The sequence below is a fragment of the Lepeophtheirus salmonis genome, chromosome 8 (assembly GCF_016086655.4).
Source record: "Lepeophtheirus salmonis chromosome 8, UVic_Lsal_1.4, whole genome shotgun sequence".
Lineage (NCBI taxonomy): Eukaryota > Metazoa > Arthropoda > Copepoda > Siphonostomatoida > Caligidae > Lepeophtheirus > Lepeophtheirus salmonis.
This window is the reverse complement of record NC_052138.2, coordinates 37,663,124-37,951,481: the sequence shown is the minus strand read 5'-3', so window position 1 is coordinate 37,951,481 and position 288,358 is coordinate 37,663,124. Positions and strand designations below refer to the sequence as shown.

Below are 288,358 nucleotides of genomic sequence, written 5' to 3'. Positions count from 1 at the left end.
ACTCTAGCATTTTTAATTATAATTTGGTTTTTGAAGTATGAGTCATATTCACACACTGTTTACCTTTGATAAGTATATGTAGGTATATGTTGATAAAACCCTTTTCCGTGAGAATATTTAATTTTAAGCAAAATATTTATATTCATTTAATAATGAATCCCTACAACATCTTTTACTATAACGTTATAAAAGTATCATTTTTTGTTTGGTTGTTTTAAGACGTTTGAATAGTATTTATTTAGTTTAAATAAACACAATTTGATTTGAATATTTCTAATTCGTATTTTAGGATGGTGGCAATTTAAAGGAATTTTTAAATTATTTATGAAAATAATTATGTGAATTAGAATAATGTATGTGTTTGTTTAAGTCGATATTCTGCTTAACAATAACTATTATTTTTGCACTCATATTTATACATTAGAGTGCATCAAACACCCAGAATTTTTAACCCTCTAATGATTGTTTATCCTTTTCTCTCAAATGTGACAATTGATAATAGAAACATTTATGCAAATAATCAACGAAATTGGAGATGGTTCTGGGTGGCCATCGACTGCTTATATATACAAGACCCTCTGTCTTAAACATGGCGTAAACATGGTGCATAGCAAAGCTGCAAATTTAAAGCTATTCACGAGTTGAAAATCACCATCAGAGATATCTAATGTGTTGGACTGTAACGGCTCTACGATGTACCAGGTTACCTTGAGAGGCACACCAAAAGCTTCCACAAGATTTATGATCAAGGCCAAAATAATTGCAGATAGAGGTACAATAAATGGTAGACTACACAAGCTATCATAAATGACCTTGCTCGTGAATTTGACAGTAGCCAGACTATTATGTGCCACTTGGTGAAGACAGCCTTAATGTCTACAAAAGAACTCCTCGTCAGGGTTTGAAACCATTAGATTCAGTTCAGTATGTGAGCCAGTGAAAAATAATCTAAAAAAAAATAGGCTCGTCGTCCCCACAACCCCAACTGTTCCTTCCAGGACTTTGATATTTTTTGCACCTCAAGATGAAGCTTTTGATAGTCAGATACAGAACAAAGGACCAACTAAAGACCGCACTAATCATTACTTGAACCAGCCTAGAGTCGAACTTTGTAAAATACTGCTGTTTAAAGTTATGCACAAGGCTGGATCTAGTCATTTAGCTAAGAGGCGATATATACATTCTTTGATTGTGAAACATCAATGCACATCTTTGTAATACTCAAAAATTAAATATTATATTACTAAAGTTACTCAAGCGCTCTATTATTTTACCACCAACATTGAGATAAACAGGGTCATCATTTTTTTATTCATGTCATTTTTCCTTTTAGGAGTGCAAAAATTTGACATATTATGCTCCATAAATTTTAAGTAAAGAAGAACCAAAGAAATATTTTTCTAATTGGATCATGTACAAAAATAGATATTTTTTAGCATTAACAAAATCAAATTTTTTTGTATTTGTATTCGTTTAACCTTGGGACAACTTTTCTTGACGTTGAGGTCGAAGAGCAATATTAAGTTGCTTATGTCTTTTCATCATGTTAATTATTTGAAATGGAACGTTCAGTAACTGGTTCTGTATTCCGTCAAGCCTGGATGTTCTTGTTATTAGTTCATATATATAATTTACGTTTTAAAATTAGAAATGGAAATTTGGATGTAGTGTTTCCGAAACACTTGAAAAATATTTTAGTATTGAACATATGATAAAATAATTACATCATTCTTTTTAGAAAAAAAACTACAATTTTATTTTAGTTAGTACACGGATTAACTTACCTATGTATATTAATAAACCAAAGTGTATCTTTTGTCTCTCTAAATACGTTGCTGCAAAACTTCAAAAGAATGTATTCTGATTTGTTTGACTACATGTTTGAACAAGTAAAAATTGATTTGTTGTAAAAATGATTCCAACATTCCCTCAGTTAGTATAAACTGTTTTATAATAATTAAAAACACTCTATAACTTTGTTTCGACGTTTTTATCACATCTATATTAATAAATGTAAAGACAGGGCCCACTGTAAATAATACTCCCTTATGTAAATCGTATAAATATGTTAGATATAAGAAATAATAGTGTAGTGTTATCAATGAAATATTGTATGCTGTGCTTATATAACAAGATCACTGTTTCGGTTGATTTTTTTATTTGTTATTGGTGTATTATGTACATCATAATGCATATGCATTTAGGGTTAATGTGAAGATTTGAATAAAATATAACCGCTGGTATGTTTAAATGAATTTGGTTTGTATTTATAAGTGTGTGTTCCTAAGACTAAGAGAATGAATTGATATGAGTACCATTGTATTGTGTAGTCACATGTGAGTGCACTCATGAAAAACGGATTTCTTGGGGAGTTATCTTCCATATTATTAAAGAAAAATTAGTTTTTTTTTGGTGACATCTAATTATTCATACTTCAGCTAACTAATAATACACCGATATATAAGCATAACAGTTAAACTTTAAAAAACTATACAAATAGAGGCACCATAAACTTCCCCTTAGATTTATTTGGAATTTTTTTTTAATTTATGTACATTGAACATGTTCAAAAAAACATTATTTATTATTTTGGTTACTTTATATATATACAGAAGCATATACGTAAAAATATATACATAAATAAACATTTACTTTAAAACTAAAGCTTACAGGTAAGATTCCATCGCAATCTTAATCAAACTTAAAATAAAATACGTATATTAATTGATAAAATCAATTATATATCCAGTTTACAGCCTCTAAGAACAATAGTAGACAAAAATACAACAAACAAGCTTTAAATATATTTTCTTGATTGTCTTAAAGTCCTTCTCAAAAAGCTTGAAATGGTGTTCTGAAGTTGACGGCAGATATTAAATCTATTTTCTAGCAAAAAAATCAAGGATAATTCCACTAAAAAGCTATTGCAGCAATAACAATTATTCTCAGCTTCTGAAGATATAACACATCCTTATATGTTATTTTGCTTGCTATAAAGGCTTTTGAATTGAGTGGAACTTGGTTTTATTACATTATTTTGATTCCTTAGTTTTCCTATGCTTTTGAGTATACAGAACATTATTCTCGCTTGTTTTTATTTAGAGTTTTTCAAAATCTCTACCTCATAGTCTTCAAAAACGTGAACAGTACTTATATTTGAAGTTATTTGATAGTAAATTCAAATAATGGTTAACTGCCATGATTATGTTAAATAATGAAGCTATTATAAAAATTTGAACTGAACTTAAAAAAATTAAGGTTGATTTTGTTTTGTAAATTTGAAAATTATTTTTACGAAGATGAAGTGTGTGCACAATACTTGGTCCAGAAATAGTCCTCCTTTTTTCGAATATATTTTTGCTAAGAAGCTATTTTCAAAAAAATGATAAAAACTCATTTATTTAAATTTTTCATTAATTAGTCATGTTGAATAGTATATTTAATATTTAAAATATTTTTAATGTATATAAAAATACTCAACAAATATGAACATCATATTTACAATGACCTTTAATCTAAAAAAATGGTGTCCTTTTGTTTTAATTAAAATATAATATTGAAGCTAGAATCTTATTTTTAACTTTAAAATAGATTAAAAGTAAAATTTGAAGAAGCCATAAATTTGAATTTAAAGAAGGATTTCAATATGACCATTAGCACGGTATTTCCTTTTCCGCTTCTACTTAATTTCCTTTTTAGGGTTGTAAGTTTTGTTGAGGTGAGGACGCCCACATTTACATTCTGGGTCTTCTCATTTGCTATATCAATTACTGAGTTAGTGTGTTTTTCAAAGCCTCATTTGTTAGTATGCACTTAATACCTTAGAACTGTTTGACTATGTGATCCAAGAAATAACGATGTAGCCAACTGTATATGTAGCTACATGTCAGCAGGTCACATTAAAAAAGAAAAGGGAAGTAAATATCTTTATTATTAAATTAAAGTTTGTCCATTCTTCGACGCCTAATAACACATAACAATGCATTTTATTCCTAGTAAGAGATTTAATATTAGAATATTTTGTTACGATCGTTAATTTTTTATTTATATTTGATAATGATAGAAGGGATCAAAGTACAAATACCAATTGTTATTTTTATAAAACTCAACTATAATTTAATTTTTTTGCAAGTATATTCATATTTTGGGCATTGTGTAATTATTGGTCTCTCACAAAACATCGATCCAAAAGAACCAAAATAATGGGCATCCCATAATTAATCACTAGAATGATATTTTTTAAAAAATCGGAAAATATAGAATAATCAAAATCAAAATAAATAATTTAATTTGAAGAACAGAGAAAAAAACGTTTCAATAAGAAAATAGTAGATATATAAAAATTTACAAAAAATAGATTTGAAGGCAATAGTGAATGTTATTGGATGGTTCCCTTTCTCTGGATTTCAGTGATGTCAATGTTTCGTAAATTTATTCGACAGAGACAAAGTAATTTGAATTTTTCGACATAAACTATGCCTTCCATTGTTTGTTTCTTTTATTATGAAGTATAATTTATCAGAATACAATATTTTATAAACGGTAAACGTCATGAAATTTTGTCAAATGGTTGTTGAAACATTTTAATATATGGATAAATTTAAAAAAAAAAAATTAAAAATGATAGAGATATATTAACTTAATATTATTTTGAATGATTTTATATAATACAAAATTACATAAACGGTATATAAGAATATAAGATTGATTAAATTTTGTTAAATGATAATTAAAACATTTGAATATGAGGGCAAATTTAAAAAAAAACTTTAAAATGTGCATTATTTAATATGATTTTCAGGGGTACAATATCTCATAGACGGGTTTTGTCAGGCTTCGAAATTCAAAAAATATACACCCAATAATATTTCAAACTAATTTGAAATTTATAAATAAAAAAATCCCTCTTGTTAAACAAAATAAAATATTTAAAGCGCCCTCTTGTGTGTTAATATACCCAGGAAAGGCACACAGTTTTAGAAAAGTAATGGAAGGTATAAGTTTGATGTAGTTATTTGAAAGTTAATTGGTGCACTGGTGGAATATTAGTATCATGATAAGGCACTACAAATTGGTATTGCTAACGGTATTTGTTGTAGTATCATTACATCATTAAGTAAATTGAAACACCCATGTCGTAATCTTTGAATTTCTTTAAAAAAATGTATTTTTTATTAAAAATACTAATTCAGTTTCTATGATAATGGTCATAATAGACTTGATACTATTTGGATATCATTTAAAGTATAAAAATGTAAATTTTCTAAATGTGGGCTTTAATGTTATATAATTATTACTTTTATGACTTCATAAACTTTCATCTTATATACATAGAGGGAGTGTCACTATGTCATGCATCAAAAATGATGAACTTCCGTCCTTGATGCAATTTGCTAAGGAATGTGTTTCAACACCTTTTATAATAATAGAAAGATACAATTGTGATGGTAAGTCAAAGTATAAAAATATTAAGAAAAAATTTCATAAATACTTTAGTAACAACATTTCGTGAACATATTTAAATCAAAAATAGACTAGGTATTCAAATTTTTGGGATGAGTTAAGATACTCAAAAATTTAACTTTAGGTTAAAAACTTTGTTTGATATAAAATAATTAAGGTACCCTGTGATTTTGCATGGATTTTTTTTACCTCTGGGTATTTTGCCTTAAACTATTTTAAACTATTTTACTGTAGGACATTTTGCCTTAAAGCAATTTTTCCTCACGGATATTTTGCCTTAATTTATCAAATATATTAAGTTTATAAGTCGTTATTGTTTATTACTGGTTGAAATCGAAATATGTATAACTATAAAATGAAGTAAATGTTTAGTTTCTGTTGGAAATAGTTATGGAATGATTATTTTGTCTCATATCATGCTTTTTCATCAATGCAGGAGTCTTTTCTGGTATGAATACTACAATCACAATTACTAATGAAGAAGTTTCGAATCGTTGCCGTGTTTATATCTTTTATTTTTCATATTATGCTAAAATAAATAATTTATTTGATCACTGGTTCGCATTCATTACTTAGTGAGGTTTTGTTGGTGCATAAACTGATATTTTGAAGCATTATTCCATCATTATTCTAACAGAAAACAATAATTTTATACGTTATATAGTAATACATATTATATATTTTGATTTAAAAAATCCATAGGAACATCAATTTTAACAAGAATATGAAGAAAAAAAACACGTATAAATGTCATTTATTTATATATTAAGGAGAAATATCCTTGAGACAAAATGGCTTTCAGGAAAAATATTCTAAGGGAAAATGGTTTTAGGCAAAATGTATCAAGGCAAAATAGTTTTACACTCAAATATTTCAACTTTTCATTCTTTAAGAGTGACTCTCAATTTTGGCTACTTTATGTTCAACTTGAAGCTTTTTCAAAGAGTTAATATGACTAATTTGTTGATAGAATTTGAGGGAAAAAATTAAAAGTAATCTACACACAATTCTGATAAAATCATTTCAACTTGCTTTTGTGTTGACGGCTGTATATATCAAGCACCTTTTTCCAGCTTTTTTTCTACAAAACCTTGGAGATCCAGTAAATTAATAGCTTATTAAATTCTTAATTTGAGCTAAATTAAAAATGATCCTAAATAGAGTTTCCTTAATATAGTAGTTCTTAACCCGGATTCGATCGAACCCCAGGGTATTTTACTTCAATTTGTCGTACTCCTATGAGCCAACTATAGTTTCTTGACTCTTTTTTTACCCTGAGGCATGAAATGCAACATAGGTTTTCTCATTTTTTCAGTTTCATAATATATTAAATGCATGGGTCATTCCACTAAATTTATTTACAAGGAAACGGATTTGACTTAAATTTAATATATGTGGTATTATTGATAGTATTTCTACACAGAAATAAATTTATATGTAAATCCATAGCTTAATCCAACCTTAAGGTAAGAATTCTAAAAGATAAAAAAATAAGCTTTATGATAAGTTCTTGATTTGTGATACGTCGTGAACCAAAGAAATGGTAGGTATGTAGAATACATTATTAAAAACAAAACTTATGTTTTATTTTTAGTTTCTTTTTGTTATGAAAAACAAAATAAGCATGACCTCCAACTCAGTTGTAAAATCATTGAATTAGGATTAATGGTACGATTTATAAAAACCATAACTGTATTTATTGTAGGTTTATTATATTTGATTATCATAGCGTTTGTTCGATAAAACCTTAGTATTTTTTTTAATACAAATGAAGATATGATTTTTATAAATCACAATATAGCTTCCAATTCCATCACTTTATCACTCTACACTTCAAAAAAAAATGATAAGTATTTTATCTTTAAGTGATTAAAAGTTAAAACAAATCAAAATGTACCAAACTTTAAAAAGTTGCTGTTTAAAAACTAGTATCAATGATACCACATACCAAATTGGAGTGAAATCCGTTTTTCTTTGAATAATCCATAAATATAAGATTCTGATAGAAAATAAACCGTTATTTTTTTTCTCACTAGCAAGGTTTTTATATCAAGAATATTTGCGTTCATATAAAAAACATAATTAAGCATAATAATTTAAAATTCATGTACTTAAATGTAACCTCATTATTCATGACAAAAATTAAATAAAATGCTCATTGAAAAAAAGAACAATAAAATCAATCAAAACGTGAATAATACAACATAAAATAATAAAGAATAGATTAAAACACCCTCCAAAAGAAAACATCATCCACTAATGTGCCTTTTACATTGACGAATAATTAACTGAAGAGTCTTTCCATGCCATTCGGAAATCTGGGGGAATTATTTTATAAAATTGGATTTATAATTCCACGCAACTCCATCGGAGGTTGGTATCTTCAAAGAAAATTTAGTGTACCTTGCAGCAGCGGGAATTAGTATAGATCTTATATTATTAAGACCAATAATCTGTTCAAGTAACGTTCTGTACTATAAATGACTTACTATTACTAAGAGACGCGTTTATTGCCTTCTGTTCTTTAGAAAATTCAGTCCTTCGAAAGAAAACACCAAACAGAATATATTCTTTAATTGCCTCTTCTTTATATTTCAACAAGAGTATGGATACTATTATTAAAAGTTCGTCCACAGTCTTTGCTAGGACTTGAAAATTTTAACAGGTTTGACGTAACCAAGAATTGAGTCGTAAATTTTATTCCGTCATTTACATTTAATAGAGTGTACAATTTCCTTATACCAGGATTTATCAAGGTTGAGAACATATATAAAATGAACGAGAATTTCCTTAGCCTCATTGAAAAGAGAAATTCAGGTGACCAATTTTAGGTACCAAGGAGATAGGGGAAGATAATATTCAGCCATTCATTGTAAAAGAAAGAAAAATTTACCTGTATAAACAATTAGATTGCGTTTGAGGTTATGGAGAGTAAGGACGTTTTCCATTTTTTCAAGCTCACTAGGTCTTGAAGATTTTTTTTAAAAAAGGTTTTCTTTTGTACTTTTATTTTGATGGTAAATACAGAAAAAAAGAATTTTCTTAAATTTTCTATTGAAGATGTAATTAAAGAAAAATATTTAAGCATTATAATTTCAAATTTATTAATTAGAATAAACCTTACAAACATAGTTATTCATAAATGTAATTAAAAATCATTAATATCTCAAAAACAAAATGTACCTTAACTAATAACTGAGTAAAAATCAATAAAATAAAACAATCATCATTTTTTGTATCAACACATGACAACATAGAAATAAATAAGTGACGTAAAAGCTACTAAAATCACTAAATATAATTTGAAATAGTAAGGCGAACAACTAGATTCTTTCTTCAAACTGTTTTTAAAAATTTTTAGTTTCTTTCACAATGTCAAAAAATCACAAAATGATTTTGATGGATGATATCCAATAATAAGAGAGGCCCAGTTTCAAGCATTTTCTATCGTTGAAGAAATCTCCAATTGAAAAATTATGTATCTTGCAACCACCAAAATTGAAATTCCGGGAATATCATCCGCACGTATGGGTTGTCTTATCTCCATAATACAGACCCCTAAGGTTTTAAATAATAAATGATCTCAGTTTATGTAAGTGACTTACATAATGTCCTTGAAGTTACATTGTAAAGGAGAACATTCCAAAAGAGCGTGCCTAATGGTGCTGAATAATTTACTTTCATTTTTAGATGGAATGCTAAAAAACATAATTTATATGGCCGTGTGAAATAGAGCTGTATTTTTTTTTAACTTTTTTACAGCTATTTTTAGTCCGATTTCAATTCGGATTCGATTCTCATTTTTTTTTTTTTGTATATTGTTATATATATTTGCAAAGTACGTTAACAATATCAGTCAATTTCATTTACTGTTATTTTTTTGACAAAAAAAGGGTCCTACTTCTTTTTAGGCGTGCTCTGCAATATTTCTAATAGTTGAAAAAAAGATTAAATTGATTTAAGGGAAATTTCTTTTACAAACTTTAAATTTTTTTTTTTAAACAGTAATTATTTTATAACATAATAAATTTTGGAGAATAAACAATCTAACAAAAAGTCTTTATAGCATTTTACTCTACATTCTATTTTTTTCCATAATATAAAATGACAGACCACACTAAAAGTCCTTAAATTTTGATATCTGTCAAAAATAATTTAAGAATGCAAACGTTGTGGACATGTGTGGTAATATATTTAATTTTAATAAAGGATAGTTTGTCTGTTGGTATCAATGTATGACAACAAATCACCGAGTATGTATGACAAATGTGACTATATATAGTACTCAATAGCGTAAATCCTATAAATAATTTTAATATAAAAAAGTAACAATAATAGTCGTATTAATGAAAAATAATTGACGTGTGCAATGTTTAACAGGAGCACTGTTTCCGTTTGTTTTTGTTATTGCTCTCTTATGTATATCATAGTAAATGTGCACTTTCAGTATATTATAAAATTTAAAATATATATAAGTACTTGTATGTTAAAATGAGTATAATATGTTTTGATTTTTGAGCGCTCAAAAGATTAAAGTACTCAAAAGTCAGTTGTTTTTTTTTTTTCTCATACTCTTGGTATTCTTTTTTTTCATTCTTGAGTACAGAACACATATGAATTGATAAAAATGATTGAATAGTTCGGTGTAAGTGTGCTCATGAAGAACAGAGTTATTTTCTACATTATTACGAGGAAAAATTGCATTTTTTGTAAAAACAAAAAGGTACAATTTCATACTTAAGGTTTAATTGGACGTATAATAAGTAGATACAATTTTTTTTCAAACTTAAAACCTATTATTTAATTGTACAAGTTCCCATACTTAAAATGAATATTATTTAACTAATTCAAAATTGCGTCTCAATAAGCTTCAAATTTTTATTTTTATTCTCCAATATATAATTAGAAACAAACAGGAAACGCAGAATATTTTGTGTTTGTTCTTTCGAATACAAGTCAGTTAATCGATAAATATTGTTTTTTTTTCATTATACAGAGTGAGGAACTAAAACTTACAATAGCTTTTAAATTACGATTTTATCCCCATTATTTTTAATTACAGGGTATACTTGGACAACCAAACTACGTTCGAAACAAAAATAAACCATAACAGTTGTTTCTAAGTGTACAAATGCTGGAGCAACAGCAAAAACCCCACACGTGGTTGAGCGGCAGTGTCTTTACCGAGAAGTCTGCAGAGACTGTTGACATCCCCATCTGGAGAGCCTGTAATATCAAGAATTCAATATACATCCAAGGAGAACCCAAAATTTGCAGCAACAATATGGCTGACATTCGGCCTGGCTCCATGTGGCCTTCCCCTAGCCATGACTTCAACCCTCAGGATTTTGCAGTAGGCAATGTCTTGGAGAAAAGTGTCAGCCGCAGTTCTTATCCAAATTTGGATTCTCTCCGAGCTGCCATCATATCAGAGTAGTACGACATGGGCACGGCTTTCATCGTCGAGAGCTGCCAATATCCTTAGGGTGTCGAAGCTGTTATAGCTTGTGTATGTGAACATATTAAATACAAATATTGTTTTGAAACATATAAAAAAATTATATTCAGTTTTCCTTCTAATTTTTTTAAGAATCAAGTTTTTTTAAATTTATTCCAGTAACTGCAAGTTGTGGGTCATATTGATGTAGATTATACTTTTAAATGAAACATTTCTTAAGAACATTCATATTCACAATAAAAATATGGCAAAGAGTAAATAAGGGTACAATAGATCCTGACGGTGTTCTATGTGGAGTAGATAGTTCGTTATATTTCAAGGATTAATTTGTGGTGAACAATGACCAATATTTATTCTGTATAGTCCAAAATTGCCAAATTAGATAAAAATTAATTTAATTTAATAATTATACTTATCACTTTATGCGAATCATGAACACATTTTCTCAATCTCAACTTTATAAATATTTCCATAAAGTACTATTAGTAAGACAATCATAGTATATATACATATGTATTTCATTTATCGATTAAATCCCCAATTGGCGTCCACCAAGGCTGCAATCCTACGCTTGAAGGTCTTGTAGATCTTTTTTGAAGTATTCCTACGACATGTCAGCCAACTCCTACAGCACCCGTTTGGGCGTCCAAATTCAAATGGACGGTTACATAGGCCACCTATTGTCAAGTTGGTTATAGGTGAAGATGGAGGCCAAATTAACCGGCCGATATACTCTCCATGTTGTCTTCTTGCCACTTTTGAGTTTTTTTGGCATTGTGGCCACTCAAAGCTAATTTTGTCTTCTTCAGCTTTATCATCATGGTAATAAGACCCTTAGAGCATATTACGATGAGGGAGATCATGCTATAACTCATTCCAGCGTCAAGAAATACTAACACACGATTTCCTTTGGCCTCCACCTCAGTTGCCCTTACTCTGATGAAGAAATTGGTTGCAAGATAGTTTTTGTATTTGTGTACCAGTTGATACTAAATAGAAATATTGCTAAGTTATTTAGTAAGTCAATTAAACCTTTCCAAAGTTTTATTAGCGATTTGCTAGGTGAAGTTTCATTAAATTAATATTAGTTTTTTAAAGGTATGTAACTATTCAAACTTTTATTGGCTTAATGTTTGTGTTTGCATGAAAAATTAACCAATTTATTTTTCTCATAAAATTGATTGGTAGCTATATATACCTAGTACACAAAGAGAGATTTAATAAGTCTTGTGATTTAAAAAGTGCAATGGATTAAATAAATATTTTTGATTATAAAAATAGACAAAAATAATAGTTTGTTTTCTAATTATGAAATATTGTGATTTGATTTTTGTCAATTTATATGTCAGTCAAATATACAATATTTGCAAAAAGAGAAAAATTAGGTACTTATTTTTCTTTGTTCATTCGAAAAAAAATAGTTTACCATAAAATATAAATATAAAAGGAAAAATTGCAATGTTATGTGAGCTGTCAAAACGAAAGAAACCTGGGACAATTTTTCTTAATAATTAGTCTGAATTCGTATAATTAACTTACATTTGTAATGACAGAATATTTTGAGAAATCATTAGGTGATGTCGCAAATTATATTACTAAGTCATTAAAATTATCTGACAAATATATATGTATTTTTTTTTGAATGCCATATCGGAACTAAACAGTGTTTATTTACTATCATATGAAGGTTGTAAACTGTAGTCCATATTTTTATAAATATCCATGCATCCCAGAAATTAGAATATGAAAAACATAATTGACCAAAATAAGTCAATAAAATAATGGGGTGTTTATATCTATCAAGTAAAACAGGAAATTTGGAGTAACTCATTTTCTTAATTTTGATTCAAAACTTGATTTCATATTGGCATTCCACTTATATAAGCCTTTAATTAGTTTAAATTCAAAATAAAAGGGTGGTGATTTAAAATATGCCGTATATTAATTTTTTTTTAAGATTTAATGGCTAGTAATTGTTGGATGATTATTCATACTATTATACGTAGGCTTGTTTTAACATTTTCTTAACATTCTTAACATTTTTTTGTGTGCAATTTGAACATTGTTTTTTATATTCTAAAACTATTATCATTATTTTCTCATCCCTGAGGAGAGAACATCTAAGTATAAAGTGAAATAACGATTAGGTATGCTCACGGTTGACAGAGAATACCATTGACAGTTTTTGGGAATTTATAAGTGTTAGTCCCTGTTGAAATCAAAGTACAATTGATGATCGAACACAGTGTGCATATGCTCTAATTCATGATCATTTGAAATCATTTTAAAAATGAGATTTATCCTTGAAATATTGTAGTTCCCTTATCACAAATTTACAAAAATATAGAGTGTTTCTGTGGAAGCTCTTCTTTTCTTTGATGTTTCCTTATAATTTTTACAAAAATATCAAATTATATGATTTTAGGAAACATTATCTTTAAAATTTTAAAAACGTATCTTTGAAAAAAAGATGTAAAAATATATCCAAAAATAATAAAATGTTCAGACTTGCAATTTGAAATTAAATAAATAGTGTAATTTTTGTAAATGTTTCATTAAAGTTGCCTATTAAAAATATAGAAAATCGAACTTTACATTTGTATCGATTTAATCTTGAATGCTATGTGTGTTTTTATGAATTCAAGCATATAAATTAAATTATTCAATTGGCCATGGTAAAGGAACTTTGTAACCCATAAAAAGTTTCAATAAATTAATGAATAAAAATTGAGTTCAAGATAATAAAACCTCCCGTGGGTTTGTTTATTGAGTTACGTCGTTCCATCCTTCAAAAAAAAAAAAAATAATAATTGTCAGGATTATTTTTTAAATTGTCAGGATTTTCATATTAATTTTCAACATTTTTCTATTTACACGCCCAAAAAATTACCATTTACATTTCTAGTGATCCGTTATACATATAAAGATATAAATGAACTTTAAAAAGTTTATTAACAGTTTAATACATGTAATTCTAATAGAATTATAGACTTTTTTTCTTTGGAAACTTTCAAGGTATACTAGATATCCTAAGGGAGTTAAGTTTACTCATTTCCAATTTGAGTCATAAAATAGTCAATACTTAACATAAGAAATCCGTAGCACTTTGGACCTTATCAGTAGTGATGACAATCTGGTGCTATTTATAGCTCACCTTTTTTATTAAATAGGTAATCTGAAGAATAAACTTTATTTTCCTCGCTCGTTGTCAATATTATTTAACTCCTGGATAGTGAACTTCCTTTTCCACTCAATTAATTTATATTACAAACCTATTTGAATATTTGTGGCTGCTCTGAAAGGAGGAAGATTAACTCTAATGTTGGTTGAGGATTTATAATTGTATATCCTTGTTGGAATTAGAGTATAATTGAGGATCGGTATCGGAGTAATTCTTGTCAATTACCTGGTGTGTATATTTTCCCCCTTCCTCCCTCGTTACAGGTGATTGTAGCTGATCTAATTAAGTCTCATGACAGCTAAACGGCTCTCTTTCAAATTATCAGGGTTACTGTGTTGGTTTTCGGGTTCTTGTCTTTCCACATTCCCAAAATATAGGGGATTTTCATCACATCCTATGCGCATCATCATTATGGATTTGATGTTAGCTCAAAATAAATGTAAGGATTCGAATTGAAAGTTATGGAAATGTTCAATTACTTCCACTTGATTTGGACTTGTAAGTAATTACTTAAGACTCGGCTAGGACTTTTTCCTCTTTCTGCTTATTACCATATTCATTTTACAGTGTGAAAATAATAGTTTTTTACGGATGATCCAGTATATATGTTGGTTCTTACATAACAGAAAAAGTAGCAAAAAAATTGCATTGAAGTCCAATATTTACGATGTATACATGCATTTAATATTTTTATATCAATTTTTTAAAGTTCCCAGTATACTATTGAAATAGCTACTACCCTCTTTTTCTTAGGAGTTATTAAAATCAACGTATGATCTTTTCTTTATCAGTGATCTAACTTATTATATGGGATATTTTTGTTCAAAAACAAATACCTAACGACATATAGGAAGTATAACATATATTTAAACAGATGTGTATAGTTGGTAGACAGGAAAAACAATACAACATAAGGAAATGAAGTGACCAGTTGGATAAGTTTGATAAAGTGAATAAAGTAAGGTCAAATCATGAATTACAAACCCTTGTAAATCATCTGCATTAACACATTTTTAAAATAGAATATTTTGGTATGAGTTAAATTATACAAATCATTATGTACATATGAATCCCATTGTGATGAAATGTCGATACAAAAATGCATTATCAGTCAGTTGATGGATTTTATGCATACTTCTGTGCATATAATTATACTATAATATGATTTTTCAACCAATAAGCAAGTTTTAATTGTTTAAATAGAGTTTTGATTATCTATATGTGAATTAATATTTAAAAAATCTGGGGGAAAAATTAATAAAAGGAAAAATCCCAATGGATTATTTTACTTTATTGCGTTGATGAACAGACACACTTTGCTTGAAAAATATCGATGATAACTCCGCAACAAATTATCGGTGTTGCTTTTTCTTTTTTATGAGCTCACTCAAACGTAGTTACTCAATATAAATATGTTTTCTTCTCACAAAATAATAATGGCAGCTTGAGAAAAAAACTAATACGAATTGATGAGCCATATAGTGATTTATCTTGTTCCTAAGCCTCATCTAAAGTCACTGATTCTAATATGAGCAGACCTCAGCGCGCCAACCAGATTTCATACATTTTTTAAAAGTTTTTTTATATAAAATACTATGTTTTTTTTGTCTTTTATATAGATATGACGCGCACCCTTAATTATATTGTTATTTCTTGGATAAAATATCCTCGCTCAATATGACTTGCTTTTAGCATAGATACAGACAAAATTTGCTCTATTTTTATATAAATTCATATATTCCATATTCATTAAACATATTTTAGTCAATTATAGGGTTTGTATTCAAATGTCAAGGAAAAGTTAATTTACCCAAAAATTGTAACTCTAGTTTAGAACCGAGTTTTGAGATAATTTATATAATTGGCTTCAAAATAGATTTTCAAAAAAATCAATCTATTTTTATAGTGATGATCAATCGTTATTAATTTAAGTGTAATTTATGGCACGTCCAAAGGGTTAATTTATATAATTTTGCTTCATAGAAATGGAGGATAATTTGTCGAATAATGCAAATGTCTCAATTTGGAGAGAAAACATTTTTACTTGTTTTTGTGTTGATACCACATATGTATTATACAATTAAATATCGTCAATTTATATCTCCAAGTAAAGCTTAAAGCGTCTGACCTTTTTCTTACTTTGTCCATACTTTCCCGGATCTATAAACTTTATCGAGTAAATAAATAAAAAAATGGTTCATTATATAATACTTCAATAACAAATAAAATATAATTTTTGTCTTAAAAATGCAAAAAGTTATCTCGTCAACACAAAAAAAAAAAAGTTGAAAGATGTTTCTCAAATTTTTCTTCATCTAATTAACCCTAACATAAATCAAATAAAGGTAGTAAACATTATTGGGTAACTCAACTTATCCCAGAAATGGGAATACAAAAACTTTGATTGACTTAAATAAGTCTATGATGTCGAACAAAAAGGGAAATATTCATTTTTTTATAATATTTTGATTAAAATGTTTTTTTTTTTTGTGTTAACACATCAAAAATATTTTAACTTTATGTCAAAGAACCCTTTAAGGGACATGATTATTACATTAAGGTTCTCCTCCTCTGCAAGCATTAGTGAGTAGTCCAAGGAAATAATTACGACATGTTACTTTTAAAGATTGAACTTTATACCTGTATAAAACGTAAAAGTACTACTTAATGAAATATTGACGGCTGATAAACAATTGTAACTAAAGAATAATCATATCGGAAATGTAAGGTTATTTAAAAAAAAAATTAAGGATAAAAATACTTTTTATATTGACACCTTTAGGGGTGTTGATTAGGAAACCAGTTTTTAGATATGAAATATGATCAAACGGATGTTTGTGGGTAGAGATTGTTACAAAAAATGGTCGTGTGCGTTGTTTACAATTATCATTATTTTTTTTTTTTTTCGTTTTTTTTTTTGTATTGTCCTCAATTAAACGTTTTTGGCAATTTACTTATCATATCAATTGTCTATCTTCTTGCTTTTGATTCTAAGATGATTAATACTTGGTTAAAAAAATGCTGTCATATAAGAAAAATAGACATCTATGTACAAAAAAAGCTTTCTGTTATCAAATTACAGAAGATAATGACCAAAAAAAATTTAATATCCATAATCAATTGAAATACTCTTTTTGTATATAGTATTATATTTATTTAGACTGCAAGTGAATTTTTTTGGCGTAAAATCAATTGAAAAATCAATACATTATTAAATTTTCATTAAATGTCTTAAAATATGGGGATTTGTTAACATAAAAATTGCATGTTATCGGAATTGTATGAATGTACAGAGTATGGGAGGGAATAACTTTTTTTTTCTTTGGCACTGAAGCAGACAGGATGGAAGCTTTTGGCGATGAAGGCGGCCGTGTTCAACGCTGTTGGGATGGTAGCTCTGAAAAAGTCCAAATTTGGATGAGAGATGCACCAGACATTTTTATGCAAGATGCCCATATTGCAAAGTCTAGGGGGTTTAGATTAGGGCTGGAGGAGGGCCATATGGAGGCAGGGCAGAAGTCAGTCATATTATTGCTGCAATATTTTATTTTCTTCTTGGCTGTATAGGGGGAAAACGCCATTTTGTCCATCTTTTATAGACTTTTTGATGTTGTAGATAGTCTGAAGGTAAATGATAACAGTTTTTATCAGCCTTTTCAGTACTATCACTCATCCAAAAGAGATTGTAAACTCGTTGCAATTTTTTTTTCCTGAACTTTTTAGACTTAGAGTCATTGGATAAAAAAATCGGTTTATTTTTGTTTCAAAAGTTGTTTGGTTCCGTAATGAAACTTTGTATGTAAAAATGTAAGGAATATAAAAATACTCACATAATTGCAATCAGAATTGAATTTTGGAGACAATAAACGAATTTTCAAATGTATTACTTAAGTAGGCTGAACACTATAAGAAAAAAAAATATGGTGAAAAAATTCCAATAAATTTATTTATTAAAAATCAGGTCTGATACAAAAAAAAAAAAATTACTACGGACTCATAATCAATGCGTTATATAAGTTTATGCCATTTTAAAATATGTAAACTTGTATTATTGTTAATTTATTTAACGCAATTGAATAACTTATATTTGCAAAAAAATTATTTATATAAAATATATAATCTGTCAAGATTCCGTTTTCAGGGAAGTTTCTATAAAAAATATGTTTTCTGAGATTTTATATTAAATTATTTCATCGTATAATTTTTTTTATGTCATTTATCAATACCCTTCCATGAATAGAATCCTATATATGTGACATACCGAATTTTGGAAAATTATATCTAAAGTAGTTTATTTTTTCTTCAAAAATGTCAGAATAAAAATGATTAATTCGCAGTAAAAGAGCCTGCTTTTTTCAGTCTTATTGAGTAAATTTTTCCTTCTAACATTATAGATCGATTATGAAGTTTTTAGAATTTATAAATAATTTCATAAGAGTCAGACACTAATATTACCATGTCTTTTATGTATGAATACTAAATGCTGTAGCTTATATTTAACTAGCTTTAACTAACTTCTCGTCCCCACTCGTAGTTATTTGTTAAGCTATAAGAAAAGTTACTCTATGTTACTCACATTCATTGTTTAATGCATGGCCCATTTGATAAATGTTATATTTGATATTAATATAAAATGCAGCCTAAGTTTCCATTTGAACATTAATTTAAAAATTAAAAGTATTTAAAAAAAATAAAAGTAATTTTATATAAAAATTTTCAAAATGACAAACACAAATTACATGAGTCTTCTTTTTTTAGTTCTTCCATTTTGTGTTAAGGTACATATATAAACTCTTTTTTACTATCAATTAAACATCTATCGTATAACTGACAATATATATTTTTTTCTAATATGACATGTTGACAAAAAATTATTTTGTAGATTTATAGTCATGCAGTTCTAAAAAATTAAGCGCACACTCTAAAATGAGTCGTGTACAGACAAATAAACAGTCATTGCTGTATTAATAAGGAAGATAACCTTAATAAAACAAAGTTTCACTCCTAGATGTTTGAACTATCGTCAACTCTCGCTTTTTTCAAACTAAAAAAAAAAATAAGATATTTCATTATGTGAACATTATATACAATTTGAATATTCAGTGAGTTGATACAATTTGACTCACTCACATGTGAAACATCAATCTTTTACAAAAACATCCTGCTAATTGTCGTAAAAAATACCTAATCAATAATCTCAACTCAAGTTAAGAGCCATCTAGGGCGTAAAAAATTATGCTTAGATGTTTGAAAATATATCAATATTTTTTATCTACGAAATACAAATGTAGTCATATTACTGAAATATCGTAGGAGTTTTGCATTGAAGCATCAAGCGTGTATAAAAAGTGCACTGCAAATAGTGCTCCCTGATGTATATCATATACATATTTTTGATCTCAGAAATAAAAAAGGAGTCACATTAGTAAAATATTGTAGTCGTGCGTAGCTACAGCATAATGGAGATACTTAATAACTCCCGGAAATGCCGGGTACTACCCATAACAACTTTACAAAGAATTCTGTCTAGGCTGTACTCTTGTCAATGGATATCCTAGAAGCTGTCTCTAGCCAGTTGGAGATTGCAGATAAATAAAGGTATCAGAAATGTATTTTCATAATTTTCCAATATTATAATTATAGATTCAATAACATATACGTTTTTAATTTAAGTATTTTAAATAAGAGATGCACCAACTTACCTCGCATATATTATCCAGTATTACTAGTAGTAATATCAGTGTTTCCCAGGTACAGGTAGTTACTCAACACATAGATGTTATCACCATGTGAAAAAAAAATAATATGAATTTATGAATTATAAGTTTATTTGATACCTTTGTAAGGAAAAAAAAGCGTGAGGAGGCCAGGAGCAAGACATTTGTTACCTTTTTTTAATATTAGTTCAACATATAAAATAGCATCATTGCTGTGAAAAAATAATAATGTTCATTGATATATATTTTGTTATGAATTTATAAACATGAACTTGTTGTAACACCTGTACTTTCATTTCAGATTTCTTATGTACTCTGGAATTGAAGTTTTTTCTAGTGAACTCCAAATATTTCTCGTCAAATGTCATGTGATCACTTATCCGATAATTAAATCTTCTTTTTCTTTGCCCAACATACTGCTTTCAGCTTTTCGTAGAACCGATAATATAAACCAAATGTGTAGAATTGCATGAAATCACATGAAACAGTTCCTGAGTAACACTCCATGCCAATGATTTGATAACCGAACCTGCTTGAACATTTAAGCAGGTTATACACCGATTTATTAAGAACTTTTTCAAACCCACTTCATTGACACTTCGTGATGATGGAGTCTCTGGAAAAACTTTGGCACGACAAAAAATATAGATCCCTTAGATTTTATTTTTGCTATGTTATTTCTTAAATCAAAAATGACTGTTTTGTATTCCGCCATTCTTAAATGTAGATAAACTTTGCGATATTAGTATAAACATATTCTAAATTAATATTGCTAAAATGTAAGACTATTTACAAAAATACCGGAAGATTTTTTTTTTTTTTTTTTCGTTACAATTCATTTTTTTTAACAAACCTATCGCTGGAATGACTAAAAGTTCAGGTTGCTTTGATTTTACTCTACTAAAGATAAAAAAATTATTTCGGTTGATCAACTGAGTTTAGTAGAATAATGAGCTTTTTTCTTTTTTTTTTGTAAAATAGTAATCAAATGATATACTTAAATTAAATCATCAAGTTCTTCCGAATTTAATATAACTTTATTCAATAATTATTATTATTCAGATGGCATAAAGTTAATAGAAAAAATTAAATTTAAACTTCCTATGACAATTATTACACGATTTTTTTATTTTCAATTCTCTCTTTTATTATAAGACTATTCTTTTAATAAAAAAATCGTCGTTACAGGTAGGATTTTATTTTTGAATTTTTCTTTTTTTCAAAAATATTAATTCCAAACTTAAGAAAAGTGTTAGATAAGGTTTTGTACTGAAATAGGAAGTTTAATAATGTCATTTACAATAAGATGTATCTCGATCATTTTTGTGTGAGATTGATCTACTGGGTGTTCAAACTTTATGTACAAACAAACATTATTTTTTTCAAACGCAAATTTCTCTCCATCCACTTATCTGTTAAGAAAAAAAAACAGATTTTGATAGCATGGTAGATTATGATTTATTTTATTTAACAATGTTAACTCCAGCCTCAATTACCTCAGTTTTTATAGAAATACAAAAAAAATCCTAATTTCAAAATGCAAAAAAATGGATCGAACTGCACTCAAAACGACCAACCCTATAATATAATTATATATATGAACACAAATTAGGGTTTTCAACATAAGGTTACTAATAATAGCTCTAAAGTGTTTCAGGAAGCTTGAAGAATTTTTATACTTTTATATGATGATAAAGGAAGTATTAACATTACCATAAATTACAAGGACCAAAGAAAAATAAATAGTATGAAAAAATAAATGAAGACGAGTAACAAGAAACATTATTTTTACTTGGTATTACTTGTGGCAAGTTTCTTAATGCTATAGAAGCAATATATTGCTATTTATATCCTATATAAAATGTAGTTTTTTTTACGCTTAAATTAAACTAATCATTTTGTTATTGTTTCATCATCATAAAAGGGAACGCTTCTCAGATCTCCTTTGTGCTCGAGGTGATGTGATGAAGATTAAGGACATAGTTTAATGTTTTAAGAGCCTGGTTTTTAAGTAAGCCAAGATGAAAAAAGGAGAAGACCTCTCCAGGATGTTAGGAAGTAGAAGGCATAATTTAAATAGGGATACAAAGTTCTTTTGAAGTTTGGAGAACAATATATAGATGAATACTATCGCCAGGTACTTCTTTGTAGCTCCTAGGACCATCAGGAGGACTATAAACCACAACTTGGGATTAATTTTTTCACAAGGACCCCATACTATCTTCTGAGTGGCCTCTGATGGAAATAAGATGTATCTCTTCATTTCGAGGCTGGAAAGAAAATGGGCAAGGAAGTCTACTATAAGGTGCTCATGTAAACCATCTTGCCATGGCTGAAGACCCCTCTCACATTTCCCTCAAGTGGCAAAAGTTCTGCACAGATAACATGGCTTGATTCTGCTCCAACGAGATATGGCCCACTCATCATCAGATTTGAACCCACTAGACTTTTCTATATGGGGCACATTGGAGATGAAAATCAACAGGACCTCACACCCAAATGTGGACTCAAAGAAGTCCTCCATAGTGGCTGCATGGGATAATTTATCAAAGAAGTGTGTCATCAAATACTGAATGGGTTTCAGTCTATGTGTAAAGGCTGTGATTGATAATGAAATTGTTAACATTATTTATATATTGGCTATTACACCAAAAATTGGAATCAACCAAAAATTACAAAATCGAACTTAAATCGTCGGATATGGATATTTTTTTAAATAAAACAGAATATAAGCTATGATATTCCTTATCACTATGAATGATGAATAAGTTATACAGGGTCTACAAAAGTGTCTTTTTTCATTATTTTTAAACCTAAAAATAGAAATATGTTGAGTTCAGAGTAAACTACAGAATCAATAAAAACATTATTATAATCATAAAACCCGTTTTAAATCAGTTTTATTCGTTTTACTTCAATTTGGAGATTGTTTTATTCATGGAAAATGATTATAAACAATGATAGTCCCGAATAAATATAATCTTAGATAGTTTTGAAACCTGATAACCCAGATAAAAACTGAGATAAGTTTTGGATTATGCCCGTATAGATAAATTATATTTTTGGCATCATTTCATTCGTTGCAATTTCGTGTTTTCGGTTTAAAAAAAAATACAACATATTTTAGATCGACCTCTAGAGAGTTCATTTTTAATAATATTATTGTATCTACTATACAACAATATTATTGACAAAAATAATGGCCCTTTGAGAACCCTCTAAAATTAGAGACTTTTTCAATAATAGTGATTAATTATATTTTACCAATTTATATGAAATACTAAAACTTGTATAATCTTTCATGCTAGTGATTTACTTTCACATTATTCTATTCCCACCATCCCAGACAGGCAAATTGTTCTGTCGGACAAGATAATAAGTGTATATGCTGTCCGAAGGGACATATGATCCTGATTCATACAAACTAAGCTCGTTAGGATATGTGATACAGTTCTATTATCGTATATAAAGTGGATTCTGCTATATGGCTTTTACAAACTTACATTGACAGCCATTATTTCATCCTTAGTAATCTCGTACATGCGTATAGTACTACTAGCACGTGAATGTATACCAAATGTTCAAATTGACTGGTTGGTGTTTTTTTGTTTTTTTTGTAGGACAGGTAAAATTTTCCTACTCTGTTCTATAGGTAAATGCCCACATATACAATCAATAAATTGTCGTTATTCTTAATTGAGGAAAAGTTTAAGTATATATTATTATAATAAAAGTTGATCAATATTGATTTATGATAAAGCGATCTGAAAATCCATTTTGAATATCGTTTTGTCCACCTTAGATTGTTTTTCAATATCTAATTGACCGAAAATTTGGATAGTTCTTTAGTAGGCATAAAATACCGTCATAACTTCTGGAGTTATAACGGCTCTGCTACATCAGACTTTTGAATGTTGTTTTAATAATTATATTTCTGAGGCTATTAGACATTATTTTAGACTAGTGTCACTTGTATATGTGGTAATTTACTTTATTGAAAGATTTTTCACCTCTTTAGGTGAAGTCATGTCAAATAGAACAGATTTTACACATTTTTGTAACACTTCTCTTTAATTTAGCCAATTTTTAGACATATTTGAGATTCTAAATATTAAAAAAATGATGCTAAATTTGGACTTAATCTAATCAGTGGTTGCATCAATTTATAGCTTTTAATTTGGTATATATTTTCCAGTTTTAAGGAGGATTTTTTGATGGAAGTAATCTTTAAATGTGAACATTTTGTGCAAACAGTAATCAAAGAAGTTCACGTACTCCTGATAAATTATTCATTCGAATTCAGTGTGTATATTTTCATCTCACAGGTGCTCCTAACAAAGGAAATGTACATTAGGTATTGGAACTTCAAGGGCAAATCCTAGGTAAGATGGAGTAATTGAATTACTATAATGTTTACATAAAATTAATTAGTGCAACTCCATTCGACTAATTAAAGGAATTTAAACAAATGTTGAAAATAGTCTCATTCCATCAATTTATCTTTTTTATACATGATCTATTTCAACAACTCATATATATTAAGTTAATTATAAGCCTTAGAGTTAATACTAACCTTGTAGGAAGTTGTATTTAGGATAAATTTGCTCTGATAAAATTAGATTTTTAAGTTAGACTGAACTTTTATGCAGATTTTAGATGTAGAAATATTTATCAAATTAAAAAACATTACGAAATAACACCTATTCCGTTGTAACTAATATGTTTACTCATAAAAGACTTATAAGATTCGGTTAACAGATATAAAAAGTATGAATACATTTGTATTTTGTTGAAGAGAACCCTTATATTACTAGGCTAATTTGTTCAAGGCTGTTGTTTTTGTGTACTTCAATAAAAAAGCCAAAATAGTACTTCACTAACTAATTATTTTTATCACAAACTTCTAATCCCAAATAATTTGTCCCCATGTTCAGTCATGTATCTTAGTTTTTTGCATAATTATTCCTTCAAAATTCTTGAATCATCATAATCTAAATCCTATCAGTCATTAATTTAATTACATGACTACTGTTATCTTGATGTCATTGACTAGATGTAAAAATGAATAACAATTTATCAACTGCAGAAACTTTTTATGAAGCTAATACTCCAAATGTAGTAAATTATAAGCTATTAATTCGTTTTTCATATATATTTTTACTTCTGGCGTATTAATTCATATTACTTTAAAGCTATTTTCACTCAAGGATATTTCACCATAGTATACATATTGTGAAAAAATGGTTACAAATTTAATTTTCAATGGATTTACCTTAGCTAGTCACACATTTACCCCATCTTTTAGGCAATTTATGGATGCCCTTCCAAAAAAATTGTTCGTTTTTAGCTGCAAACTAGCCATCGAACAATTTTTTGGCTTCACCGTGAGGATCGAAGCGAAAATAAATGAATGCGTGTCCCATCGATGCAAACAAGTGATAATCGGAAGGCACCAGGTCTTGTGAGTAAGCCGCATGAGCAAGAAGTTCCCATTTGTACAATTTAACAAGCTGGCGCGTGGCTATAGAGCGATGCAGTGGTACGTTACCATCACGGAAATTTACCTTATATTGCCTGGCTTCATATTTTGGGATTTTTTTTTGGAGTATAGCTTGTTTCAAATCGGCCAATTGTTGTTAGTAGCCATTAAAGGTTTGACCAGGTTGTAGAAGATCTTATGATAAGACACTACACTGGTTCCAGAACACACAGCATTGCCTTCTTTCCGAAGCGATCTGGCCTTGCCACCACGGTCAACATAATATATTTTTCAATTGGTAACATAAAGCGAATGATATCCGCACATCGTAGTTTGTAGGCACAAAATTAAACATTTTTACGAGCTAAAAAAGTGCGTTGTTGAATGAAATTATACAAATATTGAATAAAATATTGTTGACAAATGTCGAAATAAGCATTTAGATTTTTGGACCGGTTTATAATGTCTAACTGGCGACACCTAGGGACCAATAGCGAAAGTTTTATTTTGTAGGCGCATACCCAGTATTTACTTAATATTTTTGTTGTTGTAGGTACGTTAAATAGCTAACGTTATTTTTTTTTAAATGAGCCTACAAGTTATATCTAAAAAAAAAATAACCCGCCTACTTTTATTCATATTTTACACCTGCATTAATACAACTTGATACCTATGATAAACAAAGATATTTCAATTAAATCAAAGTAATATCCATTGAAAATCCCTATAAATGTCTTAATTTGTACTATTTTTTATGATCGATGAGGTACGAGAAAAGTTGGATCATTAGAGAAAAATATATTATTTCTCTATTGGAATTATAACTATACTATAAATATCTACACGATTGAAATTAGATCTTATAACACATATTTAAACATTTTAAAGTGAGACAACAACGCAATCAAGGGATACATTTTTGATAAATAATAAAACTTAAGTCTTTGTAATCATTGTACTTATTTCAATATTCAATAAATCACTATTGGAGGTCAAGTGTACACTGTTTACATTCTTACAACATCAGAATTACTGATTTTGTTAAATTTTATTGTGGGGGTTTATTTCAACCAAAGAACATTTTGTCTGAAATTTTAGACTAATGGACATACTAGATCCCATTTTGGTGTTCCTAAAACGTTGGCCTTTTACAAAGGATACTTGTACTTCAGTGGGGTATAACTCCATTCAGATTTCAAGGAAAGTTTGCTTTAAAGTACTCACAAAAGCATGTGTTTTAATTAATCTTTATATAAAAAATTACACATGTGTAAAAAAAAAACACTTAACATTATTGCAAAATATAAAATATGACACTCAAATCATGCTTTAAATTTGATTCCGGCAATTTTTGTAAGAAGTTTGATATACTTATACACTATGTGTCTTCAAAAATTAGAGAATTAACTCAATGGAATCATCTTTATTTAGGCCAATAATTGAAAAAGGTCATATTTACTAAAATAGTAAATTATATATATTTTTAGTAAACTGAAGATGAATTTAGTAACATTGAAGACTTTTCTGGAAATTACAGCTTTTTAAGATTGTTGCAAGTACTCCTAAAAAGCGATAATACATATTTAGGTCTTCTAATGACAAAAAATGACCATTTTTTGATTTTTGTATTATTACCGACAACAATACCTGCGTCGATATCATCACAGTGCACTTATTCCAGTGCCAATCATATATGACGTCATATGATTTTTTTTGTAGATACGTCACGAGAATATATATTAGTATGTAAAAAAATTATTTACAGGACTTGAAGTGAATCAAAAAGAATAAAGGAGAGATGGCATAAGTTGAAGTCAAACGAATAAGTGACTTAATTGAAGCAAAAATTTCATATTTATGCCTGGATCATCTATGCATAAAGTATTTGATACACATGCCGCGATGGTTTTTATAATTTACGTACAAAAGATGTCTACTTTTAAAATTAAATTTTTTATTCAAATGTGTGAAAAACGTACTATTCTTTATGACTTTTTTTGACCTCACCTTGATCTTAATTTTAACTACTTTGATTAATATCATTAATTATTTTCTTTTCTTTTTTTGAATAGAATGTATTGAATCACACAAAAGGTCATTTCCGAAAATATGTAATATCGAGATATAAATTTCATTTTAGTATAGACATTTATACATGCATGTACGGACACTTTACCGACAAAATAACAAATGCACTTGAAGATGTTTCATGTTGCAATACTCGTGAATTGTGATTCTCATTCACGTATTCCCTTACTTTTAACTTATAAAGTTCCATTCCGCAACTCAACGACAGCAAGGACAATAATGAACAAGTTTTGTTTTTATCCCATGTCTTTAAGTGTAAAAATGTCGTAAGCAACAATAAGAAATGCAACACATCTACGATCTCCTCCACGCCGGTGTAAGTGAAAAAAAGGCTGCAAATACCGATCGCATCTCCATCCAAACTACGTACAACATCAAAAATTCAATTATGTCCCAATTCAGTTTTATACAGCTAAGAAGAATCAAAACTTATTTAGAAGTGATATGGCTGACAATTGGCCTGTCCTTTGACCTTTCTCCAACCCTGATCACAACCCACTGGACTTTGCAGTTGAGGGTATCTTGGAGAAGCAAGTCTACTGCAGCATTTTTCCAAATTTGGTTTCGCTTCGAACTGCCATCATGACAGCGTGGTTCGCCATGAACTCGCCCTTAATCGCCTAAATTATTACCTGTAAAGAAGGGCCTTGAATTAGAAAAACGAATTAATTTTTATATTTAAACATATTGTGTCTCTCTCTTAATTAACTAGCGAAAACTTTATGATTGAAATTTGAGGAAAAATAATTAAATCTTTTATGTTAAATAACATGAAAAATAATAATAATTACATAGTATATATATTTAGTAAAAAGGTTTAAGGTTAGTGTGCTACAATTGTATGCATGAAGTTAAATATCCATTTGGACATAGATATTTAGAGCAATAGTCAATAATGTTTTTTTTTAAATTTTGTTTTCAAAAATGACAAGATTACATTATATCACTGTACCGAAAATTTAGTAATAGACACCGTCCAACTGACATGTCTAGGGACTTAAAAAAAGTGGGTCCAGCAAAAGGTAAATAAAACAAGTTAAATTTTCTATCTTTAAAAATTATTTTTTTTAATTATTGAAAAAATTACAAATGTTGTAGCAAAAGTGCGTTTTTGCTACAACATTTGTAAAATATAAACATAATTGATCGATATGTAATTTTGATATACATATATAAGAAATGTGTTTTATATACTTTTGTGTATGCTAACAGAATTTAATAAATACAATTTTTTAATTAAATATAGGAGCTCCATACTTGGAGAATTTTTATAAAAATATGTTATATTGTATACATGATGTAAGGAATTGTTTTTCTCATACATTTCCACATATATATTATGAATTAACGGTTTTTCTATCGTGTAATAAAGCTTCATTTCAAATAAATTGTTTGTTTTTTTCTAATCGGGGATTTTTTTGTCTTTTAATTTACTTATTTGTCCTTAAAAACTATTCAGGAAAAATTTACCACATAAGTCTTTTTATATTTATGAAATTTATTTGTGTAATTCCATGTGAGATTACAACTTTTTAATTATATCTTCATGTAGAAACGCAAGTACTAACTTAAGACAAATAGTCAACCCAGCATTAAAATAGGGGTCTAATTAAAGCCGCCTAAACAGCTACACTTTTTCAAGGTGATTTTGAATTATTTTAAATACCCAAGAAAAATAACGGATAGTAAGTAACTATATATTAGATAATTACTAAGTAAACGAATTTATATTTAATATATATTTTTGTATAATTCCATCAAAGGTTTCAACTTTTTTAATGACTACAACAAACTTACAAACTATAAAATGCCCTTTGTTATTACGTAATATAGCCTCCAACCAAAATCTTCTTTTAAATCCTCTCAATAATTATTTTTATTCATATTATTTTAATAAGTATAATTCAATTAAAGTTTCTAATATATACATATTCTATTCTTCATGAAAATAGCCTTCAACTTGATAATTGATGATATCAAAAGATATTTTATAATCCTTTATGCCATCAATATCACGTATATGTGAAATATTTCTCCATAAGTTTAGATGTAAGAATGTAACTGAAGGTAAAAAAATATAAAAAATTAACAGGAAAATTATTACTTTACACGTTGATGGTCAATATCTCACAAGAGGTTTTTTTTTCTTTTTTGGTCTAGTTATCCTCTTAATTATCTTAATCTTTGTATATCTTTATATTAATTAACCAATAATTATGACTAATAAAGGAATTAAATGGAAAAAGTTATCATTCAAAGTCGTTCCTCATTAAACATAGTCCATTGAATGAAATGATCTATAAAATGTATTCAAACCAAAGATTGGAAAAGGATTACTGATATAACTTCTATTTTTATAGATTAAAAAGTATCTCTCACTAGCGTGCAACTTTTTTAAGTTCCTATTGCAACCGTGTTTTATATTATATATAAAGGGTTTTTCAGAGAAACATTTATTTACATAGCGTTTATTTGGTTACAAATAGTTCATCCAATCGGCATTTGCGTGTACCGGCAATTTTATTATGATGCAGCTGTTTGATGGCGCTAATATTTTACCAGCACCACATTTTGTTCTCAATAAGCTTTAGTGAAGTTTTGGGCATCATGACGAGACCTGCTCCAGATATTAGGAAGAAAGGTTGTGCTACTGGTATTCCAAACTGGACCGTGCAAAAGAACCAGCCCCTTGTCATGTCTCTGACATGTTGCAAAAGTGCCTCTTTTAGCACTGCTATGAGTTCACTGGGAGGGAAATATTGCCCCCAGTAGTCTGCATCTTAATCTGATGTATTATTTTGTCTGTGCTACGTTGAATTTAAAGCAAATGGAACATATCATACCATTAATAACTTTTCCATTGCCTCCATCAAGGAGACAATGGCAAACATGCCAAAGAACGATCTTGTAAACATCTTCTCCTCCTTTCAGGCCCAGATCTAAACCGTGATGGATGTTAGAGAAAAGTATATCAAATGATTTTTTTTTAAACATTCATATGTACAATTAAGCAGATTTTCAATTCAATCTGCCGAAAAATCTGGCCTCAGAGACAATTTAATGATTTTTGAAAAATGTACCATCTTGATTTTAACACCTTTTAAAAAAATTGCAGTCGTGGAAGGCTAGATTTTATGCAACATAAAAACCTTAGAGATGCTTATTTATTAAATAGATATTAATTTTAATGTTTTCAAGCACACTAATACTTCTGTTGTAGCTATACCAATCAGAACCGACTAAAGTATAGTTTTGAATCTTGGGTGGGATCGTTTTAATATCAGTATTCCAAAAAGTGGATGCGTAAGCACCGTTTATGTTCGAGTGTGTATTGACTAGAATTGTTAAAAAGATGAAGGCTCAGAAAAATCACAAAATTTGAATTAAGTATTTATTTTTTTAGAACTTGGATTTGAAAATGAGATAAAATTTTATGGCAAATTTAAGACGGTATCACAAAGTGCAAGTCGTTCTGGTGTTCAGGGAGTAATAATAAATATCATTAATAAAAATTATGTTTTATAAAACTTGTAATTTATATACATCATCTATAAGAAAACAAATCGATATTGATCTACTATACATGTAATATCATCTTTTAATTAATTGAGTATTAAATTTTGTATGTATTAGTTAATTATCAGGCAGCAGCATCGAGAGAATATTGAAAAGTATATTGGATATATGTATCAGCGAACATATATATCTTAAGTTGATGTTTTCATATTGATAATGAATGGGTTTATTACATCATGAAGGAGGAGGTAAATATATCGATGTGGATGTTACTAGCGTTCATCATTTGGGGGAGGGATTTGCCCCAAAAATTATCAACGCAGTTATAGAATTACTTATATAAATAGGCTTATTTTATATATACATTATATAAAAAGTACCTATGTTCCAGAGGGGAATAAAAACAAAGAAGAGAGAGAGAGACAGAGGGATGTAAAAAGAGACAGAGGGAGAAAAGAAGAAGAGATATACAGAGAGAAGGAGAGAGATATAGAAAGAGAGAAGAAAAAGGAGGTTTACTATTCGTCAAAAACGGGCTCTTAATGACCCTGGTCCCTTCAAAAAATATCCTAGAAACACGCTATGCTAATTTATACATCTTATATATATAAATTTCAGAGTGATTTGTTCTACAATTTTGGATTTCATGTGTGATAACACCAAAAATAGACTTATAAATATATATAATAAATTAAAAAAGTTTTGGTTGAGCTTCAAAAACTTTTAGGGGGATCAAGCCCCCCCCCCAAAAAAAAAAGGGGCTAGCAACGACACTGGTTGTCCATATACTTGTATTCAAAGATATCTTTGTAATGATATAGATGACTTAGAATGAATCTTCCTTCGATTTAATTTATAGTTCTGGATCAGAACATTCCTTGTTTACCAATAGATTGATATATCATCTGAAATCATTCTCTATTCAGTTAGTGTTTAAAAAGTAGTTATTTGGTATACAAGTATTACTGTCTGTTTCTTGTAATCCCAAGAAACCGTATTCAATTATTTCATAATATAAGTTTCCTATTATTATTTTTAATTCATTCAATTTCTTTGAATTAATTATGTGTTTTTTTATCATTATTTTAATTTTTTTATATACACTTTATAGAACAGAGTCTTCATAACACTTTTCAAACTATTACTTATAATGAACGATATTTTTCATCGTCAAGAATCAGTGTAAAATTTAAAAAAAAAAAAAAATTTATCCAATGTTTTGGAAATAACAAAAGTATTGTCACACTTAGTGCAATAACTCATAAACTATATAAGAAATTGTCGTGAAAACTTGATAGCTATCTATTGAAGGTTGGTACCAACTCAAAATGAGGTGAGTTACAAAAATAATATCATCTATGTGTGAAGCATGGTAATTTTCAGCCCATGTATTAGTGAAGCGAGAGTTGTTTTTTAGCTCGCAGGTTTTACAAAAATTAATTCGTTTAGTACATACTATTTAATCATTATTTTATTACATACTATATAATCATTATTTCTGTAATCTAGATTAAGTTACAAAATCTTCAAAAAGCAGGGTCCTCAGGGATCTCAAAAACAGTCCATGTAGTACTTTTGAAAGTGGTAAAAGTGTGGAACATGATAATTGATTATGAAAGGTAGAACTAAGCTAAAATTTATTATATTAATATATAAAAGAAATATTTATATTTTACAATATACATTATTTACGAATAGAGTTCTGAATAATGTTATACTAACAAAGGTACTTCAAAAAACCATATTCAATTCCCACACAAAAAAAAAATCTAGCTTAAGAGATGACGTTATTGGGACCCTAATTCAAGAGCATAACGATAAAGAATAAATGAAACGCCTAAATGTGGGGTTATAAATAAGGAATCAATTCAAATAAAAATTTATATTTTTTATTTTGTGTTATTTATATGTATTACATGTAACAAAAAAATTCACCCAATGACGTAACTATAAAGAGAAAGAGTCACTTAATAAATCTACTGTGTTTCCCATACATTTTTCTTGTTGCATAAAGCTGTTCTAGTAACATAGATCACGATAATCTACGGGGTTCCATCATTTAAACATTTGTTTGCATTGATTCAAAACGAAACAAATCAATATAATTAAAAATTCAGGAGAATACACATAAATATAACAATATTTAAAAATTAAAAACATCAGAGAGAATACGACATTCTTGCATTCAAAGTGTGTAGATAACGATGGGGCTAACGTCAAGTTTGTCATATTTTCTCGATCAGAAGGTTTGGTATGTCTTTTGTATAGAGAAGTTGAGACGTCCTTCGATCACTTAAGAAGCCGTGTTATGACTCTATTTTTCTCAAAATTAGACTCTCGAGTCCATTTTGAATATGTTTGTGCTTAATTTTTGTCCTTTAAATTACTATTTGGATTCCCGTAATAGTATTTTCAATTTTAAAGGTGTCTTTGAACAGAGGCAAAGTTGATACTAACCAATCTGAAGGCTCAAGATTAACCTAATAGTGTTCTAGAACAAAAAAATATTAGTGGGATTATATTAGGACAAGTGAAAAATATATGAAAAGAGGTATCGAGCTCCGTTTAAAGAATTGGCATACTCTATCTTCTGCTTGAATTCGAGACTTTTCCTTTAAAAAAGGGATGACGTCACTTATCTGTATCTGTACGATTTATCTCGGAAATTAGAGAATGTAATCCTGAAATTCCCGTTTTAATCCATTTTAATTTGGTTTGTAGAGTATAAATTGTCTTTTATAAAGTCCTAAAATTGTTTAGCCAACTTTCTTTAAATATCAACAGAAAAAATTTATAGAACACCCTTGTCAGTGCATGTGAACTACAATTGTCGGCTTCTTTGTTTGATATTTTTAGTCGAATAAGTATAGATGTACTAGTACTAATTTTGATACAAGAACCCGTATAAAAGTATTAGTACTTTTGACAATACTTGCTTATAATATATACATACAATATACAGGTTTTGATATGAACCATGCATGTAGTTACTTATTGTCACAAAGCATGACTTTATTACATGGTAGTTATTTATATAATTAATATGTAAACTAGACTAAAAAAAACCACTCATTAAGTTATTTACATTATAGCCTCTTTGTGTTTTTTACATATTATATAAATGTAAACAAGAATGATGAATTTTGCAGATAAAGTTTTGCATGTTTATTAACGTGTTTGCACCTACAAACAATAACATTTTAATTTCGTTATATTTCAATATATGATGCACCTGTTTGAAGAAGATTATATAAATTAATCCGTTAGCAATGTGTCTCAAATGTGCCATGGATAGTTTTAAGAACCTGGGAGGATATTAAGTAGATTTGCAAAAATCCTCCCAAACTTTATAGTTAAAAAGAATAAACTAATATAGGGTTGTTCAGGTAAATCCAAACCGCCTTTAACTACATCCTGAACAAAAAGGAAGTTATTTAATTATGTTATTTCAAATACTTAAGTTAGAGGTTGATCCTTACTTTTAGGTTAGTTGCGCGAATAGTAATTCAAAACAAGTATTTAAAATGAATCAGACATGGAGGAATACCATCATCGAATTTGCTTGCTTGATGCACAGCCCAGCGTACATCACTAATATGCTCAAATATAAAAAGGGAATAGTCTACAACCACTGAAGCAGGACTTGGCATATAAAAGAAAAGCTCACCAGTACCGGGGTATTAATAAAAACACTCCCCTATTCCTTTCAGGCCTGGAACATTCCTTGAAATCATCTCCTGGGACTCCAAATAACGCTCTTACCAAAAATCATCATGCAAACTGGGTAACAGTCTTCAGATGAGAAACAATGGATTGTGACAGCTCCCATAACATCCAGAACGACAGATAGATGGTGACAAAGATAGCTAATGTCTACCATGTCTTTAACAACAAGACTCCCAGCAGCATCACGATCCTTGGGGTCATTGGGAACAACAGCAGTGTCATGCTCCCCCTCATGTTCTCTGTGTCAAAGGAGAGGGAGGGTGCAACAAGTACTGTGAACTCATGTCTGACCAAGTGATACCTTGGATGAAAGCTGAGACCAATGGTGTCGAGTTCTTGCTTCAACAAGACTTAGCCATCTTTCACAAAGCCTGCAAGACCCAAAACTTGTTTCAAGAAGAGAAAATGACATTTTGGGACCCCCACGCCCTTGGCCTCCAACTCCCCCCAAATATGAGTCATACGACTTACTTCTATTATGGGGAGTTAAAGAGGAAGATATCTTCCAATTCACACAAGCATCGACTCTTTGGAGGACTACATCATCAAGTACTCGAACAAAGCCTCCCCTGTGGACGTGGTCAAGTCCTTCAATTCCTTTAAGCTTTGTATCGAGCAAATGATTGCTTAAAATGGCTAACATTTTTAATGATTTTTCAATGACTTCAAACCTCTACTTGCAAACGTAGTCTGGATTTACCTGAACGACCCTGTATTATTGTACCAGTTGATTTCAAGGTATTAGATATAGCAGTGATTCTCAAACTTTCTTAAGTGCTGTAATGATAGTACGCCAGTTCCTTATAGTGGTAAGTGTAGCTGGAGGAACCTTTTCGATAGATTAAACCTCCACTATTGTATATCCAGTTTGGTAATCGTAGTGGTATACGGAGATCTTGATATTATCTCAGTTTGTACACATATCAAAAAGTTAAAGAAGTACTAAGATATGTAATTAATTGTTTAGATGCTAATTCAAACTTCATAACGTGAAGTCAGGTTTTTTCCTTTGTAATGAATAATTTCTTCAGTAACCTGTCGCAAAAAGAGATATAGACAAGTTTTTATTTTTTTTGCTCGGATTAATGCGATAATAAATCTTTTAATCAAGTGGAATATATATGCATATTTTAATGTGGGAGTTTGTGGTTCTAGAATCCCTCTTTAAGACATACATCGAAAAGCTGAGATTATGAATATACAATTTGAAGAATGTGGAGACAGAGAGGAGCTTTGTTGTAATGGGGGCTATTAAGTTAGATAGAAGTTGTCATAAATCTCACAAATATCATTCCGTATCTTCTAAAGATATTGATAGAAATTACTCAAATGATTATCCTCAATTCTACTCTGAGTCCAACAAGGACGTACACTTAAAACACTCCAATAAATATATCGTGTTACTCCTAGTCATTTAGATGCATATGCACTATTGATTATTTTATGTATACTCCAGGGCGAAAATTAAAGCGGCCACGGTAGCTTGGCCCAAAATTAATTTTTTAAGCACAAGTATTTATCGTTTTTTTCCTTTAGACATCCATTTTATTCGTCTCATATAACAGTTTATATCCATAATAAGTGTATGTAATGGTCTATATTTATTTAGATAAAATATAAAAATAGAAAGAATGAGAACAACGTACGTACGTAACTCGGAGCCGAACTGAGCTGCAAATACTGCAAATACTTTAAGGCATATGATATATATATATATAACATATGACATAGGGAGAGATAAGTTGAATTAATCAAGAGGAGATAAATGATGCCGTTGAGGTGATTGCGGCCACAGGCACTCCTTAACTCTGTATTAAAGTGATATTATCGCCATTGAGCATATTGATGGCCACATTCTTTGTTGTGCCTCTCTTTACATGAACTTCAGCAGCGTCTGAAATAAGTACATTCACGTACTCATAAAACCCAACGATATGGTGTTCAATCTGCGTATTCACGTTCATGTAGAGGCAGACAGAGACTCGTGTTCAGTTTTGAAGATATAAGAAGATGTGGTTGATGGGGTGGACCATAACCTTCTGGAAGTTTTGATTCGCTCCTTAATAAGCCATTCTGAATCATGCATAGCTACTCCCACCAGGCCCTCAAAAGTTAAATATCCATGATAGCAGGCTTAAACAATAAAAAAAAAAATACTTTTCCTCTTGGTACTACATAAAGTCTCATTCTACTTAAATAGCATACAGAGAGATGTAAGAAAAAAGATTTGGCAGTCAGCTAAAAAAATGAAACATTTCCCGATAACTATGATAGTTTATAGAATGTACGTATAGAGATCAGTTTATCTGGAAATACGTTTAATTAGATTATCTACAAGCAGCTATGAGAGGAAATAAATAAAGATAAATACCACTCTGTATCAAGTAAGTACTTAGGCAGGAACGACTCTGATATCAATTCTCAATTATACTCTGACCCCAACAAAGGATTTACCGTATTGTTGTAACGTGAAAAGGCCAGGTTACATAACATATCAGAATGACAACTAACTCATTTTTTACGTATGAGTAAGTGCTTAGAATTAACTACTTTAATCCTAACCTACAGCAGAGTGATTGCTAGCTTTCATCATTTACGACCTTAGCTCCAAAAAGTATCAACAGCGTTGCATAATTACTGCATAAAAAAGGTGTATTTTATTTATATACAAACAGAGAGTACCCGTATTCCAGTGCTGAATAGAGGGTAATAGAAACAAAGAATGGAGGTAGGAAAAAAGAAGCAGAGAGAGAGGTGTAGAAAGATACAAAGAGAGAAGAGAAGCGGGAAGTGAAGGAGAGAGATATAGAAGGAAAATGAGGTTTCACTTCCGTCTTTATGATCTTGGAGGCCCAAAAAATAGCATGGAAACCTACTAGATTATTTTTTACGTCTACATGTAAATTTCAGACTGATATGTTCGTCTATTTTAAATTCCATTTATGACAACACAAAAAACAGATATATAAATATTTATAAGATATGTTTAATAATTTGAGAGGGAGGTTCATACTTTTTAAGGGGGCTCATTTCCTCTTAAAAGGGCTTAGAGACGTCACAGTCCTCCAGTTCAAATTCTGGGAGAGAGGGGGACCAATAGAGTAAATTGAGAAATTGATAAGCTTAAATGAATCAAAAAGTAAGATAAAAATTTAACCCTTATTAGAAAATCATAATTTAGCCTATATTCTACAGAAAAGTTTCAAGATTAAATAGTTGTTATATCAGGGTTATTCGCCTTTAAAAATAAAGAATGGTATGAGAAATCAGGTTATTTTTACACATAGTCAATTTTGTAAAGGTTGATTAAGGCTGTGGGCGATATATCTTACCATACCCTACACCCCTACATATGGCAACTTAGAGATTTACATATGAAGGTCATGAAATTGAACGAATTGAAATGAATATTATAAAATAAATGTAAACATATCACACTAATACATTTTTCCCACTCACAAATTTGTCAAATCAATGAAAACCCAGTATTAAAATAGACATAATATAAAGTTACATATAGGTATTATGATTGCATATACGTGTAGAACTTAACAGCACAATAAGGCAGTTTTTTTTTAACTTTATTCAATTTTCGATTACGGGTATTTAAAAAAAAGTTGTCAAATGGTAAAAACAACACTAATGTAAAATTTTCATTGTTCTAAGAGGTAATCTTAAAGTTCCACATCAATCTAACCCAAAGTTTTAAAGGAAAAAAAAAGTTTTATGTTTCATCAATTAAGATTAAAATACATTATTTTGCATTTGTTAATTAAGATAGACATTATTCTAACATTTAAAAAATATTAATAAAGTTTTTTAAACCTACCTATGGAGTAAAAAGAAAAATTATTTTTCCTTACTGAAGATGTAAAAAAATGATCTTAGTAATTTGCAGATGATCAAATATTTTTTGTTTTTTTCTCTGTTTTTGTTCAATATTGTTGAAGCGTTTTTTAGAGGTTAAAACAATGTATATCAAAATTATTTAATACCAAATAACTAAAAATATCTTCGTAGTTTTTATTTACTAACAAAAGGGTAATGTCTTTTCTCATAGTATGATCAAGATTTAAGACCTAAAGATGACTTTGTAAAAGAATGCAATTTTACATTGATTATTTTCATTCCGCAGTACAAATTTTCCACTGTTACCCATAATCGAAATTCGACAAAAAGTTAAAAAACAAACCCCCCTAATGCATAATTTGGTATGTTGTATGCTTTACATAAATACTTAAATGCATCATGCAGAAAGATTATGCGATATAGACAAAGAACAATACAGTATGTGAATCATCTCCTTCTCAATATACACATATAAATTTAAGCATACCTATCAAGAATAATAAAAAACTGGACCATCTTCCTAGATGTTGTGATAAATATGCAATATGAACAATATGTATCCAAAACCTTCATAATTTACTCGAACCCATCCCATTCCTGTTTTTACCTTTGTATATTGAGCTTCTTTCCTACGCCAATACAATATTACGTTCAAGGACATGCCATTATATTCCATGAATTTATGGACGCGTTGTGATTTATATACGTTATACTGTTCCATAATAGCAGTTAATGTCGTGTCAGTACTTATATAGGACTAAAAACTGCAGTCCCGTCCAGTTCAGTCTCAGTCTAATCAAGTTCAATCCTGCATATCAGTCTTAAAACTCATAAAGTTCCGTCTTTTATGACGTTCATCAACACTATTTCTTTTTTTTAATTATTTAGAGTCCTGACTATCCGTAATACCGAGAGTCTTAAGAACTGATCCCAAGGACTGGACTGGACCAAATTATTAAGGAATGTCTTAACACAAATAGCAGTTAATATAAAATTGATTATTGTTAGATACAAAAATATCCGAAATATGCCCTCAGGATGTTATCAAATCACAATTTTAAATTTGCATTCTGCCCGAATACTTTACAAAATAACCAAAAAAAAACTAATAATAAATGTACTATTTATCCAAAAAATCCAAAAGACAGATTAATTGATCGAATTTTATCTTTTAAATTTGGAGTAACATCAATGTGTTCAAAACTACAAAGGATTCACAAGAAAATTGCTAGTAGAAAAGTTACATTGGGATATATTGCTATGTAGAAAGTCGCCATTGAGAAAATTTCCTGTCATTTATTAACAAAACCACAATACCCAAACAGATTAAAAACAACTACTGCTGCTTCACAAGGCTTATATGCCCCTTACATAGACTCCAAAATAACCCTCCCCCCCTCCCGACCCATAGGTTGATTAAGACTACGGCAGAGCGACCAGGCATGTTCAAAATTACTCCCAAAACTTCACAAAGCTTTTAAGTACTTTCCAAATACTTCCCGGTTTGTGAAGTGTTGGCAATGATTTTTAATCTACATGAACCAATGTGCCCGTGTGTGTTTTTTATCTTTATGAAGTGGCATACAATTTCTTTTTTTTTTTTTTTTTTTGTTCAAGTACTTGTCAGATTCAATTTTTATGTACAACAATATGTTTGCCGTTTAAACTAACACTTCTATTCAATTTTAAAATTCAATGATTGATTAACAAAAATAAAAAGGAAATGCGAAAACATTTGTATTTGATCCTAACATACTTCATAATAACAAAGTCCATATACTAACAACTCTATTTTACTGACATGTTTGCTGTTGAAGTAATCGCAATATTCCATTTCGTTAAATATAACAATCGTTCCATTTGAAATACAGCTTTTACTAAATTTCGAATTTTTTAACAATCACACAACAAATAGGAAATATTAGCATGTTTTTCCATAAAGCCCTCATAATAACATAAACATTAAACTGACTTCTCCATTTTATGAACATTTACGGTGTAAAAGTGATTGTTCTATTCAGTTTTGTTAATTAATGAACTATGATTTATGATGTAACTTCAGGGACTCAAATGATGCATATAGTATTGACTACGTAAATGCAGCTGTTTTACTTTCAACAAAAGACCGATAAGGACCGGTCCTAAGATTGACAAATTGTATTAGTACCAGACTGATGGGACTGCAACATTTTTAGTTTTTTTAGACAGATCCAACACTAATCTTTTTATGCTGGAGTTGGAGAATATAATTATTTATTTTAGGAGTGTGTTTCTCTTCCCCAATATTTCTAAAAAATAAATTTTTTAGGCAATATATTCCTTAGTATTTCCAATAAAAAGATATTAAGATTTACATATTTGTGCTCGATTCTCTAAGAGAGATATTTTAAGTATTATTGCTTTTATACAACAGAACAACATATGTTGTTGTTTCAGGGGATTTTATCAAGACCGATTTCTCAGAATTACAATAATTATTGTTTTATTTACTTCCTTAATAAATATTTCTTTATTATATTACGAGGAAATATGCTCACTCAATTCTATGTAGTCGAAATCAAGTTGTTCCTAATCAACATCATCAGTTTGAGGTGGTGCCCACAAAAAAAAACATATTCTTTATTGAATTTTTATGAATAAAATACTTAACTCAATATATTTATATATGATCCAAATTAAGTCAATTTTCATTGTCATTAATATGATGATATAAAAAATGATTTCGTCCCTTTCATCAGTCCTTAAACAATGGCATACATTTCAAAAAGCCTTTTCTAAAGGACAAACATTTTACATATTACAAATTTACCAAATATCTACATAAATTATCTGATTTAACCGATTGAAATCATTGAGTAAAAATATAAACATCTTTAATTTAAGATAACAGTTTTCTATAATTATTAATTAAGGGTTAATTACATTAACTGTTATTCACATAGAGATTGGGCATTTCTCATGTTGCTACATTTGTAGTATCTTACAATCTTTTTCCCTAAAAATAAATAGAAAAAAGGACCGAAATCAATTTGTAGTTAGACAATTTTCCCCAACTCAGGAATGATTGCTTAATAATTGCTCTGAATTACTCACACATTGCAAACTTCGAATTCAAATTATTAAAGTTCATAGTACTGACAAGGAGAAAATAAGTAAAAAATACAGTTGTTTTTTTTTAATATATAGGTATATATAAGTGAAAGTATAGCCATGATCTATTACTCACTTAATTTAGATTTAATTTTGACGAAAACACGTATATTGCTTAATTAAAACATATTAATTTAAAAAATGATTCCAAATAAGTAGAGTAGAAATATTACTATTTGAGAAGTTGTTTTAAGTAATTTCCTCCACACATTTTTAAAGCCAATTTTAAGCATTTCTCAGGTGAGAATAGATTCAAGAAATTTATTTTAAAATAAGAAACATAATTATTCAGATCATATGTTCCTGATTTTTATAAAAATAGATTATTGTTATTAATATTATATTTTTTACTGAGGCAATACCAATTAACCCATAATCGAAATCTCATGTTCCTTATGCTGTGTTATACCTCCATAATATCCATGATTGACTAATGATGGCGAAACTGGTTGATATATAGGATGACGTAATTTACCATTTACAGTATTGGAAAAGCAAAAGGTGGACTCTCTATCCTCCTGGCCTCGATGAACTCTTTCAGAAGATGGCGTGGGATCCTCATGGATACAGAAAATCCCATGTATCCCTTCACAGCCCTCTTAATGGTGGTAGGAGCCAAGGAGAAGTCTGGATCCCTCTTCAAATTGTGCCCTCTACTTGCTGCCTTCTTGGAGATGTCTTTTCAGTCATATATCATCTTGACCACCTTGAAAACCAGGCACCTAAATCACTTTACATTGTCCATAATCCTTGACACCTTAACTTTAGCATCTAGGATATTTGAGATGCGCTGCCTTTCGGCTTTTTGCTTAGTCATGATGAAGAAATGTTTATAAATGTTTGTTTATGCACAAAGGATGGCAGAAGCAAGATATAAAAATAGTCCCTAAACTTTCTTAACATTAATTAACAGTCTACGTTTATACTCCCAAACCTGTATGGTTTTATGGGAAGGCTTTTGCGTCCAATTTGGACGTGTTCTGAAAATTTAGGACGGGACTTCAACATGTTAGATCAAAAATATCCTTTTCAATTGTATATATTAATTTATGTAATTGTATCTTAAATTAAAGTTATAAACCAAGTAGCAAAGCCAACACCATGTGATCAATATTTTTACAGGGTTATGGTCGTAGCAACACATTATTTGTCGGCTAGGTGTGTCGAATATTATTCTATAACTAAGTAGTTAGTCTCCAATAATTCACCGTTTTAACAGAATTAGCCACGTAAATTTTACTCAGTTTTCCTTTCGAAAAGTCCAAGATATGCTTCCATCTCTTAATTCTAACTTTTGGGACTATCACACGGCTTTGACGGCAAAAGCAGAGGTTCGATCAAAGTGCCTGCCATTTTCTATTTAATGTACAGAGACGTTCTCCCTAAGAGATGAATGCGGGATACCAACAATTTGGATAGGAAGTTGATCCAGCGCTCCCGTTTTGGCTAGCATATGAGCCACCTGATTTCCAGTGACATTAATGTGACCTCTTTTTTTATTTCGGACAAGAGAACTCTGTGTCTCTGTCGACCGTAATGATCCAATCGCTGCTTGATAGTCTGACCAGATAAAAAATACTGTAGGTCCCATTTTTCTCACGATTGTCTTTAATTCAAGAAAGTGCTTCTTTTATGGCAAGCATCTCGGCTTGGAAAACGGTGTTTTGAGGAGCGAGAGTTATGGAGGCTACCCCCACTACTTGATCACCTTTATTGATTACAAATCCCGAACCAAAGCCTCGGTTGCTCTTCGATCCATCTGAAAATATATTAATTTAGTCTTCAATCTCCTGATCAAGAAAGTTGCATTTCCATATTTTCGCTCGATTAATTTTGTCCTTTCGGAGGTTAGGAAACAGATTGGAGATAATTGTATCCTGAGCAAAACTGTCTTTTTACTCAACCTGGGAGGTAGGTTGCAAAGCTTTATCTATACTCAAAGACACAAAGCTTTTGGATTATATTCAATATCGAAGACTAAATAATAAAGCCTATTATTCTTTGATTTGGAGTATTGAGTATTCGGTAATATATTATTGTATTTGCACTGGTACATATCAGGAACAAGAATTAAATTGTATTTATTTTTATCAAAATAGGATTATGATGACAAAAATAACGTTTTCAAATAGTTAATCCATTTATTCTTACACAAGATTGGACTTAAAACATTAACCGCAAAATATCATAAATATATATTATTTTATGTTTTTATAATCATATCTTCCTATTTACTCTGTGTGAATAGTTTTTGTAAGAAAAAAAGAGCTCGAGAAGAAGGTTTGAGCGAGGCATAAACTACTAAATGAATACCCTCGTTAATATCAATTGTTTTTTAAATGATTTTGGAAGGAAAAAAATAAATTACTTTTATAAATAGGGGAACCTTCTACATTTAAAACAGCATTAAAAAAGAGAAGATATTGCATAAATATTTATATTAACTTTTTATGCATTTTGAAAATAATTTACAGCAGAGAGAGAATAATTCTTAATTTAAAGTAAACTCTGCGACGAACACTCAGAAAGACTATACGCGAAAATTGTTTTTCTTGTTTAAATTTTTTAATAAATTTTTTCAATAAAAAATTGATCTGATAACTATTGTGAGGTAGTTACCTGATTTTAGTTTTCACATGTATCATACATACACTAGGGCTGTAATAATACGTGTATTGTATCATGATACGATATTTAGGTATTGAATGATATTATTATGATATATCAATACTTCAACCGCCCACAATTCTGTAAAAATCTGAAGAATCATTTAATACCGTAGCCCAACATTTTTCTAACGTAATAATTTTATTATTGTCTATTGATATATCGTATATGATTATGTCTGATAGTAGATTGATATAGATATATAATCAATTTAATTGGCTGTAATGTCATAAATATTAGTTAGGGTAGTATTGGCTCAAATTATTGGGATTAATCAAATGGAAAGGGGTGGAACTGTGTGTCAAAATATTTAATTTATAAAAATTAGCATGGATCTTTCCAAGGAAGCATTTTGATTTATGGATCTACATCCACTCATCCTTCGTCTTCCTAGGAATTTATATTTTCACATTGGAACATCCCTTCCAGTTCGAAAACGCCTTCTCATCTCAGATCTTCTCTTCCTCTTCAGTTTACACACAGTCAAGGGATCTGTCCTCTTTGTGCCTCACTCATTCACTCTTATCTCCTTAAATGCAAAAATAGTTCATTATGTAGCATCACAGTAACTTATAGTTACTTCTCACTTCGCAAATCATCGCTTTTATGCTCAAGAATACGTATATTACTCCATATCTTCTATGGAATTATCATATACTTCTACGGGAGTTTCATAAAGTGACATATTAATCTGATCTAAGGCCCAATAAGGAGCTATGAGAGTTCTCATCCACGGCTCCTTTATTGAAACTCTTGAATTCATAACTCATTAAGTCAACTCTGCTTCGTCTCTCACTCTAAGATAAATATTGGATTGATAAGAATCCTTCAGTGTCTTTGATGTATATAATGCATGCTGCATTTCAATTTCTTTTATATATGATTGCATTCGAGCTGTCTACAAGAACAATAATATATTCTGAATACTCCAAGTACCATTCCTGATTTTATCATACTTGTAAGTTGTTTTTTTGATGGAAAACAAGCGGAAGGCTATCTTAAACTCTCTTTCTTGATATCTTTGTCTCCAAATAATATTCTTTTCTACTTTTATATGCATAAATAGTTATTTTGAACTGTTAAATGATTATGTGATAAAAAAGTTAACTTCTTAACTTCTGTACACATCTACAGGAATATTTGAATGGTATTACTTGCCACCATATAATAATATTACACTAAAGAAGATCTAGTTTCTTAACACAAATTAACTAATTACGGACGATAATTAAATATTTTACATAATAGTTTATTTTTATAAGTTTTTTTATTATTTAAGAAAATGGTAAAAATGTAGCAATATAATAAATTTTTTATTCAGTATAGAATATACAAATAATAAATAAATTATAACGTTAGATTCCATATTTAAAAGTTCTCCCTTATATTATTTTTTCATTCTTTTAATTTATTGGACTATATTTAAAATATAAAATAAATATCTAAGGTCAATTCTGCTGCAAAAGGTGCAGAATGTTTCAAAATGGAAGACACTTATAAGGATTTTATTGAGTTTAATTTATCATTACTCTAAGTTTAATCCTTATATTTAATATTCTGCCCGAGACAGGTTTGCATTTTACTGATTCCGAGTTATCATTTATCGTCGATGTGTATGAAAAACGTATATATTATGATGATCAATTTGTTGCATTTACTTAACAGTAGACTTTGTATAAATAATTTATTTTTACACACAAGGTATAATTGAAAAACTAATAATACTCGATTTATTAGATTTAAAAAATATTAAAAACAATAATGCTAAATTAAATGATGTATTAAAGCTAATATATTTTAGCAGAAGAAACGAAACTGTTATATTATTAAGTCAATATACTCATAATAATTGATTGAAAGTGATAAAAATCTAAATAATATCTTAATTGAGAATAAAATAGCAAATAAAAAGGTGAAACCCCATAATTCCTCTGCGAAAGGTGCAGAATCTTGCAAAGTATGAGGATGTTCTAAGGTTTTTATTGAGTCAAATTGATCATGCTATTGTATCCTACTACGTTTATGGTCTAGAAGAACCTCAGGGTTTTCACATGTCCCTAAAAGAAAATTAATTCCAAATTAGGTTTAATTTAGTAATTCTATAATTTATTTAAGAAAAAAAAGGTTCTTTTATAAATAAAAATAATGTTTTTCACGAATGTATTCTTTAGTTTTATCTATAATTATGCATATTAAAACATTCAAAGTAAATATGTTAATATTCTATACACTAATATAATTATAATCAAAACCAATAATAAACATCAAATATTCAAATCATATTTCAATTCACGAAATAAATCGCGCAGAATGTACACTTTAGAACATTTGAGACATAATAAAACAAATATTTTTAACGATTTGATAATAGTCAATTATTATGAGCTCTTAACCAAAGTGGCATTCGAATTATGCAAGCTCAATTTTGGAAGTTATGCAGTATGTCTTCGATTATTTTTACTGAGTATGTCAGATCTTACAAAACCAACTATAAAACAACCTTAAAATTACTTTACTCAAAAAAATTAGTATCCTGCATAATATCCAATGCTCCAATAGAATACTTATGGGCCATAGGTACTTCAAAATATTACCAAAGTAATAAGTCAAATTAATTATACAATGTTACTTTATTGAACAGATTAAATTCTCATAAGTGTTTATTTGAATTGCAGCAATACGTGTTTATTTGAATTGCAGCAGTTCAGAACAAATTAACTGGTTAATGAAATCTCTCCTTCATGTTACTACCTGAAAAATTATTGAACAGATTAAATTCTCATAAGTGTTCATTCAAGAAAAATTACCTGACAAATGCAATCTCCACTTCCCTTCTAATTTTTAATAGTAGAGTGAAAAATAAAAAATGTTGCTAGGCAGAAAAAAAACCCGTGGAGGAGGAGGAAGATTGAAAAATTTATTTTTGTACGCAGAAGATTTGAATAATTCATTTGTCCTTACTATTAAATTGAAATATTAATAAGCCTTCCTGCCCACGAAAAAAAAATATTAATATAGATTCAATTGTAGACTTTAAATTGCAGAAAAACTTTTCTCCCGACATCTCACGTAATTTTTATTATACTAGTATAAATTATTAACCATGTATATTTTGTCATCAAAGAGTCAGCTTCTATATTTAGATTATTCCAACAACATTTTGTTTTTTGCATGCTTTTTTTTAGATGTTTTTTCTTCCTTTTTAAGAATGATATAAATATTTTGCATCAGCTTTTAGCAATTTTTAAGGTACATTAATCTTTATGGTGACTGCATCATAATTTTTTCAACAATAAAACGAAAAAACAAAACAAAAATACTATTACTTTTTTTAATAATCAAATATTCCAAAAATGCATTAAAATCTTAACAATTTATAAATTGATTTCTTTATTTCTTTACTTGCTTCAATACTTGTAGTAAAGATACCAACATACTTCTCTATTCTTTTTCAATATGGCGTGCTAAACTTTGGTACAAAGTTTCTTATTTGACATTTTTATTTGGTTTAAATATGACACAATAAACATTAGCTGCGCACACTTATTCTTATATTGTTTTGTTTCTTCTTTGATTAAAATGATTTATGGGCATCTGTTCTTCAGAAGTTGTTTTCCTAAAATATGGAGTTCGAAATTGTAACGAAACACTGGCTTCATGTTGATACAAAGCCAAACGAATAAATTTGTTGTTTTTACCTATAAAACTTTTCTTGTGAACAAAGCAATATTTTTAGGGGAAAAAAATATCTTATAGCATGAATTCCTTTTTTAACAATTGAGATGTCTTCCTTGAAAAGTAAGATCATATGGCCTTGGTACATTCTATTAAAGTACAGTGCACTTTTTTCAGCTATAAAGACTATAAAGGCAATATTTGTGTACAACATAATAAAACCCACAGGTGTTATACAATGCTGTACAATAATTGAAGGTACGGATGGCTCAAAGAAGCTTCAATGCATGTGGCATAAAAAAGTTATTAATGCTCCGCACATAATTAAAAAATTAAAACAATCAACCAAAATGGTAATAGTTAAGTTATTTTTCAAAATGTTTTGTCATAAACTAATCTGATCAAAAAGAAACTGTTCTGTTATATGAAAAAATTCAATTCTCATTCGATAATTTTATTTCTCTATTATGTTGATAAACATGTGAATTGATTTTGAGAATATAAGTAATTTTGCATTGTTGTATTGTTTTTGATAGATAAAAGATTATACGTCATTTGGAGTGTTCCGCATTGTTTATGTTTTCATCAAAGTTTTAACACTAGATAATATGCAATGACCCAAATGAAGAGGATGTAAACCAACCAAAGTGATACATTTGTATCATCAAGAATTGAAAGAGTTACTGCTAATGAATTGGATGAATCTGTCTTTGAAGCTCAGACAGATGTAATAAAACATAAAAACTTCCTAAAGAGCGAATATATCAGTCCACTAATAGCTAGAAATCCCGAAAATCTCCCCACGAAATATCTATGGACAACATACTACCTCATAAGTCTAGGTCATGAAACAAAAAAACCTTTCTCCTAAATTGTTTCTTTTTTACAAAATACATCAATGTACCAAATGTTTGTTTACTTACTAATTAAGTTTTATATTTTGTATACACCATTCATCTTCTTCACCCTTTTTTTATATATTATTTGAATAGGAGGTGTTCGTCTCTTTACAAGCAAACTTTATTAATATTAAATAAAATAAAAGATAAGATAAATAATCCCTTTGCAACTTTTATTCACAGCTTATATGACTCATTTGTTTTAAAGCACATCATTTTTTTGGCCAGCTGGTGTTATTTTAGTACCAAGCATAAAACATCTATACAAACTCCAAGTCAAAAAGCTTAACACATTGCACAACAGAGATTTTTAACACTAAGAAACAAGAAAATAAGAGGTGTTATCAAAATATATAAAAATAGGATCAAAATTATGACACAAATTAGAAATATTAAAATTTAAATAAAAATAATTTAATATAAAATAACGTGTTAAGCAAAATAATCTTTTGTTAACAAAAAATAACTAGTTTATTTATTTTACACCTTTGATATATTTTGTATTTTTTAATTATTTTTGTATAAATTATTCGTTGTATTTTTGTAATAATGACGTTAACTTTGTTTTCCTCCTTCCCACAATAGTTTCCTCATAATTCATCTCTATCAGTACCCGAGTTCTTGAGCTGGTCATGTGAAATCCGCTGATAAGAGTCCCTTAAAATCTCACATTTCCGGATGATATGGTCGGTAGTTTCCTTCGCTACAATGGAAAAATGGATAGATACTTCTCTGGTCGTTGAATAATGTTGTCTAAAAAAAGTAATATTTGAACCACTTTTCAGAAGATGTCAAATATCCTTTTTTTTATTTATCATTTTAATACTGTTAAATGTTTGTATATTGATGTTTCTTCTTCTCAAATAACCAATAAAAAGAGCCATAGTTGATAATTAGAAACAGCTCCTTGTTTCCAACGTAGAAACTGTATATGGTTTCATCCTTTCATAACGTCACCAAGCGCCTTTGACTCCCTTAAAAAAACTTTTACCAACTAGTAAATTTGACCAACGTACATCTGCGGCAATACCAGAGGTAACAGTTGGCACTTTAGGGAAAATTAAAGTGCCCTCCTATGGGCATTTCTCTACCACAAGACAATTCAAATTTCCTAGTGAGACCCATGCTCTTTTTATAAAGATTCTACATGCCTTTCAAATATAAACTAAGATTCTCCGAAAAACGTTTTGTAGAGTATCATCAATATATTTCTGAAGTTTATCTTATTTCTAGTAATGTCAATAGATGAAGATGTACCATGTCAGCATGGTTTTAATATGCAGGCGTTTCATGATAAAATTACAAAAGAAATAATGAATAATTCAAAAACAAACAGAATTATAAGGAATTAATTTTTTAATACAATTTAATATATTCACATAAATATAATGCTTATTAAAATTATAAACCTTTGTCTCAATTACAAGCTCCAGACAATGTTGAAAGACTTGCCGTCAGCAATAAGTTTCTGAGGTGGTATAAAGACATTGTACTTCCTAAGGTTGACTTTCAATGTTTTGATGGAGTTGTGAAGAGGTATGTAAGTTCAAAGAGTTCAGATAGGTTGAGTTTGAGGTCACCAACAGTCAGGAATATTTTCCTTCAATCCGGACAAATAGGTAAATCTTATTTACAAAAATCCCTCTGCAACAATGAAAAAGGCAATAGATTAACTGAGCGAGTAAACCATTTTTAAACCCATTCAAATTCATGATTGTTATTTTTCCTTTGATTATCTTAACATTACTTTCCTTAGTCTGGTATTTGGCCACATATAACCTCTAATGTAAAGTAGCTTATTATTTTGTTAGTGTGTTACGACCTATTTTTACTCGAATAGAGTTTCCCCCACCCCAAAAATTGCTTTAAAGAAACCGAAACTACAATATATATTTATTTTTTTTTTTTTGAAAGGGGCAGATACCATTTATTTTTGGAGGTTAAAAATTGGTAAGCGATTAAGTGGCTAATGTTTTTTCCAGTCTAACCTTTGAAAATTAGTTAAAACAATCCCAACAAACTCCAATATAGCCACTCAGTCCAATGTATAATTTTTCTCTTACACTGTAGAATAGTAGATCGATCCCATGTCAAGATGAACAAAAAAAAAAAAAGTCTTGAAATATTCTTAAGGCTCAATTTTTTCTTATTTATGTTCAATGTCGTCACACATTGGGTTTTATGTATTTTTTACTTCTTTCACATAATTGTATGATCATTACTTTAAAAAGAAAACTAAAAGTGATGTACCAGTTAAAGGAAAAATAGAGTAATTAAAAATGTAAGGAATTTAAAAATCCCCCACCCCCTCGACGCTCTAATTAAAAATTCATTTCCATTTAAAAACAAAACAAAAAACAGACAGTTTATAAAAGAGAAAAAAAAATATCAGCAATGATTACTCATTATTAATTCGTATTAAACTCCTTAAATTTTGTAAATTTTATCAGCTCGCTATATATCAGGTAGTTTAGCCTGATTTTTTTGATTTTCGATAAGCTACATTTATTGCCTGTTTGTACAAAATTAATTAATATATATATTTTAAATTCATTTGGTTCTTTCCGTTTCTAAATTCCATGCAAAATCACTTTATAAATAAGTAAGTAATTGTTGTACAAACATTTATACTTTTAATTTTGTTCATTAGAGTGTTAAGGATATTTGTGTAAAAAAGTACGTAGTTGACTAAAAACTGTATCTATCATTAGCAAATAAGATATTCTGAGCTCCTAATGAAATTTAATATCAGTTACATGCATTGAAATATACAGGCTTTAATCTTAATAAAATGTTGTTATAACATATATATATGATCATATTGGGCATTAGATATTTTTAGTTACCATTAAAAGTGTATTAAATTTGGTATGTTCGGCATTAAAGGAATATTGGTTGGACTCTAATAAAAAAGCCAATAAACGTAGAATTACTTTTATTGAAAGAAAAATTGTTTTTATATTTTTTCAAATAATTTATATAACTTTCAAATACATGATATATAGTCAATTACCTAATTAATCGGTTTTATATGAATGTGTATCGTTTTAAATTTTAGAATATTAAGTAAAACATTGATCAAGTACTCTTCCTTAGTACAACTATACCACAGTATAGGGAGATCAATCTTTTGTTCTATATTTTCAAGTCAAACTTTGTTGGTGCTGTCACAAAATCTTGGTTTGTTCTCTTTCTCCTCGCCATTGCTGTAACTCCATTATATAGAATTTTGACAATGCACTTATTGGCTAATATACACTTCTCTTCCTTTACTAATAACCCACACTTTATGTGTCACTCAGGATTTTATTATTAAACCAACTAAATAGAAATACAATCACGAGGGTCCTCTTCTTCAAGAAAAATATCAAAAGTTTGATTCTTGCTCTATTTTTCTATGAAGGTATAAAACGAGTCTCGAAGAATTGAGCTTTTATGTAATCCACTGTGTGATTTTGAAATTAAAGTGGTGAGGATGATAGGAGGAGTACATATTTTAATGATGTATACTTAATGTTAATCTATTATTAGGTATATTATGTATTATTAGGCACATTGCAAATACATTTGCCAAGAGATTCATGTGATATTAATACATTAAAATCACGTAGAGATATTAATGTTGTTGTTTTTTTATGTTACAAATGAAGAAAATAAATTATTTATCCTTATTTCAGTACAGAGTTGGAAAAATCAATGGTATTTTGTAGTTTTGCTATATTTCTTACAAGAACTAAGTATTCAAAAAACATTTTGCCAAATTTTATATATTGATAAACGCCATTTTTTTAACCAGTATTCTGTTTTATGGTTTCTATTCTATTTGAAACATGATAAATTGCAAAAATCCTGCAGTGTCATTTATATTTTCACCATCTATTAGTTTCTATTAATTTAAATATCAATATTTGTTTTTTCATGAAGATGTATTCTGTAGAAATGTTAATCCAGCAAAAAATTTATTGGCTTATAAAAAACTATATGCTAGATTATACCTAAAACAGAACAACGCAAGATACATTATTTGAATCTTATTTTTAGTATAATTTTTTTATACTCGATGTTCCATTTTCAGAATTGAAACATTAAAATATAGTTTGTACTTATTTGCTCAGCATTGGAACGCTATCGAACAATCAATAGTTTTTTGTTTAGGGTTTTAACACTAGCCAGTAAATATCAATGAGCAATGATTAAAAAGCTTATCCCCAACGGCCTTGTCGGACAATTCTGCAGTGAGGAGTGCTACTATATATTTTCTCTTCTCTTACTGTTTGATCATGGTGGCAACTAAAACAATATTTTCTTAACCAATCGGCAGCTAGTTTTGTGTTCGACAACAATGCTCATGGAATCTTTTTTTAAATTACTCTTAACATTTAAAATTTGAAGATAGATATGAGTGAATAATAACGGCGGTTGGCCGGGTAATCAACAAATTTAATTATTATTATTTCCCGTTTGGGCGAGGATGACTTGGAGCACAAGAGAGATACTTTGACAAACTCAATAAATTATTTTTATGAAATGGTGGACCATGCATCTCAGATGTATTTTGAACTCTAAATAAGCGTTTATAAACAATTACTAGCTATAGGAGGTGCATGGTTTAAGCCTTTGAAAGTGGCCACATTGATTTACCCACAAATAGAGCAAAATAAAAGTCACAGGGCTCATGTGTTGCCAAACATATTATGGTTTCTACCCAAAGATCCTAGAATTTTTTGGGTTTTTACAAATTTAAAAGTAGGAATATTGTTACTAACGGAATATTAGCCTGGGTAAAATTGTAAAAATGCAATATATCAAAATGAACCCCGATCCCATAGGTCGTTTAAGATTGTGACAGACACACCAACAAGGTTAAAAAACACACATGGGTGGTGGCCCTGCAAGTACAAAAAATATGGTTTGGGGGGAGGTATTCTGATTTTGTCAGTAAATGACAGGAATGTTTCCTAATGTAAATTTTCCACACATACAGTTATCTTTATGCCAATTTTCTCTAATGGCAACTTTACACAAATTTTCTAGAACCTTATATAAATAAACCTATTTATATTAGTGGTGAATGTATTACGGTGTTGATATTTTTTTAGACTAAGCCCCCCCCCCCCTCCAATGATGAAAGCTATTAACGCCCTTGTAGTATACAAATACATCATATAAAGATAATCACATACTTGGAAAATTAAATCAAGACTAGGAGTCAACACAAAAAGCCCACATTATTATATATGTCTCACATCAGGATTAACGTTACGTCTTTGAAATATAATATGTAATTTTAAAAGCAGTATGAGATCTGACATTCCATATATCCTTTTATCAAAAGAGTTACATGAACTCTAGTGATGTACAAGTTGACTTTAATCCGTCGTGTCGGGTAGTGTATTTGACTTTTTTATAAGCCTGCAGCTCTACCAAAATTAGTTTGTTCATAACTTCGGATTCAAATGGTTTCTTTCATGGGTTATATGAGGTTACAGAATTAAAAAAAGTACACTATTATAAAGGTTGATATAATGAAGAACATGACAATTGAAAAGATATAGGTAACACTAACATAAAATATATCATCTCTTCTTCAAGTAAAAAAAAAAATTCCTGAGAAATGAGAAAAATCTTAATACAAAAGTTATATTAGAATAGTTTATTTTCAATACTTTACACTTACAGACATCATCTATATATTTATTTTTATTTTGTCGACTATAATCAATCAAATCAACTACTTTATTGCTGCTGAGTGGAAATGTTCTTTCTGAATAGTACACTATACTCCTTTTTCAAATGCGTAAATAAGCTTCTATTGGATTCTACTTTCTGATTGGTTTCCTAACAATCATAAAACTACTGAATTATCCATAACATAATTTCTATTATTTTTAAACATCCTATAATATCTAATTATTACAAATAGAATGCAAATTTTAGACCGGATTTTATCATTTCAATTATCAATCATTTGGAAACTTAACTGACTTGAAAAATGAACTCATATGTCCAAAAAATCTACTATACTAGAGTAAATCTAATTTTTGATTCCAATAATTTAAGTCAAAAATTTTCAATTTCTTCATTATAAAGTATAAATTCATTTTCTTCCTGATTAAAATTTTTCCCACGAGTCGTTATTTTACTTATATAGCAAAAATATTAAATTGTCATTCAGAGCTGATGTTGAGGGTACGGGACGAATACTGAGAAAGGAGAATGTCATCAATACAGGTTCTGTTTCCGAGGTCAAGGCTAGGTTTTTATTCAATAATAACAATAAGTTTATTTGTTTTTCATTTGGGATTGTTTTTTTATTAAAATCGGATTATTATTTAACAAGAAAATATATTTAATAAAAAATAAACGTTTACAGAACTGATTGGTATATATGTTCAAAAAACGTAAAATAATAAATAATAGTCTAAAGCCAAAGAAATTCTATGTAAAAAATAACATATTCCCTAAATTCAAATTACTTACACTTAATAATATGATAATTTAAAAAAAAAATACTCATTCTTACAATATTCCTTGTGTTCCCTTTTTAAAGCTTTTGTTTATTTGAAAGATTATCAAGATCATTGCTCAGTTACAAATATTATTTGTTTTTAATACTTGTTTTTTTCTTAATTCTATAAATATCTGTAAAAAAATTGTATACTTTTCTACCATTATATTTTATACATGTAAATTCATAATCTTTGTATTTAGGAGATTGTAGACTATAGCTCGGACATATATATTTGTAAATGAATAAATTATTAGCAAACAAGACATGATTTATACAAAATAAGAGATAGCAATAAGATGTAACTAACTAGAACGCACTAAAACCATTCTTTGATATATGATTAATCTATTCCATAAGATTGAATAACTCAGAAACTAATTTAGTACTAGGAAATATATGACAAATTAAGAATAACCTAGAAAGTAGAGGTAAAATTCTGATACAAAAAAAAAAACAAATATTGCAAGGGTATCTCACATTCTTGAGTACATAAACACTCTAGGGAAGGAACAGATGATTAATAAATATATATATGTATTCAATGACAACTCTTACATTAATTAAACTTTATACAGATGTTGCCAAATGTATTGCCATTATAATCTTAAATATAACCAAGTATATCACCAGTAGCTCTGACAAGTGGTAATAATGTAATTCAGTCTCATGGAGTTATAATACTCATCAACAGAAGCAGTAACAGCTTTGAGATTATGTTTCTTTGTCTGAGAGGCACTTACCTCTACATGCAGATAGTGTAAAAATTCCAGCGACATCTTGTGACCAAGGAGACTACAATCTTTTCGGTCAGAACGGAGTTTGGTTCTCCAAATGAAATGTGTAACATTTTCTGTGTGTACAGGTGTACTTTGAGCCCTCAGTATGTCGACCATGTAGATTAATGGCCTTCGTAACTTTGTAAATAGTATGTATGCTTGCCTTAATCATGTTTCATATTTCTATTGGTGTATGTTCTACGTGAAATAGAGTGGTAATCTTGATTCTTTTGTCTATTATAATCGCATTTTTGGAGGCGGGTGTCAATAGACACAGCTTAACAGCTAATTATCAGTCCCTTCCATGTATTTTTCTTATTTCTCTCTTTAATAAGTGTTCAGTTATTTATTAAGCCCCCTTGTAGTGTTAATCCTTTCTCTACGATTTATTTGTCCTTTCAAAATTGAAAAAAAATATATATATACTGATGTAGGTCGATATTTTTAAAATTTGATCTTATTTGACTTCTATTAATTAGATAATATTCCGTGTTTCTTTATTAATCTAAGTATTTAACGAATTAATTACCCATATATATAGTATTTTGATTCTAAAGATCCCTTCGTTTTAGAAAAAAAAATTGTGATCCCATACGGAATAATAATTGAATGGTCCTTACCGTGTCATTACCTCTAAAAAATAGCAATAAATAGTGTGAATGTTAAAAAAAAGATTATTTTAAGGAGGCAGTATGTTGGCCACAGTGCTTTATATTTTAGGTTATAAAAATAATTTAAATAGTTCAAGGAGTTAAAGCAATCAGTAAGAGTTGAAATTTTATTGATTAATTTCATCAATAATTCTAATAATGTGATCCAACATATATTCTATTTATAACGTGAGTTCAAATACAAGGATAAGCTTGATTAATGCCAAAAGGAATAATACAACAATATATGATTTTTTCACGGACAAAAGGTATATACATAGATAGTTTATAAAGATTTCAAATTTGGCTTAAGCTTTTTTTTTTGTAGGATGTTGGATCTTAATATCCATAAATGAATATATATATTTACTTTTAATTTCAAAAGTTTTATTTCTATTACATATGTGGTGTGTCAACATAAAATAAATCTTGAACAAAAATCCAGAATAGGAGAAAATCACAAAATCTAGCTGAATATTTCATTGACATATTTTAGTAAGTTATAGTATTCAAATAAGTGCTTTAGAAAAGAATTATAGCTAATAAGAAAAACTTAGATTTAATTTAATATAATAACATAAATCAATTCTTTAAATTTATCATTTTTTTGTTATTGCAACAATCAAATTTTGCAAATTTAAATGCAATTTACACAGCCTTCAAAGGTTTTATTATATTAGTTTGTCTATATTTTCATTGACAAAAATTCGAAATAGAAGAAGAATATTATCCACGCTCAATTTTGGGGATAATATCAACATTCTAGCCTGCTTTTATATTAACATTAACTCAATTACTATAAAGTTTATTAATAGTATTCATAACTTTTGGCCATACTATGATAATTTAGTAAGGTATAACTTTTTTTAGTAGTATATCTTCCTTCTTTCTGTCTATAGCAAGAAATTCTCGTGCATCCCTCTCCCTGAACTTAACTGGTGAATATATATAGAGGTGTATATATTCGCACAAATTATCTATCCCGTTACTTAAGCGAGCTCTCCTAGAGACCAAGGTGAAGCTCTGAAACAACTTAGTTGCCAATGGGAGGCCTTACATGTGGCAGCAGGACTCAGCTCCCTGACACACCTCAAAAAAATATCTCAATTGGTCTTAGATCATTTTGACAACTTCATATCGCCGGACCATTGGCCTTTAAACTCACCGAATCTGAATTCGATATATTATTGGTTTTTTGTGGGGCACGATCAAACGAGAAAAAAACTGAGCCCTCTGCAACACCAACGACAAACTTATCAGTCGGATCAAGAAAGAATTCCAGGATTTCCCAAGGAACTAAGTGGCGAATGCCTGTTCTCACTTTTAGCCTCACAGAATAATAAATCTGAATCAATCAAGCTTTAGAATCTTTAATTTTTCGATTTGATAACTGATTGGATAGAAATTTGCGTTTGAAAAAGAAATATTTTTGGAGTACAGATAGCGCACCCTGTATATACAAATATTTTTTGATGTTATATATTTTTCTAAATGTCTTTTAAGGAAACAAATATTTAAGAGTTTTCTTTTTTTAAACTACCTAGCAGTTCCTGCTATATAAACACACCACAAACGATGGAAGGATTCCTTGATCCCGAAACCAATTAATAAAAGTTACTTCGAATACAAGAGCGTTGATGATGTATGTACGAATTTTTTATTGCCAAAATTATATAGTTGAATGACAAGTACAAGCAGAATGAATTTCGAGTTCAAACATGGAAACAACACTTGGACGGTCCACATTATTAAGTTAACATATTGATTTTAAAGTATTAAAAGTTTACTAAATAAAAAGTTTATTGTTTGAAATAATTAAAGAAAAAATATTATGAAACTCAACCATATATTTAAATAACATGTTAATTAAAAAAAAATTTCAAATAATTTGGTTAGATCGTTCATAATTGTATAATACTGCATTATTTGTATATATATGTTGAGTGGCTTAGAAACTATAATCCAAAGCACCAACGTCTTCAAAATTGTTTATGATATAACTCACCAGGAAAAAACCTCCGAACTAAGAGTTGATGAAGTTATAGATTAGAAATTTATTTTTGAATTTGTCAAAAAAATGAAATTTACAATATAGCAAATTTTATTAAAATCGGATGAAAAAAAATATTAAAATTTTTCCATGGAATGACTCATAGATTGTATACTGGTATGTTTATTTTACATTTGAGTTCAACGGCAGAAATAGAAGGAAAATTTAAAGGATAAGATAAAATTTTACGAAGAATGGAGATTATATTATGAAAATAGGGATGGTAAGTTATCTTACATCCTGCCAAAACTCATAAGAAATTGGTTGCAAATTTATTTATTCTTCTAGATGATTAATTATATATACTTTTTGAATGAGAAATTAATCAATCATGAATTTTATATTTATAGTTAAAATTTAATCATTGATTAACCGAATGTAACTTCCCTTTTATAAAATTTAATCCTCCTTTATTAAACGTTAAATCCAATTTTGTCCGCAGCATGACCAATACATCTTAAGAAAAACACTCGAATCTATAAATTGCACATAATAGTTCTGCTCTGGTAAGCCCATACTTTCGTTGTTATTGTATTTCAATTTACAAAACCTTTTTCTGCTATATGATTTTTTAACAATAAACGTATAAAATATTTTAAACATTTATTCTATGTTTAAATAGCGTAGACATAATTTTATTTTAAGATATCCTTTACAGTATACTTTAACTTATAATAAATTACAAAAATTTTATGTGAACTGGATGAGCAAGTTTATATAGAAAAAAGCAACAATGGGCTGACTCAAAGAGGACTTAAAAATGATGAAATGCACTCCATTTCAACGTTAAAGTATACAAATATGATTTAAGTAGTCCAATCTTTTATTTTTGTGGTTATAATAAAATAATTAAAAGAGGTCCTATTTTTCAATTGACAATTTAACGTTACTTTAAAACTACTTAATTAGAGAAAAGTTTAAAAAACATTATAGAATTAATATTATAAATATATAACCTTGCATTACCCTGAAGGCAAAATTCTACTTTGTGATGTGCACATACTATACATCCATTAACACCATTATAACCATTTTAATGATTATTTTTCTTCCCAATAGTTATTAAACAATTATATAAGCAATTAGCCGAATTCTTAATGTTAAAGGACGAATTAACGTAGTTCAGGGATGACCAAAAAAAGGAATTAAAGCTCTAGGGGCTCCTTCAGGACCTAAATGAACAAAACTGTGTTCGTTATAGAGAAGTATATTGATTATAGGTCATTCCAAGGAAAATTGTAATTTTTTTGATTAAATTAAATTCGTAATTGGCTCTGTCTTGAATCATTCATACTTCACAAAATAAAGATTATCCATGGGGAAAAAATCTTATAATATTTTTATATTGGCTGGGAATTAAATTCTGTTTTACAAAAACCAATTTTTTAATCTGGGGTTTGTTTAAAAAAAATTGTTTTTTGGTTTACTTTTTCTTGGTTTTAAAACACATACCTATTTATTATGATTGTATTTTGTTTTGTGTCTTCATGAGAAGAAGTTGTGAGATACAATGAAAATAATAACAAATAATGTTAATTAAGTAAAAATTGTAAATTATATTTAGAAACGCATAATTTTATAAAAAGAACTGGAACTGATTAAATCAAAACGAAATCAAGTTAAGAGACTTCTTCAAGGACTAAACTTTATCAGTTTTAGGACTGATATGTAGAGTTGAGCTGTACTGTACCAACACTGAATTGGAATGCAGCCTTCACTCCTTAATAAGGGCAAAAAGTTACTGCACATTTCATATATTGAGTACTCCTTGGGTGAAATATACGTTTAAGGCACGTCATTTTGATTTTATTTAGACTTGACTGTGTCAGAATGAAATAACATTTTTACTTACTAAATTTTTCCTAATTTTATACAAGTTTATAAAAAACTTTGAGAATAATTACCAATAAAGAAAGATATAGGACCGGACCGAGACTGAATTGGACAGAACTGTAGTCTTTAGTCCTAAATAAGGATCGATACAACACCAGCTTTATCTAGCTTTACTCTTTTATAATTACTTTGTATGTTTTTCTTTGACAATTATAACATCCCTCAAAACTGTAATTACTTATTTTTCATTTCCACTATAGTTACAAGGTCATAACTTTCTGATAAACCAAGTAAGGCAATTTTTATCCACCTACAAAAAAATCCCTGTTATCTGCATTTAACGTACGACGAGACTAATCACTATGACTTTTTCTGTAACTGTGGACACTTACAACAAAGAACAGATGCAACATGGTCTTTTTTTAATATCAAAAAGCTACAGCCACAAAATTTAAATGACAATAGTCTAATATAATTCAAAAAAGCACAAGAAAAATAAAACATTTTTGCCATCTTTTCTTTGAGATATTTGATAAAAGTTTATAATGAAACTACATGTAGTTTATTAGAGGATTTATATTTTTTGTAATAATGTAGTCATTTTTACATGGTTTTTGTATAATTTATATTTTTGATCATTTTTACCATCAATTGAAATATTTGTATCAAAATTTGACTCAGTAAGTTACATCTATACTAAAATATAGATAGTTTTGCTTTTAAGGGTTTCATATTTTATAAGCTACCATTTAAAATATACATCAAATATAAAAACTAGTTAAAAACGTTCGGAACTTACCTTATTTGCATTTCAAAAGTTAATAAGAAAATTACCTCCAATACTGAAACAAATAATGTACCTATTTATATTGGTTTTAAAGTAGCTTTAATTTGCAAACCAAATAAGAAAATTGCATAAATATGGACTTTAATGTATTTTCACTATTCAAGTGGTTGTTCAATAAATGAGGGGAAATTTGAGAACAGTCCCTTTTTTTCAATTACCAAAACAAGCTAAATCTATACAATTTATCTCAAAGTTGTATAATATTTATATTAATTAAAAGTTTGTCTTTCTGTTTGATTATATAAAAACACTTTTTTTTAAATTATTGGTCTCTTATGTATATCATAATTAATGTATATTTTCAGCATATGTTAAGATTTGAATTAAGTATGAACGCTTGTATGTTGAAATTAATGGTTTTTGTTTTTTGTTTTTATGAGTGAGTGCCCTAAAGATTAAAGTATCCATCAACAATCAGACATCCAAGCTTTTTTTTTTTTTTCTCAAACTCTAATTATTATTCTTACATTTTTGAGGATAGAACACATTTGAATTGATATAAGTATTGAGTAGTTATGTTTGAGAACGCTCATGAAAAATGTAAAGTAACACTGAGGATTTTTTTTGCGAGTTATATTCTATATCATTTAAGCAAAATATGGAATTTATCCGACGGCTAACTATACTGGCGATGCTGGGTTTTTAATATTTATTATTAAGAACAAAAATCAACAATTATTGTAAACTTTTATTGGAGATATTTGATAGAAATTGTATTTAAAGGTTATTGTTTTTACTAAAATGTAGTTTTTATATTTATAGTTTTGCCGTAACTAATATCATTTAATTTATTGAGTCTTTTCCAATCAGTTGATAGATGTATTTCAAAATTTAAAAAAATACAACTGTGATAAATAATATTAAATGCAAATTATTTAAGCCATGGGATATTTTTGAAATTTTTTTTTTATGGATACAAATTTTAAAATCCTTTATTTAGAAATTTGGCGGACTCTCTTGAAATTACAACGTTTGTTAAATATAGTAATAGGCTCAATTTTGCGTAAGCCTACACAATACCTTGATATTATTTATCAGTGGTTATCATCAGTATGTACGTCCTTATTATAAAAATAAGTTCCTACTCTGCACCATAATTACGGACCCTCAAAAGGAAAACACTTCATGAGATTCAATGATAAAAATACATGCCGACTCAATAAAACATTAAGTCATTTTGTTTATTTTCCTATTTTACAAATCAGCAGAAATCGGATCAAAGTGTGCTTCGAGCCAAAACAGCACTAACTTGAACACATTTCTCTCATTTACATAAGATCTGTTTTTATCTTAAAAAGAACTGCTCTGGAATTTTTCTTACTTAATTAGAAGAATTACAAAATTACCTTAAAAGTCAACTATTACTATATATCAATTCAAATTTGTTTTTTATTGATTGCAGGTTATACAGGAGGTTTCAAAAAAAAGTATATACCCTGAAAATAGTGTCTGAGAGGTTTAGTCACGCTCCCCTTAAAAGTTTAATAAATTATAAATTACTTTTATGAGTAAACGCCAGCAGATTTGACTTTGGATTGCATGGAGTGAAGCATCTCAAATATTGCAAATCATTTAAATGGGACATGTACGACCATTTAGGTTTTTAAAAACTCATAAGAAGACGGCAAAAATCTCCACAAAAAGTCTGGATGGGGAGAAAAGTGGAAAGTTGAGCACATAATGTTGAAAAACAATTTATTTGGACAGACGCAACACATTGGTGATTTTTAAATTTATAGTAAGAGAGGGGGGAGGCAGGTTGTATTTTTTTACATTTTGAGTTTCAAGTAGACCAGGCTCTCTCGGCCTTCCTACATACTCTCCCTACTGAGTGTTGCCTTCTGCACTGTTAAGATTGACTAAGAAGGAGAGTGGAAAAAGCCCCTAAGGGGATGGAAAAGTTATAAGCAGTTATAAAATTAAGTTATAAGTTTTTAACTTTTTGCAACACCAGGTATAAATGGAATCTATGTCCAAAAATATATGTTGTGCGTCAAAATAAAAATAACATTAAACAAAATCAAGAAAAATAGAAAATGCGAATTTATTATTTTACTTTATATAAACATACAGACAACTAGTAAATAGTTTGCTTATGTTCTGATTAGTAATATATTAATGGGTCAACAATACCACAATATTAAACAAAATATATAAAATGAGACAATCCCAATTTATTTTTGTACAAAATAAAATATATTTGTACTGCCAAATAATTAATGGAAAATATTTGAGTGAATGATAGTCTTTGTATTCAAATAAAAAAGATGAGCTAAGATACTTGATTGTTGTTGTTGATTTTTTCGCCATTTTTTAAAGCCTGTATTAAGTTAATAGAACTTATATTGGTCCGTTTATAGCCTCTTACAAATTTTATTTGTAAGAGGCTATCTTATTGTAAGTATCAATTTTGACTACTTTAAATGCAAAAGGTTAAAAAAATATATACATTGGTAATACACAATTAATCGGGAGAAAAACATTCTAGCGTGTTTTTGTGTTGACGAGCAATATATCAATGCATCAACATAAAAACAAAAATCTAAAAAATAGAAAAAACCCTAATTTATTTTTGTACATTAAAAAATATATAGAACTGAATAATTCATTGACATTTTTGAGAAAATTATAGTCATTGCATTCAAATTAAAGAGAGGAATTAAAATACCCAAATGTTTTAGCTATAGCTTAGAATCATTTTTATGTCCCCTTTCAAATTAAATCTGCGGATGTATCATTCCTTTATTGTAAGGATCAATTCGGACTACTTTAAGTGCAATTTGCGATGTTTCACTAGGGTTAATAGGAATACTATGTTTGTTTCAGTTCACTAGATTCAAAGGGTACAAATGTAATCTAAACTCAATTTGGAGAAAAAAGCATAATGTATTGTTTTTATGTTGACAGACCAAATATATGAATAATAGTGTATTTAATTTGAGATATCAAAAATGTTTCATGACAAATGTAGATCCTAAATTGAGCCCATTTCTTTAATATAACTGCTTGTATCTTGAAAAGACCTGCCCTGGGTTTTTCCGTACATGGGTACCTACACCCGTAAAGATGAATCAACGACGACGACGACGACATCAATAACAACAAAAGTACTCGTCTTGAAAGGGAAAAAGATAATAAATTCCTGCAAAATATTGTAGCCCATACTTTTTTCTTATAACTGAAGAAGAAAGAAAAACAACGCTGGTGCTACTACGCGTCTAAGGTCATGAAGGAAGCGGATATCATCAAGCCGTTTTTCGCAAGGTATCTTCTTCATATGGTGGAGGGGGAGGAAGGACTATTTAAGAAGATCCATTATGGAGGTTCAACATCAGTTGTGAATTAACATCCGTGCCTTTTGGACAACAAAAAAAAACATTGTTTTTAATTTGAGGAGTTGTATAGTATAAAAGAAACAAACAAACTCCAACCAAATAAAAGTGATTTATTTTTTGTTAATTGAGTTTTAAATAATAATTATTCGAGATTCAAAGAGAGAAAGATGAAGCATTTATTACTTATATTCAGTGCCGTAGCACTTGTTGCTGGAAACCATGAAGGATCTGATGATCCCTTGGATTGGCTACGTGAATCAATTCCTGGAGAGCCCGGAGTTGACTATCCTGTTTTTAATGACGCCACTGGATCACCATTTTCGTGTACTGACAAAGTTGTCGGAGGTATTGTAGACAAATTTATTATATATTTGATGGACTATGTAAGTTGTTCAGAGTGATTATCGTTTTCATAGAACAAATGTGGTCATTTTGTGATTAAAATAGTTATTCTTTATTAATTTTCTTCCCACGGAAGTGCAATTTAAATTGGGGATATTCACATATCTTCCTATTCTTTCAGTAGAGACTCAATAAGTCACACATCAGTTGACATAGCAAAATAAACTACATGTGATTAATTACACAGATATAGTTATAGTTCAAAAATGGAAAAAAAAACGATGAGGACATAAAATTAGTTATGAAATAATTAATTTTATACATACATGAAACTGACTGCATCTTTTTAAATATGGAAATGCTTGATTTTATTGTTGTTTATTTCAAATTTCAAAGGTAGAATGTATTTACATTAGAGTAGGACCTGAGTGAGATTATATCAACAATGAATGAACGAAAATAAGAATGTTAAAATATACTTTGTTAAAGTTGTAATTACTTGACCATAGCATTGTTTTGTTTATTTATTTTTTTTCTTGATTTTTAGTATCGATAACTCTCTTGTTTTTGTTCTTTTTTTTCCTTGCGACACAAGTTTTGAAAAATTTCATAATCTTTTTTTACGTATGAAATAACATGTAGATATGTTGATTAAGTCCGTTTCTCTTTAGTCTTCTTATGAATAAAATTTAAATGACACTTTTTTTGTTAATTATTCTTTGAAATAAATTAAACTTTTTTTTGTAGGATATTATGCTGACGTTGACTTAGGATGCCAAGGATATCATGTCTGCAAGACACAAAGTGATGCTCCTGGCCAAAAAGTATCTTTTCTCTGTCCAAATGGTACAATTTTCAACCAACAAATCTTAACTTGTGAGTGGTGGTAAGTTCGAATAATTAATTTCAATTAGTAGATTTGTTTAAAAGCCTAGTATGTATTTATCATTAGGTTTACAGTTGATTGTTCTTCTACCAACTCATTCGCTGGAGTTAATCAATTGATTGGTGTAGAAGATACTCCCTTAGCTACTGATGATCAAATTCAAGGACGTCCCACTTCTGACTTTATCAACACTGTGTTTGGTCAAGCTAGTAATGCACTTCGTCCACAAACATCTCCTATTACTTTAGAGCAATTAGGAATTGCCGAAAACTTTGGACAATTTGGAATCGGTGTAGCCACTCCTGGTGCAGGTAGACCAGCTACTCCTCAAGGACCTTCAAGACCATCAGGTGGAAACACTGGATTCCCATCAGGTGGTGCTGGACAAAGGCCTGTACGACCTTCAGGTGGAAACACTGGATTCCAATCAGGTGCTACTGGACAACGGCCTGGACGACCATCCACAGGAAGTAACGGGTTCCAATCAAGTACATCTACTTTCACTTCCAGCTCTAGCTCTGGATCCAGACCCGGAAGACCCCAATCTCCTAGACCATCAGGTGGAAACATCTGGCTGCTTTGATCAAGACCTCAGGTGGAAACAGTGGATTCCAATGTAGCACATCCAGTTTCACATCTGGTTCAAGCTCTGGATCAAGACCCCAATCTACTAGACCTGCAAGACCTTCAGGTGGAAATGGATTCCAATCTAGTACATCTACCTTCACTTCTGGTTCAAGCTCTGGATCAAGACCCGCAAGGCCCCAATCTTCTAGACCATCTGGTGGAAACACTGGATTCCAATCTGGCACATCTAGCTTCACATCTGGTTCAAGCTCTGGATCAAGACCCGCAAGGCCCCAATCTTCTAGACCATCTGGTGGAAACACTGGATTCCAATCTGGCACATCTAGCTTCACATCTGGTTCAAGCTCTGGATCAAGGCCCGAAAGACCCCAATCTTCTAGACCATCAGGTGGAAACACTGGATTCCAATCTGGCACATCTAGCTCCAGCTCTGGATCCAGACCCCAAACTGGGAGACCCTCAAGACCATCCGGTGGAAACAGTGGATTCCAATCTGGCACATCTACTTTCACTTCTAGCTCCAGCTCTGGATCCAGACCCCAAACTGGGAGACCCTCAAGACCATCAGGTGGAAACAGTGGATTCCAATCTGGCTCATCGACCTTCACTTCTAGCTCCAGCTCTGGATCCAGACCCCAAACTGGGAGACCCTCAAGACCATCAGGTGGAAACAGTGGATTCCAATCTGGCTCATCTACCTTCACTTCTAGTTCCAGCTCTGGATCCAGACCCCAAACTGGGAGACCCTCAAGACCATCAGGTGGAAACAGTGGATTCCAATCTGGCACATCTACCTTCACTTCTAGCTCCAGCTCTGGATCCAGACCCCAAACTGCGAGACCCTCAAGACCATCAGGTGGAAACAGTGGATTCCAATCTGGCACATCTACCTTCACTTCTAGCTCAAGCTCTGGATCAAGACCTGAAATAACCCAATCCTCAAGACCTTCAAGTGGGTTTAGCACATCTTCTTTTGCATCTGGCTCTGGATCAAGACCAATTTCAGCAGTTACTGCTGAATCTGAAAATGGATTCTTTGATTCATCTAGCCAATCTGGAAATGGATTTTTTGGTTCATCTACCCAATCTGGTTCCAGTGGAAGCGGAAATAGATTTTCTGGATCATCATCACAAACAGGAGGATCCTCTTCAGGAAATTCATTCAGTAGTTTTTCATCCTCCAATGAAGGAAGTGGAAGCAGCTCTGGATCATCTGGATCTGGAAACAAGATTGTCAACCAAAAAGTTACCATAACTAAGTTCCAATCCGGTAAACCTATCAACTTTGGTGCTCAAGGATCTTCTTCATTCCAATCCTCCGGCAGTCAAGGATTTGGCAACCCATCATTCCAACCCATTTCTTTCCCTACTGGATCTGGAAAACAAACCGTAACAACTACAACTTTCACTTCATCAGGAAATAATGGTTTTGACAGTGTTGATTATGATGTTTCCCTACCAAACAGCTTTGTGGACTCCGTACTTGCAGGAAGCTCTCAAGAAGAAGATACCCTCCCCTCTTATGGTGCACCTTCCAAATAAATCTTTCTTTTCCAAGAAAATGATAACTAAATTTCAATTTATCCGAGTTTTAACTTGATTTGAAACCATCAAACGCTTATATCTATAAAAAAATGTATTCATTTTTTTATATCAATAATTTTTGAAATATCTATCTGTATTATAATACTCTGATTCAATATACAAACAATTTTTTTTTATTTGTTTTCCCTCATACAACTTATGCATTTTATTGATTGGGGGGAGAGGGTTGGTGATAAAACTTCACAAATAAAAGGGATTATTTCTTTAAAACAATCTATGAATCCCTTGTGCTCATCCACGTCAAAGACATAGTCATCATGGATAAACAAGTCCTTGAAGTGTATAAACTACACTTTGTAGTTTTGGCCTAAGCTAATTTGTCAACTGAAATATTAAGATTAGATTATTTTCTATTCAGTCTATATAGCAAGTGATTATCTTTCTACGTACTCTAATCTCTCTTTAAGCTCACTAATTTTTCCTCCCTTTTTTCCAATAAATCCTTTACAATACATAGCAAAAAAACAAGTTGTTGACAATTTAATTTTACTAATGAATTACAAAAGGTATTTCGTTATGAATGGAAGATTGAGTATTTAGTTTTAAGTAGGGAGCCAAAACTTACTCTGGCATGGTTAAAATAATCAAAAAGTTATTCCATATGTCCTCCTTCACAAGCAATAACAGTCCCAAAACGAGGACCAACAGATTGGTAGCTTTTGACGATGAAGGTCGTACCCTTGGAATACCACTCTATCATGAAGGTATCCTTTTTGTCTTTCTGCATATAGAATCGAATTACCGCATAGTTTTCGCTACTGCTTAGGGTCAGAGGTATTGGCAAGTTTTAGTTCTTATAATATAGTATTATTTATTTAAAAAAACGATGCATTTTGTTCTTTATGTTTTAAAGTATGTAATTTTAGTTGTGTAGAAATTAATTATATTTTATTGCAAAAAAAAAATATTCAAAATTAAAATATAATTTACTACAGAATTTACATATTTTGATATAAAGTAATGATTTGTTTCCGACCCAAAACTAATAAAGTAAAAAAATACTACAAACATTTGAACATCAAAATACTTAAAATTAAGATGTCATGTAAAAAATGAACTATGTATAGTTTCATGATCAACACAAAAAGCACAACTGAGGGTTGACATCCAACAATAATCATGACAAAATATGTTGAAACTATTACCGTACATTGAAATCTGAATACATTGTAATTCAAAAATTAATAAAGGTTGAGTGATTGAAATTAATGAATATTGAGTGATTGAAATTAATTCATAGCTTTATATATTAAAGTATTAACAATTAGGTACAAAACACAACAAAACTGAACTCTACATATTGCTGGCGTATAAGTGACACTTGAACGTGAGCGACAAATTTCCATTTTCACACTTCAAGTAGTTCGATGTCTATTTCGTCAGCAAGTCTGAAATGTTGGAGAGGAAGTATAGCTCTGTCAAAAAGGTCAAACTGGATCTGGAAGATTTAAAGAAAACAGCCTAGACCCAATCCCTTCAAGGCCATGAGGTCCCAAGGAATAAATCTTGGTATTTTACAACAGACTGTCTAGAGAACTTTCCAAAAAGTAGTTGGAAAGAGACTGGTGAGGTTGAAGAGGCCATTTTTGACTTCAGCAATGAAAAAATAACCACTTCCACCGTTGCAAGACTTTTTCAACAATTTTGGCCGCTCAACAGTCTCATACTAACTCCCTTGACTACACCTTTTGGGTGCGTATCGAAAAAAAGCCTGTATTGACCGTCAACCAAACACCTAGGCCCCTAAAGCCACTTTCATCCAGCACTGGGACGCCACGACCGATGAATATATCAACAGTGAGTACCAGGCTTTCTACCAACACCTAGAAGTAATCATTGCCGCTAAGGGAGACTACATTTATAATTAAAATTACTCAGATACAGATATATTTACAGTCATCATTTTGTTGAAATTATATTGTTATTTTATAAATTATATCTTGTTGAAATTTAAAATGCGAATGTTTCACATTTTAACAAACCAATCGGTATATTAATAGACTTTCTTTTGATCATTTAGCCAGATAATGATGATTGACACAATCAGTATTGATGCAAACTTTAAAAGACAGCGCGGAAGTCAAGAGCAAATTACAGTCATCAGTATTATAATATGTAAAAATATTCAAACGCGAATGACTTATCAATTTTACAATATTCCCTTTCCAGTACAATTAAAGCCAATTAGTATGGACTGCAAGATGATCCCTTTATCTCATTTTGTCGAACACCATAACCCTGATATGAACCTTACTGTCTATCAAAAATGTATTCCTCTATTTCCTAGTTCTATTATATGTTAAAAATGTGTTACAACATCGTTTATTACACATTCGTATTTCCATGTTGAAGATAAATAATAACTGTTAAAATGTAAGGAATAATAACTTTTATTTAATATCCAATCTTTTTTAATCGCTTTTTATCGCTAAAAAAAAGAAGAAGAATTGCACAAAATTAGACATTTCATAAGGATTTTCAATCCATAACACTTTGATTATATTCAAACATCTGTGTTTATCGTTGGTATCAAGTAGTATTCAATGAAAATGTAATTTATTTTTAATTCATTAAGCATTTGATGGAGTTGAATAATAATTTATTTGAAGTACTTCATTTTAAGTAGTAAAATATCAGCTTTGAGTCTCACAAATGGTGGTTCATTTAATTATGATGCAGTTTATGACTTCAGTGAAAAGGCTCTATAGAAGTTGATATTCGATAGAAATGGTTCCTCCAATTTTACAATCTTTGAAGAAGCTGTTATTCTGAAATTTTGTTATCACATATCAAGGATTCCTTCTGGCATGATGATTAGAGGCATCCATATTGATCAGGTAAATAACGGTAATTTAAAATTTCAGTAGCACACCTTAATCCAAAAACACCAATCCAAGATTACACTAATACAATAAATGTATAACTTTAAATTGACTATAAACTAGTTTATGATATACCACTCATACATCCCTATTTCAAGCTCTTTTGACATTTGATAACTCGTTGCAGACCTGATGGATTCCAAAAACGGACATTCAAAGGAGCCCTTGGAGCAAATCCTCACAATTCTAACCAGGAGCTTTAAGAGGGAGTTTTGTTCTCAGGGATTCCTTCCCCCAGATGTCACTCTTCTCCATTGATGAACACGGATAAATAAATTTGGGATCCAACTCTCAAGATGGATTTCATTTGAAACTTTTTAGATCTACCGCCATCTTTTTCCATCTCTTTGTTTCTCTCTCTTTCTTTGAGCTATGGCAAGCAAATATAAGGACTTTCCTTATGAGATCAATTCACAAATCAGTTTATTCGTGAAATATTGGCATGGCATTATTTCAAATGGACAGCAATATACAATGTTATTTGGGAAGCTCCTCTTTTTTAAAATTAAACTTGAGTCTCTCAGCACTCCAATAAGATACTTTCAAATTTTTTGAATATATTCTTCTTGAAACAATTAGCCTCTGAATAAAAAGCATTTATTTTTAACTTTAAACAATGATGACTCGAGTTATAAAAACAATACATACATTTTAAAAATGGTTTTATAATTTGTCTAACATTAGCCATTGAAATATATTTGCATAATTTATCCTTAAATTCAATACAAATAGCCAAAGATTAAAAAATTAAACTTTATGTTTTTTCTGAAGGCCACGAGGCTAACAGAGAAGAAATGAGGCCAAATTTGGATGCAAAGGATCAAACTCTACTAAGTTAATTATATTTCACACTTGTGACAACTTGGCTCTTGAACAGTGTTATTAAGATTCATCATTCAAAATTGTTTATTTATTAATGAACTTTTTGATTCGAGTTTGAATATTGAATAAAATAATTAGATTTGCTTTTTCCGTAAGATAAGCACGCCACAGGAAAACTGACCATTTGAAACGCATGTATAAAAGACATGGTTAGAGGCTGTCGACAATCTTTCTCAGTGAATCTCTTTTTTTCAATCCAACGTTGAAATAGATAAGTAATAGGAACGTGATAAAAACATTAATTGAAACTTTATTAATTAATTTCATAACTGATTAATAATTCAAAGGTTAATGAAACGAGGTATTCAAAAAATATCGATATGAGTAGTATATTATAAATGAAGAATTTATATTATAGGTGGAGAGTAAAAATCTAATGCACACAAGGTATTATAAGGATTTTTTAAACTCTGAGGTGGATACATAAGTTTAATAAGAAACCATAAAACTATAATATTAACATTATGCATTAATTTAGCAAAAATATAATTGCAAAGTATAATTTACTTTCTTATAATTATCTTTCTTTTTAAAATCCCTATGTGAATGTACTGCATTTTGAAGCTCAAATTGATTGTTCTTAATGAAAGGGAAACTTGATTAATAGCATACATTATTTTAAAAATATTCAAATAATTTTTTTACTCCAGGTAAACTTTTGTAAAACAAATATTTGACAAACTTCTTTAAAATAAGAAAGAGTTTGTGTTTATTTCGTTGAGCTACTGCAAAAACATTATGTGAAGACAAAAGCTGCAACTGAGATATTTAACTTTCAATATTTGGGTGACTATATCTTCCCAAATATTGAAGCTAGGATATTCAAATTTTGCAATCATCATTAACATTTTCGAGTCACAAAATTGCAGTTTTTTAAATAGTTTATGCCTTTTATAAAATGCCGGATAGTACTTTTTTCATACCAAAATGGTTTATTTGCTATAATAAAGTATATATTTTTAAAGATATATCAATATAGTATGAAGCTGAAAGATGATACACTTTACTAAAAATATTTTTGTATACTGGTTTATGTAGATATTAAAGTAATATATTATTTAAATTATATTTGTTAAATAACAATTATACGCCATTGTAGCTCATGGAAAGATTTGAAACTGGTACAATTTTTTTGAATAAATGCAATACTGCAATACAAATAGAGTTATTAAAGCTGTAAATCATGGCTTCGCACCAATTGGACTCATAACACATTAGTATACAGTGTATTGTCGCTTCTGAAATATTAAGAATATTGACTTGGTGTAAAGAAAAAAAAATAATGAATAATCCGAATATCTAAGTATAGTTATCACCAAAAAGTTGTATTTTTTTATTGTTGTTTGAGCAATTAGTATGTTTTTGCGCTATGTCAACAATATTTTGTTATCATAGTGGATTTATTTCCAGGATTGAAATCCACAATTGACATATTTGTAAATTATTCAAAGATTTGAAAATATTTTTGGAAATGATTTAAAAATAAGTTCTTCCAATTTCTTTTTAAGAATCTAAAGCTACTTTTGTCAATTAAAGCCACTTATTGAGTTTTAATCAATTATCTCTCGACTTCACTTGATCCAATTTATAAATTATTTAATAATAAGCGTAGACTAACTAATCATAATTATCCTCAAATTTACGTCATATGTAAATAAGATAAAACAAACTTTTGACTAGTCATTCACTATTTAATTTGTTAAGATTACAAAAATGAATAATGAGGATGTCTACTGGTATAAATAACTTGGACTTTGACGAAGAAAAAAAATGTTTGAACTTACAATGAACACTTCATAAAGCGTTATGCCCAGCCCAGTGTTTCCTAATTATGTTTTAGTGTAATTGAATAAAAATCTTCTTGAAATACGTATATTTCAAGATGATTAGTGCTAAGACAATAAAAACATAAATTATTATAATACAATTAGTTAAACAAATATATTAAACTTACAATTTAACATAAGTGTAATTAAAACTATTAATTGATTACAGCCACATTAATATAATACATATATAATATTAATATATTTAATATATCCACATATGACGTTAATACAAAAGAACCGGCAAATTAATGTTTCAGTGAACTAACTGAAATAACGGAATATCTTAATTAGGACTTTTCAAATTTGCAATTGAAATTGCAATAGTTTTTTTCGAAAAATTAAAAATTTATAGTAAGAAAATATTTTATGGAAAAAAGTATATATTATTTTGTTAAAGTTAGCAAAAAAATCACAACTTAATACCAAAAAACTCAAAAATAATTATATAAAAAAAACATATTTTTTGCGAATAGACAATGATTTTAATTTTTTTTGAAAATCGATAATATTTTATCTCAGCAGGGGTAGAAAGTTCAATGCAGCATATTTGACAAAGTATTGACTAATTGATATTATCGAGAGTAAATATGAATATTAATCATTTTAAGGGCAAATTAATCCTACGTTAATTAACTTTGGAATTTATTGTACACCTCGAGATTTACAAAATTGTTTCTCATTCTGTTGAAATTTTATTGCACATACTTTTCAATTTACTTCTCAAATGGTGCATATGATTATATGGAAATTCCTTTTTTACACATTGGACGCTGCATTTCTTAGGATTATTTGATGTGTTTATCAATTTTAGTTGAGTTTTAATTAATTTAATAAACACTTTTCTTCAAAAGTTGTTTCTTATTTTTTTTTTTTAATTCTTTCTTATTTTAATACAAGGACTTAGTGGTATAACGGTATCCATTAAAGTGAAATATTGTGGGTATTATTTTTATAATACACCCAGCCTCATCAGAACTGAAAAGTACTAATTTAATTTCCAAAATTTGCACAAAGTAATAAAAGTTTTTATCAAAAAGAAAAATTAATTTTTTTAATCTAAAAGTAACAAATTTTATCTTTTTCAAACCCTAAATTTATCTTATGAAGATTATTTTTATATGAAGATTTATTTTTATCGATGTTTCATATATATAATAGTGTGTTTAGCATTTTAATTGATATTTATAGGTACATAAATGGATGGAAGAGTTAAAAAATGATACCAAACTTAAAAGACGTAATTATTACAATCGTACAACTGTATATCATTTTTTTGGGAAGTTTTTTTTATTCCCCAGGTCACTAAACCACGTTTTAAAAGGATATTAACTAACCAAGAGTTAAATTCATAATACCTAATACTTGTACTAATTTGCCCTTAAAATGATTGTTATTCATATTTACACTCGATAGTATAAATTTATTTATTTATTATTTGTTTGGTTTCCACTAGTGGCTAAAAAAAACAAAAACAATATTGTCGACTCATGATAAACTATAACAAAACATTATGATTGATTATAATAAAAAAATGTGATGAAATAATACGGTAAAATAAAATGATATAATGTGGTATGAAATGAAAGTAGATGTGGATTATTTTTCTAAAGTCTCTTAAAACCGTTGAGTGAAGACGTTCTTCTCACCTCTTTTACCATACTTTGTCAAATATGTTGCATTGAATTGTATTACCTTCCGCTAAGATAATACACGGTCGATTTATTTTTTTTAAATTAAAATCATTTTCTATTTGCAAAAAATACTTTGCAAATACCGATGAAAGTATGTAATATTGAAATTGTGCAAATATTTCTATTTAATTTATTTTAATAATAACCTAAGTAAATTCTTATTGAACCTAAAACAATTATTAAAGGTAGTAATATTTAAAAGATAATAAAAAACATATAATGAGAAAAAACAACAATAAACTATGAATTAACAAGAGGGAAATTAATTATGGGTTCTTAAATAATCAATTTTTTAAACCCTTGTCGGTTTTCAAATATACAGATCCCAATCGAAGATAAATATTTGTGGCTTTTTTCTTTATATATAGTAATTTTGTGCTTGGAATATCATTTTTTTTAAATACGTAAATGAATCATGCTAAGATAAAAAGTCCAAATCTTTCAAAATAAATTACTATATTTCTCAGCACAACCTAAATTATTGACAAGATAGTACTTATGTTTGAAAATTCTGAAAAGGAGATAATTTGTATCGTTAATTTGAGACAAATGAAAGTTGAAAGTTAGCAAAGCTACATGCTTGTTTCTAAATATCATTTAAAGTCAGATTTTTCATTTTAAATTATAATTTGTTTGTTTTTTTCTTATTTATTTTTTTATAAGAACTTTAGCAATACATGTTTATTTTGAAAAAAAAATTGTAAATAAGTCATATTTTATACAACTCTATACAGAAAAGTTTTTTATAAAATATGAGTTAAACTAAATGTCATTCATTTTTACACAAAATTTTTATATAATTCCATACATATATACTTATTGATAAAAATGGGTACATTTTTTATCTCTCCCGTATTTTTGGAGTTGGCAAACTGAAGAGTAAACTTTCATTTCTTAAGATATAGTCATTACTATTTAATTCCTTACGACTGCATTTACTTTTCTGCAACATATCATTGATACATACGAAACTGTAGGGAACATTTGCGTAAGCTAATAAAACACCGAGAGTAACACTGAGGATAAGCTGCCCCTTCTAGAATATTCTTTAAATTATCAAGGTTACCTTGTTGATTTTTAGTTTCTTTTTTTTTTAACTTCCCAAAAATGCTACGATTAGTATCACAGTATATTAGACTAAAGCTTATTTTTTAAAACTTATAAATGTAAGATCGTTAAGATCTCAAAAAGTTTATTTTAGTCTATAGATATCAATCGATAATTTTGAACTTTTTTGAAAGATATTTAGAGATAGCTAAACAGCACATATATTTCAAAAGTTTTAAAAACTTTTCTGAAAAAATGTATTTTTGGTTTGATATCGTCTATACTGTACAGATTACATTTTTTTTTTTAAATAAATACTATTTTATCAACAAAATTATATAAATTTTTATGAGAATTCGGTATCTACTTACCCAAAAACACGATACGTGTAGGGACTCAAAATTGTAGCTATTTGTCTTTTCTTTATCGTGTCACCGCCAAACAATTTAACGGATACAAACTAAAATTTGCTAATATGCATATTTTTAACTTAAATAAACAATAAGGCGTAAATTGGGATCACTTTGATCTGTGAAACCTTTGTATGACCTCTATTTGAAGACATAAATTTGTAAATTAAAAAGTTTTTACAAAAATAAATTCAGGAGGATTCAACTATATATATGAATATATTGTAAAAATATCACCAAACAATTTCACTATAATACAAGATTTCAACCATGAGCATTCTTCCGTTTTTCTATTATGATTGTTTTCTTTTTAGGATAAAGTTTGACAGGTCGTTCTGAGCGAGAACGATAATTAAAGGTTAATTTCTTTTTTTTAAGGATTTATGGGCACTGTAAACCGTAAAGGGGCTGATCTTATACTGTTCCATGATGTCGGGAGTGGATCAAACAAGTCTTTAATAATTTTTTTACCAACATTTGTTTAAGGGAGCAAAAATATCCATAAGATCTTGTTAATAAGCTAAAAACAATGGTTCTTTTTTTATTTGTGCAACAATTGTAATAGAAAATCTTTCAACCATTTTTTGATACCGAGTAAATGTCATAATTATTTACTCATAAGTTTTCAATCAAGTCAAGTTCATAAGATCTTGGTTCCATTTTGCAATCGACTATTAAACTTTTTTAATATTCATTTATAATTAGCATTTCATGTTAAGAAACTCTTAGTTAGGAAGCTTATAATTAGAACGAGTAAAAAATCCATATTTGTAGCTATATATTTTCCATGATAATGTTTCCAATGGGAAACTTTTAGCTGGAAAACAAGAACAGTATTTGACATCTGCAACAGGGGTACAGATATCAGGGAGGAATACAGCCATACAATACTCTAACTAGGAGGGACGTATACCTTATATATAGAATTACACCCCTCCCCAATATCCCCAAAACATTATTAATTCAGATAGTTTATATTTAAATATAACCGTGAACTACGATTAAATCAATGTATTGGTACTTTAGCCATAATTGTCGAGAAATATTTCGAATGATTTTGAAAAAAAAAATCATTTAGATCATAAAAGGAAAAAAAAATATTTGTTCCAGGAAATGGTTTTTCTTTCGATAATAAAAATACTGTGTTTTTATCATTTCACTAGACAGATTTGAATACATTTTGACCATTTCTAAATCTCTTTATACAAAATCTTCTACCATCGGAATTCAAATTTTACACATTAAAGTACCATAGTATAAGAGTACCGTCGCCCAAGAAGTTTTGGAAGATAACCCATTCCATCACATGTATCACATAAGAAATGTGTTGTCCTCCATCTTGATTTCGTTGCCTATTCCTTAATGTATATATCCATAGGAGTAATACCCAAACTGTCACCATTCCTGCGGTTGCTGTCGATCAAAATGTATGAGTCATTCCTAAGAGTGATTTCCTTTGAATGGTGTTTGATATTTTCCTTGGACTTTTTTTTTGTAGTGATTGCATGTCACCATAACAGACACTCATAGGAGATTATAGGTCCGATCATAGTTTCATACAACCAAATAACCTTTCAATATTCACTAAAGAGATCAACAATTCGCTCACAATCAATTGACCGAGTTCATTTGTTTGAATAACGATTCTTACTATCCAACGTTTTGGACTTGCTGTCGGAGTAGACGGTGGTCTTGGAGATGCACAGGTGCTTGGAGTGTGATAATGGAAATTCGTCGATCACGTTTAAGTGTCATTTTCCCAACTTTTACTTAAGCTAGATAGCTTTAGGTTTGTTTTTGTTGTGTAAGGAACTGTATATACTTTAACATATCGAAATATGAATTAATTTCAAAGACTCTACCTTGCTTAATTATTTAATAAGGCAGTGTTCAGATTTCAATGGATCACTGCGTATATCATACATAATAATAAAGCCCCTAAAAATAAGCTAGTGAGTGTATTTGACTTTATTATTTCTTGTCTTTAGATTGTATGGATACATTATAATAATTATTTGATAAATGACGGATTCCATGAAATAATATTTATTTTTTTGTTATTAGACAATGCTAAAATAGTAAGAATTTTAACAAAATAACTTATTACTTCAATAGGTTAAAAAAAAACTCTCAAAACAAGTAACAGTAACCCTTGGTTCAATAGTGTAAGTATATAAATAAAAAGTACATTTAAAATAAATTAAATCCTACAGTGAGTAAGAAATTTATTGCTATTGGAAAGGATTTAAAATCTTTTGAAATACTCTACTCATTTTTTTTAAATTGATTTTTGCAATGAAGTAATGTGTCTTATTAGATGAGTTCTAATCAGTAATCGGTTAAAGTTACTGTGTAGATCACATTGGTACCTTTATTGTATTTTCCAACCTTTTTTTCGAAAAAAACGGATAAAAAAGCGCAAAATTGTTGAGAATTTCTCACAGTTTTAGAAGAGATTATTTGAATTCGCCCAATCAACGTTTATAAAGCGAATACAGGAAAAATAAGTGAAAAATTAACAGTTGACTACTAAATATAATGTTAATTTCGATTTTAGTAAATTAATGTCATGACTTATGATTGATATTTTGCTTAAAAAACAAAACTACTTATATTCATACGGGAAAAATAATAAAATGTTTTGGAGTTATTTAAAATAGTATCATTGAAAAGTGTGAAAAGTGAACTTTTTGGATCACAAAAGGATAAAGCAATTCCCAACCTGAACATAGATGAGAAAGAAGCCTTGAGACAACTGATATCCAAGGAGACAGAGTGATAGTCATTATCTTGCTCATAAGGGATCAGAGATTGTCATCACGGACATTGAGTCAGCAATGGAGGATCTGGACAACCCAATCTAATACAAAAAGTTTAATGAGAAAGAACTGAGAAACACTAAGTCAAGGATTTGTCAAGGCTTAAAGGGAATTGGAGTAACTGATGGCATTTCCAAAGAAGATATCAAAGCTTTAGATCCAAATAAGAAGAACCAAGGGAGGTTTTAACTTCTCCATAAGGTTCAGAAAGCAGTAACAACTAAAGTTTCCCCTCCAAAACCAATCATTAGTTGCAACAACTCTATCACTGAGAATATGAGTATGCATGTAGATCGCTCTGCAAGAGATGTAGTGAAGGATATTCCAAACCATGTCAAAGACACTCCACACTTTTTTAGAGACTTGGGAGAAATCAACAAAGGTGAACTACTTCATTCCAACATATCCCATGAAGAGGGAGTTAAATGCTTTGAATAAAAGAAAAGGCGCATCATTTCCTATAAAAGGTCACAAGAAACACTTGTCCCTGGTCCTCGCCTGTAACATATTTGAGTTCAACAAGGAGTTTTTAAAATATTTAATTGTCAGACTATGTATCACTTTTATGTATAATTAAATACGATTGAAAAGGCTGCCAAGAAGAAGTGAACTATATTTGTGTATACTGAAAAAATTCTGAGTTTTTTTTCCTACGTACAACTATGAGACTTTTAATTGTCTTACTCCAAAATTAATCTTCAGAAATTATTTTACACATGCAAATCCAGAGATGACCCGAGTAGCCATATTTAAAACTTTCCTTTCCTCTCTTATTTAATTAGTGTATTTTTTATAGTGACGATTAATGTAAATGAAGGCACGTTTTATCGGTTTCAAATATATAATTTTTATTATTTCTTAAAAACTATTTGGTTCATACGAGGCAATACAAAAGGTAACGAGACTTTCCAAATTTTTCGGGTAACCTACCTTTGGTATCATTGATTTGTTTATGTTAGTACACTCACCACAAACTTATACTTACTGTTTCAACTTTATACTATGTTTAGTTTGGTTGTGAAAGTCTTAAAAGTTAAAAACATTTTGCATATTCAGCGATTTATTGCTATTGAAAAACATTGACCAGAGAATTTTTACACAAATTTTGTGTAAAAAATGAAATTAAGTCCTCTACAGCACTTGCAATGTTCTGAGTACAAAAAAAGGTTTTCAAGTGGAGCAAACTCTCCTAAGATGGCTGGGAATATACCAACGACAAGGCTTGCTCTGCACACCATGGTATGGAACATCAACAACAGATGATGAAAACGTTGAAGCAGTGAAGAAAATTGTCTTTCAAAACCGTCAAATCATTATCAGAGAAGTTGTTGAGGATATTAACATATCGGTTGGCTCGTGTTTTCGAACATTTGGGAAGGAGATGAGTGTCTGCAAAAAATTTTATCAAAGTACTCAATTGTGACCAAAAACAATTGTCGCATTTTTTGCCCAAAAACAACACCACAATCACCGTATTTGACCAAAAGAGACCTATGAAAGGTCGGAGATTTGTAACGATTGAGGAGATAATGATTGCACCGCTTGAAGAGCTCAAGGCTTTATTGAAAAGGCTTGTGAGAAGAGTTTTAAGGATTGGAAAAAGCGTTAGAACAATTGTATTGTGTCTGAAGGTATTACTTTGAAGGGGGCTACACAAATATTGATGAATAAATTAATATTGTCTTTTTCTTAAAAATACATAATTACCTTACTTTTTACACATAACATGCATATGTATTTTCAAAAAACTAAAAAATCTTGTTCAAGCCACAGAAATGGCTAGGAATTAAGTAAAACGCCTTTTTATTCAATGCAACATCATTCCAAATTTTAGAAGTTCAAAGATTTATCAACATCTTTGGACGTGAACTACTTTTTCATAATAATAACATTATGGTATTAGTTGAAATAGCCAGAATTTTACTTAATTGTAATTTTTTTCCTGGATTTCCAAGCGCAATCTGAATATATATTTTTTTTTAAAAACCGATTAACAGAGTTTTTTAATGTTCCTTTAATTGGACAAAAGAAGTTGCTTTGATTTAGTATGTGTAAATATTCCTATATTACAAATACTTTATTTGACTTAAAAAGTGTCTTTTAAAGCGATATACATTTTGTACATTTCCTTCCGAACATTGGTCTGGCTCTATAATAAATCATCAAAAATATGATGTTTTAAACTTCTTTTTTTTTTCGAGTCAAAACTTTTGAATTCCGCGATGAGTCGAGTTACTGCTAAAATAGTTTTTTATTGTTTTGGTATGGACTTTTGAAAATTTATATATGTTATACAACGTGGTTTCTCCTATTTAATAAATCAGCTTTTTTTTCAAACCGCTGTTATTGAACTGGGATATAAAAATCCATCTTATTCATTTAAGTCTACATTTTATTCCAAGTATTTTTCAGTATTCTCCTTAAACGTTAAATATATGCACTTTTTATATTTTGAGATAATGGCTGGCATAGGATTAATTAGGGTGTTTATACACTTTGAATGAAAATCCAGTTAATTTAATTAAGTATTTTGTTAAAAATAGCTATTTTGTTTTTTCCTTTTGATATTTTGAATTTTTTTAATTTGAAGACTGAGGCTTATAACGGTGCTACAAAAATATAATATTGTAGCTATTTTTATTGAAAATCACACAACCTCATCAAAGACTAATGAATACTAATTTGATTCCCAAAATTTGCTTAAAGTAACTAATATTAACTAAAATTATTATCACTGATACAAACTTAATGTTTTATATAAATTATACCTCGTTAAAACCTCAAACTCATGTTCATAAAAAAAATTTCAATTTTTTTTTCCCGATTTCTTATATTTATACAAGTTTTTACAGTTATTTTGTTTATATTTTTGAATTGTAAATGGATGAACTAGTTATAAAAATGATGCAAAATTTAAATGTTGTAATTATAATAATCATTTAACAGTTTACTATGTAATTAAATATGGTATATTTTTACCCAGTTCAATAACCACGTTATAAAGTAATACGCTAATTATTACTCAATGACATCAACATACAATGTAAAGCATTAAAAAATACAAACAAATAAAAAATTAGATATCATTAATGTAAATATCTTTATTTGTTTTGATGTTTAGGGTGAGGTTATCAGGAGATAATAAGAGGGTGGTCTGAAAAGTTTCTAAACTCCACGTGAAGATGGCACACACGTAAAGAAAAGCAAGTCACATCTTTTAAACATGTATTGACAGTTGCTAACCAAATTTGTAGTCCTTTTGGAGGTGCAGTTGATATGTAACAATGGTATGAGTGAAATGATGGGGATATTTCTTTTTTTTTTTTTAATTGACAAAATCGAGGATCGAGCTGTCATTAATTTTTTGTTTTTCGAAATAGCTGGAACAGCTATTTACATCTAGCTGTTCCGGGGAAAGTTAGTAAACAAAGTTTCAGCACTTTTAGACAACTAATATTGAATGAGAGCTCAATACACGATTTTGTCTATTTTCACAAAAATACTCCCATCACCTCAATTAACCAACTCTTACAAAACAACTGCTCCTCAAAAAAGGCCGAAACTTTGTTAAGTAACTGATGGATGTGACTAACTTTTATTCATGAGTGATGCCATCTTTAAGTTGAGATGGCAAATTTTTGAAACCATCATTGTACATTTAATAGTCTGGGGAAAAAGTAATTTTGTATTTACTTGCTTTATTTTAATGTTTTATAAGAAGTGTTACTGTATCTGATGAAGCCAAGTATGCTGTTTGATAACTTGGTGCCAACAAGAATCTACCTTCATAATTACCTTCCCGTAGAAACCCTTGTCTCTATTGGCAAAAAAACTCAGACAATCAATTGTCACTAGCCTCTATTGAGGCCAAAATTTTTACCCCAGAGCACGTTGGCTAAAGAGTGGGACAGATGGTAGTCAAATGCTGCCAGGTCCGGACTGTAAGGTGGATGCCTAAGAACTTCCCATCCCAGATCCTGGAGCTTCTAGCGTTGTCTTGACGAAACACGATTCCTCTTCTATTCACCAATGCTGGCCGTTCTGTTTGATCGCCAGCTTCAAATGGTCGAGTTCTTCATAGTGGAGGGCAACCTTCCTGGCAGTCAATTCTGAGTATGATAAAGTCTTGGCAGATTATATGGCTTTCTACCACAATCTCTATCGGCTGACATTGACGTAAGTGATCCCATTTTATCACCATTCATAATCTGTTTCAGAAATGACGCAACGGTTGCCTTTCAGGTAATAAAATGTAAAGTATGGAGAATTTCTTCCTTTGAGACCTCCATTCTCGATGCACAATAATTCACGACGGAACCAAACAAGCACAATCTCGTCAAAAAAGAGTGTGTAGTATACACTTATATCTTAACAACCCTGTATTGTATGATCCGCTGTGCCCAATAATGAATAAGATATATTTATTTTAAAAATAAAATGAAAAAAAGTACAGTAATTACGTAATTATTTTCTCCCTAACCTAATAAATCATTATAATTAATCAAAGCTCAATTTATAATTTTATTATTCTCATTAGAAGTTTGTATAATTTGTGCCAAGAACACGTCAAAATATTTATCAAATATATTGCATTGAATCATAGTACGTAACTCAAAATATTAATCTTTATTGTTAAACGTCATTTTCACAACTGCATTTATTTTCAATGAAAGTCAAAAATAGAACATGATTTAATAGTAGAGTTTTCCTGCAAACATTAATATTTAAATTGCATTTTTCGTCTGTTATTGATTTCTTAAATATGTAATGCATCAACATTAAAGCAATGCCAAACAACAATCAAAAGAATGTGAAAATCTAAATTTATTTTCTTACTTTGTAGTTTTTTATTTTCTAAAAGAAAAAACTTTATTTCATAAGCTTTTATTTATACATTTGTAATTCCATTTTTATGTTATTATAGTTTTTGCTATTTTGTAAAGTTGAACAAATTCAAAATTATCAAACATCACGAGATGCGTTTAGATGTTAGTAATGACCACCCACAGTGTCATCAAAAAATGTTACCCTACATCTGTTGAAAGTTCTGGTGTACCGGAAGTATTTCAAAATGAGGTCAATTTAAACAAACAAAAAAAATCTTATTTTATTTAAGGTCTATGAAATGAAAAAAATATTTTTATTTTTTTGAATTTGTTTGATATTTTTTTGACTATAATATATATTTGGTTTTGTAAGTTAAAACTCATGAAGTAATTATAGACGGTAAAATTAGGGATTATCTATTTATTCAACTATTTATGTACAGCAACAAACAACAAAAAATATACATTTTTTAACTTTTTATTGAAAATCAAAACTATGACGAGCAAATAGGTATAGAGTAGCCATTCATTCGATATAATCACCGTTGGCATCAATAACGGCCTCAATATGGCCTCTGAACCGGCCGCAGGCTCTTCTGACCATCTCATTGTCCATGTTGCCGAATACTTCCTTGATGGAGTCCATCAGGATGGCCTTGGTGCTATGGGGATGTCTGTTGGTATGTCTCTCGACATAGCCCCAGACAAAATAGTCCAAAGGATTAAGGTCAGGAGAGTTAGGAGGCCACAAATCCTTGGTTACGACGTCATAACAGTTCTCGGTTAACCACTGCATGGAGATTTTGGACACATGGCAGGGTGCTGAGTCCTGTTGCCACACCCAGGGGCTGTCTCCGACCCAGATCCCTCGCCATGGCCTTCATGGACCTGGTAGGGTCATCCTCAACCATCTTCTTCATCTTGTCGACAAAGTCGGTGTCCCTGACCTTCCTGTCGGCGCCCTCCTCATTGGGTGCCCTCTTTATGGTGCCATCAACATCCCAGATGTCCTCTAGCTTCTTACGGATACGCTGAACAGTCTGTAAATTCACTCCTAAGGTTGAAGCAATCGTTGAATTGGAGATTTCACCTCCATTATTAACCAATGCCATTACTACGGCGGACCTCAAAAGCTCCTCGTTCCACTTATAGCTCTTTATCTCCTCATATGATGACAGCATGATGCTAACTGAACTACGTATCGTCAGCTGACAAGAATAGCTTTCCTATTTGGTAACCGGTTTTTTATTTGATAATGTCGTCTTCAAGTTATCAAGGTTTAAAGTAGGCGAAAATTTGAAATTATATTTTTTACAAAATGTAACTAATTTTTTACATTTTTCAAATTACAACAAATTTTATTTCATATTTTTTTTACTATTAAACCTAAAAATGGCATATACATATGTACATGGTTTTGGAGAAAGAAAGGGATGATACTCCAAAATATCAAAACTTTGACAATTCGGATAATGAAACAATCAATAAGATAGATGAAGGCTCTTCTAATGAGGTTTCAGATTGGCTAGTCTCAAATGTGACTGGCGTCATAGTCCTTACTATTCAAAAGATTCGTAAGGCTCTACTGGAGACTCCTCATCCTTGATTTGTCATCAGTCGGCTGAATTAAAAAGGCAAATCTAATTAGCCAAGTTTGAGAAATAAAAAAAACATACAGTTTATTTTTAAAAATTATTTCAAATAGTTTATTTAACTTCAGATTTTAAAATTTATCTTCTAGTTACGGATATCCTTTATTTCATTAAAAAAACTTTAGAAAAGCTATTTCTTGTACCCTATTTTGCATCAACTCAGTGGAGGATAAAGTTAATTATAAATTAGAATAAATTTAAGATATATTTTGACTAAAATTCATGTATTGTTTCATACAAAACTAACTCTGGGGAAGAATTATTAGTTTTTCTTAAGAATAATCTAGAAACACAAAATATTAACTTAAAGCATGCTATAAAAAATTCTAGAAGTGATTTTAAAATCAAAATTGAAAATAAGTCAATAAATAAAAATATTGTAACAAATGAAAGATTAATTTATTATTTTTTATCTTGATTACAAAGGCCAAATTTTTTTTGTCTATTGATACAAAAACAAGTAAAACTAGAATGAACACACGGTAGAGCGTACATCTCAACCTATGATCAATTATCAAATTGTATTTTTTGTTATATGAAGCATCTTTATGAAACTTATATTATGACACCAATTCGAGCTCTGAACCTCAATATGTTCCAAAGTGATTGTGGATTATGTTTTCAAAATTTGACACCCTTTTACTGGGAGTATATAAAATCTTTGAATTAAATTAGATCAAAATTGAATTGTAACTTTTGCCATTCAATTTGCTGTATTTGCAGAGGTAATCAAGGATATATTTCATATTTTTTTGGATTGCTTTATATTATAAATTAAACTAAAAATTAAACTTTCTATGACCACTAATATGCCCTTGTCTGTAGTTACTCACACGGAGATCAGTTCAAACAAACAAAAAACTATCTGTCTACAGTTACAAATTATCGAAACTGTATTGCACCAAAAAGTTGGGAATCTGTTTAATTTTATCGTTAATCCGACAAGGTAAAAATAAAACATCCTGTCTTGCATAGAAAAGACACTTATTGTCCCTTAGCCAGATATTACCACCATTTGTCTAAAAATTGAATTTCGAACAAAGAAGTAATCAATCTCCAAAAAATTTGATTAGGGAACTCAACGTTGATTTTGATTCTACGAAAATCTATACAAAGAAGGGTAGGCATAAAAAACTGCTTTTAATGCTTGAGTTAATTGACGCTTTTGGCTTTGGAATCCGGGTGAGCCCTGTAGTCAAAGAGATCAGTTTCCTAAAAACAGGTATGACTTTGTTATCACCTGTTCTATTTGGCCAATAAAATAAGCATCCTAGCGTCCGGATCCTTCAAAGCAAACTTAAAAAAATGTGCAAAGTATCCAACAATTATATTTTCTTATGTATATATGAATTACTAAATTAAAAAGTAGGCACATCTATAGATTAGATTAATCTACAAATATTCAAATATTTCAGATTTGGATTATTTGAATTCGAGTATTCAAATTTTTCAAATAATACTATGTGTAAGTTTAAGTAATTTTCAGAAAAGTATTCTTCTTTTGTTTCAAGTTAATTTTATTCAAAACTAATTAATATCAATTGAAAAGGCCATTTATTATTACACATGACATAATATTAGTAACAATTTTCGTTCAGCTCATTTATTTTTGAGCTTTTAGTACCCATTTAACAATATTTTAAATATTTGTCACAAAAGGTTTTTTGATTGTTCATTTTAAATTTTGGCATCATGTAGCTAAAACTTTTTGTTCCAATGTCTACAGAAAATTCCCCGGAAATTTGGCATTTAATTATTTCAAAATATAAGCTTCATCAAATTATTAAAAATAAATAAAAGATTATTTTTCAGAATATCCGGGCCGTGCAGAATTATTTACCGATTTTTGTTCAGAACATATCGCGGACAATAATGACATTTGAATGACTTGAAAAACAATTTATTCATACATTTTTTAGAATAATAAAATAGTTTATGATCAAATTTAATCAATGTAGCCACCATTTGACTCAATGAAACTGGTCAGGCGACGTCTGAAGCTGCCACAGACTTGCTGGATGTAATCGGCGTCCATGGAAGCCCAGGCCTTGTTGACAGCAGCCTTTAAGGCATTTATGTTCTTGTGTCGTTTTTTGCAGGCCTTGGTATCCACGTGCGCCTAGATAGGGAAGTCTAGTGGGTTCAGATCTGAGCTCTGAGGGGGCCAGTAGTCCTTGGCCAAAAGCTCATGTTGTCCTTGAGCCACTCCTGAGCTTTCTTGGAAGCGTGGGCGGGTGCTCCATCTTGTTGAAAAACCCAAGGAGAGTTGATGGCTATGGATTTGATCCACGGAAGGACCTTGGACGCCAGAATCTTCACATAATCCTCCGCTGTTAATCTGAGCCATTGGGGAACCATACCGGCTTCATGGCCTTCCCGTTGGATCTCCAAACATCTCCAAAGCTCAAAACAAGGTAAGTTTGCCTGTTGAAAACAGGATCGACCGTAAAAGTTTTCTCATCTGAAAAAATGATCATGCGTCCAGATGAGCTCTTGATATCATTCAAGATTTTCTTGGCACGCTCAAGTCTGACTTCTCACTGACGTTCAGTTAGCAGAGGACGTTCAGTACGCCCCGGGGACTTTCCTCCAGCCTTTTTCAATGCCCTTGAAACAGTTGATGTCCACGTTCCCATCTTTCTGGCCATGTCGGCAATGGACCTGTTGGGAGTACTCTTGAACACTGCCTTTACTTACCTTGTTGAGACAGTGGGCTTCCTGCCAACCCCAGGGGAATGCTTGAGATCACCCCATCCTCCAAGCGCTTGGAAACGTTGTAAATTGTCTTCAACGAGGCCCCAACCTGTTCCTTAATGTTGTTATGAGGCACTCCCGCTCGGAGGAGGGCTGCAATTTCGATCTTCTTTGTTTCCTGATTGGACATGGTATCACGTGTGGAAGTTGTTACGCTCTCACAGAAAGGATTTTTGTTTATTTTAACAGTAAAAATACGAAACAATCTGATTGGTTGCCACAAAACCACTTAAAAAGTATATTTACATCATAGGTAAATAATTTTGCACGGCCCGGTATACAACTCCAATCTCCCAATAAAATTAGTTATATAATCACTTACTTTTGCCCTTTTTTTATGCAGATAAGATCGAGATACGTTTTTTTTTTGTAAAGAGCCTGATGGATAAAAAATAAACAATTCACAAACTTTTAGTGTTATTGAGCTAAAAAAAAATTATGGAAAAGGATAGTAAAAAATGTATTCACCCTACAAAATAAATATCTATATTTAACTGTATATATTATTTATTAATGGGATCTCAATATCTCCCGGAAATTAGCTAAAAAGCAATTTCCCGGGATATGAGATACTCTAATATCCATGCATATCGATTTTTATTCATACTTACTGTCTGAAAATCAAAGTATACAATTATGTTAATGCATGATCAAAGGTCAATCCTATTAGATATCATATATGCAATTATGTATAATATTTTATTTTTTTGAATAAAGGCCTTAGTTAATCAGGTTTAATCAAGGTAAGGAATCAATATCAATGTTATCTTATAAAACTGATGCATCAAAAAAACACATAATGCTGCGTGTTACTATAAAAAGGTACTTTTTCTTTGTCTATATGTGCTATTAGAATTAGTGAACTTTGAAAAATTGCAAAATTAACAAAAAGCTATTGAAATGCACCCTTTATGATTATACATTTTACAAGCTTGTATATTTAGAAGTGTAAAAAATATGTCCGAGAAAGAGGGAGTATTTTTGTAGTTGCAACTTGTTCATGATTTAGAATTTGAAGCAGTTATAATTGATATTTAATGATTGAGAAGTTTATCTAAGTATAAAGGATAAAAGTAGTGTGTGTGTTTATAAAAGAGGAAAATTTCAACCATTTTCCCGTCTTTAGTTCATGATGGAGATAGGGTTGTAAAAATGTGATTCAATACACTTCCAATTTTATTAGTATCATTATTTTTTTTTGTATTTTCCAATCTAAACAGTGTTTTTTTTTTTTTTTTTTTTTTGTTTTTTTCAAGGCTGTGTTTATCTTCATTAGAGTGTTTGTGATCCTAAAACACGGAGAGTAACACTCAAATTTTCTGGGGGAGATACAACAATAGGTGTAGAAAATATGTCTTAGAAATGGGAGTAGCTTTTTTATTCCTCAATTCCACTCCGATTAAAACAATTACTTACACTTATAACACCAAAACTGACCCTCATTGTTCATCTCCGTCTTTTATGAGTACACACACTTTAGTTATACTTTTATGCTTGGATGTTCTCTTCTCCAAAATTTAATATCAACAGTTTTAGAAAATATAAAACTCTCTTCCATCAATTTAATGAGTGTCAGTTTTGGGGTTATAAGTGTAAGTAATTGTTTTAATCGGAGTGGAATTGAGGATAGATGTCGGAGACATTCTGGCCTATACTAAAAAACAAAGAGCTGTAACTCTATACGTACTGTTTAACGTCCATCACAACTTATATGTAGATTCACGCTATTAGTATAGCAGCATAACTTAATTGGATTTTAAACAATAAGTATGGAAATAACACAATTTTGAATTGTGAAAAATCCAATCTATAGGCAAAGCTTATATCACAAGAAAATTATACCACGGAGTAATTTGCATTTTTGACAAAAACTCCACATTCTCTTAGTGCTTAAAATTTGAAATCCTGTCAGTTTCTGATAGGATAGAGGCCGCTATAGTAGCTATTATTATAAATTACTTATAGAGAGATTTGCAGATATATTTTCAAACTCCTATATCTCGGCTCACACTTTGAATTTCGCAATAAAAAATGCTTTGCTACAACTGCTTGAATTCTTCTTTTTTTCATATAAGACTTTGTTTACAAAAAAGACCAAGGGAGTAAGATCTGATTGCATCTTTTGAGCTATATGAAGCACAAAGGGGCTTCATAAGTCATTGTGCACGTCGACGAGAAAATGTTTGTGGTGGACGCAGAAATTACTTGGCAAAATCCAAAAGTCATGTCATGCTATCTGTCTAAAGTCCCCCTATTTTTGAAGTTCAAAATTCCTGCGGGAGTCACGTTTTATAGAACTGTGGCGAGAAAGGGTTATATCATGCCACCACATTTTATTGAGGCCGGAATAAGATCAATTCAGCAGATTACCACAGAATCCTAAAAGAAATCTTGCTAACCTGTATGTAAGATAAGTTTGTCTTTAACATTGTCGTAGTTGTGTGGAACTCTGTCCAGGGTTCGGTCTCCAAGACAACTCTGTCATTTTTATCTGAGAGGGAACAGTTCTTGTGGAAGCTGACATCTGGCAGATTGAGACATCCTTCAAGAACAGATCATCATACCCTACTTCAGCAGTTTTAAATCCTTTAAGGCTAGCAACACCAAGAAATGGAGGATTATTCAGCTAATCATGTAATGAAGACTACAGCACGGTTCAAGCCAAGGATCACAACGGTTATTGAAGCTGGAGGAGGTAATATTGAATGAATCAAAATAAAAGATCAATAGCAACAACATCACAATTTTTTATTAGATTTGATCAATAAATAACCATATTAAACATATTATAATTTTCCAAGAATTAATTCACAATTGATGAATTCTGTGGGGAAAAAAATGACATCAATATAATTTATATAAAATTTCAAGTTTGTATAAAGTACTCTAAAAAACTAAAAAATCGAACTTGTTAGGGCTGGTAACCTTTTAAACAGGTTTCCCATTTTGAAAGAGTTTTAAATTTAACATTGTTAAGCCAACACGCTTAAAACAGGTTACTCTAAGATCAGGTTTGACTGTATATACAAAATGTCATCGTCTTACATTTTGCACTTAATTCCAACAATATTGTTACTCATACTTGGCTAATAATTAATATATTTATTTTTGTGCAAAAATTAATTATTCCTTGTGTTGAAAGTAAGGATTTTTATATACTTCTGTTTTTGTGGTTGTTTTTTTAATTTATTTTAAAGGCAGCTCCCTACAAGAATAGCTAATTCTTCAAAATTAAAATAGTTTTTTTTCATATATAAAAACCATATCTTGAAAGATTAAAACCTTGAGTTTGCCTTAGAAGTAATATTACAATAATGTTACTTCAGCCATCTTTTGAAGCTGTATATTTCAAAATTTTACGCAAAAAATACAAATCATACGCCTAAAATAGTCAATGTGAGTAAACTAAAGTAAGTTGCTAATTATATTAGATAAATAAACAATCTTTTAAAAGTGTAAAATAGTTTTTCTCTTAAAATATTTATTTTCTGTTAAAAAAGACAATTAAATCATAATAAAAGTGTACTGCGTTGAGCGCAAACTTTTTTCTTTATGTAACAAACATAAGATCTAGACTCTTTTGGAGTACTCTTTTCAAAGTGATAACTCAAAATTTAGTAAAATAAATAATACCTCTGCTTCTTGTCATCATACACGTAACACATAATCTAACAATAACTGATACTCGGCTGAGCGCGAAACCTCCTCATAGAATCAAACTGAGTTAGATATCTCAATTGGTTCTAATGTTATGGTCATGAATAATTACCTCCGTTCAACTACATTGGTAGGAGTAATTATTGATAACATAAATACATCAAAGATATGAGGTGAGTATACACTTTATGAGTACACCTTTTGTTTTGTTTTGGGATGTAACCCAAAACAAAAAATACATTTAGCCGTTCCAGAGCAATGTCCATTGTTAGGTGGGTGCAACAAGGGATGTTCATATTTAAAAAAAAAAAGTTAACTTAGATTTTTAAATGTTTGCCGGTATCACATTCTCGAGTGTGCTCATGAAAAAAAGAGAGTTCCACAACGGATTTATTGGGGAGTTCTCTTCCATATTAAAAAAGCAAAGTTTTTATGTCCGTCGACGATTTAGTCAATGTAATCAGGTGTTTTACTTTGAAAAATGTTTTTCAATATATTTCAAGTTCTAAATATTTCTGAATATGGCACAGACTTTATATTTTTTCATTTTCTTTACCAAAGGGATATTTTTGAACTATGTTCCACCATCATTTCGAAGAAGAAAAAACAATTTTAAGAATAGTCTTTGTAGTTGTTAGACTTATAAATGTAACAACCTGAAGCATCTTCTACCTACCAAACAGTGTGTGTTTTTTTGCCAATTGTGTTAGCTTTATAATATGTATCACTGACATATTATGATTTACAAGAAGTTCAGTAGATACATAATCATATTATGTGCCTATTTTTTTACTAAAAAATCTCTTACATATCTATTTTTTGAGCGGATTTTGTTCTCAAAATATTATTATGACATACTTATTTCTAGAATATACCTGATACACAAACGTTTTGCTATTTTGTACATAGTTTCTGAAATAATATATTTTGTGTGATATTTGTTTATCAGCATTAAAAAGAAAGTACACAGATTAAAGTATATTTACTACTACTACATCAGCAATATTTGGGGCTTCAGATATAATTAAATCAATTAAATTAAGTAATAATGGATTATCTTTTCTTAGTCACTTTCCCAATACACTTATAGTTGGAGCACAACAAAATTGGACCTTGTCAATTAGAACAATGTTTTGAATGGAAAACAGCTTAACTATCATGACGTTTTAGTTGATTTCATTTTCAGTGATCTACAACGAGCTATGAGAGGAAGGAAACAAGGTTAAATGCAACTCTGTATCTAGTAAAGAGATAAGCATGTATGACAGAATATACCCAATAGTCAAAGTATTTTTATTTTTTCAGAGTATAATGGTGTGTTATTAAAGTTATTGATTTTAGAATGATTTTGGCAGCATATTAATCAATCAATTTAATAAATAACTTTGGAATCTATTTATTGACTCCATTGCTTTTGTATGTGTACATGGTTGACGAGATAAATCTGGACAAAATTCAAAAGTGTATTCTTAAAATTGTAGACTAGATAAAGATATAAGCAATAAACAAAACAAAAATTGTGTTATTTTGTTCAATTTGACTGCACTCAGCGGCAATCACTTACTCGATCCTGGTCCAGAAGTTTTAACAGAAATTATCCACATCTCCAGCCAAGATCATCGCCCACTCCTTCTTCATGGTTGCCTTCAGGCTGGCCACACTGTTGCGGTACTTTGAGCTGACCTCTCTCTACAACTTTCCATAGAAGAAGTTGTACAACTGATTGCAATCGGGAGAGTTGGAGGAACAGGTCTTGGGATGCCAGAAATCCTATAAGGAACTCTTGGATGATCATGGACATATGGGAGGTGAAAGAGTCCTGTTGCCAAACGTAGGGCTCAGGGACATTTGCTTGCACCCACAGATGCACAGTAGTCCTCAATTACTCGACATACAGTAGAATTGACCTTTTCTTCTTTCTTGAAGAATAATGGTGGCATGACCTTCTACCAAAGACCATGATGGAGGTGGACTTGTACACATAGGGGACATTGTCCTTGGACGTGGAGAGCCATCTGTCATTTTGAGAGTTTCTCAGATAACACACAAACAACTTTTAGGAGGTCATACCAAGCTCCCCCAACACCTTTTGGATGGTGCTGCGAGCTACACCGTTCCTCCTGGCAATTTTTGTCTGATTCAAGGATGGATCTGCGGGTATGGCCCCTTCATTTTGTCTAGATTTATCTAAGCACCCTGTATAATACAAAGCCTATTAAAAAAAAAAAACCCAAATTATTTTTGTCGAAATTGAGTGTAGATTACATTTGCATTCTTCGACAAATCATCGTTAATTCATAAATAAATTGCAATCAAAGTAGCCAAAATTGATAAATACAGTACAATAATGAGAAATTGACTGCTTAAAATTTGAAAAGCCATATTTTGGAGAATATAAGTCTTTAAATCAAATAAAAGTATAGAATTCCTATAACTAATTTCTTGGAATATATCTTTTTCATTTATTAATCATTTCTACATCCTTTGGAATGTCATGTAATGTAATTTGTGATTAATTTCATTTTTTTATTGGACTTATAATTACACTTTTTTAAGAAAAACTTAGCTCTGATTTGTAACTGAAATAACTTCTTTTAAGTTTCTTTAAACAATAACCAGTAACCACTGGAAAAAATAATTAAAATGATAATCTATAAAGATCAGTAACATTTCATTTGAAATTGTTTTAAATAATTAGTCATTTTTTTTATATTTGTCTACAAAAAGTGGTCCATAAAACAAAATCCTCAGAAACTTTGTAAATATAATATAAAAATGACATTGTATGCTTTATTCTATGCGAATACCATCAGCATATTTGAAAAATAATAACTCCGAATTTTATGACAATAAAATTAGTATTCTATTAATCCAAACAAAATGGTGGTTTATGAACTATTTACAAATAATGAAGATAATTAATCAATAGAATATGTTACAATTAGCATTAAATTATATATAAATATGTATATTGGCTCATTTTTAGGGTTCAAATCCTGAAGTAAAAGATGTTTTTGATTCATTCTGCGTCGGTTTGCATCCGCTCGTTCTTAGAGAAAGAAATATACTTTAGGTATATGGATTTCAAAGAAGATTCCTAGGTCAGATGGATTAATATAATACTAAAATGTTTACTTATACTCAGTTAGTACAACTCCATAATACCAATTAAAAAAGAACAACTTCGAGGCGGTATTTATTTTTAAACAAAACCCTTAAAATATGATGGTTTTTAACCTTTAAATTGGGGTTTCTTATGATTGAATAGTCGATTTTTTTTGTTTTTTCTTTTTTGAGTTGGCACAGTAAAGAGTGAATTTTCTTTTTTAAATCTGTTTTCATTATAATGGAAATCTTAATTTTCAATATATCACTAATATATACGAAACCAGATTGAACATTGGTGTGTGCTCATAAAAGATGTAAAATTACCCAAAGTATTTGTTCCAGAATTATAATAGCATGTCCTTGTTGGACTCAGAGAAGAATGAAGGATGGATATTGAAGTAATTTTTGGCAATGTCCTGCCTTGTTTCTTTACATCCTCTCTCACCCTCGCCACAGTTGATTGTGTCTGATCCAATGAAGCATCTGAAAGCTATGCTGATCTCTTCCAACACATTATTAAAATTGTCAGGGATGCCAACGTTAACTATTGATTTGTTACTTACTCAAATATTGGCGTAAATCTATATGAATAATTAAAATGGTCAAAAATTTTAAATCAAAACTTCTCGTAAACAAGATTTTCTACAAAAAAAAAAAAAAAAATAGAGACTCGGGATGAAGTCGTCAAGTACTACTATAATTAAATATTTCGCTAAGTTGTCTTCTTCAAGGAATACTCTATACACAGAATGTGGACTCGCTTCCCTCTTTTTTTTTGTTTACCAAGAAATGTGTATTTTTATTAAATCCCTTACTATTTGTAAGATAGTCCAGAAATAAAAAAGGAGATTGAATGTGTACGTGTTTTGATTACTCCTTATCCGCTTTAACAATGTGAGTTACATATAGTTGTGCCTGATGTACCAAATTTGGGACATATTAATATACACGTTTTAAATTAAATATTTTAATTTCACCCTAAATTTGGTTAGTTGAACAGAATAATCTTCATAAACTCCAGAAAAATTCAAAAATCTAATTCTAACGTAATTTGGATCATTTTGAAATAAAGAATTGTTTGTTTTTTGTTATCTCTTTCATTTAATAAAAATAGATCTTTCTTGGTTTCAAATAACTCAAAAACTACGTCTGTAAATGTTTTATCATGAGTTACATCTTTAATTCACGTTCTATGATATATAACCCCTCAACACAAAAGTGTGCAATTATGATTTTTCTTAAAATTGAGGCTAGATTACATTTCTACTCTTCGACAAACTATCGTCAATTTCTTTAAAACATATTACTATTATCAGCCCTTATTAGGTGCTATAATAATAGTTAATGTAGGAAAAATTCATCCTCACAATGAAAAATAAATCAATTGATATACCTTTTTTCAAGACCATATTGGCCTCAAATACATACAGGCTTATAAATCAAATATAGTTTACATTCTTGGATATATAAAATTATTTGAAACATGAATCAAAGATTATGATTGAATGATATATCTCATAAATATATGGGGATTTATTTATTATATATATATACAGTAAAAAACTCAATTTGTATTTTTTATTTCCTTGATTTTTTTCCTAAAATGTTTTAATGTTGACGCAATCCATATTTGATATTTAGATTTAAGACGTAATCCCTTATGAACCAAAAGTACTTCCTCGTTATGAAGTTAATCAAGTATTATTAAGCATCAAATCCATATTTGTTCATAGGATGGCCAAAATAAACGTATATTATGTGTAGTAAATGTGATCATTATGCAATATGATTGAACAAATCAATTATATAAACAATAATCATTAGTATAAGTTGCAAATCAACTGTAAATGATGTTTTGGTCAGCTCTTATCTTTGTTTATGTTATATTTCAATTAACAAACTTTTTTAACTTTTTTTCTGTCCAGACTTGTAGACTTGCGGATTTGCTGTTTTCCTAGGACTCGGTCTCGTCTAAATTTAATGCAAGTCCCAAGTCCTTTATTCTATTTTGTATTATTCATAAAAGTTTTATATGACCCCGTCAGTCAGCCGTAAGAGAACTTGTCAAAATTAGATCCTAGAAAAATAGCATATTAGGGTTCAATCCTCAATGTCGAGCATAAAGCTCGACTCCGAGGAAAAACAGACCTTGACACCGTTAACAAGAAGGATTCCACGTATTTCTCAGACGTTCCTGACCTTGCATACACATTATTGTCAATGCCATCGTCACAATTGAGGGGCGAACGATTGTTCCCGGCTATAAAAATCATAATTCATAGGACAGACCCTGAAATTTCAGAAAGTCCAGAGCCCTGGTACAACCAAATGATTTTACAATATTTCCTTTTAAGAATATTATCTTATTCGATTTTTACATGATAAATAGCGTGGATAGTGGGGTTTTGAGTACGTTGAATTTACTTTCATAAGTAGAAAGTTTTCACTGACGTCATAAATATTATCATAATGGAAGGAGTCTTAGAAGCTCAAAGTTAATATAAAATAGACAAACTTCCAATCTATCATGATTAAACTCCATCAAATGGTTTTAAGAATAAAAAGATTAACATCTACATTAAATACTTCTATATGCAATGATAAACAATGATACTTGAAATTAATCATACTGATAATCCTAATACAATAGCCAAAATGTTATAAATATATGTTCTTTTTTTTCTTTTTTTCTTTTTGATTGATTAAGGGCCAGAAAAGAATGATAAACAATTAAGAAAATAATCTTATTCTTTCCATTATAATAGTTAATTATTATTTACAGTCTACACTGTGTAAATAAGATTAGATAACGATTAAATGGCATATTGTTAGTACATTTTAGGGTCAGATAAATAATAAAATGAGTCAATAAAAGAAATAATTTTTTTTTATTGAGAAAGTTTAAGTACTTTTTTTTTGTGGTCTTGTATTGACATCCAATAGTTCACTAGTACCCTTACTATGGAAGAAAAATGGGGTTTCATTGTTGTAACACTTGTTTGTGTAGGTCCCCAAAATGGCCGACATTACTAATACTGACTAATCAAGGGAAAACGCTCTATGTATAATTAAAATAACTTTCCTCAAACTGGGGACATTTACAAATGTTGCAAAAGACCCTTTTTCTCAAACATAAAAAAAATACAATCACAAAAATGAGGGGGACTGTTAATTTTTGCTCCGATCTTTTTCGCTGCATAAATTTCCACCTCTTTTAGATTTTTCGTGTTGACAATTTTTGCACATATTTATGTTTTAAGTTAGAATTTTTATAGTCTTCTTCTTATTTTATTTTTATTTACTTATCGAGGAAAATTGCATCATACAGATATAAATATAAATTTTAAATGTATTCAAATGACTTTCAAAAAAAAAAGAATACTACAAAGCATCAAATAAAAGTATTTAAAACGATGACTAAAAGATACACCGATAACAAGTTTATAAAAGTTGAAAAAGCGAGTATGAAATTTAAAAATAACAACTAGAATAACGTTAAAACAAGCAAAGACAATTTCAATCTAAACATTTTGAACTTTTAAAATTACGAATAATCTTATAAAAAACATATTTTGTTGAAAATGAAGGATGAAAATTAAGTACATCTCCCACAAACTTCAAAGTTGAGGTATTATCATCTTGAATTTTAATTGTTAGAACAGTATAGTGAACAGCTGCTGCAATGAGAATCCCTCTTAAATTCCCCACTTTTTATAGGTTTCAACTGTGTCAGTTTCTCTGCGATAAGACCTTTGCAATTTTAAATGACATATTGTAATGCTTTGGTCTTTTTGGAGCATTAAATTTTCTACTCGATAGTCCAAACAGTAGAATTGGAGAGACTAAAAACTCTCTCAGTATTTGCAGAGCATAGCAATTACTAAAAGTTAATAGTTTGCCTCAATCTTTAGAAGTAGAATATAAATAAATACCTCCTCAGGATATTTGAAATTGTGCCTTGAACTTCTGCCAGTCTATATTTTATTTCACTCATAGATCCGTAGAAGAAAAGAAAAATGAAAAAAAGTGAGGAATTAAAAAGGAAAATCTTTTTAACAATAAAAGATAAGGATTCGGGGATCTAGGATTATGAGCTTCTTAATGTAATAAAATGCATTGACTAGTAGCACGTTATTCGCATTTAAATAGCCTTAAATGATACTAGAATAAATAATATTTCGAAATTAAACACAAAAAGTAAATTTCGAAACTTTTATTCCAGAATATAAAAGGTGTCTAACATGTCATGCCGTCCAATCTCCGAGAGAATAAAATATATACAGCAAAATTGAGCATTAAATCTTTTATAATTTTTGTAGTGGATTGTTTTTAAGAGCTAACACATCACACATTGATTTACATAGTTCTAAATGATATAAAAAGGAATAACTCAATATTATGGATGATAGTATATAAAATATATTTTTCAGAAAACTTTTAAATTTTAAACATAAGATTTTAATATGTTTTAGACCCTTTTGAAAATAATCACTAGTTTGATTTAATGAAAAATCACAAAAGTTTTGAGAACAAAATGAGGGAATTAAACAATGATATATAATTTTGTATAGATTAAATATCTAAAACAATTATATCAATATAGTTTATGATTATTTTATAAAGGATAGTTAATTTTGAGAATCCCGATTGTAGGCAGTAATAAAAGCTTCCAGGTAGTGGTAAAATTTGCTGTTGCTGCTTTTGTTGTAAGCATCTGACAAGGCAGACCACTGCTCATTCACAGAATCCTTTAAGACTTCAACATTTGGGTGTCGGATTCTGCAGGCCTATTAATCTACTAGCCACCAGATACTATAATCCAAGGGGTAAACATCGGGTGATTCGGATACCCAAGAGTTCACCAAAAAAACTTGAACGGAATTTCATCTCCGTCATTGAGAGATCTGACTACAACTTAAGTACTCAATAATTTTGCACAGCCACTGCTGGGGGCTTCTCCAAGATCCGCAACCAAATACAGTAGGGTGATATTAAAATCTTTCTTTTAAGTAAATGACTCCTAGGTTACAAAAATGCTCTCTTATTGTACAAAATAACATTTTAGAAAAGTTTGAAGAGTTTTGAAAAATATTTAGAAGTAGGTAAACAGCCCTAAAGTTTAAAAATTTTACATATTTTAAAAGAAAAAAAACTGAGTATGTCTCTGTTAAATCTGAATTAGTTTAATTATTAATAAAATTCTGTCAAAAAGTTGTTATATTTTACACATTTTTTATGCAACACTAAATTATGCAAGGAACAGAAATCAAGAATTATCAAGAAGCGATGCAAGCCTAATTTTGATACGCAAATTTGTTTATTATCTTCTCCATTTTATTAGTTAGTAGTTTCACTTTCAATGTTCATAATTTTGACAATTTTCATTGAATCAATTCTTACTCTCCTCTCCATCTCTCTTTTTTCTTTTTTCTTTCCTCGTGTTTTCTTTTTCTTTTTTCATCCCTTTTGAAATTGAGACCGACGCTAGGGACGTCATGTGAGGTCTCTGACGTCCTTTCCGGTACGTCTGTGTAGTTAGCCCTTATAACAGTCGAGGTTGAGAGTAGATAAAAAATCTAGTCTTTATAAGAAGAAAAAGAATCAAATTCCTATAGTAATTAAGTTAAATTATTACGTCATTGCATTAATAGTATCTGGCCACCCTTACTTCAATTGAGGGAATGGCAAAAATCAACTGATACTTTGAAAATTTTTACCAACTATGTATTTCTTATTTAATAATGGTTAGGAATTTTTCAGAACTTAACAAGAGCTAATTCTAATTCCACAAATCTATTTTCAGAACACTGAAAAAACGAGTCACACTGACATATGAGGATAAAATACAGTGTATTTACATACTCGATTAAAACATTTACCTTTAAATAACAGAATTTGACTATAAATCAAAATTTAATTAGTTTATATAGAAAACCTAATATTAATAATTTTAATAAATGTATGCTAATAATATTCACTCGAATAAAAAGTAATTAAGCCATAAAGATGTTTTTTTATAAAATATATATTTTATTGCAAATATGATATTTAAAATTTTTTAATATAGGTATATATTTTAATACGACTCTTAACAACATTTTGACAATAAGGATCTCTGTTAAGGCATTTAGTTTAGTTTATTTACATACTATAACCGCTGAAGTAATATATATATTTTTAACAAAATATGTAAAAATATTAAAACTTTATTTGATTGAAATATATTCATACATCTATTTAAAATGTGATCATAACCATATTAAATATTTTATTTCCTTTTCGGTATATTCTTAGTTAATTGAGACAGAAATATTATAAAAATGTGTATATATTTAGAGTAGTAGCCACATTTTTAAATGAAAATATTTTTACGGCATTTTTCCAATGTTTAAATAGGATTAAAAGTTAAACAAAAAATTTACTCATAATATTTAAGTTTCAAAGCAATTTTTATGTTAAATTTAAGGCCAAATTTTCTTGTACATTTTATATTTATATTATCAAATAAAAAACCATAAAGAAAGTTGACAAATGATATTGAAATGTTGTAGTTTATGTTTAATACATCAATATACAGTGTGAAGCTATGAAAGTTTCCCCTTGAGTGTATGCTACTTTTTAAACGTTTACAATAGTCACAGGTAATGAAAAAGGATGAACTTTGATAGGTGAAACTTTAAGTCTGTGATAAAGGAACAGTATATATATATATTTTTAAATTGAATAAATTTAGTTGTTGTTTTTTCCCCTCACCAACAAGGTTTTTATTTTTAGAATATTTGCATGCATATAAAAAAAAATATAATTAAACAGTATAATTTTAAATTAATCTCGTTAACGTAATATTATTATTCATAACAAAATTAAGGAAAATGCTTATTAAAAAATAAAAATATTAGCAATCAAAACTTCAATATTACTACATAAATAACATAAAATAATTCAAATTGCATAAAACACCCTCTAAAAGATAACATCGTGCAATAATGTGCATTTTATATTGACGAATAGTTAACTGAAGAGTATTTTCATGTCTTAGAGAAATCAGAGGAAAGTATTTAATTAAATCAGATGCATAATTCCACGTAGCCCCATCGGAGGCAGGTATCTTTCAAGAAAATGTAGCGTACCTTGCAGCAGCGGCTATATGTAAGTAGAGATCTTATTTCATTAAGATTAACAGCCCGGTACAGAGTAATATTCTGTGCTATAAATGACTTATAATTAATAAGAGATGCGCTTATTGCCGTTTGTTCTAGAGAAATTACAGTCTTATCACTAAGCCCCATAGGGTTAACAGCAACAATTCAGTAAACACCAACCAATTCAGGAAGAAACTGCTTTATAGTTCTCAAATAAAAATCTTAGTGTCGAAGATAAGGAGCCCTTAATTTCAGAACCAAAATCAAAAGAGGGACGACCCTCTGAAGAGACTCAACCTCCTTCTTCGGAGGGAGAGTGTAGTAGCAATCAATGACAGACCGATGAAGGAGTTCAAACCGAGCAAATTTATTTAAATAACCTGGAATCAGGTCAAGAGGTTTCCGATGATCAAAGATTGCAAGAAAATTGTCCTCTTTAAGGGACTCAATTTATAATTTTTCGTAGATATATTTAAGAAAAATGGACAAAGCAATATAAATCAATCAAACATCGACTTTGCAAGCACATATTATTTTAAAACATCGAACTCCCTCATAATCTTCAGTGGAAAAGAAACAACCAGACTCTGAATATTCTCCGGACAAATATAAAACTCCCTCAAAGCAACCCAAAGCGTAGGATCATTTATCAATAAGGAGGAACGTATACATTAAAAAAGTAATCTCCGTCAACGTCAGGAGAGGAAGGGACCAGAGAGAAAGACATGTATTAATGAAACACATTTTAGCTTTTGATGCTGATATAATTTGCCTACAGGATATAAAATCCTCGGTGTCCTTCTTATGTAGAAATGATTGTTCTTGGTGCCTACTGACGAATTTCTTCCACTTTTTACGGGTAATGGTTCAAGAAAAAGATTTTCAACTTTAACAAATAAAAGAAATGTTGAAATAACTCTTGCATAAAAGAATATTCTTTTTTAGCGAGTGGCTCAAAATTCGTATTTGCAACGGTTATATGGTAATTTATTTGATTAATGTGTATGGGCCCAAGGAAAAATGTATTCCCTTCTATCAAAAAAATCAACGATTGACCACGGGGATAGTTCTATACTACTTTTATTGATCGGCGATCTTAATGTTGACATTGAAAAAGATACTAATACCTACCCTAACAGGTTGTATCTTATCTATAGCTGATATAATGAGAATTTTTTGTACCAGGAGCTACTCTTGGTCAAGAGGAGAACAAAACTCGAGGAATAGTTTGACTCTTATCTCTCCTTAACTTCTGCACCCAGCTTAGAACCCACCTTATTGATCAAAACCCTCTTCTGATCATAGAATGATAAAAATAAAATTAGAGTATCAGACTCGAAGCGTTCGTTTTAGGATTAGAATTATAAAGGATGATGGATTCAGGAAGAGAATGACAAGCAATTTGAGAACGTGATATTCCTCCACTCACTCTTTAGAAGTGTCAGTCGATGTTTTTACAAAATAATCCGGACAGGGACATCAGAAGTTTTATACGAAAAACGAAGGAATTTCAAGATTAACCAAGTTCAAATATAAAAGATTTTTGATAGTAATTCAATTTTTGACCGTTCGATTATGGCAAACTCAATTCATTCTCTTAGAGTGGCAGAGTTTGTGGAAGCGGAAATGGAGGCTAAAGTCATTGTAGAAAAGAACTTGTTGAGAAAATTAAACTATTTGTCTAAAAGGAAAAAAAGCTATGCACCTAATGTCAAGAAAATAATTTTTGATGGAAAAATCCTAAATAAAACTGAAGATATTATAAGGTACTTCCATTCTCGATTCCCGGTAATTATTGCGTCTGGAAGACTTCTTTTTCCAAAAAGGCGAAAAATGGCACTGAATCATGAACAAAAAGTGTTTACTAAGGAGAATATCACTCGATATATTACTCAAAAGTATAAACATAGTAAAGCTCAAACGCTGGATGGAATTATTGGCAAAATGTACTCAACGTTTTCAAGTGAGGTTATTCCTTCCCTTTTAAAAATCGGTAAAACGATGGAAATAATGGTAAGATGCCCAGTTCTCTGAAAAAGGGTAAAATATCTTTAATTTCGAAGAAAGGAGAAAGTTCCGGATTTTAGCCACTGGAGATCCATTACGTACTCAACGATTCATAGAGAATTCTGTCCAGGGTTATGGCTAACAAGTAGAGGAAATTTTGATAAAAAGATTGGGATTCGAAAGAAAGGTTTTTTAAAGAAGAGTAAATATATGATTTTTCTCGAAATATTCGTGCTTGTATTGACTCGGTTGCAGAAAGGCAAAAATTTGGAGTTGTAATTGCGATCGACTCTCTTCGATACTATTACACACTAAAAAATATTAAGAGCTGTTAAAAAGCTCCTACTTAGAAAGTTTTTTAATCTAGTACGAGCATTATTATACAATGGAACATCAACTATATCAATTAATGGAGTGGAAAGTGATCACATTACGCTAAGAAGAAGTTGCAGGTAGGGCTGTCCTTCAGCCCCGCTGCTTTTCGTTGGTACATTCGAGGACCTGACTGGGATTATTTTAAGAAATTTTGGTGGATTTGGTATACAACTTGTAAGATCGAAAACGTGATAGATATCTACGCTGATGATGTCACTTTAACAATAGAGGCTTCACTTCTGAAGCACAAATTGCGCAAAGAATTGAAGTAATAATAAATTTTATTGAAAGATTTGAGAAGGTTTGGACCCTTTCTATCAACAGAAAAAAAAACTGCCATCTTACCCATTGAACTTTGGAATTCTTCTCAAGGTCGAAGAGTTGCCTCTTGTGAAATGAAAAAAAGATTCCGATCTTGGGTATCGTTTGGAATAGAAACGGTGGGGATGAAAAAAAGTTGAAGGGCATTTGCTCATTTGTTTCTTCAAGATTATGTAAATGGAGATCCTGTAATCTATAGAAACGAATAGATCTGAACAACACATTCGTTTTACCCACAGTTATATATAACCCTACATCTTGCCCTTTGTTAGGTGAGAGAGTAATTATTGAAGAAAGGAAAAATGGTTCAGTCCTATATTTCATAAAAGTAACATTCCTGTGATTAAAAGACCGAAGGTCAACTTGGATATGACATTACAAGAATTTCAATTATTATTCCTAAAAACTGGAATTTTAATAGATCTAACAAGAAACGAAGACACTGAATGGCGCCAAACTGTGACACAAAGTAAGATCTATTGGATGATTATGTTTGGGTCTGACTTGACGAACGATACCACTTCCAGAATATCCCAAGTTTGGGGTGCAGGGCAAGAATTTGGAATTTCGTTCCTGTTTATAGGAACAATACCACGATTGATGTGATAAAAAGAATGTTGGGAAAAACTTATTCTTTCGAACTTTACCAAACCCAAAAGTTCTATAAGATATTGCCATCTGGGAAAAAGTTTTTTCCAGAAGGGAAGGAAGTGTATGGCCCAACTCCAGATCTCTGCAGACTGTATCAGATTCACAAGACTTACGGTCACTCTTATATATATTATTCTTTTCTTCTTTAGGTCCATGAAACATTTACATACATATTTAGAGCAATAAAGTGTATATAAAAATCTCAGTTTATCCTTCGATAGCTTCCTTTGGTAAGCCCTCCTTAAAAGTAAAAGGATATATCGATCGTCAGTACCCCTTTTATATGTGTTCTTCTCTTTGTTTGTTTTCTTTTGTATTTAAGTTATATATAACAATGTACTTTTATCATTGATTTAAGTAGGAATTGTATATTGTCATTTAAATTATGTATCATAAGATGTCATTTTTTCCAAATCTAAAAATATCTATGTTTTTGAATGAAGCATTTATTTGCTTCCTTTCATATTCCAGAAGATTTTTTTGTTACCTTTTGGTACCCCTTTAAATGCAATAGCAACAGCTTATAGGTAGCTACAATGAAAACAAAGAAATATTAATAGAGCTGGGACCCATAACTTGCAGTAGTATGACTAAATTACAAACAGAAAGCAAAGTAATTTTTATAGAATCAAGAAAAGCCAAGTCAAAAACAATTTGTTACATATTTAAATACTGTATTTAGGTACATTTTATAATCAACATGTCCTCCTTCACGAATAATAACCCCCTAAACATGCCGGCCAACCGGCTGACAGCTCTTGAAGATGAAGGGCGTATCCATGACCACGCTCTGCTGACGCAAGCTCGGAGCTAATCCAAATATGGTGCACATTCTTCTTTTAGACACCTTATACATTAAAGTCCAGGGATTGAATATCAGGGATGGAGGAAGGCCACATGGAGGCAGGCCAGATGTCCTCCTCACTGTTGCTTCAAAAGTTTTGGTTATTTTTGTTTGCATGGCTCAATCCCATCTTGTTATTGTCTGCAGCTCGGATAGATATGCCAATGGGATCATAAGTCTCCTTAAAGGGACGCCGGTGCAGAGAAGCTTTTACATGAACTGCCTTATATGGGGGTCTCCAACATATTTACTTTTTGAGACATGGAATTTAAACAAAACTTTTGTTTAAGCTTTTGTTTCGTATGCGTAAATCCTGCATGCATCCTTCAGATTTAGTACAAGACTTTACAGAACATCAAAATTGTGGAAACACTCAACCCCTAGTCTCTATGGCCGACCTTTATTTATGGATTGTAGATTTAAGACATTTTTTATTGGACTAAGATCCATGAAAAAACAGATTAGACTTCAGGTGGGATACCCCATTTATCATGCGAGTAAATGTATACGTGCCCACAAGGAGACTTCCTTTAATCAATTAACAAGAGTTAATATACTGGTGGGGAATTTTGAATTTGAAACAAGTTTACGCCTTTACAATAACATGGCAAATCTAATATATATCCTTATGAAAAGGTACACATAAGATTCAACAAACAAATCTGTATAAAAATGCATACAAAATCCTTGAGTTGTCCTCCTACAAACTCCTTACATAAATTAAAATGTTCCTGTGTACTAGGCGAGCCCCACGGGTACACATAATTTTGTAGATAATTATGCTAGACAGCGTAAATTGTTGTTAACAGATCTAATGACAAGTAAGATTTTTTGATTTTGTGCAGCATGTCTAAATCGGGTAACTAGAACTGGATTTATTGTGGAAAGACCATTGGGACATTCCATGTCAAATCGACGAGGGCATGTCACCCGACCCTCTCAGATTTGGATGATTTTTGGCACACAAGCTCAAATGCATGAGTTGACAAAGTGTACCAAATTTCAGCACATAATTCTAAGGTGTTCATGAGATATAGATACTCGTCCAAGTCCTTTTTTGGACCAAAATTTTGAACGTCACTTTTATGTCTTTTTACGGGACGCCGGGAAACTACTGTTTCTTGCATATTTTTTGATCCAAAAGAGATTACCTCTTGGTATTTGGTATTTGACTATTTTAAAGTGTGATGACTCCAAAAATGTAATCAAAAGTATAATATTTAAATGTCTGATACCCTCAATTTTGATTTTAATATTTAAAAAAAAGGAAAAATTGAAATATACCAGCAAGTACTTGATCAAGAATTAAAAAAATTACTCAAGTCTTACGATAATGAAACTTTGTTGGTGTGTTCTACATATGTAGGGGTATCATTGTGCTAATATGGACTTAATACAGCGAAGCGGTGTTTTCAAGATTCCGTTCTGGTAATATGGACGTCGAAAATGTCGACAAAATAATGGAAATCGTTGAGTTGGACCGGCATGTGAGCACTTATTCTATGTCCCAGGAACTCAAAATTAGCCAGGAAACATTTCAGAACCTTTTGCATAAGGCTGTTGTTAAGAAGAAGCTCGATGTATGGGTACCTCACGAATTGATGCAAAAGAATCTCTTGGATCCAATTGGTGTTTCTAAATCTTTGCTGAAACGTAAGGAAATCGATCCATTTTGTAAGTATGTGGTGACTGACGATACAAAATGGGTAACATAAGAGAACAACAGCCGAAAAAGGTCCTGGTTAAAGCATAGTGAAGCAGCTCAAACGATCACCAAGTCAGGATTAACAGCAAAGGATGTAATGCCTTGTGTTTGGTGGGATTGGAAAGGAATCATCTACTATGAGCTCATCCCATCCAACAAAAATCGCAGTTTGTACTTATATTGTAGACAATTCACTGGATTGAAGCAGGTCAATAGAAAGGATATTGTATTCCATCAAGACAAAACCAGCCCACATACATATTTAACTACGTGCCAGAAGTTCTGAGAACTTGGATGGGATGTTTTATCACACCTGCTCTATAGTATTGAAAAAATTTCTTGATGGTACAAAACTGGCATCAAGAGAGCCATGTGAAAAGGTGCTCGTTAAGCTTCTTACTAATAGGGACGAAGACTTCTTCAATCGCTCAATTACGAAATAGCTTTCAAAATAGACAAAAGTTATCCAAGGGTACGGTACATATTTGATGTAGATCGGATAATGGTAACTATGTTAATTTTATTATCAAAATAAAGTAGAAAAACTATCATAACTTTTTACTTCACCGATCATATACAGTTATGCACATATCTATTGGCAACCCATATATAATTATACATTTACTTTTTTCCTATGATATTTTGATATTTTAATATTCCAAGTTATATATTTGGCCGAAATAATTACTTTTTATTAAAAATGCTTATTTTAAAATACTACATAATATTTTTTAGATATCTTTTTGTCAAGTTATATAAACTTATTTAGAAACGATTATGCACTTAAGTTTTGGCAGCTCAAAAGCTTTGTCCATTATCATGGTCCGTCCTTGATTTTTGTTAAATTTTCTTTCATTTCAGAATAGAAGATCACTTTTAATATGCTTTTATTCAATCAAAAAATTAGGAGAGTGGAGAGTTTCTTTAATCTGAGCACTTTAAATTCTCCTATGAGAATATTTTTAGATGTGATGAAAACTACCTCATTATTGTCTAGTATGGTCAAGACCAAATAACATTGTTTTCAAGTCAGAGAGAAGATTGTTTATTTTTTAAGCAAAGTAGTGGACACAAATCGATTCCAAGGAAATTAGATCATCCCAAGTCAACGGTTCGCAATGTAATCAAGAAATATGGAGAATATGGTGAAGTTTGTAATTTCCTCACTTTAAAAAGAAGTGGTCAGGGAAGTCAAAATTTACCCTAAAACAAATACCAAGGTGATTTTAGATTATTTAGAGAAGAATGGGAATTTTGTTTCAAGAAGGACTATATCTATAATGCTTTACAAAGAAAGTTATTATGGAAGACCTCCAATAAAGACACCATTACACAAACTTCGACACCTTAGATCAAGATTAAAGTTTCCCACAAAACAGTTGGAGAAGTACTGGTCAACAGTATTGTGGTCAGATGAAACAAAACTTGAGTTTTTGGTCACAACGCTACCCAGTTCGTTTGGGCGAAATCTGGAGAGATATTTTCTCCCCGTAACATGATACCTACATTAAGCATGGTGGTTGATCGATCATGCATTGGAGCTGTTTTTCTTATAAAGGTACTGGAAGGCTTATCAGAGTGAATGGAAAAATGAAAAAAGAGGATTCAGTCAATTTTCTCACGAAAACTTGAAATCCTACACAAAAAGTTTAGTCCTTGGTCTTAAGATGTTATTCCAACAGCACAATGATCAAAATCTGCATTCTCCTGGCTTCAACGGTGTAAGATGAAGGTTTTGGACTGGCGTTCGTTCAATCCAGACCTGTGTCTTATTGAAAATCTTCGGGGTGAGTACCAGAAAACACAAAAATATCTAGGAGCTCGAGTCATTTAGTAGTCAAGAGTAGTAAAATATTCCTTCTACAATTCGTTTGAACTAAATTGTAAATTATAATAAAATGTTAGTTGAAGTTATCAGAATAGAGGTTATATAATTGACTATTAAATAAAGGGGTGCCAATACTTTGGCCATGTATTTTTTTAAATTATTGCCTCTAAAATAAAATTTATAAATTTTTCTGTTTGTCAAAGTAAATATTTCTTATTATTATCATTATATTCAATTGGTTTTTTTTTGTCTTTTTTTGTGATAACAATAGAGTATCTAAGTAAAAATGTGGGGCGACAATACTTATGCACATGACTGTATATATATATACTCGTATGTACATACAATGGAAGTGATAATCCACCTTTAAACTAGACTATTAACAAATACTAAATAACAAATAAAGTCTTTTATTTTTTAGTGGAAAAACTTGATATATAGAAAACATTGAATATTGTAATTGCTTTCTTCATTGAATAATAACCATATACGTGTATGTGGATATATTTTATATTATGACCTAATTGGTACATTGATAATTTATAAAAATGTAACAAATGAATTTCTTAAATCTACATTTATAATAATTGTATATTAGGTATTTGATATATATTTTATTAAATAATTTAACATAAATAAAATTAGAACGTTCATATGTATTTTCCATCAGTTATCTGATAATAAAAAATATATACATACATATGTTGCATATTTATAAACCAAAAACATTCCGTCAACATTAAAAAAGAATTGAATATGATAAAATTAAATAATTTTTGAACATTGAATTTTGTATATTTTTAAAATATACATTTTTAAAGACATAAGGGGCATTCACAAGCCACGTGGTGGCATTGCAGAGAGGAAGAAAGGTTAAATTTAAACCCGAAAATTACAACAATTACATCATCGTGAACATGGTTTAAAAGAATAAATAGAATGTTGTTTTTTTTAATCACGTCATTAAATTAAATATTGGAAAAATCAATGTATTTTGTTGGGTGGGTAATAAATAAACACGTGGTGTCCGTAAGGGTTTGAAAATATACCAAATACTAAGTTTTCGAAAAGTATTTGAAATTATAATTAAAATTTAAAAAGTTTCATAGGCATATTTTTGAACATGCAGTTCAAACTTTTTGGCACGATAGTTTTAGAATTGAGGTCAGATTAAATGCTTATAGCTGTAAAATGGAAGACAACAGTTGAATACAAGTGCATAATTAATTTATAATAACAAATATGAGCAATTTATCTCTTTCTTTCATGAGCCCATTTCTGGATGGGGGTCCATGTTTTGGAACATAACAAAAACACACATTTTATTTTAAATAATTCCCAGCTGCCTCTCATGTTTAATTCGATTATCAAACTAATTATATCTATTTTCTTTGAGTAAGTCTTATACTCGTAATTGAGCACTAATACTAACTGTGTATAGCGTTCAGTTTGTAAGACGAATATGTGTAGAATCTAGTCCACAGTTCAGCAAACTGTAAAAATAGCTGATGAAAAGTCTCAAAGGCGTCAGAAACGACCTTCCCTTAGTCAGGTCCAAAAAACACTAGTCTTCAGCTCTGTAAGCATATTCTGAATTATCTTAAGTAACATGGAATCAAGGTCATTTTCGTCAGTTATAAAAAATCTTGAATTTTAATCTCATTATCAACAGAAAAAAACCTTGATAATTCTCGGGAATCGGGATCCCGAGAGAGAAAACCATTTCCAGATCTTAAAGAACATATTTTTGCTATTTGATGAGTATACCCATAATGTTGGTGTGGCCATCTCAGACTATAACGGCACACCCCTTTCTTTTGGCTTCCATTTTCCCCTTAACAGTATTTAATCTAATCTAAGCAGCTGACCACACTTTTAAAAATATCGTGCCAAAAAGTTCGAACCGGATATTTACAAAAAAATGAAAAATGAGGAAAAGGTGGAAGGGTTATAATTATGTAAAAAAGTACCACGTGTTTTATAAATTATCCCTAAATAAAGCCTGTATAATGAAAGACGGAATAATTCCTTCTTGTTTGATTAATCTTTATAAAAACTAATTATATTAGTCAATGTAGTAAGCCCAGTAAATGATGTTGAATATTCCAAAGCCTACAGGAAATGCAAATCGGCATACTTCGTCTATTTTGACGGCTTGGAATCGAAGATTCATTGGGGGTTTGGATTTCTGTCTAAGTCCGTTACATTTTTGCGAATCATTATCACCATCATTTTTTATTCCAGTTTCTATAGAATCCAGCTGAAAATTAAGAATAATAAAGAAGAGTTATTTGATATTGTGTCAATATGAGTCCAATGCTCATCTAATTGGTGAATATTTATTTTAAAATAAATTATAATTTTCAAATAAACACTAAAAATTGAAATTTGCAATTTCTCCACTTTTTTTATTGACCAACTATAGGCTGTTTTTCTTTTAGTTGAATTGTAATGAAAAAGAAAACTTAACTAACCCTTTGTCAGTATCTATCATTTTATAATGCTTGTAGATAAATGGGTAAAAAATATACTCAAAAAATAAAACGTATTTTATTAAATATTGAACAACCGAACGATTAATGTGATTACTTCATCCAAATTTTGCATTAATTTTTTTCCATTCATTTTGCACACGTAAAAAAAAATTATCAACAAAAATAATTTAAATACTTTATGAATATAAAACATTGAAAAAATAAATCCTTATATTAAAATCATCATAATATCATGAGTTTAGGAGTTCAACAAGATGAAATTTGTTATTCTGAAAGTAAAATAATTAAATTTTTATATTTGATAAAATTTCAATGAAACATCATTACTCTATAAAAATTTTGCAAATCAAATTAGTACACATCCAAAATTAGTCCCTTTTTATGAGGTTGAATGTATTGTATACAACAATTGCTGTAATATAATATTTAAGTATGTAGTTACTGCTGCATTTATCAGACCTGACATTGAAGGAAAAAAATAACCCAAGAAATCAAAAAGAAATACACAAAGGAAATCATTTTAATACTGTTGTATATTAACTGTATTTATTATACACTCAGTAATACATTTATATACACAATATAAATTATAGATATCGGAATATTTATCCTTTCAGATTCTACGCAACCTCTACGGCTTAATAATTTGCAATTTATTTATCTATTATACTAAATACAAAAGAGAAACATTTAATTAAATTCCCTTAACCTTAATTAAAAGCTGCTATATATATATAGATTTCATTTATAGCTATAGGTAGTTATATTCTATTTTTTAGTAAATAATTGTCCCAAGTATATATAAGATATTTAATGGATCAAAATCTGTCTAATGCTCATAAGTTTCATAACATAAGTTATGTACTCGTAACCGAGGAACAACAAAACAAACAACTTCTCACTGTAACGTTACTTTTTGCTCTGATGACATTGATGATTCACAAGACTAAGTAATGAACTAACTTGGCTAATGGTTATGCTCTACCCAGCTTAATAGTTTATACTTTAGAGATGTTCGGGAATTGAGATTGTGTAGACTATAGAACAAGTTTGAAAATTGTGAAGTGAACTTAAAAATGAGTTAACTTAACCATTTAGGAAAAATCTTGACGAACACTCAATGTAAGTCTTAGATTATAAATAAGTTATAATTTCAAAAATTATAGATAAAATTGTAGCTGGAGTTTGAGTTGGTACAAATTTTCCAACTCCGCCAAAAAAGGCACCGACTCTGACTCGGTAGCCCTAGTTATAATTTAATTTTATATCCGGCGATAAAATAATATACAGTAATAATTTGACATGCGGGTTTAATTCATTCCTCGGCGGAGTTCGAAAATTAAAGCAGTTTATAAGAAAATAATAACTTAAAAGTTAAGCTGGATGCTGCTCTTACGTTCCGTCACCAATTCTTATTTAGCTCGTATATTAATTTTTATTTATTGGGTTTGTTTCGACTAGTGGCTAAAAAAAAACCAATATTGTCGACTCATGATCAAATATAATAAAACATTATGATAAAATTTAATGAAATAATATGGTAAAATGAAATGATATAATGTGGTGTGGAATTAAAGTAGATGTGAATTTTTTTTTAAGTATCTTAAAATCGCAAGGTGAAGACATTCTTCTCTCCTCTTTGGGTAGGCTATTCCATATCCGTATAGTTCGATTGAAAAAGTTATGTTGGAGGTAAATAGTATTTGACGATGGCTGAACTAAGTAAAAATTGGAAGACAACCTAGTGTTGTACACCTTACTACACACTTTGGGCTTAATATTAGAATGAGTCAGTCCATTAATAACTTTAAACATCATACCCACATCCTGGAGTTTCCTCCTTTTTTAAGCGACAACTGCCCAATTAGATGTAAACCAACCTCATGGGATATATCGCCGTATACCATCTTAGTGAAGCGTCTGTATACATTTTCATGAGCTCTGATTTCCTTTCTATACATTGGATTCCACAACTGAGAAGCGTAGTTTAAAATAGGAATAACATATCCTTCATAAACCTTCTTCATCAGCTTCATATTTTTGGGTTTAAAACTCCTTTTAACACACCCAAGTGCTCTGTTTGCTCTTCTAACAATATTGTATATGTGAGTGCTGAATTTCATATTAGAAGATATCAGCATTCCAAGGTACTTAAAGACAGCTACATTCTTCATCTCTCCAAGATCAATAGCACCGCCCCGAAAAATCATAAAAGAGCTCTTTTCAAGAGTTATAGGAACTCTCCATCGGTCGCTCCACCTCAGAAATTATCTGAGGTCATGTTTGGCCTCCTCTTCTGAGTGGCAAACAAGATTTGTGTCGTCAGCATACATATCTACTTTGGATGTGAGGTTGTCACATAGGTCATTAATATAGCCTATTGAAGCTGATCCAATGTCGTTTATTAGAACGCACTGTTCTCGATTTCTGAGCCAAGATGAAATCCACTGCAACAGTTCACCCTCAATCCCAATGAAATATAGTTTGTGTTCGAGCCTACCATATAGCACCTTGTCGAACGCCTTGCTGAAATCAAAGTAAACAACATATGTATCCAGTGAGGAGTCCCTACTTCGAGCGACATCATCCCAAAATGATAACAGGTTTGTAACAAAAAAGCTTCCACTTTGGAAGCCATGTTGTCTGGTAGATATCAAATTGTGTTTGTCTGAAAAAAAATCTCAATTCAGAATTGATTAGCTTCTCCATTAGACGAGAGATCTGGCTTGTGATGGAAATTGGTCGGTAATTACGAACATTCTTATGGCTTCCTTTTTTGTGTATTGGGATAATATTGGCGCATTTCCAGTCAAACGGTACCACTCCCTCCTGCATCAACTTGTTGAATATCATTGTAAGAGGGAAGTAAATAACATTACTAAGCTTCTTCAAGAAGAAAGCACAAAGACCATCAGGACCCGACCAGAAAAAAACTATTGAGGGAGGAAAAGACTTTTAGGACAACTATTCTGCAAAGAAAATCTTTTGATAGGCGAGGACGGGATTCTCTGGGAATGATTGATCAATGTAGAGAGTCTCAGAATCTGTTGAGTAAACTGAGTGCAAGAAGTTGTTAAAAGTATTTAATATTCTATGATCATCGGTCATTCGAGTACAGTTATCCAATTCAAATTCGTTAAAAGCCTTATTGAGCTGCCCCGATTTGTGTTTCATATAAGAGAAAACAGACTTGAGGTTATTTTTATCAAAGTTAGCTACCAATTTATCTTCAAATTTACGTCTACTCGAAGACACCAGAAGTTTAACATAATTTTGGAGAGCTTTATGCTTTTCTAAGTTTTGAGGACATGGGAATTTTTTGTATTAAACACCAGGCTTTTATTTTCTTCTTTGCTAATAAGATGATGCTCGGATTAGTTCATGGAGATGCCTTATTACTATGAGATTTTTTTGTTGGGAATATACTTATTAATAGGGGAGTGAAGTATGTCACCAAATGTAGACCACATATCCTCGACCCCTGGTACCATGTTCGTAAAGATATTTTGGAGAAGAATAGTGAAACCCAGTCAATGGATAATAAGCTTGTTTGGATTACTATGTAATAGGCGTTTTTAAAATCTAAACGAATAAAAATTGGAATGTTGTGGGACTTGCATCCTAAGGTTTTACTATCTACATCCTTTCTTCTACCCATTACCATAGATGATGTTTATTGCTGCAGACTGAAGATTTTAATCTACTACACCTTTACTATGTCTATTGGCCAATCGAGATCCCTTTGTTGTCTCCATAGTCATAATATTACAAAATCTAAAAACATGTTCTTTAATTGTTAATATTTATATTAAGTCTAGGGTCGTGATGTGATTGTGGAATGAAAATGTATTCCCGTCTACTTCGATAAAAAATAAAGTGGACTTTGAAATCCCATTTTTTTCTGGAATCGTCTCTGCCCTACCTGGTATAAATGGAAGAATATGTACGGTGTAGTTTAAAGTTACTCAATAAGTTGTCTACAGTAAAAATACTCTGCTTTTGAGTATTGTAGTTGAACCTCAAAATCCCAGTTGTTATATTTTTATGGTTTAATGTAATTAAAGGACTAATGCATATACTATAATTTGAATCATTGTTCATAATGAGACATAACGTAGTATATTATGTGCAAATTATGAATAAGAATCGTAAAAGGAAGTGTATTCCTTTTTATTAGGATAATAACAGTACAGATAAAAAAATAGACTACATAAAAATATCACATTTTATACAACATTCTACACAATAATTAAAATCATATCCCTCATGCAATTAAGTACATATTTAACTGCCATAATAACAATACTACATGCTAAAAATATCGATATGGAATAAAGATACACAAAAACTTAAGTGCATAAATGAAGCTCATATTTTAAGATCATCCAAAAATTACAGCCATTTGTAACGATAAATATTTGTGATGTAATTGACCCTTAAATTGCAGCTCCGGGTTATACGCAGTTCATTTTTTTTTTCTTATAATGAGTCAGATGGAGATGCACTATTTTAGTACAACTTAACATTATAATATTAAAAATACTCAATTTGATCTAAAAATATTTTTTTAAATCTAAAATTTTAAAACCCAGGATATTTTAGCCCATGTGCTATGTACTTTTTTATTGGCATCTAATTTTTGGAAAGTATTTTTTTAATTTTTCCAAACAGGCTTATTTTGCAAGAACTGTATATTTTACTTATTTTGAAAAACGGTTCTTGGTTAATCCGATTTTGTCAGTTCAACAGGTTTGTAAACCTGTTCAGACACAAATTACGTGACATAACTAATACAAAAGTATAATTATCAAAAATAATTTAATGATGTCAACTTAACATTAATTAGATTTTATGATTAAATTATTTTTTTTAAATACTATGTATATACAAATATTTGATATACATTGCAAAAAAATAAATATTTACTTAACATATTTAATTATTATTAAATAAGACTTCACATTCAACATATATCTATATCGTATAGATCAAAAAGCATTTTATCTTTAGGTCTTATTTAAACAATCTTTCAAATACATCTTTTGTAGTAAACACATTTATTCTTGTAGTTATGTTTTCAATTAATCATCTTACCTTCGTAGTTCATATATTCAATCAGTATTTTAAATTCTTTATTTCAACAACCCATTACTTTTCTTAGCGTTAATACTTTTGAAGACCCAAACACAAAAGAGTCTTCTATGACCATTTTGAAAAGGATTTTCTCTAATTAGTTATCAAATTTGAGCAATTTTCATCGTTATATCTCATTTATTATTTGATAGATTTCAAGATGAATATCAAATTTACTAAGGCCTGGGAATGAGTTTCAGGTTTTTTTTTTAAACAGGGCAGATACGGGCAATTAAACTTTGGACTCAGTAGAACTGCTTATTTCAATCACAAAAGAATCTTCAAATGTGCACATTAATGAACTAACACAACTAAACTACTCGATGCAAAGTTTTGTGACTATGTTGTTTGCAATATTATGATGCCATTTTTATGAAACTGTGTAGAGACCCTGATGATGAATTAGAGTATAGGAACAAAACAATTTATAATTATGGTAGTCATAACTAATAAATTGGTAAATTAGGCTGTCTAATTTGTCATAAATTAACAACAAAAGTATATTTAATAATAATATATTAGACACTTGGTATCAAAATACGAGATTTGAGTAGTAAAAATGAAGAGAAATATATGCGTGTTATACGCGGTACGAAAAGAGAATATTCATTTATTAGCAGTATACTTGAAACTAAAATACTTATCCTTTGAGGTAAGTTAAAGAAACATTCTTAAAATACTCTTGCAAAATATATTTTTTAACTAGAATACTAAAAAAATAAAAAGCCTGTAACTGGATATAAATTGATAGTTTTAAAGAAACATCATCAAAATTTCTTTTTCTCGACATTTTACAGATTTTCTAATCAAAAAGGGTCCATGAATGACAATTTTTGTAGAGGTTGATGTTTATCTTTTTCTTTAGAGGAATAAAATAAAAAATATCCAGCGATATCAAATTCCAAACTTTTGTCATACGTCTACTCGCTAAATTTCAGAATGATCTTGTTGACCATTTTGGACTCCATGTGAGATAAAACAAAAAATATATATAAGATATGATAAAAAATTTGAGGGAGTTTAAAAATTTTAAGGAAGCTCATGCTTCCAAAAAAGGGATACTGACTTAACTGGTTGCTATCATAAAATGTATTGAAAGAAAGTATCCGAAGGTTAATAATAATAGTACCATAAAAAAATTCTTACTTGATCAAGCTCAACTAATTCATTTCTTTTGGATGTAGCATTGACTGCGTGGATAGTAGCAAGTGCTGTCATTGCATCAAATTTCATATATGGATCAGAGTCTTTTCTCCAGAGATAGTTAACGAGCGTAAATTCCACAAGTGCAGCAAATACAAATGCCGTACAAACCCCCATCCAAACATCAATAGCCTGGAAAAAAAATGATATTTATTGATAAAAATGTTTAAAATTCTGAGCAAGATAGGAGAGATATTTTTTTTTACTCAAAAGTAAAATCCGATGGACCAGAGGCCTTATTTAATTTTGAACTCTTATCAACAGTAAATATAATTTCTTCAATCGAAAGTTGACCCTCAACCATTTGTTATTTCATTTGATAGGGAAAGTTCTTCATCAGACCTGCATCTGAGGTCTTTACAGAAAGAAGCATTTCTTAAATTACATCGTAAACATTTTGATGTAGGTTTGAGTTTAGTTTAATCTTACTAAGTAATTTATGTTGTACAAACGTATTGGTCGTGTTTATAAAGATAATAAATTGCAAAATTTTATGACCAAATAAGTTTTATATAATGTTGATTGCCGAAAAAAAAATCTAAAATATATTGTACATAATACATTTGGAAGCTCTTTTTACAATTTTATTCGAACCAGTTTTCTGTAATCCCCATATCATGTGGGTTCATGGATCCATTTAAAACATTTTTATTATTAATGTGTTTGATTTTATAACCCAATATCAATTTCATGGTATGTTATAGATCCCAGAGCCTGAAATAGCCTTGTAATATCTTGTATATATATCATATTTTGGCGTCACCTTCAATGTAAATTATTAATTCTGATATCAAATTAGTTCCTGAGTTTTAAACAAATTCTGAAATTCATTATCCAGGTGTCAAATGATGCCTTTTATAGCTTTTATTATTTATGCAGCCCAAACGATGAATTTAAAAAAGTAGATGGAAAGGGAATAGAAAATGTTGTATTCTCTATAGAAAATGTCATTTTTTGTAATGATTTATTGTTTTGCGAATTATCTATGTTATAAAAGTTTCTCCTATAAAATAAGTTTTTTAGATTATGAGTTAACAAATATAAAATATATTGTTACAAAAGTGTACACTTTGATTACTGATACTTATCGTGAGTATGTTAAAAAAGTAGAGATTGCCACAAAAAATTGTTTATATGCGAATTATGTTGCTCTAAAATATGATTCATTTGTAAACTAGCTCATTACTGAATAGTTTTTTTTTATAAAAATACCTTTTATTTACGTAAACACATTATAATTTATTTGTAATACTTAAATCATCCAACAATATTTCCACAAAAAAGAAGGTTTGTGGAATCACTATTTCAAAAATTAAAACACAATAAATAGAAAATATTTAAACTCAAGTTTCAACACTTTACTTCCTTATACATATTAAACCAGTATCCCATTCTCATGAAAACTCTTTATTATTACTCCTTGACCCGTAGATGAATGAGAGTATTTTTACTCTCAAGGCTACTATGAACTTTTCTGCGTGACTTGACGCCGTTGACACTAGCCAATAATTCGGATGTTCCGTTGTTTATTTACAATTTACTCCACTGTGGTAATTAATTGCATACAGACGCACATAGAAAAAAAAGTTGTTCTGAATTTTCAATCGCCAAGGACAAAGGTGTATTATTTATTCCCCACTACTGATTTGTATTCACTGAATAGTCGAATTATCAAAATATAAATTTGATACAATGAATATCATTAATTTTAATAGTCTATTTTCTTAAATTTAATATACAGTTTAATATATATATTTTTTTTAATTTAACGTATACTTTAAGATCCCAGCTATAATACTGTTAAAAAAAAGAATTTTGTGATATATAGTTATTTTATTTCGTCAAATGTGTTATTTCTTCAAATTTTTGTCTCTGATAAGTTTTATATTTTTCGATTTCTGAGCCTTCTGGTTGATCTGAGACGCATTTTATTACATTTAAGATAAACTTTTGCATTTATCTATTTCTGACAAATTTTCTTTTTTATAATTTGAGTATAGATACCAGAAAACTTTACTACAAATTTTATGTTCTTAATCATCTTGAAATGATGATCTATTATACTTTTAGATTATTTTCTATAAAAAGATTTTTTTTTAAATTGTAATACGTTATTTAACTAAGGCATCCAATAGTTATACAAATTTTTCACATCCAATTGATCAATACTTTAGTGACCTGAGCTGCTTGTACTTTTGTTTCATTTATGACTAGATACATACGTGAATAAAACATTGTATACTTTTTCATTGATATTTATATTTTCATTATATAATTTACCGTTTTTTTTTACGTAATAACAACTGCTAAACTACTAAACACAAACAATTCTTGTTAGACACATTTCTTCATTTTACCAAGGAAAATTGAGATGCAGGTTAAAAGAAACCGTTGATTCAGCGCTATTTGACGCGGGATTGAGATATGACGAGATCTCTTATAATGTAAAATGGTCCAAAGATCAAATTCCCAAGGTTAAAAAGTTGAAAGACGACAACAAAAGCCTCAAGATAAAACCTTGAAATCAAAAGGCGAAAAAAAAACAAAAAAACTCCAAATTAGTGTCAATGCAACTTGGCAAATTTATGTTCCTTGTCAACTCTCCATGTGAATGTCCTAAAGGCTACCGGGGAGAAGCAGTGGGCTGGCATATAGGAAGAATATGTAAAGAAAACTTGTAAGGTATTCATACTTAGGATCGAGGCCATGTTGGAGAACAAGGGTGGCCCCTTTGAGATTTAATAGTTTATATAAAGTCTCATTGTCTTAATAATTGTACTTTTTGGGAATCTTAATCAAGTTGAGTATGAGAAAATTCGTTCACGATTCGCAGGAACACAATATTATTATCCCTTTCAAAGTATTTATTACTGATAAGTAAGTTTCCTCATTTTCTACATTTTCCCTTTGATAAGTCTTACAGAAAAATAAGTGAACTACTTTAAAAAAGTTTTAATACATTTACATAATGAATTAACATATCTATTTTTTGTATGACTATATAAATATTTCCTTACTCTGCCTATGGCAATGGTTCGCAGCCCTTTTTTAGAGGGCTCAATCCCCCTTCCCTCCTACAAAATTAATTTAGATAGTATACTTTATAGTTGAATTATTAAAATGATTATTTGATACACTAAATATGATTTATTTAGATAATCTATTTTCTTAAATTTAACATAAAGTTATATACATTTCTTTATTTTAAATATAAAAAACAAACTTATTTGTATAAGTATTAGGGTGTTGATTATTTTTGAGCAAGCCTCCCCCCCAACCCCCTTCCCCCACTCCATATTAAAAATGAATACATTTTTGAAAAAATGTATCAAAGAAAGGCAATAATGCTTCCTATAGATCAAAAAGTCAACACGACGACGACTTATTAAAAAATGAACAAAAAAATACACACTCCACAACCATTTTTTCTTTTCTCAATTTTAAAGGTAGTTTTTTAGTTACAAACATATATAGATATATGGTATTTCTTAATTTGGACCATTGTTACCAACAACAACCTGTTTTTGCTTTTTGTGGACAAGGAAATGAATGACCTTCTATAATTTTCAGAGGTAAAAGTCTACCTATTAAATAGTGAACTAATATAGGAATGGGCACTCGTTTTTCTTTTTTTTTAAATATAAACGATTTTTTTTCTTTACAAACATGGCAACTCCTATTTAAAAATGTTAATTTAAAAAAAAAATGAAGACAAGAAGAAAGCGGGGGCAATATACCAGGTATTACCGAAGAAGGATCATTGATACTATCAGCTGTCATTTATATTATTATTTAATAATGATAAAAAAGAAGGAAAAGCACACGCAGTATCCATTTTTATTTGTCTAATTAGTAAGCATAGTTTTTTCTTCCAAAAATGACCTCCTTACTTGTATTACCTCTCTGTTACTACCCTTCCAACTCTAACTTGTGTATTTCCATGGGGCGTTCAGCCACACCAACAATAAAATGGATAGTTGAGCACTATAAAACTTTATTTTACCCTTGTAGTTGTAGCAAAGGATACTATATTTAAGTCAGAGTGAACCAATTGAATACTTTTTATAGTTATACTCAATGCCAATGAATTCCTAATCTTAAGTAGTAATGGGGAGAAAGAATTAATTTTGTCGACTTTAGAGAATAAATTATTTCTAAATTAAAATATGATCATCAAAAAAGACATATACAGAAGAAGACATCTTTCAATTCTCTTTCATCTCCCATTTTCATATTCATAATTGAAGTGGATTAATAATTAAAATGCATATACAACACTATGAAACTTTGATAATATTATATCCCCCAACTAAAAACTTTTATGCTGTTGTTGCTATTTAAGGCATAGGACACAAAATGACTAAAAGTAATATACACCTCTTTCTTTATTTTTAATTCACTTTATTAGACTATGTATATTTGTATTAAGAAATATATCGATGAGAATTAAAGGTAATAACAATTGATAAAAAATATTTCAGGAGTCAAAAAATAAATTGTTTATTAAGTTATCTTGGGTACAATTCCTACAAAATGGGTATATTGAAACAAAAACCCTGTAAAATGAACAATCTTGTTTGTAAGTTAATATTTTTTTCAATTACTTTATATTACAACTAAACTAAAAATAATACCTGATAATTTTTAAAGATTTGCCAGATTTGTTTCACCTTTTTCTTGTAAGCTTATATTACTTATTTGATTAAATATTCCATAAAAAAATTAAAAGTCAAACGGAAAAAGTCAATAAAAATCCACTTTTTTGAATAAATTTTTATTGATAATAAAGTTTGTAGAGTTGAGACAAAATTCGACTCAAAAAAACGATAAGGTTCTGCCAAAGTTATGCTTTTCTTGTAGTGTCTACTGAAAGCAAAAATTAAGGATGGCATTCAATGTCATAAGGCAGTCCAGTAAGATAATCCTTATTTTTATGCCCCGTGGGTCAAAATTATCGGCATTGAGTATGAGAGCACAATCCAGAAGAACGGCCTTTTTCAAAATATTTTATTCTAACATTAACAAGATGTGGCTTCCTCGATTTGTAAATCATTTATTGTATAAATTTATGTTTATAAATCATCTGCTCAAATATCACTATAGGTTAATTTATTTTTGAAAGACGTTGGATCGCTAATTTTCTTCATTCCTTCATCATATTGAATTTTGTCTTATACATCTATAAAGATATATGAGTAATAGAATGGGTTGTCCAGCGTTATTTGGGCCAAGAAGGGAGGGAGAAATCACAAAAACAATGGTTTATGCAATTTTCTTAACGTGTAAACTCCTTTGGTGCGGGTGAGTTCTAGGGTATTCCATAATGCATTATAATATAGCCCATGTTTATTAATTTAAATGTATTATGATTTTTTTTTTAAGTTCTATAAAATTGCCAAATCGAAATTTGCAAAGAAAACTCCAAAACCTATTTTGCATTAATTTTGAAGAATAACAATTATTGCCATTTTAAAGAGTAACAGAAACCTATCAAGATGTTTTTCGTACATTCAAAAAAAAAAGTTATGAGGAGGATAATGTCGCGAAAAATTAACTCTCAAAAACTAGTTCTTTTTGCAAAAATTGCAATAAAATGTTTTGGAAATGAAAAATAAGATATTTTATAATGTTTTGAATTATAAATCTATGCCCAAAAATGAGTTCTCCAAACAGACAGACAAACAAACTGTTGCTACATTAATATATAAAAATATATTCTAAATCTGCTTTTTCAACAAGTAATACACAGATTTACTATTTTTAACGACCTCTGCAGAACTCAACTTGGTCATTTCCTTAAACAATAAGTGAGTTTAAAGACTGAATATTTAAATGAGGACTGGCACAAACCTTCTAATCAATCATTCCCCTCAAATAAAAGTAACATGGGTTTAGACCCAGTGGTGTTGGGGTTCTAAAGCATGGGTCCAGAAAAATGGGACATCCAACTCTGTCTGGCTAGAGCCGTGGACTGTCTTTGCAAAAGGTAAGAGACCTTCCATATTGACAAAAGTATCCATACTGGGGTTCACAATGGACTTTATCATGTGAAGATAGACTTCAAGCCCGTGCGACGATGTTCGATTATATCACTTCTTTTGGGTTCCTCAATCCTTATTATTCCTCTTTACATAACCTTCACAGAATAATTGCATTTCACACTATACGTCCTATCATTTGAATCCTTATTGGTCAAAAAATATAATTTTCATAAATCACATGTGTAGCCACGGTTTGTTCTGGAACTTTGGTCCAAGGAACTTTTGTAGTTTCACCCACATATTTAATTATAGCCAAATATATATTTGCAATCATTTTTTAAGGAATTTTTTTGTAGCTACCTTCGCATAAAGTCCTTTTTAATTCATTAATTTTATTACAAAATAACTTGAAGTGAGGGCATTTTAATTCAATTTGAATGTAAAGTACATATATTTAATAAATTTTGTTTCTTATTATGATGAATTTGAACCGTTTTGATAACGGTGTACATACTTTAGCTGAGATAAAAGAGCAAGAAAAAATAAATTGAAATAAATTTGAATAAATACAGTCAGTATTGCTACTTCTAGGAATTTTTTGACAGCGACTCTGGGTAAAAACTCCATAAATCAATTAGGGAAACTAAGGGCACCTCACTATATAAAAGAGTTAAAACACAAAGAATAGATGCTAAAATATTTGCATGATAGAAAAACTATCAAATGGTCGATTAATCGGTTGTCGGATTTTTATCCCTAAAAATAATTTACATATATTTACTTATAAAAATTCATATCAGTCAACCCCTAATCTATTACAATTTTTGAATATTGTTATCAATCAAGATTTAAGAGACAGGAACTATGAGCTTAAAAAATGATTTGTTTGACCACATAAAATGTTAGTTTTTAGATTATAATATATTGTTTGTTAGCACAAATACAATATTGGAAAAAAAAATCAAAAAAAGAATATATGTTTATTTATTATTTTAAATCATTTATAAGTACAGTCCAATGTTTTATATAGTTATTTGAACCCAGTATAGGTTTAGTTTTTAAATTTATAAGATAAAAATGTTATTTAAAGTTAAAAAATCCATATTATGCAGTTAAACTTTATTAAAATTTCTTAATTATATAATTAAGATGATAAATTTATATTCAAATATTTAGTAGAATTAGTGTTCCCTCCAATGGATATATTGGAACAATTTGTAATAGAAATGGACAATTATTGGTTGAAGAATACAAATTTAATATAGGCTCACATTTGGGAAAAACATTTTAGCTTTTTTTTGTGTTGTATGGTTTTTCATATAGTTGAGTATTAATACATAATAAAGTGCATGTCTCAGACATCACCAATTGATGGTCCACAAACCATTTATAGTCATTCTAACTTACTTTTGTGCTAATGGGGGCACATATACACACATTAGGCTAAAATATTCTTGTTTTATGCTAATATTAAAGTTATAAAATTACTATAATACATTTTTGAAATAATTTTGTAGGTTATAAAATATTTAAACTCATTGTTAATATGTTTATTATGATTAAAAGTATACAAAAAGTCATTCATTTAAATTTTTTGCTTGTAGCATACATTTAAATTTAATTAAAATAGACACAATACACGATTATTTTAGCTGTGAAACATATGTAAATGTGTACAGGGTATTTTGAAATTAGACTCCCATCAAAAAAAAAAAAATACTCCGAGAATATGTATTGATTATTTTTTACAGGTTGAATATTGTCTTACAATTGATCAGTATGCTTACTCTTATTTTCAACAAATGGACGGAGACTATTTTGCTCACGTGACCTCTACAGCTATTATTCGGCAGTATTTTTAGAGCCTGGAAACTGCATTGCCCCTTTTTTAGAAATATTCTACAATGCAAAGGCAAGGGGTTGAAAAGGGAGAACGAAAGATTTATTCCATAAGTCTGCTCAAAATTGTCTTTGCACTATTTTTGCACTTAATTTGCAATGTGAAATGTCTTCCTGCTCTGCTGTCCCAATATTTATGACTTTGATTACGAAATCTCTACAAATAATACTTTTAATTTAAATACTTTTGTTCTAATGAAAAGAGACTCTAGTATACAGGGAGCGGGGATCAAATTGTCGCCTACTTTAAACCTTGATAACTTGAAGATGACATTATCAGATAAAAACTCGGTTACCAAATAGGAAAGCTGTTCTTGTCAGCTGACAATACGTAGTTCAGATAGCATCATGCCGTCATCATAAGAGGAGATAAAGAGCTATACGTGGAACGAGGAGCTTTGGAGGTCCGCCGTAGTCATAGCATTGGTTAATAATGGAGCTGAAATCTCCAATTCAACGATTGCGTCAACCTTAGGAGTGAATTTACGCACTGTTCAGCGTATCCCTAAGAAGCTAGAGGACACCTGGGATGTTGATGCCACCATAAAGAGGGCACCCAAGGAGGAGGGCGCCAACAGGAAGGTCAGGGACACCGACTTTGTCAATAAGGTGAAGAAGATGGTTGAGGATGACCCTACCAGGTCCATGAAGGCTGGAGACAGGCCTTAGGTGTGGCAGCATGGCTCTGCACCCTGCCATGTCTCCAAAATCTCCATGCAGTGGTTAACCGAGAACTGTTATGACGTCGTAACCAAGGATTTGTGGCCTCCTAACTCTCCCGACCTTAATCCTTTGGACTATTTTGTCTGGGGCTATGTCGAGAGACATACCAACAGACATCCCCATAGCACCAAGGCAGCCTGATGGACTCCATCCATGAGGTATTCGGCAACATGGACAATGAGATGAGAATGAATGGTTACTTTATACCTATATACTCGTCATAGTTTTGATTTTCAATAAAAAAGTTAAAAAATGTATATTTTGTGTTGTTTTTGTATTTAATTCTTTACTTTCATTAAGAGGTCAGTTTATTATTTCTGAAAAGGTCACAATGGAGACGAACTCGATTAAATGTTAATGATCCTCTAAACATCTTTGTTTTATTGTGTTGGTTAAGAAAATTCTCTCTTCTTTATAGATTGATTATTTCAGTAAGTTGAAGGAATACGTAAAAATTGTAAATCCTCCACATTATAATATTAAACCCTAAGATATTCACAACCCTCAAAGACTTTTACTAAAACTTTATCTTTTACACAAGCCAGTTTTTTGCTCAAAAACTTTATAAATATGCCTAAAAAGACATAATCAATGGATAATTTTACAGACTAAAATGCAAATTTCTTAATTTTGACAAAGGATGTCATTTTGGTAAGGATAAATGAAAATATGATAACCAGAAGAAGGTAGTAGTGAGACTCATATTATTACTGAATTAAGACACTTGCCACTATCAAGTGTCTTTTAAATGATTTGGGAGAGAAAATAAATTACTGTTATAATTTACAACTCACGTTAAGTTGTGATTGTTTAAACAGAACTTATTTTTTCTTAAAAAATCCATACCAAGAATAGGGATGGTGTTGTCAAAAATATAAAATTTCCAAAAATATATAATGCCTCCAAAAAAAAATCCACCACCGCAGTACCAATCAAGATGACTCGCTCTCCTCCAAAAGCAATAAGTGGGTAAGATTGGATTCTTTTTTTATATGTTTAGCTAAAGCCGTTGGTAAGCAGGAGCATTTAGCTCCTGTATCAGCTAGGGATGATACACTCTTGAGACTGTCTTACACATAAATAAAATCGATATTTGTGTTAGTTAGCTCGGCTCGAAAGAGATGATGACTAATTAGTTTTTTGGCAGGAGTCCATTGAACAGGCAGTTGGAATACGAACAGGTCATTGCAGACATATTGTATATCAAGCGTTGATTGCAAACGCGTCCTTTGTTACCTTGAACCTGGTTACGATGATTTGACAGTTTTTTCTATCGTAAAAACAGTGGGACCTCAGTGGGGTCTTGGAAAGGAGACGGCAAGAGAACGACGAAGCTTGAGCGAGTTCCTGTGAGGGAGGGGAATGAGAATAAGAAAGTAGTGGAGCATTATGCCGCTCTAAGGATTATGAGAGCGTCAACAATTGTTTAAGGCTATCACAATCCCTAGCAAGTATTTACTTTCTTATTTCTGTTTGCGATCGGGTCATGGATCTGAGTGAACTTGAGACGTATCTGATTATTAGCTCTTTCACTAGCATGCCTTTGAGGTCTGGTGCAAACTCAGGGTCGAGTTGACTATCCACTCCAGCCAGAATTGAAAAAATTATAACGAGAATAAGTGATACTCATATGATTAATGAATTAAAAGGCTTGCCAATATCAGGTGTCTGTTATATGATTTGAAAGAGAAAATAAATAACTCTTATAAAGTGGAAAAATATCTTCATTTAAAAACATTACTGTAGGAAAATATTATAATCATAAATATATTCATATGTATTAATTTTACTGGGTATTTTTAAATCAATTTACACAAAAGATAGTAAATAATGATTACTTAAGGGGGAGAAGTTAATACCACGTCACTTGAATTGAGTGAAACAACTGTTCTTCTGCAGAAATCTTGAGAATCGTATTATCAAAGTCTATAAAAAGTAACATTGATTTAACGTAAAATCCATCTTGCGAGTATGTATTAAAAGACGTCCCCCGTCTACACTGCATATGGTACTCCTTACCAATACAATATAAAGAAGAAGAAAAAGAGTACTATGTATAGGGAGCACTGTATAAAATAAGTTGAATTTTGCAAGGCATTTAGTCAACTCATAATAAAAAAAGAAAAAGAAAACGGGAAGTACTTTAAATACAATTTAATAAGTTTAATGCGATTTTAAATAAAGTTAAGCAACGAGCTAAAGTACTTCCTGGCTCCTCAGAACATATTTGTGTTTTGTTTTTTTCAATCTCCTATAATCTTTTCTTTTTTTTAATTCTTAAGGAGTTCTATGTACTATGTGAGTAGCTACGAGTGAATGCAATCATTAAAAATAGAGGATAACACCAACCATTTTTGAGGTGTCATATTCTAAATTATTTAAACAAAATTTGTATATTCGTTGATTCCCAATAACTTTGAGTAATCCCATGTACTCCGGCTAATAACTATGAAACAAAAGTTTTTATCGAACAGATAATACCCTATTTATATATATATATACTCTCTTTGATAAAGAAGAATATTCTTGTAATCTTTCATAGGCTTAGTCTTTCTTATAGTATTCTAAGGATTAGTTACAAAGCCATACCCTTTGTAAAGTTATCATAAATATGTATTGTATAATACATATAAAGGCTTAATTAACAGAAATATTAAGTTGAGTTATTTTTATCCTCTTAAATGCACAAAATAATTAATCCTTTTGTTTGCAATTTTGTGGACTGTATGATTTTTTATTTTACTTTCTATAACTTTTGATACAATAAAAGTTATGTTGGAAGAAAAGTATAAGATGCATTTTTGAACTTATTGTTAGATTAGATTTTATCTCTAAGCATTCTATTTTGATTTATAATTTATCAAAACTTACAGACAAAGTAACCATTGCATTGAATAGGGTTGACTAGATTATGATTTCTGTTTAGTAGAATACCAAATTTTTTAGGATACATTTTGAAGGAATTTGTTTGTTTCAATAGGAAATCAGACAATTTTTTATTACAGTTTTTAAATTTGATTATGTTTTAAAAAATATAATCTAAATTTATGTTATAATGTTATTTTTTATGAAAATTTTATATAAACTGTTCGATAATTAATGTCACAGCAGTATTTTACTTTTTTTCTTGGCTTGCGAACGTTTAGAAGAACCACCCTTTAAAACGGATGGAACCATAAAGTTCCAAAATATTTATGAAATTTAAATATCATAACCAGTATATTAAATGTAAGACATTTATCTGAGGGATTCTTTTGATGAAATTCTCATACAAATTATACACCAAAACTATTCTTAGTGTACAAATTATTCAAACATTTCATTTGACTAATTTTTAACGAAGTTAGTTTCATAAATGTACTGTATAAATATCAAATAAGTTTTCTTGAGATATGCAAAATATTAACAGTACTAGGTAAAAGTATATTGTGTAGACGATGCATAAACCTACATGTTCTTTAAATGATACTTTTTTTTACCATTAACTGAATGGATGATGTACATAGAAATAATGTTACTTGCAAAATTAGAAGTTGAATACTTTATTTACGTGTATTTAACTGTTAAAATGCAATTATGATGGTCTACAATATCTATATATATGAGTCATTTGAAGATAATGAAGATCAGCAGTTATTTACCTTGTTCAGGGTTTTGAACCACACTAGTTTTTAATAAACATTCAATGAACCCTTCTAAATTGATTCTGTGGAGTGTGTCATCACAAATTATATGGGTTGAATGTTTGTTTTGACCTCCACTGATCGCCTGCGACGGACTCAACGAACCCTTGGGGTTCTTGAGAAGCCATATTAAGAACGACTGATGTCTATATATAAATGTTCTGAGATGTTGATTTTCACAAAGCGCATAGGTGTTAAAAATTTCGGCATTGTGAGATATGAAGATGACATTCAATAGTTTTTTTAACCTTTTCATTTCTTTTTTTTTAATATTTAACCAATTATTAAGATTAAAAATCAATTAAAATACTTAACTCAAGTTAAATTATTGAATTGTTCATAAGTATTTTTAATAAAAGTAGAAAAAAGAATGTGCTTTTCTTGTGGAAAGTAAAAATATAATTTTATGTGAATCTTAGTGGGTTTAAGGAGTTTTTAAACATCCAAAAGTATCTTTTGGACTCATTTGGCTTCCTGAGGACAACACCAAATGTGTTTTTTTTGTCATAGAAGATTCAACATAAATTTGTTTGTGAATCGTTTTTGTCAACACATCATTAAAAGGTAAAAGAATAATATCATTTAGCACAACTAACTTTTTATCCACTCTCAACCTCCATTGTCCAAAAGGAAATAAAAATTAGAAGAAAATATACATGCTAAGTCTTATGTATATTTCTTTTTGCCAAAATGACATTTAGAAACAGACTGAAGTATAATTTTTTTGCTCTCTCGTATAATGATGTAATATACCAGGTGTCTATTAAAATCTGAACACTTTGAATTAAAAAATTCAACAAGATATAATTTATTGATTAGCGAAGGAATTTCAACAAAATTAATACCATTAATATATTATTGTCTGAGCTCTATTAGTCATTAACGTAGCCTCCCTTTATAACAATGATGGATTCTAGGTTGTGGAGAAAGGCCTGGCACTCGTTGCATATAAATCCCACTGCCATGCCGTAACTGCTGGCTGACAGTTGCTATTAAAACCTTAGTGTTTTGATTACGGTCAGTGCATCCCTTCAACTCAACCCAAAAGGTGTAGTAGAGGCAGTTAGCATCAGTGCTTAAGGGTGCCAAAAGTTCCAAAACTGATTCAAAAGAACTCAAAAGACCAAATAAAAGCTCATTCAAAAGAGTCTTGCAACAAAGTCCATGGATTTTTTCATTGCTGGTGTCAAAAGTGGCATGTTTAACCTCACAAGGTTCTTTCCAGACATTTTTTATTGCTCTCTGGACAGTCAAATGTGAAATCACTATATATCTAGCATTTGGCCCACATGGACTTGATGGGATTGATCCGGGCAGTTTTTTTCAAATCCTTTAGTTCCAGTTTGGCCTTTTTTGACAGAGCCCTTCTTTCTCTTCAACGTTTCGGACTTGCAGACGTTAGTCCAGGAGACGCCCAACTGCTTGGAGTACGTGAATGAAATTTATGTTTCCAAAAAAACAAAAAACGATATTGCTACTATACTTCTGAACCCAATGCATAATATGAAGATGTTGTTTAATTGTTTTTGCATATGACTGAAACAAATTGAATTTGCAAAACATATTCAGCTTAAAAATTATCATGAAGTCATAATTGTTTGTGTTATACTATTTATATGTTTTACGTTTTATACCTTAAAACAAAATATTTTTTTCTTTTATGGGAATTAAATTCTCCAAAAACATCCCTTATATTTATTTTTTGAAGGAATATTGTTTAAGCGTTCTTTTTTAGGGGGTTTGTTTACTAGACTTAGATCACCTTGCGGTTATGAATGTTTTGTTACTGCCCTATTTAAGTACTTTATTTCTTGTTAACTAGACTCCGAATATATGCCCTATTTTGCGGCAGGGAATACTTTGTTGGTAAATCCATAACTTACATTATGGTATCTACCCAAATTTATCTAATAATTGTAAGAAACAAAAAGGTTTTTTTTTATTATTTTATGCAAAATATTATGTGTTGAAGCAGCGAAGTCGAATTCGGAATAAATTATTTCCAAAATTAATATGTGAACAGAGATTTATCAATTCCGAACCAATAAGTTTTTACAAAATACAAAAACTACCCTTTTTATTTTTTCTCATCTTCTGCTTTTGTGCTTTCTACTGTTTGAGATCCATGCTTTCTTGTCTAAAACAGTACTTACAATAACAAAAACAACATTATATGAAGTAAAGCAGTACTTTGGTTTAAAATCCGATAAAATACAACACCATTGATCACCATAAGAACAAATCACAAATAGCATTTTTTTTTTAAAAAGAAGAGTGAATCAGGTCAGATTCCGAAGTTGTAACTCCATTTTACATTAAACTACGAATTGAGTACTTAGGCGCTTGATTTGCAACAATTAATTAGTTTTTTATTGATAGTTTCAGTAAAATATATTAAATCCATATATTTTTCATATACTAGCCTATAACATATCATGAAAACTATCCAATTCTATAATAAGCTTGACTATTAATTTCTTATAATTCAGCTGGGGTTTAGAGCAATTGACATGGATTACCATTGTTAGGAATATTTCATTTATTCTTGCAAAGGAGATTAAATGAAATAAACGTAATTAAGTCAAATTCTCTAAGCATTATATAATCAAATAACATTTTTCTAGATTGAATTAAAAGATGTGCCGAATAAGCTGTCAATAAACTATGTATGTAATCATAAATTGATTTTTTTTTTTGTCTAATTAAACTAAATTAGAAGAATTGATTAATTAAGTTAATTATTTGGTAAATCATAATTATTAAATAATGTTGAAGTTAAGATGAATACGTTCGTAATACTACAAAGATGAATGAAGACTTTTAAATTTGTTTATAGTAGAATTTAGACATTGTTCGAAATTAAATATGTTTCTCCTTGTCTTTTAAACTAATGAGTTTCCATATTTCTAAAATCATTATTCAATAGCATGTTTTATCTTATGTATTATCAAATTGAAAATATTATATAAAAAAGGAAAAGTAGAAACAAATTCACATTTGTAATCCAATTTCATTATCAAATTGAATCTAATTCATAGATGCAAAACGACCATTTCAAACTTCAAATTCATTTACATATTTAATTAACGTCAAAAAAAGTGTCATACTCTATAATCAGTAATAAAGTCAATACCTTATAATCATAGAACTCATTCAGTTAAATAAGTGGCTCTTAATTGAAGGGGAGTTTTATGAATTTTGAGTGTCTTGAAGAGGTAAAAAATTAACCTATTTCTTTCAAATCGTTAGGTACTTGAAACTACACCTATTTAAATGAATGAAAGTTGTCTTATATAATATTTCTTGTAAATAGAAATCAAGTATTTTTCCAATAGATGGCTTTAGTAATGTGCATTTTGCGTTGCATCAGTGAGTTCGGTTTACATGTGATGGTGTTAGAAAGACTTCGTACTAAAAAACTTCTCAGACAGTTTTTGTTTGTTTTACACGTGAAAGATGGACACCACTAGAAAAAAGAAAATATTACATATCTGACAGTTTTTCTTCAAACACGTCGAAAACACAAACGAGGGGACTAAAAATGTGATTAATTTTTATATTTCTTATATTGTAACACCCAATTGTGCTTAATTTTGGTTTCGTGGATTCCGTTACGGTAATTTTGATATCAAAGAGTCCCACGCTCTGGAAAGCCAATTGTCGGAAATGTAGACAAAATAATGGAAATTATCGAGTCCGACCATCATAGAAACACTATTTTGATTACCAAGAAAATAAACATAGATAGAATAAATACATATATTAAAAATAATGGGGTTTTTATGGATTTTCTTATTCCTACATCCATATTTATAATAATTTACATTCTTGAGCTTTAAGAAAATCAGAAGGCAAAGAAGTGGGGATATTAAGATTGTTAAATTGTGTAAAGGGAGTAACCAATAAAAATGTTAAGAACCCTAAGTTTGAACCTTTATTTGTAGTATTAATACATACATGTTGCGTTAACATAAAAAAATCTTAAACATAAATAAAAAATAGGTGAAAATCTTCTTATAATTTTTTTCTTCATATATGCATAAAATTTAATATTTATTAGATAATGCATTTGTCAATTATAGGTCTCATATTTTCAAATTTGTGGGATGACTTTAGATACGCAAGCATTTATGATGTAGTTTACAACATTTATTTGATTTAGAGACTTATATCAGCCCTCCTATAACCTTTTAAACAAAATTTATATATTTTTTTATTGTGAGGATCAATTTTAGGCACTTTAAATATAATTATGATTTGTTGATACAAGTTGTCAATATTTTCTCCATTAGTTTGGAAAAAATCATGCTAGCTTTCTTTTGTGATGACAGCCCGAATACATATATTAATATTAACTAATTGTCTCTAAAACCACAAAATATCGAAATGTAAATAAACTCAACTAACCATGTAATGTTAATTGAGAACTACTAGCGTTTTTCATTTCTCAGGATACCTAGATATATTGTGACCTGGTTTTTGAATAATACTAGGCAACATTATGAATAAGGGTAAAGCCCACATTTAATACTGTGTATTAAGCAATAGAATAGGAAGATGACTATTAAAAATTTTAATCGTAGTAGGCCTTTAAATTTTTTTTATAAAATAAGTATAATTTCGATTTAGAGGAATATTTTGAAATGAAATCACGATAATTATGATATTTTTAGATAATTTTAATGGGGGAAAATTCAGTATTGGAAAAATAGAACATTTATTAAGTTGTCTTGAGTATATTTCTTTAAAAAATCAAGTCAAATGAAGGGACTTATTTAAAAGCAAATATTATTTTTAATTGCTGTATATTTTAGCTAAAACTGAAGAATATACATTATATTACAACATTTAAGGATTAGTCAGATTCATTTCCCCTTTTTATGGAACCATATATTGTTAATTTATTCAATATTCTACATATATGAATATTTAAAGTGAAAAAAGATTTTTAAAAATTGACAGCAAATCTGTCACAGCTCTCAACATTTTAAATTGAATATCGAGTTTTTTTGAGTTAAGGCCAAATTCAACTTACAATCAATTGGGGTTTGTCCAAGATCTGACTTTCCTGTAGGGTTTAGTACTAAAATCCAGTAATTATGTATTATGCAATTTGCCAGTTTAGTAAGATAACCATTTCTTTTTACCCCCGGGGTCAAAATTATGCCAAATTTCAGCCTATTTTATTTCAATTAAGAAGTATCCTGTTTGTTAATTGGTATATTTAATAGGATTAATATTCATATTGAATAGATATTACAATTTTGTTAAAATATAGTTGTACTGTTATACATAAAAAACTTTTTTGATAGATAACGAAGAGAAATATTCGTTTTTTCAGCAATATCTAAAAACAATAAATTACACGGGTTTCCCTCTTGCATTGAATCCATGATATAGGTATACTTAATTTTTGAAATAATTTTCTGAAGAAATACACTTTTATCACAGTTCTTAGACTGAAAATTATCAAGATAATTGTTGTAGGGAGTCATCAAATATGTGAAAGTTTGCGTTGAAATATATTAAAAGTATTCAGGATACTTTTTCGTTTTTTAATATATGTGAGACCTTATAAAGTTGTAATACTTTTTGTTTTCGGCTAATTTGAAACTTTTTTACCTGAGTTTCGACTAATTTTTACAACACATATTAGCATGTCTTAAACTTATATAAATGTTATTTAAATTTACAGTTGTTAAAAATATAGCATTCTAATGTGACTCGTCCAATTTTGCAACTGTCCCCGTATTCAGGAACAGAAGCAACAGTAAAAATATTAAATTTAAATTAGAAATTAAGAAAATTCACCAAAATATTTTTTGAGATATAAATAACTCGTTTCTCGGCCATTTTGTGAAGTATTCTTATCAGCTGAATATCTGATACGAGGATTCCTTGATATTAAACTTATCTCTGCATAGGAGTGGATGAGTAATGCTTAAATAAATATTTGTTAAAATCAATCTCAAAAACCTTTTCAGGACCCAGCTATGACTAAAAAATAGATTTGCTCTGAAGTGTTATTATAGGAAATAATATAGACTAATATATACTGCGAGAAAAGTTAAAACATTGGTCTTTTTACTGATCGTTACAATATCGTAAATTTCTCGTCACTCGATGATTTTGAAATTATCAAAAAATTGTATTAATTTATAGCAAAAAAAATTAATAATTTACATAAAAAACTGACAAAATTATTACTGTCTCTCCGAAAAATTACTTTTACTGTTCAAAATCAGACTTTCACAAATATATAAAAGAAATTTAACCACATGAGCTTATTTTGTAGAAAGTAAAATCCCAGGCAACTGGCGTCACTTTTTCTTTCGTCAGACCAACAGTGTTGTTGTCCACACTCTTTAGAATATTAACATCTAATAAAATATAGGCCGTCTTAATGACTTGTTTATGTTATAGAATTAAAATGATACATTGAAATTCAACAAGGAAAGTCAACTCTTGAAATCAGTGTTGATGTTTTTAATGATAAAAATAAAATAATAACTTATTGTTAGTTTTATACAAACTTGACTATGAAATATGATTTCATGTTTGTTATTGTTTCATCAAGTATTCGCCTCGTCTTTTAGAGTCTCTTCTCTGACGTCAAAAAGTGTTTTATCAACCCAAAGCGATGCCATCTTGCATACATTGAACGATAAATTCATTAAATAAAATGAACAGATTTCGAAAAAAAATCTTAAAGAAACTTACACAAATGGCTTTAAAAATTAATGGGACTTTGCGTTTGTTTGCATAAAACTTGATGACAGTGATATTTCTTGTAATTCAAATAAATAGCTGCAAAAATCCCTTCTAAAGAAACATAATTTTTCAATTGATTTAGTTTTGGATGGATTAGGTATGAGAAAAATAGAATCATTGGAGAGAATATATGATCCTACCAAATATAAATATTAATTTCTTTACTACACCATTTAATTATAAATTTAGATTGATGTAATATCATACTTTCAATGCCTATTATATGGATAAGAATTATGCTAAAAAAAATCACGTCGTTTATGAATTACCCTTTTATAAAAACATTAATAAATTACCTTTTGTTTAGTGTATAATTGTTTAGTTTATGTTTGGCGAATCTTCATTAAAATTAATATACCTTTAAAACCATCAGTACAAAAATATGACATACGAGTCTCTCATCCTCCACTTCTACACAATACAAGACAAAACATGCATTGCATCAAGACAAAATCAATCTTTAATAAATATCCAGAAAATGACTTTTTTATGAGGATTTTTTTCATTATTTGTAAATCCATAAAGCCTAATATTTATAGGTATATTTTGATCAATTTGTATTCAAATTTTGGGCACAGGCTGAGACACTCAATTATGTTTATTATACTTTAAATCTTTTGTTAGGTGCATGAGACTAAAAAGGGCCCCAAAAATAAAATTGATCAATTTATATATTTTTTAATTTTGACAAAGAATCTTTGCTCCTTCTAAGGATTAATCGTTCTAATTTGTAATGGAGAATAATTCGTCAATATAAATACTATTTTAAACCAGAATCAATTTATAAAAGAATACAATTTCCGTTCCGTCTTCTTCAATATCATGAAAAAAACCTTCAGTAAATGAAGAATATTTTTTAGATAAGTTTATTAAAAAACACTTTCAAAATATGTAAAAAATATGTTATTAATATTTTTAAATAATATTGGGAAAATTGACTTTGTTTCAATCATATTTATTTATGTAAATTACATTCTTTAATACGAAAAGAAATATTTACCAATATTAACAAAATAACTATCAAGCTAACATTGGTTAATTTAAATCTAATATACAATGTGTGTAAGCTATTATTGGTGAAAATGATTTCTTTTAAACACAATTGACTCTACATCCAGCTATCAAATTAAAAAAATAAAACTAGATTCTGAAAGCTTGATGGATTCTGATTTATTATAATAATAAAATCACATCTAGCCTCAATTACAGTCTCTATATCATGCCGAAAACGCCAACAGGCATCCTCCTCCTTTGGTAAATCCTGGAATTCCGTATGAATCCGACTTATAAATTATGAGGTTACTTTGTCGTTCTATCGCGTACCACACAAAAAAAAATCAATTGGTTAAATTTCTGTCGAGTTTGGAGGCCTCAAAAGTCCAGAGAGATGAAGTCGACAAAATCGTGTTTGAGCCATTTGATGTTTTTTTTTAAGGTTTGTCAGGGAGCCAAGTCCTGCTGCCCAATATCAGGCCTCACATTGTCAACCATGTCTATCCAGGGTTTCTCCTTGGTCTTTAGCACGTTCAGATGGGCATCAGTGTTGACCCTGAGTTCTTGGGATAACACATGGGATATGAAGCTAATCACTCTAAACACCATGACGTGGTATGGAAGCTTTTTCTGCATGACGACGGGCACATCTTAACCTTTTAACCTTCTGAGCGAACATCTCACATAGTTTTAGAGTTTTAGCAATTGTTATGTTGTCCCTCCCGGCACGTATACCAAGGATGGCTCTCTGCGTTTACAAATATTTGGGACAACTAATTCACAAATTTATTCCATTTTTATCCCATTGGTGCAAGTTTAAACAAACTATTCATAAAAAAAACTGCCAATGTGCCCGCGTTTGCCAAACAAAAGTACCCTAAATTTGCGGCACAAATAGTTTGTGCACGTTGTACATTATTTAATGAATTATCATCAATACCTCAAAATTGTTAATAATCGCATTTAACTGTTAAAAAAACTAATAAACTCTTTTTCAGTGTCGTTCATTTCATCAATATTTTCTTATAGGAAACAATACAAAATGAAAAATGTCATTATTAAACATAATAAAACGGAAGAAATCTAACAGGATCAACTGAGGTTCTTATGTAATTTAGTCTCAATTCCGCAAACTTATCTCGTACAATAAATTTACATAACCTATTAAATAAGATGTAATTCCAGCATATATATCTATAGGCAATTGTGGAGTATGATCTTTAAAAAAGGAAGTTCATTCCCCTATCATTTTCTTCGTCAAATGTTATGAAAGTAAAACTTTGATTCATGATCAATTTTTGACTTAGTTCAAAACTATACATTGCAAAAAAAAAAAGTTAACCTTTATTAATTTTAGAATAATTACTTGTAAATTTATTAATTTAACACTTTGATAATGAAAATTGATTATAATGATTTGTCAGCGAATTATTTCGATCATTTATCACTGCATTGTCGTATTTTTTTTGACTAAATCTTTTCTTTACTCATTATTTTTTAATTATAATCAATGTTATATTTTTTTTGGTGTTGCATGTAATTAAACTGTAAATATATACCATAAAGAATCAGAAAGTACGTACGAAATGTCATTGCATTTTTTAAAAGGAGATTATAAGCTTTAGAGGGGTAAAAAAAGAAGAATTTTTGTCCATAACATGACCGTTGAGCAAACTATATTTCAACGGTGACCCCTTGAATATTTTGTTTTTATTTTCTTAACCTTATAACTTCTTTTAAAAAAAGTATGCAACAATTCATGACAACATGCAGCGAGAATAATTCTTAGAATATTTCATTTTAATTTTTGTTTGATATGAAGGAGAAAAGTTCAAAATTAATTTTAATCTGTGAATGTGATGGACAAACTTACTCTAGTAGAAATTATATTTTGCTAAAAAGTTATGAAATTAATAAAATAATACATTTTTTTTTTCATGAATTTCATTACATGTAATTAATTCTCAATTTGGTAAGTAATTATTACAAGCGTATTGAATATTTTGAAGAAAGTCATAGCCCACGTCACAAAGTGTTAAGCCATTTTACTCTGTGAGTATGAATACATATGAAACGCCAAAAATGAATAAATTATTATAATTTTGTTAGTTAAGAGTAGTTTTTGATTGACTAGGGATATTCTAAATGAGTTTGTAGATCCAACATGAACATCTAATTATATTTTTTTGGCATTTTTGTGTGGGTACGAATAGTTTTGGGCTAAACTGTAAAATTTTATCCATGAATAAATTTCGAAAAAAATCTGTAGAAAGAAAACAAAGGATATGTTTGGTTTTTTTTTATAGAAGAATGTACGTTCGTTTCACTTTGTTTCTTTGTTCCAAGCCCTTCTTTGGATATAATTTTCTACTTTTCCAAAAATTAACTTTTCCATCTGTAGAAGTAGCGGTAGTACACAGCATTGTCCGGAGTTATTAGGCTTTGACGAACATCCAAAGTTTGCTTTAATAATATATTAAGATAACACCACAACAAATCCTTGGTACTACCCTCCGGTTATCATGAGCAAACCCACCCATATCTACTCACTCAATATTAAGACATTTTCTTCTGATGAATAAAAAAATAAATAATAACAGGCTGAAAAAATAAAATAAACATGATTTGATGAGTCAGGGAGTACTTTAGCATGTTTCTAAACTTATCTGAAGACATATTCATTTTTTTATAGGTACTTCCGGTTTTTTTTCTTTTTGATATGAGTGGAATTAAACGCTTGCAACATTTTATCCATATTCTACATTACTCCATGAATATTATACGCGGTTTTTTTTAACTTTATACTATTTTGGTATATGAATCAGGGTGCAGTTTCTATAGTGTACCTCGCAACGTGTTTACACAACATTTATATTATTTTTTACTGGCTAGATCTTTCTTAAGTTGAATCAATATTACTTTTTTTAATTTGTTAAGATTTTTTTGCAAAAGAACAAATTGAATCAACTCATTGAATACTTAAATTCTATCTCACGGTCACATAATTTATTTATGCAACATCCTTTTAGATTGATGGAAGCAAGAATTTTTTTTCTTTATACGCACGAACAACTTAATATATTTTACTTAACTCATATCATTATTACAATCTAAGAACACATAAAGTATGTGACAAGGTGGTTTTGGTACATCTAAATTTATATAAAATATTATGCAATTTGATAATGATAAAATTAATTCATTCCCTTTCTGGAAGGAATAAATTAAACAGAAACTCTTTATTATAACTTTTTTTATGTTTCGCATATATTATTAGGACCAAATCATCCCATATTTTGCCTCTCTAGCTGCTTGCATATAAAAATGTTTCGTGGCTTATCTTTTCCTTCCACAGAAGCTTCTTTATTCATAAGTTTTGTCGTAAATACTACCAAGACAAAGATGGCTTGTAATTACCCTATACTTGAACCTGTATAGAGAGAGATCCGTTTTAACTTCTCCATAAACGACTTAATAACTTTGTAGGCATGATTTTCATGATTAAGCAAGAGTTGATGCAATAATAAATAATCAGGTGTGCAAATTTGAATGGTATATAGAACATTTAGAGTTCCTTTTTTTAATTTTCAATTATTTGATTTATAATGGAAAATACGGTCAAAAAATAAAACATTGTGTAATTTTAAATCTTAAAAATGGCTGGTTCTTTTTTTTTTTTTTAATTTAGTTTGTTTATGTTAAAATTATTAACTGAAACGATCTATTATAAACTATATATTTTTTTCAAATGTTTGACCTTATGATTTTTTTATTGTCATTGGCATTGCTAACTTAATTTGTAATTGTTCTCTTATAAGTGAAAATTGAAACTCTTCGCCAATAGAAGTAAAAGTGATGTTTGCAATAAATATAATTATTATAGGTACATAAAAGATGTTGCCTTTTCAACCATAATGAAAATACATAGTAAGACTAACTCAATAATCTTCTTCTTCCCTTTTAAATTTCGTATTTAATATACGTTCTGCCTTTTTCCGCATGATTCATTCTTTGGATTTTTCATTTTTTTGGTGCATTTTCGAACCGACAACTTATACCTTAAAAAACATTCAGACATGCAGAATCGATCTTATTTTATGAAAAAAATTAAATTATTTGCAAAAAAAGACTTGCCCTCCAGAGCGCAGCCATCTGGTCGGATCAGAACAAAACATAGCCTTACGAACATAACTCAGAATTCTGTACAACTTTTAATAATGTTTAAAGTATGTATTTTGTATTGAAATGGACGCATTTTATCATTGTTTTTCTAAGCGGGACATACATTAGACACAGGCATAAATTATTTTAATGCTGTGTAGGATTTTTTTTTTTTTTTTTTTTTTTTTTAGTTAGTAAAGAACTTCAAAAGACAACTGTCAAAGTTACACGACAATCTGTTCTTTAGTTTATGAATGGTTGTGCTAAGTGGTACGCTACTTTTGTTTATTTCAAAAACAATGGACAATTTCGTGTTTTAATTTTGCATTGCTTCTTGATGGAAAAAATTGTGTTCTGCAGTTGGTTCAGTAAGTCAAACTGAATTAATTATTAAATTTCGATTTATTAATTATATGAAAAAATATTGTCATTTACGAAATCCATTTATTTGAACTAAACTTGAATCAATGCTCAAAAACTCGAATTCGACTCACTTATCAATTACTCAAACTCGATAGGCAATAATTATATATGGTGTGTAATTAATTGTTCATTTGTATTTATGTTCATTAGAAGAAGAAGGCAATTATAATATATTTAATTCTGAGATATTCTTAATTAAGTATATGTATTCGTTTATATAATCTTACCTTTACGTATGATGTTTGCGGAACAGATGTCCCTATAAGTGAAAGAAAAAATGATTATTAAAAAAAAATTATACATATACATTTTGATAAATATAAATTAGATATATAATCATATAATGTATTTGTCTAATTAACATAATTCGAAACTTAAACTGAATAATTAATATAAACAAGAGACATCAAAAGTACAATTTATTATTCATCGCATCTGATAAATTTTGCCAAAATTAAAAAAAATTGCTCTTCTTTTTTATTTGTTCTTGCAAAAAATTGCAAGTTGAATAAGTATATTGTACAATAGTGCTATTTTTTTTATAATTTCGATAAAGGCGTGTGTGGAAAATTTGTCAAGTGGTGAGACAATAACACCTATACAAATGTCATTGTTCTACAATGTCATCATAAGTTTGAACATATCTATTAAAGTTTGAATAAAGGGAAAATCTTTCGTCTTACTATCAATCAAACATCTTCTTTTTCTATTTTTTTTTTGTACAAAATTATTTTGATATACATTCTTTTAGTAGATAATTTTTTTTGAAAAAGTTTAGTTTTTTTTAATTTGAACGTATATTTGGATCTTTCCTTTCTCAAAATGTAAAATAAGGATATCATTCGTGTATCTAATCGCCACTATCTAGTACTTTCTCTATGTTAACCAAATATACTTATATATATATATATATAAGTTTACGAGGATTTTGACGACTTTATATTTCTATCGGTATTATACTGTACTGGTTGATTATATCAATAAGATAAATGACTTAGTATTTAATCTCTAAAAATATAATTCCCCATAAAACTCATTTATCATGATAAACAATTAAATGAATAAAAATAAAACTTTTTTATCTTCTAATAATATATACTTATATGCTTTAAAGATAAGAAAATACCCAAAATTTCCTTTACAAATGAGGTATGTTTTAAGATAATTTGCTATCTCTAAAAACCGCATTAGCATTCCTATCAAATAATTATACCTATAGTTTACTTTTTGAGGCAGAGAGCTGAAGAACATAGCAGATTGATGAATTAGCTTCTAAAGAGCCAAAAGATAGGTCCCACAACAAATTTAGCGTTGTTTAAACAAGATATAAGGCAGAGGTGCGGACTTGGACTACAATCCATATTATGAAAACTTGCAACTCGACTTGATCAAACAATCAAATACTCGACACTCAAGAAGTCAATCTTCGTTTGAGATGCCTTTAAAGAGGATGGTTCGAACCGAGTTCGGATAGAGCAAACTCATGGTCAAAAGAGGCTTCTATTCCTAAATAATTAAATGAAGTCAATTGCCTAACCTGATTTGGAGTATGAAGGTGCTCCCATACAACCATTTATTGTTGTGTTCTGTTCAAAGCTTTAAGTCCCTGCCAAAATCAACGGCACGACTGACATCCTTAAAATAAAGATTCATACTGTCAAAATTTAAATAGAAGTTATTGCATGATGCAGGGAGCACTGGAAGACTTGAGGCTTGATTTGGACTCGTAAGCTAAGACTTGCTACTCGACTTGAAGTGTAAAGTCATTTCAATTTTTAAGGATGTCCTTATATTTCGATAGACTTACACTGGACTCCATAATGATATTCAAGGATTTGGACTTTTGCGCAAATATTTGAGACTAAACTTCGACATGAGTCGTAAGATATTTTCCCACCTTAAATGTAACGTAGAAAAAAAGAAGTTTAATTTTTAAATTATGGCTAAAGTCATAAACAATCATTAAGGTTGAGAATCAAAAGTATTTTCCCGTATGTGAGTTTTTGTTGTTGGCAACCTGATAACTGTTATTTTATTTATTTAGCAAGCTGCTATTTTTATTTTTTAATGTTCCTTTAATTGGTTAGAGGGAGTTGCGTTGATTAAGTCATTGTAAACATATTAGTACTACAATTTATCCAAATAACCTAGTAATCTTCTGTGAAGTCCATATACATACAGTGTTTTTTTTTTTAAATCTAGGAATCACCTGGCGCAATCCTACGCACATTGAGCTCAACAGAATAATTTATCCAATTCGTGTTGTCCATGAGATACGGCCAGTCATTTTTTTTTTTTTTTTTTGAGTAGAGAATATATAAGTATAAGGTGTAATCATAAGTTATTTTACTCATAAATGACGGAGACTAACACTGATGATTAGTTTTGGTAGTCATAAGTATAAGTCACAGTTAGAATAAGAATGGATATGGAGTGGGAATTGTGTTCATTACTTTTCTCTAAAGGCCGCTTGAATACAATCTAAGTAAACGTCATGACAGGTAAGAAAAAATCCTGCAATATATTTTTCAAATAGTTTTAGGTTTAGGCTTGTTTCTTTTTCTTTTTTGTGTTGTTTATTTATATATCGCATGTTGCAAACGATTTACAGCCCTACCAATCAATGTAGGTGGAGATCGGGACAATTGCAAGCTTTGACAAGTGTTGACCACCTTGCACTGTGAGTTACAATATTTCAAATTTCTTCCGAATTAGTTATTTTTGAGTTTTGATAAAGTTATATGAACTTATAGCAAAAGAAATAATAATTCAAATTATATAAGTTACAGTAAAAAAAAAAAAATACTTAAACCCTTTAAAAAATATTTATTTATTCAATATCTCAATAACAAATTAACAAAAGTTATTTAATTTTTTACTTAATATTATGTATTACACCATATAATTGTTATTTAAATTGTTGAGTGTGTAGATTCTTTAATGTTCTAGAAAAAAGTACAAGTTGGAACTGTTCTACCAAATGTAATATCAGAAGTCAAAACACTATTACTAAAAAAATAATAGATAGATTGTTTCCTATTAGTTTGTACGGATATCAATATTTTCATGCAGTTTCAAAATAGGTATCGTTATTTTGGTACATTTTGCAACTCAATTATATTTTTATCTGACACATATATACTATTTACATTTTATGATTGTGTATCAGATTTGTACGTTCGTTTTTATATCTGTTAATATTCTTAACTAATCGTTTTTACTTTTACTCACTCTAATATTTTAAAAGTCGACTGCTATAGGCTTTAACTTTCAGTGATGATCCAAATAAGCACTATTTTTCATCTTTAAATTCGTATGTATTGTATCAGTACATATACATGTATGTATATTCAAACAATTTCAAGCTCTTGTAACTTTAACGATTGTATTTTACTCAGGTATATATATACATAATAGTTTGAATGTTACGTATCCAAAGTTACAATATTACTTATAAAAATATAATATTGACTCTCCTTTTTATTTATTGGAATAGTTTTAGAAAATGTCGGGGGGGAGGGGGGGATATTGTATTGAAGTACCAAATAGCCTGAACAGATGGACACTTATGAAATACTGGATTTTCCAAGCTTACCTCTGTAAAGTAAAAAATTTGAATAACGACATTTTGACACATAACCCAATGAACTAACACTCATATATGAAAAGTTTAATTGTATTCAAATTTCTAACAACTCAGCCTCCTTCTTTTGGAAAATATATTGAAAGAATATCCAAATATTACCAAAGGGATACACGGCTTTGCTCAGGCCAAAGAAGGAGCAGGATATCACATTCACTATTTCATCTTAGTGTTTAAACACCTTCGGTGCGGGTGAGCGTTAAGGTATTCTTACAGATATTTTAATATATCACCCGTGTATTATATAAAATCAATATATATTAATATGATATCAAATAACATACCAACATATTTGTATGAAAAAATTTGACTGCATAAGAAGTCCATCCTTCAAAAAATAACCCTCGATAACTGTTTCAAATTTGAAAATATTACAAAAATTATAAAATAAAATGTTCTGAAAATACTATGTATATTTTATTGTGTAGGTAATAATTTTATGTCTTAAATGCATATTTTCGTGGCATTTCCTCCAAAAAATTGAAAATTGACATTGGATGAAAAAATGAAAAATTATTTAGAAAACGACACATATTTCACTTAAACCTCAATTTTTATGTTTCAAATTCACATGCAAACAAATTTCTACAAACTTCATTTTATCTACAAATACAATATTCCATTGAAAGTTTATTTATTTTTGCACCAGGGAAAAAACTATTTCACTGATTTCTTTTTTAGAAAATATTTTTTTTTTTAATTTTATATAAATTTAGAAAACGTCATTTTAATACAATTTTCTCAAGATTCCAGTCACTTTTGATTAAAAACATAACCCCTATATAATCTCCTTGACCTCAAAAAACATTTTTTGTATTTTGGGTATAAAATTTGGCAACCCCTAAAAAATCCGCAACCCTGTTTTAACCTGTCCGAGTTCAAAAGAGGCACTGATGCAAAGTTTCAAGGCCTAATAGTGTGGGTACCCATGAAACCCATTCACAAACACACACTCGATTATATAGATACAGATTTAAAAAAATTGTATTATGATTAATATATACTTTTGAATACAAAATGCAAGGACTTTTTCTCCTGTCGGTTAGAACCGACATATGGGTTAAATAACAATAGTAATATTATTATTTAAACCATAGAACACGACATTGAACAAAACAATTGATAATCAAAGTACTTGTACCCTATAGAGAATTTCTTTAAAATTACGTTTTTGAGTATAATTTAAATTCAGTTCTATATTTTCAAATAAAATAAGCATATGGAAGAAATTTAAGGACATATCCATTGATAAAGATATTTTATTAGTTATCTTGAATACAGATCCTACAATCAAAATTTGTCTTATCGTACAAAATTCAGTAAAATGAAGGATTATAGATGGACGAAAAATGGTTGTTATAGTTTATTTCAAGTTAAGTAACTAATATTTTTGAAGCAGAACGATTAACGCAATTGAAAAATAGAAAATATATTCCCTGATACATTATTTAAGGGAATGGGGTACACTAAATTAATTAAGAGAGCAATGGGGATTTTGTATATTTCAACTAAGTAGAGATAAATATTTAAGTCTACAAGATTTTTTAGAGATGAAATTTCAAATAACAAATGAGTTTTTTTATCTAATAGGATAAAAAATAATAGTTTTTCCTTGAGAACAATAAAAAAAAGAAATTAATTGGATTTAAAATAAGCTTTTGTTTACTAAATACAGGTATTTTGTAAATTATGAAAATGATTAGATATGAAAAAGTTTCTTGCAAAGGTATAATTGAAAACAAATAACCTTTCCCCTCCCCTCAAAAAAAAAAAAAAAAGTAAATCAATTTTGTACCTAATTAAGAAAGGAAAATTATTCATTTTATATTCCTAAACCCATAAAATTTGGCTGTAAAGTTTTAATGGATTTTTTTCCTTTTATAATAAACTTTATAATATCAAATTTAATTTCTTGAGAATAAATTGAAAGCGATATCAATTTGGCAATCTTATAAAAATGAACAGGCTTTTAAGAGTTTTGATTTTTTGGCTTTCCGTCCAATTTGTTCTTTAGTGTGAAGCTGTTTTTAGCGTTTTGTTCATAAAGTAGTAAAAAATAAATTTGCATTACAAGCAGGCCTTCCAGCTAACTTTTTAACAAAACCTTAGACGCAGTAAATTAAAACCCCAGGTTTAAAAAATAACTAAGACTTTATATAAATTAGTATAATTATTTTTTTTAAAACCTTATTTATAAAATTAATGTAGATATAAGCAAATGGTTGGCTGGAGGTAAACGGTAAAGCCTTTATTGCTTATAAATATAGTTTTGGTATGTTTTGGTGTAGGCAAAGGAAAATGGACATCAAATGTAATAATAGATGGTGCTGAAAGGCTGGAGTTTTGGGATACTGTAGGATCTTGCAATCTTTGTTTTATCAAATTTGATGATGGCTTTCCCTTAAGATAAACATTATTAATATTTGAACGATTGGTTTGAATATTCGGATAGATTAATGACAGTACGGCTGACTGCAATATTTGATCTTTAACAAAGAAACTAAACTTTTTATTTTGCCCCTATGAAATCTTCATATACAAAAAATGTATCCTAAAATGCTCAAAAAATCAATATTCATCTTGTTCACTCTTTACAACAAGTAATTGTAAGCAAAAGTAAGTAACGACGTGAGACACATCGGGACTACCTGAAATTGGGTCCCTACACACCGGGTATTATTACTCTACTCTGTTGGCATTGAGCATCAGCAGAGTCAGGAGAGCCTTTTCGGGAAGAGTCCTGGTGAATTACCCAAGATATTTTATAAAAAGACGTCTGGAGAAGTTAGATATCACCCCCGATCACCCTATTCTAAATCCCGTGAACCCTGACGACAAAAAATTCTACATATGCAAACTTATATAAATTCTTCAAGATTGACATCTAGCATGGAATCAAAGATGAAATACATCTCCGTATTGAATCGTAAAAGTGCTGAATAGCAGTCAAGTTAAGCTAAGTAAATGCATATTCATTGAATTTTAATGGAGTTTTAATCATTGTCGTCAACACATTTGCCGTTTTTAAAGTATGAGAAGAAAATAGGAGCGAAGATTATAGTAAACTGAACTGAAACAAAGCAGTAAGTGATAATATAATGTCTTTTAATGACCTGAACACTATGACAAACTCACTGTTATATTGTAGAAAAAATCGGTTTCCTCTTACAAAATCTGCAATACAACAAAATTACAACCGAAGGCATTGGGACTTAAAGATGAGGATTTCGCCTTCATGTGATGATGTATCTAACGAGATATATCGCAAGTTTGTAAAGAAATTGTATGATTACACCATACAGCGCGCAGGCTGAAACCCACATTTATTATTGTCATTTAAGCCATGAAAACTTGCAACCTATGAAGCTTTTTTTTTAAAAACAATGTTTATAGGGTATAACTACTATTCATTGTCATATTTCGATATGAAAGAACTATATAAATGAAAATCAAAGAGAATAACAAAATGATACAGACATTTCAGCATTTGAAAAAGAATTATTTATTATTTTATTTTGATAACAATAATAAAAAATGTATATAACCATATAAAAATCAATAAAATGAAGGACCTCATTTAGAAGCATATTTATATTATTTATTTTTTCTTCAAGTGCTTTATATTCTAGCTGTAATTATAGAATATACCTTATATTTTATATATATATTTTTTTCTAATTCCTGAAAAAAAGGTTAATTTTGATTGACTTTTGGTCAATTTTGTTTTTATTATTTACTTAGGAATTTTCATAAAAAAAGCAATTACAATAATATTCGCTTATTCGTTTATATCTATCAACTAATCAAATATTTTGAATATGAAGCATCCATGAACTTGTTTAATCCCTCACATCTAAACTATTAATCATAATAGTATATATTATTTGCTTGAATTATATTTGGTTTCAGTTATACTAATACACATTATAATTTTCTATTATTGGTTATCGATAACCTGACTCAAATTCCCACCATCGATAAGAAATTTGACGTTACACTTGCACATAAGTACTTGACCTTATATGAAATTTAAAGAGTTTCATACGATATAGCAGTGTTCCTACTTGCAGAATTGTTCTAGAAGGCCAACAGGAAGCAGACTGGGGCCTCAAGGATGTTTTTCTTAGTAATGGGCAACTCATTATTTGTTATGCAATATTGTTGATAGGAAAATTGTAAAAAAAATGACGCTTAACCTCTCAACATTATCATAATGGAGATGAGTAAATAATAACGGTTTTCTCAGTTTACCAATTAATAATCACTGTAATTTAGACAATTTTCCCACCTTTATACCCACAAAAACGGGTAATTTTTGGAAATATCTAACACAACAGTTAAAACACTGATATGTAAATACTTTTGAAGAAGTAAGTAAATAAAATAAAAAATTGTTAAAGTTTTTTTATTATTAAAAGTTTATATACATTAAATTTCCTTATGAATTTTAATACTATTCTTTATTTAAAAAAAAAATTAAACGTTTAATGAATAAGAATTAAAAAGGACAATGGAAATATTTCAACTATTTGTTTTAATTTTAAAAGTAGTAAAAGCATTCTAACAAAGATTTATCTAAAACTTTTACTCTTATCATCAGATATCAAGAAAAGTTTTTATTTACATTTCCATTTTCAATAAAGCATCCTTCAATTGTTTTAAAAATTAGTTGTTTAAAAAAAAATACTGTGAATTTTTTGTCAACTATTGATTTATATGATAAATTAAAAGTTTTCTTTGAAGGTTAGCAAAATATCATGCATACTTAATCTTACAATTACCTATAAGTCTTTCTATGGGGTGCATAAGCACCCCAGGGAAGTTAGAAAGGGTTAAAATTAATAAACAGGGGGTGTACATTAAGGTGAGGGTTGTGGCCAGTAATTTATTAAATTTTTACAAATAACACCTAATTTAATTTTGAATATGGGGAAGGCATTAATCAACATAATTGTGTAATTTCATTTAAATATATCAATACTAGTAGAGATCCAAAAAAAATAAAGCTTATTTGGACAAATTTGAGTATCAAACTCAGCCTAGTGTGTACATATATATATGGTTGATCCAGCCCAGTGTAAAAACATACTTACAAGCAAAACATAAAATAAATAGTTTTATATATTTTTATGGGAAACCATTGGTAAGGATTCTGATTATGCAATTCAACAGAAATTCCAAAAGTTAATATTTTTCAGAATTTTAGGTGCAAAATGAGCTATTTATTTATTCATTCAGTGCAAAGCCATGCTATGTGGCTTTAACATACAGCGAGTTGAAATTTTTCATGGCAAAATCAGAAGATTTAAAAAGTCCGCTGTATTACATGAGTGAAGATGACAGGCACTAGAAGTCAAGCTACAATTTCACCATTTATAAACTGAGATAAACTGTCGCAATTTTACATCTATATTATTAGCATTTTAAGAAATACAATTATAGTAATATTTTACTTCAATAGCAACATGTACTGGGTACTATTATACAGTAACATTTTTAGATAATTTTGTCATTAATTAGTTCAAAAAATATTTATATAACCTTAAAATGTAAACTTTATACAACAATTAAAACCAGATATGTAAGATATTTTACGTCTAGTAAATGCATTGTATAAATTTAGAATTTATAAGAGGCATAAAAAGTAAAAACTGACAACTAAGTGAATAGATTGTATTAATGATAATATTAAAATTTGAATCTCCTAGCTCCAATATTGGCGAAGATATAGTCAACCAAATATTGAATGTAAAATATCTCAAATCAAGCTTTTGCTTAGAATGCATATTTTCGCACAGACTCAATGATTTGTAAATGTTATTACGATAATTTTTATTTTCGTACCTGATACTTGAGATGAAACGGTTAAAAGAGTAATAACTCCTAAAGTAACTCTTGCTGGAACACAATCTACGTCCATCCAAAAGGAGACCCAAGATATTGCAACGATAAGTACTGAAGGTAAATAACTTTGTATTAAATGGAATCCAATCGAGCGATGAAGATGAAACTCTGCAACGAGACAGCTGTAGTTACCTGAAATATAAAAATGAAAATGAAAGATATATATTATTGAAACTTTGCATATTTAAATACAAGGTAAAGGTCACCTAACCCTTATGTGCCAAGCTCTATTATTTTTTTATCCTTAGTTTCTTTGAGTGATCTAATTTGGTGTATTATCTCATAAGATACATTTGACTTGAAAATGAAAAAAAAACATGTTACTATGGCCATTTTTTGGTCAATGGGTCGTGCCATATTTGTAACGTTGGGAACTGACATGTGGATTTATCTGTAATATAGGAGTCCATCAAAGTTAAGTCTTTAGAATAGTATAACATAGAATATTTCTAAAAAGATGAGAACAAATTCTTATTTTTGTCAGAAATTATCAATTTGGTTTTCTTTATTATTTTGAAGTACCGCCAGGGTGCTTTAATTTTTAATGAGTAAAAGTACCTTATTATAGAGTTGTGTCTGTCCTTATTTAGAACTGAAGACTGCAGTAACTTCCTGTTCAGTCTCGGTCTAGTCCAGTTCAGTCCTGCATGTCAGTCCTAAACACTTATAAAACTCGGTCCTTGATGACATCAATCAACTTTATCTTTTTTTGAACGGACAATATTAAAGATTGACCTTAACAACTATATGACCGGTTTTAAGACTGAACTTAACTGGACCAAATAGATAAATATTGACAAAACGTTATATGATTACTGTAATTAATTAAAACAATATTAAATAAGATTTGTAAGTCCTCTACACCTCTAAACATAGAATCTTTTAGAAAAATCCCTTTCAAAATTTGAAATGGGTAGAATTCTTTTATATTTTTATTTAAATTTCTAAAATTAAACTAGATGAAATAAAAAAATTACTAAAAAAGAATTTGAATATTTACACCAAAACTCCTATTTATCATAAAAGAACGTGTGTCAAATTTTAGCTATTGTTGTAGCCGTTCATAAAATATAAATACATTTTGAACCTACATTTTGGTATTACACCATTATATTTAATAAATAGTCGACTACTGTGCAGCAAGGTAAATGGCCTAAATTTCGGACAAATTTTATTTCAACCATATAAATAATACCGGAAGAGTACAAATTCTTGGTTAAAAATAATTTTATATTATTAGTTAAATGTAAGCATCATAATTTAAAGACTATACTAACACTAGAACAGCTACAAAATGACGGGTTTCCTTAGTAAAAATTAAAAAACTGATAATTTCAATCTAGCTGTAATCTTATGAATTTTCTTAATTCACCAATAACGTTAATTTTGCATATAAAAATACAGCATCATCACACATTACCATCTAGAACTGATGACATGTCGTTATAAGATCACTTATCCTATCAATTTTATACAATTTATTAACAAATGACATCGTATGCAACACTGAGGTAATATACAACGGCAGCCATTCTAGTGTTGAATGATTGCAGGAAAGTTTACTATGTTCCTATTGTTTGAATGAAGTTCATCGCAAGGAATCTCATTGTGAGTAGAACTAATTTATAAAATGGCTCAGCATTCTTTTAATAAATATATTATTCTGTTTTTTAGATTTTTATACTTTAATTAATAAATAAGTTTCTTGGAAGATTTAAGAATACTTAATTTAAAAAAATAACAGACAAAATCTAAAATAAGATAGCGAATTATAAATTAATGAAGTTTTTTAATGACTAATGAATTTTTTTAAAAAAAAATTATTTATCATCTTACATACACAAAGAAATTTTAGGTTATCCTTATTAAATATTTTATTATTTTAGTTTCACTAATTAGCTCTTTTCTATGATAGTTTCCATAGATTCGGATCCGTGCCCAATACTCAATTAATTTTTGAGGCCGTGAGTTGTAGTTTTTCTTTTATTTTTAGTTGACAAATTCGTACCAAATGACTGATCTTATCACACTTGTAGATAATATTTACAGAAGTTTCTAATTTCTTGCTACAAAACGTGTAATTAATAATTTTATCCTGATTATTCGACTTATTCGTATAAATTGACGAAGGTGCAATTCTGTAACAGATTCATTTTTGCATAAAGAAAGTACCGGGCCGTGCAGAATTATTTACCGATTTTTGTTCAGAACATATTGCGGACAATAATGACATTTGAATGACTTGAGAAACAATTTATTCATACATTTTTAGAATAATAAAATAGTTTCTGATCAAATTTAATCAATTTAGCCACCATTTGACTCAATGTCACTGGTCAGGCAATGTCTGAAGCTGCCACAGACTTGCTGGATGTAATTGGCGTCCATGGAGGCCCAGGCCTTGTTGACAGCAGCCTTTAAGGCATTTATGTTCTTGTGTCGTTTTTTGCAGGCCTTGGTCTCCACGTGCACCTAGATAGGGAAGTCTAGTGGGTTCATGGGCTCTAAGGGGGCCAGTAGTCCTTGGCCAAAAGTTAATGTTGTCCTTGAGCCACTCCTGAGCTTTGTTGGAAGCGTGGGCGGGTGCTCCATCCATCTTGTTGATAAACCCAAGGAGAGTTGCCGACTATGGATTTGATCCACGGAAGGACCTTGGACGCCAGAATCTTCACATAATCCTCCGCTGTTAATCTGAGCCAGTGGGGAACCATACCAGCTTCAGAGGCCTTCCTGTTGGATTTCCAAACATCTCCAAAGCTTACAACATGGTCATTTTGCCTGTTGAAAACAGGATCGACCGTAAAAGTTTTCTCATCTGAAAAAATGATGATGTGTCCAGATGAGCTCTTGATATCATTCAAGATTTTCTTGGCAGGCTCAAGTCTGACTACTTGCTGACGTTCAGTTAGCAGAGGGCGTTCAGTACTCCTCAGGGACTTTCCTCCAGCCCTTTTCAATGCCCTTGAAACAGTTGATGTCGACGTTCCCATCTTTCCGGCCATGTCGGCAATGGACCTGTTGGGAGTCCTCTTGAACACTGCCTTTACTTGCCTTGTTGAGACAGTGGGCTTCCTGCCAGCCCCAGGGGAATGCTTGAGATCACCCCCAGCCTCCAAGCGCTTGGAAACGTTGTAAATTGTCTTCAACGAGGCCCCAACCTGTTCCTTAATGTTGTTTTGAGGCACTCCCGTTCGGAGGAGGGCTGCAATTTCGATCCTTTTTGTGACATGGTCTCACGTGTGGAAGTTGTTACGCTCTCACAGGAAGGATTTTTGTTTATTTTAACAGTAAAAATACGAAACAATCAGATTGGTTGCCACAAAACCTCTTAAAAAATATATTTACATCATCGGTAAATAATTTTGCACGGCCCGGTAAAAGGTTTTTAAAAAGTGTTTTTGTATCAATGTTAGACCTCAAGATATCTAGTCTTTCCAACTGTTGGGTAACTAGTTTTCCTGCTGAAGTTTCTTCACGACCTATAAGTTCCGTCCTTATTCCTCTAAATTTTTAATTGACTTTAGAGCTATTAAAAAAGGAGTTGGGGGTCCAAAACGTTTAGTATTTTTGTGCCAGAGCACTAACGAAGTAGTCTTCAGGTGTGTTCTGAAGTTTGGAAGGATACTCCTCTTTTATCCCAAAGCCTGACTTCTCCAGTGGTGGTAATATTGAGGAATTAATAGTATTAATTGTTTCTATCAAGTCTTAGGTTGTAATTCACTAGTTTTTCATTATCTAGGATCTTACAAACTTGTCAAAAGGTTTATGAGCACACTTGTAACATTTTTTTCCCAGCACCAGATAAACTGATTTGTTACTTGAAAAAAAGTCTAAGAGACCTTTAAATATGTTTCATTTGAGCCTGCTAATGTTCAAGGTGCTCAAGAAGAAAAAAAAAGTCATATACCCCAATTTGAGGTTGAGACAATTCATCTCGATTAGGAAATATATTTACTTCGTCCTTCCTATAGAAACTTCCCTCTCTTTGCAGTGAATATATGGCAAATGTCTTCTATGAAAGAGAAATATCGCAAAAGATGCACAATTTTCGGTAGAATTTATTCTATTCTTCTTCCATTCTACTCTGAGTACAACGAAAAGTTACACTTATAAACCCCAACAAATCATCAGTGATACTCTTTGTCTTTGAGGTACAAGCAATTACATAATACTTAGACTTAGACATAACAATGATAACAGCTTTAGAAAATAATAACACTATACAAATTGCCAACATAGAAACAATTTCGAACGCATTTAAGTTATATTTTATATAAATGAGAATTAGTAAGACGGTGCATAATGATTATACGGACTATGATCAGATAAGTGAAAGCTTCAAAATCCTAACACGCATTTAGAAAGTTGTAAAAAAATGCTGAAATCCCGGAAAGCGGACATTGATGAACTCTGAGGTAATTGTGCAGGTGAAGAAATTTTTTAAACTAATATGTTAGGAAAAGTATTTAGATTTAACTTATAGAGAGTTCTGCCCTGGTATATCTAATTATAATGAAAACTAATTCAGTTAATTAAACTTAAAGTTATAATTATTCGACATGGGATATTATTATTTCCTGATCCAATTAAGTCTGAATGACTTTTTATTAATTTAAATTAAAAGTTTTAAGATTCTAACTACATTGTGAAATTTTGAAAGATTACATCATATAACAAATGTTTTCAAAAAGTTTGTTGGTTATTCATGTAGCAAATACCCCCAATCACTCGTTCGGAGTCTCTTAGGTTCCAATTTTAAAGGAGTAGTCTTTTGTTGTTAAAATGTTGTAAACTTCTGTTTCATAAGAATACATATTAATAATATATGCTGTCAATTGTAATTTTTTTATAAGTTCTAATATTATTGATTTCATTAAAATAACTATCTAATATATGTAGACAAAAACTTCATTAAAATATTATTTATTATTAACTATAATTATTCATTAGGATGACTCATCAAATAATAAGATAAATTTATTAAAAAAAGTACATGTAGATCCAAAGAGGATCTACAGCCAGTTCCAAAAAAAAAGTGGGTAAACATTATTATTTCTTTGTCCATCCTGCCACTATTCCAAACCCACGGTGGCTCCTCTCTCCTCAAAAAGAAAAATTATTATAATGTGTACATTCACATGCTTTTACAAACATCTAAACTTATCGGACCTAGAAGATCCTGCATTATAGTTAATAAAGAGCATTCTTGCACTAGGATTGGATTGAAGATATCTCAGATCATTCCATAAGTTGCATTCCTTATGTAAGTAATGTATTAGCAATAGTAGAACAGATGTCCTGAGTTTTCCCTCTCCTTTCTACAGAATGAGCACAGTCTCTCCTCCAGCGTATTTTCAATTATGTATACAGTTTTAAAGTATATGCCCTACCCGTATGTTAAAAAAATTCAAGAAAGTTTGGGAGATGAGCACATTAAATGTCAAGGCGTTTTATTAGACTAACTTATAGCAGTAGCAATGATATCATGGAAATAAACACAAATTCCACTCCGTATCAACCAAGAACATAGACAAGCATTACTCAGATGTCGATACTAGATTCTATTTTCCTATGTCCACCATCTTATATGTACTAGGATGTTCCCTCTTCCAGGATGACCGAGTAATGGTTATAGCTTTGGAAAATAAAAAACACTTCTCTGATTTATAATTACTAAAACTAAAGAGTTGGTACAATTGTTTAAAAACAAAAAGATAACAGCCTTTGTTATAATAAAACAAAACTACTTCTTACACCTAGCTTAACGCTTGATTGTATCGCAATGTATGCTTTTGCTCGTTTAGCCTACCTCCAATGTATCTCGCAGTACCCTTTCCGGTGTTAGATGTCAATATGCTATGACAATATAAAACGCATGGTCTCCCATCGCTGTCACAGCTATTCAAAACTTCCTCTGTAAAGAGTGGCATTGTCATTGGTGCCAAGTTCATTGGTGCTGGAACAGCGACTGTCGGAGTCACAGTATCTGGAGCTGGAATTGGATTTGTCCATTAGGCTCTTCCCGTAATCCAATTCTCGAACAATAACTTTTCTCTTACGACATTCTTGAATTCGCCCTCTCTGAGACTATGGTTCTTTTCTGTTAGGTGATGCCTTTTTACTTCTCTTTAGAATCTAAGATGATCAGAGACTTATTTATCCTTTTTTATTATTATTGTGTCTTTTATCCTTTATTATTAAGATTGGTTTGCCCCTACGCATAAACAATAGTCAGTAGAGTTATCTTTTATCTACAAAATTCAAAAGTTTGAGGGGAAAAGTCTATTCAAATACAAAAATATATATAATCTTAATTTCTCGGAAATAGGCATTTTATACATGTATATTACTGTTATATCTGATATATCTTGGGGCTTGTATTTTTCGATTTTTTTTAAAATATTTTATGGACTTATATACACAAACACACTCAAGGCGTTTAAAGAAAACTTTATGAGATGTGCTGGTTTTAATCAATTGTATGGTATTAATACAAGAAGAAAAACTATCATTATTGCGTTTATATTATTAATTTTCATACAAGAGGTCAATCGTCTGTATATGCATACATTGATGATTATACTCGTAACATCTAAAGTTGAAAGCAGTTATTCGTGGAAATAAATGTATTAGACATAAAATAAAAAAAATAAAAAACTGTTTATATGCCCAACTACAAAAAAACATTCAAACAGATAACACAATATTTTTACTATTCTAAAATATACTTTAAATACATGATTGAATATTTCATATTTAATTAGCTCCTGAGGTATGAAAATCAAGGTTGTGCAAACAATGCTCCTTATTTTTCCTTGGAAAAAACAAAGCAGTATTAGTACATTCGTTACTAAAGTTTTAAACTCGAAACTTTTACATGAGTGTGAAATATTTACCAGTGGGAAATCTGAACAGTGTGTTTTATTCTCCGAGGTCTTATCATTATTCTATCGTTCTTGAGGTGAGAACATCTACGTAAAAAGTAATCATTAGTGTGTACTCATGACAAAGGAAGAGTAAGGATTTATGGGAGAGTTGTAAGAGTAATTCATTGTTAGAATCAGAGTAGAATTAATAATCGATATTGGAGTCATTCATGCCTATATCCTTGTCTAGATAAGGAGCGGAATTGGGGTTTGATAACTTCCCGGCATAGCTGTGTGTAGTTAATATAATGAAACATCCTGACAGCTCAGCTTCTCTCCTCCCAAAAAATTTTCAAATTGCCAGGGTTACCATGCCAACTTTAGGGTTATTTTATATGTACAAGTATATATGTATTGTATTAGGCCTGACCTTACTTTTTCGGTTAGGTTCAGTCTTAGGACCAATCCTATCTGTCCTTTGAACCAGTCCTTTGGACTGGTTCAAACTGGTTTCAAACTGATTGAAAAAAGAAGGAACAAAGTTCATTGACAAAATTTGTCATTTTTAGGACTGAACTTGGCCAGAACGAAAATGAGCTGGATGGGACCGCAGTCTTCATTCGGGACTGACAGAACACTATATAATTGTATATTCTTACTCTCAGTGCTTAAAATTTACAACTCTAATCATCAAGACGATACCTCATTGACATAAGAAATTTAAATATGCTGTATTGTTCATTTTTCTATTTATTTGCCGTTGATCTGGACTCTAAATATTGATAGGTTAAAATTAAAATATCAAGACTTGAGCAATTATTTAAAAATAGTTCCATAGCTGATAGAAATTGGCTAACTACCAACAAATATTACCACTCTTTCTGTTTCGTTTTAGAAGAAAGGTTGACATATACATTAAAGATAAATAATTTTGTAGTCTATTTGTGTACATACTATGAAGTTAACAAAATCATATAAATTCATATTATTTATAGTTAAAGTAGAAACTTTTTCACATTAATGGTTATGAGCGGAATAATAACTGAAGAGCACCAACTATAATATTGAAATCCAATAACATAATATTAAGAATAATTTATGTAAAAATATTGCATTATATGTTTGTATAATTAAATTAAGGAGATCATAAGCCTCCAATATATTTTATTTGAGAAATAAAAATGAAATATTATATCATTTGTATACTCAAAATTGCTACTAAATGAATGAATTTGGATAATTAGGAAATATTTATGTGCGTAAATAATTGTATGAGCCCTCAATATGGGATTATAAATGGGTAACGTCCCTTTTAACGCTCATTGGAAAAGTTCAGAGTTTTAAATTGCATCATTATTGATAACAAATATTAGGGTAAATAACTTCAACTTACAGATTGAATCGGTGAAACTTGGGCAAAGGTACCTTTCTTTTATACGCAACGATATTTTGTCAAATCCATAATTTAGACTGAATTAAAGTTCTTATTACTTATCAGTAAAGATGAAAATCCTGTGTATTTTAGGCATGTTAAAATACACAGAACCCAAAAATCAACATGGTAACCATGACAATTTGAAATGTTTATGGGAAGAGAGCAGATTAGCTGTCATGACGATTCATCTGAGCTTCTACAATCAGATGTGACAAGAAAGGACAAGGTGTTACCTCGGTAATACAAAAATACCATATGTATTTTCATATCAGCTGTCGATTCTCTTGTTTTACTTGATATATCATGGCTCTTTAATACTATAGTCTTTTCGTAAAGTAAAATATTACATATGATTCGTTTCCAAAAGGACATCAATACAAATTACTTGTTGATCCTCGTCGGATATATATATATTGCCTTATTATTATTTCTATGAAGAAATTTTGGCTATCATACACAAATACAAATTTATAAATGAACTTTTCTTATAGTATTATCAAGTACTACTATATTACACTAACGAAACAAATAAGTATTAATGAGGAGTTAAACATTAATGACAACAGCTACGAAGAAGAAAAGTTCATTCTTCATATTACCAATTCCAAAAAAAACAAGCGAGCTAAAAAATTCACTCGATTTACATCACTACTTATCAACAGCGTTTTAAAAAACATGCCCTTCCAGTATGTAAAACTTAAATAAAAACAAAAATGAATGTGGTAATCTTGGAATTGTACAGAATGTTTCGAAGGAGAATGGCTTAATTGCCATGACGCTTTATTAGTTTAGCTGTTAGCAGCTGCGAGAGGACTAATTAAACAAAAATCCAACAACTTATTTAGCAAAACATATAGTCTGGAGTTACTCCGATGACAATCCTCAATTCTAATCCAAGTCCAACAACGGATTATACTTATTACACCCACACTCTGTCTTTTATGAGCACATGGACTAGTTAGTTACTTATATTAGATATAATGATAATGAAAAAGTCGCTACTACAGACTAGGACATATTTTTAGACAGTACCATTTATCAAGAACGCCTACGATGAATATGAAAAAGATAGTTTTATTTTAAGGGAGTTTATCGTTTAATATGTACAACTTACATAAAAAATTATTGAGGAAAGAGGGATTGCATACAAAAATCAAAGAAATAAAAATTATAGTTTATAATTATCCCGGTCTTAAAAACTTGCTCAATCAATATACATATACCAGAAAGTAAAAAAAAAAATAATAAATTTGTCAATATACTTTTTTTTAAATGTATACTCAGGAGGATGCTTTCCATCATCTTTACATCCCTAATAATAGCATTGTGAAGTTAAAAAATGATAATTATATGCATTTTCATATATATTTTATTATGCATTTAAATTGAAAAATTAAAACAAAAGCAAAAGGGATTATTTCACTTCGTCTTTTAGACTTGAGAAACATGTTTTCTTCACAACATGAGTAAACATATTAGTGATGCGTTATTTGCAAACAAATCAATTCATGTCTGTCTGTAAGTGAAGACAAAATACTATGAACTTATCGTTAGTGAACTCGGATTTCTTGTACACCTAATTTCATAAAATGTCTTCAAATCTGTTTAAAATAGCAAGGTTTGTTATTATAAAAATGTATTTTCATGTAAATACTCCTAGTTTTTGCTATTTTTAATAAAGGTTTGATGAATTTGATTAATTTTTTTAGTAGTTTTTAACTTTTGCTATTCCTTATATAACTATATTTAATGTTTGGTAGACCTCATCCTAATTAATAAATACATTTTTACTACGCAAAAGTTCGTTATTCATATTCCATAGAAGTTCTATCAAAAATAAAATTATAATTTTTTAACTATAATAATCACTTGTTACACATGCTGTTAGAATTAATTCAAAAATTAGATTAATTTTTTTCCTTGTTGTGTATACAGGTATGTATTTTGTGATTTCAATAAATATTTTTAGTGCAAAATGAATGAAATAATTAAGGAAATATTAAAAATTTAAATAACTTCTTTTTGAGTATATGTGGCCAGTGTATCAATTAATAAAATTCGCTTATTATTTGGGGTAACTTTAAACCCCAGTCATTTATTGCGTAACAAAAGGGTAACCTAGGGTTAAGTTTTAATATGCATTTTATGATGTCCAGTACTTATGCCTTAAACTATTTTGTCCAAAGAAATTTTACTTAAAACCATTTCGTCTTGACTTAGGTATATTTCAATTTAAAATATAAACAAAGTAGGTTTATACGTTGTTATTGTGTAATTTATGTTTGAAATTGATGTACTCATTGAATTATTTAATTAAAAATATGTATTGTGCATATTCTATAAAATTCGTTAAATATTTTTTTCCCCTTAAAATAATTATGGAATTTTGCTCTTTCTAATATTATGCTTGTTCAGCAATCCATAAATATTTTCTAACATGAATAATCCATTTTTGTTATATGATGATTAGTAGTAGAGTAGGGATTAGCACACATTATATTCGAATCGTTGTCATATTCATTTATTTGAATTTCTCTTATTATACTAATTTATTATACTATTATTAATTATTATGCTATTTTGTCACCGTTTCGAAATTTTTACATTTTTTTGATTTACGCTTAGAAATTTAAAGGTTTATTTCTATATTTGTTCATGTACGAAATATAAGGCGAAATATTCTTAAAGCAAAATGGCTTTATGGTGAAATTGTCTCAAACAAGATGTCCAGAAGCAAAATAGTTTTAACCAAAAGTACCTAGCGCTAGATTTTATACCTGATCCGTGAAATGGGTTCAAATACAAATCGCAAGCTAAAACAGTGCTCAATATAAATAGGTGAGCTAAGCCAAATAATATAAAATCATCCACCTAAAATGTATATCCTCCCCCCTTGTGTAGACTTACCTGGTTATTTTCTTTACTCCCCCCTTGAGCATATGGTTTTTTTAAACATATTTTTCTTATTCCCCTTTTCCGCCTGACTTCACTTCCCCCATAAGTGACCACCTGCTTTCTTAATATCCCCTTATGTCAAATTTATTTGAACAAAAGTCCTCTAATCAAGTCAAATTCTTAATAAGAATATTTTTGTTCCATTCTTTTTCTTTTTTTTTTAGTCTTCTCTCATTTATTATAAGTTCATGTTAAGTACAGAATTAACTACATACAATTACGGGAATTTAAAAAAAAAGTCGTTAGTTTTGACAACAGGAGACAAGAAATCAAGGCAAATAATCTTCCAGAAAGGATTATATAGTATCTCATCTCCTCTGCCTCTCAGTTATACATCAATAATTTAAAAATGTTCTAAAAAAAGGACGCATTGAAAATGGAAAAAATCTCAGAGGACAGACTTTGAATTTGTTGCAAAATTCCGTCTTGATTGAGTGTCACATCAAACCATTTTTTAAAATAGATATGAGAAAAAATAAATTGGGTCTACCATTGGAATTTTGGTCTACAGGCTGAACGACAATCAGCATCAAAATATGAGATAGAAATAAAAATATACCTTTCCACCAAGAGATAAAATAATATACAGTAATACATTGGCATACGACTTTTAACTATTTCCTTGACGGAGTTCGTAAGTCAGAGCAATTCATTCCAAAATAAATAACAATGAATAAAAAAAAGCTTGAAGTGGCTCACACGTTCTGTCGCCAACTATTAACGACCTCATATCTTTATACAAATTCGTATGGATTTGTAAATCAATATATATCTTTATTTCTACACTTTGGCATAGGTGATTTCTATCGCTACGGACTCAAGATTTTAATTTACTACAGCATAACTAAGACAAACTAACAATCGAAATGCTTTTGTTGTCTGTATATATTTATTTTCTATTGTTCAACAATAGTATTCATTGAAATAACTATGAAAAGGTTAATAACCATTTAAAAGTAGTAGATGGATATTAAAAAATCATCAATTCCCTACAAATTAACCGGTTTCTAAATAAATAAAATATATTATACTGTACAAAGTGTCACCACCATTTAATGGTCTGTTATATAGCACTAACTTCAAGGTGTACTTTTTCTATGACAATTGATTGATTGATTGATGTGTTTAGATCCTTATATTAATGTTCAGACTCTGTCCAAGAACTAATTTATTCTTTGTTGGGTCATAATTGATTGTCATAGACTAATTTGGACCGACATTTCGGTCCAGAATACAATCCCAGACAGTAGACCACATTATCATCGTTTTCAAATTGTGGACTGATATTAATGGTCTCAATCTATGGACTTTTTTTTTACTGGTTCTGATTTATGAATATGTTTTTAAATTCTTATGACGTTATTGTGACAATGTTCACAGTTTTGAAGTAATTTAGAATCGATCCAGATTGAATTTAAATTTAACCGATACAGACCGCACATGTTTAAGGGACCAAGTGAGAAAAAATATTTCATCAAACATTTATTTTTATTTTTTATAAATATACAAAAAATACTATCCATATATCATAGCAAATGTCGATGTTTATTAATTAACTTTAATTTGTTAATGTCTAAGGCTAAAAGGCAGTGCTATTCTAGTATAAATGTAATGAGAATTTGGAGTTTATAGTGTATTACTCTTTACATGGAAAGTTTACAACTTTTTATTTATTTTTCATGCAATTTAATAAAATTTGGTATGTCAAATAAACTTTTATTTAGATAAAACTAAATATATATATAGATAGATTTGTAACTCCATCCAGCTCTAAGCTCTTTTTCATGATGAATTTGATCAAAATCGTCTTGAAGACCCTTAAGTTTTGAATTTTAGTACGTAAGGTAGTCATTTGATGTATACATATAATGCATCATTTGATACCTATTGAGTTATTCAACAGAATACTCTAAAAAACATTCATCTGTTATAAAAAAGTATGATTGACCTTTCTTCTAAAATGTATCAAACATCATATCCTTTTAATTTGATTGAATTTTACTCAGAACAAAATAAAATCAATATTTAAGTATGAAAAAATGAATAGAGTAGTATATATGAGAGTAATAACTTCATACAAAAAAATAAAATTATATCTTATATGTATATATTGATTATATCAAAAATATTTAAATTGTCACTGAGGCCACATTTTTCAGTTGATTTATTTGATAATTGGCAAAATTGTACATATGAATGTTGAAAAAAAGTTAATTTGGTATATCCGTCTCCAGCATTAATCAGGACCTGGATCCAGGCACGGAAGGATGAGCAAGCGTAGTTTGGGATGTTGGTCATTGCTTCCGTGATGGAGCAATAAGAGAGTTATTGATGGCTTCAGATGTTCCATTTGTTTTAGTTTCAACGTAGCCACAGATATAATAATCTATCAAATTAAAATGTCCTTTCCAATTTAATACTCACTTTTGTGGTCCTGATGACAGATCTGGAATCATCAGTCTCCAGAAGAGCTTACAAATCTTTTGGTTGCTCCAGATTTGGACGTAAGTTACATTTGAGATCTTACAATTTGGATTCCTCATGTTGATATGATAAAAATCCTCGTTACAGTTTTTAAAATTGAAAAAAACAAAAACTCAATTTACTTGGTTTATAATACTCTAAAGGATTCATCAACAGAAGAAACACTTTAAGTCTTGTTAAATAATGATTCGGATATGACAAACCAAATTTTTTTACAGCAAATTTAGATCTATTTACAGAAAGATTAATAATGAACGGACTTTTAGCTCCTTTCTGGTGAAACTTTGTAAACTTTATGACTTCCCAATTTGAAATCCTTCCAGAAACTATTTGATTAAGTTTCCGGAAAAGTTGCACGCTAGGTTTTTTTCGTTTTTTTCCTTCACTTGGACATAACAAAAAAATATTTATGCAAAACCAAAAGACTTACTTTCGTCAATCTGTATCATAGATGTGCCATGATGGCTCTTAAACCAAAGTTTAAACAAAAAGCTAAACCTATCTCACCCACCCACGATACTCAAAAAGGCTACCTTTTCCACGAAATGAGACTATTATACCCCATTACCATCTACCTCTCAAAACCAAATATACTAATTTTACAGCATAGTTTTTATTATAGATGGGGGCTAGTATTAGGCATTCTATAACTCTTTGTTTTCATCAGGGAAGTGAAGCTGGCCTCATGCAATCTAAGTTCAGATATTTCTTATTGAATGTTTTTGAGTGTGACATATTTATTTATATCTTATAAAATTTTTTACTATTATTATTTTTTTTTTTAACTTATACCTTTCATATATTACTTTTATTAACAATGATATTTATTTATTAATTTCAACCAGTGGGAATATTCCAATTTTATAACGTTCGATATATAATGAGAATAATTAAAATATAAAAAATTATGTACTTTTTTTTGTAATTTGCATTTGAGTATAAAATGTCCTGATCCTCAAATAATAACTCAAGTTATAGTGAAAGCTTACGTTCCAGTTAGCATATGTTATGCTGCTTGTTCTAGAGGGGAGGGGGAGGGGAGATAGGTATTTGTTTATCTGATATGTGATAGAAATTATTATATAATACTTTTATTTTTTTAGGTTACCATAACCTAAATATATCCAAATTGAAGATATATGATAAGTCACATGTGATTATTATTTGTTGAATTTTCTCTCAATATATCAAAGGATTTATATATTTTCTATCAACCCTTTTTTTTTCTTCTTGAACATTAATGAAGCAAATAAGTACAAACAATAAAAAAACTTTGTCATGGTAATGAATATCCTAAACTTTTTTTCTCTTTTCTCCATGTTATTGGGTAAATCCTTTTACACATTAACAAATGAACTTTCTTTTATACGTGTATATAAGTACATATTCAAATCAAATTACAATATTAATTAATTTACAGGTAGCCCTGTAGTAATGCTATTAACGTGGGCATTGTAAGTTTGTTTTTGACAGATAAAAGGTTATTAGTCTTTGGGTGTGTGTATCAAATTTTTACAATTAAAAAAAATGAAAAAAATCAAATTAGGAGGAAATTTTATAAAGCTTTTCAAAAATGATTTATTCCTCAAGGTTTAGCATCTTGTAAAAAAATAACTATTTTAAAAATAATCACCAATCTTTTAAGAGTTATAATAAAATTTAACCCTTAATTGATTTTCTCGCTATTTTTTTTTTAATAGGATCTGAATGAACACACGAAAATCAACTTACTATTTTATTTGTCAAAAACAACTTAAATGTAGAAAAAATGGCGTATATTGTCAACATATTTTGGGAATATCTGTACCAACAAAATAAATAAAAGTATTTGAGAATCAAATTAGAATTCGAAATTAAAAAATAATGATTACTTTTTCATCAAAGTAGTATTTGGAACATTATTCCACGTAACTAATTGGTGTACATGTAGTTTTTTTATTAATTTATTTCTTCATGTTTTTTGTACAGGTAATGAAGACCAATAATTGGATATTGGTGCTATTATGTCTCAAAAGTTATAGGGGAAGAAGGAAGCTTTGAGTTATAGTCTTGTCAGTTATTGCGCTAACACATATCGATATTTATGTAATATATTATTGACTAAAACTTCCACTAAAATCCATGAAACTATTGTATATTATGTATTTACAATTTAACAGAGTAAGTGTGAGTTAACTAAGGTCCAACTTAGAATAAGTAAATTTTAGGCACTCTTTTGAATTTTTAAGTTTGATTTTGATTCATTAGAAAAATAATTTTTTTTTTAAATTATTACCGATATTTTATATTCGTAAAAGACAAGATCCAATTCTCCCTACTCAAGAAAAAAAAGTGAAATTATAACTTTTTAATTACAGATTCAGTAAAAATCCAAACCCGGATAGAGGTACAATTTTTTTTATTATAAGGGTCCTTTAATTCGTTAAATGGAGTTGTACTAATTAAGTATAAGTAAACATTAGAGTATTACATTTACTTCATCTAACCTAGGAATCTTTTGGTGAAATCCATATACATAAAGTATATTATTTTATTCTCTAGGAATCACTTGGGCGCGAACGTACATACATTAAGTTAAAGAGAATAACTTCATGAGCTAAGGTGATGCCATGACAATTTTCTCAGCTCATTCATTCCTATTAATATTTTTTTACCCCCAACATATAATATAATTTAAGATTTGCAACATTGATTTTAACAGACATTAAAACAAAATTACTATATGCATGCATTGTTTCATAAATTAAATTATTTATTTTGGAAAATACATTTTAAAATTATATAACTCCCCAAAAAGTTAAATTTTTGCAAAAATTGAAAATTTTGCAGATACATTTTATCTCCGGAGAAGAGCAATATAGTAAAAAAAAACATTTACCCATATGATTGGTTTCGTGACATCTATTAGTCGTTATTTTCGTCATTTCAAATTGCGGCATTCTTAAATCCTTTGCTACAGTGACAGAGAGTTCATGGGTTGGATCCCATTCCAGCAATAGTTCTTTGGTTGTTTTTGAAACTGAAAATTCGAAAAAATATAATCGGAGCAATTATTTAATGAAACACACATTACAGGTAATACGTTTGAGTGAAGATAAAATAATACAATACACCTCATTAAATATATAAAAAAACATAAACTTCAAGTCCTTTGTAATATCGTTTTATTTTATATAAGCTTTTTGGAAGATAAATATTTTAAGTATATGAGATATGTTTGTTAAAGCATCAATTTTGATGAAGTTTTTGCTTTTTCAAATTTTTTGAACATGTATTACAGAATACTCCTGTGAATTTCGAAAGAAAAGTTTATTTCCGATTTTATGAAAGGATTTTCTATAACTAAAAAACAAAACAAATAACAATCTCACTTGCTCCTTTTAAAAAGTGATGTGGCATATTTTGATTTCAATAAGATGAAAAAATATTTCTTTTCAGTTCAATCTATAAAGGGATTGAACTTTATAGAAAATGGCAAATGTGAAGCTCATCTTGACACTTTACCTTACATAGAATCTTATTGCGAATAAAAAACGGGGTTGGAGCATATATTTATATTCGAAGCTGCTTTATATAATTTGTGGAGTTAACAAATGATCCCACTCAAAATATATAAAATAAGTTGTTAAGTGTAAATGATAAAACTAAAATAGTTTCAGTGTAAAGAAAATAATGGATCGTACAATTATATCTATATCTACTAAAGTATAAAATATTTAACTTACATGAAGAAATTTGCATTGCGCAAATTTGGGTATCAAGTGGATATCTTGAAAGTTCCATCATACAAGAAAATTTCAGTCGAAGTCTGAAATTGAAAATATTATTTATAATTAATGGGCGTGACATTCAAATTGTTAATAATGCATAATTGATCAAATATTCTATAATTTCTTATTATCAATTATTCATTTTGTTTGGACTCTTTCTTATTGAAGGTCTTTAGAAGAGGAATAACAACATACGTATTACATTGACATTACACAAAATACAAAATTAAGTAAAGATTAAAATAGATTGGGGAAAAAGTAATTGCGTATTTACCGCTCTTTTTTAATCAAGTATATCTTATTTATTATTAGTAAGATTGGATCATACGATACTTGAATGCAATTCCTAAAATTACTAAACTTAACCTCCTCTAATATTTGATACAACAAAAAATGAATTTATAAAATGTGCACAAGGTGAAGATTTAGCTGTACCAAATATTCTGTGTGATTCTCAAATTGTTGAAAGATATACAGCATCTACAACGAAGGAATCCTAGAAAACATATGATCAAGAGAAAAGACAAAAAAAAAAAAATTTAATTGTTACAAATCACGCAAGATCAAAAATTGAATGAAAACATTCAAAAGTCTGATTTCATGAATTAAATTACTGATTATCCAGTGATTCTTAAAACTATATATGTTGATGGACATTTATAATTATATTAATAGCTGAATAAATAAAAAATCCATAATTATGTATTTATATTTTTATGATGTCAATAGTTACTTCATGAGTTTTTACTTACAAAAACTGACTACATAATAAAGTCAAAAAAATTAGAAAATAAGTTTTTCTTTCCTTTTGCCTTAATTTGAATCAGATTTTTTTTTATTTGATCTCATTTTGAAGTACTTCCAAAACGCTGGATCTTTAACCGGATGGAGGATAATGGTTTTTGATGGCAGAGAAAAAAAATTCAGGAGGTCATCACCATCACCTAAACACATCTCATGATCCATGATAATTTTGAATTTGGTCAACTTTAAATAATATTGAACATTTATTGTGGAGGTGAATGATGATCCACGCACTGGCAAGCCTGTCGTCGAAAATATCGATAAAGTTATTGAAAATGTCGAGATAAACCGTCATGATAGCAGTTGTAATATCTTTTAGTAGTTGAGAATTGATCATAAAACCATTTGCAGAAGACTGGACACAAACTAAAACTTTAATAGGAGATTAATCGTGTTTCATCAAGACAACAGCAGGCCAATAACATATTTTATGACGCACCAGAAGCTCCGGGTGATTGGATGGGAAGTTCTTATGCATCCATTCCAGAGTCAAGACCTGGCATTAATTGACTACTACCTGTTCCTGTCTAAGAACAACTCAATATGAGGTACAAATTTTGCCTAAATAAAGGCCTGTGTAAATTGATTATCGAAGTTTTTTTGTCAATAAGGACAAGGGTTTCTACGAGAAGGGCATTTTGAAATTGAATGTTGGTAACAAGTTATTGAACACACCGAGGATTACTTTGTTTAAATCAACTGATTGTAACACTTCTTATATAAGCATTGAAATAAAGTGAAAAATACGAAATTACTTTTTCACCTACACAAAAATAATGCGACTTACCTTTGAATCTTCTTTGAAGTTAATATGAATAATGTATGTTTCTTTCTCTAGAAGTGACCGTGAATCAAACCAACACACATTGAAACATATTATATTATGCATTTTAAGCAATCGTTTTTATTTTAATTGGGTTTGTGTGTTCATTGATTTCACAAATAACTTTTTTGTTGGTGTAGGGAAATTATTATTGGTTTTTTTTTTCAATAATATACATTTAGTGAATGTTTTTTAATCTCAGTTCGTTCTTTTATTGATTTCACTATTAACATTTGAGTTGTAAAAGAGGCATATCTAGACAATGTTTACTAAAAATGATAATTTTAATAAAATTATGCAGTTTTTACTTTGAAATAAAATTCAAATGTTTAAAAGTGTGTCTAAATTTGTTTCACTGTCGTTCATAGAGAAGTAATAATACTTTATTTACTTAAATATAAATCAATGCCAATTCTTAAGTCAAATAGAGTAATTGTAGAACTATACTGCTTACTTGTAATTAATCAGAGTAACTCTATGAATAATTATTGATAAATGATCAAAAAAAATGTACTTCCTAAATGCGGTTTAGAATATTATATTTTTTCATAAACACTGACACAATTCTAATCTGATGTACATAATATATAAATATAAGAAAATCCTACCGAAGGATGTAGAGGATTTCTCCATTTGGATGTATTCGAATCAAAACATTAGGAACTGTGACAAACTGAAAATTTGCTTCCTTTGCATTTGGAAAAAATACTTCTGGTTTCCAAATAGCTTTGACTAAATTTGGATCCGCCAAATCCAGCGGTGATTTTATATCTGGATGTGATAGTCGAGAATCCGACCACTTCTGACGAAGATACGTATCTGTTACATAGTCCTAGAAAGTAATCATATTATTATTTAGTATACATTTTTTTAGGACAAAGTAAAACAAATCTAAAAGTTTAATATAGATTGATGATTGAGCAATCCAACGATTTAAAAAAAAAAAAAAAAAAACTTATCTGCAAATTGGTAAAATCTTTGTGAGCATAATTTTTTTTTTTTTTTAAGTGTTCCTATCGACTATTTTTCCCTATTTTGTAAATTCAAACGTGGAGTACTATTGATCTCTAGTGATGAAAATCCGGTGTATTTATTACCTAGCTCGTTTTTTTTTTTAATTGATAATCAGAAGAATGAATTTTCTATTCCTCAGCTCCTTTCATTATTATTTAAATCCTGAGTGGTAGAAACATGATTCAAATTTCGTGTATTCTCATAAAATACAAGAGTCACTTTGAAGATTTGTTCCAGAGTTTTAACTGTAGGTCCTTGTTGGGCTCAGAGTAGAATTTAAGATCCACATCGGAGTAATTCCTACTATGTCCTTTAATATTTTCCACCATCTCTACAATCACTTTATAATGGCATTTAGCTGATCTAGTGAAACGTAAACTGCTGTACCCAAAAACGCTCTTCTGATTATCAGGGCTGCCATGCTTTTTTGCTTTCTTTTCTTACACATGATTTCCATTACTAGGGATCTCTGTCAGCAACTATGTTGTCTATCAAAGTTGTAAATATACCCTTGTCTATTTTATTTATACTTAAAAGTATTTAAACAATTTTCATCTCCTAAACTATAAGTATGAGTGAACTAATTGACTACTTTTTTTTTAGCCAATATATTTTATATCTGTGAATTTATAATCAAAAATGGTAATTTGAAAAATATATATATAATTGAGTTTTTATACATTAGAGAATAGAATTCATTAATTAGGCATTTTCATTAGTAAGAAACTAATATATAATCTAAACTATTAGTTGGAGAAAATAAACATTTAATTTTGTGCATTGAAGAGGATAGGTTATTTATAAATTAATTATTTTAGAACAAAATATGCGACATTATATAGAATAAGATATCTTTTTTTATTTATTCTTCGTTGTTGCAGATAAATAATAAAAACACATTATTTGAAAGCCCCAGAATTTATTAATAATTTAGAAACTAATGAAGTTTCATCTCAAAAAAAGGGATTGGGAAAGTATATGATATATTAAAAAGATATTATCTGGGGTGGACGGATTCTCTAAGGAAGTAACAGATTATTCATGCGTTATATCAACACAAAATCAATCTTAAACAAAAATTAAGAAATCCTAAATATAAACGACTCATTTTATTTGATTGACATTTTTTGCTAAATTATGAGCTTCATCAGATGGGTTGATATATTTAAAAATATTAACTAAAGTATGGAGCCTTCATTTGATATATGATAGTTTGTTCAGTTACCATATGGTCTTTTAAATAAAATTTATTTTCTTTTATAACTGATCGATAATTCGAACGTTCTTTAAGTCCAATAAGAAGCGTTTCTAAATGATTTATCAAAATAGTTTATTGATAGATCTGTCAAAATATAAATGAAATGCAGGCTTGCTTTTGAGAAAAATCATCCAAGCCTGTTTTTTTGTTGACGGAAAATATATATTTTTTTTAATTTGTACTTTTCAGGATTTTGACCACCTTCATACCTCTAAGAATATTACATAATACACAAAATAACTTTTTTGAAATTGAATGATTGTATTATATTTGTTGATTATTTTTCCTGCCTAAAATTTTTGTCTAGTTTAATTTTATTATTTGTTTTTTCTTGCACTTGTCTCTTAATAAGTTAAAACTATTACTGATCTTCCTTCATAACGTACCACTCCATAAATAATTATTTTAACTATATATTTTCAATTTGATGTTTAGCTTTTTTCTTTGGTAAACTAACCTTGATCTATTGTTTGAAAATGAACACAGATAAAACTTTTGTCAGATTGTATGTCTAGTATGTTTCATAAGCAATGAATATATATATCTAATTATTATACTTAGATTTTCAACCATCCTTCTTTGTTTAGAGCAATATTTCTTAACTTTTTTACCTCAGTTACCAAAATTACTGAATTTCAATATTTCTATGACTTTTTTTTTTATAAAATGCAGCTTTTCAAATTTATGTGAAGATCATTTCAATCAGAAATTCAACAATTTTTTCCTCAAGCAATTTTTCCATCAAAAAGTTGAAATCAAATCAATATTGTTTCATTAATAAACTTTTGTTGACTGATAACTATTATTTGAAACTTTTTTTTTTTTAAAGGAAAAGAAAGTTTGTTTTCAAATAGGGTCTTACTCTTATTAGTATCATGTATTCAATTAAGAAAGTGAATGCATTTTTGGATGATTGCTTTTGATTTTATGGGACGCCCTAGTGGTAACTTTCCTTAGGTCGTTCCTAAGGAAGGCAAAATACATCATGTATATTTATTTCAAAGACAGGCCACATGTCAGATGGAGTAAATGTAATACTATAATGTTTACTCATAATTAATCAGTACAACTTCATTCAAAGTTTTATAAGAACAAAAAATTAAAAAAATGGTAGAAATAAAATGTATGACAATAAAACATCTTATGGAGCAAACAGAAAAAATAACGTAAGGTGAACAATTTCGATTTTAGAAAAAAAATATGATAATTTTTTTATAGGTTAAAAAAATGTTTACTTAAAAAAATTAATGGTCCTTTAATTGGTGGGTTGGAGTTTTATCAAAATTATTTATTGCAAAATAAAAATGATGTATTATCATTTTTCAATTCTTTTAAATTTTGACATATTACTGAACATGTTATAAAGATTTATGTTTTGACAAAATAAACCAGCAAAAATCACAGAGGATTAAAATTCAATTGATTATAATTTTTGAGAAAGTACAAAAATACAGTCATTTTAAAAGTAAAGAAATCTCAACTTATCATGGGACTATTATAGAAGGAGACTATCTAAAGTTGGTAGGGAAGAAGAAGAGCATATTAAGTATGAATGCAGTTACATGTAGTAGGCATTGTAGCTTGTTGCCCGTGAAATTTAATGAGTCAATTAAAAATTAAAAACCCTAAAATATTTAACAAATACCTCACACAGTTAATTATCTTTTGTAATTTGTTTTTATACCCGGATTTTGATAATAAATAAAACATAAATTACTTATTAATTCCTGTACATCCCAGTACTTATTGATCCACAGATTGGTACCAGTCTGCAAACCAGGCGTTTGGGGACCACTATTAAAGTATTAAGTTGTTGTTTTTTTGTTTCTGTTTTTTCAACTGTAGATTGACAATATAAGTTTTTATAGTTATGTTTGCATTGTAGAGATAAATGTACTTAATGCTATATAAATGGTCGGATTAATATGTTTTTTTATATTATATTTATGTAATATTTTATAAGTGAAATATTTAATGTTTGTATACATATGTTAATTTCAAGGAAGTGGGCTTATATCTTTAGGGACTATATAATAATCTTCTTTTTTTTTAATACAAATCCCTACAGAATATAAGATTTTACTACGTTCCCAAAAAATAATCATTAAAAAAGTTAAAAGTAAGCATATTTAACAATCTGAATTGCTTCAAAAAGCTACGTTAATTTTCATCATTAAAGTCTACGTTTAATAAGTTCATATTCCGTAAAAGAAAGTAATATTTAGGTGATTTAATTTTGGGAGTCAATAAAAAAGTATAGTCTAATGTGTGTGTGTATTAACTTGTGGTAGGTCCTGCAGGAAGATACTATTTCCAAGGGACACTCCAACGTACACATACCCTTTATGACTATATTAACAGTTGCTTTCGAGACATTCTGGAAGGTTTTGAGGTCAGAAAAGCTAAGGACCGATTTGACAGAATTATCACTTGACATAAAAAATTATATAAAAAAGTTGATATTTTTTTCAATATTTGTAAATACAGAAATCTGTTCTTTTCAATTCTACCAAATTTACTAAAAATTGAGTTTTTTGACATATTTTTTAGTACTAAGTAATACTATTGATTATTGGTTTAATAATAATAGAACGGTCAAAGATCGTTTTAATTATTATTAATTTTGTTGAACATCAGTTTTGAGGCAAAAAATAATTTGTTGTGTGCTAGCCTTTCTTTTTTTCACTTAAATTTTGATCCACAATCAAGATTTTACTCCAAACCTGTAGTATAATTTAAAAGAATTTTATAATTATTATTAAATGTATGTCCTGACAAAAGAATATTCTATATTTTTGGTAACGAACTAATAAATTATTTTTCAAAAAATATTGTCTAATACATATTGTTAATTCACTTAATTGTAATTACATAAATATAAAATATTTTTGGGATAAAAAATTTATATGAAAATCAATCAAGTGTTATGTTATGTCATTGAGCCATATTTTACTTTTCACATGTCTCTCTGATAAATAAACACCCTGCATTGTTGTTTATGAAATTCTATGCAACATTTTGAATGACGAAACTAAAGTAGTATTACAACAATACTTTTATTTTACTTATTTTTGATGCGACACAATTATTTGAAATGCGTGAGACAAAGTATAATTTTGAAAGAGCTACAAGGCAGATTTAATTAGTTTTTGTATATATAAATATAACCATAATAAATGAATATACAATATATGGAAAAGGCGTAGTAGATGATAATTTTAGCGGGGGGATAACTTTAATTTCCCCCGAATATTAATTTGGGACATTTTTTTTTTAACAGCAACGCTTTTCAATTTGATGATGTTTTGATGAAACCATATCTCCACATATATTTATTGATTGATTATTGAAAATTGGATGGAAAGGCCTAATGTTTTTAAGATGCAATGGTTTTCCTAGATTTATTTTTTTACTTGGACTATTTATGATGTATTTCCATTTAGTTATAAACTAATAACCCACCTCATCAAAGCGTGGATCAAATATCCTGAGGATACTAAGATTGAGGCTTGTGTAGGTTTAGATACAGAGTTTGTCTACGATCAAGACTAGTGGAGAATATATACCTCTAATATACTTTGCTTAAAGTAGAGTCCATATCAATGTCTTTTAAATTTTATTGTGATTTGCCCATTACATAGGTGGTGAGGCAAGATAAACGGAAGAAGTGAATGCCTAATTCAAGGAACTCCTAAAACCCAACTTTAGTGTTTTTTTCGTCTCAATTGAGGGTGATGCCATGTCCCTTCCTTCTTCAAAACTTGTCTGAGGGTAAACAGGGATATCTATCTGAAGGTGATGGAGGAAATTATGATACCTTGGATCTAGGAAATCGCTGGAGATTGTCATTGGGTCTAGCAACAAAATTCAGCACCTTGTCATGTCTAAAAAAGGTTGCTGAATTGGCTGCTCTGACTTTATTGGGTGGGAAATATGGCCCGCTATCAGTCTGGATCTTAATTGGATTGAATATTTTGTCCGGGGTCACATAGGATCTAGACAAATGGAACACCTCATGCCTTCAAAGAGACAGAAACTAACATGCCAAGGAACTACATCGTCAACGCCTTCTCTTCTTTCAGTTCTAGATCCAGGTTGTCGTTGACTCTGGAGGCAAATACAGATAATGAGTTATTTTTCAACATTTAGATCCAGGATGTGACAATTTAAAGATTTTTGATGTACTCTGAACATTTTCTCAGTACTATGAAAAATGGTTTTTTTTCTCTCTATGTTCACTGAAAACATTATTTTTGATATTCTGTTTAAAAATGTATGGTATGGTTAATCAGAATAATTATTAATAAAAAAAATTCTTGAGACAATTTCGTTTTAAATGACATAAACAAAACAGATATATCAATCATTTAAAGCCATTTTCATCATCATTTTGAAATGTGACCAGCAACAAGTTTCAAAAGTAGTTATAAAAATAGCAGCAAAAACAGAAAATGGAACAAAACAGGATTAAATTATTTTCTTTCAGATCTATGATACAGGGTAGAGTTTATTTAATGGGAAAAGGTTTTGTGATTATTTTTGATATTCTGTTTCCGCTTTCGTTTTTACATAAACAAAGTATATCAATCATTTAGCCATTTCATCATCATAAGTGTTCTAGGAGTTTATGGGATGAAGATTACCTTGTTTTTCTAAGCCTTTTTAAGTTTAAGATGAAAAGAAATAGAGAAGACCTTTCCAGAATGTCAGGAAGTGGAGGGCATCATTTAAAGAGGGATGCAATGTTTCCCTTAAGTTTGAGAAAAATATAAAGGAGGATGGCACAAAGTCGATGAATTGCCTTGCCAACGACTTCTTTGTGGCTCCCAGAACCATCAGGAGCTAAAAGCACAACTTGGGAGTACTTTCTTGCACGAACACCCCCACTTACTCCTGCCTTTCATGCCCTCTATCAGAGGTGCAAGAAAATCCTACCATGGATCAAAGCAAATAGTTTAATAGTGAAATTTTCTTGGAAAAGAAGATTGTCACAGTTGGTCAATTCCACAACCACTGGCTTGCAGAAATAAAAGAAGAGGTCCTAGGGGTTTACCATACCAAATATCCAGCACAAACAATGTTATTAGGAGTTGTGCCCTTTGATGGAAAGAAGATGCCTCCATTTTTTTTCAAGGCTGTACAGAAAATCGTTCAGGAGGCCTACTATAAGCTACTTAGGTACACCATCTTATTATGGCTGAAGACCAACTACCCGGAGGGTAATTACGAGTTGACTCAGGACGGCTCACCCTCTCACACCTCCACCATATGTAAAAGTTCTGCACAGATTATAAAGCTCGATTCTGCTCCAAAGAGATATTGCCGCTTCCTCATAAGATTTGAACCAACTGGACTTTTCTATATGGGGCACATTGGAGAGGGAAACCAACAGGACCTCACACCTTGGATTCATTGATGTCCTCCATAGTGACTGCATGGGACAACTTGTCAGAGGAGTTTGTCATCAATTTCTGCATGGCCTTCATGGGGCGTGTAAAGACAGTGATTGATAATGAAGCTGACCATATCGAGTGAGATTTTTTTTTACATAAAAACTTGTTTACGTATTTTTTTAACATTTTGTTGTTGTTTTTTTGCCTATTATTGAAAATATATAATTATTCATGTATTTCTAAATCCATCTCTCGAGTCCGCGTTTTGCTGTCCTACCCTGTATATTAAATATTAGAGTAGTGTTTCGTTCTGAAACTCCTAGAACAGTTTGAAACTCCTATAAAATTTGTAAGACCGAAATAATTATGTCCGAGTACGGTCAAAACCAATCTCATAGTAAAATTAGACCGACAAAAAATAATTGGCCTTAGTGATGTAGCTGAATATATAAAACGCTTGGAATTTTTTTTACTGTACTCAATGTGATTAGGATCAATTTGAAGTCGCTCTTAGGGAAGAAAACATACGAATAGATATTTTTTCTTATTCTTTTTAATTATAAACATAAAAAAATCTTCTTACATCACACTATTAATATTCAAAAATCATGGAATTGTAAAGTTTAAGCATACCGTATATATTATACTAAATGTAACCATGTAAATATTTCCTCGTACATCAAAATTTATAAAGCATGCTTTCAATTAATATAGTGGTAAAATTAATAATTTCTTGAAATGGCCGAATATACAGTGTGCGATGTAAAATTCTGGACTTTAGTTTTAATCAATCAGGATTACTTTAGGCTGAATATTTTAAAATACTAGTTTGCGTTGCTAAAAGTAAGGACTATTTTGGTTAATAAATAATTAAAAAACTCATTCAAAAATCAACATATGTCATCTTGAAGGTTAAAAGACAAAGAGTATTTGATTTTTTCTGCGACCAAGTTAGTGTCAAGGAGATCATGAAAGTGGTAGCGTATTCTTGGAGTCTTGCTTACACAATTTAAAGCATAGTAGCTTCAGATCAGAGCCTTGAGAAATCCCCTGAACCCATGGATGAGGTAAAATCGGGGTAACGGAGGATCTAGACACCGTGATCAACAAAAGTTTTGCCAAGTCGATGAAGCATCATGCCGAGACTCTCAATGTTCGTAATTGGACAGTAAGAAAGTATATGAGGTTTTGGGGAAAGCCTTTTATGTACGGTGACATCATTTTTTTTTTTAAATGTTCCTTTAATTGGTCGGTAGTACTGACAGTGTAAACACTATAGTATTACAATTACTCTATCTGACCTAGGAATTGTCTTTGAAGTCCCTAAACATTACGTATATTTCCTTCTCTAAGAAAGATCGAAACGCTAACCTACGCACATTAAGTTCAAGAGAATCATTTTTCTCGAGCACATTGTCAATCGGCAAGTACTTTCAACAGCAATTAAGGCCAGTTGTATCTAGACAGACCAGAAATTGTTGACTTGGTCAAAGCATAAATGTCGGTCTGGCCACCCTCCTCCCCAAACTGTTCCCCTTGGAATATTCCATTTAGGCGTAGTCATATGTGTCCAAAGTCTTCATGAAGAAAAGGATACAGTGCCTTCAGGCCAAGGTTGATGGCGATGGTAGGAGTCAAACCCGAACTGGAACAAAAGTGAGTACATTTCATATACATATGTAGTATTGTGTCAGTCTGCAGTCCCATCCAGTTCAGTCTCAGTTGTCTAGTTCAGTCTTCCATATCAGTCCTAAAACTTAGAACGTTTAGTCTTTGATGAAATCACTCAGTTTTATTTATTATTTTTTTCTTTCAGTTCTATTACATACTACGTTATGGACTGTTCTCTAGGATCAGTCCTAAGAGTGGACTGACACAAAACTATATTTACATGTGTGTTATATTTCTTGATTATTCCCCATTACGACGGATATCCCTTCTCATTTAAAATTTGGGTATAACTTTTCCCATCTTTGCAAATACAATTTTTTTTAAACATATCATTTGTAATTTCATATACAACACCCTTTTTTTCTCCTTTTATACAAAAAATTCCTCATTTATCTTAATATTTCAACATTTAGTTTTTCCAGGTTTTTTCTCAACAATTCCAGAAGTCATTTTAGCCGCCCATTCTGATCGATAGTTCTTTCATGGGAAAAAAGAATATAATGACTACATTGACCTTGAGTTTTAAATTATAAAAATAGGGAGGGAAAGGGTAAGTAATTACTTCTAAACCTCTTAATAAATTAGGAATTTATTCTTTACTAGCAGGAGCACCTGGGACAGCTCGGAGTTATCCGGTGTCGACAAAAAGAAAGACAAAATAAATTGGAATAATACTTACCTGTATGTATGCCCCCTTATGTTCCTTCTTAGTTATGACAAACTGAGCTTCCTCTACACACGTTTGTTTCTACAATGTTATTTATTAGAGCAAGTAGTCATGCTATTAGATGCAACTTAAAAATAAGTCCTTCACACACAAACTTTGCTTTACTCTTTTAGATTTTACAAATTTTTCATAGATTCATCCAAAAAAAAATCTTTATATAAATAAAAATTATTTTTTTAAAGACTCAAGTTTATATAATATCAACTTATTTTACCAAACAGACAAATTAAAAATTAATTATATGGCTGTTGTGGATATTATATTCATACTTTCTCACTATTAAAATATTAAAAAAAAGTCTCGTAAAAATAGGTTCAAATAGGTACATAGTAAAAATTGATACAAATATATTGATATGGAGTATCTTGTTAAAGATAAGATTTTGCTTTGGGGTGTAACAAAACCCCATAAAGTTATTTACGGTGGTATTTAAAGAGTTATTTATAAAGCTATTGCATTACTTCATATTCCTTAAGTATAACAAATAAATCTTATTTTGACGCTCCATCTAGACATCAGCAACGTTTACAAATAGAGGTGTGTCTGTCTAAGGTCACATGTATTTGAAATCATCGGAGTATTTTCTTTCTCTGTTGTTTAATTATTGTCTGGCTTAAACAGCGCCGAAATAAGTATCTTAGATATCAGCTGTCGAAAAAAAATTATTTTTACGTTACTCTTTACGATTGAAAAAGTCCAATAGAAATACTATCAGATTCAGACTGTTCCCAGACAATGGTGAACAGGACAATAAATTATAAACGCTCAGAATTAGGTCCTCTCCGTTTTTTAATAACTCATTTGACACTACTTTTTATTTTTCCACTTATATACACAAATGGAACAGAAAGTATTCATCAATATTTCAGAATTTTTTTTTCCAGTCATTTTTGGCCCCTCTTCTAAACTATATGTGTTCTCTTTGCTATCGAAAATTAATAATTTGTGAAAGTACATTACCAAATTTTAAGAATATATTTGTGTTGTAATTGCAAACAGTACCCTTAACGATCGGTTCGTTCTTAAATAACATAATCTATAAATTTTAGATATGAATAATTTCTTTTTGCATTGAATTGTGATATTTAAATAATGAAATAGTAAATAAAGCTTAGGAGTGTGGAAGCACCCAAAAAGGGTATGGAAAAGCTGTGTAGGTGCCATGAGACAGTAACCGTAGTTAGATAGGCTATTGAATAAAAAAGGGAGATAGCGACTTGTCCAAGGCGATTTACACGGAGTTCCTCAAAGGAAACATATGAGGGAAAATTTGTTGGTGCAACAAAATGGTACCAGTCCACATACAGCAGATATTACTTAATATTTACTCAGAAAAGAAACTCTCAAATTTTTTACCAAGGACTCTTGGTTCCAAAACAGCCTGGAGCGGTCACGTTTGGACAATGGAGTATTTGGACGTTTGAAAGGGTTGCTTTCAGCTGTCAAATTCATCTCCAAACGTCAAATCCAGTCCATTATTTTGTATCCTTATGCTGGAGGATAATTTTATTAAAAACAGATGCAAGAAGTTTAGTTCCAAGCGGGAAGGTGTGATTGTCCATTATGGTTGCTATTTTGGATTATTTGTCATCCCATATGCTTAATTTTAGATAACTTTATTGTATTAATATTATATAAAGCCTATTAATTTCAAATATAATATCAAATTTTACTTTTATTATTAATTACTAATAAAATTTGTAGTTTACTCATGTTATGTAAGTTTTTTATGCAAGTAATTTCATGTTTGTAATGTGAAATTATAGCTACAAAAATTTAATTAGACGATAAAAATACTTTTAAATTATCGTTTCAAATTAAATATAAATTAATAAACAATAGATTTAAAATGGTTTTATGACTTGACGTGTTGCACTTTTAAATTTTCCTTTTTTTTTTCTTTTTTTATATTTTAAGAGATTCTTTATAGCGAATGAATTTACATATTTTTCTTTTCTATGACGTCACCTCAGAAGAAAGAAAATTTTGAGGATTAAACATATCAAGAATTGTATGAAATATAACGTGTGCTCATGAAAGACGGAGACTAATTTATTTGCTTCATCTTAAGTCTGCTTGCAGCTGATTTAATATACGTCATGACAGCACGCTGCTTTTCTTCCATATTATCATTTCAAATTATCAGGATTATCATATTCATCTTCAACTTTTTTTTATTTTTATATTCCAGCATGACATTTTCTATGCATCACTGAAGATATCATAAAATCCCTTGTTTTTCTGTACTTATCTACGTCGAACTTTTTGTGTATAATTTAACAAAGTCCAAATATATGAGTCGAGTCCATATATTATGAACTCAAAAATTATAGAACATATCATTTTGATTATTATATTAATTTATATAAATCAGGACTTTAATTCAATGTATATTGTAGTGGGCGTTAAGATCTAATGGGCACTGGCACGCACCAACAATTTCCTTATGATGCAGCTGTATGATAGCGTATCTTTTTTTGCTTGCAGAAACTTTTTTGTTACATTAAACTTTAGTGAAGTGTTGGACATTACAGCGATAGCTTCTTCAGATAAAAAGAAGATTACATTTACAGAGGAGGAACGCTGTTTTATCGTGGTTGTAATTTTTGTACACAAAAACATGGATATTTGATATCGGGAGATCTTAATTGTGACTGGTGTTCTAACCCAGAGCAAATGATTCATAAGGCTCCAGATCTTAGTAGCTGAAATGGTTTATTGACCACTGCTATGGCTTCAATGGGAATGAAATATAGCCCCTAAGCAGTCGGGATTTTAATCTGATGGATTATTCTATCAGGGGCTACGGTGAGTCTAAAACAAATTGAACATTTTATGCTATCAATGACTCTCTGATTTCCTCCATCAAGGATACAATGACCAACATACCAGTGAACTGCCGTGTCAACGCCTGCTCCTCCTTAGAGCCTTGGATTCAGACCATGATTGGTGCTGGAGGAAGATACATTAAATAAGCTCTTTTTCAACATACATATATATGTATATATTTTTGAAAAATATACGGATTTTATTAACACCCTGTATATAACATCCCAAGAGAAATAAAACATTTATTTCTCTTGGATAATAATAACTAAGTAATACATCCGCTCAAAGTAATTAAGAATTGCCTATAAAAAAGCTACTATATACCATATATTTTCAATTTTTTCCTTTCCCTTTTGACACTCAAGGCTAAGAGTGGATATAAAAACTCGACAAATTAAAAAAGTTATACTGCTATAAAAATATCGTTAATGACAAAGTACAATTGAAGAAACGCCGAAAAAGTGTGTTCTAGGTATACAGAGGTTTTCAATTATCAAAACGCTATATTTTTATCATTGAAACTTTCTGTACATCAAAATTAACAATCACGATTGACATGATGAATGTAAGTCTTTGATGTACAGGTTGTTTGAATAATAAAAGTGTAAAGTTGCATTTAACAACTGAACTTAACTATTTTTAGGTTTAAATGGAAGTGTTTTTTTTTTTTTCATATATCTTTCCTGGGTAAATTGTGATGATTTATGGATATGATATACCTTTAATATAGTGTTAAAGTGGTTAGCATTGCAGTACACACAAATTCATGTTGGTGAATATTTAATTTATTACCACTGCAGTATGAAGTACATATATTTTTTTTCTCCCTAGAGGCTTTTAAATTGAATTTTCTATAGGTAGTCTTACTTCAAGTTACAAGTCATACTGAAATACATATGTGGATATTTTGGACACAATGCTCCTATCATAGGGCCTTCAGGTTGATAATATTTTCGTACTAGCTAGTAAAAACGTTTTTGTCAATGGTGATTCACCATAGAGAAGTCAAGGGGATTCAGCTTTGGTGGTGACGGAGGTCAAACTTTCTTTGACCAAAATCTCCCTAACTCTAATTTTATTTTTACAGTAAGATTGAGTGGCCTTGATTGAGTCCATGCCCAATTCTCAACTCCAATGAACATTGACATCTAGAAAAATATTTTGTGCGAAAATACATTTGTATTTAAGGACATCCATTTTTCCATCGACATTAGATTTTTTCCATCAATTAAAATTTGCAATTATTTTCAGCATCGTGGCTGATTGAGGATACTTCGACCTTCCCAGTATCTAACACATGGGACCACACCCTTTGGATTCCTATCGATGCATATGGTAGCCTGGAATTTTTCCACTGCGTTGACAGTAATTATTTTGAATATAAAATATACTTTAAATAATCTGCGTGTTGCTTAGGCATTTTATTTTTTTTAAATGATGTTTATTGACACATATATAACAACTAAAGCAAATTATTAAGGCTCTTGATTCAACAAAGCATTTTCCAATGTGTTATTGTAAAAAAAAATGAAAGGGTAATGAAATTATTGCTTATTTAAAAAGTCTCTGAGTGATGTTGTACATAATTAAGAAAAATGTGATTTTTATGGAGTCAAGAATAGACAACCCAAAACCAATTTGTGATATATTTAAATACTATATTTAGCTATATTTTTTATTTAATATCTCCTCCTTGAAACGCCGGTGAATAAATAGACAGCTATTGACGATGAGGACAGTATCTACTGTATACTATACTGCCAAAGTATCAGCTTACAGCGAGTTTATATTTTGATAAGAGGTGCAACATAAATTCTTCTCTAAGATGTCAGGGATGTAGGAGGGTCACATGGAGACAGACCAGAAGTTAGCCATATCTTGCAGGTCACTTACACCGGTGCGGAGGAAATTCGACATGCGTTACTTTTACGTTGTTACTCCGACATTTTTATACTTAGAGACATGAGGTAAAAACAACTTATTAAATTTTTGTTATAACTGTCGTTAGTCTAACTAATGAAATTTCGTAGTGAAATATGCAATAGCAATTAAAAGCTATTGCAAGTTTTAAGACCCCACACTGTATCTAAATTCATACTACATCTATTGCATCATTATGAATATTACTTATATCAAATCATTCAATAAATATCTAAATACTCACCATGTTTTCTGTATTAATGGAACTCAAACTTGCGACAAAGAGCTGGCATGAAACATTTGTAGGTTTTCCTAGAATGATAGATATTATACATTAATATATAATCACAAAACAAATGATTTTTTTATTAAATAGAACATGTTATTTTACTTTCTTATAAATTATTTAATGTGGATCTTTACTACGGGGTGAAACTTATAAATATACTAAAGTATTGTAAGCAATCAAATTGTGAGGTAGACACATGAACACAATATTGCGTCCTTATAACAATGGTAAAATAAAATTAGCAATTATTTTTTAATAAATCCTTAACATATATTTTTTTTTTTTCGAATGAACCATTTTTATTTATTAGACTAAGAATAAAAGATTATTTAATATTTCAATTATAAATCTTTAATTTACAAATTATTAAAAATAAAATTAGTACAATTTTATAGATTCGAATTACCACAGGAAGGCTGTTAGAGGCCTTAAAATATATAATATTTGAAAGTCATTAACATTTTTAAAGAAAAAAAAACTTGGAATATTTCAAACAGCTTCTGTTATTGTGATTATTTCATTTGGAACCTTTTATGACCTCAAAATGGGCTCCAAAGTTGTATTAACTAATTTCTTTTTAAAATTTTGGGTACCTTTGCTAATTAACTTTTTATTTGTTTTCATACTCTATTTTTTTTTTTTAACTTAAGATAAATTCAAGACAACTGTAGAGAAGGGTATATTCATTTATTTGCTAACATATCAATTTTCCGTTGAGGGTTTTCAACTTAACTTTTTCTTCCACATGAGATTATCACCCCTGTATCCCAAAACTACGTCTCATAAGACGCCCTAACAGTAGTAACCATTTCGTCAGAGATAGTCTAAAAACATGGAGAAAGAAATTTGTAGAGTCAACAAAATGCACAAATGTTTATGAAAAGATATCAGCCGATAAAAGGGGTATAATATGACGTCATAATTGTTTGTTTTTCTAATATCAATAATCAGGAATTCTAACTGGAGAAATGATATTCAACTCTACTGGTATAATAAAAAGTTAAATATTCAACTTATTTCGTTTAACTAACTTTGAAATTATAAAACAGCTTTCTACACAGAGAAAAAAAAAGAAACATGGTCGGGTTGCAATACCTGAACTCTGGGGGGGTTCTTGGCCCTCATGTGGGTCCCTGTGTATGAGAGCAATTCCACGTCGGCCTTCACGCCTCTTCTGATGGGCATTGCAGCCATGCACAAGTCTACCATATCAAAACTTTTCTGCACTACTCGTTATCGATATTCGAAAAAGTTGAAAAACAAACTGGCCTAATATATATATAAATATATTGCTTATAAGTTATTTAGGTTTTCTAACAATGGATTAAAGTTTTTTGATGAAAACTTAGAGATTGTAGCAAAAAAAAACTTATATGTATAATTTAAAAACAATAAGGAACTTTTAATAATAATAATACGACTTGAGATGGATATTTACGTATTCAAAAACTTTAGAAACATGTCATAACCTTTTTTATAACTTGTATTATTTATGTGCAAGGGGTACTAAACTTTCATAGCAATTTATTGGCCACGCGTTTACTTATTTTAAAGCCTGATGAGCATTTTATTCTTAACTTTGACCAGTAAAAATAAAGAATTAATAAATTTACAAAAATTAACATAGCAAAATACAACTACTAAAAGTAATATTTGACATGAGTAAAGATTAAATTGTAAAATAAGTCAAAACAACACTAAAAAACTTTTTTTTAAATTATAATTTAAGATTTAATCATATTGAATTGAAAGATCTTTCTGTTCAATGACAACTGTTACAATACAATTTCAAATATATTAACAGGATTAGAAAATCGGAGTTAATGACAATTGTGAGAGAAATGTGTTAAAACATAGGTTTTCTATTGCATCAGGTTGAATATATTATTTACTGTATATAGCGAATAAAGGTCTCTACTTTAGAGCCTTGGGAATGTTTGAGTCAATATCCACCACCCAATCTGTTTTTGAGGTCTTGACTTGTAGATTGTATAGTATTTTTTCTTCACGCATTCTTATAAAAAGAAAAATATTTGAAGGGAATGTTTACAGACGTTTCTAGTTTCTTAAGCAAGTTTCAAGTGTATATAATTTAAATATTTATCAATCCATTTTCAAAACATCATCATAAATAAAATAGATTTTGCATAGTGGGTTTCAAAATAGGAAGAAAGGAACAAACTCAATCAAATGATATATTGCAGTGAATCTTAAACTTTTACATTGTGTACCACTTCAGAAAATATCAAGATTTGCAACTAATGGCAATATGAACAAACTGAACATATTAGAGGAGGCTCAATCATCAAATCAAAGACGGTATTTTTCTGTTTCCAAATTAGTAATTTTTTCTTTTATTTACTCACAGTAAAATAGGACAAGAATATATTTTTTAAATGTAAACTTCATGTTTCAGGAGATAATTTTCTTTTTTACATTTTTTTGTTAAACATTTTAATCTTGAAAATTATTTTTGAGAAAAAAAAAATGGAGGGAGGGGGGGAGAAATAACAAAATGAAGTGTATAGGATTCCATCATGTATGTAGAATAGAATTATATTACTTAATTTATTTGTAACGTTCCTCAACGTACCACTAAAAGGACTTTGTGTCCCACTAGGGGTAGGTGTACTACAGTTTGAGAACCTCCAATCTATATTTATTAAAAGTAAATTGCAATAAAATTAGAACAATTTAAAATTGACTTAATAAAATTATTGCAAAATAAGCATATTTAGTATTTGTATTGACTTAATAAAATTATTGCAAAATAAGCATATTTAGTATTTGTAAATCGATTTTTATTGGTTGTAATTTACAGTTTTAAAGTAAACCAATAAATTAAAATTAGTTGTTCCATTTTTTGACCAAGGATTTCATTTAAGGCATAACAAGATAAAACAAGCACAAAAATTATTCAATTATGTTTATGTAAAAGCTTTGAATCAGGGTCGTAAATAGCGAAAGGCATGGAAGAATACATCCCTTCAGAATTTTAACTACGATTTCCCCATTGCTTGAGAGATAAAAAGTGCAAAGTACTTTGAGCATAAATTGATTTTATTAAAGGAATTGAAGTGTGCATCCCTCCAAAACTATGTTTTCTCAATGGTTGGGGTATAAAAAGTGCGAAATAATTTGAGTATAAATTGATTTTACTTATTAAATATACTTATGTGAATACAAGTTAGATAAAATCAAGTCAAACATTCTAACTATTTATAATAAATCATTTTTTTCAATAAACCTGTTTCTCAGAGTCGTAGGTGGTGTTTTTTATACATTATATTGTATTAGATCAGCTGCGAGCAACTATGACCTGAAAGAAATAAACAAAAACTCCACACCACTTATAGAAAGGATATAGTTAAAAATATCTCCGTTGTTGATCCTTAATAGTACTTTGATTTCCACTCATAACTCTGCAACAAATCCACAGTGATAATTTTCTTTTTTCAAACAGTCATAATTACTTTATACTTTTATGTTTTCTCCTCAAAAATAAAAGAATAATAGGTTTGGAAAATTTAAAAAAACACATATTCAGGTAGCAACTAGGCTAAAAAAAGAAGCAAACTTCAAATGCTATATTTTTTGAAATCTCTAATTGTATATATGGACTTCAAATAATATAATTAAATCAGTCTTTTCGCATTTAAATGATCAATCAAGTAAAATGCCTAAGTCAGAAGAAGTAATTTTAATGTCATGATATTTACTTATACTTAATCGATCCAACTTCATCTTACCGGTTGACTATTTGTTAATGAATTGTGATTTTATGTACCCAAAATTATCTAAAATTGCTTCAAATCTGTTTAAAATAAATTTTATTGACGGAACTTTTTTAGTAAGCTCTTTAAAAATCCTTCAGAAACTTTTTTTGTTATAAAAAAGTATTTTTTTATAGTTATTTGTAAATTGAATAGTGTTAAATTAAGATTAGGTGATTTTTTTTAATGCGTTGGGGAGGGGGAGGGGGAAATATAGCTATATTTTGATATTTTTGTTTTGCTTTTCCCATTTCCTTTTCTCAATGCAAGATATTTGCCTTTTCACTAATGTAACATCAGGTTTTCTTTATATATAGCACTCAACTGCATAAAAATGAGTGAGTACATTTTTGGCACCTAAAATTTGTAAAAATGATTATTATTTCATTGAAGTATTCATCAAAAATGTAATTTTAATCCTTCAACTATAATAATCACAAATTTAATGATAATATTAGGATTTATTGAAAAAAAAAATGTTTTTGAGCATTTTAAATCATATTTACGAGTGCAAAATGGTAGAAATTGTTAGGAAAATATTATAAATTTAAATAACGTTATTTTGAGTCTATGTCGACTGTCTATCAAGCTATAAAATTCGTTAATTTTTTTCGAAGCGTTTTACCCAGTTCACTTACTACTTACGAAAAGAGTATTCAATAAAGTTGTTTAAGACACCATAGAAGTAAGACTTTCTTCAAAAATGCAGTAAATTTAATATAATGTGTTGAAAATAGTTGTAGAATAAACCTCCTGTTTAAATTAATCTTAATAAACTAGCCATGGGAAGACAAGGTAAGGGAAAATAACAATAAAATTTAATGAAAAAAATATTTTTATGATTAATTACATGTTTGAGACTCTACTTAAAAATAACCACAAGTTTGACAAAATTGTATTTTAAATCTTTACTTTTGTAATACTTTAAAGGAATTGTAAATAATATAATCAAATCAGTCTTTTCGCATTTATATGATCAATCAAGTCAAATGATAATTAATTGATAATGGAAAAGTGTTATTAGCACTTTTTCTATTCCAATCGCAGTAGGGTTTATATATTTATTAATTTATTTAAACCCCAGAGCGCTCATTCTGACAGCGATGTTAGATGGTGCTTAGAGATTTATTAGATCTTCATAAATTCATATTATTAACCAAATTAATTACTATAGCTCTAATTCAACATGTTATATATCAACGACCGTACCTGATATTGCTATAATAATTAATAAATTATGTATTCTTATTTTTTTTAATATAACGTTCTAACCATTAACTATAGCCGTTTGTTGCTACTTTGTTATTTGTTAGATCAAGTAGTCAACATATTAAGAATATACTCAAAAATGTGTCGTCCACGGACACACAAAGTAGTTTGTTCTCTTCATATAAATAAAACATGTAAACTAATTGTGAACCGTTACTTTAAATTTTTGATTGTAATTCAGGTTTAATAAGTCTATTCTAATGGTAGATTGTTTTGTTGTAAAGTTGTTACAGTTCCTCCGTAATTTTCACACGCTAATTTAAACTTAAAATTTTTCTTACATGATTAAGTATATACTTTTCTTTATTTTTAATTTAAAGATTCCAAAAATGAATAACAAAAGTAGTATTTTTAAAATGGATAGTTATCCTTGTATTCCATTCGGTTGTACTATTGATTATTATAAGTAATACGTCACATTGTTAAAAACCACAAATAAACGTCGACACTATTTATTTTTTTTTTTTTATACAAGATATAATTAATTAATTAACAATAGAATGTCATCATAAGTGACTTTTAGGGCATCGGTTTTTAGATGACGGACCTTTCCTTCGACATGCATGAATAAATTTTAATCACTCAACCTTCATTAATTATCGAATTAGTAAGTCTTCAGTTTTCAACGGACCATCCGGTAAAAGAATGAAAAAAATTATATTGACAAAATCTAGTTTTGGAGTTTGAAGGGTGAATATAGACCGCATATTTAAGTGTGTTTTTTTAATCCATGAGTTTCGGATCAATTTCATAATAAACCAAATAGATTTTTAAATTAATTTTAAATGTAATACATGAAGCAATTCCATTCAATTGACACCTTTCAATAATGATTGCATTTCGTATTCAAGGATATGATCCCAAATTTTTATATATTTGATGTAATACATTTTTTTTTATTGAAGATAAAAGATGAACACAAAACTCGTAAAATATATTTTTATAGCCCACAATTTACAAAAATACAATAACTTTTTTATAGATTAGTTGCTATACATAACTTTTTATGTACTCTCATAAATTATAATTTCCATAATAAATTTTATATCCAATCAGGAAAATACTAATCGATAAAATTTCAATTTTTTTTGCCCTTTAATTGAGATGGTGATTATATTTGACATAAGTAATATAACACTTAAAATTATAACTCAAATTTTTGGTGTTGTAGCTTACCGTGTGCTATAAAAAAATCAAAATCCACATCATAACTTTTTACTTCGAAATATCTACAGAAAAGAAAAAACTATATTATTTAGTTTGTAAGGTCATGTTTCCAGATTAAAAACATAATTTAAATATCTCTTTCTATTTTTCTAAAATGGGGTAAATGTCTCATAAGTACAAAAAATGACAAAAATTGACCCTTTATTTGAATGTCGAATAAATTTCCAATTTAAGTTCACAATGATACAAACAATTTTTTTTTATATAAATTAAAGACATAAAACACTTTAATAAGTATAAAACCGAATCTTAAAAATTATAATATCTTATAAAATTATATATGATTTGTTACAAGAAAAAAAAAATTATATTTTTGCTATCAAAGCTTATCACTATGGATCTCAATTCAGGTTTTGAAATGCTCAACAGTTAAAACCCACATTTAATATTGTTATTTATGTCATAGAAAACGAAAATGATCAACTACTATCGAGCTTCTAGGCAGACAGCCAAAGTGTGGCTGTGAGGATAGCGTCCAAAGCCATAGGGGCAGCAAATGGGAGTAGCTTCCACCCCAATCCAAAAAGGGTCGGGGCAATATATTCCCACTCCCCTCAAAAAAAAGCCCTTTTACCCAAAAAAAAGTTCTAATCTAAGGGTTATTAAATCTAATTTATACATCAACTTTAGTGTTTTCAAGTGCAAAGTTCTATATGACGTATGGATATGATGGATTTTTTGAGATTATACAGCCTATCAGTACAGAGTATGATAAGCCATATTGTTGTTCTTTAGCCACACAATTATGTTTTATGACTAGATATGTTAAAAAATGCCGATTTGGATAGAGGGAATATCTTGCAGGACATCAATTTGACGTCAATTATATAAAATGTTTATAAATTCTTAACCTCATCCCAGAATCCCAGAAAACATGATAAAGAGAAAAGACACAAAAATTTAATTGTTACAAATCACTCAAGATCAAAATCGAATAAAAACTCTCAAACGTCCAATTTCATGAATTAATTTACTGATTATTCAAAGATTTAAAAACTATATACATATACTGATCGCCATAAGTATCTTGTTCTTGAAAAATTTAATACTATAAATAGCTGAATATTTAGAAAGCTATTATTATTTAATTATATTTATATTCCGTGGATAGTTACTTCATGAGTTTTTACAGATAAAACCGACTAAATAATCAAATGAAAAAAATTACTAAAAAGTTCAAAAAGAATATAAAATAAGTTTTTCTTTTATTATGCCTTAATTATAATAAGGTTGTTTTTCTTTTTATAAGTTGACCTCATTTTGAAGTACTTCCAGAACGCTGGAACTTTCACCGGATGGAAGGTAACGATTTTTGATGGCACAGAAAAAAAATTAGGAGGTCAATACCAACACTTAAACACATCTCATCATCCATGATAATTTTGAATTTGGTCAACTTTAAATAATAGGGAAGACGCTAGTGTACATTATTGATTGCATATATTGTATTTTTCTCCATTAATCATTTACTAGTGATATTGTTCTTTAAAAAAATATTGACTAGTGTTAGTATATCTTACTTTAATAACTTTTTTTTTTTGCCTATTTGATTCAAGGTTTTCCGAAGAAACCAAATGATGTTCAATTTATTATTAACACATAGATTATAAAACTATCCAACGAAATCACAATTTTTTTAATGCATAAGAACAGGAAATGCTTAACTTAGTACAATTTAATCACCTGATTCCAAATGTGGCCTTATTTTTTTCTCAGAACGTCGTGACCTTCATAAAAAGGTCATATATTTTTAATCATTTTTGGCTATTTTTGAATTTCAAAGCTGTTTTAAGCCCTCGTTGTTGAAAATAGGAATAAATTATGTTAATATACTTTAAAGTTGAATGTTACAAAATTCTAAGGCTACTTTTAAAATGTATATATCATACTTATAACTCGAGTTATCTTTGTTTAAAGTGTAAAATATGTGCCATTTATTGATAGGTTCATAGCTTCAAGACGAATAGATTCAAAAAGTTTGAAACTGTTTGATTGGATAGCTGAAAGTATGAACTTTGATTTAATAAAAAGAGGCTACCCAAAAATGCTTTGTATCGTTGTTAATTTTAGATAAGACCACGACAATATTTCAAGGATGAAACTCATTTTTGAATTGATCTTATAATCAAAGTTCATATATATAGCTCTGCCCAGTTAGAAAAGATATAAACAAAGAGAGAGAAAATGATAAACTTTGGTGCTCAAAATGGATATTTTTACCACATAAAATGGATGAATTTACAATAAATCTTGATTAAATTCCATCAAATGGCGGTATAAATACAAAAAAGACTTAAGAATTACATTTGATATTACTTTACAGTAACGATCAACACTTTGAATATAATTTGAATAGAATAAAGGAAAAATGTACTGAAAATCCCACTCAAAAGTCTAAATTTGTAAAATAATTATTCTTTTTTGAGCGAATAGGGACTAGAAAGATTGGATAGTAGATAAAAATATATTGTTCCCTCCATTGCAGTAGTTTATCGTAATCTTCAATACAGAAAGATAAATGTACAACGATTTAACTACATATTTTTAATAATATATAATAAAACTAGGCCATAGAGGGATAGATTTTTGATAGACAGTAAGGCTCATGTCAAGGTTGTCTAAATGAAAAATATTAAAGATATTAAAAAAATCATCTCGTCGGCCATACTAATTGGCTTTAATTTAATTGGAATGTAAACTTGATAAATTGACGTTTGAATACATTTACATTTATAAGTTTAATGACTATAATTTGCTTATTTTAAACTTCACATCCAGACTGATTTGGGCAATTCTCATAATCTGATGTAAGTGCTCATGAGTGAGTTTAGTTATATATTTATTCTTCAACACATTCATCTCAAACAAAACTGAATCGTAGAACCGTGTTGATAAGAATATTCAACAAAAACGAAAATCCAATTGCTTATAACTATTGACTAAATTCATAGAATACATTAGTTTTAACAATCACGCTGTTGATGAAATTAATCAACAAATATATTACAACAATCTGTAGAGAATCACCTTTATTAAATAAATATACTGAAAAAAATAATAAGAAATTGACGTATTTCATTACGCAGGTTTCTGAAAAATAAAATTTTTTATAGACTTTGGAAAAGAGCAAATTCTGCATCAGAGCATTATTTTTGCTGGAACCAAAGAGTTTCTTTAATCTGGATATATTTATCCAAGTTGAGACATATTATAACAAATTGTGTAATTTATCTTTATTTTTATTGAAACTATTTCATATAAACTACAATTTATATAAATCTACAACATACTAAACACATTTTTAACTCAATGGCATGTAACATTCCACCAAGACACATTTGTCTATGGTTAAAAATATATTATTCAATATCTGAGACTCAGGTCATACATAAAAATAAAGTCTTTTAAGCAAATAATAGAATGAAGATTACAAAGCATAACTTTTTCTTCTGGACTATGAGCATCCCTTATATAGACATCCATGAATTATGACGGTGAACACCCCTAGTGAGTGATTGATTCCAAAAGGGAGTTCTCAGAGCAAATCCTACTGCCCAGGAACAGTTCATCAGGGATTTCCTTACTATGGGTTCCTTCCCGCACATGTTTTTTCTCCATTGATGAACACTTATACTGAATACGGAATTATACACTCTCAGGATGGACTGAGTTTCATAATTTCTCCCCATATTTTTTTTTTCTCTCTCTCTTTGTTTCTATTTCTTATTTTCTTCTCTCTCTTTGTTTCTATCTCTTCTATCTTTGGCATACCTATATATATGGACTTTTATTATGAGATCAATTCAAAAATGAGTTTTATCCTTGAAATATTGTCGTGGCCTTATCTCAAATTGACAAAAATATAGAGGGTTTTGTGGGAGGCTCTCTTTTTTTAAATTAAAGTTCATGCTTTCCATTATCCAATGAGATACTTTTTAAATTTTTTGAATCTATTCGTCTTGAAACTTTGAGCCTCTCAATAAAAAGCACCTTTTTTCCACTTTAAACAAAGATAACTTGAGTTATAAGATTGATGCAGGCATTCTAAAAATCACTCAAGGTCACTCAATATGACCACCTTCATTCCCAATCACAGCCTTACACGTCACGTAAAGGCCATGTAGAAGTTGACGACAAACTCCTCTGACAAGTTGTTCCACGTAGCCTCTACAGTGGCCTTCAATGAATCCACAGTTGGTTGTGGAGTTTTGTTGGTTTCCCGGAAAGTCCAGCAGGTTCAAATCTAGTGAGGAAGTAGGCTACATATTCCTGGACCAAAATATCTAGCCAGGTTATCGGTGCAGAACTTTTAGCACATAGCGGACGTGTGAGAGGTGACGTCGTCATTAGTCAACACAAAGTTACCCTTAGAGTAGTTAGCCTGCATTCCTGTAGCACTTTATTGTAGGCTTCTTCCCTGATTTTCTCTACGGCCTTGAAAAAAGACGGAAGAATTTTCTGCACTCCCTTTTGGCTTCTTACTCACTCATGTTGACGACATGACGAAATTCTTATTAAACTTTGTTTATGCACAAAGGATGATTAAACAAAATGTCAAAAATTAATTACTAAACCTTCCTATATTAATTAGAAAATTATAACTATTTCACAGTCCATATTTTGCTGCTAAGCCCTGTAAGCCTTGCTTTCTAATACCTTTGAATTTAAAAAAAAGGGGAGAATAGTTAATATAAACACATATATTTGACAAATTACCATCATTAATGATGGGATTATTAATGTGTGTGTAAGAACCACGGTCATTGTACCTTTTAGAGGCGATATTTCTTTTGATAGAGGTTACTACAAACTATAGTGACCCTTGCTTGGTTATTTGTTAGAATTTTCATAACTGGAAAGAACATTTATATTTAGATCTTATCAAGATTACTTTTATGTTAAATTTACGGTCACTGCAATTTAGGCAATATTCACATTTGTAATCATAATATACTTTTTTTAATACTTGCTCTGCGGGATTTTGACCCTTTTCACAGACACACAAAAAAAAGCTTCATTTTATCTAACTATGACAAATCACTTTCATAATGAGAATTTTAACAAATTACTAGCAACTTACTTCATTCATGTTTTGTTGTAGGCTTATTATAATTAATTATAGTTACTATGGAGCTCCAAAAAGTTACTCCTCAAAAGTTTAAAAAAAAGTCTTTGATTAATTATTTCACAAAAAAAAAACATATCACGTAATAAATGGATGATATACACAAAACTATTAGTCATAACTTGAAAGGTATATTTCAAAAAAGCCATGGTTTTTATTACCGGAAATGTTATTTCTGAATAGAAGATCCACAAGAGAATAATAAAATGTATAAAAATAGAACTACGTGTTATTTATGAAAATATATATTTCATAAATAAGGGGTTTTTTCATCTAGGAAGATTACAAGTAGGAGAGACCCAGGACTGTACGAACATTTATTAATTTTTGATAATATTGCTAGGAGCTGGTTTACGTAGACGGAACCAAAGAGTAACTGTACCCAAACAAATGAAATGTCCCTCAGAAGTTAGTGCACTAAAAAATTAAATTTTGTTTGCTGCCTAGTTTTAAATATTATAAAAGATTGTATATTATCTCATATTCCAGTTTTTAAGACAAGATATTAGGAAGCATTTGTGATATTTGGTATTCCGCCCAACAGGAAGCAGACTTCAGATGACGAAAAATCAATTAGTGCAGCTATCAGTAACTGTAAGTCTTTTATTACACAACACCTCACAGAAAATAGGGGGATTGACTGACAAAATAGAAGGTCTATCTTGATAGGATAAATTACTTTAGCCCTGAGAAGTTCCCAACTGTAAGAGTCATCGCGGGATTATGCAATTGAATCAACTATATGTTTTTAATCGATATCAACTGGAGAAGTTAAAAAAAACAGCACGTTCCAATCCCCTCAAGTACATGAGGGCCCATGTAAGATATGTATGGGTTTGACACCAGAATGTTCAGATTTATAATAAAAGCAAGGTTTCTGAATGCAAAGAGATTTGAGGGCAGATGAGACCATTTTTGATGTCATCACTAAAATAAACTCATCTCCTCCGTTGCAAAAGTCAATTTAAATGAGTTCTTTTGAACTCCTTTTGGACACTTCTGCCCCCCTATTGCACTGATGCCAACACCCTCAACATCTTTCCGTAATCCAAACACCTAGGCCCTCAAAGGCATCATACTCAGCACTTGACAGAGGACAACTTGGTGTTAAGGGAGCATACATTAATGGTTAAGGAGCTCAAAAACACATCTATATGATAGGATTAATGACGTTGAAATTCTATTGTTAACCAATAAATTTTATCTTGTTGAAGTTTAAAACACAAATTGTTTAGATTTTAATGGACCAATCTTTATGAATAATGGAAAATAAACAAAAATCCCACTCCATATCTATAAGGCCATAAGCTGGAATTACTTCGATGTTGATGCTCATTTCTACTCTGTATCAAACAAATGCCTAAACTTTTAAATCCACAGCTGATCCTGAATGTGAATCTCTGTCATTCATGTGGGCATACTCTAGTGATTACATTATACAGAGATATTCTCTCTTCAACAACTAAAGAAGTCTGATATAACTTTGGAAAATAAGAAATCCTACTCTGGTTGCAACGACATAAAGTCTCTCACGCACTCTATGCCATATTTCATACAATTCAACTTAAGAGAGAAATAAAACTAATTTATTAAAGGCAATAATCATTTACCAAAAAAAATTTTTTTTTTATCTTTCAGAAAAAAAGACTTGTTGAAACTCTTTCCTTGGTCTTTCCTAATATTATCTTAAGCATATTATTGAAAAATAAAACCTTACTATTAATGCATTATGCCGGGGTTTTTTACCTTTTTATATATATATAAGCTGATTTATATAATTCTAAAATTGAAACTATGATGATTATAACATGAGTGTATACCTACATATTTTCCATAGATTAATATATATTAATAAGGCATTTTTTAACCTGTGAGTTTTGTTTGCAATGTAACATAAACATTGTTTTTATTTTTTTTCTCAAACATTATTTTTTTTTCATTCTTGAGAAAAAAATATCAAAGTATAAAGTGTGTGTGCTCCTAAATGACTAAGAAAAAGGCTGACTTCCATTTTTGAGCGATTTTTTTACCAAAATGAGCAAAAAAAAGAGTTATAATATATTAAAAAGAACACCCACATATCAAAGTTGAGCAATTTGTATTTAAAGAAAAATACAGTTTTATAAGGATAATTTAAATAAATTAGTGCTGTTTCATATTTATTCATAAGATTTGCTATTTTATATCGACAAATTATGATTTTAAAAAGATTTTCATCTATTAATTTTTGCCTTCGAACAGTATTCGTAGTTTAAAGATAGTAAAAGACCGCTCAACGTCCACATTAGTAATTGGAGTAAATTTGATGTTGGTGGGATTTTCAGGAGTCTTATTCGATGGAGGCATCTCATCCTCACCACCACTGATATCACGTTCAAACTTTTGCATAAATAGTAGATCAGGATTAGTAAATTTGGCGAAAAAGTATGGATCATGTGTTGCAAGATTCAAGGAGGGTTATTCAATTCTCAATTGTGTACCAAATTTAACCGTCCTCTAATTGTCTGTTGTTTGAATCTGGATCCTACATTTACTCTGATTATCCAATCATGACCCTGATTTCACCAAACAATATTTTAACCGTCAAAAAGAAAGCCTTATGAAGTAGGGTTTTTGGAGGTAGATTTTTCCTCGAACAATATCATCAAAAGCTATTTGAAAACTAACTAAAATCCAAATTGTCTGTATTCATTTGATACCAGTTTAGAAAAATGAGCAATTTTTACAAAAAGAAGAAAGCAAAATAAGAGCAGTTTTTGAGCGATGTAACGATCGCTAACAAACCCTAAGACAAGTTACAAGTGGCCTTGCTGTGCTCAAAGTATAAATGAAAACAGAACATTTCCTGCTTGTTTTATATGCTGTGACACTTGTGTATATATCCTTCCTCTCACAGATGTTCGTATGAAACTTCATAACAATTTAGCTATTCTCCTCTTAAACATTCGTCAAATTGTTAATTTTCAGGTTCATTTTTTTTTTCATACCCAAAATATTTTCAATTTACAACTCTATGTATAAACTATCAAGATACTAAGGTATTTAATTTTTTATTTTGGGTATTCTGTAAAGTATTATCCCAAAATACAGGGAAATGAAATTGTACTGCTTTAAAAAAAAAATAAGATCGTTTTATCTTGAGAAAACAATTTTAAATAATGGTTTTAAGAGATAAAAACTGATATCAATCTTGGCTTGAAATAGAAATATGGCATTTATATTTATAACATTGAATAAAAAATTAATCCGTAATATTTAAAATAATAAATTTGCAATTGTGGATCTCTTAGTTGTTTTAATACTCATTTTTTTTAACTTTAAAGTACGAACATTTTAGAAAATTTTAAAATTTAGATTTTAAAGTCATCATTCATTTTTTTTGCCGAGAGTAACAATGATAATTTGTTCCAAGGTGTTATTAGCGTAATTCCTTGTTTTACTCCGAGTAGAATTAAAGATTGGCATTGGAGTAATTCCTGCTGAAGCTAAAGACAACTACGCTGCTCTCCTTCCGAAATTCTTCAAATTGTCAGTGTTATCTTTGTAATTTTTCGTTTTTTTTAATTACCGAAAATGCTTATAATTTACAAGCCTACCGGTACCGAACAAAACTACATAATAGATAAAAATTTGCTCATATATAATCAAATAAAATGTCATGACAGCTAGGTAGTCCTTCTTCGGAAGGAATTTTCTTCTTCAAAATCGACGGGGTTATCACGTTATTTTCTTTAGAAGCCAGCCTGAAGATTATATTTTCTTCAACTCTACTAATAAAAGCATCTTTCGAAAATAAAACAATACTTTTCCGATAGCCAGTTACAAAAATATCAAAGTTCTGCTTACAACTGTAAAAATAATAATATGTAACTCATATATTATTTTAAAGAAAAACAATTTTATTAAAATTTATATTTACAAGGATGGATTCATTCAGAAGAAGAATTTTTATTTATAGAATATATATGTATGATGTTTAGATATGTGGATCAAATAGATATTTGTATTATGAGGGTTTGCTTTATAACATTTTTTAAATTTCGATTAAGTCTAGAGGGAAGAAGTTGACATGTGATAAAAAAATAACCTATGCAAATTAAAATTTTTTAAATAGTTTTATTTTTTTTTATTTTTCTATCAATATTAATATAAAGTATCTATTCATTATTTTGCATTGAGCAGTTTTTTATAGACATTATTTTAACATATAAAAATATGAATAAAATTATTTTCAATTATCAAAGTCCTAGAACTAACATAGTAAAACCATTTTTATGACAAAATTCTATTGGTTTTTTTTAAATATTGTTAGCTTTGAGGGAGATACAACGATTATAGTTGTCATTAAATTATTTGATAAAATTTTCATACAAAATGCGAAGGCATTACTACCTTTTTTATAACGTATGGCAATCAGGCTGTATAAATAACTGCAGAATGGGCATGATTTCAATCTTGAAGCAAGACTCGAAACTTTTCTTACAAATACAGTCCAGCTTTAACTTGTGTTAGAGTAGTGAAGAACGTGTATTTGCTGTCAAAAATAAATTTTACTAAAAAATAATTCCACAGAATATTATATCTAATAAAACTAATTTTAAATTCAAACATTTTATCTATTGAGTGTTTATTGATACGAATGATGAAAATCAGTAAATGGTTAAAATTTCTTATATACACAAAAATTAATTCAATTTCATAATTTGAAATTTGTAATATTCTTTGAGCCCAAATTACTCAACGGAGCTACAACTAATTCAATCAGTTCTGGTGCTATGCAAGAATTCTAAATAGAATAGTTTGTTCAAATCAAAAAATTCAAACAGGATTTCTTTTGGAAAACCCAATATCTTTAAGACCTTGGAGAAATCCCACATAACCAATTATTTTGAATACCTAATATTCAAAATTATAATATAATTTATATTTTTAATTTAATGTTGGATCGTATTGAGTAAATAGTTATTGCTTTAAAATCTCGCAGTAAAAAGTTATTTAATGGAAAAGGAAAAAATCACTACGTATTAAAATACCAAAGTTTGGTTTATTCACTGTATGAACAATAGGAATGTCACTAATCTGATAAAACTGTGTAAAAAAAAATTTTAAGAGTAAACAATCATTATGAAGTAGAATTATAACTTTTCTGATTTATAAAACGAGTTTTATAGATTTTTGAAAAAGGGAAGTTATGTTGCATCCCTCTGTATTTCGACTTCTTTTTAAAGTTTCAAAAAAAGTTTCAGTTTTAGAAATTGCCTCTTATTTACCTCTAATTTTATTTTTCAATTTAGCTTCTTTTTTTTCAACCTTCAACACAAAAAAGTAAGTAACGGGGGCCATATCTGGAAATTAAGATTGATGGAAAAGCAATTTATAATCTAATCCATGCATTTTTGCCATCGTTTTCATTGATTTTTGACAAGGTGCATTGTCTCAATAAAAAAACACTTTTTCTTCTTCAAATGGGGACATTTATTTATTTTTTAACCTCCAAACGCTATGAAGTAATGGCTGTTGATGGTTTGATCATTTTCCAAGTAATTAATGAATATCATACCATGTACATCCAAGAATACAGATACAGAAGTGGCTACATCAAAAATTAAAAGAGACAATATCGTGTAACAGCTGGACTCCAAATATTTTTTTTGTATGCCTTATGACAACGGAAATATATATCGTTAAAATTCAAAGTATTGATTGTTCAGATTTCAACGAGTACCAACTAAAAAATCACCAATTTCGAATCAGAAATAGGATTTTTCTTCTTAGTAAAATGGCATTTTTTCCCCTTATAAAAATGGTCTGTATCTCACCAAAAGAGAGGTATCAAACATTACTAAAGCTAATTCATAATAAAAACAACTTAAAAGGTCTTTATGCAAGGGAAAGTGAAAAATTAATTCGAATTAAATAACTTGTAATTCATATTAATGAATATTAATATAAAATCAATGACAACTATTATGTAAAAAACCTTTGTTCATCAAAAACATTCACTGCAAATAAGCAAAAGCATTTTACTATTAATAATTCAATTTTCATTTTTTTTTATTCGTGTTTTATAAATAACTTATTTATGCGTTATTTCCTTATTATACCATATTTCTTAAATATAATCTCAAAGTCAATTTCATTTAAATATACGTAGTGTAAGTTATGCATTGTTGGACACATGGAAAAGGTGATAATGTTCATGTAATTTATATATACATTGTGCATTATATTTGAGATTTTTTTTAAATAAATGCAATGATAAATATGTTAGTAAGAAGTTTTGTATCAAAATATTTTCATTGAAACATTGAATAAAGAGGTTATTAAAGATTTAAAAACCCTATCAAAAAATGTCCTAAATTCATAAATTCGAACAAATTTCAAATCCAAAAATTTAATTTTGGACAATATTGGAATTATATTTTTTGATTTTAGACACCAGGAAATAGCAAAAATATATGAGGAAAGTATAGATACGAGTGCAAATACTGTTTGAATATTTATATCTTGGATGGATAAAATTCAAAATACAACGTACCTACTCTCGTACAAAGGGAGAATCCCTGATTATTTGGTAATCCTTCAATCTTCGCAATTGCCAAGCAAGTCATCACATTGAGTCTTGGGAAAAGAAACCTATCCATGCGAAAACTGTCACCTAGGTTGACTGCAAAGGGTTACAAGGTGTATAAAGAGACTGTGAGAAAGTACGTGAAGAAATATGTTTGTGACAGACCAAATGCCACTTTTAGCTTGAGGTCGGAAACTTTTCATACCACCCTTGTAAATATGTTTTTTCCTCTACATATTATGATTTATCTCAGATCAATTAAATTATATCTACTAACATATTAATAGCCATCATCTTAGCTCACTCAAGTTTAAGTAGATTCTATTAATATTAAGATTTGCATATTTATATATATATAAAGTATCAAGTATGAATGATCGAATAAATCTATCTTAGTATGGAAGGAAAAGGCACATGACTAAAGTTTGAATCATATTCTTTTTCCTTTTTTTTAAGAATCTAGTCATTAACGATATAAGTAGTTAAGTATGCACAATATACTTAACTATTCTTATCTGAGAAGTTTTTTATTTTATGCATTCAGTTATACCTTGAGACGTAAGAATCCTATCATACAAAGTTTTCAACAAATGAGGTGTATTCCGAGAAAAATTACATTTGAAATTACAAAATTTTTATTCAAATAAGAACTGGTTGAGAATTGGCAAGTATTTTTAATTTATACTAATAAAGCAAACTTTGTTTGTCTATTTGTGTGTCTTTGAAGGATTTATATTTAACAATGAGTGTGTGTAGGTAAAGCTCAAGGCGTTATATTAAAAAGAATTACTCAAAGAAAATCTAGGAATGTCCATGGTAGAACTTGCCCAGAAGAGATCACTTTACCCCTCTACCGTCTACAATTCTGTTAAAGTGTATCAAAATCAAGTGGTTTTGTTATGAAAACCTTACACGCTCTAAATGTCATGAGTATCTTGGACGTCATATAAATATACACACAATATAATACAACACACTTCCTGTGTCAAAGGTACAATTTTGTATTGTAGAAAAAGTAAAAAATAATTTATAATTGCAAAGTAAAAGGGGTTTGTCTGTCAATCCTTGTATAAAATAAGCTCCTATTGAATGATAGAATGGATATAACATACTTACATTTATATTTTACTTCGATGAGTTTTATTTCTTAAATGACATATACAACACCTCATCACATCTTTATAAATACATTTGTAATAAGGTTTTTTTAAGGATAATGAATAAAATAAAAAGCATATATTTTTTATATATATAAAAAGGTTGTTAAGATCATTTGGTGATAATGCAGCTGTCTGAAGGCGTCTCTTTGTTTTTTCAGCAGAAACGTTTTGTATCAACAAACTTTAGTGAAGTTTACAGCATCATGACGACAGCTAATCCAGGTATATAGAAAATTTAAAAAACAAAGTAGGAAATGTCATTGTGCTGGGACGGCATGTTTTTGTCTACAACATCATGAAAATTTCAAATTAGGAGGTCTCAAATGTGACTGGTGTCCCAATCCGGGCTATGCAACAAAACTCAGCACCTTATCATGCGTCATACAGGTCGCTGAAGTGTCCCATTGACACTGATATGACTTAATTGGGAAGGAAATATGGACCCCAATCATTCTGGAGCTTAAGCCGATGCGTTATTTTGTCTGAGGTTACGTGAAATCTACAATAAATCCAACATTCCATTCCATCAAATAGGACTCTCTATTCTAATCCATCAATAAGGCAATAACCAATATGCCAAGGAAATAAATCTTCAAGCCCTTCTCTTGCTTCTATGCCTGGATACAAATTGTCATTGGAGGCAGATACATAAATGAGCTTTTTTTAACATTTAGGTGTAAAGTTCAAGCCCATTTTTAATTAAATCTATCTATAAATGTGGCCTCAGTTAAAATCTTAAGATTTTTGAAAAAAATGCACCGATTTAATCTTAACACCCTGTACAATACTTTGAATTCTAAGTTTGACGAATTAGCATATGGACTATGATTTAAACAGATAACTTGTCAAAATTGGGATATATCTTATAGGTATTATATTTTTCTATTATATGTATGAAATATCCATATTGTAGTGATACTCTTTTTGATTCTTATAGGTATTGAAATGTGAGCACTCTTTTTGATGAAAGATCCCGTAATTTTGGTTGGGGAAAAAGATAGAGACACGGTATATAAATAGAAAAAGAAACAAAAAAACTCCCTCAGTCACATTAAATTAATAAAAGGGAGCCTAAACCCCAAAGTTTAAACCTGTCCGTATCTCCAATTCTGTCGTGGGAAGGTCTATAATGGATCAAGTATTTAGTTTTTCATTTTCTTGTTCTTCTTTAAATAACTTTTTATTCAGAGCTTTGAAAGGGAAGGTTGTGAATGATTAGGTAATTAGTTAGACGGTATTTTTTTCACTCGTAAATAAAATTAGTGAGTAGGGGTAATATTTTTATTTTTTTGAAAAGTTCCAAGAAATAGTCTAAATTAGTTATCAATTTCAAGCTTATTAAATTACCAATAAAGGGTTAGGTAAATCAAGCCTGTAGGCCTTTTCTATTAGAAGATATGGATATCTAAAGCCAGGCATTTATCGAAAAGCGTGAATTTTTTAATCCCGTTAGTCACTTGAGACATATTTTTTAAACGGCCGTTGCATAAAAATTATGGAAGAAACAACTAAACAGACAGTTTTATTTAAAATTCATGACCCCTATCTATTATTTGAACATAAATAATGGTCTGCTAAATATACATTGTAGATTTTATAGGTCTACAACATCGGGATTTCAAAAATTTTGTAACACATTTTTGTGCGAAATCGGTCACAAATTCACATTTCTTGGCTAAACAATACAAAATACAGGATTGAAACTTTAAAAATCATAATTTAGAGACATTTTAAGCATAAAAAAGACTTATTAAATGCTGATTTTCTACCCTAAATATTATTTTCACACTTTTGGGAGTGAAGCCGGGGTCAAATCTTCAACTATGTCTTATATTACTAACTGAGCAAACCAACATTGTTTTACAATTACTTACTAGAAAAGAAAGGTTATTATATTAATATACAAGTATTACAAGCTAACACGTTACTATTATCCAACATTATAAAGGAGTAGTCAGTAAGAACGACATCTACTATGCTATGTATTAAGGAAATCATAAATATCAGTTAAATAATACATGAGTTGAAAAAAAAGTCCCAATCATCATAAATTTATGGTGCTATTACATTTTTTCATTCACCTCATTTTCAGTTGGAACCAACCTTCAAAAGAGAGCTACTAAATTTTTTACTATGTAAATTATTATTGTAAGTATAACCCGATTTTATGAAAAAATGATGTATGGAAAAAATGGCAAGAAAAAAAACGGGAAGTGACAAAGTGAGAGAAAAGGGAAAAAGTTCTTTTAAACCCGATAAAGCAGTCCTAGATCAAGTGTAAAAGAGTTGCCGACTTGTTTGTTTTTCTTCATTACAATGGTAAAAACTCTGCCTATCCTTTTCTGGATTCGATTTCTAAGTGAAAAGGCTCGAAGTTGACATCCTATAACAAAATCATTATTTATCGAGGGGAATAAATACCCTTTGAGCTAAGCAATGGATTGTAAAGTGATATTGGACCTCTACTTCATACAGCAAATAAAAAACAATAATAATTTGAAAAAAAAAAAAAAACAATTTTGACCGAAAACAACGAGTTTTTTAGTTAAGTCCTGGACTTTTCAGCCCATTTGTTAGATGATTTTTAGATATGAACTTAAATGTAAAATATAAATAAATAATAATAAACCTTTTAAAATGTTGAATTAAAATTTAACTTTGAATGTATTTTTACAATGTAGAAGGTTAGGATATAATTAGATTTAAAACTATAATCTGAAATATAATTATACAATATACATAAGTTAATTTTTGTACAAATAATAAACCATGGAAGCAATTTCTATAATTTTTCGACTTTTTCAAAAAGTAACTCCCTTCTGAAAATATATTTATCGATGATGATTCATTCGACATTTTTTTTAATAACTTAAGTAGTGACAGATTCAATAAAATAATATGTTATATTACTATTTATTACTTATTACTCAATTAAAAAGTAATTTCGTTATATCAGGTGTAAGGAAATTAATTTTACACTTAGTTTTGCTTAATTATTGAAGTTTTACAGGGTGCAGGAGAACAATTTACCTCTCGATTTAATTGCTTTTTAATGTATTCTCTTAACAAGATGTTACTTGATTGTATTGATCATGTAATTGTGTTGTAAGTAAGGTTTTTTAATGCAGTTTGTCTTTGAAATCGGCCACCAAATCAATGAATTGGAGCAAAAAAGACTTGCTTGACAAACGTATAGCCCAAAAAAGATATTGCTGCCATCGTCGGGGTCAATTTGAGGACTGTCTCCAATATACAGTATTACAAGAATGTTACCAAAGGGATATCCAGAGCTCTAGGACGTAGAGTTATGTCCTTAAAATTTTGCTGATTTCCATGCCAAGGGCATTTGGCCACCATCAATCCCTGAGTTGAATCCCATGATTACTTTGGGCAGGGAGGCGTGGAAGGCATAATAAATGCAACCCCACTCCAAAATGTGAGTGAACTGAAGTCCTCCATCTCCAATATCTGGGTTAGCTATCCTGAGCACAAAATTTTCAAAGTTTGAACTAGATTTAAGTGCCTTATTGGGCTTTTATTGCTTCTAACGGGGTCATATCGAATAAGATGGAGTCTATATGATTTGCAGGCCATTTTAGTAAATATATTTTTTTCATATTAGTTCATAATTTTTTTTTATTTGCTGACCGAAAAAAGTTGCTTCATTGTATGTTGATTTAACATATTATTTCATAAAATAAAGCTGTTTGATAATGGATCAAAATATACTTTTTGATTTAATCACTTTTTACAGACCAAAAAATATATGAACAACGAGGCGAAAGAATTGACAAATCTATTTTGCTCTGTGAGGTATTGTTCTCAACTAGAATTGCATTGGAGACAAAGGTCACCCGTGCCACCATCTACAACATTAAAAATCGTTCAAATGACAAAAAATACATTGAGGATGACTCTGGTCATGGTCAGAAGAGGTTGTAGGAGCTGCAATGTGTCAAGAAGACCTTGGAAGCAGACCCAAGGAAATCAATTCACGACCATGCAGCCAACAAAGGGGTGTCTAATTATAAGGGACTGTTAATTGTGGAAATACCATTGTTGATACATGAAGTAAGTCCTTGCCCAACATCTGCAACGTTACTGAGCCCTTTTCATTGACATGAAGTCAGCTCCAGCTGATTGTTGCATCATTTTTAGCAATGAAAAAACTATGCATTCAGGCCGCATTTCTAGACAGGACATGCTGGGTGAGTAACCCAAACATTGAGGCCCTGAAGGCAGAAGTCAATGAGGAATGGAATGAAATGGACAAGTATTAAATAGGGACTTACGGATACCAAAATTTAAGCCGACACCCAAATTTATAGACGATTGCAATTCTTTATTATGTATAAAGGAATAATATTAACAAATAACAAAATGATTTAATTTTTTTTATGTTAAACTTTCTACTTATTAGGATTAGGCAAGAAAATATAAAAATATATTAATCATAATTATAATTATAATTGGTTATAAATAAGTTTATATTGAAATTTCAAAAAATTAATTTCTTTCTTCGCTCAGGAGTCAATTTATTCCGGTTTGGACAAAATATAATACTGGCAATACATTTCTTTCAGGCCCGAATATGGCTCTGAATTGCAAAAATATCCAAAAAAACATGAACTGTTTTACAATGTCTTAAGAGCAAACCTGGATCTGTTTAAGGTTTTATAGGTCATTTTTGTATTTTAAGACTTGCAATAACGATAATAAATATGATTTTAGACCAAGAACATGTCATGACCTGTATTTTATTGTTATTTTACTTCTTATATGTGAAAATGAAAATTGAAGAAAAGATAATGTTGGAAACCTATTGTTTTTTGTGGACTATTTAAAATAATAAAATTTCAAAAGTAAGAAAACTATTTTTTTATACTTAATACTATTTATAAATAAGTATACAAGGTATTGAGGTAATTGGCAGTTTAATATCCCTATGATTAAGGGAAGAAGGAGTGGGTCAACTTCTGTTAGCACCTGGTGGCCATTATTAATGCCAATGATAGTTACATTTAGTAATTTTATTATAAATGAATCATATATCAAAAGTTTAATCACGTAGAGACTTATTGGTAAAGAAATAGATCTTACTAAATGTATTAATGCAAAGAGCAAAATTAATTCACTCCCACCTGGTATTATCGTTGATTTATTATTTGCCAGAAAAGTAATATTAGTACAGTAATATATTATAAACAACGCTTTACTACACAACTATGAGCATGCCTCATTAAGAAAGCATTACACACTGTTGAATTGATTATAAGATAAAAAGGCTTTCACATTAATTCCTAAAGAGGGATAGATGCATCTCAAAGTCATTTCCTCATGTGCACTTTTGAAAATATCAAATTAAATATAGATAATTTATGGCCAGCACCTCCACCATAGCCACTAATTTATTACACGAAATGTAAATATTTTCATATATATAGTGAATTATAATTAGTTAATCCATTTACATTATCCACTCAATTCTCCTAAGGCACAAATTAAAGTTGCATCAACAAGATGGATAGAAACTAAATGAATAGTGACGGTATAACCATATTTAGGCATGCTTTCAAGGTAATGTTAATCAAATCACGTATTATTAAATGATTATTTAATTTTTCAATCATTTCTTTCATTTAGAATTTTATAAAATGAAAAAAAGATAATTCTCCATACTCCCTTCAATGTGGTGAAGTCGTATTTTCTCGTTAGCAGAGAAGTACTCCATATATATCATGTTTCCTACCCCATACTTGATGATGGAATGTTGTTTTTGTGGCTATACATACTCAGCATTTTTCTTCCTTCAGCCACTTTTTTTATTCATATAATGTTAAATGTTACAATAAACCTACTTTTAAAATGACAGACCCTAATTTTTTCTGTGGGCAAACTTATAAAGTCGTCAAGGGATCAAATACATATTTTATCCATTATGCCTGGATAGTAGTTGATAAAGTATTTGAAAATATAGTGTGGGAGGTAAAATTGTAGACTTTTTGACATTGACATAGAGTGTAAACTTTTGGACGAATAAAAAAGTGTAAGTAACACATTGAGGCTTTATCACATATATATTTTGAAAAATAAATTCCTTTGGCTGTTACAATGGTCTCCAACCAGGCCCTAACGCGCCGCACCACTTCTTTATGAAGGCATTGGATATGGCCACCCACTGCTGCTCGACAGAGGTCTTGAGGTCATCCAAATTTTGGTGAGGGGTGGCACAGGCTCTCTTCCCGACTAAGCTCTAAGTGGTATAGTCGAGGGTGTCACAATCTGGGGAGGAGGGTGAACAGTTGACACATTATGCTTTCACCAAGTCAACAATTTTGGGCCTCTCTTGACCCTGTTGACCTTGGTTGCTGCTGAAGGCAGTTGTTGATGTCCTCGTAATTAAGAAACCTTCCCCCAATCCTTCACATATCTCCTACAAGTCCAATTACTGGCATTGAGAGCTTTTGCATGCTAATTCATCTACTTGGCCGGAATTCTGACGATCGCAGTGTCCACATCCTCCATGATCCCCATTATTCGGTGTATTCCACTTCCAGGGAACCTCTCAAGACACTGACTTAAAGACACTATGCTTGCAATATTATAACATGACTCTGGGAGGACCTGACGACCTTCATGCTCTCTTTGAAGCTCACTTGGGCGTTATGAAATCATACACCCTTTCCACAATTTTTGATTTTTGAAAGTTTTTTTATTGTTTATTAACCAAAATAGTCCTTACTTTTTTAAGAATGTAGCCTAGTATTCTAAAATATTCATTCTAAAGTAAACCGGATTGATTTAAAATATGCTCCTCCATTTTACCGTGCACTTTTAGTTTGGAAGGGAATCACATATTTAGAAATGATTTTTATTTCTTCAACTCTATTAAAGTCACCCATCCTATGCTGCAAAGATCTATCAAAGTTCAGTGAAGGCATAACAAACACAGGCTAATCAACTACTCTCTCTTTCATTCAACGCAATAAAATATAAAATCTAACTAATCATAAGTGTACATCTTTGTATTCTTAATTCTGCTTTTGTAAACAGGTATATACGGATGTATGTAGTATGTACCTTCATTGTACACATTTATGGAAAGCAGAAAAAGCTACATATTTACTTATAAATAACTATATCTTTATACGCAAGCAGCATTTATATAGCTATATTTACTTTAGAATGGTACAATCTAAAGCAATGATATACTTTGTATCCATTTGTATTATAAAAATAATACAAGGATTCAAATACTTATATACTCTTATATGTATGCAATGTACATATTTTATCGTTTTTAATTTTTCATGAGTAAAATTTAAACAAGAGGTTTTGTGAGGGTATTTATTTTACTAAGTACTCTGAAAATAGTGTTTTGTACAACTTTTATACAATATGTGAGCTTTCAGTTCTAATAATTACCTCAATACGATGCCAAAATCCCTTACAGCCCTTGGTTATGTAGTCAGACTCAAGCTTAGTTAACTCCTTCTTGATGGAAGCCTCTAGAGCAGTGGTTCTTAATCTTATTGGATGTATTGAACACTGCAAGCTTCATTAGTGCATTCACCGACCCCATTCGTGATTGGAGCAATAAAATATAATTTTATCAGAAAATAGGTATATATTTTATTAGCGCACAAAATAGTTTTGGATCAATTGGAACCAGAAACCATTGCGTTCAAAGAACAAAACCTAAAAGTCATGAATTTCACACTAAGACATAACTCAAGGAATATTTGCAGCAAATCAATGTGTCTTTAACTGTTGTCTTTCAGACACAATATCATAAATACTTGGCTTCACAAATGACGTACAATCACAACAGGCACAAGTTGACTACTGAGTGCACTAAGTTCCCTCCAGTACAGGTATCAAAGCTCTACAATGCGGCCTGATCACATGCAGCCTCTGAGGAACAAGTGTTTAACACGAATAGGCTGTATTTATTTTGTGTCACACATCTTACTAAGGACCTTAATATTTGTTATCTTACATAGAAAACAAACTTTTTTCAAGCTCACAGGCAATTTTTTGTTTTTTTGGTATCTCCCTGGAGGGAGGTCTGAGCAAATGCAACACTATTGTATCTACACTCCGCACTGAAAGCAGATCGCTCCGGTCGACTGTGGCGTCAGTGGATTCGGAGGGATTGGTGAACCCTTGATTAAGAACCATAGCTCAAGAGACTGAAGACTCCTGTTAGGAGTAGCACATCTAAATCCACTCCAGACGTGGCTAGATAGAATAGTACGAGAGGTTTTTATCTGGAGGGAGATCACAAAAGGTGAAGAGGTACCAAAAGTCCGGAAAGTTTACTCTCAGGAAGCAAATTTATATATTTGGATACAAATATTAAAAAATATAAGTATTCTGTGATACATTATAAAGTTCAAATACCCACAGTTATATTAGTCATAAATACATAAAAACCATGTCATTTTAATCTATTAAAATGAAATGATAGTATCAATCTATAGTTGGGAATTAAAAGGAACAATATTGTAATTAAATAATGCATTTTAAGGGAGAGTAATCTCAACTTTTTAACTTTTTTATACAAATTGGAACTTGTTCACAGTATTCATGCCTATATATTATGGATCATTCCATAATATATTTTCAAAATGAAACAGATTTGACTAAAATTTGTATAATTTTGACATCATATAAATTAAATTTTGGATCTATAGCTCAATTACTTATGAGGTCTTATATATGAAGAAATTAGTATTTTTATTATTTTTTAATTCATGATATCTTGTAAACCAATTTTATAATATTATATTTTTAATTTAAATTTAAAAAGAATTAAACCATGGCCTTATTTTTGATCTTTGTGTTTTTTTATTATTTTTTATTATTTATATTTAAAATCTCCGTCTAAAAGAAGAATTATCGCCCATCTTTGGTGTAAACTAATTTCTTATATATACAAATTTAAATGAAAGTATAACACTTTCCCTACACAAATTATATTTTGAATGTAGAAGGTTCTGCTCTTTATAGTAATTATTGATTTTGTCCCTTCAACCTCCTATAACATGTAGCTCATATTTACAATAGTATTCATTCAGGTGTAACATATATCTAGCTCCTGCCTTCTCCTTTCCCCCTTATACTAATTCCGTCTCTGAGGATTACTTATTATTCATCAATAGGAATAAATTATGAAATAGTCATGACCCATCAAGTGAGACAAGGTAAATTCGAACTGAGTTAATTGAATAGATTAAATGATTGACTAAAGTAATAATTCATAATGAAAACAAAAATTGACTACCTATTTGGATGATTAACACTCCTTTAGCTAACTGGGATATTATAATCCCCAATATTTACAAAGTGCTTCTTACTCTTTTGAATTCACATTTATCGACAAACAGGGGTGTTGCTAGCTTTCATCATTGTCGGGGTTAGCCCCAAAAGTTATCAACACCTTTATATAATTTTATATAAAAAAGGGTTTATTTTATAAATGTATATACTTTCAGATGGTGTCCCCATTGCAGGACTGAACAGAAGGGAATAGAGACAAAAATTGAATGTAGAAGAAAAGAAACAAAAAGAGAATACCTATAGAAAGAGAGAAGGCAAACAAGGTTTTATTTCGGTGACAAACAGGTTTTTATTGACATTGGAGGCAAAAAAAATATAATAAGAACATTTTAATTATTTTATAAGTCTACTTACTAAACTTCTGAACTTTGGCGTAAACTAATTGGTGACTTCAGAAACTTTTAAACCCCAATCTTAAACTCATTTTGTAAAGATTATTTTTAAATGAGAATTTATTTTTTCTCGATATCTTATTTCATTACAAGTATTTTCAGCATTTTAATTGATATTTTTTTGAGTGAAAAACGGAGGAAATTATTTAAAAATGATACAAAATTTAGATAACGTAATAATTATAATCGTACAACCTTTTATTATGTAATTAAATCCGATATATTTTTCGGGGATTTATTTTACATGGTTGACTATTCGCGTAATAACACTTAAGGAGGGACAACTACTTAATATTGTGAATTGCTTTTGTCTTGCCATACTCTTCTCTTTCTACATCCATGTTTTTTAACAGCTGAAATTAAGATGAAGCTTATTTCCAACTTGTCACCTCAATCTGTTTCTTTCACTATTAGTCTACCAATTGGCATATTTTTGTATATTATGTATTAATATTAACGATGGCCCTTTTACGCAACATCCTATATAAAGAAAACAAGTATATTATATTCAAGACATATGTTTTTGAAGGTGCTCGTATGTTCCATCACATAAATTATAAATAAATATACAAACACATGCCTGTTTATTTTTCATGAGCATCTGTGACATTGACAATGTAGGAACAATAACTATAAATCACATTTTTCACTACTTCCAATAACTAATTCTGATTTTCTCTATGTTTTTAGTCCGATTTAAAAGATCATATGTTTTTTCACAAAATTGTTCAGATGTAGGGTTAGCAAAAACGAAGAGAAATATAACAACTATTATTTTAGATAAGATAAAGGTGTAGATTCTATTAAAAGTGTCAAGGAGCATCCCATAACTTCAATAGGCAGTTTAAAGGGTTGTTCAGGAGAAGAAGAAAACCTGATTGTCTCGAAAAGTAGCACTGTCGATTTATTGTGGACTAGGGCTTAGAGTAGAATTAAGGATCGATATTGCTGTAATTCCTGTATTTATCATGACTAGATACGGAGTAGGGTGTGTGTTAATTTACTTCATCTTATTTCTGCTTGCCGCTAATTTAATGAAACATCAATGTCCCACACCGTATATGTCAAGGATATATGGGCTGGAAATTATTCCATACTCGATCCTCAATTACACTCCAAGTTCAAGGAGGACTTAGACCTATAATTCAACTATAAATCTTCAGAGTTACTGATCGTTTTTCATGCACTCTTGATTATTTTATACTAATATGTTCTCTCTTCAGACCTGACTTTTTGGTGTTACTACGGTCTGTTTTGTTTTTTTAATTGCAGAACCCTGTTGTCATTATTCTCATATTCATGAAGAGAGTATATACATATGTATAAATTAATCACTATTGTGGAAAAGACGGAAAATAACAATGAGGATTTATAGAGGAGATATATGTAAATATAATTTCCTTACATATATATTTTTCCATTCCTCTTCTCATTATTATATAATTCTTAAGAAGGGAATATCGAAGTATCAATTAAAAAACATCTCTCTTTCTTTGAATAATAAATTCCTCCCTAATTTTGGTGTAATTTAAAAGGAAATGCATAATAAAATAATTATTATATTTTACATAATTTTCCCCTCAAAAGTGCATTTTAAATGTTGAAGGGCTCCTCTCTATACTGCAAATTTCTAGCAGAACAAGATATCTACAAGAATTTTAACATGGACATTTTGAAAGTTATTTCGGAAAAAAAACAAAAACCTTATAAACAAATATTTTTTTCTTGAATGATGAAACAAATCATCTAAATACTATTATCCCCATATTTAAAAAAAGAAAAAAAGCCCACTAAAATTGTAATCTCTAATGTATACGTGTCTCCTTCCCTCTGATTCTTTTATTTATTGTATTTTCTTGTACGTATATATATTTGTAAAGTACTGTCTTTACTTTTTCATAAGTATAAATAGTTATGTATTCTGTGTAAATATCAGAGTAGGGTTTTGTATTAATAAGAACATAGTTGTTCCTATAAAACAATCCTTGTATTCCTCCACGTCTTTCCTTCTCCTCAATTCTCCCATTCGTCATGGATCCCTCCTTTTATTAAATAACTGGTACCTTGGTAACCTTCCTCCAGACGCAATATAATCACTACTTCATAAGAGATTACCTGAGCCATCCCTGGACCCCTCCAATAAAATAATAAATGCAATTTGAACTTCAACTCATTATTACTAAATTATACTTCCTATAATTATGTTTATGGCTCTCTCCTGTAAAATTTGATTAAAGTCATTATATCACATGGCTCAAAAGTAGCAGGCTTTATTAAATATTAGGAGAAGAGTAGTAATATTACAGTTTCTTCAAAATCATGTATAAGAGAGCTGTTGTTAAAAAAGGTCTCAATTGAATAATAACATTACGTGTTTATTATACCAAGATTTCGGGAGATCTATTTTTATTTTCCTGACGCAGTAACTTTCCATTACAAAAGGGGATTGCTCATTATGTCAATAATAGTATTGTATTAATTTCTGTAAAAAATCAACAGAAATATGAAACATTTCGTTGTGCTGAAAAGAGTCAATTATTAAAGTGACAAAAAGATAGTTAATTATATTTTTATTAAAGGTACATTATCATTTTCTAGATATGTACACAAAAACAAAAAAGTAATTAAAATGTAGATGTGATCAATGTCGTTAAATTACATTGATGAATAACGGATTTTATTCACTTTAAAAAATGTATGAAATTATAGAAATCAAGATGAGAAGATAAAAAAATTGACGAAATGAATAAATAATGATTGATATCACTTTTTTTTTAAATTAAATGACTATGGACTATTGTAAAAAATATGAACTAAAAAAGTGTGAGATATTTTCTGATGGAAATCAATCCAGTTATTTTTATTTTTTAACGCTGCTATATTTATTATTTTATTCTTCTTTATTTATGGAACATCTAACTATTCAGTTCCTGTGAGAGTAACGCTATGTATATTTTGTTGGGGAATTATAACCATAACACACAGGAGGAAAAGTCTGAAAGGCATACCATAGTCATATGTCATTTTCTCAGACGTGGTCTTAACGCTCAACTAAATTCGCAAATGTAAAATCTTCTCCCTAGTTACAGGGTGTTCCAGTGAAATATTTCCATATATTAAAGCATAACCAATTAGTTACAAAAATAGCATAAATTTGAGCTCTCTAACTTACGTATAAGTCGATAAAAACGACACTTGAACGTGATTGACAAATTTCCATTTGTGCATTCCAAGCCGTTGGGTGTCTCTAGAACCACCGTTTACGTCGTGAGCATGTCTGAAACGTTGGAAAGGAAGAAAGGTTCTGTCAAAAAGGCCAAATTGAATCCAGAGAAATTTAAAAAAAATAGCCCAGGTGTCCCTTCAAGTCCATGAGGAACTATGCAAGAGATCTCAGGGTTCAACACCAGACTGTCCAAAGAGCTATCAAAAAAGAAGGGTGGACAGAGCTTTATGAGTATGGAGAGGCCACTTGTCCCACCAGCAATGAAAATAACCCATATCTTCCGTTGCAAGTCTCTTTTAAATGGGTCATTTGAGGTCTTTTGAACACTTTTTCAACGCGTTTGGCCCCCTAAGGTCACTCCCTCGATTACACTTTTTGGGTGCAACTCGAGGGAAAGGACTAAACTGTCCTTCATCCAAACACCGAGACCCTCAAATCCAATGTCAGTCAGCACTGGGACGTCATATAAGATGGTTATATTTGCCAGCAGGTGTCTGGCCTTCCGCTGCCCCCTGGATGCAGTCATTGCTGCTAAGGATTAAAAAATGTCAGATACACATCTATTTATAGTATTAATTTTGTTGAAATTATAAAATTAATTAATTAATTAATCATATCTTATTGGAGTTTAAAATTCATAGTGTTCAGATTTTAATGGACCACTAAGTATAAATAAATGTAAATGTAGAATTTGTGTTGATTATATTTATCTCATAACAGCTCACAGCTAATTTAATAAAACGTCATGAGAAGTAAGCTGCTCTTCTCCTAAACATTTTCTCAGGCTTATGATTTTCATTGTTCGGTTTCTTCTTTTTATTAGCATATTAATAGGTTTTATTTCCAAAGCTCTAGCTATGAATCTACGTATGAATGTATATTTCGAATTGGCATTGAATTTGATTTTTGAATACAGTTTAATATAATTTAATATAAAATAGTAAATATTTATCTTCATACGGAGGGTAGAGAGCTACATATATTTCAATATGACTAAATAGATTCACTCGTCCATATAAAATAAATGATAATGTTATATATTTTGTGTCATTTTGAATAGACAGTGATAAGAGCTATGCAATATATTGATAAAGGAAACTTTATCCTTTGATGAATTAATTGGTGAATATATTTTGCGTACATTGTATAAGTTTGCCTACAAGTCATACTTTCTCTTTTTATCTCAAAATTGGAGACAACCACAGGATAATTACAGGATAAACGTAATAAGTATCATGAATAGGAAATTACATGTCATCAAATCTATTAATGACAGAAATAGAGAATTACTATAGACATGCATAAATGGAAATATAGCGTATAAACTCCAATGATTGTCTAATCCTACGTGGAAACTCATTCGAGCAAATGCAATCGATTGATTTGAGATCCTCTCCTCCTACATTAGTAATATATTCTTAGCATTGCAATGTTATTTCCTTATTATTAAAAGGTTGCAATATTTACTATCAGTTCTCGCTGACTCCAATTTCGAGATAGAAAGAAAACGTATGACGTTCGGGCAAACTTATACGATCTACACTTTATTTTTGTATTTTTACCTTATTTAAAAGATTTATACTCTAACTTAATTTTTACATATATAAAAACTTTTAGCAATATACTTTCTAATTTATTTTTTAGCAAAGTAAACAAAGATACATTGTATTAATGTAGAACCATGTATTTACCCAGCCATTATAATGCTTGCAAGTAATTTGTAGCTATTGTAAATTCATAAATAGACCATTTGCGAACATCCTTGACCCCCTTTTTTTGCATCAAAGTTGACATTTACACAAGGAAATAAACACGGGCATTGACAAGAAGTACTCTGATGTCGATCCCAAATTCTACTCGTAGTCCAACAAGGGCATACAATTACAACTTTACAACAGGTGGTTAACGTTTCTCTCCGTCTTTTATGAGCACACGCAGTTGTTCAATCAGGTTTTAAATATTATGGAATGCAGTAGGAAGAGAAGTTCACTACTCACTAGTTGAATAATAATGACAAGGGCTGCGGAAAATAAAATTCATTCTTCAAATTACCAATTCCAAAAAAAACAAACAGTCAAGCTAAAAATACGCACGATTTACATCACTAATGGCATTAATTAAGTCATATTCATATTCAGCTCCATCCCCCCCTTTAAAAACGAAAAGGAAAGTAAAAAAGTACTTTTTTGTACGTTGACCAAAAAGTAATCAAGAAAATTGCTTTCTTGCAATTTTAAAAGCCTCAAAAGTTTTTTTTTTCTCTTTTTTTTTAGCTTTTATAATTTTTATTTAATTCTTGAAGAGGGTATATCTAATTATTAAGTGCATAAGCACGTAATAAATTTCCAAGAACTTAGCATAAGAAAATCTTAAAACCTCAAAATTCCCCTTTCAAAATAAAGAGCTTATGCGAATTAAAATGTAAACTCTGAGGAAGAGCAAATGCCACGTTAGTAATTTTTGTGTTTCGAGAACGTATTTTATTATGGTACTATACGGGGTTCCCAAATTTGATCAAAGTTATTTTTTAACAACTGAAGAAAGCTTTTGAAGGCCTTTGTTACATACTTTTGTATGCTCAATTTAAAAAGTTCATTTTTTTAATATCTATAAATAATTTTGCCCGAGTTTAAAAAAATAACAGGAAATGAAAGTAATTATTAGAAAAATTAAAAAATATACCATTCCATGAAATAACTCAAAATTTCAAACACAAATACAAAAGTAACTCGATTTAACAAATATTTTTAGTGTTCAGATATGTAAACCCTTTTTACGATCAACTAAGAATAAAATGTACTATGATTTTTGTTTAATGGCACGCACTTTGCGTTTTACATACGCTACATTGGTTATTTTTTAGATCAAGTAGTCATGCAGATCTAAGATATTCAATGTACACTCAAAATGAGTGTTTGACAGACAAACAGATAAACTTTGTTTTATTAATAAGGATTTTATCTTCCCCTTACAAAGTAACATTTTAAATTGAGGATTGATATAAAAATGTTTCCTGAAATGTTCTTGCTGGATACAGAGTTGAGTTTGTGTTTTCTTTCCTTCCTCTCATAGTTACATGAGGTTAATCTAATAAAACGTCATGATAGTTAAGTCTTCTCCTGATCAACATTATTTAAATGGTCAGAGTAATTTTTCGGGCTTATAACTTACAACTCGAATCATATTCTAAATCATATCATATTAGAGCCCTGCCCACAGAAAGTGACAAGGAGAGTGAAAAAGAAGAAAGTATGTACATTGACCAAAAAAATAATCAAGGAAAATGCTTCCTTGCATTTCTAAAATTTTACTTTTATACTTTATGTTTATCGCCTTTATGTGGAGGTATTATGTAATTTCATTACCAAACATAAAAGGCAAAATACATGTCTATTCAATGTATTTGTGAGTAAGTAAAATAGTAGATAAGCCAAGGGAAAGGATAGACACTCAGCAAAAGGACGACATTTTTTTCCCCTTTTCATTCCTGATTGGCATAAATTTGTCAGCTGCAATATACTCCAATTTTAAAGATCTGGGAAGAGTTTGATTTAATGCAAATAACATGTATCAATAATAGAATCAATATTCAACTTGTTGAGGATTCTTCAACAAGTACTAGATATATGAACGTTGTTTTTTGCACCTTTGACTGAATTTATAGCATCTTTTTGGTTCGGGGATCCGGAAGCACTGTTTACAACGGTTCCATATTCTTCTCCTAATATTCAACTTTATATTTAAATGTTTCATTTAATAGAAATAATTAATTAAATACTTCTTAATCTGATAAGATTCCAATTTCGCACTTTTAAGTACCTGTATAATTTTTTGCTCGATTTCCCAATTTAAACAGACTGTACTAATTAAAAACTTTTGCAATACAACGGATCTGATGGGACCAATATTTTGTTGTTGTTTTTTAAATAATTTTGAGTCATCTTTTAGATCATGATTTTTATATTTCAAAAAATATTTGTATATCGCAAATTTTGCACCATCTTTAACTTACAGTATCTCTTAAAATATTCATAGCAAAGAAGAACAAAAAAACAAACGCTTAAACCCCTTGCCATTGACTACAAGGGTATTACATACGTCGGGAAAAATCTACTTACGGATTATGAAAGAACATAATATGAAATTGTTCACAGTATTTGTAAACCAGAATACAAAACTTCTCAAAAAATATTACAAATTAAATTCCAATATTGACAGAGTGAGGACTCTAAAAATTGAAATTCCATAATTAAATTATGAAAAACGTAGTTTTTATCGAATCAAAAAAAGATAACTCAATAAGAATTTGTATTATATTTAAATACTATATTTTTATTATATTTTATATTCGATACGTCATCATTCACAACCAATAACAGCATTGACACGGGGGTCAATAGGTTTGCAGCTCTTAACAATGAAGGTGGTGTCCTGGCGTATTATACTAGCAGGATGGCAGCTCGGAGCCAATCCAAATTTAGATTAAAGGTGACACATGACCTTTTTCTCCAAAACGCCCCAAACTTCAAAGTTCAGGGGCTTGACGTCAGGGTTGGAGGATGGCCACATGGGGCTGGTCACCAGTCACCCATAATGTTGCTACAAAATCTTTGTTTCTTCTTGGGTGTAAACATATTTCAACAACTTTCATATCATTAATGGACTTCTTTATGTTGTAGACATTTTGGGTGGAGAAACCTACAGTCTTTGCAGCCTTCTCGCCAGTAACATCCTTGCGGAGGAGATATGCCTTATTTGATGTTACTCAGACCTTTTTTCAGTTAAATACACGGGATCACAACAATACTTATTTATTTTTGCTTCAGCTGTCATTTGGTTGTGTAACGAAGCCTCGTAATAAGAAATAAGGGGGATAATATTTAATGGGACTACAACTTTTGGGTATCCCACACTATATATGGTAATGTCATTAAAATATTATCTTACGTAAATCATTGGTTGGAGTCGACCTCCGATCATATTTGCGAAGAAGTTTATCCAATGCCTTCAAGGCAGTAAATTCCTCTCTATCTTTAGGAGGTTCGGATGAAACTAATCTATAAAAAAAATAAGAAAATGATTATGGATATTATAAATAATTTTCAAAAAGACATTTATTATATTAATAAATGTTCCAATCTACAGGTATGTCATATCTCTTGATTTTTTTTAACAATCAATATGTGTAAATAAATATATTATATAAATAATAATAAATTAGTTTATTTATTAGATAACCTTTACAGAATTCTATATTTTTTCATGGATATTTTTCTATTCATAAGAAAATAAATCATTCATATATACACATACATGGTAAATGGTAAAATTAATTAAATTTTGTGGAATAAGTATACAAAGTGATTTTTGGATAATTTTAATTCTTTTATTTATCAAATTCGTTAGAAAGAAAAATTAATTCATTGGAGAAAAACACTGCGTAAATGCTTAGAAATTACAACTCTAAACATAAATAGGGAAGTGAAAGAACTTGGCAGCGTAATTTTTTTTTAAACTATGTGTTCGTAATTAGTGCTCTTATTAATTACTTTTCATATGCCTTGGCATGAGTAGTAGAAACATTGACAGCTAATAAAAGAATAGTTTGTAAAAAATATGTAGATAATAGATATTGATAAAGTGTGGGATTTGGGTTTATTTCCTTCATATCATAGCAGGTTGCAGCTAGTCTAATAAAATGGCATGACAGCAAAGCTGTTTTCCTCTTTAATTATAATTAGTGATGTAAATCGTCTGTATTTTTTAGCTGGTCTGCTTGTATGGAATTGGTAATCATAATTATAAATTTTCTTTTCCTCAACTGTTGTCATTATTATTTAACTCCTGAGTTAGTCTTTTTCTACTACATTCAATTATATTCAAAAACTTATTGAGCATTCGTGAGTGCTCATAAAAAGACGCCAAGTAACCTTGATGATTTTTTTGTTGAGTTATAATTGTTAGCCCTTGTTTAACTTGTATTAGAATTGAGGATCGATATCGGAGTAATTCTTTCCAATGTCTTTATTTATTTCCTTCCCTCCTTTTCCCTTGTCACAGCTGATTGTAACTGATCTAATGAAACGTCATGACATCTAAGCCACTTTCTACCAAAACATTCTTCAAATTGTCGGGGTTATCATGTTGATTTTCAGTTTCTTCTCTTAACATAACGACAGATTGTATAATTTACAACTCTACTCATTTCCTATTGATTAAGATATCCTCTCTTTTGTGTGATCTGTAAGAAAACTCAGAAATTCTCCTTTCCATTTTCCCGCAGCTTTCTTTCCCATAAACATGTGTATAATATCCCCCTTTTAATTCTATTCTTTATGATTCAATACTAACGGTATACCATACCTAAGCATGAGAAATGTTTTCTTAATTATCTCGTTAACCCTATTTAAGTTACATAATAGTTATATAACTTTCATGTACAAACCTATTTATTTTATGTGTATTACGGATATATAACTTTTACCTTCATTGTCCTTAAAAAGGACCTTCACTTCCTCTTAATAAAGTAAAGAATATAATACGCTTTTCTTACTATTTTTTTAATATTGATCTCATAATTTTTTTTCTTTTTAACAGAAAGGAAGTTTAATATTTGTGTAATCTTGGATTTAACACTGGGACTAAGAGTGTATATCACCGTCCTCTACAAACCTGCTGTTATCAAAAATGAACCCAATCTTTTTAAGTTTTTCAAAATAAACAATGTGTACAAGAACGATAGTGGGATAGCACATCCATTTCGCGGATTTTTAGGTATGAAAAAGGATCCCATCAAAGATTCAAAACTATGCTGGTCAAAAAAAAATCATGTTCCTTTAATCATAAGTAATCAACTAGGTATTACATTTACTCTATCTGACCAAGGAATTGTCTTTGAAGTCCATATACATAATGTCCATGGACTACTCTAGGAGTGACCGAGACGCGAAGCAACAAACACATTGACTTCAAAAGAAAAAATTTCTTCCGAGTGCGTTCTTTATTTATCTACGACACTTCATTATTTTCATCCAGTTCTGACAGATATAGTTGCAATACAAGTATTAACTTCTTGCAAATCATTAAAATATTGAATTTCTGAGCAAATTTTTGAAGAAGTGAAAATTCATGTGTAAAAAATTATTCATTGATGAATTGGAAGAATGTTTATTCTTTAGGAGGATAACAGTTTAGCTGTCATGACGTTTCATTCAATTAGATGTAATCAGCAATGAGAAGAAGGAAATAAAGACAAGTCCCACTCCAACGTTGATCCTCAACTCCATTGTCCGTCCAATGAGAAACCTTACTAGTTATAACTCCCAAAAAATCATCTGTGTGAGTCTCTTCATTACTCATTAAATACCGACTACAAAATTAAGGCACAATTACAAAAATTAGGCCATAACTGTAATAAAAGTTTATTTTCCCCTAAAGTTGACGTTTGTAAAGAATTTCCGCTTCATACTGGAACTTTTATTAGAAGAAGGGTTAGGACTGTTGATGGCACTGAAAAAATATTTTAAAAAATTATCTTACAAATACCAAACCACAAGTAGGGATCCAGGATAATTTTAGATTTGGTTAATTTTACTATCTTGCTAGATAGCATGAACTATTTTAAGTATCATTAAAAAATATATCGCTTTGAAACTTTGTCTGGACTTACTGTTTACATGTTAAGTCAAATAAGTTAGTCTTGAACATTAGTAGAGTTGAGAGTTTGTGATAAAAAAACTAGGTTTATAAATTAGAAAAGGAAAAACGGTTGTTGCATGTTCTATTTTTTATTTATGTTCACTATTTATTTGGTGGTCGTGGTATTAATTTCTTCCTCTAAAGTAAGCTTTCCCACGTATCTTAGATCTTAATTGTTTTAAAAATGCAAAATAAAATAAATATATATTAATTTTTTTATAGCAGTAATTATTTTAGCCTCCAAAATCATTTAAGAGGTAACTAATATATAAATAAGGGTCTTAATTCAGTAGTACCATATGTCTCCCTCCGCTGTTTCCTTGTGGGTTTTTTTTCCTTACAAAATTGTCAACTCTAAACATTAGATAGTATTAAATGCCTTAAACATTAAATGTGATAATCATTTAGGCCAGTTAGTCTCACTTCTGGGATAAAGTATATATATTACTTAAATAAGAGAATTTTATTTATAAAAAAATCTCAAAAGATCCTGGGAACCCCTATAAGAGCCAGTTAATTAACTATTGTCAGTATTTGGGGCATTTAGTTGTAAGAATATATAGGATTGGAGGACATATTTTAAATTAAATTAAATCTTGAAAATTAGATTAAACTTTTCAGATAAGTTCATTTTGTATTTAAAAGTATTGGGGCACCTCGGTAATTACAGCCCTGATGTTTTACGATGAAGTCAAAGTGGTGTCAAAAATGGTACCATTGTTGTTCTAGCGTTAACTTACACTCAGATAAAAATATGATTTTTTTAATATTTGTAGTCTATCTGTTTAAATGTTTAACAACTTTAGAAAGAAATGACTTATTTAGATACGATGAACGAGTCCATCCAAAATGGGATCTTTCTTTCAAAATATATATCTGCAAATATAATATAGCAATAAGCCCAAAGCATGTACCACTAATATTGATTCAAAATACCTTGGCAGAATATTTTATGACAAAATCAAAAATGATATCTTGTCATTCTAATGTTAAAGTATTGAGGTTATTCTTTAGGCAATATTATTATCATAAATATGATGAATAAGTCCTATATTTAGTTAAGGAATACAAACAAAGAAAAGCCCTCATTAATACTATTGTTTGGAATATGAATTACGTAAGTAAATGTGCTTTCAAGAAAAAGAATATTATATCTCTAGTTACATATTTGGTTTATTATTCCATTAAATCCGTTTCATCTTTAATGTAAATAACATTTTAGTGCTAATTGGATTTGAAGAAAACTAATTGTAAACGAACATATACATATCATATAAGTCTATTTGGAAACGTAAATAAAATATTTTTTGATAAAAAAATAGTGATTAATCAACATAAAAACTACACTCAACTTAAAAAGACACTCGGTTGAGAGCAAAATCTCCACATAAAATCATATTGAGGTATGTGTCTCAATTTGTTCTAAAGTTATGGTCGGTTGTGCATTTTTTACGTTTTTGCGTAACCTTGGCATTTGACCTTAACCTCTTAAAATTAAATGGTTAAAATTTGCCTCTTTGAGTTTGTGTACTAGTGTATTTCTTTTAGTAGTCCTTAGTAGTTGCATGAATGATTCGTTCGTTTATACCGTAAGTTTCCCATATATAGAATATATCCCTTAACCTCAATCAAATATTTCTATCCACTTTAACTTTTTTATTTAGTTATTATCAATATATTCAAATGAAGAAGTATATATTTGTGTATTGCACGGTAGTTCATTAGCTTGCTACTTTAAGTGCACTCTAATTTGCACACACGAACAATTGCAAAGTCACCAACCCTTCAACTGAACTGTTTCAACAAAAGAACTGAGTCACTAAAAGAACTGAATTATCAAAAGAACTTAATCCTATAGAGATTATTCGTATTTCGTAAATTCAGGTATCAGTTCGCTCAAGTCTACTCTAACTATTGAGTGAAAAAAAATCTTCCACATCCACTTCCCTGAGCATCATAAATCCCATATAATATTCAAAATATATATACAAAATACATATAACTAAAAATCATTTATTAACTACATGAACGCTCATATTAATATTGGATTAATTAGAGGACAAGTTAAAGATATTATATCATTATTTATGCAATATGGAAGTTTTAGGATATAAGGAATGTTAAATTGAGCCTAAAAAAATTCAGCTTGTCTTCATTCATACCAATTTGGATTAAATACAGTTTGATAAAAATGAATACCATAGTGTAGTTATCAATTATGAACAATATTTTTAAATGTATATTTTATATCTATTAAATAAATTTATATCTAATACTTTACAATTTAATCTTTAAGAATTGGTTATACAGGTTGTTTTAAATATCAGTTGGAATCATTCTTTTTTCTGGATATTGAGAGTTGAATAAAAAATGAAGTGGAATCCATAAACTATTCCGAATCATTCCCCAAGTTTTACATTTTCTAAAATTGTTCATATTGAGTAATTTACTTACAAAGATTTTTTACAGCTTCTTTTAGCATGTAGAAGTAAAGGTTAAATATATCCAATTTACTGTATTATAAAATAGAAAGGGGTTTCTGACAGTCTATCTATGTATATTATGCAGCTACACAAATAATTATTTAATTCGATTTGGAGGTCAGTACAGGGTTTGTGATCGTTTATGTATCCGAAATAGTTCTTTGTGCAACAATTTGTGATAATTTAATTAAATATTTAGATATATTTATCATTATATGTCATATTCAGAAATGCATGCGAGGTCCACATCTTGATCTAGTTCTATAACTCTAGTACAATCACCTCCATGGCCTCTTGATGAAGAAATTGATTGCATATAAATGTTAATGATTCTTTGCAATGGACTATGTATAGTAGAATATTCCGTGTCTCCTTCAAAATACATTGAAACCTACGTATTGAAGTATTCTAGAAATCTATTGACGGAACCCAGCATGATCCTATGAATGATGATGATTGTTGTAACTTGTAGGATTCAATCCAGAGTTGACCATAAAGCAGGGGAGAGTAAGTGATTTGGAGAAGGGAGTTAGGGGCCCGAGCAATATGCTTATATTTATTGTTTACGTAGATTTGAATTGAAAAGAGGAGAGGAAGAGAAAAGAGGATGATGAAATTGATGATTGTCGATGGTTGAAAAGGAGTAGGAGCGAGTAGTAATAAACGACGGAAAAGAGGAAGAGCAATGACGGCATTTACCTGTATTTATCAAGGTATAAATAATATCAACGAATTGGAATTCCATTTCTACTCACTATTAAAGATTTATCACGACGTCATTTGTAATCCATAAACACCATAAATCATTCGTATCCGTCTCCCACCCATCACTAATCATCATTCATCACTCATCTCCAGTGCCAACTGTCGAGTGCCAAGCCCACCGTCTACAGCCGTACACAAAAACTACTAACTATGTAGTGTGGAATCATAAACCGTATTACGTCACTAAATATCCCTGTTCAAAGTGGGAATGAAATGTATGGGATTGAATTTTAAAGGGAATTAATTTACTGGGAATGAAATTACCGGCCACGGTACCATAGAGGGTATGACTTTCATGATATCTACTAGGAGAATCAACGATTCTACTGGATTTCAATCTCTCCTATCAATCCCGTATACTCCCGCTAGTATTTGATAAAGATGCATAGAGAGTCATAAAGATAGAGTCTAGCCGGGTCGAAATGATAGAGGATCGTACCGATTCTGACGTGTGCAAATCGATCGTTTGAGCTAGTTATAGAGACGAAAGAATAATCTTTCGGTCCTAGAGAGATTTTTTTTTTTTAAATATGCTTTAATCATTCCTTCTTCTTGTGAGAAGAATTAAATTTTTTGGGAAATTATATTTAATTACTCCATTATTCAGTGTTATATAATATTTCTTCACATCCACAGGCCTTTGTTTAGTACTTAAAGTCTTCGTTTACACAAGAGAGATATAGAACAACCGAAATATTATTTATGTTTAGTAAAATGTCAAAACAAGAGGTACTTTTTTTTCCTAAATATTTCAGAAAACAACCATAAATTATATACTATTATTACGGTTGTATATAGGTACAAATTGAAAAAAATCTTCTAATTAGGGTGGCTTTAATTGTATTTTGATGTCTGTGAGGGGGCAGGAGATTTTTGCCCAGGAATGTTTGCCCTCATATTTATATTAATAAAGCATAAATATGTCTTCGCTGTTCCAGTAAGGGAATTAGGGCATTTCTTAATTTGACCATGATAAACAATTTGAGCATTCAGTGAGTTGATACAGTTTGACTTATTTGAGTGAAACATCTCTTTTTTTGCAAAAAACCTTGCTAAGTGTAGTGAAAAAGTCTTTAAAAAAGTAACATTAATTCAATTTAAAATAAATCTACCCTATAGAAAAATATTTATGTATGTATGAAAAAACGTCACCGGGTGTGCTGTATATATTGCTCCCTATTGTATATGATATATATGAGTACAGAATGAAGAAAAAAGGGAGTATATTATACATATATCACTATTTATAAAATAAATTAAATCTCGCAGGCGTTTAGCTAAACTCATACTTTATATAGAATTTTAAAAAAATATTATGACCTTAGATGAGTTTTAACTCATCAAATCATATATATTTTTTTTTCTGAAGCTGTTATATTTTTTATTCTTAAGGAGGAAATGTAAAAAAAAATTGAATGCCCGATAGGCAAACCTCTATTTATTATTATGACAAACAAAAAAACCCACTTTAACTCAATATAACACAATCCTTACACATATCTGATATGGGTTAAAGAAAAAACAATAATAAGATAAACGACATTAAAATTCATAACTTTTCTCATTTTTTTATACAAGCACCTAAAAGTCCGAATTAACGCCCATTATCGGCGAAATTTGCTAATATAGAGTTTTTCCTCGAATACATCTTCCAAATTTGGGGGTAAGAGTTTCTTGTTACATTTGCAGGAATTTATTATTACCTGCACTTTACTGATGATGCGATCCACCTTAAAAGCCCTTGGAAGATTCGGATCTTTGGCCACTACCCAATCAGTTTTTGACGTCAAGAAATGTAGATTTTATTTAAATTTTACTTCACACATTCTTACCAAACAGTCGTAGAAAATATGTACTAAAGTTTTCTATTTTCTCGCTACAGAATGTACAATGAGAATTTTAAACTATTGAGTGAGTATCTACGTGTGAGTGTGCACAATTTGTAGGTTTATCGACAAATAATAAATCTGGGCAATGCCGAGTACTTTTTTATAGGTTAAAGAATATCTAAAAAAAACATACTAGTTCACTAAATCTTATTTTGTTGTGCACATGGACTGAGATGATATTTTTCTAAGTGGTATTACTTACAAATACATTAAAATGACCTTTTTTTACCCGAAATGTCCACTTATGTGGCCTATATCTACCTACCAAAACCAAAGATTGACATTTTTAAGCATAGTTTTTATTACAGATCTATTATTCTTTGGGACAAAATACCTTTTTGCTTTCACCAGGGTAGTGAGACTGACCTTAAGCAATCTTTAATAAATTCTTTCTTTGTGTGACACTTGTTTTTGTTTTTTCCTCTGCACTGTCACGTTTTTTTAACGTTTTTGTATTTTAATATTTGTACTATAAATGCATCACTATTATTAAGAACGATAATTTTTATATTTTATATATTAACTCAACCTTTATAGGCTTTGTTAATCGCCGCTGGTCGAAATAAACAATTATAGTTTATTTATAAAGATTTTTTTTTTCACATTTTCATCATTATTTTGTGTTATTTTTTAGCCTTAAAGGATCTAAACACAAAACAAGAGTGTCGAATATAGTTAGTAGATAAATATTTTCAGATCCAGATTCTGCATCTTTCTCTGAAACTAAAAAAATACCTTATAAGTACAAAAAAAATGATGTAAATTGCATTAGGAAATTCTTGATAAAAATCAAGGTGTTACTCTGATTGGTAGGCTTCAACGGAAAGCGAATGCTCCCGTATTGGTTTATAATTGTCCAAAAATTGGGACCAAGGAGTATCTGGAAGTCAGGAAATTGGTTGTGAGTCTAGAATTGATGAAAATGGGAGAAGTATGTATGGCAACAAGACAGTACTCTTTGCAATAAAAGTGAAACTAGGAGAGCCTCATGCAATTGTGGCCCTCAAACATATGAGCCACTCCTCTCCTGACAGTTCATCCATCGACTATACAATCTCGAGCTTAGTGAAGTGAAAGGCCTGCAAGACTTCCTACATGAATGTGGATTATCTAAAGGTCGCTGTTAATAAGATGTGGACTGCCATGTCCGATGTGTATATGTTTTGAATGTCTGTAACACCTTCAGACCGTGAATAGAGGTCATGCCACGGTCGAAACTGTGGCTATTTTACGTTGTAATTGAAAAATATAGCATCCTTTAATGTGCATCAAGTTTTATTTACCAATTCTACCTATGTATGTACATCCTAAGATTCAAAAAATGATATCCATGAGAGTGAATATTTTTGTAGTCATACGTCCTTAGAATATGCATTGATATTCTCATAAAAGTTTTAAATAGTTACGTATTATTTATTTAAGCACAATATTTTTTCACATAACTACAAAATACATTATTCCAATTCCATAGAATGTTAATATCATACACAATTATAAAAGAATGTATACCTATTAGAAGGATAAAAGTATCCTCATAAATGAACCTATTCACTGAACAAAATACAGAATATAATCATTTATATAAGCACATATGTTACATAGGCAAATACAAGGATATCCAGAATTTTAATACCATATTATAGATACTCCGCCAAGGAAGTTGAACAGAGGCGGCTATTATTTTTTTTCCCCCTGTTTGTTTGTTTGTCAGCAAAAGTTACAGAATCAATTTTGATCAAACTTTGTTCAAAGATTTTATATAGAAACAGTAAGAGGCTATTAAATTTTGAGATTTGAAGGTCAAAGACCAAACATAAAAATGCATAACTTTGGAACCATTTGAGATACATAATTCAATTTGATTTTAAGCGGAATTTTTGCACTCTTGCTAGTTCCCTATCTATTTGCATTAATCATTTTTACAAGTATAATATTGTCCAACAATTGGTTAATATCTCATTCAATATGCTTGTCCCCTTGTTTGAACAACATGGCGAGCAGCTGGTACGCACGACGTCTTGCAGAATTATGCTGCACGTTGCTCACGGCATGAAGTCCTTGATTAGCGTAGAAATTGTTTTGTTCGCCCTTCTGACCATATCTTATATGGCAAAGTCAAAAATAAGATGAAGATGGATGCCAAAAGTGCTCAAAGATATCTTTCTATCTATCAAATCTTTTGTGGACAAAAATTTATTCGAAAGTTTTGGTTGATATAAATAGGAATCCCAACATGGAGTGGAGATATCTGATAGCACCAAGTCCACACTATGAATATATTATACTTGGATCTCTTATAAATGAAAATATCGACAAATTTTCTCCTTCGCTTGCTCCAACACAATGGGTTCTTTGGAAAGCGACTCCCACTTACAATTGTTGAACGACTGTGGATATTATTCATAAGAATCATGGAAAGAAACTCCTTTTCAATCATTTACAGGACCCTGTGTCTTTGGAATGGGGGGGGGCACTAAAAAAAGAAGAAGCTAAAAATACATTATATTGTGTTCATTCGGTTGTTTTTACCGGAAGGTTAGCTTTTCTTCTCATTAAACATACAAAGCAACACAATGTGCCAGTTCCTTGGCATTTGAAAATGAATTTTGGTAATTCAGAAGAGGACTCTGCGTGTTCAAGGTGTGATGGATGGATTAGGGAATTAAATTTATCAAATAATTGGACACCTAGAATATGTCTTCGACTTCCCGAAAAACTGATGGAAGAAAATTCAGAGCTCAATTTCAAATAGCCACAGGAATTTTATATTGAGCACTTCATATAAAGATTGTGTTAAATTATTCAACACTATTAAGCACGTTTTTTTGTAATGTCCACAATTAAATATTTTGAGATCATTTATGAGTTTAAACCAAAGGGGTCTGGAGGACAATAACGTTAATAAAATTACGTCGATAATTCTATTTGTCGTATCATCAAAACATAAAGAAAGTACTCCTAAAGTTAGATCGATAGGGAATTCTTTATTAAATACTAAGAGCTACCTAGGAAAGAATATTACTGTAGGAGAACCTGTGGCTGTGGAAGATATTTGTGCTGTTTCGGCGGTGGCAAGATATGGTGCGAACGAATTGAAGATCCCCAGGACGATTGAGGGTGTTTGAGATTGGGCCTCGGATATCATTCATCAAATGAATCAAGACATTTTTGGACTTTGAAGAAAATACTCAAACTTTTTACACAGACCAAGAAAAAGCGAGGTAGTCGTTAGTTAAAATGCAAATTTGCTCCTTAATACTATATGTTTGTATTTTATTGATTTTAGATACAAATAATATTAGATTAGTTATATGAGTATTTTATATTTGTAAGCCTTAATCTGGTGAAGAAACTTTAAACTATAATGTTTACTTATATTTTTGTAAATGCATCTTCACCAGAAAATTTTAGATAATTATTATTTTTATAATTTATTTGCTGTCTAAGTAAAGGTTAAAAATAGCCATCAGGTGTTCCATAAGATATTTAGAAGAAATATTAAGAGACTTAAAGAGTTACAAAATGAATCCAAGGATAAAGACTAGTAAAAAAAGTCTACAAAATAATACTAGAATAACAAAATAAACATCTTGAATAAATAAATTCGGATATGAAGAGCGGATATAAGTATAAAATATATTTATGAACCAAGTAATGTATACAAATGAATTGAGATACAGGGTTTGCAAAACTTCAAGATCACTAATATCCCTTTAAGATTTTACTCTTCAGGTTTTTCTGGCTGGAAATAAAATGAGTTACCACATTCTTTATTTGCTGACAAAACAGCTCCTTATTCTTCCCAGTTCCTCGTTCTCGACACTTCCTGAACTTAGATTTGTTCCATGTGAGAGGTGTAAGAGAAAGCGGGTGGGAAAGCCAAAGGTAGGAACAAAGTGATCAATATTTGTCTTTAGTGTTAATTTCCGCTGAGTAAATGTACGGAATTATCGATTTACTGGAGAATACTCCGTTACAAGCATTAGTATTGGAAGATTTACCACTAAAAACCATGAATTAATGCAAGAAAATGGGTCAATTATTACGAAATCTATCAAATGTTGGAAAATGTAGGAATAATAAAAATAATCAGTAAATTACTTTGAATAAAAAAACTTCCTCAATTTCTAACCTACAATTCAAAACTCTAGGTTTAAAAACATCAAAAATCTTCAATTTTGACTTACTTTCAAAAAAAAATTGTTTTAGAAATGAATAATGATTCGAATTATTTTAAGAAAACACCGGAGAACTATAATTAAGAATTAAGATAGTAGATATTGTTATGCTTGCAATCCAAAAATAAAAATAGTTGAAAGGATTAAAAAATGTAATGAAATCCATTGAAACAAAAAAGGATAATATGTCTATCACAGAAAGCTTTGAACAAACTCAAAAAATTAAAATGATGAATAAACTCCTTTGAATCATTAAAGTATATTAAGATAAGTATATTCGTAAAAAAATTACAAATAAAAGATGTACAACTATGTAAATTAATTTTAGTGGAATCTCAAATTCAGCTTTTAGAAAGAAAAAAGGCTCTATTCGTTTACATATATTTTTATTACAAAGTTCTTTCATAAGGCCAATTCTTTAGAAATATGGATATTAGGGGGTAACGTTCAATAAAAAAATTGAGGTAGTAAATGTTTAACCATCGTGAAAGTTATGCCTTGACAATAAAAATGAAAGTACCAGGGAGTCCATTAAAATATGACACTTACTAATTGAATAATTTACTAGGGTTGAGTGATTGAAATTAATTCATATTTCTATATACAAATTACACTAATTACACAAATTAACTAATTACAAAGAAAAACAAACTTGAGCTTCGAGAAAATGACACTTGAACGTGATCAACGAATTTCCATTCGCACACTCCAAGCAGTTGGGTGTCTCCAAAACAACCGATTACGCCGTCAGCAAGTCTGAAACTTTGGAGAAGAAGAAGGGATCTGTCAAAAAGGCCAAACTGGACGAAAACAGCCCTAGCCAATTCCCTCAAGCCTATGAGGATCCATGCAAGAGATTTCGGGGTTTCTCACTAGACTGTCCAGAGATATATTAAAAAAGTGTGTTGAAAAAGCCTAGTGAGTATGGAGAGGCCACTTGTCACACAAGCAATGAAAAAAACATATCTCCTCTGTTGCAAGACTCTTTTGAATGAGGCTTTGAGTCCCTCAAAGCCACTGTTAGCCAGCAATATGGGACGCTATTACAGAGGACTACATTCACAGCAGGTGCCAGGCCTTCCACTGTCGCCCAGAAGCCATTATGGCTACGAAGGGGAGTTACTTTAATTATTAAGAGAGCTCACACACAAATATATTTATAGTATTAATTTTGTTGAAATTATATTGTTAATAAATAAATTATATATTATTGAAGTTTAAAATTCAAAGTGTTTAGATTTTAAGAAAACAGATATTTTAAATAGATCTTGGTTGGGATAGTATTTTCTATACAAAAATGGCTAAGTAAGTTATTTTTCTGTATCCTTTTTACTACCAAAATTTTAAAAGTCATACTTTTTTATGAGATGGGGCGCGCGCAAGTCTTTATTGCCCCTTGAACCCTTGAAAAATCCCATGACATTTTTTAAAGATAAAGTAAGATATTCATTATATGATAATGTAAATATTTTTTTATTCAAATAATTTTATTAAATGACGCATAATGAAAACTTTTTTACTTCATACGGAAACCATTGAGTGCAAAATTGGGGGAGGGGGGTCAAAATGTATTTATTAACATTCATTTATATTGTCAAGACGCAACTTTTGCGATGGTTAAACCTTTTTTATCAAAATTTTCCGATTAAAAGACTCACCCTAATGGAAATACAACGTAAAAGAGATCTAACGGATTATACACGTTTAAACCTCTTTCCCAAGTTTTTTTTTTTAGTACAAATCTTTCAAATTTATACATTTAACAATTCAAAATACTGAGGTTGTATCTAGGGTTTCTAATGTACGGGAAACTTTTCTTCGAGCAAGATCGCAAGAAACAAAATTTCTGAATCTATGGAAAAACTCGGATCCCGCTTGTAGAATAATAAATAATTTGAAATTTAAGCATTTATTTTTATATTCTAACCTTCCGTTAGTGATTGGGGTATTAGACACCCCATCATTGATAAAAATATTTATTTTTCCTTTAAATCCACATTTTTTGAAAAAACTTTTCACTTTTCTACTGAAACATCAAATCTGACTATATGCAATTATTTATTTACAAATCTTAAATAGGATTTATTCGTATATTTCACAATTTTTAATTGAGATTTAGTTCGTTTAATTAACTGTTTTTATAAAAATTTCTTCCTGTGTTTTCCCTAATATTTTTTGGATTCTTAATATTTTTTTTTTTTTTTCAATGCGGAACTGAGGTTCACAACGGTAGCTACAAAAATATACTATTATTTCTATTAATTAATATAATACACGCAACCTCGCTGTACCCGATAGATACCAATTTTTTTTCAAAATAAGCATAAAGTATTAAATATTACATAAACATATTATCAAAAATATAAATTTGATGTGTTTACCATACGGATAACAAATGTTTTATAGGTGAAACCCCAAACTCATGTTGTTAATATGATTTAAAAAGAAGGATCATTTTTTTTTATATGTCTTATATTTAAATCAATATTTTTAATATATAATTAAAATAGCAAAATGGAAGAAATACCTTAAAAAATGATGACAAATTTAAATAACGTAATTATAATCGTTCTTCAACTCTTTAACATGTAATTAAGCAATTATAATTTTTTGGGATTTCTTATTTACCTAAGTACTCTAATTATAAGTGACTGATTTTAAAAATGATGGTGCTACCGGGTAGTGATTAAGTCTTGCACCAACTCATTCATTGTATTTTTGAAAGATTTGTCAATCATAAAATTATTCACACTAATGAAAAACTGTTACTCTTACATTTCAAACGAGATATTTCAAATAAATATATCTCACATCTGAACTAAGATGGTAATCAAAATTTTGGATATTCCAACCTTGATCCGTCCCTGCCATGACACTAATGAGACTCTCAAGCAGTTCGGAGTAAACTGCGTTTGCAAACGCCTGGAAAAGCAATCTGGTCTCAAATGTTGTCCTCGAAGTGGTAATCCTGTCAAGTTATCCCTCGAAACTTCCAAACACTCATTTGATGAAAATAGAGCGTAGTACATTTCTCACCCCACAAATGAATATTGTATATGAATTACCTAAACAACTTAACCTCTTAAGGAATAGAAAATTTGTAATTTTTTTTTTGTTAATTAAAAGTTTTGCGGAAAAGACATTAAAGAATTAAAAACTATTTTTTTAAAAAGCTTTAAAGAGAAGACGTTTCTATAAATAGGTTATGAGTGTTTCAGCTTTCTAATCCGGCTTCCCTAATGATGTTGGGTGTCATGGCATCGGCAGGAGACGAAATACCACCCATTTGGTTCGATATTGGGGACAGACTTACTGCAGGTGACAACTTGGTAGTTTTGAAGTTCTAAGTGTATGGATGACCAAGATTACCTTATAGACGATCCAATCATGTTATATGTTCCAACTAAATCGAGTGCAACTCACATAGCCAATTCTGTGTATACCTGGGTGGCAAAAAATCAGAACTAATGGATGAATTACTTATGGCCAACCCCGAATCCGGGTCTCAACCTGCTAGACTATAACATCTGGAAGTGGAGTCCAAGGCCTACCAAGTCTAGAATATCAACATTGCCGACATCAAGTCCTCATTGAATAAGGAGGGAGAAAAACTAGCCGAAGCTACATTTAAAATATGTGGACACCCTTTTGGCCCAGCTTGGTAGTTGTTATTGCCACCGATGGCATTAGAGTTAACAGAGTATATTCATGTATATATATTGTATAAATCTATCTTTGACGTCTACAATGTCAGAGTTCATTCAGATTAAAATGAAGCACAGCATAAAAATTGGTGACTAATTCAATAGCCAGTACAAAAAATAACAGCAAACAATAGAGTAGGTTTCCACAGAGTTTCCCAGTACATTAATAAATTAAAATTGATTAAGAGTTATAAGGACCGTAAAATTTTAAGAATTATTATTACTGACTGTTGGTTCTTTATTTATCTTTTCTCCCTCTTTTATGAGGATATTGAATTGGTTTTCCAGGCGTTGCCTGGGATATTAAAAAATTAAAATTTATTCTGAACTACTCTACTTTTTTTAAAAGGAGATAATTAGATTAAAAAAATTTAAGTAAAACTAACATTCGCTCATATTCCATATTATTGACAAAAATCCTTTGTCTTATTATTTAGTATTTTTATTCTTCTCTAAATCTGACAATCTCCTTTAAAAACTGAGCAACGATACATAGCAACATGCAGCAAGAACAATATATATTTTTTGTTGTTTTTATGTATTCTCATCCAAAACAGGCAAACATAATTATTATCAATAAATAAGCCCATATAAATAATAAAATACACATAAGCACATTTAAAATAAATTATAATAAAAGGGATTTTTACTACTCATTTGTTCATATTCTCACTGGGAAGCTTATTTGTGACTAGTAGGTCTGTGAGTGCATGCATTTCCTCCTCAATCAATTCCAGTATATTTGAACTGTTTAACTGGTGTAATTCTTAAAATTTTACGTTCTTTAATTACTTTTTTTCTATGGAGTCTTTTGTTAGTCAAAAAATAGTTTTTCGAAAAATCCTATTCTAAGGCTGCAATGACGTTGAAGCCCAAAATTTTTTTTACTATAACCGTTTTTGGAGCCTTAAAAAATATATGAATTTTTTTAGCAAAAGCCATTCATTGCTTTGGGCGTGATTACCCGACAAACACACGCAGACAGTTTTTAATATATGGATTTATAACTTTTTAATTGAGTTAAGCATGGCATCAGAGAAGGATACAAGAATCAATGTCACAATTTCAATTACAATTTTTAAAGTTGATTGGATTGATACGAAATACTTTTTATAATTGTATAAATAACTTCCCTGATGGCAATAGCATCTTTTAACAGGATGAAGATTTTGTTCACACGACTGAAATCACATAATCATTCCTAAATAAGAAATACTCGATCTGTATGGTCTGCGTCTCTTCCCTTAATGGGATTACTGCCATAGTATTTGTCGATGGTAAAATAATTGAATAGAAAAATAAAAGTTTTCATTATTGGGAGGGATTTTAATGACGCTCAGTCAGATTGTGGGGATTAAAAACTATTCAAGACAATTTCTCACATATTCCAGAATTGTAGGAACCAGAGAAAAATTCCATTTGTTATGGGTGGTTATATGTAAACTCCAAACCATTACCTCTGCAGTGCACTACAACAAGGTTTACATTTCACCTAGAATATCTTAAGTAGCCCTCAAAGATTTTAGATTAACTCTAATAAAGCCAATCTTTTAATCATTTTTGTTTTCTAAAGTTATTTTATCTGGAGAATTTGTTAGTGTTATCGATGTCGTTATTAATGTATTAATTTAATATTTTTTGGATTAAAATGTAGAATAATTTTGATCCTTCATTGTTATATATTATTTATATTTAAAAAGTTTGTAATAAGTCAGAAACTCTACATCTGTTTCATATATAAGATGTTAATAAATGTAGGTATATGTCATGTTTTCTTCTCAAGTGTTTTTAAACTATTACATGTAATTTTTATAAGAATATATTCTTAGATACGTTTGGAAAACCCCAACACAGTCAGACAAGTATTTTTTTTACAACAAAATGCCTATAACATTCAGCTGTCAGTACATTATTTCAATATGTGGAAATACTTAAGGGTCTTGTATAAAGTATGTACACAAGTTTTTTACATTTGTCGCTTGTGCTTTTGTTCGCATTTGGTACAAATTCTTATAATCCTTTCTCCTAATAAATTATGTAAAATATAGCTTTTCTTTGCCATATCAAAACAAAATTCCTAAGCCCGTACGTACTTTGGACATATCTCTTTGTATGATTAAAATCTGTGGAAACACAACTTAATGAAAAGATTTAATGTTAAACGTTTGTATTTTTAAGTATTATAAACCAAACAATGGGGAGTCATATGATCGATGATGTTCTTTATAAAAAAGTCGAAAGTATACAAAATTACAAAGCATCTCTATTTTAATTATATTAATTAGCATTTATTAACAGTCCACGGTTTGCTTCCGACCCACATTTTTTACAGGAAAATCCTCATGGATATTCCACCGAGATTGGAGCACTAAAAAAAATATACAAAACAGAAGTTACAGACCCTAAAGGCCTATTGACATGACGATCAAAAACATGAAAATTTTTGACTTGAAGAATAAAGAAAATTTTAAAGTAACAGCAATTTAAGAGGGTTGAAGTTAAAGAAATGGGTAAAAAAAGTTTCTTGAGATCTTGGACTCCTACACCGAACCTAACCCAGAAGACCTGGAAGGAGAAAGTTGTTGCATGAACTACAAAAACTTTTCGAGGACCTCAAATTATATGCTTGAGATAGTGGGTGACCCGTCCAACATTTCATTATCTAATATCTAATAAGACTCTTCTTTCAAACATTATTCAAATTGTCAAGGTAATCATGTTTATTTTCGGTTTCTTGTATTTTTACATAACGGTGGGACATATATTCTGCATCACTGGTCATGGTATCATGAATCGAGCAGTAAAGGGAACAGATACCTGACTGTGCACGTAAGAAACCGAAGTGCCGTCTCCTCTTATCCTCAGCCACCTAAGATATAGGATATAGCACCCATCGGACAAAGAATGTTAAAATTGACTTGTTAAAAAAAAATTACTTAGCACCAAGACGGGGTTTTACGAACACTCCACTCTGGAACGCACACTTTCCATTTTATGGATCTTAAAATTGCATGTACGCTAATTTCAGCGAAGTTATTATCAACGAGCGTCATCCTTGCGACATTCATATCAGTGAAATCTTAATTGGGCATTTTAGCGATATTTTCATAACAATTAATAAAATGAATGACAGTATTACTAAAGAGAGTGGTTTTTAAAATCAAATAGAAAAAGTCAAGTGTCAGCAACTGATGATGGCTAGTGATGAAAATTCCGTTGTATTTTTAAGCTCGCCCGTTATTTTTGAATTGGTAATCTGAAAAATGAATTTTCTTTTTCTCCACTGTTCCTAATTATTATTTAGTTTGTGAGTGATGAACTTATTTTATATTGTTATCATATTGTCATTGTTGGATATTGGAGTAATTCTTGCCATCGTCCTATTTATTTCCTTCTCCTCCTCTTTCGTCACAGTTTAAAGCAGCTGATCTAATTAATTGTCATAACAACTAATTTGCTCTCCTCCAAAACCATTCTTCAAATTATCAGGGTTACCATGTTGTTTTTCGGGTTCTTTGTTTATAACATGACCAAAATGCAAACGATTTTAATAACTAAAGATGACACTTGTTGAAAATAATCATGCTAAAGTAAATGCATGCCTAAAAATTGTGGACAGTTTTTGTGGATTACTTTATTTAAATATATATTTTGTACTCTATCCTTATTCAAACTCAATCAAATTATGCAAACCTTTTGAAGCACTAAAATGAAATAGGGTATTAGTTATTTTTGTGTAAGAAATTCATTAAAATTTTGATTTAAATTGTGCGTAGATGAAAGATTTTGTACAGTTTGATTAATGAATTTAATTTAAATAAATTATTCCTCAGAGGATGAAAAGAATCGATTTTTCATCCAAAAAAAAATTATGTAACAAACAAGATTCTTACCTATTCGATTTTATAAAAGAATTATCAGTAAGATGTCATTAAAACAAAGGTATAAAATAATCTTTGCAAAAGGAAAAAAATATTAATTTCCTTTAAAAAGAATAAATTTATTATTAGATATCAAGATATTTCATTGCAAACATAGAGATTAAAAGTTATAAAGGGCTATGACTAAAAAATCTCTTGTGGGAAGGGGATTTTTTTTTTTTTTTTGGATGCAAAATTTGATAAAATACTTTGACATTTTGCTAAAATTTTTGAAATTTCCAGCCATATCTTTTAGGAGAAATTATTTAGAGAAAGTTTTTTAATATATGTATTCCATTTTTTTTATTACAATAGAAAAATAAACTTGACAACATCATATCCCTTTTCAACATTATAAAACAATTTTGACAGAAAATTTGAAAAAAAATATTTCAAAAATTGTTTTTTTAATAATTTCTCCCTAAATTAGATTTTTCCTTCCATTTTTTTTTTTTTTTTTTTTTTCAATTGTAGAAAATTGCAATTTTTTTGTTCAATACAAATTATCGTATTTTGAAAATTAATTAATCAAATTATTAGAGTATAGACAGAATCAAACACCTTCTTTAGGAACTGGTATGCTTATGCATTGTGATGTAAGTCGTGTGTATACTTTAGCTCGCCCGTTTTTATGGAATTGGTAATCCTATGAATGAATTTTCTTGTCCCTAGCTGTTGACATTATTATTTAACTCCTTAGTGGTTAACTTCTTTTCCTAAAACATTCAATTATATTTAAAGCCTGATTGAACATTTGTTAAGGTTCGAGGAATGAATATTAAATTTCATTGCAATATTTGAGGTCCTGACATGATTCAAACGTAAAATAATTTGTTGATTTTCAAATAAATTAATCAATTTAAAAAAAAAAGTTATGATTTGGTAGAAAAATATATTATATATACAAGGTCTGATGAAATAAAAACTGGTTTTTTTTCACTTCAAATTCAATTTATATTCAATTGGCAAGTTTTATTATTTTTCAAATGTTGCTACACATCTTCACAACGACATTTTGTACTCTCTGTCTGTAATCAAAAGATAAAAGGGTTCTTCCATTGAAATAAGGGAAGAAAAAAAATCAAATTTTAGAAAAAAACTTTTTTATTTTTCTATGAAATAGTTTTTAATCACAAAATGCTAGATTTTACAGAATAAAAAACCCTTTAAAAGTTTTTAAAGAATGCTTCCCTTTTAAAATTATTGTCTTTTAATTTTTTTCAATATAAGAAAATCGCAGAACATACAAAAAGAAGCTAAGCTACAATCAGCACGCTTTAAAGCGCAAACTTCCTCCCATGTTCCTTTTTACTATATGAAATACCGTTTCTTCCCTATGTTAAATTCATACATGTATGATGTTGAATTTAATAGAATTTAAAATTTTTTGCATTTATACTTTAATATATATACAAGGTCTTGAATATAAATTCGGGCTGACTTTAACTGCATTCACATCAATAAAGAAGCATGTATATATCATTTTAATGTGCCATTTGAGAGGTTATGTTATTATCTTTTGATCGAGTCTATTTTGAATGTGATCAGACAATAAGTAAAGATGTTGCAGCGAAGAAGGTCAATGAAGGCGACTGGATACCCTAAGTCTACTGTTAACCGGATGTATACGGAACCCAGTTCGTGTTTTAGCAAGACTCTGCTCCTGCACAGCCGCTCAAGATGCCTCAGGAACTTCTTAACAGCAATAAAATCCCTTTTTGAAGGCACAAAACCTGCCCCCCCCCCAACTTCCCTGATATGAACCCCTTTGACTTCTTCATCTAGGGAAAGTTAGAGAGACAGATTTATGCCACCAGACAGAAAAGCATTAAGGACCTGAAAGCCTCTATTACCTAGCACCAGGCTATTTATCCCGCGGAAGTTGTCAACGTGTGCAAAGCCTTCAAGCCAAGAATCGTGAGAATGGTTCCCAAAAATTGAGATCACTTTAAATGACATTATTGCCAATAAAATAAAGAATAAATTGAATCATTACACTTTTTTTTCTACTTGTAATCTTTAGTGATCTAGAAGCAGTTAAATTCAGTTCCAATTTATCTGCAAGAACCTCGATGTATTGTGTGCTGCAAAGAGATGACTTCAGCTTAATATCACAATTTGTTCAAAATTAATGGTCAATATTGAATTTTTTACCCTTTGACCTTTATGCATATTTATTAAACACACAGAATGACAACAATTTGAGCTCCTTACGTGAATATGTCCTTTATTGTCAGTTATGTATTTTGAACGTTTTATGCTACATTGACCGTTGTCCTTGACATCTCATTATTTACAATAATAATTCACAACTTCGTAAGTGAACGTTATTATACAAACATGTTTGACTTGTGCTTTATCAAGCAACATAATAAAAAATTAATTCAAGAATTGAATTCGGAATTTCAAATTAGAAAATAATGGATTATTTTTTATTAGACTTTGTATATTAGAAAAATTCTATATAAAAGTAACAAAATAATACCTCATAGAAAGTAAGTCAATACATAGATCGTAGAAAATACTCGTATCTAGATGTTGGAAATCGATATAAAAGTAGACTATACAATTAATTAAATGTCACTAATCATAAACAAATATTTGGTAAACACTACGACATACACACAACCCTCTCCTGAAATGTATCTTCATTCAATCACAGTCTATTGAAAAGAAAAGAGCTTTGGCACTTTGATTATTACTAATTCAATATATTCAAGTATTTTACTTATACGTAGTTTTGTGTCAATCCTTATTTACTGCAGTCCCGTCCAGTTCAGTATCAGTCCGGTCCATTTCTGTCCTGCATATCAGTCCGAAAACTTATAAGTTCAGGTTCTTTATCAAGTAACTCAAATATATGTCTTCCTTTTTTTATCAGTTCTTAAGACGGTGCCGAAATTTCCGAGGACATTGAAAACGCTTTCCAAAGAAGTTTAGATCTTACGAGATCTCATATGGTATATAACAAGGGCAAAAAAGCAATATTTTATTAGCTAGGTTTGTTTTGTTTTTTTCGAAAGTAAGATTATTATATTCACAGTAGTACCCAACATAAGAGATATTAGGTGTAGACGAATAGACAAACTATTTTCAATAATGTGGAAGATGACTTCCTCAAGAAATCATCAGTCTTACCCTCCGTTTTTCATGAGGACACTCAAACGTAGTTATTCAATTCTTAGATGTTCTGACTAGTGATGTATAAGTGAAAAGCAAGCAGGTGTTAGACCAATAAAATAATCACAAATCACACTCTGCATATAGCAAGGACATATAACTTGGAATTACACCGAGCGTTGATCATCTATTCCACTCCGAGTCCAAGAAGGACTTACAATTAAAACTTCCTACCCAATCGTCGTGGTAACTCTCTGTCTTTCATGAGCACACCCACTCGTTATTACTACATACTTAGATGTTCTGTCTTCGATAATTAAATAATAATGTCAACAGCTTAGCTTTATTATTTAACTCCTGATTAGTGAACTTCCTTTCCTAATACATTATTGAACATTTGTTTGCGTTCTAAAAGACGAAAAGTAACTCTGAGGATTTGTCGGGGAGTTATTATTTTATGTCCTTTTTGGACTCAGAGTAAAATTGGGGATTTATATCAGAGTAATTCTTGCAAATGCTTTCTCTCCCATCCTCCCTTATCACGGCTGATTGTAGCTGATCTAATGAAATATCATGACGGCTAAGCTCCTATCCTCCAAAGACATTTCTCAAATTGTCAGGGTTACCATGTTGATTTAGGTTTTCTTTTTTTAACATACCCAAAATCGAGGGGATTTATATCACTATACACCATGAATATATTCATCTCTTGAAGCAAGCAAGTATTGAACCTATGAACCTATGCACAATTAGTTCAAGAGATTAATTTCTCCCTTGTCTATTGACCTACATCCCTCTATTTATCCCCCCCCCGTGTGCTCTTCACATGTGCAATAAAGCAATGGATTTCATTAAGAAGCGCACTATTAAGTTTCTAATAATTCCCTATGGGCGTGTATGCCAAGAAATCTCTATGGAATGATGAAAGTGGTAAGTAAACACCAAAAGGTAAATTGAACATCATACATACATAAGTATTATAAGTGACTAATAAATCAATTTTATACCTTATATTTCTTATACCAGGAGAAGACATTACATTATTATGTACGGGAGACGGCGAGACACATAAAATTTTAACACGACATACTGTAATTATATGTCTGCTAGTTTTTGAGAATAAAGATGATGACAGTCAGTAGTAATTCCACAAATTGTATTGGAATGCAATCTGTCATATGTTGGCAAATGTCCTCGTTGCCAGAGAAAGTTGCAAAAGTTTAAAATATTCTATTTTGCCTACATACACTATTTTTTGCTAAGAAGTAATTTCCTTGCTTCTAAAATTTAATTTATCTTGTCATTTTCTTTACCCCAAAAAAACACATTTTAAATCGCAAAATGTCCTTATTTTGAAAGGGAGAGTTGTTGAGATTTGAAGCATATAATCTGCAAAGTTAATCTTTTTATTTTATTTTTGGTACTTCTGTCTTGCGTGAAAATATATAAAAACTACTTTAACATCTGCTCTTGAGCATTCAACGTATGAATGTGTTTGATTTTTTTAAAGTATGATGCGTTGAGTTTTAGATAGACACACTTGTTACTGCGATGATATTTACCAGATCAAGGAGTCATGCAGTTCAAGATTTTAAGGAGACATTAAAAAATAATGGACAAACTTCTTCTTTTTTTTTACAATACTTACATAATTATAATCTGTAATTTTTTCCACAAATAGCATTTGAATACGACCTGTCAAATAGTATAAATATTTTTGTAGCTAGGGGTGATTCTAATAGGAAGGAAAATTTAGTATGAATAGAAATGAAGAAAATTAGACTATATAATATTTTTTGAGAGTTAATGAATTAATCATTTTCAATGTACAAGGCCTTTCTGTCTGAAATGCAACACTTGTTTAACTGGTGTGCCCTTGTCCTATTTGTTATATTTCGATGTTTACCCCAATAAATTATTGTAAAAAATTATCTAAAGAAACTATAAGCAAAAAAAAAAAGTCAACGGAGAAATAATGAGGCAGTTAAAGGCATCATTGAAGGCAAAAGAGGCAAGGTGACCGTCAAAAGCCTTACTCGTGAATTTGACACCAACCAGGCCACCATGTGGCCCTTGGTGAAGCAAGACTTAAACCTTAGTGTTATATTGATTTGTAATTTTCAAAAAGTGTTGGATTTTAGAAGGAAGAGACTGTATTATATCAAATAAGGTTATAATAAGATTTATAATATAGATCGGCGAAATTTTTATTAATATCTTCTTCAAACTCTTCCCTGTCTATCAAACATGGTTGATGTAAAGTATGAATATCTCAATTAATAAACAATACGAGGAAATTGCTGTATTTTTCGCAACTTGCCCCTCTATACTGAGCATTATCTTAAATCTCACATCAATGAGTATCGTTTGTAGTTTCATAAAACTAATCACGTTATCGTAAAAGAATCAATAACTTAAAGGATCGAAGTTACAGAAATAACTATAAAAACTTAAAATATTATTACAAATCGAACAACGTAGCTCTTTGGACAACGTGCTCCTGATAAATTATTCTCTTGATGTCAATGTGCGTAGGTTTACCCCTTGGTTGTTCCTAGAGAAGTCCATATGCATTATGTATATGGACTTCAAAGAAGATTCCAAGGTCATATAGAGTCAATGTAATATTATAATGTTTAGTCATACTTAATCCGTGCAGGTCCATTTGAGCAATTAAATTATTATTACAAAATATTATTTCTCTAAAAAAAATTACTTTGCCCATTCAAAATCAGTTGTTTTTTCAATATTTAATAAATAAGTTAACAAAATTATTAATATTTTCCCCAATAATTTGTTAAATATTGTTGTAATGTAAATTTTATGATTGAAGCTTTTTTTAATGGCTGCAATAAAAAGGCTTGTGGCAATTGCCCTGGGTTCCAACTCTCTCCAGTCATATTTATTTTTTATCCACTTCGTATTGAAAAGGCCCTAATAAGAAGAGTGCATTTTTTATTATCTAATTGATCAAATTAAAAAAAATATTTTATTTTTCTTGTAAAGATATTGTTATACAACAAAATACCAACTCAATGATACTTTTGTTGCAATTTTCACCTTTTTTTTTATAAAATAAATTTTAAAAGATCTAATGATATAAATAGTGATATTGATTAGAACGGATGATTAAGGATGGAAATGTTGGGAAAAAATCAGGTGTGCGCAAATAGCATGCCTTTGGGTATTTAGAAAAATAATGGTAATATGATTTAAGAGGTATGTCAGCTGTTGACGTTTGAGTTATAATAGTATTGTGTCTTACTAATAGTACCACCTAGTATTAAAAATTACTTAAAAAGTTTGCATGTTATAATTTTCAAACCTTATCCTCTCCCCCTTTCGATATGAAGAGATTTGGGGATTCAAAACATCCCTTATTTGTTCTAGTGAAAATACCATCATAAATTACATATTATTCGAATAAAACCTCTTCATATTTTATGTCGGATCATTCAATACTGAGAAAAAACAACTTGCACGCTAAAAACCAGCTTATTTTGTTTCCTTTGTTGGAAAAAAGATTAACAAATCAGGATTTCAAATGTTTTTACGCTAAAGAAGTTTATTTGAAGAGTAAATTATTTTTCTTTCATTTACAAAAGAGTATTTAGTTCTACAGCAATAGTCCAAATCCACTTCAATTTAGGTCTGGTTTATAGTTTTAAATCCGGTTCGAAGTTGTTATGAGCCACACTATTACTTCTAGCTTCACCCTGTACTCTGGGAGAACGCTCCCTACCAAGGTATCCCTAATACCATGACTCCTTGAGAACATGTGTCTGCTTCTCTCGGTTTCAAATCCACATAGAGAGCAAGTTTTCTTCGTTGGATATTGGAGGGACTTATTTAGAAGTAATGAGGTGGTGGACATTCCAACCCGGAACCATTTTTTGCTGAGTAAAAGAATGGATACTTCATATTTGTTTTGGACGCGTATTCACAAATTTTTCCGTGATATCCACCAATTTTTTTGATCTGCTCCGCAACTATCCTATGAGAACTCAAAGTCTTCGCCCTTGACAGAATACCCCAATAATAATTGTATAATTTTCATAATACCACTCTCCTCTTTCTCTTCAATGGTATCATCCTCTTCCAACTAGAGATGGGACAGATTCGAAGTACCCAGGTACAGTATAAGTAAACTTGTACTATCCGTAAAGATCTGAGACCTGAACCAGCTTCGGGTACTTCGGATTATAAAAAAGATCCAATGGATTTTCAGGATCTTAAAAAGCGTGTGTCTCTTCTTTCCACTAATCCGTGTTCTTAACATTGAATGGTTGTATACGAATTACTTCTTATTAAGCTGTGAAAACCTATCAACTAATATTGTCCAATTATTTGGAGTCATTGTACAAATTCACAACTTTTGGAGAATAACTTCCACAATAATTAGGAAGATGTCTACGAAGATAAATAAAACAATGAGCCCGCAAAAACCTTTTATTAAAAATCCTAGATTCCGTGTCAGGGATGTCAATAAAAAAGACATTTGACTTTATCTTTGAAATTTTCAATGAAAACCTTACTTCGGCCTATAATAATAGAAACCTATAAGCGAAGGCTCAACTGTGCACACTAAAAATGGCGTAGAAGAAAAGATAAATTACTTCAATGACATAACATAAGTTCATAAGGGCATTTGTCAAAACATTTGTCACATGTTTATGGAAAAAACATCCATTAATTATTATTATTCGTATATTATTCAAGTATTCGAATGTCTAGATATGCTTTAAAAAGAGGCATCTGATATGCTTGATATTGGCATTTAATAATTTCATAGAAACAATGATTTATGAACTTCACTGGCCTACTTTTTTATACAAGTATACGTTAGACTACTAGAATCTAATAAATACTTTATTTCCCATAAAAATATGACAAATGTTTAATTTGTTTTAGTTTTTCAACCCCATTTTGTAGCGGGTGCGCTTGAGCCATGGCTCACAGGTTTGTAGTAGGGCTGTCAAAAAGTATTGATATCATAAGATATTGCGATATATATCAATACAGATTAAAATCGGTTATTACAAGGAATTATTGAAAATAAGTGACGACATAGACATTTTGATGTGATGTCATTTTTTATGAACCAGCTAACTCTAATGAAGCTAATTAGTAATATCAACAATAAATGAAAATAAACTCCGATTTTTTTATCATGGAAAATACAAATGCTAATTATTTTCATTAATGATATATTACATTAGTTTAGTTTTTACAAATCGTGGGTCTACGGAAGCCATACCTCCCAACTAGGGTATTTATTCATTTCACTTATGATCTACTCTTTGTTTTTTATATTCGTGATCCTCCCCTTGATGGAAATTCTATAGAAATCCTCCATTGACTGGCAGTAAATATCCAAAAAGAAAGACTCAAACTTGACCAAATGTAAACAGCGAAGAACCAATATTTATGAAATGACGCAAGAAGAATTCAGATTAACAAGTGATCATCAAATCACCTATTTCTACAGGAATATTAATTATTGAAAGTTCCATGGGTCAATTTTGTAAATTGTTCGATTTTCTCAGCTCATTTAAAAACAGGAGGGTGTATTTTTTATTGATGTCTTGATACTTATACATGGAACTTAATTAATTATCTGTAAATATTCATTTTTAAGTACTAAAGAGCCAATATTTAAATCCCTTCATATATCATGTATGATAGTACCCCCTTCATGTGTACTGGGTAACGTTATATCCGTGTTGAGAGCCGAACTGATTAAGAACGAAGAATATGTTTCATGTAATAAGAGGTCTCCAATATGAGACAAACTATTCATCTCTCGAAGTTTTAATACATCTCCGGGAATGCATACGAACAGGAAAGAGAAAAAGTTACGTATCCCCCGACATCCAAATGATATCTCGAAACAGTTGAAATCTTTCTATTCTAATAATATATTTATTCACTTCGCAATGCGTCACTTCGCCTCTCTTAGCTTAGTCATATCCTTTGTATTAAAAGGTTGCAATAATGGAATTTCAACTTTCCGTACTCACTGTCTCCAATTTCGAGACAAAAAGAGAAAGTAGGACGTTTAGGGATACAATGTACCCTCCGAAGCTTTGGGTACACGAAATATAGTTGACTATTTATGTCTAAAGATCTGAACTGACCTGGATCCCAGAAAATAGTGGATCCTTTCTATCTTAACTTCCAACTCTTTTTGACATTATAAACAGTTTTCCTAGTCACTCTAATTAGCTTCCAAATCTCAATTGGAGTGTGATCTGCACGAATTAAAATTGTAACCTTGAGTCCTGTGTCCCACTCCTTTACAATTTTTAGCTCAATTAAAACTATTTAATGTTTTTGACAGGTGATATTTCATAACTAGTTTTACGTATTATGGTTTTTAAAATCCGTAACTTACAATCTGAAAATTCAGTGTGTCGTTTTTTAGTTTCTACCCGTTATTACGTTATGTACTGGCTGTTCAAAAAGTCCTTGATCACCAGTTTTACGAAGATTTAAGAGGTTTTTTTAAAGCGTAAATCTTTTTTTTTTCATTTATATAGGATTAAGCTGAATTTCTTTGCTAAAGAAAAAGCGACGTAACATAAACCTGCATATGAGATCAATCCAACCACGAACATATCAAAATTTGCCAGGAAGATGAAGGTGAGCAAGTGTTCATTCTCTAACGCTGTCAAATATGCTGGAGGAAGATCTCTGAGGTATATTGAAAGGCCTCTCATAACTAGAAATAAAATGTTTCCCCGTTTTTAATGCTGCAAGAGGTTGATAATAAATGATCTCAAATAAAATGAAAATAAGATCTTTTTTTTTACAGTGATGAGAAGACATTTACTGTCGATCCTATCATCAACAAACAAAAAGACAGGCTTGCTTAAAAGATTTAACTAGAAGCCTCTGGGAAGTCTCCAAAACGAAACATCCATCTTCGTTGGTTATGCTTAGCATCTTAGCAGGTCACAAAATGTCGCCAACTTTGTTTTCAACAGGCAACCGTCTAACAGCAGCTGACTATTTAAATATCTTGAAGAGCCAAGTTTTGCCATAGATCTACAAGACCTTTAAGAAGTCTGGGAAGAATTCGTTGGTATTTAACCAGATGGAAAGACTTTTGGGGTCCCCAGTCCCCATATCTAAATCCTTTGGACTTTTTAAATGGTAATGGCATATAAAGTACAAACCCTGTAGGATCCGGCACAGCAACACCACCTGGAGCCCCATCGGAGGAGGCTGTTCAGAACTTATATTGCGTAAGAAGGTTCTGCTTTCCGACCTCGTCTGAAGACTGTAATTGAAGCTGTTGGAAATCAAATTCTTAAACAATAATCTTCATAATTTATCAATAAAACAGTATTTCTAAGATTTCCCTTTTCAACCTCTTTCTGATCTGTCGTACATGGTTATTTGTAGCACACTCAAAGTAGTTAAAAACTTTTCCAAACCACGGAATTTATGGAAAAAGAAAAAAACGGGTTGTAGCTTTACACATAAATTCAATTTCACAACAAATAACTATTTAAATTGTAAAAGAGTAGCGAGAGATTTATATCATCCAACTCCACCGTGACACATTTTTTATGTATATAAAAATAACAAAACTCAAGTATTTTTGAAGCTTATTTTTCAGGGGGTTTAAAATTAAATTAATTAATTTAACATAGTATTTATCTCATATATCAACTTCAAATAAGAAAAACATTTTGTGGCAATCTGAGGAATTAAAGAAAATTCATTTTATATAGCGATACTTCAAAAACAATCTGGCTACAGTTGTAAACAATATGACCAAGCGATATGTAATAAAAAAGAGTACTCCTAGACATTTGAAGAATGTTTGGAGAAGAACAGCTTAGCTGTACTGATGCTGTATATGGAAAAATCACATACAGGGTGAGGTCTCAAACATTAGAAAATTTTAAAAACCGCTTTTACTTCCCCTTGTTTTTATTTTATACCATTTTTATGGCAAGTTTTTGTAGCAAAAGTTGGTAATTCACAACTTTTTACACTTTTTATTCAATATGTTCCCCTCCATTCAGAATGATGGATTCAATACGGGAGGAACAGAAGCACAGTTGGCCTTGATAAGGACTGAGGACAAGTTGTTCCATCCTCTGTGATCACGGCCTTCAGAACATCGACATTTGGGTGATAAATCTTGTTCATCTGGCCCTCCAAGACACACCAAAGAGAAAAGTCCAGGGGATTCATGTTGGATGAGGACGAAGCTAAACAATTGTGATTTATTGTCTGTTTGCACACTATGACTTTCTAATTGTCTTGAGGTCGATCTCCATCTTGTTTACCGTTTTCCTCATGGATTTCTTCGGGTCTTTCTCAATTTCCTCCTTCACCATAGCTACGATCTGGGTACTTCTCTTCTTCTTATAGCCTCCGCTTCCAGGCTTCCTGCCGAGCGTGCTGTAGACTGTGTCCAGGGACACGTTGACAAAGGATGAGCTCTTTTTGGGATTGACTTGTGCGCAGAGGAGATCGCACACCCTTTGCCGTTTGGCTCGTTGCTCGGACATTTTTGATCGCAAAAAAACAAAAAGCATCAAATTGGAGTTTTTGGTCAGCTCTTTTGAATGACCTCAAGTACAAAATTATCAGGCTTTTTGCACTGAGGCTAGACTGCCTAGAAGAGGATTATAATATCCTCACCCTGTAAATGGACAACCCAGCCATCTGTTTAAGTAGACAAAACTGACAATAGAAAAAATTAGGGAATAAATATTCTCGAATCTGCTTTGTTTTTGTGATGAGGAGCATTATTACAGTTGTAAATCATAATATTTACCCCTGATAATTAGAAGAATCTTTAGTAGGATAAGTTTATCTGCCATGACGTATTATTAGATTCGCTGCAAGCGATGGGAGGAAAGAAATAAACACAAATCTTGCTCTATAACTATCAAATACATATGCATGAATACTCCGATGTCGATCTTCAATACTAGTATAAATCCAACAAGGACTTACACTCATAGCCATCCAGAGTTATTCACTATCATTCATGAGAACATATACCCGTACTTACACTTTATACTTCTATGAAGAGTTGAGTAGTTTGTAATGAAAAAAATAGCACGGACAAGGACATATGGTACACTTAAATTAAGACCATTGTTAACAGCAGTTGCCTGTTATATGATTTCTGATGGAGAAAGTGATTTACTGCTATAAAAAGGAGAACCTTTACATTTAAAATAGCACCAGTAGATGGAAAATATTATTATTAAATTTTAAATAATTTACGATTGCAAGAATAAATAAATAAATTATTTTGAAGATAATTTTGTTTGTATAAACAACATTTCGTTTCAATCAAAACAGTAATATCAAAATGATGAAGTTTGAAAGTAAGCCTGCTACCCTGATGTTGGAAAATGTATCCACCTGCAAGACCACCATTGAGTATCGCAATGTGAACCGAAGAATTAAAGAATCTTCTAGGAATGGTGTGCCTTCAATTTTAAGCATTTTTGTCTAAAAATCTTTCGAGCCAGATTCCTAATGCTGTATTTTGTACAAATAAGTACGAGCTAATGAATGTAATGGAGACAATATAGGAGGATACCCCAGGAGTGACATAGTGCGTGCCAGCTGTGGCAGAGCTTTCATGAGGCTTGGGTTATGGTTCAATCAAATTGCGACCATTGAAATGAAATTTTAATGTGCTCTAAAATTATATGTTTACAACATATTGCATCTTTACTTTTTTTCGTCTAAATATAAAAATTTAACAATGTTTCATGATGTGTTATGTGTTCCATAATTTATAAGAACCCTGTAAAGCCGTCATTTAATTCATAAAACTTCATTTCACCCCAATATAACCTTTCAAATACAAAAATCAATTTCCAATTCTATAATTGGAAAGATTAATTTTTGCCAATTTAAGTGCAATTTGTACAACTATGAATCCTTGTATTAATTTACTAATGTGCTTTAACATGCTTATCAATTCATCATTTTTCTTAAAGTTGAAAATTACACAATATATCGATCATCTAATTAATGTTCAATTATTCAATCATCCTTCCCACATGAAATGTATTAAATGTATGTGTGCATGTGTTTGTTCGGGAATTTTGTTTCATATTAAGAAGAATATTTTTTAATTAATTTTATTTTATTAATTCAATTGTGCAAGCTTCATTTCAGCATATTTCATTTCAGCAACATTTTCATATAGTAAATATTAGGTAATATATGACGTCGTTATTAAACGTTATCACTCATCAATCACCAGAGGGGTGCTCAAAATCAAATTGGAGAAGTCTGGAAGGAGCAACTGAGGCTCATATCGGATTTAATCTCAACTCCGTAAGCTTAAGTGGAGGGATGAATTTACAAAACATATTGAGTGGGATGGCATTCAAACACTTCGATATTCTTGGCGTAGGATCTTTAAAATCTTTAAAAAAGGAGGTATATACTCTAATCACTTTGGTTGTCCATTGTTATGACAGTAAACCATTAGTTCATGAGCCATTTTGACTTGATTCGAAACTATATTACTTGTATTTTGTTCTTTTTAAGAGAAGGCTTTACGGGAGTTGGGACGAATCTTTTAGGCACTCTTTCATAACTCTGCTACTTTGAGTACACTCTAATTTGCGCACAAGAACAACTATAAAGTCACCAATCCATCAACTGAACTGTTTCAACAAAAGAACTGATTCATTAAATGAACTGAATCTTTAAAAGAACGAATCATCAAAAGAACTGAATATTTAAAAGAATTGAATCATCAAAAGAACTAATTCACTAAAAGAACTGATTCAACAAAAGAACTTAATCCTTTACAGATCCATTCTTATTTAGTACATTCAGGTAGCAGTTCCCTTGAGGCTGAATGAAAAAATTCTTCCACATCCACTTCCCAGACCATCATAAATCCCATATCATATCCAAAAATACATCCCGGCTGACCGGTTGTGCAAGTTTTCTTAACTAAAAATCATTTATTAACTAAAATGAATGCTTATATCAATATTGGTTTAACTAGAAGACAATTTAAAGATGTTATATCAGTATTCATGCGATATATAAACTTTAGAACTAAGCCCAACTAATGTCAGTCAGCTTGTATTCCTTAATACTAATTAAGGTGAAATGCAGTTTAATCCATGTGAATACTGTAATGGAGTAATCAATGATACATCATATTTTTTAAGCGTCATATTTTCGAAAATACGCAACTTCTTCAAATATTCAATCTTACTATCTCCCTCCGTAAAATTTTAATTTGTCCTAGGAGAGAATAGTACAACTAATAGAATTAATGATTTTCCTAGTAGACCTCTTGATTGTAATCTCCACTAGGACATATTAAGATCATGATCTCTGCTGGAGAATCAACGATTCAACTGGATTTCAATTTCTAAATTGACATATACAAAATACTTTATGTTTCTTTGACACACTCAAATTCCATCTATTTTAATTTAAAAAAAGTTTGTCTGTCTGTATATATGACTACAAGTCACGGCTGCACCATAGTGTATAGTGCTCCATGATGTATATCAAATACATATTTTTGATATAAGAAGTAATAAGGAAATACTGCAGGCCTGTGTGTATAACACGATAACAGTTTCTATTTTTATTTCTTTACATTAAATAAGAAAGGCAGAGACTTGAAACTCGCAGAAACACGGCCCTCTGTTCTGTTGGGAATGAGCCACCCCTCGCCTGCAAGGGGGTTTCTGTTTTGGTTTTTTTTTCCTTTTCGGGACGGGGAGTTATTTTGGGGTCTTTCTATCATTTTTTGGTTCCCTAAACAGGGATCCCTTGTGGACCATGTTCCCCATATCTATTTGCTCTCCGCCACCCTTTGTATATTCTGTTTTAGTACAAATATTTACATTCATATATGAAAATTTAAAAAGTTGAGAGATATATATGTACATATAATTTAAAAAATTTTACCCACGCTATGAATTGGGGAGTGGGTTATTGGCTGAAAAAGAATATAACACTTAATGTTTTAGACTAAATACTACTTATTTAGTTGCAGAAAAATAAAAACATGTGAGTTGGCGCGCTCCTATGACCGCTAGTGCGAATTTGCACTGATTCGCTCATAAGGGGCCTAAAATAAAAGCCCACGTTTGGGTATGGCACGTTTGTGTTAAAGTATGTATAGATAATTGGCTCTCACACCTAACTATAAAATTTTATTTACAAAACTGTTTAAAAATCTCAGATTTAATATTAAAAGATATCCTTTTTATGTCAAATGATCAAATCCATTGTATAATTAAATACAAACTATGGAAAAAGTGAATATATGTTGACTCAACAGTTGACTCTACACAAACATCAATAAGTTTTTAAATATACATAATAAAAAAACTTTAGTTTTAAATATGGCTTACATATGAGTTAATTTTGATTTGTATAAGTTACAATTAATATCTCATATAAATCATAACTCGATTTGATTGATTCTTTTTAATATAAATATAATTATTGCATACTCTAATATAAACAGAATTTTATACACATTTTGGAAGTGATGGATAATGAAAATAATGTTGGTAGAAATATAATTTTATAATACAATTAAGTGTTTAAATAGCTTTGTTAACTTTACTTATTTGGATTAATGGACTTTGATTTTACACATTAGAGATTAATTGTACAGAGTTGGCCAACAAAATGTGAACTTTTAATTAATGTTAATTTTATCATTAATGTATGAAGGTTTAGTGATTATTTTTTGATATTCTGGTTGAACCATTCTTTGTGCATAAACAAACTATAATAAATATTTCATAATCATGAGTGAGCAAGAAGCCAAAAAGCAGCGCATCTAAGATCTTCTAGATGCTGAAGTTGAGGTGACGAGGATTATGGACATTGTAAAGTGTTCCAGGACCCTGTTTTTCAAGGTGGCCAAGATGAAGAGTGATAGAGAAGACCTCTGCTGGAAAGCAGAACGTGAAAGGCATGATTTAAAGAGGGGATCCGGAGTTTCTGTACATGTTGGAGAACAACATCGAGGAAGACCCCAACCAAATCGATAAAGCGCAACGCCAATTACTTCTCCGTGGCCACTAGGACTATCAGGGAGGCCATGAAGAGCGAATTTGGATTGTTCTCAAACACAAGGACATCCAAATTAAAAAATATACATATATATTGAAGTATTTATAAAGTAACCTCTCGAGTCCACGTTTTGCTGCACAAATGTTTACAATGAATGTTACAGAATTTAAAAAAGACAAACTTTTTATTAATTTGAAAAAAAAAAAATCAAATAGAACAACAATAATTAATATTAATAAGAGTATTTATTATAATGTTGTAAAAAATTTTTATCGTCTTCACAGAAGATTACAAGGCCGTAAATTATGATTTATCATTGAAGGACAGAGGGGAGGGAGGTGATTAGCTCATAGTTTTCTATATTTGTTTCTTGAAATGTTTTTTTATTGCCATTTTTTTTTTTCAGGAGAGATTTGGAATCTCTTTTTTTTTTAACAACAGGGTTTTGAAGGACTATTCTTTTAAATTAAAATACAGAAACTACTTTGCCTTAAGACAATCTGTTGGAATTTACCAAACAATTATTTTGGATTACGTTAAATTTTTTATTGTTATTAAATAAATAAATTCAACAACATAGCTTGATTTTTTGTTACATCATTTTAAAGTTCAGTTGGGTTACCATATCTATTATGCGTGTACACGCAATATATTTATAAAAACTTTGCTATAAAAAAAGTTCACTAAAAACTCTCACTTTCAAAATAAAAACATTCTGTGATTTAAAAAGTTTCTTGTTTGGGTGATAGAAAGTGCACCGTTAGTAATTTTTCTGCTTCCGAAATTTAATATATCATGGAATTTTCAAATCTACATAAAACCCCAAATTTAAATCACAAAACCTCTTCATTTTGAAAGAGAGAGTTGTGGAGACTTGAAGATTATAATTTGTAATCGTTTTTAGAAATAAATGGTCTATATACACACATAATAGACGGAATAAACCACCTTAAAACATTTACCATAGGAGTGACAGACCTTCACAACTCATACTTTTAACAAATGTTGTGTTGATCCTCATTTATTTGGTATATTCCAGTCTTAGGAGACAGGTCCTATGGGCGTTAAAATCAAATTTTACTGTAGTTATTACGCATAAAGTACTGTTTAAATTTATCGAATTGTGGCATGTATTATTAGACGTCCATTTAATATGATATTTCCTACGATTAGCAACATTCAATAATGTTTGATACGACTTTATTTATTTATTTTTCACAAAAAAAATACTACCAAGGTATTTTGTCACTGGAAAAGTTGGCCTAAAATTGAATTTTCATAAATTAACACCCCCCCCCCACCCCTAATCTTAGAACAGGTCCTTTCATTTCTCTGGATTGACGGTCCTAAACACCACCATAAATTACAAAAATGACATCAGGGGAGATTGATTTTACCTCATTTGAATATCGAAAATGTTAACTTAACTGGACTAGATGGGATCGGGTCGGACTGGAATAATTGGCGTTTCTAAAACTACTGATCCGTAATACAAAGACAACTATTTATGAAATAAAATAAAACTTACGAGTCGCTATACACTCCACGTATAGGTAAAAAGTGTACTATTAAAAAAATGGATGACATCGACATCAATAACATATGTTGAGTCTTTATTGATTGCCTCATTATAAATTTTTGTATGCTTTTTATAACTCCTCGATGGTTCTTAATGTTCTTTTTTTTTTTTAAAAAAAAACTAAAATTGTCTTTCACACATAACAATCTTTTAATATTCAGTTCATGTGTAAATAAGTAATGTCCCACTATTCTTCAACGGTAGTATACGAACACACTAATATTAATATTATGAGTTTCATATATATAATGGTGTTCCTACTTGAGTCGCTTTTTTTTCTCCGTACGCAACGAGAAAATCAAGCGCATCCAACTTTTTTTCTTTACAATATTTCTTCCTTCTAAACCTTCATTTTTTTTTTCAAAAACCTATTAGACATTACACTTGGAGAAAGGTTAAATAAGAAAGATCTTCTCTTAAATCAGATTGTTTTTCCATTCTACTTCTGTTACAATCCCTTGGCTAGGATTAAAATCCGGAGAAAAGAACTTGCAACTCGACTTGATCTCAACATCAAATACTCACGACTTGACTTGGACGACTTATTTGCCAACAGATATGATTAGAAACTATAATAGTGATCTGTGCCATACGTTAATATTTTGAAAATAGAGAGGAATAGCTAATACAAGGGTGGTCGGAAAAGTTTGCAACCCCAACGTGAAGTTGGCAGTACTAGTTAATAAAACTAGGTCACATCTATTTAGCATCTATTGACAGTTACTCACTAAAGTTTCAGGCAGTTGTTATTTAAAAGTCGTTTGAGTAAGTTGATGCACGGGTTTTTTGTGAAAATATACAAATCAAGTGTTATTAAATATTTGTTTTTGAAAGGTAATACGGTTATACAAATCAAAGATAAGTTGGATTCAGCTGCTCATGATTTCACTGTGGTAAATGATGATTAGCTTATATTTACGACTGCTGCTATTTTCACTTTCAAGTCTGGAACTTTCCAGACCACCCTCCTATTCCAGGTTTCAAACAATTTATGTTAGCCATTATTTCAAAAATATAGAATAATGATGTCATAGTTCATGGAAGATTCCAGCAATACCTTCTGTATCTTACATAATTAGGTGTGATCCTTCTTTGGACTTATCCCTCAGTCAACGGTTCGAGTTCAAGTCCTCTCCCCTCCTGATCCTCTATAAGAGACGAATTTACAACCTAAACAAAATAAGAAGATTTTTGAATCAAAATACTTTTGAATATGTCTTATATTTCAAGAGTATTTTTAATCATGATTTTCTAATTAAACATGAGCGTAACAAAGACAACACTTTTCACAATATCACAAGCAGCAATTGGAGTTTTGCAGTCGAAAGAGAGTTTCTTTGTCCACGATACGATAACTCTTTAAAGGTCGTTTGCTAGTGAGATCCTTCTCTAACTTTGCTGGGTAGGAGGTCACTATAATTTCACTGGAAATGATTTGGTCAAAGCTGGAGATTTGAATCAATCTCCTACCTGAATGGTGACCTTCACCTTTTAAGGAGAAGGATTCTGCCCATTACATAGACAAATGGCAGACACTTTGGTCGAACCTTGACTATTACTATCAAAGGCTGCCAAGAGTTGAAGAGATGGAAGTAACTCTTCGATTTTTCGAAAGGAACTCCTTGCTTCACTTTATCACTGGGCATTGTCTTCTACACCAACTCTATCACCTCATGCACCATGAAGTTAGCCTACTATGTCGTGGGTGTTGCTTAAGAGATGAGGAACCACTTGATCTGGTTTATGAATGTCCTAAATTTATAATTGAGCGGACACAGCTAATGTACAATTTTCGACTTTTTCAATGCCATTCCGTTTCTAGTCTCTTCAGTTTTTTAATGAATTCTGATGTTGGGTACTGGCTGAACAATGCAACATCCCTAGAACAGATGGACTCCAATAGGAGACCTAATCTGGCAAACAATTACGAGGGCACCACAAGTTAAAGTTATTTTTACATGTGATTGTATGTTTTTATATGATGTGTAGCAATAAATTCTTTAATAATAATCTATATATAAGGTCGATTCTTACTGGAGCAACGGGGCAAGTTGAAGAATGTTTTATGGGCATATGGACCCTTTCCTATTGCCTGTATGGTTGTTCGTTGATTTTATGGAGTATGATTTTTATGGTTCTATTTTAGCTCGTTACAAAATACTCTACAAACTATACCCACAATTGGGAAAGTTCCATAGGGCAATGAGTCGTAGTTCTACTTTACCCGTTACTCCACCAAAAATCGACCTATTAAAAAGAAAAAATGACGTATGTACCAGAATGTAAAGCGTACCTCAAATAAATGTTAATGCAATTAACACTTGAATTTTCTATGTTCATTACATATACTCTAAAAGAATGTTTGTCCCATTGTTGAGTCATCAATTCTAATTATTGAAATGCAATTAATAGGTTTTTATAGGTCCTTAATAAAGAACTTAAAATAGGTTCTTGAAAAATGTTTAAAAATTTTTAAAGACCCTCTAATTGACATCATTTTCAGTGAGAGTACAGAAAAGTGCTTCACACATTCGTATTTCCAAAGTATCAACAATTTTAATTGTTAAACGTATAAGCCCCCCCCAAGCAAATTAAGAAATTTTGTCTTTTTACTACAATTTTTACTTACTCAGGATAAAAAAAATTTATGCGAAAATAAAGGTAAAAAATTAAAAAGATATTTTATTTTCGAAATTTTTTGCAAGAAATTAAATATTTTTTGAATGCTGTGGATTTTTGAATATTATTTTTAAAAAAATTTGTACTGCCAATTTTTTTTTTTTTTTTTTTTTTTTTTTTTTTTCAGGAAAAATAAATAAATAAATTTTCAAAAATTCAGTTTTTTTTATAACTATGGATTTTTGAAAAAAATTTAATATTAGAAATTTTATTTTTGACATTTTTTTTCAAAAATTGAATATTAGAAATTTCATTTTTGAAATTTTTTTACAATAATTTAATATTTTGAGAATGATGGGGATTCTTCATTTCCCGAGAAATAGTTGTTACGCAGGATACCGGGGATATATATTTTTTTCCTCAATTTTTGGGATCACATTAGAAAATAATAATTATTTTTACATTTAAGCATTTATTTTAATTCTTCCAGTAAATAAGTTCGGCTAACTTCATATCTATCTACTCTATATCTAGGCTATATTTTATAGGAGACATGCTTTACTTTTTTACACATCAGAGCTTAGCAGGAAATAATTATGAAGAAGGAAGAAAAATTAATGTCAACAGATAAGAGTGACAAAGTCCTTATAAAGATATTTACTTGAACAAGTATCTTTAATACTTGAACAAATCGTCTGCCATTATTCTAAATTTAGGATTGTAGGTCCACGGTTTTTAAAGGCTTGACAATATTCGTTGGCAGATAAATTTTAAATTTATTTTTAAACGGACAGCAAAATATTCCAAGTGCAAAATCTGCAAGTGAAAAAGAATTGGGAATCTTGAACATTTTAATATATATATGAAGGGTTGATCTTATTTAATGGGCACATTTTATTTTATTTTTTTCAATTTTTGAAGAGTAATATTTAAACAAGAGGTATTGTGAGGATATAAAATTTAACAAAATCATCTGAAATTAATGCTCAACACAACTTTTATTCACTATGTGAGCCCTCCGCTCTAATATTTGTCTCAATACGAGGCCTAAATCCCTTACAGATCTTGACTATGTAGTCAGACTCGAGATTGGTCCATTCCTTCTTGATGGAAGCCCCTAGAGACCAGACATTCCTTTGAGGTGTAGCACAAAAACTTTCCTCAAGACACACCTAGATAGAGAAGTCCAAGGGGTTCACATCGAGAGGGGAAAGCGGGCATATGTTGAGGCATTAAAAGTATGGAAAAATTTCTCTCAGAAAGGTCTGGGTCTTAGAGGTGCATTGACATGGAGCTCTGTCTTGAATAAAAACAAAGTTGTGCCCGAACTTTTCTGTGGCCCAGGGTAGCCCTTTCTTATCCTGAAGTTCGATGTAAGCATTTGCATTGAGCAACTTCTTTCACTCCACAAAAATGGAAGGGCAGACTCCACAATGCCCAAAACCACAGTTCCGGCTGGATTTTGTGTTCTGAAGACATGTTTCACTGAAGCTGAGATGTGATGTTTTTTGATCAGAAAAAAGCAAAAATTTGCCCAAAGTTTTGATAGCATTGAGAAAATTTAGAATCTTCTTTACTCCTTCCGACAGTTGCAGTCTTATTGTTTCCCTCCTCCGTGATTTTGCACCAATGTCATTCCGGATTGAAAGCAATAAAGTATCTACAACTAGATAAGATCAAGCCTGTATTATTGAAAAATCGAAGTATTGTAATAAGTTTATTTACTGATAATATGAACATTCGTAGAGATACTGACAATTGATTTTCATTAGTTATGTATAATACCAAAATTACTCCTTACAAGAGGAATAAATATGCTCTATATTTTATACACGGAGAGAGATTTAATGTTATGTTTGAAAGCTCTGGAATAAAACCTTTAATCAATCAATAATGTTGCCTTATCGCAGTTGTAATATGAAAATGACTGAAGGGGTTGAAAATATGAGCTACCAGTATGCCAAAAAGAAAAACAGAAAATGATATGGTAACCCTGAGGCAGGAACTATTCCGTCTAGTCCAGTCTTAGGTCCAGTCCTATCGGTCCTTAGGACTGTTGATCTTTCGGACCAGTGCTTAATAGTCGGTCCTGAGAATGTTTCATAAAAATATCGATGAATTATTATTACAAAGACCATACTTGGACAAAAAGAAAATAAGTTTGAATTCTATGGAATAGATAAACTTATACATCGATCTGAAATTATGGAATAAACAAAAAGGGGGCATATATTATGTCATTTAATATAATTTCGATTGCATCTCCTCAGGGAGGCCGTAAAATATTGGGTTATTTAAGGCTGATTGGTTTCTCAGACATTGTTGTCCTAATGGACACACGTCTGGTTAGCAGTTCTGATTCGTTTCCAAACTCAGTAATATTGATAATCAGAAAATCATTTACCACATATTGGTTACGATCAGACGAACAAGGACACTTTGTGATAGTAGACATTGAACTTTTTGGTCTTAAAACCATATTTTTTGCAATCTATGGCCAAATAAGGACATTGACGATTACTTCTCGAATATTATCTATCACGACCACTTAAGCTTTCAAACTGTAATAGCGGTGGACTTAAACGTTACCAGAAATCCTTTGTGTGACTCGACTGGTTATTCAGGCTCTAGAAATAAGAAAAGTAAAACAGACCTGGAAAAAGTAATTTTTACTTATCTCCTCGAAGACGCTGATAAATGGTTTTAAAACCAGAAAAACCATCAATGACATTTAAAGGAATGACCAAAGAACGTCAACCGTTAGAAAGTAGATTGGACTACATATTAGCCTCCAGATATATAATGGACCATTTCTCCAAATTCCAAAAACTTTTTCCATTTATTTCAGGTCACTCTCCTATAATGGTGAGATTCTGATTATAGAAAGGTCTCACCAATAAAATGAATATTAGAATATACTCCCCCTCCCCCACTGTCTAATACCCTTGAAAAAAATAAAGCTCATTCTAGGTCGATATATAAGAAAATGGTCTCTAAAGCTGCTAAGGCACGAAGAGAGCTAATGAATTAATTAATTTCCATAGATGTTAATTATTGGATAGAACCAATTATAGAATATGAGAACAAGGGAATACTTATCTGTATGAAGTCAAATCTCGTAGAGGATAATATAAGAGATAAATCTTCATTCAAACACCTAGAAAAGTACTTTGAAAATAGTGGGAAATGAAAGGCTCTGCAACATAGAGAAGGCTTAATCTCCAATGATCTAAAATTTATAAATAATGAAGCGACATCATTTTACAAATAGGCCCATAAGTGAAGAAGAAATTCGAGAGTTCAATAACAACTACAAAAACAGAGTACAAAGCACCTGGTTCGTCATTATAATATTATCAAACTTTCGTGGCTCATCTAGCTCCAGTTCTTCAGAGAGTCTTCGATGGAATCTTTGAGAAAGAATCAGTGCCTCCTTTTATGAAGGAAGGTATTTTAAAACTAGTACATAAGAAAGGCAAGACAAATTCGATATTAAAGATTACAGACCAATAATTCTGCTCAACACGTCCTATAAAATACTATCGGGTAAATTAAATAAAAGGGTTTTGAACTACGCTCCAAAAATTGTCAATAAATCTCAAAAAGGATTCATTAGAGGTTGTATGGTGGATGATATTCCTAGAAACATACAGGACGCCGTTTCAAAAGCAAATTTGCTGAACACAGATTATTCCATCCTCTTGGTTGATTTCCAAAAAGCGTTCGATTACATATCTCACCAATTCATTATAAATCAGCTCACAAAATATAACATCCTCAGAGAACTCATCGATATGAATGCTTCAACTATGAGGTGTCCCTCTTGTTCTATTGACCTCCCAGGTAATAAATAGAAGTTCTCCATAGAAAGAGGTGTAAGAAAAGGTAACATTCTCGCTTAAACCCTTTTCACTATTGCCATCAATTCCCTCCCTATGCGAAGAAATAAACCAAAATAAAAACATAAGTGGACTTAAAATGGAGGATTTTGATCTTAAGTGTCAATTATACGCTGACGATCTAACCGTGTTCCAGACGGGAGTTCACCAGTGCAACATACCTCAGTTCAAGAGCTTCCCTCTGTTCTGAAGTCATTAAGTAAAGAATCTGGGCTTGCAATAAATATCTCCAAATCTGAAGTTGTTTCGTCCATATCCCAAAATCTGAGGGAAATTTTCCTGAGCTTTCGTTATTCTTCATCAGCTAATTTACTTGGCATCCAGAATACCCAATCAGAGGAGGAGAGCATTCGACATAACGAAAAAAATATTCTGAGATCTCCTGAAGTTTCTTCAACCCACTATCAAAAGTATAGTTTAAATTTTATAGACAAAATTAAAGTGTGGAATAAGAAGATTATTACTAGAGTAGTTCACTTGCTCAGATCTGTCCCCTTCTCTATTCAAATCAAAAGCAAGATAGACCTTATCCGACAAAGATTTCTTTGGAACTCGAAAAGGCCATAATATCCCAAAGCAAGGATCCAGACGTCCATCCATGAATGGGAGCTTGGGATTACGAATGTTGAATTTTTCTGTAACACTTTAAATTTATCATGGGTAAGAACACTATGGGGAGGTTGAAAACTCTGGGGAAATAAAACAAAGTACACCTTTTTGGAGGACACGGGGAAAAAATTCGAAGAAAAAATATTCATGGGTCCAGGGGAGTTATTTTCTACAATCAAAAATGATAATATATTCTGGAAAAACATGACATTGTCATGGAATTTTGTAATGAAAAAGGTGCTTCCACTTCTCAGTCAAGATGAACCTCCAAATTTTAACACCGGAATCAACAGTAGAGGAGATTTCTTTTATCACAAGAAAAATGACCTGTAGAGGTCAACTCATGCAATCAAAAATAGAACATCGTCCTCAGACGTATTTGCTTACCTCAAGATTGGCGATGAGGAAGCTGGAAATATCAGATGAACATGGTCAGTTCACTCCATTTTACATAGCCCTTGAGTATCTTCCCTGCAAACCAATTTAGAACAAAATTAAAACGCATTTTAAACCTGACCTCTCGATCCCGTCAAAAATGGCTCAGATATAGACTCCCTACCTCCAACCTTCATACAAACGAGCCCAAAAACAACGAAGAAGAGAGGACATTTTCCTTTTGTGGCAAAGAGCGGGAGACCTCGCTACATATATTTTATGAGTGAGACAGAACAACTCCATTCAGAAGTAAAGTTGAGGAAATTAGTCTAAAGGAATTTGGTCCAACTCCAACAAAGGCAGATTGGTTGTTTGCTATATCACCTGGAGGTCTCCACTCCTTAAAAGCGGGCTCAATTCTCACCAAAGCCATCTCGATGATGTACGCAGCAAGGTGCAAAGGTCGACTCCTATCCCCAAGTAGTGTCGATGTCATTAGGTGGGACGTTAACTTTCTTCGGGGGCTGTAGAAGATTAAACATACACAAACCATAATACTAAGCACCGGTTGTGTCAGCTAAATTTATAAAATTGTTCTGAGGGAAAGGAATTTATAATATAAATTGTGTTTTGTCTCTCCTCGTTACATTTCTTTATGACTTCTTTTATTATCAGTTTTATTTTACAAAATTTTGGAACATATTTTAATTTGATTTTACAGTTATTATAGAAAAAAAAGTTATTAATATCTTAACGTATATGTATACAAAAATAGAATACAATGGAATGGAAAAAAACACAAAAACTTTAACCATAAGTTTGGCTCCCACTTTTTCCTAGTTCTCTCCTAAAATCCCGACATTGACGTTGTCTCTACAATAAAATAACAATTCAGTGATTAAATTTTAGTTTCAAATAGATGCAAAGCAGCTGAGATACAGCTTATCAAATAGTGGGACATATTACGACACACACCCTGTATATTATGCACTTAGGTATAAGATGGATTTGTTGATCCATGAAGCTACATATTTCAGTCTAATGTGTATATGATATATATCATACCTACTCATATAAAATTATATTCCTCATAAATTGGAGATGCTCATTGCAATCTTAATCTATTTTTATGGTAAAAGAAATTGTGTGTGAGATTTGTTTTCTTAAATAAATGTATGCACATTCTTAGCTCTTTCTTCAAATAATCCTATCTTTGCAATATTTAATGACGTACTAAATGTAACATATTTATCACCCATGCATTAGGGGATGAATGTATTTCATCAAATAGATGAAATTTACCTATAAGGATAAATATATCCTAATTGAAGGTGGTATGGCCTAAGGAAACCTACTTTTCAATCTATGTTTATGAAGCAAAGTTAGTCTGTTTGTATGGATGTTATGGATGTTTCGACGCTGTAAAGTCATTTATGATCTAGGACAAGGATATTCAGCTCGTGGCCTGAAGTCATTCTGACTTCAATTAGTATTTTTTAAAGAAATTCTAAAAATATCATCAAAACACATAGAATCCCCATTATGTACTGCAGCGTACAAACATTGAAAAATATTTGACGTCATCTAATATTTTTCTGACACTCTAACAGGGATGTCAGATTGACCTTATTGAAGCAGTTCGTTTTTTTTAAATATTAGAAGATTTGAAAAGTTGAGAACTTTTTTCGCTAGATGTCTTTATTGAACTATATATCACGATTAATATATTTCATCAAAAAAGCTTAAACTATGCTAGAAGGTTAATTGTACACTTTAACAAGTTCATTTACAGTTTTGTGTTTGGTGAAGCCAGTTGTATGGTACAGCGTTCCAAAATGGAGGTAAAAGAATAGAAAATTCAATATCACTATGACCAAGGTGAAAAGGCATAAAAAACGGAGCAGGCAGGCAGAAAAAAATGGTGAATTTTATGTACCCAATACAGTATGGAATTCAACACCATAGTGGTGGTTCCAACGATTCCGTTCTGGTAATATGGACGTCGAGTTTGTCCAATAAGTCCCTTCATTGCATGAAAAAGCTTATTAACTTTGGACAATTTTGCTCTGAGATGAGTGTGGAATGTAAGTTTTGAGTCCCAATATTTCCTCTCTTGAGATAATTGTATTTGTTGGCCTCCCATTGAAAGGCTTGGCCTAGGTGAAAGGCAATGTTTTGTTTTACGTGTGAAGACTGTGGCCACTGTCTAGGAGGGGTTAAAAGTTAGACTCTTGGCATGACCCCATTGATTAAAAGTCAGGAGAGCTTGATTCATAGTATGAACCATACTTACAAGATCAAGTCCGACAACGATGAGGAGGACATCATCTGCATAGCCGACAACCCTGACCTTAGTATCCTCGACCTTTACTAAGAGATCATTGATAGTGGGACAGCCTGTGGACTATCCCTGGGATATAGAGGCAGTTGTTCTTGAAGATGGCATTGAAGAAGCGGTTCAAGTGTTTGAAGATCAAAACATGACAAAGTTATAGGGCGACAAGACTTTGGATTAGCATACGATTTTTCCCCTGGTTTGGGCAAGAAGATTGCTATCATTTCTCACCAAACAAAAGGAATCTCGTTCAATCGTACAGAGCATACAAAGAGAACGCCAAGATATTGCAGCATTTTTATTGGAAGATGTTTTAGTACACAAGGGGAAATTACATCAGGACACGCTACCTTAAAGCTATGAAAGGAGAGTACAGATGTTTCTAGCTTTTCAACATGATAAGCAAACTCACTGAAAATGCATCCTGAACAAGGTCACAGGATCAGGATGGTTGTTTCAGGGGTATCGGCCATTTTCCATTAACATCACAGGGAAGTCCTAAAGTGGATGTTGTTTCAGACTTTACCGATCGAAGTACCCTAGAGACATCACCAATACTGTCATGTCCACTACAATATTCACGCCAACTAAGACGTTTCGACTCTTTTAAAAAATTAGTTTACTCCCTGGTTGTTGTTTTTTTAGAGTATCCCGGAGGCATTGACCACCTTTGGGTTTGCGAACACGCCATAAGATGTTGTGTACATGGGTTCTAAGAGACTAAAGTCTTTCCTTCCACCAAAGCACCGGTATATACCTCCTTTTTAAATACTAAATACTCGAATATATGCCATTCAGCTATAATAAGGTTACAATATTTCTCCACTACTGGTTCATAGCTACCTGTGGAGCTTTTCAGGTATTTGTTATCACTATGTGAACATTCAATATCGACCCGCATACGTTACTTATAGATATTGCTTGAAATTGTCATGTCAATATGAGTTGAGCCACGTTCAGTTGAAAAGTAGGGATGGTTCCAATATTTTGAATGCTTAAGTTAAATTCCTCAACCCCCTCCTCAAGAGCCTCATCTCGAGCATTTTAACTAAAATATCCCCAAAGGGTTTATGAGGATAGGAGTCACATCCAATCACTAGTGGAAGATGTCGTTGCTTACAGTATGCAAGTATTGCGAGGAATTTATTGGTGGTGATATCATCCCCAGTGAATTCTTTAACACTCCAAAAGGGGATGCATGTCAACTCGTATGCATACGCTCTTCCACCTAGTTTTTCCACGACAAATTTAGTTGGACTTCTGGAGAAGAGAAAGGTTCCTGGATGAGAGAAACTCATAATAAAGATCACACAGACCCAGTTCAGCTTCTGCGGCTTTCCCTCGATGAAGGTTTATTTGAAATATACGGAATGGGGGGTGACATGTTTGATAAAATTTAAGAATTAAACCTCAGAAGATAACTCCAAAGGTCCTTTAATTGTGTTAGTTTTAATGTTCAGTCTAGAAGGTGACATGCTTGGCTTGCGTTGAGAATGTTTCTTGTCAGGATATTTATTAGAACGTTAAGATTTGCTACATCTAAAGCTATCTCGACCCCTTGAATTTTCTTCTTTCACGGACTCGGGTATCTCTTCTTCTATCTCTTCTCCTTTCCAGTCCCTTCCTCTCCTGGTTGAAGACTATTCTTCCTTGACCGTTTTTTAAATTCTTCTTCTGGACTTTTCAACCTTGTTTTATAATTTTCTTAGGTTTTAGGGTGGAATTTGTTCTTTCATAAGTACAATTTTTCATTCTTCTCTTAAATGATCGTCGTTGCCATTGTTATTGCCATTATTATCTGCTCCATTAGTGGTTTCCTCATCTCGATTATTATTTCAGCCTCTTTTTCTCCTATAATCTTCCCATATTTTATTTTGTAAAGGCCTGGTACTTTGACTGTATGATCAAATTTCAAACACCTACAACTTTGTGTTTGCTGCATTTCAGAATTTAGCTCTACATTCTTGTCCATAAACAGGATTATTGCTAGAAATATTTCCTTTGGTTTTATTTTAAATTTTTGTTTACCTGACACCATTTTGCTTTATTTTCGAAATATTTAGGTTCCTCTCCATTTTCAGGTTCCAGTGAAAGAGGAAAATCCTCAATTTTGCTAACGATTTCTCCATATCCTGCCATTATCTCCTTCAAACATGGTAAATCTGTTTCTGAGCTGTACTTAATAAACCTTTCAATAGGTTTTTGTACAGCTTTTAGATTTCCTAAGCCTCTCACAATTCAAATAATTCCATATTCAACTTCAAATTTCCCTACAATACCATTAAATTTGGTAATAATGTTTATCGGCTTTTTGAAGGTATTTACAATAAAACCAATACCACTCGTACAATAGTTAACTCAAAGATCTATCTCTTCGCATATAGATAATTCCTCGAATATTTTTTTGTAATGCCTGACTTTTGAGATAAATCCCTGGATATTTTTATTTTCTTTATTTTTTCAACACGAATGAACTTTTCCCCAATCGGGTTCAACTTGGATTCAATTTTTTCGAATATTTACTTTGATTTTGCTTGAGTAAGAAGTTACCATTGGATATGAGTTTCGTACCTCATTTTCTATTCATTCTTCAATAAGGTTTTCCTTCAATCTTTCAGTAACACTCTCTTTTCTTTTATCTTCTACATTTTGGCCATCAGGTGGCTTGTCTGGAGGGAGTGCAATCATTATCTCCTTAAAAAAATCAAAATCTTTCCTGATTCATTTTTTATATCCTTTTTCCTTCCTCTCTTGTCACAGCTGATTGTAGTTGATCTAATAAAACGTTATGAGCATTATTCTTCCTCACCTCCAAAAAAAATTATTCAATTGGTCAGGATTACCCTGTTGATTTTCAGTTTCTATTTTTTAACATTCTACACTGGATTTACATTACTGAGTATAAATCTATATAATTCATACAAAGTTAATTGATGGTAATAACTCCAAGCTATACAAGGTACTCATTAGACTACAATTGAGCACATTTTCAAAAGGCATACATTTATTAAAACGAGTTTTTTTCTTACGGGCAACACTTTTTCAGTGGCTTAACTTCGAACAAAAAATAAGAATAAAGAGTAAAATAGAATATTAAATATATTTTTGAAAGTTTGGTTTACTTTGTGGGAAGACGTAAACTGATTCCAAATATTATTTAATATTGTTTTTATGATAATACGAGTAACATCGTAAGATTGAAGAATGAAAAAAAGTATTTTATGAGCCTGAACCTTCCTCTGATCATAGATTGATTTGCTTGGAATTACACAGACCATATAAAACTTATCTATTAAGTATACCAAAATGGTTGATTGAAGACGATAATATACAAAACGAAATTAAAAAAGAATTGGTAGGAGGGTTTCATGACACTTTTTCATCCAACCAAGCAACTCAAAAGCTCATAAAAATAATTCATTCAACGACTTCACGGTTTCTTTTGGAAAATAGGAAGGAAATAAGGTTATATGCCAGTCAAGTGGATAATGTTCTCAATAATGGATCAATTTTGACACGCACGTATTTTGCAGATTCTTTGAATATTTTTAGAACTGCAGAAATTGCTGGTGCCGAAATGAACGAAAAAGTGGAGTTAGAAGGATCTGCCTGCAGAAGACTTCAGAAAGACAGATTTTCCTCCCCGGTGTTAAATAAATTATTGATGAAGGAAAAGACATAACTAAACCGGTAGATGGGTTAAACTACTTTCATTCCCATTTCCAAAACATTGTTGGCACAAAAAGAGCCCACGTTCCGTAAAGAGAGGTAATTTCCACTGTTCAAGGGAATTATATCTTCTCCAACGATATTATAGCTAACTTTATAGGAAAGTATTATAAGGATGATAAACCCTGTGGTCCAGATGGGGTCTCGGGTAAAGTCTATTCTAATTTTAGCAAAGAAGTCGTTAAGTACCTTTTAAAAATTGGACGTTCCATAGAAAAGTTTAGACGACTACTCAAATCACAAGCAAAAGGAAGAATTGCATTGATTCCGAAAAAAGGAGATGAGACAAACTATAGCCATTGGAGACGAATTACTGTTCTCAATTAACCTAATATGATTCTCTCTGGTCTTTGGCTAAACAGATGCAACCAATTCTCAACAAAAAAAAATTGGGATTGAACAAAAATGATTTTTAAAGAATAAGAAAATTTTCGATGTTTCATGCAATATTCAAGCTGAAAAAGCTATTTTAGAGGAAGAAAAATGGGTTAATGTTTGTTTTATAAGAATTATATCGAAACTATGAAAAGACCTCAATCCCGTATAGGTGGGGGAGTAGCCCAACTATCTCGTATTGTCCCGAAAATTTACTTCAAAATTTTTGCGGATATTTCAAGAAATCCTGCAGTAGAATGGAGAAGAAGTATAACGAACCAAGATCTTTGTATTTGTCTTATGATGGAGACTAATCTGACCAACAAAATTACATATTTGATCTCTCCAGTTTGGGGCTCAGCTCAGAGAATAATTTGGATGCTCACCTCTGCATTTAGAGATGACTCAACTATTGATATAATTCGGCAAAATATAAATGAAAAGTTATTTTTTAGCATTAAAGGACCCCTCAATTTTAGAAGAACACGCAATCACACAAGATATTTTAACAGTTCATAATTTAAATTCGGAAGAATTGCTCATCGATTGTAGAATAAGATTTCCACTTGTTAATTCTTCAAAATATTGTTCAAAACCATGCCTGTGGCACGTTAAGATGGTCCTCTGAAACTTTGATGCAGCTGTGAATGGACTCTGGAAACTGCATAGTAAGCGGTTGGTCCTCCCTATGGGTTGGAAAATAAAAATAGTATATTCTCTGAGGGGAATAAATGGTGATAAAAAGCTTACCGTGCAGTTACAAATCTCAACAGATTATATTAAATATACTGTGGAAAAACTATATAATAACACACTTCATGCGTTTGTGGACTGTCCTGCCATCTATATCATGAAATATTTTGTATCCATAAATCTAAAAGGGATGACGAATATTGAAGAAAAATATGTTAAAGGTCTTGTTTTTTTGAGAATTTCAAAGAAGAAAGGCGGAACTTCTGAGGTAACAAGGGCTCTGGACTTTGCAATTATTAATTGTAAAGCCCTCATCGCCAGCCGACTAACTAACTATCAGCCTATTCGGGAGAATGAGTTGAGAAGTATCATCTTGGTAGCGTCAGCCCGCTATGACTCTCTCACAATGAAAATTCCTAAATCAGGATGTGAGTCATGGAATTTTGCAGGGGAAGAAATCCTGTACCTTCCATCAACTTCACGGAATCCTTTAAGTATTTTAAAAAGGGTGCTAAGAAATTTTAACAAATATTTATCATAATTTTTAATTTGCATCTTTACTGTTGTTTTTTCAAAGATTGATATTTAGTTGAAATTCTACCCCGGAGCATTAAGATAAATTATTATGTTTATTTATGTAAATTTTTACGGAATTGCTCCGGTTTATTTATATATATATGTATGCTCTATATAATATATAAACCTAATAGGGAATGTTGAAAAAAAAAAATGAATTACATATTTTTAAAATCCATACAGTTTTTTTTATTCGATTCATTTTTTTCAAACCCTTATTATTATTCTTTATAATGATGTAAGTCCAATTTTTTTTTTAGCTGGCCCCTTAATTTGTAATCGCTAGTATAAAGAAGGAATTTTCTTTTCCTTAGCAGTTGTGATTATTAATTAATTCCTGAGCAGTGAACATCCTTTCCTAAATAGTTTCAATTATATTCAAAACGTGATTGAACGTTCGTGTGTGCTCTTAAAAGACGGAGAGTAACCTTGAGTATTTGATGTAGATTTTTTCGTAAGTCCTTGTTGTACTTAGCGTAGAATTGGGGATCGTATTCGGAGTAATTCTTGCAAACGTCCTTGTTTATATCCTTCTCTCCTCCCTCATTTGTCACAGCGGATTATAGCTTATATAATGAAATGTCATGAGCCTTCTTGTTTCTCTCTTCCAAAACATTCTTCTAATTGTCAGGTTTACCATGTTGTTGTTGTTTTTTTACCTATTCTACACTGGATTTTTATCATTGATTCTTTCATTCTTGAGCAGAAAATACATACGAATTGATATAAGTATTGAGTAGTTACGTGTGATCGTACTCAGGAGGAAAAACGGAAAGTTACTCTGACGATTTCTTGGGGAGTGATTTTCTATATTATTAAGCAAAATTTTTTGTCATTTAGCACTACCATTAGTTAAATAATAATTCTATAATTAGAAGATAATTGACTATTTAACAAGTGATTTAGGGTCTTTTCAGTCTGTTTCTTTTTAATGGAAAGGTTGCAAGAGACAATGAAGGTAATGACGTCAAATGTACATAAGCAGGCGTTAAAAAAAATGAAAATTGAAGATCGTGCTCTTTCTGCAATTTCTACTTACAAAAATAAAGCAACAAGGACGAAGAATTTCCTTATATGCTAATGCTGATCTGAAGTTATATTGATTATGAATTAGAGCAATACCTGTATACAAATTTGTAAAAAATATCCTACAACCTTGAAAGACATTTACCTCAGATACTTTACTGAAGACTATTATAAAATCAAATATTTGAAATTCTAATTCATCCCATATTTAAATATAATTTAACTTAGTAAAATATAATCATATTGCTTTATCCCGGATCAATTTATAACGGAGTTTCTAATACTCCTCTTGCCAATGTTTCCGTCAAAATAAGACAACAAATTTTCCGTACGTAAATTTTCCTGACAACTGTACCAATTTATGGAGCTATAAAACAGTAAACTCATATTTAAATAGGTTAAAAAAATATGAGAATAAAATAAATCCTCTTTTTGAATTTGTAGTAGTGATCTTTATTTTCAAAGCTGTTAACGTTATTCATTTATTCTTGAAGAAAGAATATAAAAGAATAAGATAATTTCTATTGAAAAAAAAAAAAAAAAAAACGAAGAGCAACTCTGAGGATTTGTTGTGGAGTTGGTAGTTCTTGTTGGACTCGGAGTATAATTGAGGATCGACATCGTTGTACTTCCTACAATATCATTGCTAGAAACAAAGTCGGATTTATGTTTATTTCCTTCATGCCATAGCTGCTCCTAGCTAATTTAATGGCACGTCAATAGTTAAGCTTCTCTCCTCTCAAATATTCCTCAAATTGTTAGGATTACCACGTTCATTTTCGTTTTTTTTTAAATACCAGGCGTTACATTTTACTTGAATCTTTTGCATAAGTCAAAATGGTATTTCAAAGGAATCAACTGTAGATTTTTTTACACTTTCTTTTCCTTATTAATGGCCTGAACAGGGATTAGTTGAACTTAAATCAGCTGTTGTCAAACTATGAACAATTCCTTACTAATAAATGAAAAATAAACTCACACTTTGTTACTCTACTTAAATGGTTTTCCTTTCATTCAACTATTAAAATACGGATTTGGTTTACTTTTTTTTTGTCATACCAAAAATTTTAAAAAAATTGTAACATAAATTTTGTTGGCCTAACTGATGGCTTTTTAGTAATGTAATATACTTACCTACGAGAAGAAATTTGTCTGATATTTGAAGGGTTAAGGAGAAAAAATAAGAAATACAATGACTGATAAGTATGGAGATAATTACAATCAATAGGTCATGAACAAATCAAAAAGTATATATTATCCGCCAGGTGGTGTAACAGTCTGTAGCTTCTTGTTTTAAAAAAAAATGGCGCATACATTTTAACAGCGCCTCTATGTGAGTAACATACACCTATGTTTTATATTAAATAATATTATCCTTCAATTGATAATCGTATGTATTCTGACCATGGTATAATAAAAGAAAAAAGAAGGAACGTGGTAATCCTAACACTTTATAGAATGTTTTAGCGGAGAATAGCTTAGCTGTCGCCTGTCATTACGCTTCATTAGATCAGCTACAATCAGCAGTGACAAGGGAGGAGGCATGAATAAACAAGGACATTGGCAAGAATTATAACGATGCCCAAGTTCAATTCTACTTGGAGTCCAACTCCGCAACAAATTCTCAAGGTTATGTGGAGTTATATAATCAGACACGAATGATCAATCAGATCTTATAATTGAATGTAGTAGGAATAGAAGTTCATGAGTTATATAAGAATATAACAGGTATGGAAAAGAAAATGCATTTTTCCGATGTACAACTTTACCGCAAGACGGTACACTCTTGATCGCTTTGTTTACAAATTAATAAAAGTAAGGAACGCGCATGTCCAACTAACTATTCAAGATGCAAAAACAATGTCATCACGATTTTTAGGCCTTGCACATAGGTATGCATGTTTTCTTATGCATATGCTATAGATATTGTTTAATTTATGGATATAGTTTTAATAGTTTAATTATTATGTTACTCTCTTAAATATTAAGAAGTTTAATTAAAGAAAGAAAAGTAATTTAAATTTATGTCAAGACTTTATCCATCTTATATGAAAAAATAAGTTAGATTATTTATTCCGTCAGCTATTTTTTTTTTTACTTCTTTTCCCACTTATTAGTGTCTTGAACGTGGATTGCTTGAAATAAAATTAGCTTTTGATCAGTTGTGAACTATTACCTTTAAAAAAATTCATATTCAATTACAGTAATACTTTGAGCACTAATAACGAATCTGTAATTACTTTTTTTGTAACTGACTTTTGAGGAGGGCTCTGGAGTCGGTACATTAAATGTTCATCTCTGACTCCAGTATTTTGAATGTTACCGACTCCGAATCCAACAACCAAGTTTATAAAAATTTACTTTATAAGAGTCAGTTGAGTGTAAAGACTATAAATATAGACTTAATTTATAGCTATCTATAGTTATTTGTTAAATCTTGTAAATAATTTTGCCAGGTATTAAGAAAATATTTGGAATATAGGATATTTAAAATGACAAACAACAAATGAAATGGATCAAAAACTTATATCTATTGATAATGCATTCAAAAGTTTCGGAACATAATTCGTAACTGAGGATCAACAATGCACACAACCTCTCACTAGAACGTTTCACTTTACTTTGATGACATGAACTATTCACAACAAGCCTAAGTAACATAATTTGAACATAATTTAAGGACTCAATACCGAGGAGCAACAATACCAAAAACGAAGAGGTCTTACTCTTTCTGTGGATTACAAGGCAAAACAAGCAAACTCATGTTCTACAAGGGTAGCCGTGGAGACGAACATTCTTCCAGAGTACGGGGTGAAGCTAGATGTTCTAGACTAGACTAGAGTTTTCCACAGTATATTTAATATAATCTGTTGAGATTTGTAACTGCACGGTAAGCTTTTTATCACCATTTATTTCCCTCAGAGAATACACTATTTTTTTTTCCAACCCATAGGGAGGACCAACCGCTTACTATTCAGTTTCCAGAGTCCATTCACAGCTGCATCAAAGTTTCAGAGGACCATCTTAACGTGCCACAGGCATGGTTTTGAACAATATTTTGAAGAATTAACAAGTGGAAATCTTATTCTACAATCGATGAGCAATTCTTCCGAATTTAAATTATGAACTGTTAGACCTTGTGATTTATTTATTGTGATTGTCATTGCTACCTTGCCATGTTCTTTCTTCAACCATAATGAAGATAGCAGATACATACTAAAACTAAATCGCTAATCCTCTTCTTCCTTCATTTGCCCATTTCCCTTTTTTAATTCGTAATTAATATACGCTCTCTCCCTTTTTTAGTTTGTAAAATAATTCCTACTTTGCAATTTTAATTCTTTGCTACATTTTTGAATAGACAACCCATACCTTGAAACGAACTTTGCCACACAGAGAATCAACTTTGATTTCATGTCTAAAGTCTGTATCTGTTTTTGAAGTTTTTATCATTGTTTTTCAAAGTGTGACGAACATGAGACACACATATAAATTATTTTAATACTATATAGAATATTATGTTAATTTTTTTTGACTGTACATAAATTGTTGGTTTTTTTTATTGGTTTTTCTTTTGTTTACATAGTCTCTCTACGATCAAGAAGAATTCTTAATGGGAGGGAAGAGAGCTTGCTCATTCATTCCCTCTCCTTGTATCTTTCGGCTTTTTTACCTTGGGGAAATGAAAATGAATAATATTTATTTATTACAAATTAATTATTGATATGGTAAACACTAAAATTTTTCATATTATTATTTATGTATAAATATTTTGTAGTCTCTGTGTATTGATTTATGCTTATTGTCATAATTGTCATGTAAAAAACGAACACATACGCGAATAAACAAAACAATGCAAAAAAAAAAAAAATTGTAAAATGGACTGGGTCATATTCTGGTTGGTCATGAAAGTCATAACCATACATTTTTAGCATGTCCACCATGATTATACTTGCCCATGTACTTTGACTCTCCCCATCAAAATTCTAAATTATCTGTAATCACTCGAACTCCAGCGTTTTTTTGCTTCCACTAGTCCAAGACCACCAGAATAACTTTTTTCATTAAGTCTAGTCAATAATATCGTGCCGTGCATTTCCCATTGGAAGATGAATTTACTTTGAACAGCATGAATAATAATTGCCAACAATCAGGGATTGAGACGATGTCTTCCTGATTGCTGTTATCTTGAGAAGCATGAAATAATATTTGTAGCCCAATATTTACAGCCCTTATAGTTTAATGAACATACAAAAATATTTTTGAAATCACGAAATCTTATAAATCAATGAAAAAATTAATTTGTTAATCTACTGTTTTTTATTATGAAGTTATAAATCTTTAAATTACGAAAAACTGTAATTGTTGTCATTGTGTTTAAAAATCAAGAAATTTATTATTCAAAAAAAAAAAAAAATTGTCAGATAATATATTTATTTTATTTATTATAAGTTACGATTGAAAAGGCTCCCAAAATGGAGTTAAATATATTTTTGTATACTGACAAAATTGTGTTTTTGTCTCTTATTTCCAATTAAGAGAATTGTTGGATGTCTTCCTCCTAAACTAATCATAAATTTATTAGAGTTTCAAAGAAACGGCCAATTGCTCGTTATTTTTTTGTACTTAGAAAGCATTTTCTCCAATTTAGAAAAAGGTACATAAATAATTTTAAAAAAAGATTCTGGAAACATGAGACCATAAACTATATTCTATGCTTTTGTCGTATATTGATATATTTTAAGGCAAAAAATGACACTAAATCATATAGATGTCAGACACAAAAATATTTCAAAAAAACACTCTGTAGGCAACAAAATCCTAAATTTTGGTCTTAAAAAATCATTTTCATGTTTCTTTGAGTCAAAACAGTAAGAAACTCACTATCTCAAGAGACATTTAAAACTTTTTTATTAGTTCCACAACAAAGTTGAACGGATGTTATGTTTTTTGCTCTGTTTGTTAGACACCAGGATATACAATATTAAAATGGCGGAATGAAGTATTGAAAATCAATATGTGCTGTTGAGCTACAAATTAAACGAATAATATTAATAAAAAAAAGTGAGTGAGCAGATGAATTAATTAACTACAAAACTAGAAAGCATCACAGGGAACAAATGATCTCCAGGAAAATAACAAATAAAATAAAATGTAAATAGATTGATACTCTAAAATGTAATAAAATAAAAAAACATCCACAATTGAACTACATGCATTATAATATTAATATAAAAAAGTGAGTCAGCGATATTTAACTACAAATCAAAAATACATCTCGAGAAAAGGTGCATCTTTAAGAAAGTAAGGAGTGAGTTTGTCTCTCTGTTTGTCTGGAGGTATGAATATATGAAAACGAGTCACAGAGTGTACTGTATACTTATTACTGTAATATTGTAGGCGTGTCCTCATAGCATAGAAATTATAGGGTAGTCGTATTAATAAAATATTGCAGGCGTGTACGTAAAACGAGAGCACTGCTTCTCTGTGGTTTTTGGTCTTCGTCTCTTATAAAAAGATTTTCTTATGTAAAGAAACAGTATAGTGATCAGAAAAAGAAAAAGAAAAACGGTTGATGTCTGTGCTCTTTCTTCTTTTTTTGTTCATTATTTAATAAGTGATGCTGTGTTAACATCTCCTTCTATAAAAATAATTCTCTCCTATCTTTGGTGTATGTTGATTTAAAAAAGCATAATAAAATAAAAAATATATAAAGAAACTTTTCCCTTCTGATATCGCTATAAAAAAAAGACGAATGGATATTGTTCAATAACTTTTTTTTATTTGAAAGCCTCAACATTTTGGTTAATGTTGAAACACCCCTTCATTCATATGGCCACCGTGGGTGGCCTTACAGTAGCCCATTCTGTTGACCCAATTTTTCAATACATTTTCGATTGTGTGAGCTTCAATAGCTGCAATGGCGAATCCAATTTCGTGTTTCAAATCGTCAATCGTCTCTAGATGGTTGGCGTAACACTTATCCTCGACAGTTCTCCAAAAAAAATAGTCCAACGGAGTCAAATTGCAGCTACGAAGTAGCCAGTTGACTTTGCCGGTTCGGCTTATGATGCCATTGTCGAAGACAGTGGTGCGCAAAAGATCCACTGTAACGTTGGCTGTGTGGCACGTAGCACCATCTTTTTGGAACCAAATGTGGTCAATGTCTTCCTTTTCAATTTGGGGAAACAAAAAATTCAAACATGGCCAGATAGCGCTCACCATTGACCGTAACGGCAGCTCCTTGCTCGTTTTTTCGCTTTCCACAGCAGCAGCAATGTTTTCGATTGAGTGCACTGGACGAACAGGAGAACGCGTTGTTTTATCCATTAACGAACCAGTTTTGCGCACAGGCTTCACAAATTTATCCACAAACTGCCGGGAAGGCGCTTTATTTCGACCAACGTAATTTTTTTGCAGTTTCGTTTGAAGACTCTCCATTTTGGAAGTAAGTCTTCGGTATTTCCCAATTTTTTTCGAGCGTAAACTTAATCATTTCATAAACCGGGGACCTTTTACAAAATATTAGACACAATGAGAATGCTACTACAGCTGTCAGACGTCAAAAAAAATTGTAGTTTAAAATGCAACTGCTAGATGGGCCACCCGTTATATATGAATTTAGATATGTATAATTACAATATTTCCCCTGCACTAATGATATATTGAATAAGGAAAGTTCTCTTTTTTTTATAATAGTAATTCATGTATATCATAAATCATTTCATATTACAGTATGTATAAATATTTAAATTAAATATAAAGGCTGGTATGTTAAAATAAATTTTGTTTGTTTTTATTCGTGAGTGCTATAAAGATTAAAGTACCCATCACTCATCAGACATCCTAAAATATCATTTTTTTTATTCTCAAACTATTATTATTATTCTTTCGTTCTTGGGGCGAGATTGATTAGTTTTTTTTGTGAGTGTGCTCAAGAAAAACAGAGAGTAACACTGAGGATTATCTTCTTTATTATTATTGACTAAAAATTTGTCTTTTAGGCGACGCCTATGTTACAAGTGGCGACGAAGATGGTGAAACTACTACCGAGGCTCACGCTCGCCGAGCTGAGATGCGAATGTTCCAGGTTGGAACTTGGAAGTGAAGACGAGTTGAGGAGTAAAAAGAAAGTGGAACTCCTGGCATTGGTGAGAGAGTTCATCGAGGGTTGTGGCTGTGATCCCAAGTCCTTCGATTTCAACGATAGGGTTCAAGCCTTTGGAGATGGTGCTTCAGGCCCGACAGGAAAGCTGGGGTTACGGCAGCCCTCTCCATTCGTGAAAGATGGTGCACGAAGGGGCCATAGATGGTCGTCATGGCGGGACGAATTCAATATTTACGTGCCCTTGTTCGGGGAATTGTCCCCCGAACGTAAACAGCATCTCCTGCTTCACTGTGTTGGGCCAGAGGTCCAACAATGGTTTAAGACCATACAGATTGTTGGTTTGCCTGCGGAAGACGTCTTCACCTCGAGGGTAAGGGCAATTTGGGATGCTTTCTCCCCAACGGAAAGTCTGTTGTTTGAACAATTCCGGCTATCTGAGATAAAACAGGGAGTCGGGGAGCCTGTGGATGATTACGTGACTTGGTTACGTGGCCAGGCAAAGTGTGGTGGCTTTGTGTGTGGGAGCTGCAAAGTTTCGTTCGAAGACGAAATTATTCTCGACGTGGTGGTTAAGAACACGTCGTCCCCACGGCTCTGCCAAATTGTCTTCGAGAGAGGTAGCACAAAATTGACTGACGTATTGCCATAAGCCAAAGCATTGGAAACCTCGATCAGCCACGACAAAGAAATGGGATCGAGTGAAACTGTAATGGCATCAGAGTATAAGGGGCCACAAGGTATTCGTAGCTCCAAAAGGACGTGGTAGACGCAAAAGGCTAATCCAAAGATGGACAGAGGGAACAAAAAGTTTTGTGAAAGAAGCCATGTCTTCCAGAAGTCAAAATGCCCTGCGTTTGGCAAGGAGTGTTCCCCATGTGGGAACACTGGGCCATTTAAGAGTACGCTGTCCGTCATCTGCGCCGTCTAGTTCTTCCATCTCTTTCCAGTTGAATGATGGAGTAGGGGATAGGGTCTATGCCTTCCTGAGGATAAATGGGAGAAGAGCTAAACTGTTACTCGACCTTGGATCGAATGTGATTATCTTACCGAAACATCTGGTTGATATGTCAAAGTTGATCAAGAATACGGGTCCAATAGAGGTTTTTGGTGGAGGAAAGGTGAAGTCTCTCGGCTCTATCAGGTTGTTGGTTGCATTGAATGGTTCTGACCCGGTGCTTCGTAAGTTTATTGTATCTCCTATTGGGAAGCCAATCCTTGGTTTTCGTGATTGCCTAGATTTCCGGTTGTTGAAGTTGAGCAATTCCACCAACTCATGTACGTGTGGTGCTTCTACGGAATCCCGGGTGGAAATTCTAAAGAAGAAGCATAACATTATATTCGACGTCTCCAAAGGAAGTACAATGAAACATACACAAGCAGTGATCTTCCTGCAAGATAATGCTCGTCCCCCTTACATCAGAGCACGTTCAGTGCCACTCACACTCCGAGAGGTGGAGAAGCGTGGTACTATTTCCAAGATTGATTCGTCAGAATGGGCCTCTCCAATCGTTTCAGTCCTCCAACCAGATGGAATTGTTCGGGTTTGTGCCGACTTTACTCAAACCATCTCTCCAGTAAAGACAAGATGTTGCACCCCCTACATCATCCAGATGAATTGTTTGCAGGACCTTGATCAGGCCCGGTTCTTCTCTCAAATTCCAAATCTCAAGGTGTTATGAACAAAATGAATTGGAAGAAAATCAAAAGAGTTTTTGGTTATAAATACACAGTTAGGACTTTATAGATATAACGGCTTACCTTTTGGTCTGGCCTCAGCTCCTGCTATTGTGCAGGCAGCTCGAGAGAGGCTATTGAGTGGTATTCGGGGTGTCAAGATTTATATTGATGATGTCCTCATATTCTCCAGAAGTAAGGAGGGACACTTTCGTATTTTAAATGAAGTGTTCAATCGAATCTTGAATGCTGGAGGTCGTCTGAAGCCCGGCAAGTGTATCCTTATGGGCGAGGAGTTAACTTATTTAGGGTTTTGCACATCCCAAAGTGGCCGACCCCCTGATCCAGAGTTGATTCGACAGGTCCTGGACTTTCCTGTTCATGCATCGTGTACTGAGGTGAAATTGTTCTTTGGACTTGTAAATACTATGGTCATTTTATACCACATCTATCAGAGGAAGCTTCTCCCCTCCACAAACTGATGAAGAAGGACATTGTCTTCTAGTGGTCTGAAAAAATACAGGTGAGTTTTCAAAATATAAAGTCGGCTATAGCTAACTCACCTGTTCTCACTCATTATGAGCCGTCTCTGCCGTTGGTGTTGTTGACTGACGCCTCGCCTATTGGTCTTGGAGCCATTCTAGCACAGTTGGAAAATGGTATGGAGCGCCCGGTGGCGTTTGCTTCAAGAAAGCTATCAACGAGCGAAGCTAACTACTCCCAAATTGACAAAGAAGCAACGGGAATTATTCATGGGTTGAAGAAGTTTGAAAGATATTTGATTGGTCGTCATTTCAAGATCAAGACGGACCACAAACCCCTCCAATATATTCTTAACCCATGTAAAGACTTGCCAAGTGTCGTCTAGTGTAAGTGTGAGTGTAGTGTTCTT

At 30.2% G+C, this 288,358-nt stretch overlaps 2 protein-coding genes across 2 annotated transcripts; one reads left to right on the top strand and one right to left on the bottom strand.

Moving 5' to 3' along the window:
• Positions 1 to 64,787: 64,787 nt before the first annotated feature.
• LOC121122509 (uncharacterized) lies at positions 64,788 to 68,426 on the top strand. Its single transcript, XM_040717528.2, has 4 exons — positions 64,788 to 65,215; positions 65,960 to 66,098; positions 66,165 to 66,658; positions 66,694 to 68,426. The coding sequence occupies exons 1-4, from the start codon at positions 65,038 to 65,040 to the stop codon at positions 68,226 to 68,228; spliced, it is 2,346 nt and encodes a 781-aa protein (XP_040573462.1). The 5' UTR covers positions 64,788 to 65,037; the 3' UTR covers positions 68,229 to 68,426.
• A 42,789-nt stretch (positions 68,427 to 111,215) lies between these two features.
• LOC121123324 (glycine receptor subunit alpha-3) lies at positions 111,216 to 262,711 on the bottom strand. Its single transcript, XM_040718444.2, has 10 exons — positions 262,398 to 262,711; positions 225,004 to 225,113; positions 187,927 to 187,994; positions 173,479 to 173,702; positions 171,199 to 171,281; positions 170,352 to 170,492; positions 153,674 to 153,865; positions 144,414 to 144,445; positions 119,496 to 119,684; positions 111,216 to 112,981 (listed from the first exon to the last, which is right to left on the bottom strand). The coding sequence occupies exons 1-10, from the start codon at positions 262,496 to 262,498 to the stop codon at positions 112,787 to 112,789; spliced, it is 1,335 nt and encodes a 444-aa protein (XP_040574378.1). The 5' UTR covers positions 262,499 to 262,711; the 3' UTR covers positions 111,216 to 112,786.
• Between the last annotated feature and the right edge of the window lie 25,647 nt (positions 262,712 to 288,358).

Coding starts and splice junctions, on each gene's coding strand:
- LOC121123324 (XM_040718444.2), bottom strand. CDS start 262,498: ATGAGGCAATCAATAAAGACTCAACATATGTTATTGATGTCGATGTCA. Junction 173,703..187,926: donor CCATTAATACAGAAAACATG/GTGAGTATTTAG, acceptor ATTACTTTCTAG/GACTATGTAACAGATACGTA. Junction 144,446..153,673: donor CGTTTCATCTCAAGTATCAG/GTACGAAAATAA, acceptor TTTCACTTATAG/GGACATCTGTTCCGCAAACA.
- LOC121122509 (XM_040717528.2), top strand. CDS start 65,038: ATGAAGCATTTATTACTTATATTCAGTGCCGTAGCACTTGTTGCTGGA. Junction 65,216..65,959: donor TACTGACAAAGTTGTCGGAG/GTATTGTAGACA, acceptor TTTTTTTTGTAG/GATATTATGCTGACGTTGAC. Junction 66,099..66,164: donor ATCTTAACTTGTGAGTGGTG/GTAAGTTCGAAT, acceptor ATTTATCATTAG/GTTTACAGTTGATTGTTCTT.